The 224,495-nt window shown below is 38.0% G+C and overlaps 8 protein-coding genes across 15 annotated transcripts; 3 read left to right on the top strand and 5 right to left on the bottom strand.

Annotated features, from left to right (window-relative positions):
• Positions 1 to 1,458: 1,458 nt before the first annotated feature.
• LOC139961062 (endosome/lysosome-associated apoptosis and autophagy regulator 1-like) lies at positions 1,459 to 41,345 on the bottom strand. Of its 3 annotated transcripts, none has more exons than XM_071959908.1 (23): positions 41,251 to 41,345; positions 38,714 to 38,890; positions 36,884 to 37,004; positions 24,591 to 24,777; positions 20,716 to 20,863; positions 19,033 to 19,125; positions 18,305 to 18,483; positions 16,997 to 17,076; positions 16,233 to 16,327; positions 15,373 to 15,550; positions 15,033 to 15,140; positions 12,983 to 13,271; positions 11,915 to 12,016; positions 11,170 to 11,256; positions 10,545 to 10,612; positions 9,953 to 10,088; positions 9,306 to 9,438; positions 8,875 to 8,966; positions 7,456 to 7,581; positions 6,770 to 7,018; positions 6,147 to 6,314; positions 5,093 to 5,267; positions 1,459 to 1,707 (listed from the first exon to the last, which is right to left on the bottom strand). In XM_071959908.1, the coding sequence occupies exons 2-23, from the start codon at positions 38,843 to 38,845 to the stop codon at positions 1,633 to 1,635; spliced, it is 3,021 nt and encodes a 1,006-aa protein (XP_071816009.1). In that variant the 5' UTR covers positions 38,846 to 38,890; positions 41,251 to 41,345; the 3' UTR covers positions 1,459 to 1,632. The 3 variants fall into 3 exon arrangements, with proteins under 3 accessions (XP_071816009.1, XP_071816008.1, XP_071816007.1); XM_071959907.1 differs by lacking the exon at positions 41,251 to 41,345 and adding an exon at positions 3,653 to 3,687; XM_071959906.1 differs by lacking the exon at positions 41,251 to 41,345.
• A 3,334-nt stretch (positions 41,346 to 44,679) lies between these two features.
• Positions 44,680 to 73,886, bottom strand: LOC139961069 (uncharacterized). 3 transcript variants are annotated; one of them, XM_071959920.1, is made up of 24 exons: positions 73,726 to 73,886; positions 70,739 to 70,916; positions 66,384 to 66,474; positions 65,185 to 65,396; positions 64,836 to 65,023; positions 64,074 to 64,246; positions 62,546 to 62,622; positions 61,464 to 61,754; positions 60,916 to 61,033; positions 60,336 to 60,445; positions 59,237 to 59,423; positions 57,797 to 58,210; positions 57,244 to 57,296; positions 57,009 to 57,035; positions 56,264 to 56,507; positions 55,631 to 55,804; positions 54,969 to 55,107; positions 53,742 to 53,941; positions 53,255 to 53,314; positions 50,789 to 51,925; positions 50,023 to 50,405; positions 49,286 to 49,497; positions 46,962 to 47,050; positions 44,680 to 46,369 (listed from the first exon to the last, which is right to left on the bottom strand). In XM_071959920.1, the coding sequence occupies exons 2-24, from the start codon at positions 70,807 to 70,809 to the stop codon at positions 45,866 to 45,868; spliced, it is 5,154 nt and encodes a 1,717-aa protein (XP_071816021.1). In that variant the 5' UTR covers positions 70,810 to 70,916; positions 73,726 to 73,886; the 3' UTR covers positions 44,680 to 45,865. The 3 variants fall into 3 exon arrangements, with proteins under 3 accessions (XP_071816021.1, XP_071816022.1, XP_071816023.1); XM_071959921.1 differs by having other exon boundaries at positions 62,546 to 62,619; XM_071959922.1 differs by lacking the exon at positions 53,255 to 53,314.
• Positions 73,887 to 78,772: 4,886 nt separating this feature from the next.
• LOC139961093 (protein kinase C delta type-like) lies at positions 78,773 to 117,664 on the bottom strand. The gene is made up of 17 exons (XM_071959978.1): positions 117,503 to 117,664; positions 106,224 to 106,401; positions 101,694 to 101,896; positions 99,285 to 99,345; positions 91,634 to 91,829; positions 90,928 to 90,962; positions 90,033 to 90,118; positions 89,316 to 89,445; positions 88,514 to 88,611; positions 87,415 to 87,509; positions 86,171 to 86,321; positions 84,285 to 84,458; positions 83,432 to 83,523; positions 82,449 to 82,650; positions 81,468 to 81,656; positions 80,504 to 80,632; positions 78,773 to 80,203 (listed from the first exon to the last, which is right to left on the bottom strand). The coding sequence occupies exons 2-17, from the start codon at positions 106,339 to 106,341 to the stop codon at positions 80,057 to 80,059; spliced, it is 2,106 nt and encodes a 701-aa protein (XP_071816079.1). The 5' UTR covers positions 106,342 to 106,401; positions 117,503 to 117,664; the 3' UTR covers positions 78,773 to 80,056.
• A 14,160-nt stretch (positions 117,665 to 131,824) lies between these two features.
• On the top strand, positions 131,825 to 135,205 carry LOC139962127 (metalloproteinase inhibitor 3-like). The gene is made up of 4 exons (XM_071962043.1): positions 131,825 to 131,955; positions 132,787 to 132,987; positions 133,966 to 134,102; positions 134,809 to 135,205. The coding sequence occupies exons 1-4, from the start codon at positions 131,844 to 131,846 to the stop codon at positions 135,199 to 135,201; spliced, it is 843 nt and encodes a 280-aa protein (XP_071818144.1). The 5' UTR covers positions 131,825 to 131,843; the 3' UTR covers positions 135,202 to 135,205.
• Positions 135,206 to 142,915: 7,710 nt separating this feature from the next.
• LOC139961441 (tissue inhibitor of metalloproteinase-like) lies at positions 142,916 to 157,641 on the top strand. The gene is made up of 4 exons (XM_071960611.1): positions 142,916 to 143,098; positions 144,419 to 144,598; positions 155,841 to 155,980; positions 156,838 to 157,641. Exons 1-4 carry the CDS (start codon positions 142,990 to 142,992, stop codon positions 157,228 to 157,230), a joined length of 822 nt encoding a protein of 273 aa, XP_071816712.1. The 5' UTR covers positions 142,916 to 142,989; the 3' UTR covers positions 157,231 to 157,641.
• A 780-nt stretch (positions 157,642 to 158,421) lies between these two features.
• LOC139961440 (threonine synthase-like 1) lies at positions 158,422 to 180,961 on the bottom strand. Of its 2 annotated transcripts, XM_071960609.1 has the most exons (10): positions 178,875 to 180,961; positions 177,042 to 177,188; positions 175,496 to 176,182; positions 173,957 to 174,027; positions 173,643 to 173,747; positions 173,018 to 173,286; positions 170,912 to 171,069; positions 170,505 to 170,598; positions 163,603 to 163,699; positions 158,422 to 162,007 (listed from the first exon to the last, which is right to left on the bottom strand). In XM_071960609.1, exons 2-10 carry the CDS (start codon positions 177,086 to 177,088, stop codon positions 161,685 to 161,687), a joined length of 1,851 nt encoding a protein of 616 aa, XP_071816710.1. In that variant the 5' UTR covers positions 177,089 to 177,188; positions 178,875 to 180,961; the 3' UTR covers positions 158,422 to 161,684. The 2 variants fall into 2 exon arrangements, with proteins under 2 accessions (XP_071816710.1, XP_071816711.1); XM_071960610.1 differs by lacking the exon at positions 178,875 to 180,961 and having other exon boundaries at positions 175,496 to 176,295; positions 177,042 to 177,184.
• A 1,590-nt stretch (positions 180,962 to 182,551) lies between these two features.
• On the bottom strand, positions 182,552 to 186,992 carry LOC139961162 (uncharacterized). Of its 3 annotated transcripts, none has more exons than XM_071960116.1 (5): positions 186,854 to 186,992; positions 185,760 to 185,893; positions 185,166 to 185,216; positions 184,868 to 185,001; positions 182,552 to 184,183 (listed from the first exon to the last, which is right to left on the bottom strand). In XM_071960116.1, the coding sequence occupies exons 2-5, from the start codon at positions 185,809 to 185,811 to the stop codon at positions 183,824 to 183,826; spliced, it is 597 nt and encodes a 198-aa protein (XP_071816217.1). In that variant the 5' UTR covers positions 185,812 to 185,893; positions 186,854 to 186,992; the 3' UTR covers positions 182,552 to 183,823. The 3 variants fall into 3 exon arrangements, with proteins under 3 accessions (XP_071816217.1, XP_071816216.1, XP_071816218.1); XM_071960115.1 differs by lacking the exon at positions 186,854 to 186,992 and adding an exon at positions 186,691 to 186,847; XM_071960117.1 differs by lacking the exon at positions 186,854 to 186,992 and adding an exon at positions 186,661 to 186,840.
• A 962-nt stretch (positions 186,993 to 187,954) lies between these two features.
• LOC139961161 (solute carrier family 41 member 1-like) lies at positions 187,955 to 210,693 on the top strand. The gene is made up of 10 exons (XM_071960113.1): positions 187,955 to 188,104; positions 191,092 to 191,648; positions 199,177 to 199,284; positions 201,288 to 201,359; positions 205,413 to 205,557; positions 206,508 to 206,654; positions 207,718 to 207,865; positions 209,133 to 209,341; positions 209,773 to 209,921; positions 210,408 to 210,693. The coding sequence occupies exons 2-10, from the start codon at positions 191,136 to 191,138 to the stop codon at positions 210,591 to 210,593; spliced, it is 1,677 nt and encodes a 558-aa protein (XP_071816214.1). The 5' UTR covers positions 187,955 to 188,104; positions 191,092 to 191,135; the 3' UTR covers positions 210,594 to 210,693.
• Positions 210,694 to 224,495: the final 13,802 nt, after the last annotated feature.

Here is a 224,495-nt window from a genome sequence, read left to right as displayed (position 1 = left end):
ATTAAACAAATTCTTTTCTCAATATTTCGTCCTTACAGAAATCTTCAGCACAGTGAATTAAAAGCATGTTGGAACATTTCAAACTTCCACATTTCACATCACTTTTTGCAAATGAAATTGACCAGTCATGTCAATGAGTTACTATGTTACCAGAATTTTAGTATAAAACAGAATCAATTTTGTTCCCTTTTTTTGCTAATATAATAAGCTGCTTCTAATAAATTAAAAATGAAACTGATTAAAAAGAATATGATTGAATTAAAAGTTAGAAACATTCCATTTTCATTTAAAATAGAAGATCACAACTAAAATGGTTAGGCAGTACTGATGAATAATCATGAATAGTTGACTTGTAATTAAACCTTAAAAACAAACAAAAACAAACCAACATAGCAAACAGGCAGAAACATTTCCACTCAAAAACCCACACTTTTCACACAAATCTAAAGTCACCCACAATGAAGATGTTTACCAGTACTAGTGTTTGGCATTATTTTCCACTTCTATACCAGTTACCACAGTTAGATATAATTTGGCACTCAAGTCTAAAATGTATCAAGTCAAGGTTCATTTTGACTAAGAGCACAGGAGAAGACCAACAGAGGCAGACGCTTGCAAATCGTTTTCAATTGATCATTTGACTTTAAAAAGCATATTCAAATCAGCGAATTAAACATTTCCAAATATTTTGTTCCTTAATGGGACGACCAAGTGATGCAAGGATACACGACAGGGGACAAAAAAACATATCAAACTACGTAAACAAAAGGAAGAACACTATTGATATAACTAAAAAAATCAAAACATGGCCCTTTAACCTCATCCCTTACCCCCTTCCACTCCTTCCCTGGAGCCAATCATGGACTTACTACAGGGTACTAAGACAAAGTCCGAACATGTACTCCTAACTCCCACAGAATAAAAAGAGTCCCCTTCACGTCTCCATTGATCGTACAAACCAAGCTACGGTACCATGGCTTCAAATTTGTCTCATTATTGTCCATCAATGGACAAACAATCGTCCTCTTTTGTCTCAGTCGCACCAGTCAAGGTCAATTACTTATAAAAAGAGTGCTCAGGAACAGATCGTCCTCACTATTACACATAAGAGGACAGAACATTGTCCACAATGTGTCTTATTCGTGTCACTACAGCAAGTCCAAAAAAGATTTGTATCACACTTGAAAACAAAATATAGTGGTTTTTCAACTTTTTCAAAAAATTTCCAAATTCTTCAAGAAGCCCTTATCTATTCAAAATCCTGAACTGATTAAAAACATGCATAAAATGATTCTGACATTTGATTTCTTGTCATCTGTGTACGACCCATTGTCGTCAAGGACACTGAGGTTTCATACCACCACACATTATGTTCTGCTATATATATATATATATATGTATATATATATATATATATATATATATGTATATATATATATATATATATATATATATATATATATATATATATGTTTTCTCTTCTAAAATGATTAAATTAAGTTTATATACTGATTTTGAGATATGATTTATCCTGAAGAGTTGAATTCTGTGAGTTTCTTATTTCCAGTGTACTGCCACTCCTTTTCTTGCCTAGAGCCATGGGTTGCCATGGGATACGTCGTCACTCCTCCATCATATATTGGTCAATGGCATTGGCTCCTTCAGTGGAGAATCTGTTGTAAATGATTCTTCGGTTAAAAGCCCTCCCTGGAAAGGAAAAAAATAAAATTGAAATAAGAAAAAGAAGAGATGAGCTTAAGAAGATCATCGTGCACTGACACCAAATATGCTAGAGAGAGAGACACAACACAAGAAAATGGTCACCTAAAGCAAACTTTTACTACTTATCTAATCCAGCTAGCAGAGTTTCGTATCTCACCGAATCTCTTACCTTTGTGTAATTTAACCCTTCTTTAACGTCTGGGAGTCAAATGGAGAGGTGGAATATGCAGAAAGTAGGTTTAGAGGGCGCTAGCAAGTTAGATCATACGATAATGAGAAGAGGGAGAGGGGGAAATAAAGATGAACTTTAAAAGAAAGAAAGAAAGAATGAATTCAAGTTGGATTTTCTACCATTACTACAGATGCTTCAGTATTGTACATCTTTTCCATCAAAATGAAAACTATAGGGATCTTCATTTGAAATAACAGGTTCTGCTCGTTGAGCAAATTGTGAAAAAAAAAAAATTGGGGGGGGGGGGGATTTTCTGGAAGGGTTCTACATGTATGAACAATAAAATCAGATACACCATTCAAGTGCAATGTTCCATATCAATGTCATTTTGACCACAAAGGTGTAAATTCAGCAGCTAGTTAGTGCTCCCGTTGATGCCAACAACTTTTCACCCAGATTTGTTATATGCACGGTAGGCAAACATCTAGTTACACTTGTTACGTAAGTGTTATGTGATAGGGCAAAGGTAAGTTTTGGTATTTCTTAAAGTGAAACTTTCTTGAGGTGGGAAGGATCTTGTATTTTAGTGTTCAGTTATTTTCGATACTAATTTCCAAACTGAACTCTACAAAAGGTCAGTTAATAATACAGATGGGAAAGAATTCAGAAAAAAATAAAATTAAAAAGAGCCTATGGAATTAGAGCAAACTGAAGCAGAAAGAAGGTGGGTGACTAAAACTTAAACTTAGCTTACATAGCAGTTAAAAGCATCAATGATATGTTGAAGAGGTTGGTTTTAGATATCCCATCAAAACCCAAAACATGAGAAACCCAAATATGAAATGAACAAAAAACAAAGACACAAGCAGGGCATTAAAAGAGATAATCAGGTTGGAATTGTAGAGCAAGGTGATCCAGGAAGAACTAAGAACTTTATGTGTGTGTGTGGGGGGGGGGTGGGGGGGAGGGAGGGAGGGAGGGAAGGATAGGAGGCAGAAAGGGGATGGAGAGACAAGAGCATTCACACTTACATGCCTCACAAATTACATGTGTTATTGGTTTAAAATGTATGTTAATCAGTACATTTAATGCAAAAATCTAAAAAACAACTTACAACCATATAAGTTGGTGCAAACCCCCCCCTCCAAAAAAAACACATCATGCAAGAAAAAAACAAGCATTATTTGCACATGTGTGACTTGTTTAATTGATTACATGAAGATATAAACAGAGTATATCAGTTAGTTGTGATTGAGGGAATCGGGTGGCTAGTGGCTGGAATTCTCTTCATGGTATTTTTAGTCTCAAAAGGTATATTCAAATTGTCATTTAGTCTGTCTGCTAGAGTTTGTTGCATAGGCTTGCACCTACAGTGTGTTAGGTCATGCCTAGGTTATTGTTATTATTATTATTATTGCAGTGTGACCCAAATGGTAAACAAGTGTATGATAGAACTGCCAATAGCATTGCCTGTTACATGACCAATTAAATGGGGTTAAAGTTGGTACAAACGTTAAAAGTTGGCAGTGTATCGCAGAGGGCAAGATTTTTACCACCACGGTATGACCGCCTATTGGTTGACCGGTCCACCAACACCTCTTTACCAAAGCCTTGGTGAACTCTTTTAAGTTGTGTGATGTCAAATAATAAAGCGAGTAAAATGAGTATCCTTTGAATGCATGCAGAACTTTGTAGTGGAGGCTTGCTGAACCCCCCAAAAACGGTACTGTCATGCAAATAAAGAGTTAAAACCCTTACTGCATTGACATATGGCCTGACGCATTGAGTAACTCCTGAAGGCATGAAACGAGAACATAAAAACATGACCAAAAAAAAATTGTTATGAGTGTGAGAAGGGCGCAAGAAACATTGATTACAACAACTCCTCTAAGGTTGGAGGTTGCTTGTTTTTCTCTCTTTGTAGAAGTAAATGGTTCAGAAGATTCACCAGAGAAATGAAATCTGAAACAATAGGAACTTGTTGATCAAGACCCCCCCCTCTGGTGGCCAATGTGAGGTAGGTCTTTGATACAAGGTCATTCCATAATTTCCCCACCCCAAAACAGTCTGGTAAATTTAGTTAAATCTGAAATTAATTTGTTAATTAATTAATCTGATTAATTAAGTAATTAATTAATTAAACTGAAACTTAAAAGTTAAATCTGAAATAGTGTCAATCTTCTTTATAATTCAAATTTTCTTTCAATTAAAAAAGTGGAAGCAACATGAATATATAATGATGTGCTTCCGTGTTAATGGTGGATATAATAGTACTATCGTCCCTATCAATAACATTAACAGTAGGTTACTACAGTTAATCCAACAGAAAAAGAATGTTAACATTGAATCACATTAATGTGCTAAGATACTGTATCATTCTATGATGATAACCAAAAGAGTGATTTTTTGACTTGGATGGTGCAGAACATAAATAATGATTGGATATTTTGCTCCATCAAACATCAACAAGTTTAAAAAAAAATTTTTTGGCCAATCCAAGCACTACAATATTTATGTATCTAGTACTAAAAAGAGTGGTGGTCTTGTCAGATAACTTTTGCATAATTAACCTTGAAACATATCATATCAAATGTATTGATATAATATAAATAATGTAATCCTCTTCTCCTCTGGAATTTAGAAATCAATTAGCATTTACATGAATATTCATTGCTAAAGTGTTTCTCACAGCCAGTTGGGACAATTTTTCTAATGCTAATACCTCTCTAAACTGTACTCCAATATCATGCTCTCAAAGCACTGGTACTGACAGTACAAACATTTCCTAACCTTGATCTGATAGAAACATGATATTCGTACTGCTCGTACTGACAATACGAGTGCTCTGAAGCTGGACATGATAGTACAGTATAGAAAAATAATTGTCCCAACTGGATGTTTCTCACACCATATTTTCACAGTGGGGCATAACTGTAAGGATATATCTGTGAACCACACTGTCTGGCTCATATATCCTACACAAATAAGAACATATCCTATAGATATTTCCTAGCGAGTGTGTGGATAATCGGGGTGTGTATCTCATGCCATGAGTCCCTGCTGGCGAAAAGTATCAACGCATGTAGCTTAAAATTTGACACCAAACATTTAAGAGATTCAGAAGTACAAAAATAGAGAACTTTCAAACGAAAAAAACATATATATGAAAAAAACCATATCAAAGCAAAAAAATTGTACCTTTTCACCCGATCCATTTTTGAAGATAAATTTATTGAAGAATTTTTTCCCTTTTCCTTTCCTATCTTGAAACACTACGTCATCTTCCTCTTCTCCTTCCGAGAGGGCGCAGGTCTCGGCTGCAGGGAGCTCCCCGTTGGCTGAAGCAATTAACTTCTCGTATTTGTATTCAAGTCTGTTGGACAAAAAATGGAGAAAATAAAGTGTCAGAAAGGGGAGACCATTCCTACTACTGCTGTGTCTAGACTTAAAATTACATCCACATTATGAAACAATATGCACAGTTCAAATTTACACCTTGATGTATATAATCACTAGACAAGGTACTCTACTGTTAGTTCATAGCACCAGTTTCATTGAACATGCTTAACATTGACAAGGCTGACCCTGTTTGTCTGCTCGACAAATGTTTATATTTTGGAACAGCTTTAAGTCTGTAACAGGAATTTAACAATGATGTGTAATCGAATGTTTGGAAGTTGCTAGACCAAATGTTACTTTTAATTTTACGTCGGCCAAACATGACCAACCTGTCACTATTTGATGACCTATATAGATCTGTTGTTATATAATTTTTTATCTTTTTTACGATCTGTTAACTCTTCCCGAAGAAGTTCACATTTTATCGGAACCATTGACAATGTTGAGAGACTTAGAGATTATATATATTTGACCATCCCATCCCCAACCTTGTCTGGTCCCATCCCCAACCTTGTCTGGTCCCATCCCCAACCTTGTCTCGTTACCTAACCTTCTTTATAGTACAGGTGGCCCCTATGGAGGTAGGGATACCCTAGGTGAGCTTTAGAGTTGTGAATAAGTTGCATAAATGTGTAATTCTATTCACCCCTATGGACTGTTTCCCCCCTCAAAGGGTTGTTCCTGAGTTGATAATGAGATCATGAAGTGTACCTCTATCCCATGTCCGCCGTTTCCCTTTAAAGGATTCGGGGTATAGAAATAAGATGTATTATGTGTAACGGTAACCTTTGTGGCCGGTTTAAATGTTTGAAATTGTTCATGTCTTGGAGAATCCATCCTGAAAGATACTTACTTCCTGTTTCTCTTCCAGAAGAACATGATCAGCACAGCCATGAGGATCGCCATGGTAACCATACCAGCGATTGACCATTGGGCATACCAGGGCATCTGTCGGTACCATTTGGGCATCTCGCATGCTTGCTCTTTGTTCTTTGGGAGTGAAGATCCCCCAACACATATTCTGAAAGAAATCAATATTTGTTAATAGTGGCAGCAATCCAAACACACACTAAACTAAGAGAGGCCAATGACAGGCACATTCCTGCTCCCTTCACCCTCCCTCCCCCCACAACCACAAATGTTATTTTGCCTAAGTTATTTTGCAGTTCAATAAATGTTCTCACACAATGAGAAGGAGCAGAGTTGGCACAAATGAAGTACTTAGGGACTTAGAACCACGAAAGGAGAATTCACTATTTTATGGAGAGAGAGGTGGGGGGGAGAGGGGGGAGGGGGAGGGGATGGGGTGGGATGACTAGTTAGTTTCAGTTTTGATGATTTTCAAAAGGCAGTTCTTCCAACCCACTTTGCATCAACTTATCGCCCCAGTAGTCTTAATCCGTATGTATTTGTTACTTAACGTTTTGAAATCTTGGCATGTAAGGAAGCTTAGAAACAACACAACACCCAACTCACTTGTGTTCTCTCCAGACATAGTGAAGCTTCTGTGTTTCATCTTTGCATTCGCCTTTTATTTCTGTGTAGTCGTTTTTCCCACACGATGGGCAGGCGGACTCTGTGGTCCACAAGATGAGGAAGTTGCAACCGTCGCAGGTTCCGTCTCGACACTCCGGTATGAACTCTATGGTGCCGTTTCCTTTGGCGTTGGGATCGCACCTTAGCGTGATGATCGTTGAGCGACCTTCTTTGCACCCTGAAGTGGTACTGCAGGCAAAGATGACAAATGAGTCACAAAAGTGTCAAAAAAAAACAAACCTGTCATCACTTGTTCAAACACATTTGCTTTTAGATACATATATTGCTGACATTTTGAACAGTGAATTGGTCAGGGTTATTGTACACGGGTGTAATGACAAGACTTTGGGGAAGGTTCTAGCATCAATTTTTTTTTGCACAATACATTTTGAAAGTTTGATGTTTAAGACTGACTCAACAGTGTGGTTTCTTGAAGAATATAAGCCCATCACCCCCACCCCAACCTAAAAAGAAAAAAAACACGAAAAGATGTCATGTGTGTTGGTTTATTTACAGCAATAACTTAAGGCTAGTCAGTCCTGCAAATTCCAGATCTTGTAATAATGGCGCTAGTGGTATTTGTTTAATATGACTTGGGAAGAACAATACGTGTTAACAATACTCACTGAGCAGAACGATAGAAAAACTTGATATCTTTAACATTTAATCCATCGGTCCTTGGCTTGGTCATGTTAACCTTGAGCGATCCCAGTTTGTTTTCGTGAGTGATGCCGAGGAGAACGTCACCGATGCTGAGAGGAGATCAAGTGCGGGGAAGAGAGGACACACGTCAAAACAGATAAACGGACTATGAAGCCAAACCAAAATATATAATGGGATGGGGATGGTGGGAGTGCGGGGAATAGAATATATAATAGGAAGGGGATGGTGGGAGTGTGGGAAGAGAATATATAATGGGAAGGGGATCGTGGGAATGCGGGGAAGAGAAATATAATGGGAAGGGGATGGTGGGAGTGCGGGGAAGAGAATATATAATGGGAAGGGGATGGTGGGAGTGCGGGGAAGAGAATATATAATGGGAAGGGGATGGTGGGAATGCGGGGAATAGAATATATAATGGGAATGGGATCGTGGGAATGCGGGGAAGAGAATTATAATGGGAAGGGGATGGTGGGAGTGCGGGGAAGAGAATATATAATGGGGAGGGGATGGTGGGAGTGCGGGGAATAGAATATATAATGGGAAGGGGATGGTGGGAATGCGGGGAATAGAATATATAATGGGAATGGGATGGTGGGAGTGCGGGGAAGAGAATATATAATGGGAAGGGGATGGTGGGAGTGCGGGGAAGAGAATATATAATGGGAAGGGGATGGTGGAAGTGCGGGGAAGAGAATATATAATGGGAAGGGGATGGTGGGAGTGCGGGGAAGAGAATATATAATGAGAAGGGGATGGTGGGAGTGCGGGGAAGAGAAGATATAATGGGAAGGGGATGGTGGGAGTGCGGGGACGAGAATATATAATGGGAAGGGGATGGTGGGAGTGCGGGGAAGAGAATATATAATGGGAAGGGGATGGTGGGAGTGCTGGGACGAGAATATATAATGGGAAGGGGATGGTGGGAGTGCGGGGAATAGAATATATAATGGGAAGGGGATGGTGGGAGTGCGGGGAAGAAAATATATATCATGGGAATGGGATGGTGGGAGTGCGGGGAAGAGGATATATAATCGGAGGGGGATGGTGGGAGTGCTGGGGGGAAAATGGGAAGGGGATGGTGGGAGTGGGGGAATAGAACATATAATGGGAAGGGGATGGTGGGAGTGCGGGGAAGAGAATATATAATGGAAAGGGGATGGTGAGAGCGGGGAAGAGAATATATGATGGGAAGGGGATTTGTGAAAGTGCGGGAATATAATATTTGAGGGGGACGAATGTATCAGTATTTACAAATAAATCAAGCAATAGCAGATTAGTTTTCATAAATATGTGGGGTTCGGGTGGGGAAGGGGAAATGCATTTATGTTAATGAGAATTAATATAGAAAAGGGCAAATATTGATTGAAAAATTGACATGATACCTCATGACTTGTGTGGATATCTCATTTTCTTTGCTGCTGGGGAGTATGGTGGTGCGGCAGATCAAGGAACTGATTTCGAGCTCCGTCTCGTCCTTGAGAAGAAAGATACAGAAGAAAAGAATTACAATTATGTTTGTTAGATCTGTCATCTCTTATCACGAGATGGAGACGATAATTTCGAAAACATTTGCGATCATAGATAAACATTTTTTTTTCAAAAATTGGTGGAAACGTTTTGGGATATTTCCCTCGTGCTATGGAGGTGATAATTACCGAATTTGGGATGCCGCAAAACACAGAAAACGACAAAATTGTAATTACTGTACCATACATAAAAATGTAATTAACTTATGAATTTTGTAATTTGCAAGTGTCACGGCACCCACCGAATGCTCAGTACGGGCATCGCAACGCTGCAAACTATCGCTTACCATAGACGACATTTTGCTGGCTCTGCACTTGGTATCGAGGCTGCCCTCTGTCCCACAAAGAGAGATGTTGTAACGCTTGAAGAATCTGTTACCCGCCTCTGTGAAACTGGAGCTGGTATCCAAAGTATGAAAGCTGAAACAAAGATAGGAGAAAGACTTATACTGAGACAATTAATATGGAAGAAACTTAAATTAGCAAGACCAAAAAAAACAAAAAACAAAAATTAAGAAATCTAATCACACTTTTCTTAGCGAGTATTTTCCTTCTAAAATTAATAGTGACAAATATGATGCAAAAGAAGGATATTCATGGAGGCTAATATTCTTCTGGACGATCAGAAAGTTCCTGCCAGGCAGCTAAACAATACATCCAACAGGCCTAATTCTAACTTGTCCGATTCAATGAAAAAACCCCCGAAACATGTACATCTATGAATGGCTGTAAAATAGTTATCGACGACTTCCCACTCAGGAAAGAAAATAAATGTTGTGCTTTAACTTGGTTTGGCGTTGTCTCAGGGTCGGGAGTTAGTACTTGCAACTATCTATTTACCTTGGTGTTATCTCGGGAGTTGGGAGGGAATGCTAAATGCAAAATAACTTGACTTAGAGGTGTCACATCCATCTGCAAAACCTGATTCACCTACCCTTTAAGAGCAGAGAGATTATAATCCACCTTATCCAGGCTAAAGGAACAGTCACTGTAGCAGACTTTCTGTTGGACGTTCTTCAGCCCGGGACCACAGGGAATGCAATGGTCGTTACTTGGTGACAAATAGTGATCTACAAATGAAAACAAACACAGAATAGTCAATGTAGGTAGTTTAATGGAAAAACACCCAGACTGAAATGTAATGAGAGACAAGCAGCTTATAACCTATCATCCCATTGTTTTATTTAGTCATGACCTCCCACCTCCAATATGTTCACCGCATCATATTATTTTCCCATTTTGACACTACTGGCAATGTCCACCACCCCCCTCCCCACAATTTCTTCAGCCTCTGTCTAAGCCCCTCTTCCAACTGAACTACAAGTGAATGGAGATGTGTCATGCATTTCACTGAAGTCTACAAACAAAACCATTCATTTCTCAACTGATAGATTGAGTTTACTTCTCATTTAGACCCAAATGCCAAAACAGTAATTAAAACGCTTGTTCAACTATACAAGAAAAACAGAATAAAAACACCTTTATTTTCCTGGCTTTGTTATCAGAAAGAATGGTGTTATGCTTACTGAGTGCACAAGGTTTACAGGTCTTGGTGTCGTTGCTGTAGTACATCCCCGCTGAGCAAGAGATACACCTGTAAATATTGCAAATGATCGATGGGTGACATTGTACTAGAAAGGATTGTGAGGCGACATCAAAAGATAACAGGTAAGTTATAGAGTCACAAACATTGCAAGCAGTGAAATAAGTTCAGAGAACAGTTGCTGTATAAACTGAAGAAAATATTAATGTTATAGAGTATCAAATCATTCAGTCAATTGAATTTTGGGTGTTTTTTTTTTATTACTTTAATTGTCAACACCAGTTTAAGTTAGTGCCTAGTGATGGGGCAACATTGTAGAAGAATGGAAGAATGCAACTGAAAAACAATGTGAGGATTTTCAACGATCTGTACATACCTATCATCAATACTTTCAGGCTCCCATTAATACTCCTGTTACCTAAATTTCAAACTTCCATTCATACTTCTATGCATATCTCCAGTCATTTTTCTATTCATACTTCATAAGTACTACTATCCATACTGTTACTTTGCATATGATGTCCATGGTCTTATTAATACTTACATTCATACTTTCTGTTCACCAGCCCTAATCATACTCTCCCTTCCTATACTTTAAGTATACTCACTCTTTATTCCTTCCTTCAGGGCAAGCCTCACAATAGGAAGCACCACCATTCTTCACATTAGTCACTGTGATGTTGTAAATTTTAGCCCTATTGTAAAAGAAAAAAAAGGAAAAAAAATTCTTGTTGAACTCCAGAAAACTTTACAATGATTTATAAGGTTCAGATCAAGAGATTTGGTAGATTTTATACTTGATTGCTGTTTTATCATTCAGAGTCATGTTATTTGTTCAGTGAGTCTAACTTACATTATCGGTCAGAGGAACATTAAGAACACTGACTCCTTTGAGATGATTGCACGAATCAATCAAAGTATAGGAAAGTATTGATGCTGACATTTTAGAATGGAGATCAATACTTTTACGAATCACACTACCTCTGTGGAATATTGCGTATATGTTATGTCTAAGGACAACACCTAAATGTATGATTAGTACATAGCCATCTATGACTAATGTACCACATTATTACTATTTACAAATCGACTGCAAATACTTTAAAGTACCCCAGTATTTGGGAGAGGTTAAATACATCTAATCGGAGTACCACAGTGTCAAGAGGAGTATAATATTGCGGTTATGAACAATAACTGAATATGTCATCACAGTATAAGAATGAAGATTAATACTCACACATATAACAACAATACTTCAACATACCGCAGTACAATAATGAGGCGTATAATATTGCGGTTATGAACAATACCGGAATATGTCACCACAGTATAAGAATGAAGATTAATACTCACACGTCATGTCTAAGATCTACACTTGGGTCCAGAACCGTTTTTGGATCCTTCTTCTCAAAAGCCCAAGTGAATGTTCGAGGGGTTGTTGTTGAAATTTTATGACTAATGAGTAAGAACAACAATGGAAAGAAAAAAAGAAGAAGACAAAAGTTTAAAGGTCAGTCCACTAATAAAGTGGTGGGTCTTGGTATGCCTGTTTCCTATTTCAGATATAAATTGCACCATGCATTTATAGTTCCACAAGATATCTACTTACATACGTACATACAAACATACATATTAGACAATTATATAGCGATGCTACATCGAGATCGTAGCGCTTTGACAACTTAGCCTTGGTCATTGGTAACTTGTCACACCTACACACCAAAGTGTGCGCAATTCAATCAATCTCTCCTGGGGCACCACAGTGCACCACAACCACGTGTCCACCAGGGGACTTCCAAAAGGGTGCAGCCACAAACCGGCGCATGCAACTATATTTACAAGTTACCTCGCAAGTCCCCATATTTATACACCTGGGTGAAGAGAGGCAATGGAGATAAAGTGCCTTGCCCAAGGACACAACGCAATGATCTGGCCAGGGCTTGAACCTGTAATCCCTAGATCACCAGTCCACTGCCTTGACCACAATGACCTCCTTCCTTAAAGGAAAAACCCAATTTTCCAGAATTTTTTTACATTAAACAGCATTTAAACAGCATTTAAACAGCATTTAAAAAAAGGAACCACTTGCCAAAGGACCAAAATACCATCACCCTTTCCTTAAATGTAAGGGGAACCATGACAACATAAAACTGTATTTTGCCCTCTATTCATCGCCAGAAGAATCATTTTGCAAATTGCTAGCAAAATATTGGCAAGCCAAAACTAATGGCTATAATGATTCACTCAAGTATTATGGGGCAATGTTTCCTTCATAAATGCAAACTTTTTACAACAATAGAGCTGTCTTTCCAATCAACATAATAAAAATGCGTTGCATCAGAATTCTTGGAAAATGAAAAGAAAAAACAGGGTAATCCACTTGTCAAAAGGCAAGGGTAACAAATTGAAGAGGGTCCTCACGTGAAGATTGTTGTCTGGTTCGTTTTGCCTGTCCAAGTCGCAAGAAATTGAGGTGAGGAGGTTTCCAACTCTTCCAGAAAGTACAGGGAGCAATCTTGGTGGCAATCCATGTCGAAGGCAAATGTGATCTCTGCCACGACCGTGTCTTGTCCCTCAAAATAGCTGCCTCCCACTTGAAACTCGGTCACGTCCAGGGTCAAGATTAGATAGACGTCGTCTGCATAGTTCTCACCGCTGTGAATGTGGTTACCCGCGGCTATCCAGCCGGAATCCCTGTCGCAGTTTGAATCTGCGTCGGAAATGAGGAGGATTCACGAGGAGAGGATGGAGGAGAAAGAAGAGGGAGAAAAGAAGAGGGAAGAAGAAAGGAAAAATGATATAGATTATTCATCAATGTAGAGACAGAAATTGACCTTCAAAACTTAATTCCTTTGATATCAGAAACTTACACACATTGTTTGTTTGCTTACATATCATCTAGATGGAGTTGGGGGGGGGGGGGGCTTGGTAAGCGGAGGAAGCTTCCAGACATTGAAAAGAATTTTCAGAATAGTAAAAAGAACAAAGTTCCTGGATAAATAAACAGACATATTTTGGCTAGCAAGGACTTACTCATAACCTCCCTTGATGCTTACTTCCAATGTTCTAAATGCCATCTACCTTTACCCACCGCATCGTAGCCACGGATTACTCTGGCAATGGTCATTGTTTATGGCTATCCATACAGACAAACTGCTTACATTGTGATGGCCGGAAACGGCACTTCCCGAGTGTTTTATGCTGCGAATACCCAGCCCTAAAATATGGGTCTCAAGCCTGCAATTTCTCAGATTGCACGTAAAAGTTTGTAAAAACATAGTAATTTGTATATTCGATGGTGTTTTAAGAGAGTAGCTATTACTCATAGTGTACTCGCAAAGACGTTTTTGAGTGTAGTAAGGGCAGTGGCGGAGCTAGGGGTATTGGTCAGGGGGGGGCAAGAATGGTCTGTAGGGGCGCTTTCGACACTATCAGAGCGGAGCGCCATCACAGGTTGGCGCGGAGCGTACAGAAAATTTTTGAGTAAAGGTACTCCCTAGATTGCAGGAAATGACCCTTTCCGGGCCTTGCGAATTTGCAGATAAACGGAGAATAAATAGGTGTTGTCGCCATTTTGTCGGGAAATTACACCAACAGAATATGACAAATGTCAATAGGTATATGAGAGCGCAATAAAATAGTCAATAACCGCGAATAAGTAAAATGTAGTGAAAAGGGCGCCAGGAGTCCATTTGAGTCCGTCAGGAGGGGGGGGGGCATCCGCCCCTGACTGTATATATGGACGCTCCGCCACTATGTAAGGGGATGTTGGAGAACTGGCTGAAATGAGGCAAGTCATTAGCCTAAGACGAAGTTGTGTTACGCTTACCGGTACTCACACTCACTGCTTCCACTATTCATGGGGCGTGAAGACGCGGTTGGGGTGACAATGGTCTATAGCCAGGGGACGGGCCGAGGTCCCCCAGCAATTGCTCAAATTATTACACCTATATAGTATACGTGTGCATCGGACAGATCGACAAGTATGCATTGAAAAATGGGCAGATGCACGTTTCTGAGCCTTGGTAAATATTGGGGGGGGGGCTTATCATGCATTTGCCCCCTCAACTTTTTCATTGGGGGGACTGAGCCCCCCAAGCCCCCCCGGTTCCGCCACCACTGTAGTATATAGTATATTATTGTACAGTATAGTATACTACTGCATAGTATATAGCATAGTATAGTATATAGTATACTATTGTATAGTATATAGTATCTAGTATAGTATACTATTGTATAGTGTATAGTATAGTATTTTGTTGTATAGTACAGTATATATAGAATAGTATATTATAGTATATAGTATAGTACACTATTGTATAGTGTATATTATAGCATATAGTATAGTCTATAGTATAGTATCCTTGTCACATTATTCAAAAAAAAATTATTCCTCTGGATTATTATTTTAACATACCCGACCCTTAACATTGGGTCAGAGGCCCGCAAGGGGAAAAAGTCCAGGCCTTACCTTCGTCATTGTTGAGACACGAAGTGGTCATGTATGGTGGCAATTCCTTCCATGTTAGGTATTTCATCATCTTCTTAGGAATAGTGAGTGCTGGACAAGCTTTGCAGGCTATGACAAAATAAAAAATATAAAAATAATCATAAAAGTTAGATCAAAATTAAAAAATACTTTGCAGTACTATTAAGATCCTTTCTTAAATCAAAGACAATTTTTACAAGTGAAATCCACAATTTTGATTAGGGTTACTGGAAGATTATACTCAATGATTTTAGCATCTACAAAACAAAGATAAACAAGAGAAAAGGCAAATTTTCAAGCGGAATAATATCGGTTTACTCACGGTCCTTTCCGTCAGAGAATTGTCCGTCTTTACAGAACTCACAATGTCCATCTTTAGACAGCTGCATCCCAGGATTACAGGACGGACAGTCCTCCTCTGTGCTTGATGGCCTAGGGACAGCGCCTGCTATACCATACTCACAGATTACAGGTTCAATCCATTTATATTCTACTTGGGTCTAATCAGATGGAAAGAGAAACACAATTATCAACTAATTTCAATTAGAAGGGGAGGAGGGGTGGGGGGAGGGTTTGGGGTGGGTGGTGGAGAGTGCTATTACAGAGACATGCCAATTCGTCAGGTGAACGAACCTAAATTGCCTCTTTCAGTAATGAACCTGTGACCACAAATTAACTGATTACGACGAAGTAGATCTTTCGCTGACTTTGATTTAAATTGAAGTCTAAGACCGACGTGATGGCTGCACTGACTTTGCTTACAAACTGAGAGCATATTTGTGTCTTTTTAATACTTCTGACCAACAACCACTGGAATGTGAAAAGGAGGCTTAGACTGTCATTGTCTTGAAATTCGCACACCATATATTTGATTTCAACGAAGAACCGAAGTTTGAGAAAAACTAGTGATGTCATACATGCAATTGTCAATTCACTCGGAGAGAGGGTGGGGGGGGGGGTTATGACTGGAGGGGGTGACTGGATACCTTTCCTCTATAAATTTGATATTTTCTGTAGTCAATATGCTTTATAGAACTAGCCTGCATGTGTCTGTATCGTTCAGGCAGTGCCTTACATTTATTACACAAGATACTGGGGTGAAGGATGAAGGAACGGTGAAGGATGAGGTGGAGGGGGAAAGTGTGGGGGGGAAGCAGGGTAGCTGGCTTATCAGAACCCTACCTTTTTTCCCATTTGACATTTGCTGTAGTCATAACGTTTATAGTAATCTTGTTCTTTGCAAGGAACCTTCTCTGTACAGGTGTCAGAGCCAACATCTAAAAAAAAAAAAAAACATTAAAATACATTAAAAAAACCTCTAAAAGAATTGAGTATACCTTTTAAAGGAAGTATAATCTTGGATGTCCTACCTAGGGGGAAAACTTTGACCATGAAATTATCAAACCCATGGTTTGCTGTCTTAAAAGTCCATTCATCGAAGGGCTAAACGAGTCAATTCATACAAAATAAATGTGGAAGCGCATGGTGTAACTATGAACTTCTTTTCCAGACCAAACTTTTGTCTTATTGGCAATATTTCTTTCATTCATTCATAAAATATATTTCAAAAAAAGAAGAAGAAATCTTTGAGGTTCAAATTGAGTTTTCTTACAACCAACCTTAATGGCATATAATACTCTTTTTCTACAATGTATATTCATTCAGCATATCAGCACCCAATTATCTCACACATTCACCCCAAATATCCTCAGGAAACAGTCTTGTTTGTGAAGGATATAAGCAAAGTAGATGTGTTCTTTGGTTCATGGAAGTATACTTCCCATCAGATATACCCTTAAATGTTTGCCTTTGCTGCTGCATATCATAATGGGAATACCAATTAATGTATTTTTGTATAATCTGTTTTCCTTTTTTAAGTTTTGTTTATGGGTAACATACATCTGGCAGTGTATTATATATGACTGCTATGTTCGTTAAAAGCTTACATGCGTATTGACTGCTTTCGCATTCGATACAGGTCGCCGACCCTTCGTCCGATCGAGAGTTCAATGGGCACGCGATGCACCTGAATGGGGGAGAGAAGACGATATTAGTGAAAATGAAAGATGCAAGGAGGGCAATACGAATGAAGGATAAAAACTCCAGATTGAGAGGGACCATGATGGGAAGAATGATTTCTGACAATGTTGAGAGAATGTTAACTAAAACAAAGAAACTAAACTAAGAAAGAAAGAGAGAAAGAATGTTATCAGTACTCTTGTCTTAAAAAGCATTAGGCTTCTGTGAGTGTGGATAAACAATTCAATATCATAGGTTGTGTAGTTTTATATTTGTTTCTGTAAAGCGCTGTGATCTTTTGTAGAGCGCTCTAACAAATACATAGTAATAATAATCATAACCATAGGTTATGACAATTTTTGTTATCCCAGTCACTGCAAGTGAACTAAACAACTTTACATTCTTGTAACTTTGGGGTGTAACTATTCCTCCAGACAGGTATCTAACATGTGCATTGTATTATGGGCATGGGTCTCCTAACAGCATGTGGGAAGGGGGTACTCTGGGGGTGTAACTATTCCTTCAGACAGATATCTTACATGTGAATTGTACTATGGGCATAGGTCTCCTAACAGCATGTGGGAAGGGGGTACTCTGGGGGTGTAACTATTCCTCCAGACAGATATCTCACATGTGAATTGTACTATGGGCATAGGTCTCCTAACAGCATGTGGGAAGGGGGTACTCTGGGGTGTAACTATTCCTCCAGACAGATATCTCACAAGTGAATTGTACTATGGGCATGGGTCTCCTAACAGCATGTGGGAAGGGGGTACTCTGGGGTGTAACTATTCCTCCAGACAGATATCTCACATGTGAATTGTACTATGGGCATGGGTCTCCTAACAGCATGTGGGAAGGGGGTACTCTGGGGGTGTAACTATTCCTTCAGACAGATATCTCACATGTGAATTGTACTATGGGCATAGGTCTCCTAACAGCATGTGAGAAGGGGGTACTCTGGGGTGTAACTATTCCTCCAGACAGATATCTCACAAGTGAATTGTACTATGGGCATGGGTCTCCTAACAGCATGTGGGAAGGGGGTACTCTGGGGTGTAACTATTCCTCCAGACAGATATCTCACATGTGAATTGTACTATGGGCATGGGTCTCCTAACAGCATGGGGGAAACTCTGGGGTGTAACTACATCTTGACAGGTATCTGACCGATGAATTGTCACATACTGAACCAACCAATGTGTCCTCTACATAATGTTCATACAATAACTTACCTTGAAGAACCTGTATTAGGTGCATGTGTACCAGCAGGACAAGGGGTGCACTTAGAGGTGTAATCTAACCCCATGACAATGATCTCCCTGATGTAGACAGGCGCAGGACTCTCCTCCTGGTAACTGGACAACCCGAATGCTTTCCATGTTATTATATTGTGACCTGCTTCTAATTCAATCTGCAAATGATAATGGAATATTAAATAATCCCCAAAACTTATGTTGATGACTTTTGAGAGCTCTAGCTTTTTAGAATAGTGCTGCACCTCTGCAGGATTATGGAAAAGACCTCCACCACAAAACATAAATAAAGTGGCTGCCCTGATTGCACAAGTCCAGTTGACTTACGTTTAACATTACCAATCATGGAATACCATGTTACAACTATCCTTATGTTCAAAAGATGGCAAAAACATCTCCGCTCCATAAAATACTGCGTACAACATTTTAAAATCTCTCTTGTAAATGCCACATCATTCAGTATATCCTTATAATATAATCTTTCATAATAGCAAGCCAAATCAATTCATGAGAACACAACAAATCCATTGCCAAACGGCACATCAAAGCACAAATTGCTATGCTAATGGAACGTCATCTACTATCCTACTAAAATAAACTTTAAAAAAAACCTGATGAGGCCACACCAAATCACATACCGACTGTCAGTGACAATTCCACTAACACACTAATGTATTTCAAGGCTTTCCAAGATAATGTTAAGTTACCTCAACTGTCGCCCACTGGTTCTCACCAGTCGCCATCGGGAACTTATCGGATCGACTGCGGAAGTCAATGTCTTCACACTGCTCGTTCCGAACCTGTGAGGGGGAAACGAGTGGGAAATAAAACCGGCGGTTAGGGTTGGAGAAGGTACCAAACAAATCCTGTAGCCCAGTGTGTAGTTTTTGGCCAACAAAACGAGAGATGAAACTCCACTTCTACTAGACTACTGCACTTTTGCCATTTACCAAAATTTCTCACTTGCTGGATTGTACCAAATATCGTGACCCCGCATCAATTACAAAATATTATTCTCTGTATTGATACAAATATAAACAGTACAATAACAAAGGTCTCTCCTAAGTCCTTTGACCCTACTGAAAGGTTACCGGCTCTGTCTACACACAATATAGAAACTAGAGCACCAATGGTGCAGAAGCTCATACCTTTTTGAGCTTAAAAATGTAAAGCCCACAAAACTTTATGGCCCACCAAATTTTAGGCCATTTTTCAGATTCCACCAATTTTGGGCCCATGAGGGATAACCCGCCACCCCCATCCTTTAGCAGAATCCTGGCCACACCACTGGCTATAATTCCTATTTTCCCCCTTTAAATCCTATTTTACCCACTCTCTCAAACAATACCACTGACCTACCCTATTAAACTTTCTCCCCTCTACCTGAGCAGACCTGAAGCACTCCTTGCCAAAATTTTGGCTGGCTGCCTACAATACCTCAGGCTCAAAGACTTCTAAGAATCGGCAAGTGCTGATTGGCTATAGGGCTCTCATGCTTACAGTTCGACAGTTAATAACAACTCCCAGTCCTGCTTTAATTCCACTAACAGCCTCTGCAGAGCTTAACCACAAATGTAAACAAACACTGCAGAGACTGGGAGACAAATTAAAGGAGCTTTGGCAAAAGGTGAAGGCTCAGATTTTTTTAAACAATGGGGATTAATTGTAATTAATTAACTTTTGACCAAAAATTATTAGGCATCACCTAATTCATACACAATCCAACAATCATCAGTTCAACTTTGAATATGATCCATCAAAATCTTGAGGAGATTGAGATATTTGAAAATATTACAAAGAATGACCCCCGATGACCCCCTAAATGACATTTGACCTCAATTTTACGAACACTCCTCGTAACTCTCATCCCGAGGAACGTTGTGACCAAGTTTTAGTATAACTGGCCATACACTGTACGAACAGGAGCAATTTGAAAATATCGGGCCGCGGCCCGGGCCACAAAAGACCCCTAGTTGATCTTTGATCTCAAATTCATGAACACCCTGAAGGTTAAAACTTCCATAGTACTATCGTGACAAACCCTCAACATGGTACCATGGAATCTGTAGGAGAAGAAGCATTTTGCGTATTTCCACAAAATGGCCCATTATGGCCCACATGTGACCTTTGACCCCAAATTTCGGACCATCTCTGATGGCCCTATACCCAATGGTCCTTGTGTCCAAGTTTCATGAAATTCCATCAAACACTGTGCGAGTGGGAGCGGTTTTACCAATTGTTGACGGATAGAGTGATAGAATGATAGAGTGATAGACGCCGCACTGTAACAATAGCTCACACCAGCATGCTGGTTGAGCTAAAAATTGGTAGAAAATGTGTGAAGATATGTAAGTGAGCACTACTATTGCTTTAAATACATTTATTTGTACCTGAACGTGCAAGAGAGTGTCTTTGGTCGGTAACGAGTATGTAAAGTTAACAAAGCCTGGTTTCTTCAGCTCAGCACTGTAGATGAGCTTACTATAGCAGTAGTCTCCTGGTGAGGTAACAAACGGGCCGACGGCTTTCCATACAGAACTGCAAGATGAAAAGATTAGAGAGGAGAGGATTAGGGGTATGCTCTTGACTTCTAGGACAGTTTGTTAGTTACGAGGAGCTTTGTCTTACGAACAGAGTAGCATGTTGGAGAGTAGCACAATACTATACGGCTACCCAAAGGAGACCTGTCCTGGTATATGTCCTGGTATATGGCGTGTCCTGGTATATGGCGTGTCCTGGTATATGGCATGCATAAACCATGGAGGAAGAGACGGATCAGTAATTAAAATATATTGCATATGATTTTGAATGATGTATAAATATTCCTGAATGTAAAAAATAATCATAACAATGAATGGAGAAATTAGAGATGAATGGGTGAGCTCTTGAACTTGAGTAGCTTTGACAAAAGTTGCTACCCCTTCCCCAATAGACGTTGGCCTTAACGACTTACTTTCAAGAGCAAGTGGCTCTGATGCAAGTTGCTACCCCTTCCCTTCTCCAAAATAGTCTTTGGTTTTATAGACATAGAAGCTAATATCTGTTTAGTCATTTTGGCTAAAGCATCAAAATCTACATTGAAAGCATCTAAAACCATGTTTGTGTGGTTGAAGATGAGAAAAGTCATGTCTTTACTAGTCTCCATTACCTGTGGACATTTAAACCATCTCTGTATGGTTGAAGACATGTTCTAAGCTCATATCTGTACTTCATAGCCTATGTAGTAACACAAGGCATCTAAGCTTGTTTATGGCTGAAGATATCAATGGCTTATGTAGTGGAAGGCATCTACTGTACGCTAAAATCTGTATGGTTTAATGCATATCAGTCAATGCCTGCATTGGTCCTCCCTAATCTGTATGGTTTAATTCATATCAGTCAATGCCTGTATTGGTCCTCCCTAATCTGTATGGTTTAATGCATATCAGTCAATGCCTGTATTGGTCCTCCCTAATCTGTATGGTTTAATTCATATCAGTCAATGCCTGTATTGGTCCTCCCTAATCTGTATGGTTTAATTCATATCAGTCAATGCCTGTATTGGTCTTCCCTAATCTGTATGGTTTAATGCATATCAGTCAATGCCTGTATTGGTCCTCCCTAATCTGTATGGTTTAATTCATATCAGTCAATGCCTGTATTGGTCCTCCCTAATCTGTATGGTTTAATTCATATCAGTCAATGCCTGTATTGGTCCTCCCTAATCTGTATGGTTTATTGCCTATCAGTCAATACCTGTATTGGTCCTCCCTAATCTGTATGGTTTATTGCCTATCAGCCAATACCTGTATTGGTCCTCCCTAATCTGTATGGTTTAATTCATATCAGTCAATGCCTGTATTGGTCCTCCCTAATCTGTATGGTTTAATTCATATCAGTCAATGCCTGTATTGGTCCTCCCTAATCTGTATGGTTTAATTCATATCAGTCAATGCCTGTATTGGTCCTCCCTAATCTGTATGGTTTATTGCCTATCAGTCAATGCCTGTATTGGTCCTCCCTAATCTGTATGGTTTATTGCCTATCAGTCAATGCCTGTATTGGTCCTCCCTAATCTGTATGGTTTAATTCATATCAGTCAATGCCTGTATTGGTCCTCCCTAATCTGTATGGTTTAATGCATATCAGTCAATGCCTGTATTGGTCCTCCCTAATCTGTATGGTTTAATTCATATCAGTCAATGCCTGTATTGGTCCTCCCTAATCTGTATGGTTTAATTCATATCAGTCAATGCCTGTATTGGTCTTCCCTAATCTGTATGGTTTAATGCATATCAGTCAATGCCTGTATTGGTCCTCCCTAATCTGTATGGTTTAATTCATATCAGTCAATGCCTGTATTGGTCCTCCCTAATCTGTATGGTTTAATTCATATCAGTCAATGCCTGTATTGGTCCTCCCTAATCTGTATGGTTTATTGCCTATCAGTCAATACCTGTATTGGTCCTCCCTAATCTGTATGGTTTATTGCCTATCAGCCAATACCTGTATTGGTCCTCCCTAATCTGTATGGTTTAATTCATATCAGTCAATGCCTGTATTGGTCCTCCCTAATCTGTATGGTTTAATTCATATCAGTCAATGCCTGTATTGGTCCTCCCTAATCTGTATGGTTTAATTCATATCAGTCAATGCCTGTATTGGTCCTCCCTAATCTGTATGGTTTATTGCCTATCAGTCAATGCCTGTATTGGTCCTCCCTAATCTGTATGGTTTATTGCCTATCAGTCAATACCTGTATTGGTCCTCCCTAATCTGTATGGTTTTATTCATATCAGTCAATGCCTGTATTGGTCCTCCCTAATCTGTATGGTTTAATACATATCAGTCAATGCCTGTATTGGTCCTCCCTGATCTGTATGGTTTTAATGCATATATGTGCCTGTATTGGTCCTCCCTAATCTGTATGGTTTAATGCATATCAGTCAATGCCTGTATTGGTCCTCCCTAATCTGTATGGTTTAATGCATATCAGTCAATACCTGTATTGGTCCTCCCTAATCTGTATGGTTTAATTCATATCAGTCAATACCTGTATTGGTCCTCCCTAATCTGTATGGTTTATTGCCTATCAGTCAATACCTGTATTGGTCCTTCCTAATCTGTATGGTTTAATGCATATCAGTCAATGCCTGTATTGGTCCTCCCTAATCTGTATGGTTTAATACATATCAGTCAATGCCTGTATTGGTCCTCCCTAATCTGTATGGTTTAATGCATATCAGTCAATGCCTGTATTGGTCCTCCCTAATCTGTATGGTTTTAATGCATATATGTGCCTGTATTGGTCTTCCCTAATCTGTATGGTTTAATGCATATCAGTCAATGCCTGTATTGGTCCTCCCTGATCTGTATGGTTTAATGCATATCAGTCAATACCTGTATTGGTCCTCCCTAATCTGTATGGTTTAATGCATATCAGTCAATGCCTGTATTGGTCCTCCCTAATCTGTATGGTTTAATACATATCAGTCAATGCCTGTATTGGTCCTCCCTAATCTGTATGGTTTAATGCATATCAGTCAATGCCTGTATTGGTCCTCCCTGATCTGTATGGTTTAATACATATCAGTCAATGCCTGTATTGGTCCTCCCTAATCTGTATGGTTTATTGCCTATCAGTCAATACCTGTATTGGTCCTCCCTAATCTGTATGGTTTAATGCATATCAGTCAATGCCTGTATTGGTCCTCCCTAATCTGTATGGTTTAATACATATCAGTCAATGCCTGTATTGGTCCTCCCTAATCTGTATGGTTTAATGCATATCAGTCAATGCCTGTATTGGTCCTCCCTAATCTGTATGGTTTAATGCATATCAGTCAATACCTGTATTGATCCTCCCTAATCTGTATGGTTTAATGCATATCAGTCAATGCCTGTATTGGTCCTCCCTAATCTGTATGGTTTAATGCATATCAGTCAAAACCTGTATTGGTCCTCCCTAATCTGTATGGTTTAATGCATATCAGTCAATGCCTGTATTGGTCCTCCCTAATCTGTATGGTTTAATGCATATCAGTCAATGCCTGTATTGGTCCTCCCTAATCTGTATGGTTTAATGCATATCAGTCAATGCCTGTATTGGTCCTCCCTATCTGTATGGTTTAATGCATATCAGTCAATGCCTGTATTGGTCCTCCCTAATCTGTATGGTTTAATGCATATACGCCTGTATTGGTACCCCCGTTTCTGATTAATCAACCCAACAACAATACCCTGCCACCTGGAACAGAACAAAGAGGAGAAAGAGATGATCGCTCACCCAGAACAATTGGCATCTTCCTCATCCCACCAGGCATTTACCTCCACATCTACGTCAAAGCCGACAGGGAGTGTGTCCCACGTGTCAAATCTTTCCCCACCCCCAAGGGAATATGTTCCTTCCTCGCAGGGTAGGCAATCCTGGGTTTCTTGAATATCCAGGTATTCGCCAGGTTCACAGGTTTTACCTGGAGAAAGAATGAAAAAAGAAAAGAAAAATGAATGAATGAATGAACAAAATGCCTGAAGGAAAATAAAGTCCTGTTAGACAGAAATTTAACACTTTTCAAATATGACATGCTGTACTGCAATGCTTACAATAAACTCAACAACCAAACCTGACACAGTTGCAGTGTTAAGGTATGTACAATATCATAACCAGAAAGCCAGTTAGCTTTGTGATTCCTTGCCATACAATTTGCTCACAATTCAAAATAACAATCTGACTTATGTAGAGCACATGAGTTAAATTTTCCTAGAATTAAGTGAGAACCACAACAGATTAATAGCAATCCCTTATGGGCATCATCCATGCCATTTTACAGTACAGAATTTTAAGCAAAAATGTTTCAATATCCAGAAAGAAGTCTACCTATGTGGCATATAGGCACATTTACTAATTTTTAGCTGGCAATCCCTTTAATAATGGTTGAGAGTTACATGAAATTGTTTATATGTACAGTGTGATATATTTTTTTGAGAAAATGGCCAAGTTTTCCACCATTTGAAGATTTTAACCTTTTGATCCCTTGAGCCAGTTTGCCCCCCCCCCCCATTTGAGATAACCTGTCGACCCCTTGAAGCTCAGAGAGGATGAACTGATAGGAGGTTTAAGTCCATGTTTAAAGCAAGAGTATGAACTCTGAAGCAGATTTCATTACCTGGATGCCAGGTATGTTCGTATAAAGAGAGAAGCGCAGTAAATTCACATGTAATGTCTCACTATACAACGTTTAAGCCCGTCACTACATTGTACTGCACTATATATACTTTACTGTTAACCCTCTCCGGTGGGGGGGGGGGACTGAACTCTCCTTTTATGGTTGTGTAAACCGTACTAAGTACAAAAAGGTAAAAATTCAACATAAAATGCATCTTTAATGCAAAAAAAAATGTAGAAACCTACGATGGAAAGTGATATCATAAGTTTTACGTTACCAACCGGACAATAATTATACCAGCTGTTTGCAAATTATTATGACGGAAATCAAACAGTGAGCTGTGTCATTCCATGAATCATAAACTAAGTATACTGAATGAATGGTCTGTACAGTTATCAGCCACAAGGATTAATTCAACAAAAACAGCCCAACCTTTGTGTCTGAATTCATTCTCTGCCAAAACAAAAAAAGGTGGGTTTGGCAGACTCATTTGGTTGTTTTCCATCTCACACAATACTAATTACACTGCTTTCATTACTGCTTGCATTAATATACCACACTGATTGACTGATAGCTACGTGTATACAGGGTTACGCTTCAAAGACGTTTGTAATCCCCTAACCTGCTGTACATACGGCAAATCCGTAATTACTCATTTAATACGGTAGCAATATTTGTGACATATATGGATGAATGGTGAACCATGGATAATATTTCTAATAAATCTTTTGCTGCATATTAGTCGATCGTTGGGGTGATTTATTTTTTATTTTTTTTAAAATATAGCAAACTATGAAAGGGCTGTTGTGTCCAAGGACATCCTATATCAGAGCATCATATACTGTACTTCCATCATTGTAGTTCTAGAATATCTGCTGGTCCCCTATTAACAGCAGTAGAAGCACTAAGAGTAATTTCAATTTCAAATATATTTCTCATATATGTTTGTACAAGTTGAATACAATATAGCAATACATTGGAACTAACAGAAAAGACTATTATCTAAGCTAGTGACCATGTACAGTATAAGAAAAACAAAATTCAATACAATTATAAGGACAAGGCAGAGGAACAGATGAAGAAAACAGACAGAGAGTGCTAAGAGAGACGGAAACAGGAAAGAAGAGCCCTAGTAAAGGCTTAAAAATAGAATGTAAAGAGGTTGTCATTGATGAACAAACTTTCATTTTGGTTAGCATAGCTGTTACAACATGTTATTATCTTAAAAAAAAAAATATATATTTTTATTATTGTCATCTTTAATGAGGGAAAATAGAGAGAAATTCAAATTTCAAAGTCTTTTCTCATTTTAGTAATGTACCATTTACTAGAACTTGTAAAACATTTAAATTAATGAATGTAATAAATATAGTCATTTTTAGCACTAAAGCAGTTTTGTCTGTTTTTATTTCAAAAATTACATTTTGGTATCAATGAGTAGTTTCCAACTACTCAACTGTACAAAGAGGTTTCATTTCTACTTTTTTGCAATGAGTGCTATTAAATTGTCACCACAGCAATGCTCCAGCATTTGAAGGCAGTAATTTTCACACATGCAACATATCGTACATGTCTGAAAAGCCAAATGGCTTGGAGGTTTATAGCTTTAATGCACACCACATGACATTGAGAGTCAATCCAACATCTTTTTTTTCCAATTTTAACATTTTTGGGAGAGCATTGCAGACAGGAATATGGTGAATACCTTCCTGGGTGCTACAGTAGATACTTGGCCAAGGTAATTACTGTTACTAAGCAGACCTTAGCACTCAAGCAGACCCACAACCTTAGCACTCAAGCAGACCCACACAACCTTAGCACTCTTGAAAGCAGACCTTAGCACTCAAGCAGACCCACAGCCTTAGCACTCAAGCAGACTCACACAACCTTAGCACTCTTGAAAGCAGACCTTAGCACTCAAGCAGACCCACAACCTTAGCACTCTCATTCTACTGTGTCTAGAATCAACTGGGTGCTAAACTGCATGTAGATATACTCGGCCAAGGCAATTACTGTTACCAAGCAGAAATCTCAAAATTACCCTTTCTTTTAACTTCCAAATGGTACAATGGGGAACAAATTTCAATTTGAATTCATAGATGATTATTATTGATTGCACGCTTACTGTACATCATCTACATATAGTATATATATACACTCATCAGGCTCATTGATTATTATACATTCTGAAATAACATTTTTCAGCATTGTCTAACTAAGATGCAATTTAATTTAGTACGTAATTACTCAATTTACCTATATAGTTCCACAGTACATAGACTCATACCCCCATTTCTCACAAGACACCATTTGGGTTACCCCATGGACTTCACCCAAGTGACTTGATTTATCGGTAGTCCTCCTTGAATATTCTATAATTTTGAGTTTGATCCGTCACTATTTGTAACAAATGTTCACATCTCGATCTCACGACTACAAAATGTGTTTATTACTCTGTTAAACCTGTTTGTAATGGTGCTACTAGATTGTGCGGCAAATACTTTACCCCTGCCCTGTGTCGTACCCTTCCCCCATCTCCCACCCTCCCAACTACAATATAAAGTTAAACACATCTGCTGGCAACGATTACTTTCTTCTTTTATGTATATCTGGAAGGGAGAACAATGGTACTTAATCAATGTGGTGATAGCACTTGAAGAGCTCTGTTGATTAATTAGTACTGGTACCAACCAGCATATCAAACATGTGAGCCAAATTTAGGCTGTAAACAGAAGTTTAGGGTACAGGTACACATTAACAGGAAATGGGGCTGCATACTTTCCATACGTGTTGTACTACCAGATGTAGTAAACTGTGTACCTGTATGTCTAGAACATGATATAGCTCGTACAGTATACTATCTAAAATACACCACTAGCTATACCATCTTAAATACACCACTAGCTATACCCTCTTTAAATACACCACTAGCTATACCATCATGAATATATCACTAGCTATACCATCTTGAATATACCACTAGCTGTACCATCTTGAATATACCACTAGCTGTACCATCTTGAATATACCACTAGCTGTACCATCTTGAGTACCATCTTAAATATACCATTAGTTACAGTATACCATCATAAATACACCACTAGCTACACCATCTTAATTACACCACTCAACGTGAGCTTCGGCTTGTCAATATTTCTTCACCAGGAAATTTTGGATGCAAGTTTCTACAATCCAGTTTTAGTAAGGTTCAGAAACTTCACATATATACAGCTGTTACAAATAAACATCCTGTTTGGGCTCGTTAGCAAACAGAAACTTAACATTTCAACAAAAATGAAAAGAAAATTAATTTTACAGTACGGCTTTCCAATCCCTTTGTCAGTAAATATTGTACACAAGTCATTAAGTACTGTAAGGGGAAGAGTCACCATACATAGCCTGTAGAAGGAACCAAAGACTTTGGATGGAAATTTCTTTGGAGGGCATATTTATTTCTTCTAATTACCTAGACGACTGAGTGCTATAGTCTACAGAAATTCAGGAAGAAAACTTGTACTATATATAATTACCTAATAACTAATCTACTTTAAACGGCATGATTGAAGGGAACAGCAAGAGTATTAAAACTGAACAGTAAAAGCTTTCCTAGTTTTATGAGATAAATAAGATTTATGAGATAAATAAGTTACAAGATAAATTGCATTATATACACGAAAATAGATAACTACTAGATAAAAAAAACTTTAGCTATGTTGCATAAAGCAAATTAACTAAAGATCAACGCATTTATAAGCACTCTCAATATGTCAGTTTATTAAAAGGCACTGTAGCTAAGTTTTAGGAAAGATACAGAGGCCATTACTTCTATACGTTTCCTACTCTGAAGTAGACAATATGTGTCACTGCTGTACATAAATCAATTTAAGAACAAAACAGATACACAAACTTTGTTAAAGGACACTGGATTCATGTAGCTCAGACAAGAGATGAGTTGCTATGACAACTGACTGTCTGGTGACTACAACTTAAACCTAAATCTTACACAGAAGCAGCTTCATCACTTCATGCTCAGTTTAAATGTTTGTGAAAGCCAGAGGTTCAGGTTAGTGAAGCTTTACTTACTGCATACATACACAAGTTTCTGTGCAAACTGTTCAAACTGTACCCTACACTACCACACTGAGCAACACCAATGCAAATACACTATTGCACCAACAGTGTCTTCACTGACCAACACCAGTGCCATACACTATTGGACCAGCAGTGTGCAAAATCCTACACCACCACACTAAGCAACACCAATGCCATACACTACTGCACCAACAGTGTCTACTCTGTAACCTTCAGCACCACACTGAGCAACACCAGTGCCATACACCTTAGCACCAGCCGTGTGCAAAATCCTACACCACCACACTGAGTAACACTAGTGCCCTACACTACTGCATCAACAGTATTTCTATTGCTACCAACACCCCACTTCTCAACACCCCACTTCTCAACACCATCATTGGAGTGTTGACAATCATGCATGGCACATTTCAAGGCTCAATCTCTGGCAATGAGGTTAGAATTCAAATAGCAAACCACATTCACAAATCATGCATCAATCTTTCTCTTACAATATTTGTGTGTACTATAATTCTGCATAAGTACTGTAGATCTGACAATTTTGAAGCACTGTGCGAATTTTCCTCTCATTAGGTACTCAACACAATACAGTAATACTTCTGTCGACGGAAAGCATTTGTACGTCATCTCTGAGCTATTCCGCTCCCCAAGACACACATGCCTTGCAAAAGAGAGATGTACCTACAACACACAGGTTTGTCTGAAACAAAATTATCGAAGGTTCCACAAAAAACAAAAAATATATTACAGGATCTCAATCTTCCATGCGGATGTTAAAAGAATATGTGCACTCGTGTGCATCTAATTTGTAGCATGTTATTGTCTCCTACAGTGTGGCTATCTATCTTTTTCAAGTATTCTGTCTTTGTTTAATTACAAACAGAGACATCTTCCTCTGCCAATATCAAATCCAGTGAAGCATACAAACTACTGTAGCAGACTAACATGCGGTAGATTTTGTACAATTTTGTAAGAAGTTGTACGATTTAAATTAAAATTTGTACGATTTTGTACAAAAATGCCAGTTTCTCTGTTTATGAATGTTTACAATCATAGTTAGACCATCAAAAATTTTACCTTGTAATTTATGGGAAAGATGTCAAGTTTATTGCAAAATTCGCAACAGAGAATTGACTAAATGTCACCCTACAACAGTAGCTTCAGATCTCATATTCATTTCTCACACTGGTACTTAATATTCCCCGTTGGCAACTGTGAAGTTGTGAAAATCATGACTTGAACACATTTTTGTTAAATGCCACGAAAATAAAAATGGCTTTTAGTAGAGATCCCCCACCTACGGTATCCACCATAATAAAACTGGTTAATAGCCGGCTGTATTTCTAAAACTATACGACCGGAGTACCCATCCCACAAGTCACTTGTGTATAATTAATGTGCAATATAACTAGCACCCCGTTATGTGATAACATCACTAATGTTACTGTGACTGTTACTGTGACTTAAACACCTTCAAATCGGAGGTTTATCAGTTATGTAAATGCGAGGCTAACCTTTGCTGATATTCCTTTTAGTAATTATGGGAATAATTTAACGTTCAAATTTTGTGTAGGTACCATTTTGAAAGTTCTGAATTTTGATACTAATCAAATTATTATGGTTCCTGTGTAAAAAAAACACAAAAAAACGTAAATACATATTTGGATTTGTAGCAATCTGACCATTTTTCATAGCGTTGTGCGACGTGATATCGGATAAATTATACCCTGGCATTCTTACATTAATGTAATACAAAAACAGCCCCATCTCTTGTGTGCATGTGTTTGCATGACGTAGGATATTACATTGCAAGCAGAACCACCTGCGTTTAATATGTGGCAATATGAAACCTATGTCAAGATTAAACATGTTCTCAAACAACCATACAAAACACACGGTACGTTATCATGGTAAATTATCGATAATGCAATAAGCGCTTGACCTTTGACATTCAGTAACTCTTGCAACATAAAGCAACGAATTACTCCAAGAAACATTAATTAATATAAATTACCGTCAGGGCATGTGGCAATCGCCAGAGGGTAAATTAATTGCGGTATATTCAATATATTGAATATCCCGCAGTTCAATATTTAATTGATGTCAAACAGTAAAACTGAGGTAATATCAACAGCTGACAACAAGTTATCTGCAGAATAAAGGGGATTGGGAAGTACAGTAGCATTAACTGGTTAAATTATTATTATTACTGTAGATAGTTACTACTTGCTACTTGTTCTGAACGAGCTCCTTACAGAGCTTGAACTGGCTATAACCGGCTAACACATTCTTCTACTTACAATTTACAGTTTGTTTTATATAAAAAAAATTATATATATAAAAAAGTATCTAATTCATCAATTGTCTATTAAGGTAGTTTAAGATTTAAGTGGGAGTAGTGCAGTACTGTACTGTACTGTAGAAGTAAATAACAAATGACATACTGTACAAGCCAAGAGAAGGAAAGATTGTAATCATTGTTTCATGAAAGAAAATTTTCTGCGTCAAGGTAGCATACTGTATACAAAACCTTTTCTATCACGATACCCTTACTCAATTTTCCCTCCCCTCACCTCTCCTCCCCCCACCATAGAACTAGCATGAAAGATCTGCCCTAAATTGAAAGTCAGATTGGACGGAATGAGACATTAAGAGATGGAGGATGGTAGTAGAAAGAGGGGGGGGGGGGGGGATTGGGGGCATGGTAGTAAAGAGATTTAAGAGAATAAGGGTGTAGTATGACTTTGGTGGTCGGAGAAGGAAGCAGTTGAAATGTTCAGCTACAGTTACACTGAGAGAGGGTTCATTTATTATAGATCTACAGTCCAAGTTTGAACTGAGAGGCAAACTGGAGAAGTAGGCGGTTGAGACAGTTACACTGAGAGAGGGTTCATTTTATTATAGATTTATCTATGGTCCAAGTTTTAATTGAGAGGCAAACTGGAGGAGGTGGTTGAGACAGTAACACTGAGAGAGGGTTCATTTTATTATAGATCTATGGTCCAAGTTTGAACTGAGAGGCAAACCGGAGGTGGTTGAGACAGTTACACTGAGAGAGGTTTCATTTTATTATAGATCTATGGTCCAAGTTGAGAGGCAAATACAAACCCTAGTGATACTGTCCCCTGAAGGTTACTGAATAAAGAAAACTAAAACCATCTCACAAATAAAGTAGCGGACCTTGAAGGGAAATGTCACTTGATATTAGTATGATATCTGTCATCATTATGCTTCTGTAGAAATTGTTTTTACAAGGTAAGTTGTCACACACTCAAACGCTAAGCCTCATAATTTCGGTCTGTGTGTACTTCCAGTCTTGAATTTTGCTACGAACTTTAAATCTATCTTAAATAATAATTAAATCTCACATTATATAGATTTTCTGGTCTAGATACTGCAGATGACTGAACCATGATACCTACTTTACAGTATTTTCGTCAAGTCCAGTTATTTATAATTTATTGCAACTATTCACATCCTTCACTGATATACTGGAAAAAACTCTTTTCAATTACCAGTTAAGTACATTTACAACTCATTACAACTCTCTAAGGGGTTCACTTTGCTTACTATCGTATACAGTACTAGATGCCACAATAAATCTGTTTATCGTCACTTGATGAAAAATCTTACATTTGGTCTAAACAATCAATGCAGAGAAAAGGCACAAACTTTAAAGATTAAGATTGACTGTAATTTGTCTCTTATTCACTGCTATGGTAAGAACTACTTTAGCTAAACCAGACTTTAAATAATAATTCAATCTCCTACCTAAGTTGAACACAATGTTTGGAGAACTGGCACTGTACTGTACAATGTGTGCTATAGAACATTGCATTTATTAGGGATAATGCCCGATCAATAACCGGCTAATTCCATAGAATCTGTCAATCAATACTACCAGTGCAGCGAGACGGCTTTTACCCTCTCCAAGACAAAACCAGAACTCTATTAAAATTCTCATTTGATAGGCAAAAATCACTTATCAAGTGAACATCATCATAAGTTCTATATTTCATTGCAGTATTAGCTAGTACCTGGTATGGTATGGCATGTATATTAGTTGAGTATGTACTGTTTAAGTTGTATCTACCCTGGTTTATATTTCATTGCAGTATTAGCTTGTACCTGGTATGGTATGGCATGTATAGTAGTTGAGTATGTACTGTTTAAGTTGTATCTACCCTGCTCTATATTTCATTGCAGTAAGCTAGTACCTGGTATGGTATGGCATGTATATTAATTGAGTATGTACTGTTTAAGTTGTATCTACCCTGGTTTATATTTCATTGCAGTATTAGCTAGTACCTGGTATGGTATGGCATGTATATTAATTGAGTATGTACTATTTAAGTTACATCTACACTGTTCTATGTTTCATTGCAGTAAGCTAGTACCTGGTATGGTATGGCATGTATATTAATTGAGTATGTACTGTTTAAGTTGTATCTACCCTGGTTTATATTTCATTGCAGTAAGCTAGTGCCTGGCATGGTATGGCATGTATATTAATTGAGTATGTACTGTTTAAGTTGTATCTACCCTGGTTTATATTTCATTGCAGTAAGCTAGTGCCTGGCATGGTATGGCATGTATATTAATTGAGTATGTACTGTTTAAGTTGTATCTACCCTGGTTTATATTTCATTGCAGTATTAGCTAGTACCTGGTATGGTATGGCATGTATATTAATTGAGTATGTATTGTTTAAGTTACATCTACCCTGGTCTATATTTCATTGCAGTAAGTATGTATATTAATTGGGTACATGTATTGTCTATGTTGTATCTACCCTGCTACTACTCCGAATCTTTGACTAAGACTTAATCGTCGCCTAGATGCTGGTAGAATTAACAATGTTATTCAACTTCTCCACACTGTAGGTATGTGACAATACTGTATATGAAGTACAGTATATAACGTATATACTGTACTGTGAGTACCATTCATCATACATGTACCTATGCATACAGGGAAATTGTGCAGTATTTTATCTCCAAGAGGGAAGTTTGGTCAACGTAGAAACCTACCAGCACTTTTAAGATTAAAATCTCTAACCAATCCAACTTACTTTTTACCAAAGCCCTTTGATTACTGTATGGTATGGCACAACCACAATTCATATCGGGTTGTATGGGACAGAATGTTTATGAGATATCCACATATAATATTGAATGTGAATTACTGTACTTGTCTTAATGGAAGGATTCTCAAGTGCTTACAGATATTAACTGGATTGATTTACAACATAGATTGAACCTTCTTAAAATGCTTTTCATGATTGACATCATCAGATATAAAGTACAGAATGCTGAAGTCACTTAACACATTACTGCACAGTTAAAACTGGATAGCTACTGAGCTACATTTATAGCAGATGCAATTCCTATGCATGATAACTGTGTCTTAGAAAGTAGATAAGAATTCAATGGTATGTATGTATGTATGTATGTATGTATATGTGATCTTCCCGCAAGCAGGAACTCGCGAAAGAAGCCATGGAGGCTTATAGACTCGCAAGCTGACCGAAGCCAATCTCTCGGCACACATCCATTTAACGTCCATGTCGGGAAGTTGTTATTGAACAACACCCTTGCCAGACGACACACCTTGCTGTCGGCGGGGAATCGAACCGGGGATCTCATGACTGGGAGACGCCGGCGTTAACCACTAGGCTATACACTCCGCCTATGGTGAAATGATTGCAATTAAAACCCAATATGTACAACATTGCAGGGATAACAATTTATCTTGTATCACATCCCAAAATGGTCAAATTGATAGCCCAGTACAAAGATGTACAAAGTAGGTTTGTACATGTATATATAGGAACATGATAAAGAGACAAACTACAGTGCTCTCACAACAGTCCAAGTTCTACTACACAGAATACAATAGGAACACTAAAGTATTGTTACCAATTGTAAGCTGGGTACAATAGATTAGAGATAGCAGGAGACAGGAACAGGATGAATGGGAATAGATCCATAGGCGTAGGAGGCACGGGGGGGATGGGCTTAAATTTTTAGTGAAAATTTGGGCAATATGCTGAGAATTTTTCGAGCATCTACTGAAAGAAAAATATTTTGTAATGTGTTTTTCAATGGTTAAGCTTATAATATTATTTTCATTATTTGTAACAACTGCCCCAATAATTCTAACCAATATGGAAGGGTAATAACACGGAAAATGATTGTATGTTATTGGCATGTGATGTAATAACCGATAAATGCCTATATGATATGCATATGTTGAACGAAAATTTTGGTTATATTTTTTGGGCAAGTCGTTACAGCCCCCCCCCCCCCAAAAAATCAAATTAGGCTCCTACGCCTATGAATAGATAAAAGTAATGGATCATTATGCAATGCTCAGACAACATACCATCTTCCTTAACAATAATGAAATTTATGGGTGCCTTGAAGACTACCACTGGTCCATCACAACATGACCCTAACAATCATTAATGGGATTTTGCAAGTTTCTGCAGCTCTTCACTTTGACAGTACATCCAAACAGATGGCAGAGTTTGGAGTCAATACTTAATGAGAAGCACTGCATGGGTATAGTACAAAGTACAACAGTACTGTACACATTGTACAACACATAGTGAAACCAACAGTGACACTAAATGCTTTATATACTGTACTGACATAGTGTATTATTTGTAATACCCTTACAATATACAACATCCTTTAATCAGATCAATAGGAAAAGATGTGATTCGACAAGGTACCGATCCCTAAAAGGAATTTATTTGACAAGGAAGTCTTTGGTAAAGTGTGAATGTTACCACACATGTTCATTACAGTGATACAAAGTAAAGAACAAGAAGTATATAGTAAACAAAAATAATTAAATAAGTTACACCATTTAACCAAACCTCAAGGACAAACTATGTACTGTCATATACAGTACTATGAGGTTGATTACCAGGCTCTGGTAGTCAAACACAGCCGTATATAATAACTCTGAAAGCTGCAGCATAGTACGGTACTGTACTGTACCCAATTAATTGCTTATGTTGAGGCGACAGCAAAATCTAAAACTAAATTTAAAGTACTGTATGTAACATCACTCTGTCTTAAAAATGCTCAATCAACTATCACACTCTGGAGTGCTTGCTCGTAGAGGGGACAGTAGTACCTGTTTGGGACAGTGTGACAGTCCTTAAAAGTTTGACCAAAGTGCTCTAGACACTGTAGAGCAAAAGAACAGGTGCTTTGAGGAGACAAGGAAGTGTGAGGAATGGAGTAAAAATTAATAATATTTAGATTATGAACTTTGTTCTCTCTTGGAAAATGCTCCTCTGATCACTCACCGCACTTTGGCGCCTTGCTCGGGACGGGGACGGTGCCCCCCTGGCAGTCTGTACTCGGAACAGCCACCCGCCAACGGTCTTGGTTCTCGTCGCACTCAGAGTACACATAATGAAAATCTCCCTGGAAAATGAAGAACAAAAGGAGTGAGCTTTCTTGAAATTTCCAATCTATATATACTCTATAAATTTCCATTCTGAATACTTGATATCACTTGGCCTCTGAATTATTAATACACTTTGAACCTGCCATGTTCTGGTAATTCTCAATGCTAAATGGTAAAATAAGCTCATCTCTGAAGAAGAGACCATCCAAATTGGACACATCATATAAATGTTATGTTCTTTCTATTTGGAGTTCTTAGCCATTTTTAGACACTTTCGTAAAAGGACCCCGCTAGGTTTTTGCATGTTGATCATTGTAGAATTAATCTTCTCGGTGACCCTGGTAAAATAAGCAAGTGTATCGAGCTAGAATATCTTTGACTGAAATGTCATGTATAGCCCTCAAGAAGTTTTCTACCCAGAAAAGGATAATAATAATTTACTGAAATTTAAACATTTGACAGAAAGTAATTTACAAAACACTGACTTTCTTCTACAACAAACACCTACTGTAGCCCATTTAAACCTAATGACAAGTAGTACTGTACCATCTGTCAAATGAATTCCTGGATTCATGCAGCTCTTTCCCTTCAGCATTTTAATTTCATTTGACAGTTCTATCTAATCATCTATCAAATGTGTACCAAAGTAAAAAGAAGAAGAATTTTTTTTTTTTTTTTTAAATATCTTATTTTCAAGAAACATTACTGTCACAAAACTGCCTCAAAAGTAGTTATTACCAATTTATGTGTCACATTCAAACAGTTAACCTGTACAGTACATTGGAAGTCATTGAATCTACAAATGACACAAAGAACTCTGCTATGAATAATTAAACATCACGTTTTCAATGCATTTTGTACTTAATTATGAATGGTTACAACATTATTAACTTTATGTTAATGATTAAAACTAGAGAGACACCCACACTATACTTTGTGCAGGTAAACATAGTGAAAAACCAAAGATTTTATTTCCAGTATTTTTTAACGAAATCCTTGGTTTAAACTATCATCTATTATCCTGATACTCATGCTGACAAATTTCTTCATTTATTTATGAAGGATGACAGATTGCATGAAATAACCTGGGATATTTTATTAATAATAAATCAGTAAATTTGCTTTGGATATTTTATAACTTGAAATGCTCAGGTTTACATGTAATGGTAATAATGGTCATGATGTCAATCACATCATCAGAAATATACAGTATATATTTTGCACAAATTACATAAATTTGTGAATGATCTCCCATTGACCTTACAGTAGAATAAAACCACAGACAAATGAAATTTCAGAACATTCTGTATCATGACAATGGTACCAAGTACTGTAAACAATCTACCAAGACACTGTGGAACCAATGAGCTTCCTTACATTCTATTCAGTGCTGAGAAATAAAGGAACAACGGAAAAACTGACTGGGAAGATTTCTTTCATCTTTCCCAAACGCCAATAAACACAGCTTCTGGGATCTGTCTTACTTTAAGAACTCAAGAAAAAAATCCCCATCAAAGAAACAGACAGCCCAAGAGGCTTGCCTTGTTGCAATGTATCTGAATATTGATATTTGCAACAACACAGGCTGGAAAGATTTTCAAGTTTTATCCAGTGTTGTTGACTTTGCCAGATGAAAATGCCATTTTTCATAGCTTTATAAACTGAACACATGTTCAGAGCTTGCAATAAATTCATCAGTTCAATACCAATAATTATTAGCACTTACCGGTGTGCATGCAGGAGGTACAGGTGCAGCAGGATTTGATTTCTTCTTTGCAGCACCATCAGCAGTTTGTGTTGACTTCAGGAGTAGCACTACAGCTAAAGATAGAATGACTGTCAGCCGTATTGATGCCATTTTCTTGATGAAGGAGGAGACTCGATTTATCACTAATCCTACTACCTGGAGGAGAATGAAGGGGAAAATCATTCATAAAAAGCTTCTTGAAATGATAGTACATGAACATGACGTAAAGTCCTATGAAGTGATAGTATCAGTTTTTACTAACATACATGTCTAATGCCTGAACAGGAAGTAATGAAAAACTTGAACTTTAATCAAATATGGAGTCGAAGAGATTTTGAAGTCTGTTTGTTTTGTGATGGTCTACAGTACAGCTGCAGGGTTAGGCCCGAAAATTGATATGATGGGCCACAGTGAAAGTTTGTACCCTATCCATGTGCCGCAACAATTAAAGAACCACCTGTTGCGTCCCTATGATAAACTTGGACATATTTTATACAGGAAATAAGAAGAAAGATTCTCCATACATGTGCCATTGTCTATCTTTTATGTTGAAATACTGTATCCTGCAGTATCATATGTTGCACCTACAGTAAATAAATCTTACCTAAGTAGATGCATATTTTATGTTTGAAAGCATTCTTAAGGCCTCAGAGAACTTATCTATGTGAGTGCACTAGACCCACCTGTCATCTTCATCAAACACGGGGGTGCTATTTACCCACCTGTCATCGACATCATAACATAGAAAGGCCCATCTATGATTTGGATGATTTCTTACATATCATTCTCAAAATGGTAAATTAATCAAATGAATTCTAAAACTAAACATCAATTTTGACAGCTCAGTATCAATTCCAGAATTTAAAATGTGGTCACGTATATCAGCTTTATGAGTTCAGTGGCCAAATATTTAAAGTTAAGTATTAGTTCATTAATCTGAAAATATATGTACAGTAAAACCTCAACAGTTGAAAATTCTACAAAATTACTTCAAAAGTCGCAGATCCAGAACTATTATCATTTAAGCAACCTCAATTTTACTCAGAAATTCTCAAGGGAAAGTGTGACATTCCCTAAGATGACATCACATACTGCAACTTGTATCCTCCCCCAACCCCCCCCCCCCCCACAATCAATAACAAGAATGGTGGTCTGCATACCTAATTGCAGCATAGTTAAAGCCTATCGGATAAGACTGGTTGGTAACCTAGTGATGATGAATTTTCAGTCAAATATTACTCACTGGATAATGACATAATAAATCTGGAAATTCTGTTGGCTAGCACACTCTCTCAGTTTCCCTTTTCCCTCACTTACAAGTCATGCAAATTTTCCTTAAAGTACTTTATAGTAAGTACTGTAACTTTCACTTAGACTGTAACTAGTGATGTCAAATTATAAATTTAGCTTACATGTATCCATTTCAATGTAGAATTTGTCAATTTTGAATTTACTACATGTATCATAATGATGAATAATTGTTAACTTGTTTACCCTGTGCTTCTTGGAATCTATCATAATTCAAAGATATGAAGAGCAAGTGATGATTTGTATAGAATGGTTGGTAAAAGTGGTATCTTGCTCATTTCTCATCCATAAAATAATCTCTAGCTATGTACAGAGTACAGACCCCATGAATGTCTACACTAGTGTCACAGTAGTTTGCTCAGTACTACCTTCCAGTTCTTGGATCATGTCCCACTCGCCACAGGTTGTTTTACTTTGGACTATAACATTCCATAATAGGTTAAAATTGAGTTTAACAATAAAAAAAGGTTGGCATAGGTTACATAAATTATAATATAAATAAAATTTATGCACTACATTAAAATAGGTCAGGGATGTGAAGTGTCCTTCTCATAATAATTTGAGAATGACAAAACAACAACTGTTTTAAATTCTACACAAATACAGAACACCCCTACTTAATAGTGGAATGTACCGACCGGCGACGGATGGGACATGATCCAAGTTCTTGATAGAACCTCACCAATGGCATGGCACTCAAAGCAGTTCACAAACAATGGACTACAATACCGTACATCAGATGTCCGTATATTATGGACTTCAATGAAAGCTTGCATGTCAAATATGATTTAAAAGAAAAAATGGCAATTGCTTTGTTGATTCACCATTATTTGAATGAGTACAAACAAATTTTGCACGTATAAACTTGTTTTTCTGCTTCACAGATTGGAAACAACTCCATATTGCCTAATTGATTAAAATAGCAGAAGAACGATCAAATATATTTTGGACCTACATTATCCCACATCGATTCCATGTTTCCAACATTAATTCAACACCTATTTCACTTTGAAATTTCATAAGGATTCTTAGCAAGTTTGAATCATATAAAATGAAATTAGTTTTATTCCATGGATGTAAAGCTGCAAAGGGTTGTAACTTTGTGTCATTGTGACCGAGCCATTTAATATTCAGGCTAAGCTAATTGGATAGTACTCAATCTAGGGGCCTAACTTTAGAATCCGTACCATATGAATGGGAAATCTTACTTCGAATCGGCAGAATAACAACTGTATAACGGCTTGGTTTCTGTCTCCCAAATCAATAGAATAACAGTCAGTGAATAGGTACGTCGCGTGAATGATTCGCTGGAATGAATTAAAGCGGGGTAGAGTTCCAAATGAATTAAATGCATGGTACGGGTAGTCGAATGGTACGGATTCTAAATTAGTACCAATCTAGGCTTAGGCTAAGCAAACTAGGTTAGCCTCAGTCATATTATGGTAACACTTATTTGGCTACTCACACTTACACATTACAGCCTCTTTTAGCCTAGCCCTTGCCTATATTAATTATTAACTGTGTTAGTGTTACATTGGACTTAGTTATACTAAGTATACCTTATGAACGTCTGAGGTAACTACTTGCAATACAAATTATTCTGATATTATCTAAAGTAGGCTAGATATTATTCACGTACCTATTCAAGAGCACACTTCTTATTGCTCCCGCCGCACAATCGCCAAAAGTTAAATTGGGAATAGAATATATCAGGCGGTTGCCTTTGTTTTTGTGCAATCAACTGGCCACTGCAAAACTAACAGATGTTAGGCAAGCCTAAATTGGCACAACACTGTGGTGTCTTGAAAATCGTTGTTCAGTAGTTACTTTTCGATCTGTAAGTTAGACGATACCGAAGAAACGAGTCAAATTCAGTAGACGTCCTTTTCTCAAGTTCGCGATAATTGAAAAATTTGTTCTTTGTTGTCGTAAACGGACGTCTAGCATACATAAACCAGGTAGACAATAAACCAAGGCCTTTGATGCGTGAAGAGTTACAGGCTTCCACAGAATTACGTGTATCAGACGCGTATACTTTGTTGTATGCTATTTATTATTGTACATACAGGTACGGTACATGCGAAAGCAAAAAACTGCATGCAATATACGGCTGGCCAGAACTGAAGCTTTACATTATGCCATAGCGATTAATTAGCCATGACCACCTTGTTGTGGTTGATGGTGTTGTTATCGTACATGCGTCGTCAATGCGTACCCATCCAAATGGCATTTCTGAAACTTAAGTCGTCACTAAAAATACTGCAAACATAACTTTCATTAAACAAAGGTAGAGAGTGGCATTTCTTCCTTCTTACCGAACTTGTTAACTAATGCATCGCTTTTCTGTTACTACCGGTGCATGACATATGGATGGGTTGGAGGGAAGAGGGTGGGGACAGTGGCGGAGCGTCCATATAGTCAGGGGGGGCGGATGCCCCCCTGACGGACTCAAATGGATTGCTGGCGCCCTTTTCAGCTTTTTACCACTCTTTACTTATTCGCGATTATTGACTTTTTTTATTGCGCTCTCATCTACCTATTGACATTTGTCACATTTTGTTGGTGAAATTTCCTGACAAAATGCTCTAACGGCTATTTATTCTTCGTTTATCTGCAAATTAGCAAGGCCAGGAAAGGGTCATTTCCGGTGATCTAGGGAGTATCTATACTCAAAAAAATTCTGTACGCTCCGCGCCAACCTGTGGTGGCGCTCCGCTTAGATAATGTCCAAAGCGCCCCTACAGACCATTCTCGCCCCTCTGACCAATACCCCTAGCTCCGCCACTGGGTGGGGACTTGGGTTGGGACTCGGTAAGCATGTGAAGAAAAAGCAAGGGACACCTGTGAGACAATGCACGAGTTACGGTGATTGAACGTATGTAGAGTGGGTAACACAACATTGTGTGTAGCATGTGTGGAGATTTACACACAATACAGCGTAAATCTCTTTTCAATTGGAGATAACAAATCCGACGTTTTCTTACAAGGGGTGTTATCAGGTCCGATTGAAGGAATGAACGAATGAAAAATCAATTTAATTCACTGGAAGGTACAAACTTATGCCCTTTGTAATACCGCTTGAACGGAAATGATTAATTAAGCTGTTTGTGAAAAATGTTGCGTTAAAAAGGACGGCTTTTCAAAAAGCGTTTTGGTGTATTATGTACCGTGCATATTGAATGGAGTGTTTGAACTTTTCGAAGTGTGTATATTTGCCCCACACCCCTAATTTCTATTCGGTAAATTGTTTTAAATAAACTTTTAGAATTGAAGAGGGGACAAGTTTGTCTGTCAACAATCTCTTGAGCCACTGAAACTGTCATATAACAGTGGGAAAATGTGCCGTGTTTACCCCTTTACTTGGTTAATGCATATGCTTTAAGATGTCATGGTTTCAAGCAGCTCGCGTGTTGCACAAGGACTTGCGCTAATGTACTGATATGAAAGCTTATGTGAGATAGTAAAAATAGGTCTGAATTATCACTAGCCAGCAACGTGTGATCAGTAACCGGTAAAACAGCTCAATTGTTAATCGTTTTGTGTCAACGTAAAAGAAGAAATATCCCCAAATTGCTGTCTAAACATTCGTTGTATTTGTCATATTTGCAAGATAACGCATGCATAAAGGACCATCTCTATTACCAGTGTGGAGGCCGAACGCATGGAATTTCATGCTTCCCATAGACTGCTCCATAATGCATGTTAAAGTGATGTCATTTTTACTGACGACATGGCTTTCATCAATTGTTTTGTCAATATACATCTTATATTTTTGAGTCTCGTTTATGAATTTTTTTGTGATTGTCAATGGAGGGATAAACTTGCATGTCTATTATGATTTGTTGCTGTCACGAACATTCGTATACCCATTCCCTCAGCGTAAGAATCTTGCATGTACGTTGATAACTACTTCCATACTTCCTCTAGGAAGCTCACAAAAATAGGTCATCCTTTGTAACTACAATGGTAGCTCTGTCACAGAATAATCGCAGCAACGGTTTGCATATGATCAGGTGTAACTGCTACAGAGAGGGTTGCAGCAGCCACCCTACAGCTCATCGTGGGAGAGTCAATAGGCCGACGTTTCCTTATCCTTGCGAATTGATCTGACCACGCATGGAGTAAGGACTTACCAGGGGAAAATGACACACCTAAAGTTTCACCATACAAGGCTCAAGTTCATCCACACTTTCTTTACAAGTTGTGTTACAAGGTTTTTGGATTTTTACCATTTGACCAAATTCACCTTGATCTTTACATGAAACAACAGTTCTTGTACTGGCATGGTGATCTACACACAAGGTATGCTCACTTAAGCTTTACTTCGTCGTTTTCAGACTGCGAGCTGTCAATCTCAAATGACATCAGAAAACACACCAGTGTCTATATGAAGCAGTATTGTAAACTATTTGGACTCCGTCAGTCACTACATTTGAAAACTGGAGTGACTCAAACGAGAGCCATTTATTTTTCCCCCGAAGAGAAAATGGACCACAGTCAATGGCGTGACCGAGATAGGAAAAAAGTCAATATAAGTACCCTAAATGCTTGACGCAGAGATCCCAAACTACCCAGAGAAGGGAGAAGCCAGGAATGGTAATGGAGATTAAATTTCACAAAGAAGACGACAAGACAAATTCATTTAACCAGCTATCTTTGTTCTGCAACTGTTTCAATTTTTAAGTCTATCATAGACATGTACATGTTGTGATTTCCTTTGTCTTTAATTTCCAAAAAATTAGGTACAAAATAAAATCCCAACAAAAATATGAGTACTTTGCATCCCCTTATAGGTTTATACAGGTTAAGAAGGCATGGCTAAATGCCGTACATGAAAACAGGGCACTGTACATTCAGTATATACAAATTACAGGTAATATCACATCAACTACAGAAGCGAAATATGTGGAGAGGAAGAAGAAGAAAATACTTGGTATTAAACAAAACCTGTGGTCTCATAGAAAATAAATCTATCAAGAGGAAAAGGGGAAAGAAAAAAAACATCAGAGAAAACAAATAATATTTTACAGTCCTACTGCATACTGTTGTGTCTTTGTTGTTACAAACTAAAACTATGAACTATTTACAGGCAGTGAAAAGTACAAGATATTAAGGATGAAAATAGTGTCTTGGCCACTACAAAGCTGACGGCAACAGGCAAATAAATTAAACCGTACCGGGCACTTACAACTATGGGGAAAGCGTGAAGGAACAGCATAGATATCGGTAGCGTTTGACGCCATAAAGATTTTTTTGTCACGCCTTAATATTTAGCTCAGAGCAAGGCTTATTTCAGATATATAGAATACATTTCTCTTACATCAGCAGATAAAGGCAACATACACTTTTTTCACTGAGAATATATGGATGCCGTAATTGTAGACAGCAAACTTTTGCAAACTTTTTCAAGTATCATTGTGAAAGTTAAAATAGTAATTGGTCCAGCTGTCTTTTCTGAAGATTAAAAAGATCTTCCCTCGGATTATAACTCACCCCCGTGGTAAAAGCTCACAAGCACTCCTCTTAATCAATGATGGAGTTACTCTACACAGAATACACAGCTGTAACTTCAAGATCCAATCAAATACAATGACTAACCATGCAAAAACTCTTGTAAACATGCTCATTTCTCAAACTTGAAACCCCCCCTTTTACATTTATCAGAAGATTTTGAAAACTGTAAGATAGATCCATCTGGAGAGACTTATGCAGCTAGCAGTGATGGTTACTCATGTCTTTCCTTCGGATAACAAACATAAAAAGAAAAAAAAAAACAAAATACGAGAGCAACAACTAAATCGAATAACAGAGGATTATAAGAGGTCAATGTCTGTGGTAACCTCTCCGAGGTGAAAGAGCTCGACTACTCCTACTGTAGGAGGAAGACCTTTTATCATGGACAGGGGAGAACTTGTTGGAAGGAAACTGGCTACTAGGACGAGCAGTCTCCGTCACCACGGCCACTGTTGCAGCTGCTGCTGCTGGTGTCACTCTATTAACATGATGATCACCGTTCACATGGAACCCTCCTCGATCACCATTGTAGAACTGTCCTATCTGATTAGGCACAGGAGGAGGAGGCAGCAAAGACTCTTCCACATGGTTCTTATGCTGAAACTGAAAGTTGTTCGGGTGAGGTGTCGGGAGGGTGCCTACCAAAGGTCCACGGGGACTGGTAGAAGCAGCTATAGGCGAGTAGTGGTTCTGACCTCTGGGTGAATGGGCCTGATGCTTTGCTATTGGCTGCTGGTACTGTGCGACTGGAGGGGTGTTACCGGGGATGACTTGAGAGTAAACCACGTGTCCTCCGTTGGTCTGGGGGGCGACCTGAAAGTAAGGACAGGGGGCATGTCAAAGTCAGACCAAAGCCTGAATGCTTTATACTTGTACAATAAACAATTGTCCACATCAGTTAACAAAGAATTATGTTGGAACATCACTCCACAACATGTTTATAATGTATGTAAACATATATTCGTGTAGTGGTTACATTTCATTTCCCAAAGATTTGGCTCTTTATCAACATTATAAATTGACAAAGGAATTTGACGACTTTGGTTTAACGATCAGATTCACTACAAAGCTCTAGAGTTCTAGCAGATATTTCCATCGCATGTCTAACCAACATTTGTATAGTAAGATGACTGTAAGATGACTCAAATTCAACCCGTGAGTATACTTTAACCACAAGTCAGGCATGCAACAAAGAGGGTGCAAACTATATCTTTTACAATATTAAGGGAAATAGTACACTACTTAGCTACATCTTTTAAGTATTTTCAAGTTGACTGTAAAATCAAGTTACTTAAAAAATGTTCAGATTTAATTGCTTCTCAGACTCTAAACACCCGTCTGGCTGGCTTAATCATTACCCTGAACATTGAATCAAACTACAGTGCTATTTTCTTAGCTGGTTTACCTGTTGAACTCCAAGTACTCCTGGAGGAGGGGCGACTACAACATGATTTGCTTGTCTCTGTAAACCTCCAGCCTTGGGTGAATGAATTCCTGTTAAGACAATAATTACACGGTTAGTTGCAAACACCTTTCTAGGATTACTCAAAAGTTTTGCACATTTACTGAAGTCAGTAAAAACATTCAGAAGGCCAATGTTCCAATGGATTCTGAAGTTACCTGGAATCAAACAAAGTTTTCTGCAAATAGTATCTTCCATGCATACGTTCTCTTCCAAATTCTACTATTGTTTTGCCTAAATTATGTAGGACTGGAGTTAAACCACAATAAGTACACATTACTGCTTACTATCCTACACAGGTATGAGAGCATACATGTCATAATCAACAGAAGGAATCCTTTTTTTTACATACATAGTTGGATTGAACAAGAGCCCAAGGGCACTATTGTTCCTTGCTTGTAAGGTATATTTACAAGGGAGCAGCACTGTCCTAAAATTGCTATGTGGTCCGATGTACACACACAATATTATTGCCAAAACTATCACAAATCCACCGTTGGTCCTTTTGAGAAACTTTTTAGGACCAGGTGTCTGATATGAGAAAGAGTTGGCTCTTTTTACACTCACAGAATCATCCTAACTGTACTTATTAAGAATTTTAACACAACCAAACAAAACCTTGATCTCTAATAACTTAGCACACAAAGGTTGCAGAGGAGTCGACTTATGGACAATTTAGATCGGAATATGCTGATGAAAATTCAAAGAATTGACTTGACAGAAACTAATACAGGTCACTGGGTCAACCTGATGTCAAAGGTCACCCAAATGCAGGTCGACTATAGGATTACAATTGCGTAACTCCCAAACTTGATGGACATTTGGTTGTCAAGTTATTGCAAAAATAATAGTTTTTGACCACTAATTGACCTTTGTTGACCTTGGATCACATGACTGTTATGTTTGGAAACAATCCCTTATCCCATTCACAACTAGTCCACAAATATCACCCATGTCAGCCCCTGTCAATGGTAGTTTCACAAGTTATTGCCAAAAAACAGATTTTGACCCATAATTGACCTTTGGTGACCTTGGATCACATCACAGTTATTTTGGAAAATGTGCCCCTACTTCATTCACAGCTTGTCCCAATATTTCAGCCATGTCAGACTTCGTGACTAGAAGTTGTTGCAAAAATTAGCAGGAGTGGGCAGTTTTTAACACATAAGCAACCTTGAATGACCTAATGGTTTTATCAAAAATATTCCCCTTGATGTGCACTCTGTCCTAAAATTGTTATTTGCTCCAATGTGCACACACAATGTTGTTGCCAAAAAGGTATCAAAACCAACCTTTGGCCCTCATAACTTGAGAACCTGGTGTCCGATTGAAGCGGGTGTTGGTTTCCTCCATATAGCACAAAGAGCTCTATCTTACATCAAATTATTGACAAACTTCTTTAAGAAAGGACAGGAGGCATTTCAAAGTCAGATGAAAGCCTGAATGCTTATACTTGTACAATAAACACTCACATAATTGTCTACATCAGTCAACAAAGAATTATGTTGGAACAGCACTACACAACATGTTTATAATGTATGTAAACATATATGTGGTAGAGGTTTCATTTCATTTCCCAAAGATTTGGCTCTTTATCAACATTATACACTGACAAAGGAATTTGACAACTTTGGTTTAACGATCACATTCACTACAAAGCTCTAGAGTTCTAACTGATATTTCCATCGCATGTGATAACCAACATTTGTATAGACTCCGAAGGTTCGTAATGTCTGTCACTACATCTTAAAATTCCAACACTCCTCATTACCTCACAGCGAGTCTGTAAGATGACTCAATTTCAACCCTTGAGTATACTTTAACTACAAGTGAGGCATGCAACAAAGAGGGTACAGACTATATCTTTTACAATATTAAGAGAAAAAGATCACTACATCATTTAAGTATTTTCAAAATAAGTACACATTACTGCTCACTATCCTACACAGGTATGACAGCATACATGTCATAATCAACAGAAGGAATCCTTTTTTTACATACATTACTGGCTTGAATTTTATTTTTTTAAAACTATTTATGTGATAGAGTACCCCACAACAGATACATAATTCAGTTTTCGTTGACAAACCACAGTACTACCAAGACTGAACATGGCACTCCACTGAGATAAATTCAAGATGTGACACAGTCATGAAATGAATAGCATTCTTAATAAAAATGTGAAGACATTGCTACAAACACCATCACATTACCAACTTTTGCAAAGGTGTGAGCCCACGGGCAATACATTAGAAAAAAAGGATTACCTGGACCGAAGGTTGGAATATTCCTTGGGGGTGGTGGAGGGGGTACTGGGGGACTTCCCGCCTCTAGACGGCTCTTCTTTTCCGGTGGTGGAGGGGGTGGCTCAGGGGAGTGGGCTCTCTTCAGAGCGAGTACTTTCTCTGTGTTTTTTTCATTCAGCTCCCTCCTCATTCTCTGCAGAGGATCTTCATTGCCTGATGTTGGTTCAGTCACTCTGCAGACAAAGAAACAGTAATGACATGCATAAATGCAGTAGATGTATTAAACATCAATATGTAATCAATGACACCATACACACACACTCCCACCCCATGGGTAGGTTCTCTGCCATCCCCCAGGATATTGCCACAAACTTACACGACAACATTCATGTTCTTCCCCAATGCAAACCAAGGGGTATAAAAAACTTTTGAGAGCTAAGTAAATATGATTAATGCATGATAAAATTTATATAGTAATCTACTGCTGAAACTAGTCAAAATCCATTTTTTTCTTCTTCCAAATTGGTAAAGCAAATTCAAAGTACACTAAATTATTATCTACTGGATAACTGATAGTAAAGCCATTAGACTTTCTCAGTGCATCCCTTGCACTGATCCCTTGGATCAGCAGGTCCAGATGCTGCTGGTACAGATGATGTAGCATGAACAAGACCATTTACAGGGACCAGAAGTAGCTAAGCCTAATGATATAAACCACTGCATGGGATTAGCTCTCAAAACACTTCCAGTGAACTTACTTGCTATTTTGCTGATCTTTTACACCTTTGCCTTCCATAAGTACTTGAGTCAGAGATGTGATGAGTTTGTGGGCCTCATCTGTCAGACTGAGTTTCTTGCCCTCTGACGTTTCTGCGATGGGGGCTTGGCTGAAGAGTGGGAGGCTTTGCAGGCCTTCTGGAGTAACACCGCTGTTAGTCACATGAACGTCCTTGAACGTAATGATGTTAGCTGGCTTGCTTGGCTTATCTGGAGAAGACTCTGTGCTGCTAGTGGGGGATACTGAACCTTCCGGTTTACCGGGGGGCAACTGCTCATTCGGTTCTTCCTCTACGACTGCATTTTCTGGAGGTCTCTTCGTTGTCGACGAACCTTTGCGTTTACGATACTCCAGTAAGGAGACCTTGGAGTAAAAAGAGACCACATCATAATAACTGTTCAGAGTATTTTGTCTATCTGGTGTGTATGCAAAGTGTTGAAATGCTCAATGCGTAACATGAACCATAATGTGCAAAGAGGGCGAGAGACGTTGCAGTGTTGCCCTGTATTTCATAAACAAGTCAAGGCTATGTGCTGCGCAACACTGAATTAAAAGGAAAGAATAAATCTTTTTGCTAGGACAAGACCCTGATCAGTTGCAAAACAAAAACATTGTTGATACTCCTCTGGTTCTGTTGTAGTGTCTCACAAAGCTATGATTGTGCCAGCCAGAGCTATCAATGAATACATACAAATTTCATAACATAAGAGGCTGGCATCCTACCCACATTATAAAAGGGAACCTACCTTCTTCTTAGATGGTGTACATGGTGCACTGACTGATCCTACAGTATTTGCTATGAGGTACTTCGGATCTTCCGCTAGGTCAGGAGGAGGCGGAGCAGCAGGGTCTTCCAGCGGCAACAACTTTGCAGGATAGGGGACACTTGGTGCAATAACACCATCAGAAGGTGGCCTTACATCTTGCAACTGACTACGAGGATCCACATAAACAAGCCTCTGGTCAGCAACGTGACTGATAGGAGCGACCGGTGGGACAATCCGTGCCCTTGGATCAGAAGGGGAGGTGCCTGGCACAGGTGATGTCGGATGTGGATGACCGTGAACAGGTACAAGAAGTGGACCAGGAGGTTGACTGGTAACAGGAGCCAAATGAGGGTCAGAGGTGGTAACGTGATGATCGCTAGATACGTCAACCACAGCAGGCTGGCCAGGTACCTGAGCTGAAGTTTTTTCCTGATCTGATGTCATTTTCTCAGAAGGACCAGACCACGACTGAGACAAGGTTTCACTATTTTCCTCATTGACTTTCCCCAATACACTACTTCTCTGGCTCAAGTCCTGTCTAGGCCAAGTACCACCCAACGATCTCTCGCTGCTCCCTGGGTCAGTGTTCTGACGGAGATACAGGTGTCTCTTCTTTGGAGAAAAGTATGCAGGATTGATCTCTCCGTTACTAAAAGACACTTCATCAGACAGACATCTCTTCAGTGCATGGTTGGCTATGATGGGTGCTAAGGGTACTACAGGGGGTGCTACGGGTACTACGGGGGGTGCTACTGGTACTACAGGGGGTGCTAAGGGTGCAGGAATCACAATGATTGGTTCTTCTTGCTTGGGCTTGACAATGTCTACTTCTTCTTTCACTGGGCTTTCATCTTTCTTGTCTTCCGGAATACTGGATGATTCCTTTGGCAGTTCTGGTTCTTTAGGGACCTGTTTTTCCACTGGGGTCTCTATTTTCTCCTCCTCCTGCACCACCACCTCTGTGTTATCATCTTTGTTGTCCAAGTCCAACTTCCTGACTGCAGTTAACTCCTTGTTCGAGTGGTCACTGAGTGCTGGAAAACTGGGAGCCCTCTCAAAGTCTGCTGGTGTCGTCACCGACAGACCACTGTCAATTGATGAATTCTTCCGAACTTCCTGCAAGATTCAAAAAAAAAACTCCTAATTGATGGTGGGTATAAATACAGCACAAAAGAGTTTGTTTTGTTACTAGTTGAGGGTTTAATGCTTTGTCTTACTCTTGAGTGTTTTCTACAGGCCAATAGATAGACACATAAACCGACACCAAAAAAGATATAAACTCTATTCATACACATACTATATCAAACTGACCAGAAGACAATCACAGCATTACCATAACAGTAAAAACAATACAGAAGCCACAGGTGAGGTGTTTAAATTTTTTGTTCATCCTAAACTGCACTATCACCTAATAGTTAAAATAGTAACATCATGTTTGCTGCCTCAAGAGCAGAAACAATATCACATTGGACAAACAAGAGAATGCACTGTCAACAACTTGGGTATTCCCCCACCAAGAACTGATCAATAACAGAATTTAGCCACCAGTGTTATATCATACATTTGAAACCTTTCTGTCAAATCTGTATGGCATCATCTATCACATCCTTACACCATTTCAAAGGAGATCTAGTGACAAAGCTTACTGCATCACACTACTGGATGATGATGATCATAAACTGCTACATAAATAGAGCGCACCTCCAAACACGAGATAAAAGAAGTAATCCTTATGTCACTCTTTACAAGGCATGAATAGAGTGATGATACAAGGATAGACTGTTGATATACAAAGAGATTGATGATGACATCTTACTGGCATAGCTACTCCATTTTGGGTCTCCTTCCACCATTTGGTACATTTCAGGGATACCCCTCCTTGCTTTGCTTCACAGGTTTAGGAGATCTACTAGAATGTAGGACTTTTAGGAGTTTTCCACGCCCTAAAACATGACCCAGCACTTCATACAAGTACACGGGAAAAGGATGCAAAAGTCTAGGCCTTGCATCTACAGTCTACTACTATGTGTGGGCGGCTATTAATCCCTCTGGCTCAAACTAAAAGAGAGATATCCATTGACAAAGATCACTGAAAGATACAAACTTTTTTTTAAGTGAATAATTGGTTTGTGGGAGTAAAGGAGAGAGAAAATATCTTCAAAAAGTGACACATTTAGCAGTATACTTTGGGTCTCCCAAAATCTGGATGGTAGAAGGGGGTGCCAAGGTTGTGAGGAGACAGGTAAGCGAGGAACAAAGTAAATTAAAGTATACCAAATTGCCCCTATCATTTCATACTTTCCTGTGACCTCTGACAGTACTTTTTTCATTTTTGTTTTCATTTTTTTGGAGGGGGTGTTAAGGACTGTGATCGAAAAGTATCGAATAATTTTCACAATCTTCTACATGTGATAACAAAAGTTTAGAAGACCATGTAGTAAATACCTTCCTAGCAGGGAGTGGAAGATGAGAGGCAGGACCTGAACTCTGACACTTTAGAAGAGACTGTAAAGAGGAGAATATTAAAACAAGGACAGTAAGCACTACACACAGAAAAAAAGAGCTATAGACTACAAAGAGAAACCTAAAGGAGAATTACACATTTGAACAAAACTTCAGATACAACCATTTTCAAAATTTGTTTTCAAATTTTTTCGTGGCCAATAAATTCCATCAGCCACTTTCAATCTTTGGCCGATTTCGCTCTTTATCAATGATAATTTTGGGTACTCTTTCTCCATTCAGCCGACCAGAATTGTCTATTGTATCAGCTTTTCACTGCTTATTGACAATTCAGACTGGCATTTGGGTAGAAGCACCATTTTGTCAAATATAATATCCTCCTTTGAGAAGAGAAACGAACTAGTAGTGACAAAGAATGGATGGTAAAAAAGGAATAAAACCAAAGGAGAAGATTTGGATTTGTCGATACCTCTTCATTTATATCATCTCCCCTTTCTTCTTCTTCTTCCTTCACCTCCAACAGAGGCTGTTCCATCGCCACAGGTTGAGTCAAATTCACAGAGCTATCAAACAACGAAGTACCTTCCGGCTTGGGCAATAAATACTGTGATGGCCTTTCCTCTGCTAGAGAGTGCCTCAACATTCTCTTCTTCAAAGGTGTCATAAAATCTGAAAAACATAAATTGGGTCATAAATGATGTATAAAATATGATCCTGCACTGGGTATACTATTGGGTTTGAACAATACATAGCATCTTCCTAGTCATTGACACAAAAAAACCCAGAAAGGCAATTGGTTGAACAATAGTTGAAGATCACTTGAGATTTTTTTTATATTGGGCCCATTCACTAAACTGAACTGAAAATTGACCAAACTCTGTTCACCAAAAGCAATCATAGCATGGTACAACTCACATATTTATTGTAGCATTAATTTTGTAGTTAAACATGTTTGCAAAGGAATAATACTTTGACACATGTTGATCTCATGTGACATTTACCAATTTCGATAGGGTTCTTGCACTCACTAAGCTGGTTCTACATACTAAGTATGAAGTTCCACAAATAAGTACTTTTTTGAGTTATTATGTTTACATGATTTTACAGATGTTGACTTATGTTGACCACAAATGACCTTTGACCTACACCAATTTCAATGGGGTTCATGTACTCACCAAGATGGATATACATGCCATGTATAAAGTTCAGTAAAGATAAACTTTTTAAGTTATTGTGCTTACAGAGTTTTCAGACTTTTTCTGTTGACCCCAAATGACCAGTGAACTTCACAGAAAAGAACAGAGATCCTGAACTCAATAAGACGGATCCTCACACCAAGTATGAAGTTAATCTACCACAAACTTTTTGATTTAAGGTGTTTACAAGGGAGTGTCACATACACACACATGCAATCACGATCGCATAAATTCCTTCTGCTTTTGGTAAGGAATCAAAAATTAGTCACTCTCAACCATATATATGGACAATTCGGATGCGACTCAAATTCTCGGGGTATTAAGCATCCTATCCATATGTATCAAACTGAAAGTTGTACCAATGCTTCAATCTATTGTCTAATATAAATATAAAAATATTAATATAGGAATAAGGTTACTTAGCTAACAAAAGTTTAATAGAGTAAATAAAAGAGTTGAGATTATACATGTTAATCAGTAAGCATTATGTCTTGACATACCCATACTGTTGCTATTAGGAGAGACAGCTGGACTGGGTGTGACTGGGCTAGCACCTCCTCCACCATTACACACTGGAGAATTACTCCCACTGCTGCCACCAGTATGACTGGTCTCTTGCATGGCCTGACGTAGCCACCGCTGTAACAACACAAGGAAAACAGGACATCGTGTGAAAACAGACACAGCTCAATGGCTATTAAAATATTTGGATGCGAATAGATAGTTTTAAAGATAGTTATGGAATAGTTGTTCACCCCAAAGGATAACAAAAGGAACTTTCTCTATTATCTCAAAGTCTAAAAAGAGCTTGACAACTTATCAAGCACATTGCAAGCATTTCTGCAATCAAAATCAGTTTTATTTCATACAAAGATAATTTTATTGCAAAACTCCACTGGGCTGCTTCCTGTTACTACTGAACTGTTTTATGCATATATGCATAAACAGTAAAATGCATTCCTTACATATCACAAGTTTACAACTCGAACAAATACTGCAAGGAATCTCTTGGCGGAGCATATCACGGACATGTTTAACACAACTGCCTGACAACCAAGTTTGACCCATGCCATATGTAAATGACAGCAGCTAACTTGTAGGGTCTATGAAATGCACCAACCCTAGTCTGATGTTAGTAATCCATTGTTTTAAAATTAAATACCTTCTTTGCTGACCCAAAGCTGACATCTAGGGAACAAGTCCTGTCCCTCACTGAAGCTGCGTTTGGTGAATTTAGAGTTGGCGCCACAGGCTCAAAATTCTCTGTTTTGACAGTTAGAGGACTGTCTGCCGATGCTTCCTGAGCTTTCTCATTCAACCATTCATTCATGAAGAACTAAAAGGAATACAAAGAAAGGTCACTGAGGATTAGAACCAGGTTAAATATCTCGTTTTCAGTGGAAATGACAAAACATGATCTTAAAACCATTGTGATTGATCAAGGAGTTCTAATGCACCATCCATTCACATTGGCCGAGTCCTCAGTATTTGACAGTACAGTGTCCTATTAAGATGTTGCTTATTCATTCAAGCATACACTCAATTTAAAACTCTTTTGTTTAAAACTTTAACTGCTTAACTTGAAAACCAATTTACCCTTTCTTTCAGAGTAAATAACTGGACGACTATCACATCCTTTAGATTTGTTAAATATTTCAAATTTTCACATTAAATTGCTCTTTGTGGAGAGGGGGATAATCTGACTGACACATCAGTTCCTCCATAACCAGAACTATACAAGCTATCTCTGTTTGAAGAGAAGATTTTCACTGCTGAAGTTCACACACTCTCTTACCCGCTTCGTTTTTGGAAACTTGAAGTGTTTACTGTTGGCTGCCGGTGAGGCCAACGACACTGCCTCTTTGCTGGCCTCTTTTTGGTTGAAGTTGGTCTGAACCGAGAGTAAAGTAGAGGAAGAAACACTGATAGCAGCAGGGCAAGGGGATTGGCTAGATGAGCTAGTAGCATTGTTGGATTCATCGTCTGCAGATGACACTTCAATCGAGACACTGGAAGCTCCACTGCTGTTACGACTCCGTCTGCAGACAATGATAAAAACTTACGTATAGCAAAGGTTGAATCGATTATTTACCAAACTGAGAGTGCTGACACGTTTATGTAAATCAAGAACAACAGAACAAATAAGCCTGAATTATCCTTAAATGTAGATTACATAGATGGTTTTCTAACTGTTACTGCATCTCATTACAATGTCTGATAGGCGCTATGTCATTAGTTCCTGAAATATCATGCACATCCATCAATGAGAAGAACACAAGTACGAGGACTTTCATTTTTCACTTTATACCAGAAGTATCAGAACCAAACACCCATTTAACATTGCCCAGCATAATTCATCCTTGCTAACTTACAACAAGTAGTGCACAAGATGACATACCAGTAGAGGGATATGTTACTACCCAGCTGACTTCAAATATGTTGTTTGCTTTGATGTGAATGACAATGTTTAATAATACAGCTACAGTATGTCTATCAGCCAACGATGGCCTTAATGAAACCAAAACAAAACTCCAACTTACTTTCTGGAGGCGCCTTTCTTCTTCTTCCTATTAAGGAATCAAAAAGGGAGGCAACTGTTAGCTATTTGCAATAAATGATAAAGCTTTACTTAGTTTATAGAAAGAAAATGCAATGTATTCTTTGCTCCTGGCCAAGATGAGAAATAATCTATGTTGTTTCATGTTCTGAAAATTTAGTTACATAAATAAAAAAAAACATTAGCAATAACAATCTTTACAAACTATGTCTACTTACCTTGGAGGTCTGGGTTTTGGTTTGTTGTCTACCTGTGGTATCAACTCTTGAATCTATGTGGGCAAAACAAACAAAAAACAGTTATCACAAGCAAATGACTGAATAATCAGAGGGAGAATATCAAACAAATGTAAACTGCTCACAACAAGGTAATCTTAACAGCTCAATAATCTTTCCAGTCTAGTGAACATTAACTGTCGGCTTTCAATCACAAAATGCCCGCATTTTGGCAAGCCAAGCCAGACAATTAGCACATAACTAATACATTCAGGTACTGGCATGTTGCAGCGAATATTTATATTGAGATTACATTCAAAGGCCAAGCTAAAACATATTTTAAATTGTAGTTCTGAAACTTTTGTTAGCATTTGGGATCTACAGGACCATCAGTTAGGTAAGCTGAGTACCACGTCTGCAAAGGAATAGACGTGGATGAAACGACGACGCAACTGAACGTCTTTCTTTGATGGTGACTGGCAAGACCTTACACATGGTACACTATGAGAAATGATTCCAAGAGGGCAAATTCAAAGTGAACAGATTAAATTATTACCTCTTCCTGCTCAGTAACGTTGACTTCGTTCATCTCATCTTCTTTCTCTTCCTCTTCGATTGGCTTGTCGTTATCCTCACTCTTCTCTGCGGTACTCTCCACCTCCATCTCCTCCCCCTCTTTGACTGTCTGCTGGTCCTTTTCGGAATCTCCCGAAGTTCTCCTCTCTTTGCCGTCCTTGGTCTGGGCTAATCTCTCCAGGGTCTGCTGTCTCCTCTGCTGCGACTTTTCCAGCCTCTCAAAGGCTTTCATGATGGCGTCCATTTTACGTTCTTCCCTGGTCATTTTGTGGACTGGCTTGGAGCCGATTGCATGTTCTGTCTCGTCTCCTTTCCCTCTAGGCGTGACAGGTTCCGACTTGGATCGAATCTCAGCTTGCTTAGATATAGCTAACTCTTCCTCTTGCGTCAGTGACTAGAAAATAACACAGAACGTGACAATAGTTGGTAGTCACATAGAAAAAGCGGATTTATTGACTGAGGGTAAGGTCACAAAGTAACAGCAAAATCTTTAACAGGTAAACAGATTAAACCAGAAAGCCAATTGGCTCTGTGGTTCCTTGCCATACAATTTGCTCAAAATTCAAAATAACTGTCTGACTAATGTAGAGCAAGTGAGTTAAATCTGTCCAAGAATTAAGTGAGAACCAGAAAACATTTGTAGCAGTTCCTCGTGGGCATCAACCATGTCATTCACTCAAAAAAGATTTACAGTATAGAATTTAAACCAAAGTGTTCCAATATCCAGAAAGAACAGTCCCCCTATGTGAAATATAGAAACATTTTACCAATTTTGAGCTTGCAAATCCCTTTAATAGTCGTTGAGCGCTACATGACATTATTTATACACCGTGAAATATTATTGAGATAATGGCCAAGTTTTCCACCATTTGAGATAATCTGTTGACCCCATCAGCCATTTTTGGCCCATTTGAGGTTCACTTTAATGTTGACCGCAAATGACCTTTGACCTCCACCAATTTCAATAGGGTTCTTGAACTCACCATGCTGAATCTGCATACCACGTATGAAATTCAACAAAGATAGACTTTTTGAGTTATCATGTTCACAAAGTTTTCAGACTTTGACCTCTGTTGACCCCAAATGACCATTGAACTTCACAGAAAACAATAGGCTTATTGTACTCAATAAGACGGATCTACATACCAAGTATGTAGTTAATCCACCATTAACTTTTGAGTTACCGTAATCAAGCGTCACATACATACACACACCATCACCATCGCAAAGATTCCTTTTGCCTCCGACAAGGAATGAAAAATCTACGAAAAGAGCAACTTTGATATTCAAAATGCCTTCCTTTTGAACAATGAGGGAATAACACATAAAATAGTCGGGATGAACTTTGCAAAACAGAACACAAAAGTAAGACTAACACAAGGTCTAGGTATCTTCCAGTAATGTTAAATTTGGGACTCACCTCTTGAGAAACTTGTTTGTTCAAAGTAAGTTTCAAGGGAGACATGACTTTCTTTGTAGGACTGCCCAACTTGGCCTCAATGTTACCATTGCTATTGGTGTTCTTGATGCCATTAGTCTTCTGCTTGTGCCAGAATTTCTTCACAGGACAACTTTTCTTCCCACATGCACATTTCACAGGGTGTGGACTAGAGACAGAATAAGATCGTTAAGAGGAAAATAAATCTAGATACATGTTTTATATGCATTACAGATTCAACAAGTACCATACAGATCTACTTACAGAGGCAAATATATATGTACGTATATAGTGATGTAAAATGTATTGAATTTTTTATTTATCGTGTATCTCTATCTATTATAGATCCATGATACAACATAAAGATCCATTAGGGGCAATGAATTATATCTAAACTTAATATTGCATATTCATGACTGGGCAGACGCAATATTGCATATTCATGACTAAGCAGACGCTATACTACCATGCTCAATCATGCACAGTCCACACTGATCAGCGATCACTGTACTTAACAACTGGAAAATATAGATATGCTGGAAGTCAAATCCATCTTGTAAGATATCTCTTCATGAATCTACTTTTGCTAAGGGAGATGTTGCATTTGCAGGAAACAATTACTTAACAACCAAAGTCCCACCTGACTAAACTCATTGCTAAATTTGAGAACTGATGATGTTATCAAGCCTGAATTTCTTTTATCTTACCAAAGCAGACACATGGGTCGGTTCAGTGTCTTATATTATTTAATTATGAGTTCATAACAGTGTTCTCATAGTGCCACTAAGGAAGTGAAATCTTTTAAAGTTTCCTTAATATTTCTGTACTGGCATCACTGTCCAGTGTTGAGCTTTTTTCGTCTTTGAAAAACAAAGGCCAGACTGGATTACTTCCAAGGATCAGTCTAACTTGGGAAATAACTGCTCTCTTTAGGAACTTAATATATTAACTGTACCCTAAAGAGTGCTTCTATTTTTTAAACTACACCTGAACTTCAAGGTTCTCTTAAAGTTGGACAAAATTATCCAAATCCTCTGAAACAAAGTCAGAGACACAGACACAGACCACTGACTTGACTTACCCCACATTAACATCAAAATCTAGTCCGAGTGTCACTTCTGAGTTACTGCCGATGTCTTTCAGTGCAAACAAGTAGAGATGAATTTCCCCATCGAAAATCATGTGTCGAATCTGCATGTGGTGAAACAGAAAGAAGAAAGAGCATTTAGAAGAGAAGAAAGCAAAGAAAAGGGTTTAACTGTGGAAAGCTCTAAGTAGTCTGATGCAAACTTCAATACGACAGCACATCTCTGTACCGTTAGGAACAATGCCATTCTATGAACTGCATACTTGAGAGAAATTCATAAGTAATAAAGCAAGGTACTTTCTGTATCATTTCCTGTTCAGCATGTTCCTTTATTGGATTTTTAGTTGCTTCTCAACAACTCACCTAATAGTCTGTGCATTACTGTGTGTAATCGAGACATTCTGACTGGTGATCCTCTGTGTTAAAAAGACAAACCAGTTCCCAAAACAAAATTTTTCCTAACAATGTAACGTCCTCCACTGGTTGCTTTAATGGTCTTTAACATATCAACATTTCTAAGAAGTTATCATTTAAGCACATGTTGGTAAAACAAGGCTTTGTTTGGTATAATCACCTCTGCATTTGGACAGCAGGACTTTCTTGTGAAACGAGCAATATTATCATGACTGCCGGCATTCAGGATCATCTCAGTATTGCAGAAACTAGAGTACACAAACATGAATGACTCCAGTCTGAAAGAAAAAAAAGTTGCAAGTGAAATTATGCCATTTTCTACAAGGAAAATTAGTGGCTTTATATCATCATGTTGCTTTTCTGTTTACGGATGTCACCATCCCCGAATCCCCCCCCCCCCGCCTTATTTTGAATTGCAGCACTTGTTTCCCAAGGTTATATGATTAATTGGACAAAAAGCTTACTCCTTTAGTAAACGATACAGAGAATCAAGTCTCAATGCGGTTTGTAAAAACAAATTTCTTGCAACTGTGAATGAAAAAATATTTGATGATTTTATTCCATGACAATGGTATGGGGAAGGGGAGAAACAAAGCATTGCAATACAGGACCCAAAATAAAATTCTCAAGTAGTGAAAAAACATACAGGAATGTAATATCCTCTGACAGAAATTTGATAATACTTAATGGCCTTTTTTCGATACTTACTGTTTTGAATGGTTTTTCCGTTTATTATCCTTGAGAGATAGAGTTCCTGATAATTGCATGATTGGTTGATTGGCTGGTATCTGCTCCAAAGTCACTACTCCATTGACCTCACCTTTGCTGACCTGTCCAATACAAACTTTGGTTCTCTTCATATCTTCAGTAGAGCCGTGGTAAGTAGCAGCACCAGCTAGAAACATCTCTGGGTTTTTCCTGTACTCTTCCATCATCTTCTCCACCTCTGGCGTGCACTGGATGAGCGAAGCCTCTCTCAGCTCCTCCTCCTTTTCGTTGCTGAGAAATAGAAATGCCAAAAAATGTCAGCAACTAATAATCAAACAAATGGGAGAAATTGCCTTTCATTTAAACGTTTTAATGCAAAATTTCATCATACACAAATGTCATCATACACATTTTCTTTTACAAAGTTGTAAAGTTTGCCAAACAATTCTGCAAATTGTTTCGGTTCTTTCAAACCTTACCATGTCAATTTTCTTGTGTCTAATTTGCCTAAACAATAGCAAGGAGCTGCACAGTTCATTTAATAAAAACAAAACGTATTCTTCTATTAAATACAAATTGATCTGTGGTTAGAATTCTGGCTGAATTGTTACTTGAAGGACCCCCTCCTGTCTCCTTGTAAGTTTCTTCTGGGCCTCCAAAAGAGCATCGTGGAATTACACAAAAAGGAAGATCCTATTCAGTAATCACTCTTTTCAACTAAATATTTTAACTAATTGAGATATTGTTCCAAAGAGCTTTGACCAAGCCTACTTGTTTCTTAAATGGTAATAGAATCACAGATGATGTCTTGACTATAACTAAGTAAACAAAGATACATTCCCTAACAACTAACTCATGACCAATTTGAAGAACCCAAAATGTAACCATAAAAGAAACTCTGTTGCTGTGATTAAACAATTAACTGATCATGAGTACCCTTACATAATACTGCAGACAAACACTTGACACAATTTCTTTAGAGGTGAAAGCAAAATGAACTACGATCAACTAGGCTGTCAAAGAGATGTGGCAAGCACTCATGAATAGATCCATGTCGATAAAAGAATGGAACATAGACTTACGAAACACCTTCCGTTCTGAGATTGTCGTCTGACTGGTTATCAATACTGTTAGAGTCTATTCTCTCACGGTCCTTCTTCTGAAAGACAACGATATAAGATAAGCCATTAATATTCATACAAAGCAACCGCTAACCTGGAAAACAACTATGACCAAAGACAATGAAAGAAATTCCTGGTTGTCCATTAGGCAAATGATCTCCAAATTTAAAGTTGTACATATACCAAGGTAATGATGACATGGTTGAGTCTTTTACTAGAAGTAGGCAGACTAACTAAAGGTTTTAGTTTGCTTCCCTTGACTAGAAACTTAGTTCTCAAAGATCACCAGACAACCCTTACAAAATCATGCATGGAAATACATATACAAGTGATATTGGCACTTACAGTAACAGACAGACTCAACTATCAAGGCATGTATTCAAGCACTTTAACATTTTCCAAGTTTATACAAATTGCAGTAAAAGCTAAGTATAAGCTGTAAGCCTTCTTGATAACATATAAATACAGAGCTCTATGGGAAGACACTGACTCACTATTTACTTAAGAGTGATTGATTTGTTTTGTGAGTAACATCTATTGTCCTATAAAACTTAAGAGTATTATATAACTGAATGGCCACACACATATACAGTAGAGTGGAGAAACTTGTAAAAAAAACAAATGAACATTATTTGTTCCCTGTTAAAGTGAACTATCAAAATAGGTATGGCAAAAAAAGAAAAGAAAAAAAAAGAAAACATGTCCAATTCTCTAATAATATTCTCTACAAGACAACTTCAAGAAGACAAATTTAAGTCTTTTAGTCTACAAGGTGTCTCTGAATAAAGCTATATTAAACGCTAAACAAGCTAAATGTTTCTGCACTACAAGATCTGTCATCACATACAGTTGTGAAAGATTTTATACGGCATTTTTGATGATGTGCGCATGTAATTCAAAGCTAATGATAGAACTGCCTACTCAGGATCAATGATATCGTAGGGTACACATATAAACATATCTCCAGCAGTCACTGCCTGTGAACGAACGGCCTTCAATTCTAACTTATTTAAATATTCAATGGGGATATCTATTTTAAGCTCTCTTGCATTTTTACAGAAATTGCACACTAACACAACCATTAGCTGTGTGTAACAACTTCCTCTTTGAATAGAATACAGTGTGACCCAAGCAAAAGCAACCATGCCGGGGATTTGCTTGAAGAACTGATCTTGTTTAACGTTATAAGTTACTCTACACCGGCACTAAGTTATCAACCATGGCTGGAACCATAACAGGAAAAGTATCGTTGATATAGGAAGCAGAGACACAGGAAATGGAAGAGAGTATTACTCCATGCAACAGGAAGTGAATATTTACATCACAGGCGGTACAATACATCTCCTTCTCGGTCTCTTGCAACATTCTTTGTTTCGCAATGGTCAGGTTTAAACGCCTATGCCATAAATCTCCTGATGTAAGCCCTCATCAGAACACAAAATACATCAAATCACAAAATCGGAAAGAAAGAAAGACTTGAGAGAGGTACCTTTTTCTTCTTCTCTTTCTTTCGATCTGTTTTGCTATCATCGTCTTTGTCCCGATCTTTCTCTTTCTCCTTCTTTTTCTTCTTCTTTTTGACTTTCTTCTTCAATTTTAGAGACCCAGGTGAATCCTGACCTTTGCCAAGTTTGTCTGTAGTTGGCTCCCTGTTCTGCAGCTCTGTAAGACAAAGACAAAGACATGTTATCTTTTTTGTTCGCTTTTTCAGGACATCACCACATTACAGCTCTCGTTTCCTAAACACTATATCTGGCATATGCACAAAAGATTTATGCAATTTTCAGTAATACGGATGCCGTTTCCATTGGTTGTAGAAACATATCAGTTTTAACTTCTACTGTCAAAAACAACATTACAGACTTAATTCACTCTGAAAACATGAACATTAGAGTAACTATTTAAACTCTTGGCATAATTATGACACCACATATCAAAACAATGAAACCAACCTCTGGGGTCTAATGTAGGCCAGATGAACCGGGTTACTGGTCAACAGTGGAGGTCAGTGTCAAAGGTTACTACTGCACGTCACTCTAGACATGATAGAGCTAGTGTTCAGTTGTTGTGAGGGGATAGGTAAGTGAGGACTGAACTACATACGAAACCAAGGAACTAAATAAGGAGCGAAATAAATCTTCAAACAATTCATATGAGATAACGTTTGTTTTAAATAGATTAGATCCCAACCTTTGAAAGAGAGCAGTATCTTTAAAACTACTCAGGAAGAGAAAGTTTTTTTCTGACTCACCTTCAAGGTGTTTCTTCTTCTTGCCCTGCAATGACTTAGCATTCTCAACATTTACCGCACGAGGTTCACATTTCTCACAGAAGTAGTTGTCCGGAATATTTGACCTATCAAGTCCCATACATTCAACGTGTTGCCAGACAAGGCACTTATCACAACAGATCATATATCCATCGTCATGTTCAAAGTCACTGTTGATAGAAAGAAAGAAACGATACATTGAAAACGTTGCTCAGTTCCCATATGTGAAGATTCAGCTTAACAGGTTATTTTCCAGAGCTCTTATACATGTTTTGGATCCATCAAAATACAGCAAATCACTCAAATTACGTAATGACATGTCGTTAATTACCAAATGCATCTCGTTATCCCTTCATCTTTGGTTGAGTCATCTCCTTCATCATCGTCTTCTTCTTCTTCCCTCTCTTCTTCAGATGTTTCAACTTCCTTTTTGGGTTCCTCCTGAGGTTTCCCTGTTTCTACTTCAACCTCTGGTTCTACAACAGGACAATGTGGTGGAGACTGAGGGGGAGTGGGTGGAGGGGGTGCTCCATAATTATGATCCTGTCAATTAAGCAAATATTTTAACACATACAACAAAACCTTTTGGGAAAAATTATGACCAGTTGCAACAATTTGCAATGGAACAAAAAACAGAAAGTGCATGACTTAGAGATTTTACACCGCCTATAAAATGTCATCATCCTTGCACTGTGTTACTTCAGTTAAATAAATTTCATTAAAGGAAAATATTAGGAACCTGAAGAACTTATCTGTTTTAGTACACAGTACACACAAATCAAAACAGGAAATATTACGCTAACCATGAAATTCAGAGATTTCCACATCAGAAAGGACAATGCATTACTGTACGGTACATATGTTTGGAATTGTTACCATACACAGTGTTTATACACAACATCATGACTAACTTAGGTGGTACGATAACAGTTCTGAACATATGACCTGGCAATGGACAAGCCAGTTACAAAGGGGCCCTGTTTAGTCTAATCACATTAACCAATTCTGGAGAATTTAGCCTCTTTTTAAATAACTGTAACCATTGCCCCGGCCCCCGAGTACATTTCTCTCTGACCAATAAGAACTTGAATATGACAAAGCATATAACTTCTATGAGCATGAAGTACTGTAAATTCACTTGAAATAATATCCTTTGAAATATCATACATTATCAAGTGAAGCACTATATCGATGATCCTTGCACTCTTCACAGGTTGAACTGATGCAAATGATCTCTTATAAACATCCATGGATCAAACAATTTCTGAATACCTCATTTGAAACAATCATTAAGGCAATGCATATTGAATTTACAGTATCTATCTCTTATAGAAGAAGCATTAAATCTTAATTTACAGAAAGGACTAGTTTTCTTAATGTTTCACAAATAATCAACATAGTAAGCAACCTATCAACAAACCATCTAGCAATGTGGACAAATGAAATATCCAACCAGGGAGATTACAAAAGCTCAACAGGCAGGAGCTTCCTTTTTCTGGAAACTAATTATAGTCATTTCTAAATACCAACCTGATAAGGTAGCCCAAAGTAGGACAAGGTTTGAGCATTCTGGTGATCTTTTTTCGGGTCTATTTGAATTTCTCCTCCTCTGTCTTCAAGTCTAGAAATGGAATAGACAACATTTAATGTAAAATATACAGTGTTCAACCATCAATCTTATTATACCAATCACATTATACCAATTGTGGTACAAATGCAGTATTGAAGTCCAAAGGTTCTCCAACCTTTTGGCAATTTTGATTTGTTCTATTTTTGTTTGAGAGACAGTTCCTGTAGGCTTTTAGAGAACACCCAAGTAAAAACCCTGACAAATACCAGAAACCTATCCTCACATCAGTGAATCATCAGTCAGCTCAACTGAATGCAAGCCTAATCAAGCATTTTGAATGTTTCTCTGTTCATGCATTAGAGGCAGAGTCACGCCAGACAGTCCATACTACTGCAGTCTCAATGACTCATTGATTTGAATACAGCTGGTGTGAGCTGAATTCATCATGAGGCAATCTACAGTACTACAAAAAGTAGTAGTAAAGCTATAAAGAGGGGGAGACTAAAAAGCATACAACTACTGTACATAGTCAACCTATTATGTACAATCCTCTAATAAGATACCATTTTATGTCCCAAATTTAGTTGATGTTATATGAAAGTGCGAAATAGGTACGGAATCAACAAATATGTACAAACTGTAAGCAAGGTTGAACAAAAGTTAACCTAGGTAAACAAAGTTTATGGGAAACACAAATTTATGTTACACATTATGTTTATTTATTTTTTATTGTGCATAATGAAAGGTCGATCGACATGCTTTAAAATGGAATTCAAATTATATAAATATGTCAAAACTATCCGGGAGAGATCATGGAATCGTGCAACTAAGTTCTGTGAACCAAGACAAAATGCAACATTGCTTAGTCTTCAATCCATTTTTGTCTTGTACTATGATTACTGTTTTTTGTTTTGCTGTAGCACTGTTTGTGTCACTGCGCCATGAGCGTCTTTTTTGAGGGATACCGGCATATTATAAATGTACATTATTATAATTATAGAGTCACTGCTGTAAATTAACTGTGATAACATTTATGTCTGCCAGTGCCATTTTAATCTCACTGAACTGTACAGTGTACACACAGCATACACCTTATGTAATGTTAAACGGAAGGAACATTAGGAAATCTCATAAACCAGACAGTCAGTTGGCTTTGTTATTCATTTGTCATACAATTGGCTCAAAATTCCATAAACTATCTGACTAATGTAGAGCAAGTGAGTTAAATTTGTCCGAGAATTAAGTGAGAACCAGAAAAGATCAGATATTTCCAGCTCTTTGTGTGTAGCACTCCGTTGTGGGCATAAGCTTTTAAATTCACTGGTAAGGACTTTACAGTATAGAAATTTTATTCCAAAATGTTTCAATATCCAGAAAGAACATTCTTCCAATGTGAAATATAGACACATAGATGTATGAATTAAATGATATTTCTTTTACCAATTTTGAGCTGGCAAATCAGCTTCACAACCAACCATCCCTTTTAATGATTATTTTAATGAATAAGAGTTACATGACAATGACACTGAAATATTTTCACAACCTACTGCCAAACAAAAGTCATCTAGTATAAATCACAGAGAAAATGGCCAATTTTAAGACCATTTGAGATAACATGTTGACTCTTTGAAGCTCAGAGAGTGAAAACTGATAAGGCCCCCCCCCCCCCCCCAGTGTGTTTAAAGCAAGACTATTAACTCTTCGAAGCAGATTTCATATCTTGGATGACTGTATGTTTTGTTGAAAACCTAGAGAACCCCTTCACAAAACTAAACTGAATTTGACCAAACTATGTTCACCAAAAGAAAATCACAGCATCGGAGAATTCACAGATTAATTGTAGCGTTTATTTACAGTAGGACTTATCATGTTTAAAAGGCTTTCAGCCTTTGAAATAAGTTGACCTCATGTGACCATTGACCTCTTCCAATTGAAATAGCATTCTTGTACTCAATAAGAAGCATCAACATCCCAAGTATAAAGTTAATCCACCATGAACGTTTTAAGTTACAGTGTTTACAACTTACAAGCAAGTCTCACATACACACACATGCAATCACCATCGCATCTAGATTCATTCTGCTTCCGGTAAGGAATCAAAAATTGGTTACTATCAACCATTTATATGGACATTTTGGATGTGACTCATATTCTCGGGGAGGGGGGGGGGGGGATTTTAACAAGAACCTGACGGTCAAGATGAGTTGCTTCAGTTGAAGCTACATATTACCAGGCAATGAAGCAGTTTCATATCTTCTGCTAACTGAGAATACTGGTAAAATCAATTACACACGTCATCACCATTGCATTGATTCCTTCTGCCTCTGGCAGGAATGAAAAAAGAACTCCTCAGAATCTGAAGAACCCTCTTAATCAATGTTTTGTACAGGGACGTTCTCGCATTGCTACTGTCCTCATACTGCAGGTTACAATAACACAAGTACTGGCAAAATGTCAACTGGTCACAGAGATCAGTAATATTTCACTCTAATAGTCAGTTGCCACAGTTGGCAAGCTGCCAACATACTGTACATCTTGGTCATACAGTAACTCTGGCAGTCACTCACTCACATTAAGTAATCTTAATGTGAGCCTTGCTATTTTGAAAATTCTGTTCTTTTAAGGTCCAGTATTGTAAGAATTTATCACAATTTGGTTAAGTACAAAGAGCCCCAGGAGCATTTCATACTAGTTCAATAATCAAGTTGCATAGAAAAATACTGAAAATAAAATGAATTGAAGACCATAAGCATGACATATATCTGTATATCGTCTTCAAAAGTGTGAAATTCAAGTAGGGTCATAAAATTTCATAACATATTTCATGAAGGTAGGATCAGGGGATGAGAAAAACCAGAATGAAATAAGACATCTAGCCATGTGGCTGAGTCTCAAAGAAAAACAAAATATATAAACATAAATAACAAAGCAAACAAAATGTTAATAGCTAAATAAATTAGCACTAAATCAAATGTGTGGATCATTTGTTGTTATGGTGTATATCTGTTTTATTCCTGGTACTATTTTATCTGAAAGAATCGTGAAAGTACAACAAAGTAAGACCCCAACCTGCATGTTTACAATATCTATCTTGCCGAACAGGTACAGAATTGAAGTGATGTGGACATTTTTTTTAAAGTTGTAATTAATTTGGAATTTTACCATATACTGCATTTTAGCTCACTAGACAGTTCAACTGGTGTGTTATATAAAAAGCTGGTATAATTTTGTCAATGCTATTTTGATTTGAAAGTGTTATGAGGGAAATTAATTTTATCATAATAAATTGGTCCCTGGGAAAGTGAGTTTTTTTATCCTATGTTCTGATATCTTAAAATGTGCAAATCATTTTATACAAAGAATTTTCAACAAACTAGGACTTTTTTGCTAGACAGAAGAAGCAGCAGTGAAGTTATATACAGGACTACTTTTTAATGCTGTAACAAAGTGTACATCAGGTTTCTCCCTCTTATGTGCATTCCTCAACTGCTCCTTTTCTTTATTCCTAGATATCACAGGGCAAATTTTTACAAGTTGTCTGGTCATCCTTTTGACAACAAAATTTCTGTTGGTGAAATCAAAATCAGCTTTGGAGGTTGCCCTGCAGAGGAGTAATTGTTTACATGAAATTCACATGGCTTTATAACTTAATATCTCCAAATAGGTGAAGAGATATATTGGTATCAGCCTCAATCACTTTGGAGATACTGATATGATACAGAAATACTGGTAGGCCTGAGATCCACCCCATGAGAACTTTACTGGCCTAAAGCATGGTGTTCTATTCACCAAACCTACACATCTCTCAGACTCCTACAGTGTACATTGGTCATTCTTTGTTCTTTTGCTACATTTTTCCAGCAACCAAAATTCCTGTTCATACAAGCAAAATGTAAGACCTGGTTGTCCAGAGGGACAACCAGAAAAAAAAATTCCCTGTATAAAAAAAAAGCAAAATTATCAGACTAAATGGTCACAATCACTTATAATGAGCTTTTTGTAGTCTGGTGTGAGTGGACAGACTATGAAACACTGCAATACACAGCATTGACATCTAGGAAATGTTTTGGAAATCAAAAGAAGCTTTTACAGTTAGATTAATAACATCTTCTTTGTAGTAAGTATGCAAATACCCTAAGTGAAATTGTTCACACAACACAAAAGCTGTTTCAGCTTGTTAAGCTTGGAGATGATTGGTCCAACACATAAATAAAACATTGCAATTAAAGGATCTTTACACAGTTCACATATTTCTTTAACATACACACATCTCAGTACTGGCAAAAAACATGCTAGAGCAAAGAATTCCACTCACTCAGATCCAGCTGCCATAGCTTGCTTCTGTGAGGTGACCACCATTACTCCATCTGCAAATAATTTATTCATTGCCTGGTATGATGCAATATATTAAAAGTTCTGGCTCTGTGGATTCTTCGTCTTTGCGGTTCCTCCCGAAGCCACTCATGACTAGACAAATCGTCCACACCTGAATTCTGCACACACAAAAATGAATAAAAGAAAAAACATACAAAGAAAGCTAAATAAACTTTTAGATATGTCTAATGTACCTGTGTTTATTTCAAAACTTATCACCTGTAACTGCAAAATTTATTTTGCATTAAGCAAAATGGCAATTTGTAGTAGTAGTAAAGAATGGATACATGTGCAAACTCTGCAGTGGCCTTGACATGCTTAAATATCAAAGAAGTGCACAAACTATCAAATTATCATCATTTTCAATTGCTAACTTTCAAAAGACAATTAAATTTAGGTGTTGCCAAAGCTATAAGACACCTTTGTGGAAAACCAAACTATCCCAGGGGTGGAGTAATAAACTCAGTCTCTGACTTTCTTCCAATGATCCAACTGGCCGACATACAATCAAAGTCAAATGCCATGTTGTGATTACAGTATACACCATACCTATTTGAAACTTATCATCTAACCACTAGTGTGCCAAATCTTTAAATTACTGATAAGCCTAGAAACAAAAAGCTGTCAACTCCGAACTGGTTCAATAATATCAGATGAAAACTGCATACATACATCTCATTTATAGTCTTAAAAACAGCTACTGTACTTGCATTGAGTATGTGACCTATTACAAACCCACACAGTACTGCTCACACAAAAAGAGAGCAAAGAATCACACAGTCTATTACAGTCATATTCCAATACGGTATAATGACCAAGTAAATGTAAATTAGCAAGTAATAAATAATTATTTTCACAGCAAGATTATGTTGATATCATGCAAATCATAATGAAATTCAGAAATTTTCCATTTTTTCTATCTACCATTTACAAACAAATCTATTTGTAACATTGCTTATGACCAAAGTAGGTGTGAATTATTTATAAAAGCCTGAAATTGATTATTCGTGGCTCTATGAGTTGTGGCCTTGAACTGGTCGCAACACCTTTGTCAATCCAGTGTGGCATCAATGCTATGCAATATGGTCACATTGCGATACAAGTCCAAAGGTGTATGAGTAGGTTTTAACCCAGGAATTAGTACTTCCTAAGACATTCAAAGCCTCCCACCCTGCTGCACAAAATTTGAACACTAAAATATTCCCTGAAATCCATGCATTGGTGGCACAAAAGTTATTGGTGGCTGATATGGTAAAAATCAAATGCTCATTTCACAATTATTTGCTATTTGGTAACAAGTTTCAGTCAAGAAGAAAATCACAAGCAGGTAATATCCAAGAAAGGTAGGCTTCATAACCTAACAAAGGTAAACAGTGGTCAGACCACACACTAGAGATGGTAAAATATTTTATGATTGATTCCATGTGGAAATTTTCTGTATGATGTAGGTTATACTTTATACAAAAAGCCAACCATTGAAACGTTTTTGCTGTCCTAATTTTTGGCTAACTTGTTTTAGATTCTCACTTGACAGCATATTTGTGGGCAGGAGCTGCTTTGTCAATGGACAGGAAGAGAATGCTAATAGGATTAGACCTGATCTAACAACAGTTATAGTTGAGTAACTGTGGACTTTTGGTCAGTATGTTGCAGCAAAGATTAAGTGGGGGAGTTTTGACGAATCCGTCACACCAAGTGAGCGGGGAGAAACAATGCCTATAGCAGACATCTAACTAACAGACCAGTTACTATCCCAAACCTTATAAAAGGGATCGCTATTGACCCCAACCATTTATCAACTAGAATAAAAAAATTTAATCCTGTTAAACTGTGTGCCTGTTGACATGAATTATGAGTGCTCTGATACAAAGTGGCCTACCTATTTTCACTAAAAGAAATACACTTCCATTTATATTACTAGACCAATTAACTTTTCAAGACAAAGCCCTGGAAGCTAATGGCAGCAATCAGTTCGCCCTAAAATGCTTTGTTTAAATTCATGGGCTTTTAGGCCTAGCCTAGTTTTACAAATTCCCTACCATCATACATTCTCAGATTAATTATTCTTTATAATCAGAAAGAACAGTGCTTGATATTTTCTGCCAACTACAGGAATATGTCCTTGAGCCTATAAATCGTTTAGGTGATGCTTAGATCTGTAGCCTGTAATGTAGGGAAGGCCAGTTACTTTCGCCTAGGCTATCTAGGCTAGGCCAATTCACTTTGTTGTTTGCAACAACTACCCTACCAATTTGTTTTCAGGCTCACAAAATAATAGAACTTGGAGAAATGAAAATAACATGAATAGGCCTACTTTGCCTTAGTTATGTGGGAAACTAACCTAGGTAATAGGTTAAGCCAGGCTAAAAAGCCTTAACTCACAGCTTAGATGAATTGAACTGAAACTTTGAGTGATCACAAGTAATGCATTTAAGTTTAGGTCACCTGTTCATACTGTAAATCAGCTTAGAAGGAATAAGTGAACTCGAAATTAGGTCTTCAAATATTTTATTTATACAGACTAAGTTAGGGCTAGCCCTAGCCGAGTAAGTGCTGGTGTTCACTGATTTCATCCTTTGCTGCTTGAAAAATTACAGCAGGAAAGAGCAACAGATTTATCTCAATTGAAACTTTGTTGTTCGTATAACATGAAAAATGATACTAGAATAAACAAGAACCATGATACGGTCTTCAATGTTTAGCTCGTAATGAACTTAAATTGCAATATAGCCTAACGTTAATCATGGCTCTTAAAAGCAACATGTAATACATATAGCATTGGCCTACACACATAACAAATTAGTTGTTGTTTGCCTAACGAAGTGTTCACATGAATACTTGATGTGTAGGTTGATTTACCCAAATTTTTAAACAAGAATCCTTCAAATTCTTACACGGACCACACTCAAATCATTTCCAAATACTCACCTTCAACAGGGAAAAGTAATATTCTTTGCAAAAAGATAACAACTAGGTTGGTACAAAATGCTTAAGATCGCAATTTCGAGTATAATTTATGCCATCATTTGAGGTAGGGAGGGTACCGAATTCGAAAATAATTCAACATGGCGGCAATGGAACTTGGTCAGAGATTTACTGTGACGGGTCGCCCAAAAGCCGAAACAGGATTACTTAGTCGTTTGTCACCAGCCGTTTCATGAATCGGCTTCGAAACGAAACAGCCTAAATTGCAAAATGACATCGAAATCGAGATGCTGTCTTGTAAATTTGGAAAGGCACATAATCCAGTAGCACAGGTAGTCGACATTTTGATTGAGGAAGGAGATGGCTAAGTCGCTAACCTGTATCAGGTGGTCCGTGAAGCATCTGCTTCGAAGTATATCAACTAATATATTGTGTCCACTCACGTTGTAAAAAAACAACAACAGAAACGGATGAGTAGAATTTTTGGTTCCCTGGAGGACCCTTATTACTTGCTTTCATAATGGAATTATCATGAATATTCTATTTAAAATAGTTAATATTTAATTGGGTTGGAAATCCCACCATAAATATTCTAGGGAGGGCGCGGTGAAGTTGGATTGCTTGCAAAATATAAGCGAAGCTGGCTCCATAGCTGACAACTGAAAAATGTCTCAGTATTTCATAAAAATCATTCACTTTAAATCAAAACTAAACACTTGAAGCAATAATACCAAGCAGGGAGTGCAGCTTTGGGAAGGGGAGTGGGGAAAATGATTAGGCCTAAGATTGATAGAACACAGTGGCGTAGCCAGCGGGGGGCAGAGTGCCCCCCCCCCCAAACAAAAACTTTTGGGAACGCGACGGTGAAAAAATCAAAGGGAGCATGCAAAGAAAAAGGAAATCTAAATGTACTCGTACCTGCGGGATGGGGCGGGGGGGGGGGAGTCTTTGGAGAGAGCACTAAAAAATTAATGAACCTGCTGAGGATACCAGGGCGTTGAGTCACGTTGATTACTAATACACTGACAACATGGCCTGCATGCTATGAGTAGGCTATGAAGAGGTCATTCACGAAATCCAATGTAATGAATGGTCACCTCAAAAATGTGTGCGCTACGCGGCACGGTTGCAATGTCTCTTCGAGTGGCCATATATTTGTATATACAATTTTTTTTTTCAATATGTGATATAATCGGATGGTTTTCGACCGCGCATGTGCGCACTTTATTTTTTATTTTTTCCCTCCAAAATTGGTTAAAGTTTTTGTACCAAACAAGGAAAATTTTAGTACACAAATGTAGTTAAAAAACATGGAAATGAAATCACCATTTTGCATCTAAGCCCGTTTTGAATAACAAAAATTTTCAATTGTGGAGGAACTCATGTACAATCTCTGTTATGCAGGGATGTTCAAGACTTAATGATTTGGGGGGGGGGGGAGGGGGAAACCATTCCGGGGGGAGGAGTAACCATTGGGGTGGGGGTTTTCCCAAAGGAATTCATGTACAATCTGTCATGGAGGGATCCTCAAGACTTAATGATTTTTTTGGGGAAAACAACATTATTGGGGGTGAGGTGGGGGTTCTCCCAAAGGAAGTCAGGTGCAATCTCTGTAATACAGGGATCCTCAAGACTTAATGATTTTTTTTGGGGGGGGCAACCATTTTTGGGGGTGGGGTGAGGTGGGGGTTCTCCCAAAGGAAGCCATGTACAATCTCTGTAATACAGGGATTCTCAAGACTTAATGATTTTTTTTGGGGGGGGCAACCATTTTTGGGGTGGGGTGAGGTGGGGGTTCACCCAAAGGGAGTTATGTACAATCTCTGTCATGCAGGGTTTTTCATGACCTATAGTTGGTACAGAGGATATACTAAAAGACAAAAAGGAGAGTAAAGAAACTCGTTTTCATTGTTATTCATGTTCTTTCCCCATTGTTTTGTGTTTATACGTTTCGGATCAAATGGTTAATGAATATAAGAGAATCAAAAAGTTCCTATTTTCTACACACATGATTAGTGGAAAAAAAAAGAATGAAAGAGAAAAAAAAAACATTGGACAAACTTAATGAAGTTAATAAGCTGATAATTGTTTAATAACTGATACATAGGACAACATGGCAGTTTGATTTCTCCTGTGCATTGTGCAGCCCTAATAATTCTGCCGCGCACTGAAATTTTACTTTACAATGCAATGACTATAACATTACTGTCAAAACTATTTAAAATAAAGCCTCTTCTCCATCTCATTTAGCCATTTTGTTTATTTATAAAAACCAATTTCCATGTTTGAGATAATTTTGACAATTTTTCATTTTATTTATTATAATTTTTTATATTTATTTATTCCATGATAAAATTTCCATTTGATGGTGTGCAGATCATTAGATAATTGATGATGCATGTTATAATTTCAAACGATGCATTTTAAGTACAAGAACAGAAATTTCTGGAATTTTGTAGATTGCATTTGACATGTGATTGCCCCTAATACGACAGCAATACCAGGTAGAATCATAGTCAAGGATATGATCGTATTCAACAGTTACTAATTAACTTTCATTCAGTGCCAACAAGTACACATGCCATTTATCTATGGTCAATGGCAACCTTCCATCTGAATAATAATTCCCCTTCTTTCTGTTAAATTTGAAAAATTTAAATTTGAAAATGAACGTCATTGTAGGTGCAGGGTAATTTTCCCCCATAAAGTTTCTTACTTAAGCAAAATGGTTGGACACTAAATAAATGTACATCCGTATATTGAAAATATGCTGTACAAGGGTTACAAATTACGCAGGGCTGGATTTATTTCCCCTTTTTTTGGGGGGGGGGTTGGGGGTGAGAGGCCCCGAACCAGATATGGATTTTAAACCATGCAAAACTGGCTGTGAGGCAACTAAAGCTGGTGTTGTAAATTACATTACAATCCAGGTGCACAATTAATGTGTGAAGTACAGACCGCATTCATAGCCTATTGTATTGATATTTAATTTAAGTTGCTATAACATTGTAACTGGATGAGTAATGTTATCAGGAAAGAAGCAAAAAAAAACAAAAAAAATTTCATATCAAAGATATTCACTGAAATATTTTCCAAAGAGGTCACTTTTACCCCTTGTTTCCTTTTTGTCATCTAATGTTGGAGGGTCTTGGATTTTATCTGGCCCAAAGGTAAAACTGAGTGTTAGCTCAGTGGTTAACGCCGGTGCCTTCCAATCATAAGATCCCAAGTTCGAGTCACTCCCAGATTAATGTATGTCGTCCAGTTACAGAGTTGTTGACAATGGACAATTCATAATCATGGACGTTAAATATGAATCTAAGAGACTGACTTCGGTCAGCTTGCAGCTTTGATAAGCCAATGAGGCTTCTCGCGATTTCCTGCTTGCAGGAGGATCTAAAATACATACATACAAAATACATACATTTATAGATTGTGAGAGATCAGTCATGTCTTGTTCAGTTGTAAATGCAAAGTATAATAGGTGAGCATGATGGATTTTGAGACTAAAAGAACACAACACAGAACGGGTATTATTCCACAGAAATAATATCTCCGGTAGTCAACTAATTTCTCTATCAATCATAGCAATCTTTCATAATACAGACAGGACTATTACTAACAAGAAATACGCAATTATAAAAAAGAAATAGATTTACTGTCACAAATGCAGCATATGCCAGAAATTTTTCGGAGAGCTTAATCGTCGTGACAACATGGTTTGGGCATAATTTCTCATAGAATCTCACCTGCACTGAGCAAAAAAAATATATATATATATAAATGTATTTATCTTTGATTAAATAAAAATAAATCAACTAAAACTTCATGTCTTAGCTATGGACCAACCTCAAGCTTCAAAGTTAGCAAGTTCTCACCTGAAATCAGCTAGGCTTTATTTTGGTCAAGTGGTTGATCAAATAGAATAGATGGCCACAGTTTATGCACACAAATTTTTAATATCACATTCGTTCAAAAATTCTAGATAGAGTCAGGAATAAAATATGTCCATCTGTATGATGCTAAGGTTACTGGACAGAGAAGAAAATTCTTGCATTCTTGATATAAGGAAAATGGTAATATGTTTATAAAACAAAACGTAATTTTTTTAGGTTTTTTTTTTTGTGCAACAAAGGCAAAACATGTGAAATTCCTGCCGAGAATTTGGAATGATCAAGTAAATTTGTGCACAAAATTTTATACAATGAATCAGATGATTCCACCTAAAATCCATAATTTCTAGTTATTAAGTAAGAATTACTGTCCTGAACAGTTAGATACTCAAACTGAGAGAATAGTCCTACACCCTTCCCCCAACCTAGCTAACCCCAAACCTGTACCCCACACCTAGCTACTGCCCCCCCCCCACAATTGTGTAGTAGTTTGTTCCACTTCTTTAATGAATCAACAGTTTGGAAAATCATTTTAATTCATATAAATTGATATATCTGTTAAAAAATATCTATCATTAACAAGTAATTTTTTGGTAATTCCATGAAAATACACAGAGTTTGAATTTAAGGAAAGATATCAAAATTGTTGAACAACTTATTTTAAGAAAGCATTGCATATGATTGTTTCAAGTTTCACAGAAACAATCAAGAGATACACATCATATTGAACAGCAATGAAATAAGAGTAAAATAAGGTGCCTCATCTAAAGATAGTGCTTTTTAAACTAAAATTCACATGTAATTCATGCACATCTACATAAAGAAAAAAAAAATATGTAACGCTTTTCGTAGATTCCCTTTTAGTATTCAAACTTCTAAAAAAAAAAATACATACATACAGAAATGGATAAAAATAAAATGAAGAAGAAGATAAACACGCTAGAGATATTAAGTCATATAATTGTAACTCTGAAATGAAGATATCTTTCTTGTTGAAAAATCAAAGGTGGTATTTATACAAGTTGTATATTAAATGTAAGAATGGGTCGTGAGTTCCCCCTCCCTCCCCTCCCCCATCTTCCACCTCTCCCTGTGCCTCTTCCACATCACCTCACATTGAAGAAAATTGTAGAAAGAAACCCCTCCCCCCTCCCCCCTCCCCCCCATAAAAAAAAATGATGTAAAAAGCATTTGCATTGTTGGACACATACTGATACTCTTACTTTTATGAATTTTGCTGGTTGTGAGTAAAATATTACAATTCAGTCATGTTTGTAGTAGGTCTACAATCAGGATACTTTTATTTTCTTGATTTCAATGAGGAGGAGATGGCAGTTTTTATGATTACATCACCCAACATGATTGTACAATGATACTTTTTTTTAATATAAAGGAGAAACCTCAAAGGATGAGGTACTTTTATATTTCTGTCATGCCAAACAAAGCTATGTGATTAGCAGTACTAGACCAACCTCTGAGGAAGAGGTACCAGTTGAATTATTTCCAATCAAGCCAAGCTATGAGGTTAAAAACCAATGGAGAAACCTTGGAATTAGAGGTACCATTTGCTATCTTTAATATCAGCCCAAAGATATGTAATACCAGAAAATTTCTTTCAAATTGAACAAAGCTGTAACGGTACTCTTGGAGTCACTTATTGAAGACACAAAGAACAATACATAGCACTGAGAACAAAGCATACCAGTCATCTTCAGGTCAAGCAAGACACAAAGAACAATACATAGCTCTGAGAACAAAGCATACCAGTAACCTTGGAGTCACTTAAGTCACAAAGAACAATACAAAGCTCTGAGAACAATGCATACCAGTAATCTTCAGGTCAATTTAGACCCAAAGAACAATACATAGCTCTGACAGCAATGCATACCAGTAACCTTGGAGTCACGTAAGACAAAAAGAACAATACATAGCTCTGAGAAAAATGCATACCATTGATCTTCAGGTCACTTAAGTCACAAAGAACAATACATAGCTCTGAGAACAATGCATACCAGTCATCTTCAGGTCAATTAAGACACAAAGAACAATACATAGCACTGAGAACAATGCATACCAGTCATCTTCAGGTCAATTAAGACACAAAGAACAATACATAGCTCTGAGAACAATGCATACCAGTCATCTTCAGGTCAATTAAGACACAAAGAACAATACATAGCTCTGAGAACAATGCATACCAGTAATCTTCAGGTCAATTAAGACACAAAGAACAATACATAGCACTGAGAACAATGCATACCAGTAATCTTCAGGTCAATTAAGACACAAAGAACAATACATAACACCTAAACTGTATTACAAATCTGTGTAAGAAACTGCAATCTATTTGATACATAACTAAGGTTCCTGTCCAGTCCGGTAACCCTGATAAGAAATGAAGAAGATTTAATCAAACTGTTTGAGATGTACCCTGCTGTGTCCTAGTCGACCATTTTTGGATTGGTGAAAGAAAAGCCTCGGAATTGCTTCTGGTTGATGGAATTCAGAAAGTCTTTGTCTGTTCTCGAGAGAGCCACCTTCTCCATCGTAAATTCTGGATCAAAGTTGCTCGCATCGCTCGACGATTTCTAGGATGAAGGAACAGACACGAACGGTTATTACTCTATGCACTGCGGCTGAAATCATCTTTTTAGTACAAATAATGTTTATATTTACCTTGTTATACAGGCAAAAAAAGCTTGAAGAGTGCATGAAATGTGGTAGTATTCATACTTTATATTTCTTCTATGACCTATGAAATCGTGTTGCCAACTTCCAAAACAAAACTAAAAATTTGATCGTAACCATGTAAACTTGGCCAGTGTCTTTTAAACGTGTTCAATGTGTAAAGCGAGATGTTAGTATTTCTACTGTTTCGTATAACTTACTACTTTTGGTTTGAACGGTGGTGGTATCTCTCGTTTCTCTAGTTTCTCAAAGTCGATGCTTTTGAAGAACGAGTGCTTTCTTGGATCCTCGTTGACTCCCAGACGCTTGGATGGCTCTCGTTCCAGGAACTGAAGCAATAGACGACACATTCAGCAATTAATCAGTGATGTCTTTCTCTAAAAAACGACCGGTTGGGTCTCGTTAACATTTGTAAAGTGTTTGTGTACTTTCAAACCATTTTCCCCAAAACGAAAACCTAGAAGACCTTGGAATTCTGAATACCCACCCAAAAATGGCACACCATCCTAAAAGATTCACTTTTATCCTAGTATTCATCACGATACAAAATTCAGAACTGGCATTCTGTAACTCACTGTTCAGGAAGTGACATTTGAATGCTTAAATTCATCTGCGAAACAAAATGACTAGAATGGGTGAATCGTAAACTGATCGGAATCATTGATACCGGAAGCAAACTTTCCATGCAATCTGACAGAACACGACAAAAATGGGGAGAGTGGCGGAAGGGAGACAGATTTCACCCTTAAGATTAATAACATAAATCTCTATAACTAATGAGCATGGTGGCCAATTGGCTAAGGCGTCGGACTCGTGATCCAAGGATTGCTGGTTCGATTCCTGCCTAGTTCATTACGTTGTGTCCTTGGTCAAGATGCTTTATCTCACTTGCCTCTCTCCACCCAGGGGTTAAATGGGTACCTGTGAGGAAACTTGTCATTGGGCGCAGTATATAACTGCTGCCGACTGGAGGGATTGTCTCTCGGACAAGTTATCATTGACCAGGGGCAATGTAATGTCTGTAATCGCTGGTATAAAGCACTATATGAAAAGCAAATACTATTATTATTATTATTAACAGACATTTCCTTGGAAATGTGACGTGAGAACCTGCACTAAAAAGTCACACCATCCGATCAGTGTCACAAAAATCACCGTCCTTACCTTGCTCACGCAGCTCTGAGCTTCCTTGCTCATGAATCTGGGGAATTGAAGGTTATCGTGCAAGATGGAATCGAAGAGCATATCCTCGTCTTCTCCGTGGAAAGGAGACTGGCCGATCAGCATCTCAAAGAGGAGGACACCGAAAGACCACCAGTCCACAGACGCCGAGTATTTGGCTCCTTTCAAAATCTGCGACAAAATTGTAAGAAAAAATTAAAGAAATACATGTATGATAATATAAATCATATCTTTTCTTTATTATGAGACTTTTAGGCAGGCGCAGCCAAGGGGGGGCGAAGGGGGCAGCCACCCCCCCTTGGGCATATTTTTTAATATTTTTTTTTAATGTTTTTATGATATTGCTAGTATTTTCAAAAGAGAAATTGCTAAGATGCAACTTACAAGGCCTGGGAAGTGCCATTTCCAGCGATCTGGAAGGCATTTTCAGCCAAAATTTTCTTGTACGCTTCGCCAACCATGGTGGCGCTACGCTTAGATAGTATGCAATGCCGTTTCTACGGCTCTGACAATTTTTCTTTATTTTCACCCCTCCCTTGGCAAATTCCTGGCTACGCGCCAGCTTTTAGGATTCAGAATGTTTCCCCGATTTTGGCAACTGCTCACTTTATTGAACAATACTGCCAACAGATTAAGTAGATTTGCTATGTGTGTAAAGATGTCTTATTAGAGGAGAGGAGGGGGGGGGTGGAGGAATGGGAGAGCAGTTGCATATCTTTTATTCTGTTTCTTTCCGTGTTTTTTTTGGCTAGAGTAAAGCATCCAGTTCATTCCATAGACAGAATCATACCTATTTTTCGTAAAAGCAAATCAACTTTACGAATACCAATACGGATATCCAATCAAAGTTTCTTAATGTCTTATGGTAGATTCATTCATTACTAGTTACTAGCAACTTGTGAGCTAAAAGCCAAGCTATTGTGGGAGTAGCGGGAATCCACATGTGGTAAGACTCATCCTCACCTCAGGTGCGATATAATCGGGGGTTCCACAAAAGGTGGACGCTAAATTGTCTCCGAATATGTTCTGCTTGCACATTCCAAAGTCCGCTATCTTAATGTGGCCATCGCTGTCAAGGAGTACGTTGTCCAACTTCAGGTCCCGGTAGATGATACCCCTATCGTGGAGGAAACGAAGGCCAAGGATAATTTCAGCACCATAGAACCTGCGGAGAAAATTTAATATCAGAGATTACAAGTTAGACAGTGTGTAGTGGAGACTGACGATAAACCTGCCTCAGTCTAAGTTTACCTGAGTGGAAGACTGACTCTATTAAATATCATGAAATATTTGAATAATTCATACCTTCTACGAATAATTCATACCTTCTACGAATAATTCATACCTTCTACGAATAATTCATACCTTCTACGAATAATTCATACCTTCTACAAATAATTCATACCTTCTATGAATAATTCATGACTGCTTGAATAATTCATGACCTATGTGAATAAATCTTGAGGATGATCCTTGGTTTGGCGATTATTTGCAAGGATTTACAACAATTTTGATTTTTATGAAATGTTACATACACTATCAATCAATACACTTCATTTGACATCACAGAAAGAAATTATTATTCATGTGCTTTTCTTGTTTGTTTTTTAAATTTGTCACTGCTTCCACCAACAAATCTCAAACAAGGTACTATGAGTCTGATGGCAAATAAAGTTGCTATATGAAAATGGCATATATATATATATGTATATATATATATATATATACATATATATATATGTATATATATATATATATATATATATATATATGTATATATATATATATACATATATATATATATATGTATATATATATTTATATATGTATATATATGTATATACATATAAATATATATATATATATATGTATATATATATATATATACTCTTTATGCAATACAACTGCAAACCAACCAGCAATACGAACACTGAGATTTTGCTCACCTTGCTCTATTGACATCAAATCGAAGGGAACTCTGGATGTGGAACATAAGATCACCGCCGTTAAGATATTCCATAACGAAAAAGAGGTGCTCCTATAACCAAAGAGAGGAAATAAAGGTTTGATGAGAGGAACAGAATTTTCAATGTGCTACAGAATACTGCTGATGTCGAACAAGAACACTGAAATACTTGGTGATGAAAAAGTACATGAAGTTCCAACTAAATTTCTATTTGTGACCTAACTATCTTTCTATGTCCCATAGCTTGAGGGCCGTTGGGGCGACATGATGACACGACACAAGCGTTGTGACCAAAAGTTACAAAATTGTCTGAGAGAGCCTGAGACCAAAATTTGTACAAAAAAGCATAGGTAAGCTGTGTTCAAAAGCAGTTTGGATATGTTATGTACATTCTGCCACAAATAACCTTTGACACAAGCAAAAAATAATTTAAAAAATACTTGCTACTGGATACCAAAGCAATTATTCCCTGAAAGTTTGCAACCAGTCATTTATGTAAAATATGGCACTAATGTTCACTACCCTAAATCACGCATCTTAGTACCATTTGTTTTAAACGTTTTCTACTTTACATATTTTGATCATAATGAATTTACAAACCTCATAACCTACATATGGTCCTAGTTAAATGGGCAATCAACATGTTTTATAACTCATGAGAATCTTGATCTCAACTTGATGATAAAAAAAATAAAGAGAAATGAAACTAAGACTAAATGTTAATTGCCGTCACGCAAGAACAAATATTGTTGAGCTTGCAGATCACACAAGGTCTTTTCCTAAGTCTTTAAAAAGAAAGTAAGAAGGAAACCCCCCCCCCGAAATCAACTTACAGTGCTCTGGAAGGTACAGTAGAGGTGGGTAAGGAATGGGTGATGCCAAGCTAGACTGAGGACATGTCTCTCCACCATGGTACATTCGATGTCGTCATCTTCTAACACCACGTCCTTCTTCAGGGCTTTGATGGCAAAGTGACGATTACTGTTCTTCAGCTGAGCGAGCATTACCTAAACAAGAACACAAATTAAAAGTGTTTTTTGGGGTTAGAAGAAAAATACGATTTAAAATAATCATAATCATAACAAATAATAAAGTGCAGTAATTTTTACCACGCTTAAGCGACCACAAATGTGGGAGAAACCCGCAAGGGCTGATGGATTACAACTCACACGTCGGGTGGCTTCCAATTCAACATTTTAACTCAAATTTGGAATCTTTTCAAGTTAGAAAGTCATTACAGACCTATGGGAAACCATATATTGCTCTTGAATGAAAAACCCACCTTACTATGACCCGGCCGGGGTTCAAACCCCAAACCTTATGATTGCTAAGTTTCATTGCTTCAAATGCCACCGTCTTTATCCACTTGGAAGATATATAATAAATTCAAGAGTGCAGTAACTGTGTGGGGACAGGTACAAGAGAGCAGTACGGTGATCTACATGAGACGTACAGCTACAAAATTGTGTACCTAAGGGAGGTGATCTTTCTGGACTCTTTCCTCCCTCCTTACAAACTTTTGTACCATAAATAGAGACCAAACCTACTTGTAAGAAATATGATCCACTTCCCATATGAATATAGTTTGGCAAAACATTTTTCACTAACATCTAATGCTAAGTCCTTCAGCAATTGAACGTAGGAAAGGAAACTTATTCAATTTATAATTTCACACAAAGTAAAGGTCTGACATGGGCTCCCCTATTTATTTTTCTATTGAGGAGAACGTTTTTGATGACTCACAAAAGTATAAATAAAAGTAGAAATGAAAATACTACAAGCCCACCCAAACAAAGGGTACATCCAGCAAATCCAAGCTACAGAAACACTTCCTTGTTTTCAAATGGCCAGGAATTTTGTCGTGCACCCTCACCTACAACTATTTTCCCTTTCCCACTGCGATTCGTGAAATAAATAGAGCGCTAAATCCAACCTCTACACTTCCGGAGGATTGGATCAACAAAACTTAATGAGAAGTTAAACTGAAACAAAAAGTCTGTTCTAAGCGTGAAACAGACTGTAATGCTTGACTGGGAGCCGCAGTTCTGATGACTTAGACAAGTTTTGTGTTTCTGTATTGAACCAAAGTTTAGCTCAGATATGAATTTCAATAATTGTTGCATATAAACTGATGTAGCCTACTGTGAGCTAATAATAACCGTTCCTGAAGAAAAGCGACAACAAAAATTTAAAAAACAAAGCAAGAACTAGGGTCAGTGGATAAATTGAGGAATTGTATGGTAATGAGCTATTGGTATTGAAAATAATATTGACAGCAAAGGATGAGCATGAAATGCATCTGGAGATTGGGTGGGGGGCATTTAAATTGATCTTCAGTTTTAAGGATGTAAACTCCTTTGATACTAATGATAATATTTGGGAATTAAAAGCTACAGAAAGTCCTATATAAGCCATGTTTTATTTTGAAATATCCTAGCATAGACATGCCCTATTGTAAACACTCCCTGGCGTGTTAATATTAATTTTGTGTTTTTAACTCGATATAAGGTTCCACAGAACAAACTTTAAAAGCGTTTTGTAAACCTTCTTTTGTAACACTGAAAATTCTCGGGTTTGACAATTTTGTCCAAATGTGATACCTAGTGTAAATTCACAGACCTGAAATACTTGTGAATAACTAAATCAAAGTCCGAGTTACATGAATGTGAATTTTCATGAGAAATTGACCAATGTAACTAATTCTACACTAAACTCTCACCTTGCCAAAACTGCCCTTGCCCAAAACTTTTAGCAAGGTGAAGTCTTCGATTTTGTAAGCCTTGGGTGGTGCAGGGGGAGGGGAGGCGGGCTTTGCAGCATTCGATCCACCCTCAGGTCCAGCGGTGTGCCACAGGGGTTCATACACGGCACTGTAAGAAAAGAAATGGATGCATTGGTTCATATATAATCCACTGCATTCACATCAAGTATGTCAATTGAAGTCATGCGTGATTTATGAATATGCAAGCACATCAATATAAGTTCAACCAGATACATGTGGTGCTTTCAAAACAATGGCACTGACAGTAAGAACAATTCTTATCCATTACCTCATAGAAACAGGATATTCAGTTGTGTTGGAACCAGTTCTTTAAAGCATGATGCGACTCAAGTTTGACCGAAGTGTGACTTGACTATGAGTCTTGAGTATGACTTAAGTATGACACGACAGTACGGTTTATAAAATAAAAATTGTTCCAACCATTGTGTTGAGTATATTGTAACATTAACCAATCAAATCAAATATGTTGAAATTCATGCCAGATGTATGCATATTCATGACTATCACTACCAAACTGATGACTACTTTCACTTAATGAACTGGGAAGGCACAACCCCACGTAACATAACACAGCAAGTATTTAAAAAATCTACACACTAAAGAGCAAACTACAACGATAATAGTCTACTTCTCAGAGAAAAGTCTACAAACAAGGGAAAGGTACAGGGGAAAATATATTCATTGTGACACAAAGCATCCAACATGTGGCCTGGACCTAACACACTTTTCATTGCAGTTGTACCTAGCCTAGTCTACTTTGTATATATATATATAAGACATCCAGGACAATGCTGTGATGTGTTAAACTGTCAAGGATATATTCAGCTGTTTTGATCTTTTAGTAGTAAAAAGAAACATCTCATAAAGTTCAGAGAAGCCCCTGAGTTTGGAGCGACTTGAGTGAAGCTAGTGGGATGTTCTAGAGCAGGGTTTCCCTAACTTTATCCCCCCACGATCAGATATTAGTTCAACAAAAAGTACTCTAGTTCTGACTTTCAGAAACGTCTCACGAACCCAAGGGATGGACTCACGCACCCCCTGGGGCTTCAAGCACCCCAGTTAGGGAACCCCTGTTCTAGAGACATGTGGTGCAATACAGCCTAATGCTTTAAGAATAGCAAGTCACAGATACATTGTTCATATAATTAGCAAAATCACAAGATATGCTTCTGGTCACTTACTCGTCATCATCACTGTCCTCGTCGCTCAGTTCCTGGAGCTGGGCGAACTTGGCCTTCTCAATGTTGGTTTGTTTTTCGGATGCACTTCTTGCTATCTGAAAATACGAAACATGTAAAAATTATAATTAAAAGTCTGCTTTGGGGGGAAAATTGGAAAACAATGTAAAACCAGAATGCACAAATGCATTGTGGTTTCAATGATGTAACGTGAGCAGTTTGCTTTTCATGAATCTGACGTAATGTATTTGTGAGGGCGTGCTTGATCTTAGTGATACAATGGAAAGCAGTGTGATGTCTCCAAACAATAAATCCACAATGACACAGGATGTCCTGAAATGACCATTGACCTCAACAACAGGCTTCTTGTACTAAATGTGATACATCTACGTACTAAATATGACATCTGTCCTTGTTGAAATATCGTTTAAAACATGATTTTCACAATTTGACCCCTGGTGAACTCAAACAATCATTGACCTCCGCCCACAACAGAGGGGAGTAAAGTAAATGTTTGGCATTTTTTGAGAGTATGAGATCTGTCCAAATGTTCCCTTCTTGCAATATCATGTTTACAAGGTATTCACAATTTGACCTGTGGTGACCCCAAATGACCTTTCACCACCACAAAAAACAAAAAGCTTCTTTGGCTCAATGTGGTACATATACCATTAAATATGAGATCTGCCCAAGCTTACCACAAACGTACACACACATAATTACACACATACGCCATCATGAATGCAAAGGTTACGATTATCATCAAAACCAAAAACTAAACCAAGGAAACTGGCAAGGAAGGGACAGGGTGATCATGGGATAAAAATGGAATCAATCTTAGTACAGAAACAATAATCACATGGATCACTTGGATGAGTTCCAAAAAAAAAAAGGGTTTTTTTTTTTTTATCTACAAGCAAGTACCATGCAAATGGTGTAAGGGTGGGGGAATGGGTAGTGTGGAGTTTGATGTTAGAAAAGGAAGAGTGCAGAAGGGGTGAATTGGGGTCAGGGAAGAGGTACATTGGGGTTGGTTAGGGGTAGGGAAGGTGGGTGAAAGTGTCAGAAGGTATGCTTTTTTGGCAAATTTAAGAAAACTCACCTCTACTTCACGCATGGCCTCAGAGAGGAGCTTCTGATTAACCCCGCATAAATGGGGAACATTCTTCTGGCATTTATGATGAACATTAAAGTTACAAACTGAGGACAGTGAATGAAAAATATCACGGTTAGCATTCTAGCTTGAGATCTTGCCGAAAAGATTTCTACAGACCTTAAATCAACGCCCATTCATGATAAAATTCAAATTCAGGTAGGCAGACAAATGACATAATTAATGATTTCATATAGATTTATATGTCTTAGAGTGACAATGAAAATGTTAGTCATACATGTCACTGGTTCCAATGTTCCCCTTGTCCAATTTCCTATAATCACCCATACTGTAGATCATATACTAGTAACTGACCATGTGTCCTACCACTCTCCTGCCACCCCTCCTCTCCCTCCCCCCCAACCATTCTCATTTACTCAGAAATTTGCTGGTTCCCGATGCCCCACATTCCTGTGAATTAATGAAGTACTTTCCATTTTTCAAAGATGCTTGGTCATTGATAAGACACTCCCCTCATTTCCACAACTGCTTCTAATAATTTCAGAAAATACTCCTGACATGATCCTCCATCTCTTGATCATTAAATACAGCTTGTCATTTTAGTCAAAACTATAATACTAATCTGCTATTTGTTACCTTACATTCCTAACTGTGAATTTGCATCATTTCAAGCACAAATTTTCTCAAGCTACAAAGTTGGATAACATTTTTTCTTTTTATCAAAACACAAATGCATTACCACCAGTTTTTACACAAAAAAGGAGAATAAATGGACAGGTTGACCGCTCACCTTCACATTTCAGGCCCTGTCGGAACAGACCATAGAGCATGGTCCCGCAGTGGTCACAAAAGGTGGGACTCATGTAATTATTGACCTTAAAGCGATGGGGCATGTTGAGGTTAAACCTCTGCTTCAGCCTCTGTTATTAACAAGAGAAACAAGAAAAAACTCTATAACTGACCCATGCAATCCTTCCACAGGAAGACTGTTATACACTTACTTACAGAGTTAAATGTAAATTGGGTAAAGAGAAAGAAGGAAAATCCGAATGCAATGACAGCAAATTTATTTGAAAATTGTTTGAACCTCTAAGAGGTTCAAACGGCGAAGCACTAAACATGGGTTTAATCCATGATGTGTTTTGTAATGCTGATAAATAACATGTAAATGAAGACAACCAACAACCTTACTCTGAAGGTATTATCTTGTCAATGAAAGCTCTTAGACATCACCATTGGTTCACAAAGTTCTTACAATTCATTATCTTCTGAGTAACCCAACTTAGTTAAATGTTTGTCAAATTTGATGTGGTAATATCTAGGAATAAAATAACTTCCCATCAACCATTGATTTCTAATCATATAAACATTCAGCACTGCCTCATTGGAAATGGACATAAAAGGGCTTTGGGCATTGTCACTGTGTGGAGTGATCTGAATGTGTTGCTAAGGTGACAGTCACCTAGCAACCAGCAGTAGTGGGCATAAATGAATATGACAGACATACCTTGGTATCACTGGTCTCTGTGCCGGCACCTGGACACTTGCCTAACAAATGCTCGTAACATCGTTGATGGACTGCCATCTGACATTCTGTAACGGGAAACAAGTAAACTTAGGTCACAAAGCTTTGGCAAATGTGAAAACCTTGTCCTTGTACATCCATATTGAATCCATATCGACTAATCATTTCCCATGTATCTAGCATAACACAAGGAAAGCCACCCGACGTGAAACTTGTAATCAATAATCCCTTGCGGGCTTCTCCCACATTGGTGGTCACTTAAGGGTCGTATAAAAAACTACCTGATTATTATTATTATTATTAAATAAAACCATAAAGCATTCTAATATGATTTCTTAATTCTCATAACAAGTTTCATCATAGGGTCAAGAACTACAGTATTTTGATAACAATGTATCCAGGCCACACCTATATGAAAAATTAAAATTCACTGAAATAGCATTCCTTCACTTTTTAACCTTAATTTGCCATGATTGTACAATTAATACAATAAAATATATATTTTTGGTATATATACATTAAATACCAAAAGATAATAATAAACTGCAATAAATCGATGCGATTGTCAACAAGTTATTTGCCTAATTTTCCATCTCATTTTCCGAATTCAGGGACGAGAAATACTTCATAGAGTTTTTCAAGGAACAATTTTACTCATTCCTTGAGTGCACAGCTAGTGGATTTCATGGAGAGTTCACTAGAAAGGAGACATTCCTAGTAATGCATGTGTAAGTGTCTTCATAGAACATGAAACGGAGGAGGCCCTAAAAGCATTGGTTGCTATAAACTGAAAAAGTGCTTGTCTTTAATAGAGATCTAGGTTGTAATTCAAATTCTGATTCAGACAATTTCTGGACAGAAAACTGGGATCACTCACCTTTGCATTTGAACCCTTGCTTGCCGACCAAACCCCTGAAAGAAAAAAGACGACAGATATGTTTGTGCGATGACTGAATATGTGATACATGATCATCAAAAACTAATAGTCGAGTCGTAGGTGTAAATTCTGTTTGTCCTGATGGTGTAAGAAGTGAAACAAACTTCTACAGGTTCACATAGATAAGTTATCCACCACTTACAGGTTGACCAGACTGACAGGGCTTATTTGAATGATGGTAATTTATAAAACAACGAAGTAATCTTAGCGCTCATTGAATGAAACTGACGCAAACATGAATGACAGATGGACAGACAGAATGACTTACATATAAACACATAGATACATAGATACACGTAGAGTGTCAGCTCAGTGGTTAATGCCGGTGCCATCCAATCATAAGGTCCCCTGTTCGAGTCACTCCAAGAATAATGTATGTCGTCCAGTTAGAGTTGTTGACAATTTCATTATCATGGACGTTAAATATGAATGTAAAAAGACTGACTTCGGTCAGCTTGCGGCTTTGATAAGCCAATGAGGGTTCTTCGCGAGTTCCTGGTTGCAGGAGGATCTAAAATACATACATACATTGACAGTTTTGAACAACTTCTGTTTCTAGGATACCCTCGGTTAAAATTGCAGACAGACTAACAGATAGACAGACTAACAGATAGACAGACAGTTCTGAACAAGTCCTGTTTCTTACCATATAAATTCGGAGCAGTAAGAACAGTAAGTGGGAGCTCTGAAGTAGTGAGCTAAGAATTGATGACCTCTATGCTCATAGATCTTGGCCTGTCGCATCGCACCTCGTCGACGAGTGAGGGCGCCAGTGTTGGACTTCTCTTCGGGAGTCATCGTCTGAGGGCTGTTTTCCTTTATGCTCGGGTGCAACATAGAATCTAGAAAAAGACAAACAGGAAAGAAATTCATTCGTTGCCTTCCTTCTGTATCGATTAACAGATTTCTTTCAATTTTCTGCTAATTTTCTGCCATTTACAGGAATTGTTAAAGAGCCTTTTACACAAGCCTGCTTGTAAAGTTATCATACTACTGGATGATTATACACACACATTGGGAATAAAACTTTCGGATGATTTTCTTCACAGAGTATCGAAGTAATTCCAGTCGTCACCAGAGAGAGATGTGAAAATGAAGGAGCAATGCCGTCGGCACTAGAAGCCAAAAACATAGCATCGAACCTACGTCAATCTGTCGCCAGAAGACGTCGAGTCGTAATATCTAGACGCAGGACAGGACATTTACGATAGAGGGCATTGTGGTTCCTTTGCAATAGGCTATCCACATCAAACAATATAGAAGAATGGACCAAGTAAAGCTTGATAGCTATTTGTAAATCACATTCTGGGTGGTGGACCGAGGAGGGTTTGACTGGAGGTGACCAGTCCAAGTGGGGTGGTCAATGTCAAAAGGTTACCAGGTCACTCTGGACACCATACAAAAAAAGTGTGCAGTAGATGCAAGGAGACAGGTAAGTGCGGAAGTAAAAACAAATTGACAAAAAATTCATCACATTGGGTAATATTTTTGTTGCCTATCACATCACTTTTTGGTAAACATAAGGACAACCTGTAACAAAAGGCAGTAGATAAACAATAATTGTTGTTATCGTGACAATAAAAACACTGAAAATGAAAATCACAATGCAAAATCCTGTAACAAAACCCATACCGGAAGGGAAAAGAGTTATTAACGTATCATATTTCTAGTTAATTTTAAACCAAAAACAGCTGATTGTCATTTTTCAGAAATTGTCGGTTGGCTACGCATGAGATGAAGTACAGTTCACTACTACTTTCTACCCTGTAAAGGCAGCAATTTCCAGAGAAAAGTAAAGATAGCGTGACAACTTTCACAAAACGAACTAAATATATATATTAAAAAATCTATATATGTATATAGAATGTGGGTTTCTGAGAAAGGGCTGTAAAAAAAAATTGGCAGGAAAATTTACTACTATGTTTCACGCTTGCCTATCACTAATTCCACACCACTACTGTATCCTAAGCTGTAGCTTGTAGGTGAGAGATTTATGTATACTGAGAACAGTGTACACAATGCATACACACTGTAAAATATTAGATTGCTATGCATAAAACATTCCATATAAAGCATGAACATAACAGGCACTGTCCAATTCTTCAATGAACTGTAGAAACCTGATATGCAAATTATAAACCTTAAATATATAACCTGAATAAATAGGCCTACTTCACACATGTTTGTCAATCCTAAAAGCAAAGCATAAACTGTAAATACACTATTATACAGTGTCAACATAACACACCTAGTGAAACTCTGAACTACATTATATGAATTAAATGCATGCACAGTATAATATGAAGTAGCAACGTTTATACACATCATGCATAATAATACTAATAAATTACATTTATTATAGCGCTTAATACATCGTTTCAAAGCGCTTTACAAAGTAGGAAAGAGACAAAGGAAACCAAGGGGCAAAAACAAAAAACTAGGAATAAAACAGAAATGTTTTAAGTTGTCCCTTGAAAATACAGAGGGAGGGAGAGTCACAAACGTGAAATGGGAGTTCGTTCCAAAGAGAAGGCGCAGCGACAGAAAAGGCACGATCGCAATAACGGGTGCGGGTACGTGGACCAGGAGTAAATTGCAAATGCGCATGATAAGGAGAGCGAAGCATAACTGTAGTTGACCGATGCAAAGGAGTAAGAAGGTCAGTGATATATTGAGGGGCAAGCCCGTTGATTGCTTTGTAGTTGAGAAGTAGGATCTTAAACTCGATCTGCTGAGGGAAGCCAATGCAATGAACAGACTACTCAAGTGATGTGATCAAACTTTTTAGTGAGCGAGACTAGGCGCGCAGCAGCGTTCTTGCTCCACTTGAAAAAGTACAATGCTATACTAAAATGTCTATCTGTCAACAGATAACAACATCACAGTGAAGCGTTCCAGTCTAATAACAGCTTCTTAGCCTCTCAATATTCAGCTTGCAAAATGGAGAATTTAAAACTCCCACACAAGTTTATTTGAATCAATAAGAAGGAAATACCAACACTACTGATTATTGGGTCTGTTGGTCAATGATATTGTCCATCGTGATCGAAAGCAGAGAACAAAAGATAACTTAACAAAAAGTAAAAAAATTTTCTAGTTGAATTTATGAAAATGCACAGTACTGACCATGAACACAAACTGCACGACGACAGCTTGACGAAAGAGAATTTAGTGTTCTATTTTAATAAATCCTGTGGGGTCTACTTGTAGAAGCATTACTTTTCTTAGACTTCCTCTGCTTTCTGTTCAGAAATTTAAGTTTTGGTTTCTCTATTTTCTTAGACTCTTGTCTTGTCAAAAAAATTGGTAATCTTTCTGATTCTGTTTCTCTACTCAAAAATAGAATTATACCTTGAATCTTAAAAAAAAAAAAAAAAAAAACCTGATTCAGCTGCATTGTAACTGCAATCTGTATATGTACTCCAATTCATTTGTCAGTAGTGGGACCCGAGTACATATCTGTGTGTTCCACTCGTAGCAAAGTACTGAGTATTTGATTATCTCTTTCCTTTCACCTCCCTCCCTCCCTTTCCCCCCCCCTCCCCCCTCCCCATGCAAACACAATTTAGAACAATCATTGATGAAGTTCATGGATACACTCACTGACAGATAAAACCATTGGTAAGGTAGGTTAGGTAGTCAGCCATTTTACATTCCACGGAAAATAGTCCTAAATTGACCTACTGTAGTGACCATTTTGTCATTTTTTTCGAGTCATCGTAATTCTTTTTCACTGCATCGATATTGGAGAGGATGAAGTAAACTACCGATGGTCTAAACATCTGGAGGATTGAAGGTGATTTAAGGCAATTTAAGAAAACCCTAGGTGAAATGAAGATTCTGCAACAAGAGCTTGCAGATGGGTTGGGGCGCACTACTTATGCTAACCTTTGAGCTCTCCTAGCTCAAAATCTAAATAGTCATGGTGGCAAACACAGAATATGATGTGATAGCCCACGCAATCAGCTCTCATATGATGGGTAGAATATTTCAGATCATCAAACTTCTATCTTGGAAAGCAACCACTTTAGCATGAAAGTCAATGGGAACAATTAATTGTGGTACAAGACCTGTGAGCAACTTCCCCTTAAACCTTTTGTGTGGTTGAAGTTAGCAAATATAGCCATAGAAATTCAATAGAAAAGCATTCACCAAAGATGATTCACAATATACATACTCCTAAAAATAGATGGCCCTTTTTTGTAGAATAGATATTGTTGTAACTTTGATGTCCCACAATTGCATGAAAAGAATTCTTGAGTACTTTTCCATTTGTGATGTCATAAAATGCCAACCTTATGAACTATATCAGTGAATGGGGAAATTCCCTTACCAACTATTGATGGGCAGCCACAAAAAGCTAACCATGACTTTAAAGCAGCAAACAGAATTTTTAGTGCAGTGACATCTAGTTTCAAGTTACACTATAATGTCTCAGTGAACTTTTCACTGTACTGCTTTAAGTTACACAGTCTGATGCCAGAGACCTGGCAACAGTATCACATAACTTGACATCTTGGCCTGCCAAATTCTAGAAATGCCAGCAAACCTTTAAGACTGAATATGTCATTTCGGGTACACAGCATGGAATATGTCTATGAGCCTAAACATGTTACCGAGTGACAGTTTTTGCATGTTATTCCCGGTTTGGATATTTTAAAGCGTCAAACTTACCTGTCTCCTCACAACACCACTGATGGCAAAGATGCACAAACATCTTGAGAGCTGTATAGATTATACCACTAGACAATTTGGGTGGTTGAATGAGTCAGAGGTAGGTTGAACCAAAGTGATGAACAGTCACCTTGGGGGGGGGGGGGTGAGTATCAAAGGTTACCAGGCCACTCTAGACATGCTAGAGCAAGGGAACAGATGTTGTGAGGAGACGGGAAAAGTGATGAAGACAAGTCAATTGTAGTATACAGTACCTCTTATCGTTCTTATTCCTTGGACGTTCTACTTACGTTAACAATTTTAAAATGTCTGTGAAAACCAACACTAATTTATGGATGCCTTAGATGATTTACTTGTTTTGGGGATTAACAAGCGACTATTCTTTACCTGTGTCCATCTCTACATATGCACTTTCCTATCTACCTAAACTACTTTAGATGCCTGGAATGTTTTAGCACAAGTATAATCATTCTTCAGAAAAGATCAACTACCCGATTCTGACTGCAGACTTTCTCCTTCCCAGATTTTTCACTTCATTTCATGTAGAGATTGAGATTGAGATTAGATTAGAGGGGAAGGAGTGATGTAACTATGACAAGCTCAGCGACTAAAACATACTATTTACTAGCTGCGCATAACTTTAGCAAATATGTAAGGGGGAGGAACAAATGGATAAATTTAAACCTAATAAAACAGAAAGTATAACTTCTATTGAAAGTTACATGCAAAGGAATAATAAAGGGTTAGCTAATAGATTAACTGTGCTAATGCAAACATGTGAGAAGTGTATGGGGTTTATTAGGGGAGGGAAGGAGGATAGGAAAGAGGGTGGGAAGAGGAGGAGGGGATGGAGAAGGGGAGGAGGAAAAAGAAGGAGGGTGGGGAGGATATGGAGAAGGGGGAAGGAGGGTGGGAAGAGGAAGGAGGATGGAAAGATGAGGAGGGTTTGGAGAAGGGGAGGGAAGGAAAGTTGGAACAAGAACATGGGGGTTGATATTGGTGCTATATAACTGTTTCATCAATGATTGATTTGGATTGATTGGTTGATGGGGCAGGACAATAGCAAGCTGAACTTGAGAAAGAACTTCCTAGGTAAAAGCATGATTTTAAGATAATTGCTATCGATTTCTTGATCTATTATATAGTTATATCCATAGCAGTGTAGTACGTTTGACCAGCCAAACTTTACAAATCAGGAAGTTGAATCAAAAATATACAAACTTGTTTTTCAAATCATGTTTAGCAATGTGTGATCAAGACTGACATGAGAGTGTGTCTGGGCGACGAAATATCGACAATGAATTTCAAAATAATATTCATCTTGCCTACGATTATCTTGAATAAGAATACTCAATAGTTTTGGTTAATTTGTTGACCAAATACAAAGAGTTGAATCAAACAGTGCTGGCGAGAGTAAGGTATCAGAAGTGAACAGAGAGAGAGGAGAGTGCAGGATATAAACGGTTAGGCTACTGGTGTTGTGCAGTAGAGGAATGAAAGGCTGACAAGTAATAATATTTATAGGGTAGAGATGAACAAATACTGGAGGTTGCCTGTCCACAAAACAACAAACTGACCAATCCAATAATGTGCATACTACATTTACACCTTGTTTAGTCATCCAACCATGCAGTTTGCTAAACCCTTACACACAGGCAACCATGTGACATGCATTCACAAAGACAAAACGAAAGACAAATGAAACATAAAGCAACTGAAGGACTTCTTTACATCCGTTACAGTAATTGACGAACAATTCGTGAAAATCTTCAGCTGTAATGTTCCTTGTTTGCATGCACGAGTGCAATTAACTCAATTTCAGGCCACAATATAGCAATTACAAAAACCATCGTTTCACCACTTTCCGTTTCAGGAAACTAGATTGTATGTGTGAATAGAGCTCGCAGTTCAACACACAGCTCTCTGTTAAACACAGAGTTCTCGGTTAAATGCAGCTCTCTCCATTCAAAGCAGAACTCTCAGTTAAACACAGAGCTCCCAGTTTAACACTGAGTTCCGAGTCCGACATAGAGCTCTCGGTTATAAGTCAGAGCCACGCAGCAAAAATGTAGTTTAAAACATATCTTCCATCCAAATCAAGCGCCCTAGCAGAGAGCAAGGTTAAGCACCAAGCTCGGAATGGCATCTTCAGTTAGTTTTTCATTTATGTACAAAAAGTATTTCAATACGTACAGTATGCTATTTATTATGCAACACTACTCTGTCTGAAACAAGTTAAAGCCTTACTTTGATCAGGATAAGTGTCAGACCTATTGTAATTGTACAGCATTTCCATTCCTGAAGATTGTGATCCCTACCCCTTGACCCCATTCCTCTACACACCACACCACACCACTTCCCCTTCACCATATTTCCCCCATTCATCCTCTACTACTTATCCCTTCCTTCCCCTTCCCCCTCCCCCCAACAAAAATTGCCCATACTTACAGTTCCAGTGTCCAGTTGAGTTCATGAAACTGTTTATTTCAACAGGAATTGTGCATTTCCTAATTTTCACTGGTCAAGGCAATGTGCTTCTTTTTTGAAGGATGCCTATATTACCTACCTCTCTGGTTTCTGTCTGGCCAATTTTAGATAAAGTATTCTAGGTTCAAAATTGAGTGAATCCAAATACACTCTACACAACTGTAAAACTAATCACTCATCCCTAATCTGATACTGTCTTCAATGTGCTTTGTGAGACTGCAATGCCATGTAGCTTTTTTCAGGAAACCACAAAGCAAAGATCTATTGTAATTAGAGGATATCACTATTCAATCTATGCAGGATCCTTACCAACAAAAACAGGAAAACGACGACGACGAGGGATATAAAACACGAGACAATACCACACTCGTTGAAACTTACCTCTCTATATCTGAGTTTTCCAGAGAGAGCATGAGAAAGCAAAAATGTGCAGAGTGCCTTTAAAAGATTGCATAGACTGAGGTCTTTTAAAGTTGAGTGACAAGAGTTAACATTCCAAATAGGAATAAACAGTTGGTGCAAAAGGTCACGCCCCATAAAACACACTTGATAAGATGGATAAAAGTGCAACATGGACATACATTATTTACAAAATTCCTTCTTATATAAGTAGTAGAACATACAAGTAGAATTATTAAAAGAAGGAAAAAGATGAAACAAATCTCATAACCTATGTATAGCTCAATAGGCTGAATTTTTTTATTGGGGGGGGGGGGGAGTTAGGGGTTGAGGGAATACAAAATGTATTTCTTTGGATGTGTGTCTGCTCTCATTGTATACAGTTATTAGTGACCCACAGATATGATTACATACATATACAATACAACTATAGAACATGCAGACACACACGGCAACTTAAACTCATAGGTTCTATAGGTATATCTCAAATATCACCAAGTGTACATTTGTAAGTGTCACAGACTCTGTCAGTCTCTCTACTTTCCCCTATCCTGTGAGAATCACTACCATGAAAAGACGACCTTATTATCCAAAGTGATGGAGATCTGTGGGCAAATCCTTTAAGCAAGAGAGGGAAAAAAATTACTGTTTAGATAGTTACAAGAAAATGACTAGGCTAAACGAAAGAATCACACAAATGGAAGTTAATGGATGTTAAACAATGTCAGACAAATTACCATTTTCTTCTGAAAAGCATTTCAGTTGAACTTGCAACTTTCCTGTAGGCTTCATATCCAACTGTGGAAAGATAAAAAAATATTATAATTTATTAATAAACCACGTTTTAGATTTTAGATTGGTATTATTCATAGGACACAAAATGACGAATAAGCAGAAGACTCGGCATAATCGTAATCAAGCATATCAATTCTGTCTATCGTTTTTTGATATCATTTATGATCATGCGGAATCCAGAAGATTTACAGCAGACAGAAGAACATATCGATTGCGGTATAGGCTCCAGTTTGAGTATGCTACAGTGTAGTTAGGACAATAGTTTTGTCCCAGAGGTAGAAAAGCAATCACGGATATTCCGCGAATTCGCGGAAAAAGTTCATGCCTGATAAATATGGTTTGGGTCCTCCATGAATGATGATACCTACATGTCTCATTTGCACTCCAATCACAACTAGTTTTATTCAAACTTGGTAAATGGATGACTGCTCGCTTCTTCCAATTTATAAATCTAAAGACTGGCTTAATACGGTTTTATGAGGGTCATGGGTGAGGGAGGTTGGGGGGGGGAGTGGGAGGATGGACTGACGGCTTATGGTACAGTACTAAGTCTATGGGTGGATAGACCACGAGGAAAAAATTGTAGAAACTGCCATACAAACAGATTATGCTTTTGACAGTCTATTAGTGCATACTACTTACAACGTACATGCAAAAACCGTGAAAATAAATTTAGTTGTATTATCTTAAACCCTATTTATAACAGGTGACTATTTCAGTTTATGATCCAAACCTCTTCAACGTTTTAATATAGTTAGCAAATATATTTTTTATATACGACCCTGTGGCCATCTTGGGAGCTGTGCAACACACTCACAGCAGGTTGTGTGCTGTTGTGTCCAGTAACGAGATACAACCACCGAGTTTGATTGCAGTCTCTATTGTGTTTGTGTCTCAAGTCCACCACAAAATAAATAAAATAAAATAAACTCTTGCTTCTTCATGCCAAATATATCTAGCTCACTGTCATGACTACCACAGTTTTTTTGTCAGACTACACACTGTAGAAGAGCTGTTTCAAACTTAGCACCTTGCCTACAGTACTTCCAACAATACTGCCAAGATTGGAAGTTATATCACTTGGGGGTTTTTCCTTTGAATGTGAGCCCAACAGGAATCTTTCGGCCACAAAGTTTCACATGTAGCAATACGAGGAAACAGATATAGATTTAACTACTTACATTACTTTAGACTTACAATATTTGCATATATACAGCAGTCCTGTGAGAAAAGCACTTAGTTTTAATACAGTCTCCTTTCTCTTTTATAGATATGTTTCCTTACTGTGGATGTAGTAAATTTCTATTTTTATTGCTTTAATTTGATGAAGAAGTCACTTATACTGTTACAAAATGGCTAGAAAACCCTTCCCTATGCCTAAAAGGATACTTGAGGGTGCTAAGTGGGGAGACAGGTAAGCGAGGAGCAAAGTAAATTTTATATTTTTATTGCTTCAAGTCAAAATTATGAAGAGGTCACATATACTCTTTCAGAGTTACAAACTCTTGCTTGTAGTGGACTTCAAAGTGATGGGGGTCACTACTGGTCATTTAGTCAGGGTTTGGGAACTTTCTAACTATTAACAAAGGTCATAACCGAAAGGAGAAAGTGCTTTATGAAAAAAAAAGGTTTTATGCACACAGCATGAGATCCACGAATCAAAGTATATTTGACAAGCCATAAAAACAAGTATGACTTTTACTTTCTCCTTTAAATTGGTCTTTTATTATTGTTTTTACAACAGTGTTTTTCTAAGAAGAAAGAAATAAAAACTAACATGTTGTACTGTCACAATGATAGCGCTATCTTTTTTGTTGATTTTATGACTCATCTAAGCAAACGTGTAGTAGCTTCTCTTTCAAGAAAAACAAACGGGGTTTCTCTATACATTTCATCAAGTTTCCTACCCTACTAGTGTTCAATGTTGACTTTAAAGGTCTTGTCCAAATTTTCAATAAAAGCGGTTAAAGCGATGGTTATTAACCGGGTTTAATTTTGATATTTAACCAGTCAATCATTTTTACTGTGAAATTGTTAATGGGTTATTTCCTTTGCAGAACTAACCGGTTATCAAAAATGTCGAAAATTTTTGCTTACCTCCGTCCCCGCCTGCCCCACCTTTGGGTTTTTTCTTCCTGTGGATTTACTATGCTAGTGCTATACTAGCATACCTGTGCTGCCACAAAGAGAATCTAGTTTGGGGTTACCTCCCATAATGAATGATAATTCCTTAAGATGTATTTTACAGCTAAGTGGCCAAGTTGTACTCATACTCATGGGTTGTAATCCTACTCGTGGGGTTGTACTCATGCTGGCGACCTCCCCCCTCCCCTCTCTGGCAGCATACTCACCCATAATGTAAGGACCTCTCCATTCTTGTCACAAAGCTCTGCCAACTTCTTGACAGTGGCTTGGTATTCGCACATGAAGAGATCTGGACGTTTGTTCTTGACGATGATCTGTATCTGCCTCCCGTCGTAGAGATGCGAGTCAAAGCATTTGTTCCATTCGGGATAAACGGACTTCTTCCTCTGTACAAGCTGTGTCGTTCCAGCTAGAGGGAGACAGACAAAAAGACTCTTTTATCTGAAACTTCTTATCCCATCATTCTAGCATGGAATATCCAAACTTTGTTCATGTCTCTTTATAATTGGCTCCCCCTTGTCTTCTCCTGGGTCCTTCTCTGTCCTCTCACATCTCCTCCCACATCACCCCTGCCCCCTCCCCCCCCCATTGGCAGACAATGAACCCACTTAGAATACCAACAAAGGTTTGGCAGACCATGCTTGCTCAGGTTGACAACCGTTAAAGCCAAAGTTGGTAAAATTGTCTACATTTTGCTTCAAAGCAATATCGGTTACACAGGCTACTGTAACTGTTGCTGCGCTGTTTGTACATTATCTGTGTTAAACGTTTTATATAATTATGATATCAGGATCAAATTTAAACCTCTACATGGCCCCATCTCTACAGGTTGAGCTGTTACAGTTGGTTCTCTACGACGCCTTTTAACTATGAAATGTTCTCCTATATTAAGGTGACCAGACGTCCCCGATTTTCGGGGACAGTCCCCAATTACAGTGTGCTGTCCCTGATGAACAAGTGTCCCCGAAAATGTCCCCGATTCGTCAAAATGTTCAGGAATTTCGAAAATATTCCACATTATTTGTAAAATAATTGTAAAAACAAAATTTAGTCAGAATGGAACTAACCAGTATTTCAGGTGGGCCAGTGTAAACTGGAATATGCTAGATCGATCTAGCCTAGCACTCTTTTGTAAAGTAAGTTTCATCTAAGAAAGAGCTACATTTTTGAAAATAAAATTGATTTAAAAAGTGCTTCTAAGTATCACCATTTTACATCTAAGCACCTTAGGCACTTGAAAATTTTCCAAAGTGGGGGGACACCCCCTCCCCTTAGGCCCCTCCCCCATATCAGTCACGCAATAAATGTCCCTGATTTCAGTCAGGAAAATGTGGTCACCTTATCCTATATAGTTTCCAAAAAGTTTTGTGTTCTTAATGCATCCTGCATGACGACAATGTTGGACTCTCAAGTTACAAAAGCAAAATTGGAAGAATATTTCAATATCGTGATAAACTGTACATGTGATTTGAAATGTTTCCATAAGTGAGTGATTCATTTGATCTCAACAACTGCCACAAAATGTCTTCTTATTCAGTTGGCACTACTGTACAAAAAGTCTCACTGTAACTGGATATAGATACACCTAAGTCTTGGTTAACTCTGACTTTATATACTGCGACTAAGGAGTGTTAGCTCAGTGGTTAACGCCGGTGCCTTCCGATCATGAGGTCCCCAGTTCGAGTGACTCCAAGATTAATGTATGTTGTCCAGTTACAGAGTTGTTGACAATTGACAATTCATAATCATGGACGTTAAATATGAATGGAAGAGACTGACTTCGGCCAGCTTGTGGCTTTGATAAGTCAATGATGGCTTCGTCGCGAGTTCCTGCTTGCAGGAGGATCTAAAATACATACATGTCACATGTAACTCACACGCAAAAAATGATCACCACCTAACTGAATACTCGATTCATATTTGTCTTAGGAAGATCAAGCTGATCTTTAACCCTGACAAAGAAACTCAGTTGGCTGGAAAATAATGAAAGGAAGGAAACCGTACAAAGTTCTATCTGTTAAAGGTCACAGATCAACAGTATGTAGTACTGTACAGTGTGTGTACCCTTAACGTACATGTTAATCTACAGTATATATTCCACTGTAACAGAAACAAATGCTATTTATACACATAATCCAACAATGGTCATAACAAGCATTTTACTTTCACCCTCCTCAGCAAATTTCTATCCTTGAAAAAAAATTAATTGCTTAATTTTATTATATACTCCTCCATGTTTGTGAATAATTTAAAGGGACAGTACCTCCACCACAATTACTAAGCAAAAGTTTTTAGAATTTTTATTATCATACTGAAATTTGAGGACAATGCCGTGCCGGATTTGAAGTTTGAGGCAATTAAAATGCATTTGAGGTTTGTGAGAGAATGACTAATCCGCCACTGAACGTAAATGTAAAGAAATCGATTGGATCTTTCGTATTAAGTCTCACATCACCGGCCTCAACAAAGACTTGGGACTCCTTAACAACTATCAGTTCTACAAACATATGTAATCCGTTCTTTGCTCCTTAATCCGCTTCCTGTATAGTCATGGTTTATTTGGTTCTAATTCCATCTATGCCACTTACACTTATCTAGCGTCATACTTTTATTGTGTTACATTTTGTGTTACACATAGATATATATCTCAAACTTAATGTGCAGTCCACATCACTTTCTGCTCTGAATTTCTTCAGAGCTTTACAATATTCATCACCCAAAGTTTAAACTACTTCCAAGAATTATCGCCGATGACGTAAATTTATAATGCAACCCAGAGTTCACAGCTTTATACAGTAACAACCGTGCTGTACAGTGTGCACCATGTATGTACACCTATGCATGGACGGTGTTTCAGATGTACATAGCAACACCATTTGCTATTTATCTAAAAATAGATTACTACATACATGTGCTAATACAAATTTTGAGCTTTCAAGTGTACCCAGAATTAAGTTTGTTTAATATCAATGTGCACAAAAACAGATCAAATTCACATCCTGGAAAAAGAACTATCATAAAGAAAAAACAGATCTTGAGAGGCACTACGGATTTCCTTGACTATCACTTGTGAGGAAACAATTTTCACAGACTGTGCTAGTTGTATTATATAAGTATCTTCCTACAAGGAAAAAGCAGCCCTGGAGAAAAAACAACAGACACAAAATACTGTTATCACTTTTGACCATTTGTTTTGGTGGGGGGAGGGGGGGGTGGAGGGATGGAGAAGGTAAATCAGGGGCTAATGACATTGTAAACAGAACAATGTGATCTAGTTTGGCTTTAAGACGGTTGCTGTCTTCACTTGAACTAAAGACTGCTCTCGTCTCTGTGTGCGTGGCGACATCACTCACCACAATCAGACACTTAACTTACATATAGATCATGGGTATGTACAGTTTGTTTGAATTAAGCTGTCAGTCATGTTGAGTATGTGCGGAAACTTTGTAATATCTTTATCAGAGAGTCTCAAACTAGTTTTGACAATGTTCGTCGATAAGCAGTGACGTGCGACTAAAGCCTGCAGTAAGTGTACAAGATGATGAATACATGCCGCGCACTTGAATTTAAAGGTGAATCGTCGGTATTATACCCTAACATTTTAGCATGCTAAAAATTGCTAAAAGTTTACATGAAGCTAGTTTTATAGCTAGACTCTGATCATCCAAATTATTGAACCCAGGAAATGATGGTTTTTTTCAAGAAAGACAAATGAATTATCTCAGTGTGTGTCACTAATTTTATGATGGCAGGGAAATGCTTGTTGGAATCTGAGTAGGGGAGATCCATTATTTAACTTTGTATCATATGTTGGGTGGGGGGTGGGGTGGGGGACTGGAGGAAGCAATACTTTTCACCTTTAAGATTGGGATGTCAATCAGCCAATCAGAAATATCAAATGAAGTACTACAGTAGCTCACTGCTAAACTTTTAGTGACATTCTGAAGAAAAAACTAAACAAACACTTTCTGTTTACTTTTAGAGGAAGCCATTAACAGGTTACTAAAAGCTGAATTGTTAAAGAATGGAGTCAGGTGCCAATTTCTTTTAACTTTTTTTATTCTTCCTTCTTCTTTCTTGGCTTATGAGTCAAGAGTGGTTTCACCGGTTGGATGCCTTGACCTACATGTACGTGAATGCACCTTTGATGTGTGTAGTAGGTCAGAATGGCCTCTTAGTAAACATTTTCTTCCGTCTACACATCATTCTTACATATTTATCAATTACTGAATGAAGGATGTTCTTGTTTTTAAACTTTTACAAATGGTTCTTACCATTTTTTTTCAGTAACACAGTTTGTTGTCATCTAGTTATGAATGAAAATACATTAAAAATCTTCCTTTTTTTTGGTACAGGTCTGTTTGAATGAGATGTTTGGAACTTGTCTAATTCTTTTTGATGCCCACCAGTCTCTCTAAAGAGTCACGGTGTCCATGCACATGAGTGGTCAAAACCATGATCTGGGTTATCAATGCACGCAGGAAATCCCCAAAAACTTACTGGTTTGGGGGATCTACGAGTGACGATACTCACCTGGCTCCAACTATATTTGCACTTTCCCATCTAACCTTTAAGCTACACGAAACATTTGAGCACTGCGCCCTCTATTCCTACTTCCGGGACACTGCCCACTTTCTCCTCCTTCAGGAAATGATGAACTGTAAGTTGACCTGTCTAAAACGTGGGCTTTTATACCAGGTCAATCCGAACTCCTTTCTGCTGCGATTTATACTCACTCGCTGTTTTCACAGACTCCAACACATTCACGGCACAATAGGGATCAAACATCGTCCCGGTGGGGGTCTCCAGGTCTTCCTTGTCCACCTGGAGAAGTCGTACCCTCAGGAACACCATCTTGCCACGTTGGAATGTCAGTAATCAGTAATGGACGTCTGCCTCTTGTAATGCTGCAGTCTGCAAGAAAAGTCACAAAGATATATATATAGACTACATGAACGAGTTCTCCTTGGCTTTCACCCATCACAGAGCAAGAACGTTTTTCACCCAATGAGAGCACACATTCATAGTCCAGATAACGAAGAAGTCCTCAAAAGAAAACCATAACTCAGGTATGATAACCACACACAGAGTCACTGGCAGAATTAGTAAAGTCTGTACAGCAGACTACTTCAACAAACAGCTTCAATACCTCCCCTTCGCTCCTCTCCCCTCAATCCCCCAACCCCCTCCACTCCCTAAACAAGTGAAATACACATTAGCAGTAGGTGGTCAACAGTGCTATCCACAAATATGCTAGAAAGAGAAGGTATATAGCAAAAGATATATAAAAAAGGAAATGTCTCGTTCTACAAATTTTGCTCCTAAGAAAGAAGCGTTGAACAGTCTGTCCCAGTTTGTCTTTCCGCTTCTATACACAGTAATTTAATTTGTTCTTAAAGGGAGTGAAGACTCGCGCACAAAGAAATGTCTGATGCCGGTATTCTGGCCTAGTTTTGAATGAGGTGTAACAGAAGTGTTAGACACCACCATCGATCCCAGAAAATACACACACAGCTTGCTACCGTCGGTAATTAGACACTAGTGTACAGTCAGTACATGTAGCTACGGTCAATACCCACAACACTGTACATATCAGGGATGGACATTGCAGGTACAGATCTATAAAAGATAACAAGGTATCACGTTTCATTACTGTCTGCATTTTGTAGCGACAAGAAAAAAACTTCACTTGCAAGCAACGGAAAATTAACTTTTTCAGAGAGCGGTACGCGGTTTGGGGCGAGTCTTCAATGCCTTTAAGTTTAATACCACTCTATCTATTAGCAGCAAAACCTGTTCCTGTATGCAATTCAAGACCCAACAATGAATTGCTGTCACCCTAATCTAGCTTGCCACCATAGTCAGTAGTCTGCTTAATAGTAATTGCTGTATATAGCTCTATCAACTGTGCAGTGTTGTTCAACAAATTGGTAAATGTCACTTTGGACATAGATATCACCTAGGAAATGTTCACTGTTCTTTCCAAGATAACTCTGTTCCGGCATCGTTTCCTTTGCAAAGAGGCAGGAAATTAACCTACCTTTTGAGTAACTTGTAACTTTCCTATTGGACAGGAATGACTTGCAAATCACTTGGTTACACACATCAAACACCTGACAAATTTCTAAAATGTGGTAGTACTTAGTCATTTTAAAAATTTATACTACAATAACAAAGCTGTTTTTGCACTACTTCTTCTATATATATGCACTGTAATCTGTAAACATATGGTTAGCATTGTATTACAGCACAACATTTAAACAAGTTGAGTTTGTATTGCTTGACTCTACATAACATCTCTAAGTTATTGCAAATCAGCATGTAACTCAAGCTAAGGAAGGAAGCTATATTCAGTGCTGAAATCGAGTCTGTTAACTGACTGGTGACCATAGCATTACAGCATGGAGATATCTCATTAACAAGGGCTTATCTGATAGCTCATTCAATTGTTCTGTAGCGGCTATAAGTACAGCATACAGACACACAATTCAACAAAGTTAAAACACAATAAACAAACACTTTCTATAACAGACCTAGATCCATATTGTTTAGAGGATCTTATATGCTAAAAGCAAAATCTACAAAGTCACAATTGACAAAGGATATTTAATTATTACAGAAGCATTAAATGGGAACATAGGATGTATAGTCGTTATTGGCTCAGTCTATATATGAATAATGCATAAGAGGGTATTGTACCTAGACTTTACTTCAGACACATACTTTTCACAACACAGTTACACAATTTACAAGGTAAAGACACTTTAGTTTACAATTAATACAATTAACAAGGTGAAGACACATATGTTTTCTACAGACCCACCTACCATATACTGTACAGTAGGATGTTAAAATATCTACAAGCTTGAGAGCAAATCTGCAAAGTGACCATTGACTTAGCATAGTAGGGTACTGTACCTAGGCTACATGTACATACAGTAAGACACAAACCTAAATACAAGAGACCATGAACAAACACTCTTCACATGTGTAACTAAACATACTTTACCATAGAATGTTATACTCAATATCTCCATACAAATCTCAATGCACCATGTAACTGAAAGTTCCTTAAACACCCTGTACAAACACGTTGTACAGACTACTTCAAACTGTAGAGGAGAGGGGTGTTTGAAGAGCTATGGTGAACAATGGGAGAAAACTGAAGTTTTGCTTGAGCGATTCCACTTTAAAGACCCGGCCTGGGAAACTGAATCAAATTTGCCGCAGGCTGTGGGGTCTTCTCGCTGAAATTGCCGGAATACAGATATAAATTCCACAGTGTGTTCATATGTACCTTGGTTACCATGGGTAGAGAGAATAACTACCCCACCATAAAATTAAAATAAAATAAAACTGTTAGCAAACTGCTTATCCACTAGAGAGCCTGTGTAATAGAATGTGTAAAAGTAAGTAGGCCTGACATTTCGATCCTAGCAGGATAAACTTGTCCACATTTGAGAACCCAAGTGCGTTCAGGTTCTTTCCCTCCGCAAGGTAGTAAAGCTGGACCCTGTACTGGTCCATATTGCAGAATGTGTGGTGGATCAACATCGAAACGAATGAGCTTAATTACGCAAGTGCGAAGAGGTCATTATGATTGTTTCAGAAGTCAAGCAGCTAGTTAGCGTACTACAGTGCCTCTACCCACCCCCACCCCCTCTCCCCACTCCATCCCCCTAGACTTGTACCAGCTGGTGTTTAAGCAGAAGTGATGAGGGCAATTAACCAAAAGGGAAAAGGAATTCACGAATGAGGGATCTGGGCCTGAAAGAGCAAACTGTGTTCACACAACAGTATGAAGCTGACGGCCATAGTGTAACTATCAGATCCCGTTTGTGTTCTCAAAGCTCATGTATAGTGACAAGGATATGTAACGGCACAGGTGTCTAAAGTACAAAGCTTCACAGCATGATTCTGTGTTATCTTCCCTAGATCTGTCCAGACCTTTATACTTAAGAGCACTTACAAAACTGTTTGATTATATATAATATTATTTACATAATCTACCGACATGTTCATTTTAATTTTTATTTATTCAGCTAAGTCAAACACAAACAGGTCACCCTTGAAATAGGAATAACATGGAATAGAAGAGATTAAACTTCAACACAAATATGTATGTTTGCAATTAGACTAGCCTTGCCAGTCATTATGCTAGAATGACAAATATAATGGTCATTAATACTTCAAGTTTGTATAATCTTTTACTACCGTACTAACGTACAATGTTATGAGATGTCATTGCCTTACAATTTTAAAAGCTGTTCAACGTCATAAAATGGCTTAAACCACAAGGAAAGTATATTGAAAAACTTTTAAAAACTTTTTACCATGCTTACACTACATGTAGTCTGAACTATACTGATGATCTAGATGAGACACTCCCTTTAAGTTCCTCTGAACACTCGACTTTAGGTGAGATCACCCACTATGTTTATATATCCATCCACCAATTGGTGACAGAAACATGTTTACATATGAATGCATACAACAATGGAAAAGTAGTACACAGTGTTAAAATCTACTACATCACAGAACAGAAGACAATATTTACCGTATTCTGTATCTTAGAAGCCCAGCACTCTGAACGTTGATATGACCATGGAGCTATAAACTGTTTATAGCTCCATGATATGACCTACTTACCGATATCACTTCCCAGGGCTCACCAAACCACATAATAATCAAATATTTCTTACATGTGAGATATCAAAAAAGTAACCCTTATAAGAACAGGTGTGACACCTGGCATTATACCCTTTGATCAATAGTATTTGCCTTATGGTCCCTTTGTGATTTTGTACATGTATGCCAAAGGGGATCCACTCCAACTCCCTCCCTGGCCCCCCTCGCCCGCCCACCCAATCCCAAACTACTACGTTATTAATGGGGCACATGCTGTGTGTTAAACTACATTGAAGCATTCTCCCTCATCACATCCTCTCTCAACTACAATGTCCAAAACTTTGTTGCATCTTGAAATGTAAACACTAGCCAGAGTTCACATGTTTGTACTGACCCAATAATAACATATATCCCAGCAACAAAGTGATACCTCTGCTCTGGTAATGTGAGAACAGAATAGTTTGGGCGACTCATCGGCTGAGAATTAAGGCAGTTTTATTTTTAGTAGGGGTGGATTATTTATCAGTTTAGTATGAAAACACAAAGAGGAAACAGGTCATTTACCAGAACCCCTTCCTTCTTTTGTCCAATTAACCTTGTCAGTTGGAACAGCAGCTACCTTTACTGTTACTGTATGTACAAGGAACACATATCCTGACCTTAATGCCGACAAACTAAAGTAACAATGTGGGTGGTTTGGCATATACATATATATATTGTACATATATATATATATATATATATATATACACAGTATATATATATATCTACATATATATATATATACATATACATATATATATTGTACATATATATATATATATATATATACACAGTATATATATATATCTACATATATATATATATATACATATACATATATATATATATACATATATCTACATATCTATATGTATACATATCTATATGTATATATATATAATGGTGTTCGCATACAAAGGGGGAGGCCTAGGTTCGAAGCTATTACAAAACCGTTAATAAATGGAGTAACAATTGTCTGCTAGTAACAACAGCACCATTCATTGTCCCATTGTTACAAGTCACAAAGAACCAAATGTACTGAACAGTGAAAATCACCAGAATCTCAGCTACTACATCCAGTTACCTTTGAAAATCTATTTAACCAACTTTTAGACACACAAAGATTCATGTGTGTATCTTTGCCAATTTTTACAAAGATAAAAATATGTAAATATAGAATGACACTAAGCTACTTTCTATTATCCTGTACAGGAAATTTAATTTAATTTGTTTTGTTTCATTTGCACAAGCCCCTCTGCCAAACTTTGCCATTCTTGGTTCGTTGTAGTAATGACTTTGTTTTTTTCTTCAGCTATCTGGTCTTTCCTTCAACTGTTGGATATCTAGTATCAGACAGTTTGTAGCAAAATTGAACACACACAAACACAAACAAACAAATAATACAGCTTTAATTAATGCAATAAACACTTAGAGAATAGTTTGGTTCATAGTACATGTATTACAGATCCATGCTACAATGTAACATTGCAAACAATGATGTCTGTGTTAAGAATACACTGCAAAAATGTCTTCGACATAATCAGCTCTTTTTCGACAATTCATCGTATAAATTATTCCCTCAATTTTGATGATTAATATTTACAATTTTCTATGATGGTTGTTGGATATCATCAAAATTTCACATCTTCCAGTACCTGCCAGTTGCCACCTTGACAAATGTGAGAAAATCTGGTTATCAGGATCATCATCAATTTCTGAAACAGTGTGACACATCAAACATGAACTTCACTGATTGGACGGTTCTAGAAACCTTGCCACGAAACCGAGAGCAACCTGACTCACCATCGCACACACCGCATCTGTTTCTGTTTTGAAGGTACGGTAGCTCAAACAGTCATCCCTCCATTCTGGTTCTACTAAAGGGAAACCCTCAAACAAGAGCTGGGGAAGTTTGACCTTTTAAGTCTTAACCTTACAGGTGTGGTTGTTTTTGTACACCCCATGACACTTCAATTTTAGCCCTAGGGATTAACTGAACAGGGTTTACATCACTGCTACCTTACTAATTTCATAACCAAATCAAATTTGGCAAAATAGTGTGACTCATAATTTGTGAGTGAGTTGACAATGAAAGGTGTGTCATGTGAGATTGGTTAGCAACAGAGAGAAGTTAAAAACTTTTTCTCGGGACATATTACGAGAAGCTGTTTGCTTTTTCATTTATTCTTGGACTTAATGAAATTAATATTCATCAACCTAGCAGTATCACATGTTAATTTTATTATATTTTCAAATAGCCAGTCTCATATCATGCATTTTGACCCTCCCACTGTGGTTATTATATCATAATCCTGTGATTAAAATAAATTAAGTCTTTCACAGGGTGACTACATCATAACAAAAATTCCCCTCGAGTGTTTCCATGACAACCACATGCAGGTCCAGGTATAAAGGTCTACTAATACGTAACATATTGATACATCATAAACTTAGACACCTTTCTTCTGTACATGTGATTTCAATAAATTCAAGTTAATGAATACTTTTAATAAACAATACTTTTTGGAATTCTGACAATTTCACGATAATAAGCCTCTTAATATAAATTACAATTTTACTGTATGCAAACTGAAACAACAAATTTTGAGAATTCCAGAGGGGTTTTTCTCTGGATTATGTTAGGTTAAAAAAAATTGCTAATCAAGTGAACCAACTGCATTGTTTAATAGTCTCCCTACAGAAGTAATCAGCTATGTAATAAAATCAACAACAAAAGTTGCTTTTAAAACTGCAATGATTTCTTGAATCCAGAGAATTTGGTGACACATTAAGCCACCCACAATCTAAACAATATCACTGCTTTGCAACCACAACTATACACAAATACTTAGTACTATACTGTACCTGAATCTTATCCAAAGCACTTGGAATATTTGGAGCTCAAGAGGAGCAGGTGGTGGTTTGAGTGGTTTCATCAATTGATATTTGTCTTGATTTATTGACTTAGCTCAGCAGTTGATGACTGACGCAGAGTTTGAACTGTGAGCAGGTGATGAGTAAAGTTTATTTATTCATTCTAACACCTTCCATATGGCAAAAATATTTATAAACATCTTTATGCTGTAATGAAAACTGGAATAAATAGCCTCAATCTAACCTCTATCCAACTTAGCAACATGTGATGTATTTTGCGCCTGCGAAGTATGCGAAGCATGCCTGCGAAGTATGCCTGCGAAGTATTTTGGTTGGTGTAATTTCTCAGTCATAGAAAAATCAAGGTTGTACAGCAGGCTTCTGACAAATTAGCAATCTACTTTAAATATATAAGTTTAGCTAATTCTCATTAACCACCCTTTTCCCCTCCCTTCCCCCTGCCCCCCCTCCCCAAAGGTTTTAATAGTAAACTACAGATGGTAGATTCAGAGGGCAGTGCCCAGGGAGCGAGGGCGCAGTGCTAAAACGTTCCAGTGTGTAGCTAGGTAGATGGGAAAGTGCAGATGTGGAGTGGGGAGACAGGTAAGGGAGCAGCAAAGTAAATTCCTTCATCCAGATATTTGAATGTAATTCAATGAGGGAAGAGTATGTATTCAATGTGCTGTTCTCAATATCTGATCAGAACATGAGGAGATTACAAGGGTTAACAAGAGATTTTTATGTAGATTAGGTATATTTTGATGATCACATGGGTTTCACAAGATTCACAGGCAGGTTGCCAAAGATATTAAACAGCATGTCGCCACATTTAAAAAGTTAACTTTCCGTTGCTTGCAAGTGAAGTTTTTCTCTTGTCGCTACAAAATGCAGACAGTAATGAAAAGTGGTGCCTTGTTATTTTGCAGCTGGACCTGAGATGTCCATCGCCGTATCGTTTGTACACTGTGCTGTGGGTATTGACCGCAGCTGTATGTACTGATTGTACACTAGTGTCTAATTACTGACGGTAGCAAGCTGTGTGTGTATTTTCTGGGATCGATGGTGGTGTCTAACACTTCTGTGACACCTCATTCAAAACTAGGTCAAATTACCGACATTAGACGTTTCTATTTGCGCGAGTCTTCACACCCTTCAAGATTCATTATTCCATGATACAGTGAGCAGATAAATTGCAAGGAAATCTTGTGTGATTTATGACCAAAAATATGGATGAGCTACATATTGATTTTTGACACAACTAGGTAATGCTCCGAACCTGCAAAAGAGAACCAGAAAGCCAGTTGGCTCTGTGATTCAAGTTTAACCTTGTCTAAAATGCCAAGTCCGTCCAACTTTATGATATTGAGTTATCATGTTTATAAGGTTTTAACAAATTGACCTCTGGTAAACTAGTATGACCTTTGATCCCAGCCAATATCAATAGAAACCAAGAAATCAATTAGGTGCATCTGCAAACAAAGTTTGAAGTCCATCCAACTTTAAATATTGAGTTATCCTAATTTACAAAACAAAAAAAACATCACATTCACACACATACATGCATTCATGACATCAATGGTTCCTTTTGCTTTCAGCAAAGGCATAAAAACTGATTTTAGCTTTTGTGCTAAAATCATAGTACCATTTTCGCCAAGTGTGTTTGTTGCAATATGTCACCGGAGTATTACTGACAGTAAGATTGCAATCAATTAAACTACTGAAAAAGACAACATACTGGACTTTTGTATCTTAAAAGTAGGTGGTGTCCCTGATGTGGCATACGGGGAGGGGGACACATTGCTAAATCATTACGAATTACAGTACACAGGATGGGCAGTTACTGTAGGATAGTGCATACATAGACTGCAGGCAGGTATTGTAAGGGAGATAAGTGATTATTGTGTACAGTACAGCTAAAGTAATAAATGGTGTGTATGATTTTGAACAATTAAAGATTATGGCACTCAGTTTATATACAAAGAAATGTTAGTTTTTCAATCAATATTTCATAACCAACAAAATAATAAGATTCATAAACCTCAATCTACCTGAGCAATACACAAAATGTTAACACGAAATTTTTCCCAATAATAGTACTGTACATGACTGTAGAAGTTGTTTACATTTGGCATCATTGAAAAGTTGCCAAGACTGAAAAAGTAAACACCAAGTTACTCAGAAATAAAATTTGTTTTATAACTGCACACTGAATAGGTCTCCTGATACACATCAATAGACCAAGTTAATGATTGTTTATATTCTAGGAACTGAATGTCCAAAACATTTAGGTTCTATACACTCAACTTGACTGTGCAAAGGTTACCCAAACTTATCCATTGACTGAATGAATGTATACACAATCCGTTCACATTTTAGAAAAATTATACTGTGGATTTCTTACAGTTCAAAGTAATCGTAGTAACTAGTGAAGTATATCATCTATTGTTATACAATGTATGGTATTAATACTAGTAGCTTTTAGTCCAATATTTCACAGTATTGTAAGAAAGACGCATTGTTAATGTTTGTATAAAACTATACACTACTGTTATTACATACAGTTTCAGTATAGCCTACATTTAGTTGATCTTATAAATCTCACACAGTCTATTTAAAGTGCTTGGAAGAACGCTAGACATGTTCAAAATTGCCATTTGACGAAAAAGAGTTGCACCCAAACAACATTTATAGACAGGGGTTTAATCACTTATAATGTCAATGTTTTACCATTAGCGCTGTTATAATTTTCTCGGAGAGCGAGATGGGGGAAGGAAATGGGATAGAAGAGGGTAAGTTGGGGAGGGACAGCAGAGAGAATGGCAAACCAGATTATTTCCTCAAGTATCCCCCCCCCCCCAAAAAAAAATGTTATTCATGTTCAAATAACACATACATGCACAGATTATGTAAAAGAGCCAAAAGTTTCATTAAATTCATAAATATATACATGTCAATGTAATGATTCTTTCTAGCCATGTATTCCAATTTATAAAATAAGATTGTCCTTCAATCACTAAATCACAACAACGCTGTACTGTAGGTAATCAAACAATGAGACGCATGGGGAAGATCACATATATATTGACCTACTGTTATGTTTACAAAAAAATGACATATCAAATACAGATAAGGCTTCTTTAAATAGCTCCATCATACGGGAAAATTTGTTAACTTTTGGGATTCTGCTGTGCAAACAAAAAATTTGCATGCATCGTTGAACATAGAAACAACATTACTAGTACAGTTGCCCATACTGTATGTAGCAAGATCAACAGGAAATCATGCACTGCTAGTTGAAAATATGTTTGCTTTATGTGATGATCACAGAATGACCGACATCGGGAAAATACCTGTGGGTGGATTTTTCATGGACATTTCAACAACTTTTCTTTCAAACATTTTTCTCATTCTAAGAATAATGTTGAGGTGTTTAAGACAAGATTACCCATGCATTATTATTAGCACTGCTGCGCTGCGCACCAACATCCTGGTTGTGATACCAGAGAGGGGTTTTTAATGAGTATCTAACAGAAGCAGAAGCTGAAGAACAGGATTAGACTCAAGTGCAAAAATGTGGCAAAATGAGCAATGAGTGAGAATGCATGCTCTCACATGCACCTCGAAAGTTCTCCTTTCATTTCTGAGGACACCAATTTTTAAGAATCACTACCTGGTCAAAGAACTTACTACGGAAACACAATTTTTGTAACAAGAGATAAACTTCGCTAACATCACTCTCCATTTTCAGTGAAACCATCTTATGTTCAATTTAAGGGAGACAGTAATTCAAGTTCTGTCTCGTCCTTCATTTGGTGATATTCAAGTCCTTCTTCATCTCAATATAATTGTGGTGAAGTGTAAATTTTGATAAAAATATGTTGCTATTAAACGTACGAGAAAATGTAAACATTGCATTGTTTTACAGTGGTACATGTATAGGCTTACTAGTTAGCTTGTACGCAGCCTCCCCATTGTCAAAACAATATATGCACACTTTGATGCAACAAATACAACTAAGGGGAGTAAGGCAGCTATAGCCCATATGCAACCTTCCCATCTATCTAGTCAAAACAAATGATGCACACTTCGGTGCAACACAAGCACCCAATTACGATAACTAACAAGCTGCTGACTGTTGTAAAACTAAAACACCGACGGTCAAATCTAGTTGAATGTTCTCACAATTGCATGGTAACTTTTGAATAGTTCCACCGACTTGTTTTGGCGATATTTGTTTCGCAATATCCATCCCACCACTGTAACGTTAGTCTAGCCACAGATGCTTGCTAAAACTTATGTTGCACAGTCTAGCCTAGGCTCAGTTGGGGCCTAGGCCTAGGCCTACTCTTACTTTTCAGTATGCCATCCTTTATATTAACCTCAATTGACTTTACTGAGCTAAAATACGAACATTTGGGTATCACTACAGCTAATATACAATTTTAATTTACAAAGAAGGAATCCAGCTTACGTTTACTTTATCGTTGAGAATTCTATCCACGTAACGCTGTGAGGTTCGTACGCTGACTTTGAGAGATCTAGTTTTATAATGGTGAATGTGGACTTTTTGTGCGCAAGTAGTTCATGTGTTGGCAACTCCACAGAAGTGTGTATGCACCGCTACAGTGTATTATTTCTGAACTTCCGCATTCACGAAACAACCGCCTGGTGAGATTTGCGCATGGGCAGCTACAAGTGCCTTAGTTTTGTGGAAGTTGCCCCAAAAATAATTCACCCCTTTTGAAGACGTCATCACAATGTATAAACAAGCGCCTTATCACGTCATTCCAATGCTTTTGGCAAATGATGATTCAGCGTCCTCAAAGATAACACAGTAAAACAGTAAACTTGCAATCTCACTGATGTTTGTTGATATTCCAATAATCACGTATAGTATCTATGCCCTTTATCGACATCGCCATGATTAGACGATTCTGGTCTCGATCGGTGTACCCTGTGGGATTAATATTGAGAGTGGATCAAGTAATTGGTTCTAGCCCATGCAGGCTCTAATTTTAGTGACATTTTCTTGGATGCATGATTTTCATGCAGTGATGAACTTGTGCTCTGCTCACTGTTGCCATAGCGAGAGAGATGACTGAACAATGCAGTTCAGTGATGAAATTTTATGGATGACTTAAAGGCATTAAAGACTCGCCCCAAAACGGGGGGGGGGGGGGCGTTCTGAGAAAGTTATCTTTCCATTGCTTGCAAGTGAAGTTTTCTTCCTGTCGCTACAAAATGCAGACAGTAATGAACGTGATACCTTGTTATCTTTTTATCGATGTCCATCGATGCTATGTACACAGTGTTGTGGGTATTGACCGTAGCTGTATATGTTTTGACTGTACACTAGTGTCTAATTACCGACGGCAGCAAGCTGTGTGTGTATTTTCTGGGATCAATGGTGGTGTCTAACACCGAAACACATTCGAAACTAGGTCAGATTACCGGCATGAGACGTTTCTTTGTGCGCGAGTCTTCACACCCTTTAAGGTACGGAATTAATTGTGATTTGTTGTAGTCTGCTTAAAAATACTGCCATTAGTCTAGGCAGTCTATAGGTTGTCCTTCCTACCTGTATCACTTTTTGAGAAATGAATATACAGGTGAGAGTCATATATTAAAGTGACTAGACTAGAGTGAGTCTGCACAATCATTATGTCAATTCCTCAAATGCAACAAACAAAACTCAACAACAAAAAATACAAACAAATAAACATAAGACTTTTCGGTGACCTTAATTAAACTGTTTAAAATGCATTCAAAAAAATTCCCCAAGGTGACTTTTCGGTGACCTCAAATAAAATGTTTAAAATGCATAACAAAAATTCCGACCCACTGATCTGTGCACGCAACGACTGTTTCCTGTTAATAATAAACGACCGGCTCTCGTTTACGTCATAAGCAAATTTATTTACCCGTGAATGGTTAAAGTTGTTCATTTTTAGCCGTGAACCACCGCACACTGCACGACTGCCAGTCGGGAATATATTCCATGTTTAGTTGCCCCGACTGAAGCCGGTTCGACTTAAAAACTTTCAGTCGTATTCTTAAACCCACGCACACTATACTCGGCCCGACTAGCCGCGATATTTTTTTTCCCACGTTGAGTTGCATCGGATCGTCGTCGTGACCAGTCGTGTAGTGTTCGGCCGGTTTAAGGAGCATTTCCAGAGATTTCACTTTTGTCAGCTTGAATGTCTTAAAAACGGAAATTCCATTTTGGGCTGTTTTTTTTGTTTCTTGGACTAAAGCCAGAGTTTTATACCATCGATTAATTCCACATGCAGTCGCTTTAAGCATGTATGTTGAAAGTCCAGCTCATATACGGCATGGTTCCACAATATGCCTCGGCGCGTGTGGTATGCTTAGGGGGAATTCCCAAAGAAGCCATACTGATTTGAATCAGTAAGCCTACTTCCGCAGTAGTCATATACCGTATGGTGTATGTATAAGGCTTCACTCTATATATTCATACATTATAACTCTACGTTGTGTATGCCGTGCATTTACATTGTTCACGTCATGCACGATATATGATACATTCTAAGGTCAATTTGCAGCCTTCTCAAAAACAAAACAAAAACTGTTTCTATGAATTGTCCAGAATATAATAGTCAATCAAGCGTGCATCATCATGTCCTTCCATTGTATTCCATTACGTATTTCCGAAATAATTATGACGTGAAAATGTAAACCAAATTATATCTAGTTTCAGCATACCGTAGTCATTTTTGACTGGCAGTGAGATTTGAGAGCCTCCATGTGTAGGTTTTTTTTATATTTATTAAAGACGGTTGTACATTATATAAGGTGATATGACATGTTTAAAGGAGAACTTTTGCTCGTTAAGGGATTCGTGTTACACTGCATTGACAACGAAAGCCTGCAGGGTAATTTTGCATTATGAAGTGCATGCCACATGTGAGGAGATTTTACTGTACTGATAAACCCACACGCAAGTATCACGTGACGTAAGAGACAACACCCACCCCACCCCACCCCACCCCCTCCCCACCCCTCACCTTATTGCTTTCTGATAATTGTGGCAATAACGGCTGCAGACATTGGCATACGTTTGAGGTGGAAAATGAGGTTTTTTATTTCAAAGCTGTCTCCACCGTATTACGGAAATGCCATTAAGCCTTGGGCTCCTATAGAATCTGTAGGGGGCTAGAAGTCGTTCAGTTAAAGGTATGCGGACACCTATGAACAGCAATGTCCTAATTACTCTAATATAGGCATTGGAAATCATGAACATACCTGCAACTCCCATCAAACTCCATCAAAGATCGACCATTTTATACAAGTCTTTCCTTAATTCTAGTTTCATTTATGAATAAACATTAGCTAATTACGTAAAGCATGCGTAAAGGGAGTTACTGCCTAATATTGTTTTATGTTATTTCCTTTGTTTTTACAACCTTCGCCTCCAGGACACTGAACGCAAGTCTGTGGCCTAAGGCGAGTTTTTTTTTTTAATATTTGAAATGTCTTATTTGAAAAGAGGAAAAACCACATTATTCAAATGATATATGTGGGCTTGTAATTAGAGGTTCATTCGTTAAGGACTACAATAAGAAATAGGAATCTTGAAAAGAACAACACTCTACGTCATAGTTTGCACACACACACACACACATATATATATATATATATATATATATATATATATATATTTCGGGGTACTATTGAAAATGCCATCAAAAAGGCTAAAAGCAAACCCCGTACCGAAACATTGACGTACAAAACTCGTCAAACCAGTTCCAAAAGGGTACCATTGGTTACTGAATTCCACCCTGGTCTCCCACCACTGGCTAATATCATTCAGAAGAATTTTCACCTACTTCAAGGCACCGAACGCCTGAAATCAGTATTCCCAGAATCACCTGTCATCGCTTTTAAAAGACCCAGCAACCTACGGGATATCTTAGTTCGGGCATCCTTTCGGGATGACACCCCATTAGGGGAAAGCAAAACAGAAACTACAGGATCATCGCCCTGTACACAAAATTGCAAAACGTGCTTACTTGTCGATTCGACCGGGGCCTTTCAGAGCAAGCAAACCAAACGCACGTTCCAAATTCGGCACAAAATTAACTGCCTATCCAAAAATGTCATTTACCTCATCTACTGCAATATTTGTAACTTACAATAAATTGGAGAGTCAAAAAACACTCTTAGAATGAGAATGACACAACATAGATCGGCGATCAAAACAAAAAAGATCTACCAACCTGTTGAAAATCACTTCAATCTCCAAAATCATTCAGTTGAGAATTTGCGTGTTATTGCCATTGACCAGAACGATTCTTGGGCAGATAAATCTAGGAAAGCGAAAGAAAAATTCTGGGAACTAAACCTAAAGACCACGGCACCATTCGGTTTAAACATTAGAAACGATTTGCCGTCCCAGATAAACCAAAACAATTCCTTTACAATTACGACGGAATCGGATTAAAATAATCCGAATTTCTAAAACTTCTGCTCAATTCAGCAGAAATCAGTAAGTCGCTTTGCCTTTACAACCATGCCGACATCCTCTCTATAAAACAGTTTCAATTCCTGCTACTCCTTGTCACTTTCGGTGATCTTGCACTGAAGAAGAGCTAGTTTTGCTCGAAAGCTCTGCAAAAACCAAACATTGGCTGTTTTACTTCCAATAACTTACCTAATTCAATTATTGTATCTCACTCGAGATCCAGCCTTTCTCTAAATGCAGCATAGTTGTTTAACAGTTTTTTCCGTTATTCCTATATCTATATATATATATATATATGTATATTAAATTTCCCCAGATTTATGAAAACTTAAAATGTGTATGTCTTGGAAACGAAAAGCTTTACCACTCCATACTGCTATAGCTGCAAAATCTGTCTCAATATCTTGCGCCTAACTCGAGATATCGTTGATTGTAACCTATTTTTACCAGGGAGCTGATACAGAACTCCCTGCTTTGACTGGCTATAAATCTTATACTCCAGTAAATTGGATCACAGATAGGGGGTCTGTGTTGTCACCTTGGCAAATGCTCTTTGGAATCTTAACTTAGGCTATTATAATCTTCTTGTTGATTTATCATTGAAAACTAATACATTGGAACGTTTGCTTAGGTGTCAAAGTACTTTGAGAAATTTCATCAAAATATATCCTTTTTCTTCGAAATACACCTTTCCTCTGTGGGTGAATGATTGAAAAATTATATAGAACAATACATGTATTTTCAGATGAATTGCCCTCACGACATAATCCATTCTGTTGTTGCCAGATACTTGAACATAAATTTAAAAAAAAGAAGTATTTTCGCGATACAAAATGTTTCACTTCCATATTCTGAAAAAAAAAAATCAGCAATTTTGCTATACAATACACATCAATCACCAGAAGTCGGTCATTCTTTGGAAAGGAAAGGGCGCCATCGTTTGACTGTCCAAGTTTCAGTTAACAAGGTGATCAATTAGATGTGAACTAAGGTAACTGTGGTCGTATATTTCAATAGCAGTAATAGTCAACGTCGAAGATACAACAACTCCCTGATACAGCCAACTTACACTTTCCGTTTGTAATCGATCTTCAACGATTCTGGAAGAACAAGTCCATCCGTTCCCTAGAAAAACCAAGACAGTATCTGGTTAACCATCCGATATACTTCAAATTGAGGGCGGTATTAAAGACTAAAATAAGAAACTGTTTTATGTTTAGGCATTTACCTCCATGGTTTAGGGTAGCATAAGCCCATTAAAAGCCCCATTGACTTACACACTAAATCACAAAAGTAATGTGGTCTCTAAGTCTAGATGGAAGTTCTCACTAGCTAAACGCTACCCATCACCGGATAGCTGACGAGTTGGCCTTTCATTGCACCATCAATTTTCTGTACCATGACCGCGCAGATTTTGCTATCAGAGCCGGAAATTTTGCCACTTGTAAACAAACCTAAACAATTTTCGTACCCTGGGAAGCCTTGTAGGGTCTAAAATTGCCTCAATTCACCCAATTTGTTCACTACATGTACTTCCATTCATGTTCTTCAAAATGCCAGCCACAAAAAAAAAGTATATCATGATTGATAACAGGTAAAAAAAGATGTTCTCCTGCTGCCAGTGGCATTTTTCCTGAAGGAGAACAAACAAGCAGATGGATATAGACTCTGATAGGAGTATGCAACCTTAGTAAAAACCACAGAATCAGTTTTGCAAAACCACACCGTCATACTTAGATATACAATGTTGTATTCTTGTTACCATTGTTCATGGCAAGTTGTGCATGATAATAGTTACCCTGGGGCAAGATTTCACGACTGCTTGTTTACCATCAAACAAACCTATTATTCAGTGTATTCAATTGTATTTTTGTATTTTGTACTTGTTTTGTTAAGCGCATTGAACCCTGAGATTTTGCGCTATATAAGCACCGGTGTAATAATAATAATAATAATACCACTGTTCAAACTTGAACCGACAACGTTATTTTAAGCATACTATAAACATTTTTTTTTGTATTCCAGTTATGTCTTTTAAATTTCTTTCCCGTACGTTTTATGGAATACTTTTAATTGAATTAATTAACTTATTTACAAGGTAACCATGAGAGTTTTAGTTCATAATTAAATAACTCTCGGAGAAAATGTCGAAATGTTTGATAACAAAAAACAAAAGGAAGCAGTATATATTACACATTGATGAAACTATTAACGGTACCGGTAAATGCCCTATAAAGATTTCTTTTGTAATGTCAACAATATTTGGGAATAAACTGTACCATATTTTATAGAAAATAATGCACTTCTTTTTGCGGATGGTTTTGTTACGATGTTCCACAGTTCGTTCCCTGAAACTGGACTCGAATGTGTGGAAGCAATAACATGTGGGTAACATGTTGATTTGAATGCATTCATGAAATATTTTATAACCTCACAAAATGGTTGTAGCAAACTGTCGTTTTCAAGTTTAAATCTATTGCGCTTGTGTGAGATAACCGATGATCTACTTCAATTTTGCACATTGCAATATTACTTGAACTGGCACTTATGTTTCCAAGTCTTGTCAGTAATTTTAAAATTTCTCCCGGCCGATTTAGGTATATTGGGCCTCTATGGGAGGGCCAGAGGTGAATCAAATGAGGGTGTGCTGCATGCCCTGGGTTCATTAAAACCGACGCCCATGTATGGGTGGTGGTGGGGTTGGGGGGATCAACATTTATGCGTCAAGTGTTTGAATCTTAGGCATATAGTATAAATTAGGTATGTATAAGTAGCTCATAACGCAAGGTTGTGCTAATAAATGTGTGTGTGAGGTTTAATACAAACCAAGATGGGAGAAGGACCCCAGTTGAAGTGATGTAATTGTTCCTCGTTTAAATGCACCAACAACAACAACAACAACAACAAATCCCGCGACTGAACCATTTCCCGAACTGACGATGGGAGATGGGCGGTCATGCCCCCTGCTCACCCCTTCCCCGCATCCTCCTTTCATCTCACTGCCTATATTGGTCTGTCTAATTATACTCAATTCATTAATTAATGTTCAAATTAACTCATCTGTCACCAGATTCTTATAAATTCGCAGAACTTAGCATACTGTATGGCTTTCTCCTTTTTGATAACGATAATAAATTTTAACTAGAATTTTTTTTTTAAATAGTCAATTTGCCGTCACCATAATGTTCGTTTCATTAATTCCTGGATGTGGTTGATTACAGAAATTGTTAATCAAGATGACACTTTTTATCATATATCATGCATAAATATATCAAATGTAATAACTATATAATATATCATGAGGTGCAATTTTTTCCCCAATAAAAAAGGTTTCTTATTTTTAATTAAACAAAACGGATCCCTTGCACTCATGCAAAACTGAGATAACTTTGTTTTTGACATACAGACAATAAATTCAAGTCTACGATTTTAAAATAGCGAAGTTTCTGTCACTGAAAATAGCCGTTTCGTTACTCGCGGGTTTTAGTTGGTTACTACCATGATATATTTTTAAAGTTTTGAACTGTCATGCATGTGGGTGTGTCTGTCCCTCAATTAAAAAATATTATCTTAATCTTAATTAGACCAAATCATTCCTTTCAATTCATGCAAAACAATTAGATTATTTTTTACCAAGCTCGTGTCAATTATAACATTATATCCTTGTCACAATAGGTGACAAGAGTCTAGGCTCTGTTTAGTGACATCGTCCTGAAAATAATTCGTCATGGAATATAAGTTTTTGTTTTGCTCCAGAGAAATGGTGAGCTACATGTATCTTTATTATAATGGGGCAATCTATTACTTAATCAGATGACTCATTTTAATAACTCGTCTCTTTTTTTAAAACTTAACACTCCATCTTTTGAAATTATAAAAACTGAAAGTCACTGAAATAAACAAAAAAGATTATTTTTTATTTGGAAGAATGCAAGCATGGTCTTAAGAAAAGTCCGAGTGACATCTGTCGCTAATTTACAGAGATGGGTATGCTGCTTCATAGAGACACTGAAATTGTGTACTTTTATTCCACATTTCTTCCACAAGTTTGCTAATAAGACATATCTGTTTCGATTCAGATTTGATTCATCTTTCTGTGGGGGAGGGGGGAGGGGAATGAGCCTGTCAGTCATTGAATCAGTCAAACCTCAGCGACTCACATACATGACCGTGTAGCAGAGGGTGTGGCGGGGGGGGTGGCAAAAACTTCGATTGATAGTGGGACGCATGTGACTTTGCTTTAAGGAGGAGGGGGTCGCAAAATGACTTCAAACTACCCCTGCAAACTGGAACCTACTACTACTACTTCGACTACTACTACTACTACTACTACTACTACTACTACTACTACAACTACTACTGCTACTACTACTAGTACTACAACTACTACCACTACTACTACTAATAACAATAAGAAGAAGAAGAAGAATTTTTATTTAAAAAAAGGGGAGCGTTCTAACTTATGAAAAGGGCCCGGCATTGTAAAGTTTCTTCACAAAACTTCGAGGTAGGGGAGGAGGTGGGCACGAGACCCAAAGTCTTATCCCCCGCCGGCTCCGTAGGCCCTTATATCGTTCATAGTTTTATAACACATTTTCCCATTAAGTTTAATTGCACCACAGTAACTATATACATGTAATATTTCTTGATGAGTGATAGATGTTTATTAACTAATCTTCTCTTCATCCTCGGGGTTGCAGTTTCCTCAATCAGCTTCCTAATAACATTACGTTTATTGATGGCTCGAACTTTGACGGAATTGATGACTCATTTTGGTTCATTAACAATGATTTATCTGATAGTTTAGTCACACTAATCACTTTCGATTGATTTTGTTTCCAAATGTCTTTTTATATTTTTTCTGAGAACCAATCAAGCCTGACGCATGGTATTGATGAAAATGCCATATGTTAAGATTATATATATATATATATATATATATATATATATATATATATATATATATATATATATATATATATGTATACACAGTCAAGAAAGTTCAAAGAAAATACGTTGACCGTCTATTGGCAGGCATTAAATTCGCCGACGACCTCGCTATTTAACACGGTTATAACAGCATTTCTATGTGCGTTAGTTCTAATCAAATATTCACTGTCTTCCTAAAATTAACCGGTGTAGTCAATGGAGAGTTAAAATGAACCCAAACAAATCAAAGTTTGTAATATAAACTATAGTTTATATTCAAACGTTCTTATAATAACATTATCCCCATACAAAGCTTTCTTTCCTAGGAGTTATACCCTTGACAGTAAACGGACTACGTTTTCATGGTATTTGTCCAAACTTTGTACGGCATGTAGACTCCTACGATAAACTCAAACCATTTGGGATATGTATTAATGAGTTATTCTCGATCCTGTCATATTGCGTGTTTCATCGCAGAATTTGCATGTTTTCTGTTTTTGGTAGAAAGATAAACTAGATGATGCCGCGTTGCAGTGGGACTCACACCTCATAAGTTCCTTCAGATTACACCCTGGACCTTTCGGAAGGCCAGTTATGATGTACTTTCTCTCTACATATTATGGCACTGAAGACATTTCGAGCCCTGTTTGAAGACGACGAAATTGAAGTTTGTCAAGAGGAACGCCGCTTTAAAGGGGGGATATTCCCTGTTGTCAACAGGTGGTTGATTAATATCGATTGCTAATGCATGAAAATAACTTGAATGGACATTCAGGAAGCTACTCGACATTATACCGATTCTTGAGAGAGATACCAGAATTAATGTATAATAAGTGTAAATGGATGACAACAATGCATTGAGCACAATGCACGAGTTATCATGTTATATACCACCGCTGAAAACGTCTGCTTATACTACACTGTTACGGATTGTCTTTACCACAATTTTGTACAATTTTGTTACTCAAATAGTGAGTGGTCCTTGAAGTTTCATTTAATTAAACACACACAGAACTCGAAAATAGTACCAGTTGTTGGAAACTGACCATATAAAGTTGAGGAAGCCCGATTATCTTTATGTAAAATATTACTGCTATCAACTATATATATAGTCATTCTAAAAAAAACATTTAGGAATTTTGGTCCCAAGCTAGACGAATTCCAGAAAATCAATAATTCATTGCAACAAGGAATACAATTGGTATTGCTGTCTCAAACTCCTCGGTCCCTCCTCCCCTTCCAAACTCTATGGTTGGTTGTACCTTTAGTACTGTTCAGTTTGAAGCGGTGTACACTTGTAATCACTTCAGTCTTACAGCCAACGTCTGAGAACTCCTCATCAGAACTAAATCAGATGATATAATCAGGTTCATTCAGAGTTGTGACTAATTAGCAATTTAGCTAAGTAGCTAATTTCAAAAGTTTCGTAAAGCTGTCATATTATCTGCTATCATTTGCTGACTCATATCCTGAAGATCTGTAGAAAATGATGAACTAAGGGTCCTTGGCTGACATCCCATTTGGGGTGGAGTGAGGGGGATCTTGAGCAATTTGTTGTACATTTGCTTTGGTAGCCGACCGATCCATGCATATACATGCCTTGTACCCACACCATTCTGGATTCTAACTTGCTTGAATTCTTTGTGTTCTTCATTATAGTCAATACAACCAATATGCACTTTCTTTTTCTTGTCAGTGCTCTGCAGTTTGTTTCCTAACAGCAATTGACCTCTGTTGTTTGTTGGCGCTGCTTCCGATGAGCTTCCTTCAGCTCTACTGCGCTTAAGTTTAGGTTTTGGCTTTAATTTTGTCAGAAGTTGCCTTTATTTGTGTTTGAAGGACATCTTGCTGGGCCTAGCTTTGGTTGTATATGATCCTAGCTAAAGACTGCAAGTCTAACTCCTATAGCATGAATGAATGAAGCTAGGTCAGGTTCTTTCATTGGATGATCTTTTCATCAAACTGTCAATTATAAAGAAAATATTGTGTATTGTTATCAACTAGCATCTTTCCAATGAAGATGAAACTATAGACACCAATCGTATAAAACCTAGTGAATATTAGAAACATAAAAGAAGTCACTGAATTTATGAAACTTTATTGGCACATTGATTGCCAACATAGGCCAAAAGAATTAATCTAACAGTTTTTAAAGTACTGGTGACATGAAAACTGCACATCAGCTTAATATGCTTTCGTATGGAGGATCCTTAATAGCCTTAAACGTATAAGTAATCTCAAGTGTCTCCCTCCCCATACCTTCATCCAAATCTTATCATAGGATGTATATTTGTGCATTTAAAGCCTACACCAGGATGAAACATTTTGTTGTTGTTGTTCTACATGTTGGAATTCTAGGAGGGATCAACGAGAGGTAAACTGGGTAAAACAAGATTAATAATATGGGTACCCCACCCCCCCCCCCCAACTCGCCCCAACACACACACCCTTGCTCAGAAACGCTACCATAACCACCAATGGGGAAGAGTCCATATGCACGGAGACGGAGGAGAAAATTAGACGAGATTTAAGCATGTGAAAAAGTTTAAAGATCACGTGATATTCTCGCTGTCCATACACTCGTATAGTGTCGCAATACATACCTGTAAAATGCTATAATGTTAACTGCAGTTCTGGCTGAGGGTGTGGCTAGCGTTGAAACAGCGTGCACCGTAATAACGACGGGATGATATTTACACATATACATCAACTTTTATTTATTTATGTTTTGTTGTACGGTTTGTCGGATATTACAGTGACAAAATAGTTAGCTTTAGGGTCGTTATACTTTAAATCGAGTGACAAAGCAAATAGGCTAATCAAAAAGTGATGAAACAATAAAAGTGGCGAAAAACTCCGGAGGTATGCTGGGTGTGAACTATTTGAATCAAATCACCAGATACCCATGTAGCTGGTACAGTAACTATTGGTCGTGTCCTGTAACACATGTTACCAGTGGCGGAGCGTCCATACAGTCAGGGGCGGATGCCCCCCTGTAGGACTCAAATGGACTGCTGGCGCCCTTTTCAGCTTTTTTACCACTTTTTACTTATTCGCGACTATTGACTTTTTTATTGCGCTCTCATCTACCTATTGACATTTGTCACATTTTGTTGGCGATGACACCTATTTATTCTTCGTTTATCTGCAAATTAGCATGGCCTGGAAAGGGTAATTTCCGGCGATCTAGGGAGTATCTTTACTAAAAAATTCTTCTACGCTCCGCGCCAACCTGTGGTGGCGCTCCGCTTAGATAGTGTCGAAAGCGCCCCTACAGACCATTCTCGACCCCCCTGACCAATACCCCTAGCTCCGTCACTGCATGTTACCGTGTTACGAACAATGTAGTAATTGATGATGCACGGTTGTGGGACATGAACAGTAGTGACCAACCATCGAGTACGAGCACGCAATACTAAAATGAAGTCGTATCTAATCTTTTATGCTTTACATAGGCCTATGGATATACCCGAACCTGGCCTATCCTCGTTCTCGGCATGACGAGTTGGCGTAATTTAAAGAGAGGTGTGAACTGGAATCAAGCGGTACTGTGCCTCCTATACTTCATCTTGTAGGCATTCTCATCTTCTTAGACTCCTTGTCCAGTCGCGCAGTTCTTTGTCTTACATGGGAACAAGTTAACAGCTTTGTAGATTTTATTTATTTATTTTATTTCAACTTTATTTTAAGAGGGTAGTTCGTTTAGCAATAGCTAATCTTCCACGAGGCCCTCTGATAAGACATATAATAATATAAAAAGTATGAAAATTTAAGAAGTCATAAATACATTAATAATGCTTAATAAAATAGTTTTTAAAAAATAGTTTTTATAAAGACATATAATAAAAAATAGTTTTTAAAAAGACATATTATAATATAAAAAGTATGAAAACTTAAGAAGTCATAAATACATTAATAATGCTTAATAATAAAAAATGTGTACAGAGTAAAGAAAATTAAGAAATTTGGTAAAAATAAAAGTGAAGTAGGCCTAAACAATATCAGATACTAGGCGTTTAAAATGGTTAAGATTTCTTGCTGATTTTACTCTTTGATCTAGTTTGTTCCAGTCTTTTGCGGCAATGCATGAAAAACGGTTGTTATAAAAATTAGTGTGTCCGCCTGTAATGTGCAGGTTACGTGCAGTAGAGGATCTTAAATTATGATTATGAATATTCTAGTTGTTACAGTGCCATCTGTAACACATGTAACCATGTTACGAACACAAAGTAGTAATTACTGATGCACGGTTGTGGGACGTGAACAGTAGTTGCTGTACCAGCTATGACTATCGGGTGATCAAATCGGTTCTCAGACTGATGTTGAGAATAACTTAGATCAATGACCGCTAGTCTGTTTGGCAGACGTCAGCTATTCCACGTTCAATGCAATATGCCCTATACTGACCAGCATATCATTAAACATTATAAACTAAAGCGATATTCCAAAAGGGAGTCATAACTCTTTATTTATATAAGTTTTTAGTATAGTGTATAATAAGTCCAGTTGCTTGAAGCTACAAGCTACAAGAGCTGTCTTAATGTCACAGATTAGTTTCCTTGCAGCGAGGTCGTAAATTAACAGATATGGTAGATATGGTAGTTTAGGACACACCTTTGTATAAAGCTTCTGGAAGAAAAAATAGAATTTCAGTAGTTATATCATCTTCTGTCAACCGACTTAAGCGTCACGAAAACAGTTGCTTGTTTTATACGAAAACGACTTGAAACTGTAAGTATACAATTGATTAAATCGCATCTTTGAGTTAAGAAAAAGTGACTTTATATCGTTCTAGCAAAGCCATGGATTAGTTCACATAGATACCTCACATGCAGTGTAACTATTAGCGGTTTTTTCTTACTTATGACTCGTTTTAATCATTAAAATCAGATAATGTATTTCCCACAAATTTAATACGACGCTTCATCCATCCATACATTCGTTCGTTCGTTCTTTCGATCCGTTTTTCTTTCTTTCATACATTTAAAAACGTTTGAATTTAGTATTTAATTTCCATCTTTCATTTAAGTGAATCAAAATAAGAGACAGTTACCTCCATGTATACCTTACCTCTCCATCATAGTAGAGTACATCAGATTGTGACAAATTCCTTTGTAAAAATGCTTCTTTTAACCATTTTCTACCCACTTTTCTTCTACAAAAAAACAACAGGGTCCATATAAATATCGATTTAATCAATACATTTCATTTATCAAATGAAGATGTAATATTATTTGAAAAATAAGTTATTATCATTTCATTTGGTGTCTGAGCGCCCAGAGACCCACCCACCCGTTCAGTGTTACAATGATAACATTCATTGGTTTAGTTTCATATAATCGTTGCTTAACACTTCTGTTTAACTTTCTGCAGAAAGAAAGACAACGAAGTCGAAACAATGTATCGAACGGCCGCCATCTTGATTGCTCTTGTGGGTTGCATTTCTGTTGAAGGGTGCGCTGACTGCTATCGTTACCATCCACAACAGGTCTTTTGCGATGCAGACTTTGGTAAGTTTCCTGTTATTGTTAACTCGGAGGGGTTTGTATATGAGTACAGGCGCGTAGCCAAGGGGGGTGGGGCGAAGGAGGCAGCCGCCCACCGCCTCGAGCATATTTTTTTTGTATTTTTTTATGATATCGCTAGTAATTTCAAAAGAGAAAATGCTAAGATGCAACTTACAAGGCCTGGGAAGTGCCATTTCCAGCGATCTGGGAGGCATTTTCAGCCAAACTTTCTTGTACGCTTCGCGCCAACTTATGGTGGCGCTACGGTTAGATAGTTTGCAATGCCGTATCTACGGCTCTGATAGTTTGCCTACATTTTCGCCCCTCCCTTGGCAAATTCCTCGCTACGCGCCTGTATGAGTATGAAGGGGTGTGAGGGATGGGGGATACATATAGCTTGAAGGTTATTAAATAATCATAATACTGAAAAACCTAGTAAGAATTGTCTTTGCGGCCGTGAAAAAATTGTTTGTCGTTTAATAAACGTGATGTTATTAGGAAGCTGATTGAGGAAACTGCAACCCCGAGGATGAAGAGAAGATTAGTTAATAAACATCTATCACTCATCCAGGAATATTACATGTCTATAGCTACTGTGGTGCAATTATACTTAATGGGAAAATGTGTTATAAAACCATGAACGACATAAGGGGATACGGAGCCGGGGGATGGGCCGTGGGGTCACGTGCCCACCCCCTCCCATACCTCGAAGGTTTGTGAAGAAACTCAATAGTGCCGGGCCCTTTTCATTAGTTAGAAGGCTCCTCTTTTTTTAATAAAAATTATCATTATTATTACTATTATTATTCTTCTTCTCATTTTTATTATTTTTAGTTGTGCGTCTCCTGGTGACGTCGACTAAGTTTAACGTCAGAATACCGAATTACGATAATGACTTCTATAACTTACTACACGCTGAACTAGTGAAGGACCTTAAGCCTGGCCGTGTGGAGATCGGAGATACACTGGAGTTTTATAACCCAACTTCTATCTGTGGAACGTGGTTTGATCAAAATACCGAGTACCTAGTTACTGGTAAGTATCAATGGTCTAGGGTTATCCCCGCCCCAGGGACGGGAGATATGAGGGAGGGAGGGGATGGGAGAACCCGTTCAGAAATCATCTTTGAGGAGAGGGTGGCGGAGGTTATTGCTCACCCCCATTCGTCAATCCGGGAGGGAACGGGTTCAGTCTGGTTGTTATTCCCATTTAAGAGTATAAGTAGTTTAGCAAACCCTCTTGACCTTGTGTATAGTCTGAATACGCCTCGGAATGCACCGTGTGACGTCTTAACTGTTTTGTCTTTGGAGGTATAGATCCCCACATTCGGCGTCGGCTTCAATGACCTCACTGACCTCACTCCTTTGTAATGTACTCGATCCGCCTCAAGCCAAATATAAATCAGCCGGGGGCTTTTAGAAGTTGCCCCTCACACCCTCCCACCTTTGAAAACCATATGCATGCCACTAACCTTCTCAAAAATGTGATGTTAAAAACAAATATGTGCAATGTATGGAATCATATTCTGTTATATAAAATCACCGCGTCTGGAGGTCATAAAAACATCTTTGGTTCCTTTTTTTCACTTATTTTTATGTTATTATTCATTAAATGTGTAACCAAAGCCCCAAACTCATTTATTATTTACCGTTACTACCCCTCTCCCTGTTCCCTCTCCTGGCTTGACCCTCGTTCAAATGTCTTTCCTGCCCCCCCCCCTCCTTTCATATTCTCCCCGCTCCTTATGCTCCTTTCTCCTCCATGTTCCGTCTGCGCCTTTTGCATCTCCTTTCGTTCCCTTGGCTTCTCTCGCTTCTTCCACCCCTGCATGATCTCCCCCCCCCCTCTCCACCTCCACCCACCTCTCTCTCCACCTCTCTCCATCTCTCTCTCTGCTCCTCCTGTTTTCTGCTTCTCCGTCACCTCTCCTGCTTTTCCAGCTTCTCAATGTGTCTCCCAGTCATTTCGGCGTTGTCTTTAATCAATAATATAACCAGAATGTCTCCCTTTCAGGAAGCCTAATTGAGACAAGTAATGGGACCAAGTACTTGCTTCATGGAAATTGTGGTTTTTCTGCGGAATGGGAGGACCTTTCCAGTAAACAGCAGAAAGGATTTGAATTCAAGTATGGAAGAATGTGTGGTTGTCAGGTACGTAAAAATCTCACGTCAAGTTCACTATATACTCAAATGCAAATTGTTTAATTAGAGTAGGTATAAGGATGGGGAAGAACTGACCAGAGGGGAAGTGGGGTAGGGAGTAGCAGTACGCTTCTGCTTCCCACTGTTGTGACATGATACGCTCTCGAAGACAGTGCTAGATCATACAGCTGGATCTTTGGAAATAGCATAAAGAGCGCAAGCCAATCAAAATGATCAATATTCTGTTTCATATAAACCCCTCAGGAGTCGATGTTTCGATATTTCGTTTTAAAGTGGAAAATTCGAACTAAGAGAAAATTCCGAGCAACCACTATAGTTGTCCACAATATACCCTACTTTACTTAAGGACCACTCCACCTTACTTGTATAGAGATCATACTAATCCTTAATTTTGATATTTTAAGATTAAGTATTCGAACTTTTAATAATTAACAAGTTGTATTTTCGAGAGAAAAGTCGAAGTGCCGACATGAAAAGGTCATATCTTCCACTTAATGTTTCGATGAAAGCCAAAATTTTGAGATAAAACACAAAATCCACATTTTGAGATAAAACGTTGACATTTTTCTTTTGTCCAATTTGCGGATCCGGGTCACCATAGCATCTACGAGAGTAAAATTTTTTTGGTGTTGATTCCTACACTGAACTGAACAATTCTTGTATTTCTCTAAATATTTTGATTTTGTTTTTGCAGGTTATAGGAGTGAAGTCTGATATGACAATAAGAGTCACTGAGTTGGATGGTGGTGCAGGGTACGAGGGTGCACGCAGCTATTGGACCCCTCATAGATGTTACTACAACCCATACAAGACGGAGAGGTATCATCGCGAAGATTGCGAAGAAGAGTTTGGTTTCTGTAAACCAGACGATGACGGAATCTGCAAGTGGCAAATGACGTCAGATTACGAGTCATGCTTCAGCGAGAGGGAGACATTTGTTTTGGCTCTTGAAGGATCTCCAGCTTTTACAGATATCAGCCAATGTGAAGTGTTACGTAATCGTCGTCAAAGACGTAAATGTCGCAAAAGGGTTAAACAGAACGCACGAAATTTAGAAATGGAAGTCAACGCAGAGACAGAGGAGTAGGGTAAAAAAAAACAGCCAGTTTTGGGACAATTTCATAATGCTAAAACCTCTCTAAACTGTACTCCAATATCATGCTTCAAAGCACTGGTATTGACAGTACAAACAGTTCCTAACCTTGATCTGATAGAAACATGATATTCATACTGCTCGTACTGACAATACGAGTGCTCTGAAGCGGGACATTATACACTACAGTGTAGGAAAAATCGTCCCAAACTGGGTGAAAAAAATCCGGTATACCCTGAATATTTACGACTCTGTGTCTCTTTTCCTTCTTCGTTAATGGTTAAATTTACATTTGAATGTTTACTGCCAATTTATTATGGAAGGGATTTTGAACTTATAGCGCCATATTTTAGCATGTTTTATAATATTATTAAAAGTATACGGTATTCAAACTTACTGCTGATTTTACAACTATTTGCCCAGATGGTTTGGAGTAGTGATCAGTTAGAAACACATATATCTCTTTAGCTTTGATTATCACTTTGACTTACCATAATTTGACATTCAAACATATTTGTTACGAGTAATACTGATGACTATATTTAACTGAAAATATCTTAAAAGACGACGATTCGACAAGGGCGTCATAGCTTTTTCACCGAATGATAGATGACGTCATAATAAGCCTTTGCAGCGTTTAGAGTATACAGCTGCCATCATAGTTAGTATAAGAATAGTGTACAATCGGACTCAGAACAGTGCACAACACTTTGCTGTGCTCTACTAATTAAGAGATTACGGCATAGATCATACATGAATTAAAAAATAAATTCATATCATAGTAGTATCATTCTTATATCATATCTTCATGATTTATCTATGGATTACAGAGTTCAATACGCCCCCACTTTGCAAACGCTTCAGGTATGTCAAGTTAACACACGCTTTTAATTCGTGTCACTCATATTCGAACCAAGCGGCGCTCGCAAAGGGGAGGGAGTGGCATGATCCATGACCAATACTACGTTTGTACACCCTCCAACCCCCATTTGTTCAACCTCACAGGAAGTATTTATAATCACAACCGTGCGTTCAGATTTACACAATGTACCAGTCTAAATATGCCTCAGGATGCACCGTTTGGCGTTTAAACCGTTTGAATTTTTGCAAATCCTACATAGGTGCCGGTTTCAAAGACCCTAGGGCTGCACTCCTCTTTTATAAAAATCCTTGATTCGTCATTGGCCCTACCATAAAGGTTCATCCCCCACCCCCTCCCCTCCCACCTATGAAATCCTATGCACGCCACTGATTCTGACCACTGTGTACGGACGTCTATAAATAAGTGATAGACGACTGTTACTACCCTTAGAAGATTCACTAGAAATTTGGAGCGTCTCAAGGAAAGGCATTAGAAATTAAATGGCAGCTTTTGCCTAGACCAATTTCTCCAGCACGGTACAGGTTCATCGGAATACGTCGGATTGTCACTTGCATGTTAAATAGCAACCATCATCACTTAACCTTTGTTACTTAAAGGAAAACAAACATTCAACAACATCTCCCCTCACCCCACTGTTCCCTTACCTCCGAGTCCCCACTTTAACAGGTCAAAGATGTTCGGTCTTCTTGTTAAGTGACGTCACAATTTTGTTCAGTTCACCAAGTTAAAAGCTCGTCATACAGTCGCATGTTCCATAGAACAGCTCATGCCAAATAATTACAGAAGCAGAGCTATATAAGAAATATTAGATTATAAGGATAAATACAATTGTTTCTCGTGTTATGAGCTATTCGTTTTGCTCTGATTGTATACACACCCCCCCCCCCCCCGTTACCTCTGCCATTACTTTAAAAGTGGTACCTCCTACCCAGGGTGTGAACTAAGGTGGCCAATCTGATATTATTATATATTCTGAAGTCACATTATCAGTTAATATTATAAATAAATGCACAAATTATGCTTTGCCTTCCATAACTAAATTTGCAACAACTTATCCAGACGATGTCCCACAACCACTCTCGCATTATAGTTGGGCGGGGGAGGGGGGGGGGTAAAGGTTTCCGAATGAAAGTAAGAAGTACGATATAGTTCCAGTACAAACTATATCCGGTTAAGTTACACCATGTGTCTTTACGTCTACGGTCAAGGGCGTAGGAACCGGGGGGGCTGGGGGGCGCCAGCCCCCCAGTGAAAAATATGGGGGCGGAAGTATCGTTCCGCCCCCCCGCTCCGCAAGTCAGAAAACCCCTTTTTCATTTCCAAATGAGAAAAAATCTCATTTGAAGCACCAAATTGCACCTAAGGCCAGGTGAAAATGCAAATTTCTTTACAAAATGGAGTGGGTGTTGAAGTGTGCTATATTGCACTAAATTGCATCTGAGGCCACCTGGAAATGCAAAAAAAAACCCTCCCCTTAGACCCCTCCCCCAGGCCGGCCACCAGTCTTCAGCCCCCACTCAAAAGTACCTTCCTACGCCACTGTCTACGGTACAGGTGTTGCGTATATAAGACGGCACCGTTGCGTGTTCACGGCCAGAGCTATACATAAGGTTCTGTTAATCTGTTCATAGCTTATATTAACTTAATTACGGTCCTTTCATAACTGTCACAAAATATCGATCGTTTCTGGTAGCAGGTGCCCTATATTTTGCACTTTCTTTCTTCGAAAAAGACTATCCCATCAGCAGAGTAATTTATCAATTGCTCCCCTCACTGCATGCAGACATTTATGAAAGAAAAATTGCTACAATGTTAAGGAAACAACTAACTTTGCACGGATCAGGCTCACTTTTTTTTTGGGGGGGGGGGGGGCAAATCGTAAGACATTTTCATATGTTCTATACAGTGCCAAACCCTGAAATAAAGAACTTGTTGTTAATATTAATAAAAAAACATTCTAAAATGCAGTACCTACCCTTCCGAAAATAAACTACTGAATTTATAGTTAATTAATTCCGGTCGTTGAAGAAGGAGAAAACAAGGTTATCGATTATCAAATGTCGAGTTAATGATCTGTTGAAATTATGAAGAATATATTGTTGTTTATACGTAACGCTACGCAATGGAGTGTATACAGTGCTTTGCCTTGCTGTCTCGCAATTAACATGCCGGAAATCATGGACACTTGGCTCCAATTAAAAGCTATACAGAAATTGATTTTGAAATCATAATTTTGTTATGGTGTTCTATATTATATATCTAAGTTCATGTATAATAACATCATAGCGGTTTTCTGAACTATGCGTATAGCTAGTTCATGCGCCAATAGGCAATGAAGAATGGCGAATGAATTTATCTCTAATATCTAGTATCGGATAATCGAATATCGGATTATAATACATTTATTTCTAGAGATGAGAACTTTGTGAAATCAAGGAAACGCCCTCCATTTAAAAACAAAACTTTAGTAGGTCGTATGTTGGCGTATAGGCCGCGATGCCACTATCTGACGTTACAGGGTCTAGAATGGGGCAGGCGGTGACACTATCTAACATTACAGTGTAACGGTTGAGGTATATGCAAGACTGCAGTCCACATCTGTTTCATATGTTTATATATGTTCGTGGTCAGTTCTCGATATTTATTTCTACTTAATGGTTTACGGCTGTGAATCTTTGTTTTTATGCATTTTAATTTATCCATCATATTTGTGGGACAAGGGATTGGCCCACGGGTCAATTCCCTTATCCCGATACTCTTCTTTCGCAGGAAAATCATCCGTGAATGAACATTGGGTTATAATATCACTACCCCCCCCCCCCCCCCAATTATCATGTCCTTAATGTAAATCATTAATATCCACATTTTTACGATCACATTTTATAATTTGTTTGTCAGTGATATCTATAGCATGTGACCCACCAACAGTAAAAGCACCGCTCTTGAATCAGGACAGTTATGACCAGCATGCTTCAAAATAACACTACAATCACGTCAGAACATAATAATGACCATTTCCCACTCCACCCCACCCCTTCCTATTATTCTCCTCGAAAACATCTCAAAGGCTAAATGATAAAATAATATAATAAATTCCATGGATGGATGCGATTTTCCCTTACCGTGTACGCTTTGCAACAGATGGTCGGCAAGGATTTAGCCTTCACTGATTTTTTTTTATCTTCTAGTATTCCGAGGCGATCTCGTTACTTCTTCTCACTGCTACTGTCATTGTCACTACTCACGTCTGAAAACGTCATTCAAGTCCCATAATTTTGTGAATCAACATCGGACCAAAACATTTGTTATTGATTACATCCGTCAGTTTTTTTCTTCTAGAAATTGTGAAAGCTTCACTTCACATACAATCAAATTACTTGACGCACTCCGGGGCGTGGGCTGGGAGGGGGATGCAGAGGTGGGAGGATGGAATACTCTGACGCGAACCATCGGAATCTAATAGGATGACTCCGAAAATAGTATACGAAGGATTGATCAATTGTTTGGGTCAAAAGTCAAAGGTCAAAAGGGCGCGCGTCCGTTAGTCTTCAATTACCGTCTTTATGTTTATTCATAGGATCAGTCTTTCTTGAGCGATGTAAGATATAGGGTGTGTATGCGTGTGTATGTAAGTGAAGGAAGGGGAGCGGGGGGGGGGGTGGATCATGCAAACAAATATCTCACACCAACTTAACTTTCAGAAATTTTTGACAAGTAGAAGCGAAATTCCAAGCTACGACACTGGCGCGATCTAAGACTTATACTGCAGGCTGTTGCATCTGCTTTCGACATAGCAACAAGTAAGCATATTTTCGTTTTGGTTCCTTGTAATGACTCAGTAAATAGGTATAGATGTAAGGTTACCACTTAATGAACGACATTTTCGCTACAGATCGTAGAAGGTACTTTGATCAAATCAGTAGTAGGTTTTTCATTTCCTGTAACGTATCACAACAATAACACTGGAAGTTTCCAAGGTTTATATAACATATTAATTTTGATCAAGTACTGAGTAATCACGTGACAGATGTGTTTTTATCGAAAGCTGCAAGGCTAACAGAAGCAATATATTGTTATTTGTAACACATCCCTGATGATGCTGAAGCTGTTTTTAATGTTTCGCTTTCTGAATTCTGAATGAATTTATCCGCCATTCAAAACAACAACAATAATAATAATAATAATAATAATAATAATAATAATAATAATAATTATAATAACAATTATTATAATTATAATAATTATAATAACAATTATTATAATTATTATTATTATAATAATAATTATAATAATTATGATAATAATACTAATAAATAATAAAAATAAAAATTATAAAAGAAAGAAACCCTGGACATGAAAGAAGACAAAGTTGGTTATTTAGACAACATAGTAAAGACACCGCAATGTCTATTCTCACAATGGTATATCAACACTTTATTATTGTATAGAAGCTACAGAATTGAGTACAAACTTCACGATTAAATTCCTTTCATTTTCTTTTGATTCAAAAGAAGAACATATAACTCAGTGTCAGAGAAACACCTTCATATTTCAATGATCCTTTGGTAAGAATTTATGACAACGAAAATGACCGTATAACGGTGAAAAACTCAATACCGCGACGGATGGCTTTGTAATTGATAATAAAAAAAACCTCATTAAGGACAATTTATGAGAAGTTGTTCATCCGAAGTTTACCGTTCTATCACGAACCAACGATTTTCGTTAAAGGGAGTCAAGTACAATCCAACTTTGTTTATTATCCCAAGGCAGTGGACTCAATCGATCGTTGCTATCACAACTTCAATTTGAAGACAAAACTAAACCTCAGACCAGAGTAATAGCATTCATGTAAATATTATTATCATTATTATTGTTGTTGTTATTATTATGATTATGATTATTTGAGAAAGACCATGCCATGCAAGGTTTGGGTACCTTGAAGTAAAACATGTTTAAGCGAGCATGCGCATAAAAAAATAATAATACAGTACATAAAAATATGACCGGAACTTATACTTTATAGGAAATGAAAAACAAAGCAACAGCGTTAAACTATACTATACAACTATACTTATGGACGTCAAGTCGTAAATATGATTGGTATCTTTGGGTGCTTAGTTTTTTTTTTATTCTAGGTTGAATATGACGCACGACATCTACACATCATCAATACTAACTATGTATACAAGTGTGCTCTATACTTACGTAATTATGGACTATACTTACACAAGAATGTGCTTATACCATCAAGCACTAATACATATGTGCACTGTACTTTTACAATTATGCAATACTTCTATACAAGTACCGGTATGCACTACATTTGATGTAAATGTGGGCTATACTGACACAAGTATGCATATACTAACACAAATATGCATTAATACAAGTATACACTTATACAAGTATGTAATAATACAAGTAACATATAATACACGTATACATTGCAGCTAAACAAATATACACTATACTTATGTAAGTGTGGGCTATACTTACACGAGTATGCACAATATATACTAACACAAGTATGCATATACTTACATATGCATTCAAACAAGTATACACTAATAAAAGTAATAACTAATACACGTATGCACTGCAGCTAATCAATATGCACTATACTATGCTCTATGCTTATACAAGTAAGCACTATACTTTTACAAGTATGCTCTACGCTTATACAAGTATTTACTCTACTTTTAAAAGTATGTTCTATGCTTATACTATGCTTAAGTATGAACTATAGTTACACTAGTTTGCACTATACTTACACACGTGCAGGGTATGCTCTATGATTATACAAGTATACACTATACTTACACTAGTTTGCACTATACTTACACACGTGTGCACTTTACTTAAACTAGTATGTAATATACTTCTATACAAGTGCAAGGTATGCTCTATGTTTAAACTAGTATGCACTATTCTTATACAAGTATGCACTATACGCTTATACAAGTATGCTCTATGATTATAAAAGTATGCTATACGCTTATACAAGTATTTACTCTACTTTTAAAAGTATGCTTTATGCTTATACAAGTATGAACTATAGCTACACTAGTTTGCACAATACTTACAAACGTGTGCACTATACTTACACTAGTTTGCACTATACTTACACACGCGTGCACTATACTTAAACTAGTATGTAATATACTTCTATACAAGTGCAAGGTATGCTCTATGCTTAAACTAGAATACACTATTCTTATACATGTATGCACTATACTTATACAAGTATGCTCTATGCTTATAAAAGTATGCACTATACTTACGTGAGAATGCAGTATACTTTATACAAGCATGGGCCTCAGAGAGTGTTTGACCCATTTGTGTAACTTCTCAGGTGAACGAAACCCGCAAATTAAAGAAAAATCGTCTATACCCTATGACCAAACTATATATTATATAAGGAGTGATCCCCCGTAGCCTCTCCTCCCATGCACGCACCTCCTTCAAAGCTTCCAAAAGTTGAAAAATAGTTGAAACTTGTTTTCCAACATTTGATATAAGATTAAAGGTCTTTAAGTGAAAACGATTACTGTACTTTACCATTAATGAGATTAAGAAAAAGAAGGAGGAAAAACAACTTGTCAAATGTTTCAATTATAGGTAATTGCCCCAAAAAGATTCACTCGTGCGTGGTCGAGTGAAGACAAGATCGTTACGCGCGTATATACAATCCATGATCCAGAACCATTGACTGTGAATAGTTACCATCTGGGCCAGAATTGGACTGAGTTCTGAGTCATCGTAAAAAAAAAATTAATAAAAAAAAAGAGAGAGAAAAAAGGTTATAAAAGTTCTCTACACGATCGGAAGCAAATTACAGTTTGCTAACTGGTCGTTTACTATCTATCATAGGCTAAACAAGACATAACGATTATAAGATGATACTCTTGATTTTATTCATCGGGCTTTTCGCCATTTCGACAACGGACGCTTGCGGCGCCTGCGATACCAAACACCCGCAACAACACTATTGTGATGCTGATTTCGGTAAGCAACGTCATTTTTTGTTAAACAAAACTTTATGTTAACAATCCAAATATTAAATAACCTTTTTATTTATCACGTTCCGGTCAGTTTCGGTCAGTTAGTTAATTATATACATTAACAGGGGCCTTTCCAATGATATATATATATATATATATATATATATATATATATATATATATATATATATATATATATTAATATATATATATATATATATATATATATATATATATATATATATATATACATACATATATTTATATATTACAACATTTATCTCTAGCATAGCTGTATACTAACAAATGAAAGTAACATTATTGACTGATTGGATTCTTTTAGCGGGCGGGGTGGGCGATGGTGGGGTTTGGGGAAGTCAAATTGCTAAATCTGTTCACTTTACAGAAGTGGCATTTGTACCGCTTTACTTAATTGGTGGCGGTCTGCCTTTATTTAGCTGTTTAAGTTCATGTGTTTCAAGCGTGATGTACACTCTAAAAAAAGTGGGGGGAAAAAAAGGACAAATATTGGGTCAATTATTTGCCCAACTTATTTTAGAGTGTACATGAAGTTCACTTATTCCTTTAACTTAGTCCTTTCATCATTGGTATAGTACCTTTCGTTACTCTTTAATCGTAATTAATAAGAAAACTAAGAACAATCAAGAAAGAAAAAGTTGATGGTGATTCATTTCTCTAAGCTATAAATGAGGTTCATAATTAGTTCTACACGCATGATTGCTATTTTGGCTGCGAATTTGTCCAAAACTACAACTTAATAAATTGCAAAATGTTCTATTGTCTTGCTATTTCAGCTGATCTTGACTATCAACTGTTCACCCCCCCCCCCACCCCCCCCCCCTCTAATCCAATGGCTAATTCTGAGATAAGAAGGCACGGCGATTCGGAACAGTTCACGAATATTAGATACTTGTTTCGTTCACTGCATGACAGGGTCTTGACAATACCAAATTTTGGCTGCAAAAATAATTTTGCTCAAAACAAATGAAATCGTTGGCAAATTTAATATGCTTCGTGCACGGTCACTCCCATTTGAGAAAGTTTGGTAAAATGGAGAGTGCTTACATACAAAATGGTGCTATCTTGCATCTTTTTGTGACTGTTGTACATGTTATATACATTGTTTGACAGGATTTTTTGTCTGCCAGTGGTGAGGTGAGGGGAGGGGGTGGGTGGGGTTGTGGAATATCAGCCTCTCCGTGATTTCATGCTACAGTGGTATAAAGCCCCCCCCCCCACAGAAGCATACCTGGTAGCGCCTTGTTCGTTTTGATGTTAATTTTCTTTTCTTTCTTTCTTTCAGCAATGAGATTGAAGATTCTAGATGTATCGAGAGAATCCTTTATCAGAGGGTCTAATACCGTCACAGCTGAGGTAATCAACAGCTGGAAGAAAGGACCAGCGAAGGGAACGTTCATATTCCATGCCCCGGCCAGTTTCTGTGGAACTAACTTTCATGTTGATCGAACATACGTAGTTACTGGTAAGAATTTCATGATTCACGATTCACGACTTATCTTCATGAGAGGCGAAGCCGGAGGTCCCCTCCCCCTTTCCCTTCCGTATTATATGCACACCGTCGAACGTACTGTAACGCTTTCCGCTTCGGTGGTATGGTGAAGTACCCAGTTGGCAATTGAGGAAGGGGGTTGTAGAAAGAGACTCGAGGACACCGTTGAAAAGAAGTACACTAACAGTGCATTAAGAGTTTAAAAAGTATAATTAGGTAAACAATGTACCTGCCGTACATCTTTCGTAAAGCATAATAAACAAATAATATATACAGAAAGTAGAACAATAAAACCTAAACACAATAACAAGGGCGTCATACATGAACTAGCCCTAATATGTAAGCTGCCTAGCAGCGCAGCTAACTAGAGGCGCTGCGTCAAGACAACGCAGCGCAGGCACAACGCAGCTAATCTATAGGTACTGCGTCAAGGGCGACGCAGCGTAAGGACAACGCAGCGCAGCTAACGATGAAGTTCGTCAGCCCGCGAACCCTACGCTGCGACGACCTTGCGCAGGCACAAGCAGTTACGCAGCGCAGCTGCAGAATGCATGCAGGCACAAGCAGTTACGCAGCGCAACTGCTGAGTGCATAACTTGACCCTCTGCACAAGCCAAAAATAATCTAAGTCCCTAAAACAACATACAAATTCGGCATATATATTCTGCCTAGCAAATTACACTGAATATATCGCAACTTAATGTCTAAAAACGCTCCTTGCACGACATTATAAATACCCCCGTAACTGTATAGAACCCTATACACGATTTAATTAACCAATTATGAAAAAGCCAGTGGGATTGACAAGCGCCATAGCCCAATGACAGCCGGTCAACGGTCTCTACAATACTATACGAATATGAACTAACCCCGCCCCACTGTCTATGCACCCCTAATAATTAACCGTATACTAAGAACAAAGGAGGCCTTGTCCACCGGACTGTTTACATAAAGCCCCGGCAGCAAGAACCAACTTCCGCAGCCAGCAATAAACTGATACTCAAGTTACACAAACTAGAGACCTCCTAGCTGAAACATTACGTAAGAAACATTTTATAACGGTAAATAGAAAATACGTACACACGAGAAAATTAGGTTGTTTTCCCGTAACACTCTTCCCACCCAAGATACAAATGCGTCCTCGCATTTCTTACCATCTAAAACATTAACTAGATGTGTAACCTAAATCAAAATGGAATACGTCGTAAATAGAAACAACGGAATACCTATCAAGTGCATAACACGCAAAGTGAACGTTTACGTATGCAACAACAAAGTTAAAATTCAAATGTTACTTAACGAAGTAAACAAACATAAACAAAGTAAAATAGCATGTACATGAATAAAAATGAAAAGTATAAAAGTAAACATAAACAAAGAATTTGAAGAAAAAAAATAGTAAACGTGTTTGATTAAAACAAACTCAAAAGAAGAAAAATTCAATGATGAAAACTTAAATGTCGCACGGTAATATACATTTCGCAATAGTGTCTGACTATGACGCAATCTTGTGCAGAAACTACTGCTAACCCACTCCGCCACACCTGACAGACAACAAAATAAACAACGATAAAGAATAACAGCAACACAACAATTTGAGTGTCACCCATGCAACGCTTAAATACAGCAAGATAAAACATTATTTTGATTTAACTACCCCTTCCCGCCAAAGAACCAAATGCGTCCTCGCATTTAACGGCAAAATTGAACAAAAATCAAAATGCAAGTTACAACTACAACAGCTTATTAGCAATATGAATACAATACTGACCTGCATACGGTCCAAACAGAACACATGAATGGAAAATATTCATAAACAAGTAATAAAATCGTCCATGTTAAAGTATAAAAACAATAAATCTTTGAGTGTCCAACTGTCCATGAACAACTAGGAAACATTCAACTTCGTGAAAAGGAAATGCCGTAGCAGAGCGTCCACAGTAAAACACGTAAAATATAAGTTACCGCGGTCCACAGACAATCAAACTGGGTGCAGGTTACTAATTAAAACAGAAACGAGCAGAAGTGGTTTGTGTGGTATTGGTATCGCTGAAATTTCGAAAGTAATGTAAGATAAAACCGCGATTTTCAGGCAGGGAAAGTGTTTGCGTAGTCTTGTTGCTTTATCCGCTTCACCTCTCAAAGTGGACATGTGAGTTACATTTTAAGCTTTGTGTTCAAATTTGTCGACCGTTACGTAAATTTGTCCGTTCGGCAAGACTACAGTGGAGATTCGCTCGCTCAAGTTATTATTTCGCAGGCTGAGGTTTTCTTCGGCGATGTTTAGGTCGGCTGCTTCTTTAGCTCGTTTAATAACACGCAGTGCGTTTTCCTCACCATCGACTGTCGAAGGCCGCTTCGCAGGTGACACATGTGGGGTGGGGGGAACATCCCTCTGTTGTGGTTCGTCCGTTCGTGGCAATCCATGTTCAGAATGCGGTGTCCCAAGTAGTTCGGACAACATCGGCCACCCTGGTCCGTCAGTTTTCCGCTGGGGCCTCGGTGGGGATTTGAGGGGGGGGGGGGAACGGTAGAAGTCGCTTCACCGGCACTAGTGGAAGGCCCTGCCAATGCATTTGTAGTTGAATGGCGGTTACTCGCATGGCGAGTTACGTCCGCTTTCCTCTCCGACGAGTAGTCGCATACGTCACACTTAAACATTTTCTTCACATCCCCGTGCTTCTCACTATAGTGTCTCTTCAGTTCGGTAAGAGAGGGGTAGCGCCTCTTACACACCTTACACTTGTATTCAGCGTCGTACAGGGAAGACATCGTAAAAAAAACAATTAAACACAGTGTCAGCAAATGGTCTTGCAGTGTTGATAGCTCCGGAGGTGTTGATATGAGTGAAATTTATAAACAACGGCCTTCGATGGTTGGGCGCTACGTGGGTATCTTCCCCAGCGGGATATCGTCCGGTGGTTAGGACTTCCCTCTTTTGTTTATGTTTTCCCGGGGGATAACTTTTGGACAAGAGGTGGTAGAGGTGATAGTTTCGTCTCTGTTTTAGTGCTTTCGCAGTTCCTCTATCGTGGGTACAACCAGGGGCGTTAAAGACTGACTTTTCAGTGGTTTGAGTAACCACAATGGCGGATCGTCTCCTACATACGGTTTTAGGCGGTTATGGTGTACAACGGTTGGTTTCTTCTTAGGTCCCATCTGTACTCGATATACAACATCCGTTAGTTTCTTGATCACCCGTCCCGGACCGTCCCATCGTTTCTGTAACTTGGGAGACACACCTTTTTTCCTCTTGGTGTTCAGGAGCCAAATTATGTCTCCTGCTTTGTATGTATGGGTATGTACGGCCTTGTCATGGAACTTTTTCTGCTTCTCACTAGAGAGTTTCAACCGTTTTCTCGCAAGTTCATGCACTTCGTACAGAGTTCCCTCTAGTTCTGTTACAAATTTCGGAATGGCTGTAGAAGTGGTTCCGACGTCGTCCGGTGGTGGGGGGACTGTGGTGCTGAGTGGGAGTCCCAGTTTGCGCCCAAGCATCAGTTCAGCCGGGGAGAACCCAGTGCTTTCATGTTCTGCCGAACGGTAGGCCATTAGCACGTAGGGAATCCAAGAATCCCAATCAAGTTGGTCTTTGGCGACAACAGCCGATAACATCTCTGCTAACGTTCGATTAAACCTTTCAACCATCCCATCAGATTGAGGATGGAATGGTGTCGTTCTTGTTTTGTTGATGTCGAGCAACCGACACATGTGTTGAAATAGCTCCGACTCGAATTGCCTGCCCTGGTCGGTGTGTAATTCATCAGGCACTCCGTACCTACAGATAAACTGTTCTACTAACAGTCGGGCAACCGTTTCGGCCTCCATATCAGCCATCGGATACGCCTCTGTCCATTTAGTAAAATAGTCGGCAATCACGAGAACGTAGCGGTTTCCACGAGTCGACTTCGGCAGCGGTCCCATGATGTCCATAGCACATCGTTGCATTGTGTGACCTGATCTGTACTGTTTAAGTTCTGCGTTAAATTTCTTGCTCGGTCCCTTCCTCGATGCACACTGATCACAACCCCTACACCAGTTCTCTACACTTCGCCGGTAACCACTCCAGTAGAACTTATCTCTTATTCGGCCCAGCGTTTTCTTCGCCATCAGGTGACCCGAAAGCCTGTGGTTGTGCGCCTGCGTCAATATTTCCTGCTGCAATTTCTTCGGTACAATCAGCTGCAGCATTACAGAGTTACCAGAGTCGGATTCAAGCTCCCGATAAAGCACGCCCTCTTTACGTTTCAGCCTGTCCCATTGGCCCCAATAGTTTTTAAGTGCAGGACTGCCAGGTGATACCTGCGCCCAGTCAGGCCTCGACTCCTGTACGTCCTTCCATAGTAGGATCGGTCCGATGTCGTTGTCGTTCAATTGCATCTCTCTTAATTCAGCTTGAGTGTGTTTGTGGTACCAGGGCGACACTTCGTTCTGATTGACCACCTCCGACTGTGAACCAGTAGCATCTGAGTCTGAGAGTGTTGCGGGCGCATTAGTGATTGCAAAGATATTTCCCGTCTCTGTTTTTGCTACTTCTTCCTTTGCCTCGGAGTTGGTGCAAAACCGACAATCAGTACAAGGCCTCCTGGACATGGCGTCAGCGTTACCATGTAGTCTACCCGGGCGGTGCTGAATTTCATAATGGTATATGGAAAGGGTTTCCAGCCATCTTGCAAGTTGACCTTCTGGGTTTTTAAAGTTTGTCAGCCAACGAAGAGCCCCATGATCAGTACGGATAAGAAACTTCGCACCATATAGATAATGGTGAAAATGTTTTACCGACGCCACTATCGCCAAAAGTTCCTTTCTTGTGACGCAGTAATTCCTTTCTGCTTTCGACATTGCCTTACTAAAATAAGCTATTACACAATCTTGTGTGTTTCCTTCCTTGCGCTGGGAGAGGACTGATCCGTAGGCTAGGTTGCTGGCGTCGGTGTCCAAAATGAAAGTCCCTTTTTCTTCTGGGTAGGCTAGTATGGGACTGGTGGTCAAAGCATGTTTTAGCTTCTTGAAAGCCAGATCGCATTCATCGCACCAGACAAACTTTGTTTCCTTTTCTGTCAATCGGAACAAAGGCGCACACACTCTGGAAAATCCCTGAATGAACCGTCGGTAGTACGAGCAAAGTCCGATAAAGCTACGAACTTCCGTCACAGAACAAGGTGTCGGCCAGTCGACAACAGCTGTAATTTTCTCAGGATTCGGCGCAATACCTTTACTGGAGACAATGTGCCCTAGGTAACTGACTTCTCGCTGAAACAAGCAACACTTCGATGGGTTCAGCTTCAACTTAGCTTCCCGAAGCCGTTGGAAAACTTCAGTAAGTCTGCTCAAAGCCTGATCAAACGACGTTCCGTAGACAATCACATCGTCAAGATAGAGTAAACAGGTCTGCCACTGAAGTCCTCTTAGAACTCTCTCCATTAACCGTTCGAAAGTTGCGGGGGCATTGCACAGACCGAAAGGAAGAACCTTGAATTGAAACAAACCCCTGTTAGTTACAAACGCCGTCTTAGGACGATCCTGTTCGGCTACTTCGACCTGCCAATACCCGCTTGCTAGGTCCAGAGTAGAGAACCACTTCGAACCCGCCAGCGTGTCGAGGGAATCATCGATCCGGGGGAGGGGGTAAGAGTCCTTCTCTGTCACATTGTTCAGTTTCCTGTAATCTATACAATATCGAAGCGAACCGTCTTTCTTCTTCACAAGCACCACCGGGGAGGACCAGGCACTATTTGAGGGTTCGATGACTCCTTGTCTTAGCATTTTGTCGAGTTCTTTGTCGGCTTCCGCCTTCTTATGAATAGTTAGCCGTCTAGGCGCCTGGCGGATGGGTTTCGCAGTACCAGTATCGATCTCGTGTTTAACCAAGTCTGTACGACCAAGGTCTTCTTTCGATCGAGCGAAAACATTTGCGTTATCCGCAAGAAGCTGCCTTACCCTATCCGCCTCTTCCTTCGAAAGGTCGACGCAACTCTTTTCGGCCAGAATTTCGAGGTGTTCCCCCAACGCAATTATCCCTTTAGCACCTGACCTCTCCCCTTTAGTCACCGTCCGGCATTTCGCCCGCTCAGAAGCGATACTGTCGACTAGTTCGACGGGCTGGCATTGCCCGACAGAAGTTCCTTCATAAAGGGTAACTGGTCGGTCTGTCACATTCATCAGTCTTAAAGGAATCACTCCCTCAGACGGGTCCACGAGTGCCCTAGCCACCATCAACTGTCGACGTCTCAAGAAGCTTTCGCTGCACTCCACAATTGCACATGCCGACATCTCCATCTGCGCAGACGTTCTCGCCATGACAACTTTCTCGCTGCTAGCAGGAACAACTACAGTGTTAGCAACAACAACCCGAGTTCCAACAGATTTATCCACATCTGTACCCAGTTGCTCCAGTTGCCTCTTCCCTATTGTTAACTTTCCTGCTCCAGCGTCAATTGTGCAGTTATACAACTTCAAAAAGTCATAGCCCAGAAGCGCATCAGCATCGATATCCGCCACCAAAACTTCGTGCTCCACTTCAAGTTCACCCACTTTCAGAAGGAGATTTCCTCTTCCAAGAAATGTCAGCGGCCTACCGTCAGCAGCAGCCAAATCTAAAGGAACTTCATCCAGTCGCAAAGCTTTCCCCGTGGTCAGCCTCCTAAACACTCCCGTCTGTATTACAGTAACTTCAGCACCAGTGTCTACCAGGAAATTCACCCTAACACCTTCCAGCTTCCCAGTTACATACAAACTGTTGGATCCAACTGACCACAATCGCTTCCGCGAAAGTGCTAACTCTATGGGCTCATTTTGGAAACAAGTTGACCTTCGCCCCGCAAGGTCAACTCCTAGCAGTTTTCCTTCTGAAGTTCAGTTCCCTTCGATGCTTCTTCCTTTCTAGAGTTCGTGCAATCTCTGCTAACGTGGCCCACTTCCCCACAGTTCCAACACGTTATGGTCTTATTCTTCCTTTTTCCCTCATATAAGTTATTCCTTGTGTCTTTCCGCAGTAATTTCGTGAGGTTTTCCGTCAACTCGGCGAAACCCTTCGACACAGCCTTACTTAAGACTTCACTCATCCCTTTGAGACTTTCGTCCTCTTTCACACTTCCCGTTCTTTCGCCTACCGCCCTCACTCTCTTTATGTTCCCTCTCTTCTGTTCCGACAACGCAAAAGCCTCGAGCTCAACAGCGATGCTAACCGCCTCATTAAAGGTTTTCGGGCGCGCCTGGTAAATCTTCCACCTGAAGTCACTATCGCCTACAGCGTCAATGAAGAATTCTCTTGCAAGAGTTTCCTTCATCTCAACTGATGCGTGAGGGTACGCTCTAGATAGGAGGCGCTGAGTGTCGTGCGCAAGCTCAGATACCGTCTCACCGGGTTGCCTACTCCTATTCCTTAGGAGTGTCCGGAACAGCTCTGTCTGGTTCGCCTGACCAAATCTCTGTTCAAGGGCCCCAACAACACAATGAAATACACGACGTTTTGCGCTCTCGAGGTCACATAACACCGCCTGAGCCGGCCCTCGTAGGCTTGCCGCTAATTGTAGCGCCTTCGTTTGCTCAGCCCAACCATTCAGTTCTGATATCAGTTCAAACTGTACCACGTAGTCTTCCCACGGGGTGGAACCGTCGTATGTGGGGGCCGTTACTCTGTTCACTTGAGGCCTATATTCGGGAAATGGTGGCGCATAGGTCACCACTTTATCTGGGGGCTTCTCTGCAAATTTAGTCTCTAGAGGAACCTTGTTACCCATCATACTACCAGGTGGATACCCAACGTATCCAGGTCTACCAGGCACTCCCTCACCAGGGTGGCATGACAACCCCCATCTCTCCAGCCCGTTACGTAACATCCCTCCTCCTGTCCCGCTAGGACTATTGTTACCCCTGGTATTACACCAGTGACCCTCCTGCCTGTGAGATCTCCCCTTCACGCCCTCCTCCGGCCATCCCGAAGGTCGGTTCATCATTTCATTCCTTTCATGCACATCTGCCCAGTCCCATACTGGGGTTTGTAAGCCCACACCTGTATTATAGCCAACAGTGTCCCTGACCCTCTCAGGACCCTTAAATGGATTCCCAGAAACCCGCCGGTTGTAAGTGTCATCCATCTGCCTGTACCCAGGAGCACCGAACCCGAGATCACCTTCCCGCCTCTCGTCCCAGTCTCCACGTCCAGATGGCTCCAGCCTCAGTTCCTGTTCAGCCCTCGGGGGATCCCCAGTCTGCATAGTAAAGGTGTTCCTCGCCTCCAAGTTAGAGGAAACACCATATCCCTCACTTGTCCTCGTCTCTGACGCCCCTCGATCTGCAAGGTCCGGTCTGCCATCAGTACCTCCAGCAGCATCCAGTCTGCGCCCCTCCTGTCTGTGATCGCCTTCAGAGAATCTCCGTTGTCCCTCGTCCAGTAGCTGGATTAGATCCCCGACACCAGATGATCTTTCAGGGAGAGTCCACGCCACCTGATCACTGCAGACTGAACTGCCATCAAAAGGGTTGGTACCAGACATCGTTGTCTACTCACCATACGACCGGAAAGGCACCAAGTCATCCCATCGCTGCCACCAATGTAACGCTTTCCGCTTCGGTGGTATGGTGAAGTACCCAGTTGGCAATTGAGGAAGGGGGTTGTAGAAAGAGACTCGAGGACACCGTTGAAAAGAAGTACACTAACAGTGCATTAAGAGTTTAAAAAGTATAATTAGGTAAACAATGTACCTGCCGTACATCTTTCGTAAAGCATAATAAACAAATAATATATACAGAAAGTAGAACAATAAAACCTAAACACAATAACAAGGGCGTCATACATGAACTAGCCCTAATATGTAAGCTGCCTAGCAGCGCAGCTAACTAGAGGCGCTGCGTCAAGACAACGCAGCGCAGGCACAACGCAGCTAATCTATAGGTACTGCGTCAAGGGCGACGCAGCGTAAGGACAACGCAGCGCAGCTAACGATGAAGTTCGTCAGCCCGCGAACCCTACGCTGCGACGACCTTGCGCAGGCACAAGCAGTTACGCAGCGCAGCTGCAGAATGCATGCAGGCACAAGCAGTTACGCAGCGCAACTGCTGAGTGCATAACTTGACCCTCTGCACAAGCCAAAAATAATCTAAGTCCCTAAAACAACATACAAATTCGGCATATATATTCTGCCTAGCAAATTACACTGAATATATCGCAACTTAATGTCTAAAAACGCTCCTTGCACGACATTATAAATACCCCCGTAACTGTATAGAACCCTATACACGATTTAATTAACCAATTATGAAAAAGCCAGTGGGATTGACAAGCGCCATAGCCCAATGACAGCCGGTCAACGGTCTCTACAATACTATACGAATATGAACTAACCCCGCCCCACTGTCTATGCACCCCTAATAATTAACCGTATACTAAGAACAAAGGAGGCCTTGTCCACCGGACTGTTTACATAAAGCCCCGGCAGCAAGAACCAACTTCCGCAGCCAGCAATAAACTGATACTCAAGTTACACAAACTAGAGACCTCCTAGCTGAAACATTACGTAAGAAACATTTTATAACGGTAAATAGAAAATACGTACACACGAGAAAATTAGGTTGTTTTCCCGTAACAGTACCCTTTCCTACATTAGAATTGTACTTGATTTGGTTCTAGAAAAGTACCCTTTCAATTTTTGTAATAAAATGGTGTCATATTGCTGTTAAATATTGCATGATGATTTAATGATTTGGCAAACTGTACATTAAAAGGGCCCTGTAGTTGAAAAATATCATGGAATTAGAAATGTGAGGTAAGTAATTACATCCACTGCTTATTCATAACCGTTCGACTAATTGACTGTTTCAACAATGCGTGTAAAGTAGAAAGAGAGGAAGAGAGAGAAAAGTTGGCCCCAGCAGCAGCTGACATAAACGTCTCACGTTGTCGAAGCAACTAATATTTTTTTATCGCCAAAACATTTTATAAACTGTATGAAATTGTACCATGTGCGTATATATATGAAAGGCGAAAATGTAATCATTTTATTGACTCAGTCTGGTACTTCTTTTGTTAATACAAATGATTCAGCTGGATGTTTTAGCACTGCCATGGAGTGCACCGTACAGTTGAACAAGAGAGGAGGCGTAAAAATAATCATGTCCCTCTTCCACTTTGGAAAGTGGGAGGACTGGCCGAGTTTTTTTTCCCCAGGACGAACGTGGGTTTCAGGTTTTTCAGGAATTTACAAATTCGTTTGAAGTTAGGGTTTAGAAAGTGGGTCAGGGATCGAGTTTCTATGAAAATGAAGGATTGTCGTTCATAATCTGGGGTCAAAACTAGGAAAAAAGATTGAGAACATGTTTTTTGAAAATGCGTCACATGTTTGGAATCCAGGGATTTGATTGGCCGATGCCCACGTTCGTCCTGGGAAAAAAAATACGCGGACTGGCCCCCTTTATACCCCTTCCTAAGCCAATAAGTTTACAGGTGTAAGCTACTTTCTTACAAGACTCAAAGGGCTTTTTTACTTGCCTTTCATACTTCTAATAAAGGCCAACATGTCTTCTGTTATACTTTCCAATAATTTTTCTCACCTGCAAATTTTTTGATAACTATATATATATGATAAATATAGGAAACGAAACCGAACATACAGTAACGAAATCTCTTTAACTGGTTTGCCGAAAGGTGTCTTTGAATTCCAATAATAACACCCCTCCCTTCCCCTCCCTAAAATAAGGAAGAAAAACAAACAGCAAAAAAAAAAGAAGGAAAAGTCAACTTAGTGGTATAATTTGAGTGGTGGGGCGCTATTTAATTTTAGAATTGGACAGGTAATTAATAAACGATTTAAAATGAAATACCTCTCTTCTTTCTATCAGGAATATACTGATAACGTAAAATTAACCCACAATGACAAAAAAAAAACCAAATAGGAGTTGACACGGTTATTTATAACAGATCAATATAAGCTGCTGACACAAGGTGTAAACAATAATAAACAAATTACACAATCTCTTGATCGATGTAGCTAAAACAGTTTCGGGTTTTACTCAGACCAGAAGGGTAACTAAGTAATGTCGATAGGATGAAGGATGAGCGGGAGAGGGGGGGGGGGGGGAGCGTGCTATGGTGGGGACATGGAAGAGTTGGCCACATGGAATGTAAACCAAAGCAGTTACTTCCATTTGTGAACAAACAATCATTTCTACCCTGATTGATCCCCATGTATATATTTTTTTAATTAATTTATTACAGGGACAAAAAAGTTTACGGATGATGGGACTAAGTATTGGTCACACGGGTCATGTGACTTTGGTGAAGATTGGGATGACATGCCTGCCCAACAGAAGAAGGGTTTCAAGAGCTATTATGAAGATTTGTGTGATGACTGTGACGTAAGTCATTTACATTCAATGCATATTCATAATCGCTTTTAATTTATTTGTTTCGCCAATAACACTAGAGAGGGAACGAGAAGAGTCAGCGGAATGTTGCCACGGTAACAGCTGCCGCAAAACGTCACCCGTCGTCTCATACATACATGAGCTCAACAAAAAATCATTATATTTTCATATTTATTAATATCAGAATCTCATTATAGGTGGTATATGTGATGTCATCATGACGGATATTCTTCTAAAGCTTTATTTTTCCTATTACACTCTTCTGGGCTGAATTAAATTTTGAAATGCTCTGCGTTTAGCATTCATCAAATATGCGACAATTTTATTTGTAAGAAATACTGTTTTCTTATATATATATATATATATATATATATATATATATATATATATATATATATATATATTGTGCTATAAGCCGGCAGTAAGAAAACGCTACATTTATGAAACTCACTCGTCTAATTTCACGCTAAATCCTTATGTCCTCGCCGACAATATCGAATTTCTCCCGAGAGATAGAGAGAACTGACGTTTTTTAGTAAATTTGAGGTGTGGGGGTGTGGGTGGGGGGTGCATGGTGCTTATATATTAATAAAGCTATATGGAGAAAGACATATGCGTCTGCTTCTGAAATACAACCACCAACTGTATACAAAACTGAGTCAAATTGTGCTTCAACCCCACAAATCTTCACGACACGGTATTGTAATAAATATACATTAACCTTAATACGAGAAAAGAGCCAATAGAAAGACGGAGATGGGGGTGGGATGGTGGGAGGGGGCGGGGGTTGGTGCTAGGGGCGTTCTTTGAGGTATAATCACCTACGTTCACTTTTGTGCTGTCTTCAGATAACGCCAACTAGGCTTGCATCTAACATCAAAGTCGAAGATCTCGAGAACGACTACAGAGACGCGGCTACATTCTGGACTCCGACCAACTGTTACTACAATCCCCACAAATCGCAGGCGTATAATCAGCCCTCAAATGGAGAAGTTGAAGACTGCGAAGATCAATATGGACTATGCAGACCACACCGCCGCAGTGGAGAATGTAGTTGGCAGTTGACGGCAGAGTACGAGGAATGCTTCAAACACAGAGATGATTTCGTTATAGTTTCGTCCGGGGAGTTCGCCATCACTGACGTAGCTCAATGTGAGTCGCTCCCGAATAGAAAGAAGCGAAGGAACTGTCGCCGCCGATTGAACGAACAGATTCTCGAAGAAGAAATTCTCCAATTTTAATTCAATTATTTAAATTTGAAACTTTGAAAGATGAATATCTCGTAAATATTGGTTTTACGTGCACATTTTCATACAACAAATTGTGAAGCACCTCGACCCCCTACAAAAAAAATCTTAATATTTCAATTATTTTGAAATTAATTCAACACAAAACAAGAATGAGTATACAAACATAAAACAGAAAAAAAGTCTCAACGTCGAGTGGAGATGGGGGTGGGTGGGGGCTATCATTGCTTTAAAAGATGTTTAAAAATGCGGTAGAAGTCAGTTCTAGGAAGCCCTGGAATATTTTTTACGTGTCTTTGGAATGTTACTTATGTGTATGCTTCAATATTGTGGCATATGTTGTTTGACTTGTTGATTACATTTAGTTGCCCATCCAATTGACTAACACGAACGAGAAATCTATGATTCTAAATCTTGTTGGCTATTCTTTTCTTTGCTTCATTATCACTTTCTTTCGTCCTGGAAAACAGGGGAATAGGAAGTTTCGGTCAACAGGGCCGACGATGACCATTTTGGTGAGTGTGTGTGTGTGTGTTTGGAGGGGGGCTGGGGGTGGGGGGCTGGCTTAGACCAAGGTTTCTCAAACCTTGTCCTCTGTGAAGTAAAAAGTGAAAAAGTCATCAAGGTTTTATTTTAGCAATGGCACTGAGACCCGGTTGAATGATTACAGCCAGATATTATTAGTTTATGAATATTAATATTTTGCTTCCGTTTTGGTTTATTCAATACAATTTTTTAGAACTTGGAGCGATTGGGCGGGTGAACCCCCCACACTAGCCTCCTAAGCTCCGACGTCCCTGCATATTTATTCTGGAACCGACGTCTCCAACGCAATTGACGCGAAAGATTCGCACAACTGATTCAGGGATTGAGGAAGACAGGCTGATGTTACGCTAAAACTGGCGGCAAATATCAAAGAAGAACAGAAAACACTTTGCATTCAATATATATCAGCGGAATTGTCAGACATACTAGTTTGCCAATAATTAACCAACATTTCAGAAAAAAATAATATCTATGAACGGATAAAGGAGGATGGGAAGGGTGGGAGGGATGGGAGGGGAATATTAAAACGAGAACTTAATCTTTCGTTTAACAAATTGTTTTAGTACAAAATAAATAAGTCTTGAAAGAGTAACGTAGCCAGAGTTTACTACCTGCGGAGTGTGGGAGCAGTGTGGAAGATTGTAAGGGGGGTGGGGGAGGTTAGGATAAGATTGAACAAAGGGAAGAGTTTGTATGAATGCTCTTTACTGAAGTCGCTTATAAGTGTAGCTACGAATAACCCCTTCCTCTTAATTGATATTGACTCTCTAGGGCATATACTTTCACATATATACCTCTAGAGATGGCGTTATTCATAAATTAATAATGAGATATGGAACACTCCGTGACTTTGATAAATATTGCGTTAAAGGCATTCAGGGGTGTAGCCAGTATGTAATCACTGTAGGCCCTTGCCTATACTTTTTTTTGGCCAAGTTATCTTTGTTTTTTAAAACACCCATAATTCAAATCCATAAGCTTGCTGAACGATTTAAAAAGTCTAGACAAGAAAAACTTGGGTTTAAAGTGATATTCAATGTGGTGTTTCAAGTTAGCAAGAGGCTAGGGGACCAAAATGAACACTCGGGAAGGGCCTTTTCTGGCCATCTGGGGGGTTTGTAAAACCATTTTTTTTTACGCTCCGCGTCAACTGATGGTGGCGCTCCGCTCAGATAGTCGTGCCTAAAACTTTGAAAAACCTGGCTACGCCCCTGGCATTGAAGACTCGCCCCAAACCGCGTGCGGCCATCTCAAAAAGTTAACTTTCCGTTGCTTGCAGGTGAAGTTTTGTTCTTGTCGCTACAAAATGCAGACAGTACAGTAACGAAACGTGATACCTTGTTATCTTTAGCTGGACCTGAGATGTCCATAGCTGCATTGTTTGTACACTGTGCTGTGGGTATTGACCGCAGCTGTATGTACTGACTGTACACTAGTGTCTAATTACCGACGGTAGCAAGCTGTGTGTGTGTATTATCTGGGATCAATGGTGGTGTCTAACACTTCTGTTACACCTCATTCGAAACTAGGTCAGATTACCGGCATTAGACGTTCTTTTTGTGCGAGTCTTCACACCCTTTAAATGCGATAGTCCCACTTCTGAGCGGGCACCAGGTCCTATGAGCAAGTGATTCCGCATTTGAATTATGCACCATAGAACCAGAAACATCTTATGATATAAGTTTTCAGCTATAGGCTGTGCAACAAATGGTTATAATTCAACCTTTGACACCATATGATCGAGCCAAGAACCCATTTCGAGTTTTTTTTTTTTTTTTTTTTGTATGCTACCACGATATCCATGACAGAGGATGACTGGAATGTTTGTTTGAAATTGCTTTAAACGCTCCAATTATTGACATCATGCAAGAAACGTTAGTGAAATGAGGTATCACATAACCTTCAAGAGAATCCAATAATGTGAACGCATCCACGAAATCTGGATATTTTTACCTTTTATCGATTGATGTAAGAGATTTTCGGTAAAGTTTCTTTTTACTTTATACTAACTGAACTCATTTTTGGGGTCTCCCATAAGTGATATGTAGGCCAACTGCTGATAACACCAAATGGTAATGGAACTTGGATAGGTTCGTATTCACGTGTTGATCATCCTAAACCCCATGATATGAATGGACAATAATAATAGTAATATACCAACCTGCAGAGAATATCCGACAAGATAAAACAAAACAATCACTCATTTTTAATGATAAACAAAACTCTGATGAAAAACTATTCATCACAGATTTCAACCATGGAGGAGGCACCAATCTGATTTAAACCAAACAAGTTCTGCAATAATTTTTGCCCAAAAATGTCATTAATCCTATGAATTGAAGAACTCAACGTGTACTTATAATTTCCATTCTCGTGTTCACATTTGACTGTGCCTCTTTTAAGTCCCCCCCCCACTTTGGGTTTGTGATGTAACCAGATGTCTGAATGACTTCTTCCACCACCACCCACACCAACACATTTTCTCAACTCCAAAAATCTTGACGTGAAATGTTGCAGCTAATATGTAAATTAATTCTGTTTCACTCATAGAAGCATTGATAACAGAACAAACAATCAATCTGAGAGTTTTTCACTTTATAGCGATGCATGAATCTCTGAATTGACGTAACTTCATCAGTTACCAGTATTGAGTGTGTGGGGGTGGGGTGGGGGGGGAGGGAGGGACAAACTTTTAAAATTTCCTGACTGCATTACTAAGGTGCATGAAACATGTGGAAGGGCAAGAGGCGAATGAAGGATTTTATAAGGTAGTGGGATACCAACAATTTTTCGGGAGGGGGTGGGTCACAACACTAATGTCTTGTAATTTGTGAAGTTTTTTCTTGTACAAATGACAGTGGTATGGTAGTCTGCGTGAGGGGGGGGGTGGGGTGAGGGGATGCCTGTGAGTCCCCATCTGGGTCTGGATTCTGTTGAGAGTCATACTGTACCATTGATGTTAGGGTAATTGAAACACTGTAGTTTCCACCCATTTATGGATTAAAACATAATCAATATAAGCATATCGATCTTTTAACTTTGCGCATGATCAGTCCTGATATACCAATAGTCAGCATCTACCATAATTAGATTAACCATAAATATATTCTTAACAAGGAAAGAACGAACTATTTATTTCTATATTATTCATAACTATGAAAGTTTGGTCTCAGCTGCAGTAGAAAGAACACGGTATCTGAATACAAGATATATAGGAGATGTTAACCTTGCAAAATACTTCACTTTTTAATTCAAAAGAGCCCCATCAAATGAGCCTCAGTTCTCAGGTTGGTAAACACCTGACTATCTTTGACAGATAACATGAAATTTTGGATGCTAAAATAACCAATTTTTTTAATGTTTTTACCTAATAAACCACACGTTGAAATATGATTTGCTTGTTGGTTAAAGATATTAAATATATTTTGGAGTGCATTAAAAAATGTCACAAAGGCCTAAAAAATGGATTTCTGCCTTAGTTATATATTAACTTTAATTTATATTTAGTTATATATTATGTTTTTACCTAATAAACCACACGTTAAAATATAATTTGCTTGTTGGTTAAAGATATTAAATATATTTTGGAGTGCATTAAAAAAAAGTCACAAAGGCCCAAAAAATGGATTTCTGCCTTAGTTGTATATTAACGCAAGTAAAACATGAGACCCTAAAGTTGAATGTAAATTATATATTAGATTTCATAATTGCAGTATTTTTTTAATTTAAAAAACTTGACTAATAACCCTCAGTACTCAAGATTGATAAAATCTGACTATTTTTTAAAACTGAAACATGAAAATGGTCACCAAAGATATTCCAGGTCTGGAATCGAGCCTCGCTTCTCTGATTTGAGCCAAGTCCGGGAAATATTCGATGAGAACTTGAGGTTTTAATCAACGTTACCATTCTGCGCAAAAAGTTTCTATCTCCCTTGTGATGTTTTTCATATCGTCACTGATAACGCTATTGTGCACCCTCGGCTTCTTGACCGCACTCTCCAGACCCTGATTGAAAGATGGAAGAGCTGATACTGTCTTTAATTGCTGTAAGACCCCGGAACAGTCGTCGTTCTCAGCGGGTAAAGGAAGTTGTAACGCTCTCGATACGTCCTCGGGAAACTTTCCGTAGTGAGCCGTACTGCATATGATCATCGGCCTTTCAGAAGTTGTCTGGCGATCTGCGACTGTCTTAGCGATGGACGTGTGTGGATCTAGCAGATAACCTACCAGGAGAACAACATCGTTGTAAATGAACAGACTGACTTTAAAGTGAAACAAAGATATCGATATATATACATAGAAGTTCTTGTACAATTGGTTTATGCTTTCACTACTAATTATGGTATCAATTTAGATTAACTACAATTAGAAGTAAGTTTTCTGATAAATTTTCCATCTCTTGTCTATAGTTTGTAGATGTCTAGTTTATGCTAACAGTTTTTATGAACATAAACAGACATAGCAGAAAATTTAAGGTGGAAGGGTCTCTGGCCATATACTCTTTTGACCAGTCTGCAACCATGCGTAGAAATTAATTCTCAGCACGATGGCAAGGAATAACTTTGTGCATATCAATTCACATTTCACGTACAACTGTGTTCATCCCCCGCACACGCAAATCCTGTTCAATGGGAAACTTTCCAGACGTGAAAATTGGAGCGCTTGTGTGATGTCGTACATGACTGATATTATTTGATACGTGGATTTTAATGTACACCCAAGTGTACCCTACTGATTAGAGGGAAAACACAATTTAACAATGAAAGTTGTACTTAGGGATCTGGATGGATTTCCAGGTCATGCTTTTTATCTATAGTGAACAATAGGGTTGAACTTTTAACCACACAGTGTTTAATTTAAACTGTCTGGATTGACATAATACATGGCTGACTGAATACGTCATAGTGTAAACTAACCAATGATGCTATTTTTTTTTACATTTCTGACACTCCTACATAGGGACCTAACGCAATCAAAAATCCTAGCAATAAAAACGCCCCCTAATATGGCGATTCATAGATCAAATAGCAATTTGCCCATAGCAGGTTTGAGCTACTGAATAAATTATTCCCTCGCATGGCACAATGTAAACAGTTAAAACTAAGTTAAAAGTATGTCAGTAAGCCCCTCTTTCTGAAGTTGAAAATAAGAATGCATCCTTCTGTATTACACATTTTCCTGTTACCCGCAATCGACTGAGCGTAGACCCCCTGGCTGTATCCTACTGACCCCCATCCCGCCCCCCTCACCACCCTCTCTCTCTCTTCTGGCCTTATTTATTAATTTTTTAATGATAAATTAATTAATTAATTATTAATTATCTGGAGTGTTAGCTCAGTGGTTAACGCCGGTGCCTTTCAATCATAAGGTCCCTGGTTCGAGGTCACTCCCAGATTAATGTATGTCGTCCAGTTACAGAGTTGTTGACAATTAACAATTCATAATCATGGATGTTAAATATGAATCTAAGAGACTAACTTCGGTCAGCTTGCGGCTTTGATAAGCCAATGAGGCTTCTCCGCGAGTTCCTGCTTGCAGGAGGATCTAATATACATACATACATACATTAATGATCATGAAGTTGCAGTGTATAAAAAGAATAGGAACATATTAATATCTGCTTCAACTATTTTGGTGAGAAAACCTATCAATGAATATAGAAAAAGAGACTTGTGCAGTAGTTTCTTTACTTAGCTTCACTATTTGTAAAAGTTTATAGAGAAAGAGTGTATTATTTCCAGATGATGGAAGTGAAGTAACATGTAGTTTTATGATCCAATCTGTCAAATATAATGGTGCAATATTTTGCTAATCTTACCAGTTTCCTTGAAAACAGTTCTAATTGTCTTAGCACACTGCTCCTCACTACACCAATCAGAAACTAGGTTGAACTTGTCAGATATTGTCTCCAAGACCTACAAACAAACAAAAAATAGAAAAAAAAACCCAAGAAATTAAACATAAAAATAAATAAACACCAAAGAGGGAAACAGAGGGCAACAAGATAAATTGATGATAAAGATTTCCTGTATCTTGATTATTATTATATATATATATATATATATATATATATATATATATATATATATATATATATATATATATATATATATATATATATATATATATATATATATATATATATATATATATATATAAATATTTGTTTTCTGAGCTTGGGTAAACATTCACATTTGCAATGTTACATATGATGTCTGTTAATTCTCTTTTATAATATATATATATTTATAATATATATATATATATATATATATATATATATATATATATATATATATATATATATATATCACACAAGAAAGAACAAATAAAGGAATTCATTTTAATTCTAATTTAGAGCATTTCAGTTCAGACAGTGATGTAGGACAAAATGAAATGGTCATATATAGTTACACAATATCAAACACATAACATGAGAAAGTCACACTTAAGTTCATGACTGGTTAACCAAGCTATTAAACCAGGGTTAAAATATAATAAAAAGGACACAACCTTAACTTAAAGTATAATCAATACATTGAATTCGGTAAATAACAATAATTCAAAAAATTGTGAAGATTAGAAACAAATAAATTGGTATTGGTTACTAGCAACGGTACATGAATGATAACACTTTGAAGACATTCAAAGATATGCTCTTCAATACTTTACAACATTGCTGGATATTATATTCTATATTATCCAAGAACTTTAATTAATTTGGAGAGCATATATATACAGAATTTTTGAATTTAGGCTATATATCACGAGAAATAATTCAGAGGGCATAAACAACGATAGCCTGGCTGTCACAACACGATCTGGGACACCCCCTCAAGTATTTTATTGATTGCTTTGCATGTTGAGTTAATTGGATGCTAATTATGGATCCATGGTTTTGTGCATCCTTAAGCATTAGGTAATGATGTATCAGAATTCAGCAGGAGCATTATAACTAGTACCGTATCAGGCGCGTATCCAGGGGGGGGCGTTGGGGGAGCGCGCCCCCCGGGTAAGAAAAAGAGGAGAGAAAAAAAGAGAAGACAAAAGGTAAAAAGAGGGAGAAAAAAAGAGGAGGAAGGAGAGGAAGGAAGGGAAAAGAAAAAGAAGAAAGAGAGAAAAAGGAGAAAAGGAGGGAGTAGAAGATAAACTCCAAGATACCGGGAAGAGAAGAGGAACAGTCATAATTACAGCGCTGATCACTATTATATACACAGGGTAGCCAGTGACGAATCGAGGATTGCGGAGGGGTGTGCGCCTCACCCTTCCCCTTACACCGACCAACTCCATTTTTGACGTTTCCATTTTTCCTCTCTCACTAATGTAGATATCTACATATATATATACCGGTACTATGTATGATAACGAGTGTGTGTGTATGGACGCCTTAAATTGTACAATTGTGCTATGAAACCAACTGTGGCTGGTCTCGAACTCGACCGAGTCGTCGGGGAACATGACAAACCCATCACTTCTTGAGATTGTTCCCATCTGCAAGAAAACACGCGCCCACAAACATACGCCCACTCCTCTAATCGCTTCCCGATGAGTTACGAAACTTAATTAATGACCTTCGCCCATAGTACCAAGACCTTGACAAAATCTGACAACACACCACTTCATCGATAACAAGTGATCGGGTATATTAGTGACGTCTAGAGGTCGTGCACTGACTGATCTAGCAATATCTAGCGATAGGGATGAAAATCCAAGATCTTCCCTTAACTGAAGGCAGATAGAGAATCGAAGCCTTCAGTGTGTAATGAACTTGAAACTGTGCGTCTTTCGAAATGAAAAGAATGTGGGGCAAAGTAGCGTAATTCCTATGGGCTCAGTCCGTGCTAACCAGGTGGCCCGACCAAAAGGGGGCCCCCACTATACTGATGCACAGAAAAAGGGTATACCTCTTTGGATAGGGAAGGCCCGTTTTACTGGGAAAGACTGAACAAGACAATATACATATTTTCACGTGATACGGAATACGGACATCATGATCATGGGCTCCTTGGGTATTAATGTCTGTGTCGAGCTAGTTATGTTATTTATTATTATAATCGAAAACGAAGTATATTATTTAAAACCCAATTCCAGCCAATGTTGTACTGAGTACAACATCGGGACATATGATTTTTTGAAAAATTCTAAAACAATAACCCACCACCCAACAGACTTGAAACTGCGTTCATTTGAAAAAGAAGGCAGGGCTTGCATATATATATAAAATAAAAGGTAAGAATAAAGATACCTTCGGTGTATCTGGTAAGTAAAAAAGCACAGGAAATTAGGCTTAGATGGAGACAAAGTTTCAGCCAAAATTAGGTTTATGCTAAGGTTTGATTACTGTATTTGTACAGTAGACTCCATTATACTCCATACAGTATAGGGGGGGCACTTGCCCACTCCCCCTGGAAAATCACAAATTAAAAAAAAAAGTTAAGCATTTGACATTTCAATGATTTCCCCCAACCGACAGTTCTCTAGTTATGTTCATTGCATACGGACCCATAATGCATTACTGAAATTATTGAAAGTCAAAATCCTAAGACATGAGATCTGAAAATAACCGATGTGTAAATGCAACTTGAACGGGAAGTGTCTTTTCCGACGATCTAGAAGTATTTTTTGGCAAAGAAATCGTCGTGCGCTCCGCGCCAACTGATGGTGGCGCTCCGCTTAGATAGTATCAAGTAGTGTGTTACACCTTTATGACCTACTGACCCCCCCCCTTGTAAACATTTCTGAGGACGCCCTTGCTTAGACCTCCTGATAGGGGCCCCTTTGGGCCAGGAGCCTGCCAGGCTCATCGTTTCACCTGGGTGGAGCATTACACAGTAAACAGATAATAGTTACTTATTTCAGTCTCCTTTCAACTATTCGAATTTTTAAAGCAAACAGCAGATATCACATCATATCAGGGAGCATGAAAATGGCTCTCCTGGATGAACAGCCTCCAACTGTAGATATGTGTAGTGTTCGGTTTCGGAAATATCTGGTATTTTTTCATTTCCTTCAACAAAGTTTTATAGTAGCCGTTATAAGAGGTTCTAATAGATGTACACCAATAAATTAACTGTGTCTGAATTTTCGAAAATTCCCTGACCACCATTCTTCATCATTATTCCCTCCATGCAATTTTGACCGGTCTGTTAGGGGTTGAAGGTTTTCCTGTATTGGTTGTCCATAGATGAAATTTTGTGCAACATTATGGGTATGTTTTGAAGTGAATTTATTCACGAGAATTTGTGAATTTTCAAATTCTGAACAAATAATGGGCTTAAAAGACCTTGAAAAAACCTTGAAAAGTGGGGCTTACGGGTATTGTGGGCCGCAACGTAGAATCACCTACAAAAAGCAATGATCCACAGGAGATGCGGTGAGGTCGAACATGATGTGTGACTGGTGACATCTTCAAAAAGGTTATGGATGAAAAAAAACTATTGGGAAATTCTTGGTTCTCAGGCAGAAGTGTACATCTGGTTGGTCATTTCAAGCCCGAGAAGTGCCATTTCCGGTGATCTGGGGGGTATTAAAACCAGAAATTATCTTGTACGCTGCGCGCCAACCGATGGTGGCGCTCCGCTTAGATAGTAATTCGCGCCCCCCCCCCCGGTTAAAAAATCCTGGATACGCCCTTGATTACCATTGACATAATCATGATGAACACCCTTGCTAGCTTGGTAAATTTGGCACTATTTAATTATTCGCCCGCCTTGTCAAGTGACTGCACGTGATGTATCTTCACATGTCAATCATCACCAAAATCGGAATTTGGAATATGTTAATGAGCTATATCGATGATATGTCGATTTAAATAGGTATATGTCAATTTGAGTTGCTAGAAACTGGTATAAGTCCAAGGCAATTGACTTCTACCGATTTAATTCGACATATCATCGATTTAAACTAGTAGATGTCGATTTAAATTGACATATACCGATTTATTTTACATATCATCGTTTTAAATTGGTATATGTCGATTTAAATATGTCGATTTAAACTGGTAAAAGTCGAATTAAATTGGTATATGTCGATTTATATTGACATATACCGATTTAATTCGACATATCATCGATTTAAACTGGTATATGTCGATTTAAATTGCAAAAATGCAAAAATGTTTGCAGACAATGGTAGGGACTATTAGCCAAACAAATCACAGGAAATTTGGAAACGCATCATTGACTGCTTTCAGCATGAAACTTCTTTGTAACGGGAGTGTTTTTAACCTTCTACTTTGCGGTTGATTGTTATCATTTATTTGTTTCGAAACAAATTCAATCATCTATACAAAGGATTGGAAGAAATGTTGGTTCTTTTGAGAAGTTGCGGTTATTTTAAAAGAAAGAAAGAACGATATTATTCCAAAAAGAACGAAAACATGTTATTGGAAACTTGCTCAAATACCGAATCCTGAGTCGTTGTACTCTTGTTTACACAATTTACACGTTGACAATGAGGGTTATATCTACGATTTGTGCAAACAGATGAATATTTTTTTCAACTCCCTGGTTTAAAGTTGCAGGTAAAACGGCATGTCTATTAAGTGTTTATATATGAATGAGGAATTGTTATAACGGAACGCCATTACTCCTTTAGAGATGTGTAACCATTTTCTTTCAAACTTTCCTAGCTTCCAAAATTGTTATTATTTTGAATTCTTATACATGAACTCATACTTTCATTTATGGCTTCATCATCTGTTACTAACAATGTGTTCAAATTTGTTGTATCACAGTGTTCTTGTGTTTAATTGTTTCTATACTTGGTAAGTTGCATCACATAATTTAAAACACCAAAAAGCACCTACGGATACAGTTTACCATTAATCAATGAATCACAGGTATAGGGATGTGTCTGTTGTTTAAAGCTTTACAAGATTGATTGCCCTACACAACAAACAATAACAACACCACTGAACTGAACAATGTGGCAACAAACACTTATTTAATGTAGATCCCACCCGTACAGTATACCCACAAAGAAATGTGTAATATACACGTTTATAGTACTCGAGTCTAGTTCTCTGCACTCGGACTTTAGACCAATTCCAATTTGGTATATCATCTTGCTTGGCAGATCTCTTATTTCTGAAGTTTACTCTCTGAGTGTCCAGAATGAGCACTTATGTAAGGAGTCAATGCAGTCTTACACATTTAGCCACACATACTATGAATATCTTCTTGTTTAAAGCAAATCATATGAAGCCAATGCTTTGATTGGTTGCTGCTATTCGTCATATGGTAGATTCTTTGGCATAAACGATAGTGGCTTTGTAATTTATATAGAGACTGTGGTGTATACGGTAATTCTCACAATATAACTCCATTTCAATTAGATCCTTTCATCGTTCAAAGCTGTTTCAAAGTTATGGTTACAAAGATAAAACGGTGATCATTACATGTCATTTTAATTTTAGTAATACAGTGAAAAGCAGTGTGATGTGACAAACAATAATTCACAATGACACAGGCTGTCCTGGAGTGACCATTGACCTCAACAACTGGCTTCTTGTACTAAATGCGATACATCAAATACTAAATATGACATCTGTCCTTGTTAAAATATTGTGATAAACAATGGTTTCCACAATTTGACCCCTGGTGAACTCAAACGAATATATGACCTCCGCCCACAACATAAGGCTCAATATCACAATATTGGGACTACTAGCCCCCTTCATCATCTACATGGCTGGCTGGTGAATGCCAGCTGAACATACACTCTCAGGCGCGTATCCAGGGAGAGGCGTTGGGGCGTGCGCCCCCGGGTAAGAAAAAGAGGAGAGAAAAAGAAAAGAGAAGAAAGGGAAAAAAGAGGGGAAAAAAGAGGAGGAAGGAGAGGAAGGAAGGGAAAAGAAAAAGAAAAAGAGAGAAAAAGTAGAAAGGGAGAAAAGGAGGGAGCAGAAGAAAAACGCCAAGACATCGCCAAGATGGTGGCGCTCTGCTTAGATAGTACTTTGCGCCCCCCCCCCTGGGTTAGAAAATCCTGGATACGCCCCTGCGTATAGCCACATACTCTTTCCTCTTTCTGTCTCGGGCTTGAAACGAACAGAAGCAAAACCATGGCAAAAGCAAGAGGGGGGAACGAAAAATACAAGCTGAACGAGAAACAAAGAAAGAGAACATGAAACTAAGGCCGAAATACCGAAGCTCCTGTTGCGACATTCTATAGATATAAACGAGAACATGGTTGTACCCAATCGCCATGAACTGAACACGTTGAAAGAACTAATACTAATACTAAAACAAAAGGAAGAAATATACTGAGACCAAGTGCAGACGAGGCTGAATGTAACCATATACAGTAGATACGAGATAGACGTAAACCTTAAGAGAATATATAGAGAGATGATTGTTATTAATTTTGTTGCTCTTTATAATTATATTTCCCATTGAAAACTCATATACTCTCTCTGTCTTTCTTTAGATTGCTGGTTCGATCACTGCCTAGTTCATGAGGTTGTGTCCTTGGGCATGTTGCTTTATCTCAATTGCATCCCTCCACCCAGAGGTTAAATGGGTACCTGTGAGGTAACTTTATCATTGGGCGCAGTATATAACTGCAGCCGCCTGGAGGGATTGTCTCCAATCTGTAAAGCTTCTGTAAAGCGCTTTGAGACCTATGGCTTGTGTAAAGCGCTACATTATTATATTATTATTGTTGTATTATCATATTATTATAGTACTACCATGTTATGGTTGAAATATGAAACTTTAATACCTCATTTGGCACCTTAAAGATACCATCTTTGTGGAGGCCTTCGAACCAATTCTTAATCATAGGTCCATCTCCACCAGTGACTAGATGTAAGAATCTGTAAGAAAAATGTCACATAAAAGTTGATATAACTATTTGGCGGGGAGTATAATCATTTTGACATGGGGAAGGGTGGGGGGGGGGGAGAATAATATTTCTAACATGGATTTTGATCTGATGTAACGTTCTGATGGGATTTTAATCTTTCTTATGATCATGAGGTGTAATTATTCCAATGGGATTGTAATTGTTCTAATAAGCGTGTTGAAACTTGATGATCGGGCATCATTTTTCAGGGGTTTAGGGAGAAGCATAACAGCTAGAAGGTATTTGGTATTTTAGAGCAATTTTATCAGAATATAAAATCTCACCTCTCAAGGTTAGAGCTCTTGAGGATATCGATGGCAGGCGATGTGGACACCTGAAGCTTTCTCTGTCTCAAGTCATAAATACCGGTCTGAAAAAACTCTGTGAGGATGTTGTTCACGTTAGAGGCACATATGAACATCTTGTAGGGAATTCCCATCTCCTGGAATATGAAATGAAAGAGAGATTAATCATAACCTAGCAAGACACTAGACTGCAATCTTTGCTCAATCGTGATCAGATAAAGCCTTTGAAAAGAAATATTTAACATAACAATCTGTTCTGAGCATATAATATAGTACCTCAGAGGTTGCTGGTGGGTGATCCCATGGAATGGGGCAGGAGAGGGGGGGGGTGGGGTGAAAATGGTTGGGTGGGTGAGGAAGGGAGGAGGGAAATAGGAGATTAGGATCCGGGTGGAAAGCTGATATATAAAGCAATAGGTTACAAGGGAACTAAATTCAGAAAGTAATTACTCAGCTAACATATACACCAGCACACTTTCTACAAAGACAGTTTCAATTACTAGGCCAATGTCAGATTTAGTTCCAGGGAATAACTACTGGTCACATTTCAACTGATTCTCGCTTAATTCTCATAAAGACAATTAAACTATCTACACGTTCAATTGACCGTCTGTTACACAAATCCATTTGCCGCAACCCCCTGCACTCATCTGCTTTCCGTTGATAGTTTATTGTTGACACTAATCTCTCTCCATACACCCTATAGCTATAGTACACTGTACTATGCATATATTGCCTAGCAGTAATCTACACTGGATATCTTCAGCCTGTTTACTGGATTTTAATACTGTTGTAATCCCACTCTCTAGATTACACGACAGTCCCCAAAACATTGCAATACGTTTTGGAACCCTAAATGGAATTAATGAAATTAACCTTTTATACTTGAACAAGTTCAATAATCAGTATAATAAAAAAGTTAAAAAAAATCAATACTGGCAGAAATTGTCAATAATTCCAACACATAGAAATATTGTTCCGTTTCAAGTTACTGAGTACAGACAGCTGAATTCATATTGTAATATATATATATAATGGTTATAGTTTCAGCTGTCCTGGTACAAAATTGTAGAAAAGTAAGAGCTACGTTGCATGAATGGCATATATACTTCATGTTTATCAAAATATTAAATCTTAATATATTACCCTATACTATTTTGATCAACATGATCTAGATAAGAATGATCTAGACAACAAATTTAGCTTTAGGACAAATTTTGTGGATTTTCCATTGAGAATGTCTTATCTATAATTTGTGCAAGTAAAAGTAAGTAAAAGTTACAATGATGGGCAAGAAAGGAGAAACTCATTTTCCCCTCGCCCTTTACAACCCCCCACTCCCCACCCACATACCCATTCTTGAGGCAACTTTTTGGAAAATGTTGGGACAACTTTGTGCTTTTGGCTTTTCCTTGCCCTGCAGACTCTACCCCTTCTAAACCAGTGAAAGTTGCAGTTGGCAGACACCCTTAACCTATGGGTATCCTCTGTAAAAAATTGATTATATGCAGAGCCTACTGGGAGATATCCTACTGTAATTTTCAGCCATCTTCTACAGTACCACGAAGTGATTGTATATAGAGGGCCCATATCATCAGATCATCTTAAGGGCAAACAAAAATGAACAGATTAGGGACACATGTAAACTGTAGACAGATAACTAAATCAACAACGAATAGAGTAAAATAAAGACTGAACGATGGAGATGGAGACACTTACATACTTAGGAGATGAAATGGCTATGAAGATAAACTGTGTGGAAGGGTGTAACAATGTGAGCTAATTAGTAAGTAGGCGAATGGGGGAAGGGGGGGGGGGGAATGAAAAGGTGGATTATACATGGAAATATCAAGTGAGTGAAGAGGATGGAATAGGATGTGTGAAGAAGAGAAGAGGGGTGGAGGAAGGGGTTAGATATGAAGTAAAGGAAGGAGATGGGGAGGGGGGGCAGAGAGGAAAGTTAGTTATTCCCTTTTTGGATGATGATACCATGAGGTTGAATGGTGCAACGAGTTTGTATTGACTCAATCCCCCCCCCCCCCCATCCACTGTACAAGGCAGGTTTAACTGTATCAGTTTATTTACCCTAGCATAAAACGCTGCCAGTATATTTCCAAAGTTGCCGGTTGGGATGCACACGTCACATTCGTCTCCCATTCCTATGACACCCTGTCGCACCAGATCCAGGTATGCGGATGCGTGATAGACCACCTGAGGTAGAAGGCGGCCCCAATTGATGGAATTTGCAGCACTTAGTTTGATGTTGTAGGCATCCATCAAACGTTCGTTTACAGACTGGCTGCGGAAGATCGCCTTTATTGCTGACTGACAGCTGTCAAAATCACCGTCCACACCTGATAGAGAGAACATTGATGAAACACTGTGCTCAACGTTAGTACCAGGTGACCAAAGACAGTGCATTTAGCACACGTGACTGTAAAGAGCTTGAAGGAAGGTCTAGCCTGCCCATAGACAGTCCTCCTCAAATTCACTTGAGCATTAGTGATTTGTTTATACTTGATAGCATAAATTACCGCAAGTTGCCATCCTAAAGCAGCACCTAATTAATTGACCAGCCACCCTATGATTGTAACACAAGTGCTTTATTGACTGGCATAATTCTTCCTGTGTGAAGACAAATTTGGCTTGACCGGCACTGAAATAGTACTCTGTGTGTTTAATCGTGTCAGTCAACACTGTTGATACTCACCGATTACTTTTACGCTATCTGAATCTACGGATGTCATGAGTGCTTTTTGTACCGAGCTGATACCATGCTCCGGATAGAGAACCATAACTCTTACGTTAGAATTCCCTGCCAAAAAGAAAGGAAATATTAAATATGAGTGTATACTTGGGTACAAAATTTACTCTTAGCTTATGGAATGGCATATTGCTCACAGGACACACATATGGTAATTACCTATCAATTTTTTGACTGGTGTACTGTGAGGTGACCTTGTGTTTGGGTAATCATAGGTACAAACGTCTACTCTTGTAGACTAAAAGAAACGATAACAATACCTGATAATTTGCTGAATCCGTCCAGGACAGCACTGCCTGTGTCACCAGAGGTAGCTACAAGAATCAGGTACCTATAAAATAATAATAATAATCATAATAATCATAATAATAATAATAATAATAATAATAATAATAATAATAATGATAATAATAATAATAATAAAAATAATAATCATAATCATAATAATAATCATAATAATAATCATAATAATAAATCAAATCAGAAAAAACAAAATTCAATTTACCATGTGATTTCTTGTAAAGGTAACCAAGTTCCAGAAAAGGACACATGCATGTAGGCAAGTTACTTGTATTAGCATTGATCAGTTAAGCCATGAACAGAGATTCAAAATACAAAGACCTTCATGCAGTTTTGGGACCATCACTTCAATTTCAACTTTCATTTCTCGTCTCACTTTCTCTGTGACAGTACCTAGTCTACCATCATGTGACTATAGCCGAGGAATATTCTCATTCAATTCTGTTTGGTGGGTTTTAATTAAACGGGGTTTCAGTACAGGAATCACAGCCGGCATAAAGTATTGCTCACATATCAGTACATACCGGTACTGGTCCAGTGCACTTTTGCAAACAGTAAGTTTTCTCAATGAGAGCTATAAGTACATAGGTCCACTGTAAGTATCCAAACACATGTACTATGAATTCCAATCATTACAAACTGGCACTTTTGGTCTTTTTTAGCCTCCAAATCTATCATCATTGTGATCACAACACAATTTGTAGAGACTTTTTCTACTATATTTGGGAAATAAACAAAGATAATGTTTGCAGGTACAGTCATACCTGATGATGCAATCGTAGTATTGGTTCAATGTAAACACTCTCAACTATTTACATATATATATATATATATATATATATATATATATATATATATATATATATATATATATATTTATACATCAAACATTGCCACATAAATAGTTGAGAGTGTTTACATTTAACCAATACTACGATTGCATCATCAGGTCTGCTCCATACATGCCATTGATGAGGTATACATTGTTTCAAGCTTAATTGAACGTTAATCGTTCAACAATGGAAAATTTCAATTTACTTGAAATCAGTGGTGGATCTAGGATTTCTTGAGAGAGGGGAGAGGGGAGAAATGTGGTGGTTACCATGCAGGCATGTACCAGTTAACACCCCATAGTAGTACTACCCAAAATAGCTGTACGTGGGGTACGTGGTAGAATGAGAAGGAGGTGCTTCGACAGGAAGAGGCCAGTCTGATAGAGGGTGTACAGTGTTAAACCATTACCAGTTCACTCTAGAGACGGTAGAGAGCTAAGGTCATGAAAGAAATAAGAAATATCAGAATTAAAAGGTAAACCGAAACATGCCAACTTTGTCCTCTATGTTCATCCATGAGTGGCTTTTTAGATAGAAACAATTAAAAAAAAATATTAAAAAAGAAAGTATTGTTAGTACTCTACTTAAACCACCCAATATCCAATATTTTAATGGTAAACAAACCTTTTCTTTTACCTTACCTTACCTCACCTTACTTTCACTAACCTTGCACTGTTGGTTTCTTTTGTTATTGCTTGCTCGAATAACTGAGGCATAATCTGCAGGGCAGCATCCTTGAACGAGGCTGTAGGTCCGTGGAAGGTTTCCATCAGGTACTGATTCTCTTCCAGTTTAACGATCGGAATGACATCCTCTGACGAAAAGTTTGATCTGCTGTAAGCTTTATCTATAATTGCACTCAGGGTCTGAGGACGGACAAAGTCAGGATGAAGCCATCTCTCTAAGATCAACAGCGCCCTCTCTTGAAATGACAGTTCTACCAACCGGCTCCACTCGCCCCAGGTTAGACTTGGGAATTCTTTGCCGGGAACAAACAAGCCGCCATCCTCTGCCAGTCCTCGTAAAATCACATCTTGAAAGTGATGGATAGCTTTACCATCGCTGTCGCTTCTGGTGGAAGCGTAATTCATAGGACTGCTAAAGTTTTGGACCAATCTGTCAATTTTTGTCGTCACACTCTCCACCGATTCAAATCTTTCGCAGAGCGCCCTCAGATCGTAAGCTTTCTCATAGAAACTCCTCCGGTATTGCAGCACGTCTGCGATTGACTGTCCTTCTCGGTGGGTCACCAGTCTGTCGACCTTCATCTTGTGAAGTCTTTGCAGAATGTCCTCGTAATGAACGTCCACGAATATTACCAGGCCAGACCTAGCCACATGGTCCATGGCTTCACTGTGCAGGGGGTTAGAACCGGTCAAAGAGACAATACTACCGGGGTTAGCTTGGAACTTCAGGAGAGCACTACCCTCCTCCTGTATGAACATCTTGTTCCCCACTAATGACAACTGTAAGTGTACAAATTGTAAACAAACAGAAGTAAATTCAAAATAAGATTGCCCTTTCTAGCTTGTCAGAGGGGGGGGGGGGAGATGGGGAGACAAGCCTGATTGAGCACAACTCCTACAGTTAATTGAAATTAGACAACTTTTTATGTATTATGGCAACTATTGTATGATTGAGTAAATAGATGGCTTTATTCAATATTCGCCGTCTACCCCTCTTCACCCTCTACCCGTTCCCCCTACCCCCTCTTCTTGTACTGTATCCAATACAGAAAAAATATCAAATCAGTTCAAAAGAATTTCTGTTGGATTTTCATATAATTAGTTGTTCTATTAGGTGCAAAGATATTTATGCATGCCATAATAGTAGGAGTGTCCCTTATTGTAGCAAATGTAAACACTTTCAACTATTTATGTGTTACATTGCTATAAAACCAATGATGAAGCATATAACCTGCTATGTACTGTGCACTAGGAATCTACAGGCTATGTAAAGTTCCACTGGGGGATTGGCTCAGTTTATGCAGTCGTTTGGCTTGGCTGGTCAATGTATGGTGGGGATTGGGGGTTGTGTCAGGAAAATGTAGCGAATGTCAAAAATATTGTGGAAAGAGAGAAAAAGTTTGAATGACTACATGAACATATGTATAACTATACTTCCTTGGTCTTTAAAGCAATATTTAGTGAAATTTATGTGATACTTTAAAGAATAAGTTTTTACACAACGTTTTTACACCTGTGTCAATTACCTTATGAGCAACAGGCATTCCCCAGTACGGCTCCAAGAAATCATCATCAATGTCAGTGACCGGTCTACCAAGCCTCGCTGATAAAAGCTGACCAGTCGTTGTCTTACCACATCCAGGACTTCCCATCAACAGGATTGTATAATTCCTCTTAAAAAAAATATATATATAAAAACAGTAAAAAAAGTCAATGTTTGTCAATTTGTCAGGATCATTAGAGCTCTGTGAAGTAAATTAAACATGTAAGGATACCTCATTAAAACGGACCGGCTGCTAATCTGCTCCAATAATCGCATATCATCAGTTTTCGAAGATCAGTGACCTCAATTTAAACCAGTACTGCAATCGACTCAGAGAGAGAATGCCACATTTTATGTGAGAACAATTTATTTGACCTACAGTGACCTTTGAACTCCACTTAATAAGATGGATGTGCACATTTTGACAAAGTTCATGTAAGCTACCTTTTTCTGTGAGAAGTTTGTCCTTTCCATTTTGTCTTCAGATATAGACATTGACCTCTGATGACCTTTCACCTTTACATAATACAACAGACCTTTTTTAATTCACTGAGATAGATCTCAATAGCAAGTACGAAGTTGGTTCAAGCTTTTAATTTTTAAAAGGTGTTTATATAAGGAGTTCAGAATTCAACCTCTACTGAACTCAAGGCCCTTTGACCTCACAATTTTTTTGTTTTTTTTTTAAGGGAAAACTGAAAACAGTTGTTGGAGATGTCACAAACATGTGCTTACTATGTACGAACATCACCATACCAGTATGAACAAAAGTTTACGCTAAGCCGCCCATTTATTAATATTCATGAAATGGGAACCAAAAATAATAGGGCACATCTACACATCATGGGGCATCTATCTTCTAAGTACAAATTATCACATTGATTCAAGTTGTGTTTGCTGAGATATCGTGTTTACAAGATGATTTCCCATTAAGCCCAACCCACTCATGAATATTAATGAGATAAACATTGTTGTTGGAAAGAACATGTACTTACGACAAGTAGTAATATCACCATACCAAGTATGAATAAATTGAACATACAGTTGAAGAGATATTGACATTTTAAGAAGTTTTATGTTGAGCCTCGCCCACTCATTAATTTCGTGAGATGGAGTGGAAAACAATAGGGCACATTTACACATCATCAGCATCTACCGACCTAGTGTGACATTGATTCAGCTTGTGGATGTGTTTAAAGCTAGCTGTCACATACATACACACGCCAGCATGATTGCAAAGGTTAGACTAATCACCTGCGGCATCGTAACCAAAAAGGGAAAAAGAAAAACGAAAAGAGTATAGATCTGTACTCTGTAACATGAATCAAGCTTACATTTGCACATCAATGAAGTTTATTCAACTTAATTGCCATATATGTTTTCAGTTCAGGTTTGCAATGTCTTCATACTTTTAACTAATAGGGCCTTTTGGTAAAGGTTGACCTAAAAACCAAGTATGAATTTTGTACTTGTAAGAGTAACTACTTTGGTAGTTATATCAGGTCATATAAGCTAAAGCTGGTAAGACCAAAACAGTTTAAAAGGCCTAGTATAATTGGGTGCTAGATTTACTGAGAAGTTGCACCCACTGTTCATCTAAAAAACAAAACATTAAAACCCCTATTATGCTATAGCTTAGGATCTGTACCTTTGAAAAAAATATATATATTCGTGGACGTTACAGCTACTGATTGAACTGTGTTCCATTGATGTGTTGTGACCATGTCCTAAATTAGGCCTAGGCTATACTACTATGTATACCGATTAAACACGGTGATGTTATGTAGGCGAACTGCATACACCATATACGACCTACCGGCAATTTCCTTGTCCATGTTAACGAACGGAACTTGAATGAAGTTTTCCCTAGACCAAATGGCGGGAGCAAACGTCCCAAAAAGGGCTTTTTGAACAAAATGTTCTCAAAAAGTACGACGAAATGTTGCATCTCGGTCTGTCCACGAACGAGCCGCGTGTGGTTTAGTGTGTCGATCTTTTTCAGAATTGTCATAAATGCTCAAAAAGCTGCTTTTAGTGGAGTATCACTAATTGTTTATCTTTCTGAATGCAGATGTCTAATATAGTTACACATTGCAATACTTTAAGTCGCTCATGTAACATGAATGGCAGTATGATGAAATCATGATATATACCGGGGTAAGTCGTTCCACGTAAAGTTTTTTTTTTAAACGATGGCGCTCGTTAACAAAAGATAGAGTTATGAAAAAGTTAGAGAGGTCTGACGTTTCGATCCTAGCAGGATCTTCTTCAGAAACTAACTGAAATTACAACAAACTAAGTACACATAAAGATACATAGATGGACACACAGTTTAATTGGACAAACGCCCAGTTGTTTTCTCAATTTAGAAGTATAGTTCTCCATTTCATGCAACAACTTCCTAAGGTAGCCATTTAAAGTCAAAATGCGTCTAATAAATTGCAATTCATGAACGAACAAGGAATCCGACGAACACAATTTACGTGCGCGTTCATGCAAAGCCTTAGTAACCGCAATTTTATACTTTTTGGGCCACCAGGGTTTCCAATTAATAAACAACCATGTAAAAGGGAAGTGGCGATGGTGTCAGTACCGCTGGAACCAACCATTCTGAAAATGTCTATATCTACCCCCGTATTCCATTTCATATGTAAATTGAATAGATTTATGGAAAGAGTTCAATACCTGTAGAAAATAATCCACATAGTCTGCTGAAATAACTACAAAAGTGTCATCCACATATCTTCTATAAAATTTAAGTTTAGGACAAATTTGGATCAATTTCTCCTCAAGAGGGCACATAAACAAGTTGGCTAAATAAACACTCAAGGAAGAACCCATGGCACACCCATCAATTTGCTCATACATGGAATTGTTAAAAATAAAGTGGGATGTAGCTGCTTTAAGTAATCATTTCCTAAGATCAGCACGTCCAATTGTAAAAACAATGCGTTTTTGTATATATATGCAATTCAGAATAGCATCAATTGTATATTCAATAAGAACATTGGTGAATAAAGAAATTACATCAAAACTAGCCATTAAAGAGTCATGGTTCAGAGAAAGATTCTGAATGTCCGAACAGAAACTGAACGAATCCTTGGCAGTCAAATCATTAGTTGTAAAACTGTTTAACATCTCCGAAAGGAAAGATGCCAACTGTTCATGAACTGTTCCAATACAACTTACAATAGGCCTCATAGGGATGCCCTCTTTATGAATCTTGGGGGTACCATAAAGCCGGCCTGGTTTACCTCCTGAGGCATGTGTTCTCTGATACTCATCTTTAGTAATTTGGCCTTGTTTCAGGAGTCTGCGTAGTAGGTTGTTTAAGGATATTTCCTTCTTTACAGTGGGGTCATGATCAAGTTTACGAAACTTAGAATTATCATTCAAAATATGTTCCATCTTTGTGTTGTATAGTCCAACTTATCCATCAAGACGACAGCATTCCCCTTATCCGGTTTCAAGATAATAATGTCCGATTTTTGTTGAAGTCTCTTGAGAATGTTAATATGAAAATTATAATCTGGTTTATCCCTTCTAGCAGCCGCGAAACAGAAACGACGCAGTTTATGTTTAAGTCCATCAATGAGTGAATTTTGGGATGGTAATTCCACCAAGCCTTTTAAGATTACGGTACAAGTCTTCGAATGAAACTTTCACATCCACTAGATTAGGAGTGAACGGAATAGATGTGGATAAGCCAATTTTCAACGCTTCCTTCTCTTCAGACGTAAAGCTCTAATGAGCTAAAGTTTTTAATGACGTTATTTGAGTCCAATTCCGTTTGAATATGTGATGATTTAGTCGCAGCATTCAGACTGGATAGTTTTTTGCTGTGTCTCTTACTAATCGATAGCCGGTAACCCTTTAGCAGGCGACCAAGATCATATGTCAGTTTGCATGACGTACATAATGAAATTCATTTGATTCCTTAGTTCACCCTTCAACAATGCAATCCCCCCAGAAATGCTTGATAGACGATCTGTGTTTCGCCATTTCGTAGGAATTTTGTTGACCATTGTGTCGCTATTGGTAATGAATCCCAGTGGTTCAGGAGGAAGATTAAAGAGAGTCTCCTAATAAAAGACTTAAATGCTGACTTAAATAGAAACGTAGCGAGCTACGGGTTGGAGCTATTTTAATCCTATTTACTTTCTATTGCTGGTTTGTTCTAATCATTCCTAGTTTTCAAATTCACTCATGCTTATCACTATTGTCGTCTTCGGATGTATATTAGCCCTTGTATTTAATTGATCTTGTACAATTGCCTGACGATGGAGTGGTGACCACTCCGAAATATAGCAGTATGTCGTTGTTAAAGATATTCGCTTGTTTATCTTTTATATTATCAGTATGGACCACAACTATTTATATATATATATATATATATATATATATATATATATATATATATATATATATCAATTACGACCTATATATATATATATATATATATATATATATATCCCTGTTCTTCATTTTCCAACTCATTACGATTTTCATTTATATATATATATATATATATATATATATAAATAAATACATATATATATTTATATATATCACTTTGGGAATAGCTATGTATAAGATTCAACTTTCCCATTTATCAAACAAATAAGCTAAAGGGACTAACGATCCTAGTGGCATCTTTTCAGAGGCACACCATAAACTACTGGAACAGACAAATGAAATGTTTTCATTTGAGACATGTATATCTTCCATTCAGACTCAATCGGTGGTATGACTTATTTTACACTTTAAATGCGATATATGTGAAGGGACCAGCAAAACCATCATGGTACCGGGGACTTCATTGTTGTTTTATATTTTTATTAATTATCACATAGTTCATTTTAATTGGCATCAGGTTATGACAATGGTTTGGTGTTCATCTCCTTTGAGGACATTGGTGTTGTCCAAATTGCTAACACTTTCTTAAAGGTAATAGTTTCTCATATTTCTGACCCTGGAAATAATTCATGTTTTTGATGTATCAACATCTTCGTGAAAGCTTTGATGATGGCAGTAAAATGTTTGTTACATCTGAGATCGAGTAAAGGTTATCGCAACTTTCCGACATGATTTCCGGTGTCGTGAGCGATAATGCCGATAACACCTAATCAACATATGTAGCATAAACAATAGTGAAAGGTATTTACGTACTTAGCTTTTTTGACATTATATTTGTCACTATATGGCCACTCAGCTGCATTTTTTGTAAGTTTAAAGGTTCATCAAGAAATGATTAGCTTTTAAAAGCAGCAGCAGAAGAACAATGAGAAAAGGGAGGAGGAGGGGCAGGGAGGATGTGTATGTACCTGTTGCACCCCCCCCCCACCTAGAAGATTTGTCCCTTCTTCCCCCATCCTGACTAACTTCAGCACATAAAAGTATACCAAGACAGTTATGGAACTTAATTAAACTCTGACTGTGGGTAGTCCATAAAAATGTAACAGTTGTAGTAAAAAAAGTCATAACAAGTAAATATTTTCTTTTATCTTCATTTATGATGCTCAAACATTTGACATAATTAACCAGAATGCAAAGTTGTACAATCCTTAATCACAGTGGTATGAGGGGTGTGAGGCAACTGTCTGCCACCTCCCTACACCCACATATTCCATCCCTACTTAAATCAAGTCAATAAATATGCATATTTTTCAGTTCTAACCATAAACTCTGCTCTTCGTACTTTTTGTGCCTCTAAATCACATATGCTTCAGTGGAGGAAATATTAGGGTGAAAACTTGGTCCCTCTTAAATTAAGTCAACAACAAAAGCACATTACTATAGGTTATGTAATCCTTTTGTAACATTAACTAAATACTGAAAGTTTATGGCAATCCCATTCACTAATATTCATCAATCATCACACATATTTAATCAAGCACCAAATAATCCACACCTTTCCCTGCAAATGGCCAAAGTAAATAGAAATATTGGATATACCCTTTAAAGTTAAGCTCAACTCCTTATAACAAGTTGCTTCAAGTTAACCGATTGTCTCTTATTCTCAAAAACAAAAAATACTCCAAAAGACTCATTGGAGTAGAGGACCAATTTTGCTTAGGGGGAACAAAATTGTTTTTTTTTTCCAGAAAATTCAAATTCTGTTCAGTATCAGCCACTTTTTATGCTTTCAATGATAAAAATCTGAGGGTTTTCAATCATAATAATCTGATGGTGAGGGAATAGAGGAGAGGGTCAATAGGGCCGAATTACCATTGCCCTAAACCCTCCTGTCATTCCCAGACTAGTATGTTCCCAACTTATGTGATTGACATTCCATCCCTCAGCCCCAACCTTTTGTCCCCCTCCCACTACTTCTGTCACTTTGACCCTCCAAGTTTAATGAGCTTCTCTTTTCGGTACTGTAGCCGGTTGTTCCATGTTCTAGTACCACTTGTAACTCTCAATCTGATTCACCTTACTTTCAATGTTATCGTCTTAAACTTCCATTCCCGCTGGCACATTTCACACACGGCTGTCCACTTCCTGCCCATTATCATTTCAGTAGCTGATCGTTTTTCCATTTTACTCAAAGGTAGCACCAATTGCAGGAGATCTTGTCTTATCGATTCAAATCCAATTAACCAATTCATGTTGCTAAGATTACATGACACAGCTAGAAAGGGGTAGGTGTTAGAAAGGAAGTGGGGGAGTGAGGGGGGGAGGGGTGGGCAGAGAGTTACAGCTCTTCCGTAGTCACGGTAATCACAACGTCTCTGGCCGCGTCTTCCTTGAAATGATACAGTTTGTTCAACTCTTCTGTCCTTTCCTCTTCTGTTTACTACTTTTAACATTTCTTTGTCTTTTCCCTCTCCTACTAGTTAACTTCTTCGGTTGCGACAATCCTTCTTTAGCTCTTGGAGATGTCTTTAAATTTCCTTCATGAATCTTAGTTTCTGCAGAGCAGTCTTTTATCTCTGGTTTCATTTCTAATATCACAGGTTTCTTTCGCTGTCCCTGATTGGGTAACTTTATATTGTCCTCTGTTACTTCACCAATGGAAATATCCGAGTCACTTTCAGATGGTGAAAAATTTGCATGTGCTGCTGACTCCTCCTTCTCATCGTCCTCATCATCATCATCAGAATTGTCATTAAGTAACGTTAAATTCTGTTGAACGAAAAAAAGTGTAAAATAGATTTTGGTGATGCTCTTCTTTATATATTGTTTTGTCAAAGCTTTACATAGTTTGACCTCTGCTGATCTTATGAAAACCTCTGACCTCTCCTGATAACCAATACACTGTTAAGAGGGGGAGGGGGGTGTAAAAGATTAATAAATGTTGTCTTTCTTGAGATGTGGCTTCTAACAACATTTTTACATTTCCTCTGACATTGACATTACATGTTTATTTATCATCTACAGGCTTGTAGAGGTCCACATGGCATCACACACAGACACACATGCTACGCATGAGCATATCTCTCAAATGCAGTGGTCCCCTACTGTAGTATATTATATAGAATGAATTAAGCCTTTATTAAAAGGTGATGCAGCAATGTCTGTTGTTCTATTCTACAGTTCCTTGAATTGCTTCATCTCAAGTCTTACATGCACATGTTTCTTCTAATATCTAATATTAAGTTACTTTCCATATCAGTTCTTCACTTGCTCTTGTACAATACAGTTCAATAAAATACCTGCTTACTGTAATTCTTGAGTTCCTCTCATACTTTGTATCTTTACCCACGTTTTATATATATACTGTATGTTCCACATACCAACAGTTTATTACACCTACCTTCAAGAAATAAACAAATCATTAAAAATATATTGCAAAAGTCCACAACTAACCATTTCAATGAATTGTCCATCTTGAGAAATTTTCTCAATGTCTACATCATCATTCTTCCCAGAGTTGATGATAGCCTCCAGGTCCTCGTTTGCTTTTTGCAGTTGAGGAAGGAAGAATTTTGCCCGACTAAGAGCTGGAGAATGCAAAAAAAAAACAAGAATTAAGAAAATAACTGGATACTAAAATGTTGAAGAAAACCATACTAACCATAGATTTCATTGCTGCATCATCATCTTTACAATTGATTTCAGAGGCTCAGAAGAATGAGAAGTTACAAACTTGAAGACAAAAACTCACCTGCTGGTGGTGGTAGTCTGGTAGGTTTCTCTCTTGTAACCAGGAGTGGATCTGCAGGACAGACAACAACAAATATTGATATTTATTTATTTAACAAATGAATGGTGACATTTGCAAGATTTCTAAGGCACTATTATGTTTGCTTGTTTTCCAAACACCCCTCCCCCCTCCCCTCCATCCCTAAAATATACTACTGTGTATCCTTTGCCTTGCCCTACAACACTTTTCTGGCAGCCTAATTTGTACATATAATAACCTTTTGGTGCATTTTCTAGTTACAGCAGCAAAGGGTTAGGGTAGTTAGGATGAATTTGAATATTTCAGTGTTCGCATGGTACAGTGCTGCATGAACTACACAAAAAAAAAAACACAATATTGCATGGAATAAATGAAACACATGAAATACCATGCATAGATGTATGTTAAAGGCATTACTACTTGTTGGCAAACTGAAAAGAAACCACACAAAATACATGCATCTGTTCCAAAATGATTGATGAACTTCACCCTTGTAATTTTTGGCCTGAGAAAGTGCCAAAAAAGTGGATTAATCAGACAAAGGCTGCATGATAAATAAGTTGCAAATTAATTTACCAGTAAATTTCTTGCCAACATTTAACAGTTCATCAGAAGTGGATGTAGCCATGTTTTTCTACCAGATGCTTGAATTCTCAGTGGTGAATCCTCCAGAGTCCATATGTTACAGTTTTATAATACTTCAGCGACACCTGATGAAAAACAATGACGTACCAAACATGATTGGATGTAGGATCAGAATAAATTTCCACCACCAGCTGTGGGTGATGCTTCATATGTTAAAGGTGTTACCGTGTTGGCAAGTCTCACACACACATCTGTCAATACCAATTAAAACGAGTTGGTTTTAATTTTGTTGCTATTACTATAATTTACCATATAATGCTGGAAACTTCTGTGGTTACAGTAACTTTTCAATATGGTGAATTTGTTGTAAGGCTGCCCTGAGTTATCTTTGAATGTATATTTTTAGATATTCCCTGAAGATATATGCCAAGGACCTCTTGTATATCTTAACCAGTATATTACAGATATGACAACAGTATATTTAAATGAAATGAGCTTTTGTTTTCAATGGTTCAGTAAAAGTTACAAAGTATATCTCAACAAATTGGATAGGGTACTATAATAGTACTGACTGTCACAACTAGACTAGGCCTATTTAGTTAGGTCTTGGAGTAATTAAGGTCTAGGTTATGCGCGACCCAATATTATGTCATAAGGTTACATTCATTACTCTATAGACTTAGATCTAGGTAAGTATCAGCGCATAAAGGATCAACGGTCGTTCAAAGCGTCTCAATATATATGCTACTCAATATTGGCTAGGCCTATGGTGTGTAGTATGTAGGCCTAGGCCTATACAAGGTGAACTTACAGTAAGTCTGGCCTAACTTGAATGACTATTAAAACTTAAGTTATTGTGCTCAATAAATCAAGGTAAATGAAACATAGTAACTTGAGAAACAGCAATAAAGTATTTTATTACAGTGATTAAACATCTGGCCTCTTATTCTGAATCCGTAAGGTCAGCAGTTTGATAATGTATGAGTTTTGTCTTTCCAGATTTATCTCGTGGAATGCACTAACTAGCTACAAAAACACACAACATGTGACGAAGGGTGCAGTGGACTGAAATTCAAAATTCGCACCGCAGCCCGAAAAAGTCGGAAGCATAGTGAAAACCAGGCAGTATGTGGTAAATCCTTGAATAAACTGAAACACGCCACAGTGAAATTTGTCTACAAAAGGTTGAACCCTTCAATGGATGTTTAATTCTCTGTCACTGACCTATAAAGAAGGAAAATGAAAAATAAAGATAGAATAATGAAGGGTTTATAACACAAGAACGTGTGTCAATATCCGTATAAATGTCGAGAATGAAGAAGAACATATTGTTGTAAATTCTCTTCTTCGCCACATTCTGAGCAGACTATTGGCTTCCTTAATGTATACAACAATAAATCAGTAAGTTTTATGCTTATGTTAACCAGTACATATGTTGGAAACCACATTAATTTCCGTGTTGGGAACCAATCTACATGTCGATGTCACAACCAACGAGGTAAATGAATCTGGAGGATTCATGTCAATTGGGTGCGCGCGTACCATGTATGGAGGGTCATGTGATGTGTTCCAGGGTGGTACTATACTGATATTTCTCTGTAGCAGTTCGAGAACAGTGTTAGTGACTTCGTGAAAGATTGGTCGGTTCGGACATGGGAACTAACGGCATAAGAAGGTACTGGTACTTCAGGCATACGAAATAGTGCTAATATGCTAACGTTCAACCTTATTCTCTTGAATGAAGGCAGGCTTTCTACATAATCTTACTTATTAATACAGCTCTAGGGGCAAGCTTTGTCTCATATGGCTTAACGTTATTTCTACTTGCTCTAAGTGAATGTAGAAATGGGAAATATGGGGAAATGTTTAGTTCAGTGCAACCACGGAATTCTCCATGGAACAGAGCCTAATGCTGCTCGACGGGAATATAGCTATCACGTTAGGCTACAGGCACAGTTATTGCTAGGTAACGGGTGTCGTCTGCTGCTCTAAGCACGCAAACACATTTACGTACTGAGTTGGGTGAAATCATCATGCGTAATAGGGAGAGTAGTATATTAGTACCACCCTGGAACACATCACATGACCCTCCATACATGGTACGCGCGTACGCGCGTATTTACTGTGTGATAGTTTCTCCAGATTCATTTACCTCGTTGGTCACAACATACAAGCAACATACAGATTTCACGATTTTTCATCTGGGTTCATAGCTATATTATTGACATACACCCTCACTTTGATGACATGTCAACAGAAAATTGAAACAATCTGCTTCTGACAGAAAGGAAGAATCGAGTAACGAGAGGAACACGACGTTCAGGATCTAACAAATGGTAACTGTTTACTAGAATTAATCGTATTAAAACTCCACAGATTCTTTTTGTTGTTAACTTATAGTTGACAGCCGCTATCAAACAATACAGGCCTTAATAGGCTGCGACTGCGAGTATATGATATCCTACAACAAGTACAAGTACTACTAATACTGTACTTTGCAGATTTGCTATCTTGACTTGAGACAGCATCTTCAATCAGGCCAAATACGGTATGTTGTAGCCCAGTGTCGCTACTACAGTTCTATTCAAAGTTTCAACACACAGGACACACACTAGCGGCTACCAAATTTAGTGTATGGCCAAAGATCGCGATTATGAGCATGACACATTTTCTCAATCATCCTACAGCCGTTGCGTAATACTATTTGCCCAGAGTTGCATGATGCTTAAGGCATTGAAGACTCACCCCAAACCGCGTGGGGCCATCTGTTAACTTTCTGTTGCTTACAAATGACATTTTGTTCGTGTCGCTACAAAATGCAGACAGTAATGAAATGTGATACCTTAATTGTTATCTTTAGCTGGACCTGAGATGTCCATCGCTGTATCGTTTTTACACTGTGCTGTGGGTATTGATCACAGCTGTATGTACTGACTGTACACTAGTGTCTAATTACCGACGGTAGCAAGTTGTGTGTGTATTTTCTGGGATCGATGGTGGTGTCTAACACTTCTGTTACACCTCATTTGAAACTAGGTCAGATTACCGGCATTAGCACGAGTCTTCACACCCTTTAAGCTTTAAAGTTTAAGTTAAGGACATGCTTTTAACCTGACAGCTAGACAAAGTAACCAGCCTATCACTATAGGGCCTAGTATATGCCTATTGCACTTCTAATATTGGTTAGGCTGAATCATAAGAGCAGAAGAAAGTGCTGTTTACAACTTAACAGAGCGAAAAATTGTGCACTCGGATGGGTTAGTTGCTTCCAAGACAATAGCCACAATGATAACTTGAAAAACATTTTTCTGACAACCAGTGGCAATGTACTACAGAGTGTAGCTTGAGTACACAATTTTAACTTAAATGATGACACAGGTCCAACGCATACTGCAAAACACTTTGTTAGAGGTGAATCGACATACCGCACATAACACTTGGGATGTTGTGAGGGATTCTAGATTAACCACAATTCATCATGATAGCTATTGCAGTACTACAAAGCACTAAGTATTGACTCAAGATTGTAATTTGACAGAGCTCTCTCAGCAAACAGTTGCCATTCTGTAGATGCCACCTCACCTCTCCCAACTATCCTATAGCCTGCAAAATGCACATAACTGCAGATCAAGACTGTAATGTATACATTATCTAGACTCATAGATAGGAAAACTAGAAAGAAGCATGCTGATATTGTTTCACATGATACCACATGATTCTCAAAAATTTGAAAAAGATAATTTAAATGTCTATTTTCAGAGCTTAAAAAGGTCAGTTTAGTTTTAATAATATGAGACTGGTACAGATTTAGCAGCGTTTCTCCTTGGGGTGCCATCTTCTCTTTAGTTTAATAGGGTAGTGCATGTGACTTTTCAACATTTGCAATTTGTATGTTTTTTTCTCTTTTCTTTTTCATGTTAGTTAACTATTATTGTTCATGTTTTTCTTTGAGTTTCTTCATATCCTGGGATAAGCTTGCACAAGCTCTCCTTTTTGTAGCTCTCCTCTGCTTTTCTGTTCAGAAAGTTCAAAATATTTGTTTGTTTGTCCTTTTCTAAGCTTGCTCTTTGTCTGTATCAATCAAATTGTAATCTTTCTGATTCTGTTTTTCTGTTCATGAAAGTAGAATGAATTTTGAGCATAAGATTTGACTTGGTTCACTCTGCATTAAAGGCATTGAAGAATTGCCCCAAATCGTGTGCGGCCATCTGAAAAAATTAACTTTCTGTTGCTTGTAAGTGACGTTTTGTTCGTATGGCTACAAAATGCAGACAGTATTGAAATTAATACCTTGTTATCTTTCTAGCTGGACCTGCGATGTCCATCGCTGTATCGTTTATATACACTGTGTTATGGGTATTGACCGCAGCTGTATGTACTGACTGTACACTAGTGTCTAATTACCGACGGTAGCAAGCTGTGTGTGTATTTTCTGGGATCGATGGTGGTGTCTAACACTTCTGTTACACCTCATTCGAAACTAGGTCAGATTACCGGCATTAGTTGTTTCTTTTTGCGCGAGTCTTCACACCCTTTAACATTGCAAGGTGTACGTTGTATAATTCCTGCATCATTTCTTTTTAATTTCTTTGGTGGTTTGTGACTTCAGTTACTTAGTGATTGTAGCTGTGAAGCAACTTTCACATGAATATAGGTCTCAGAAAGGGAAAAAATACAGGAAGAAACAACAATCAGAGTAAAACCTTAAAAATTTAGTTTAAATTTATTACCGTCAGTTTTCACCAAATATGATATGTTATGAATCATTACAACATAAGTACTGCTAATATGTGTTGTCCCAACATAAGTACTGCTATTATGTGTTGTCTTTAATAAGTTCCTACTTTCAATAAATTCTGCACTGTGTTTATACTTCACTTTCAATGGTTACACTGCAAGCGATAAACGACATCATTGCGTGTTATTAAAATCAAAAACAAATAGTACAAAGAAAAACAATATGCAAAGAAATCAATTGACCTCACCAAGCATAAATATACTTTTGATAGCTAGAACTACAACTATACTTTTTTCTGTTACAAATGCAAAGGAATGTGAGGTCTGGAAGTGTCATGCCCCTTTTTAGAATCTTCATAATCTTACAAAAGTGTGAAACTTTACTAGGTTGGTATGGGTTACGGTTAACAATGTTTTAATTAGTAATTAATGAAACTTATGAATTCGTGCAAACTATGCATTAAAAGTTACCATGGAATATAGAACTTTAGTGTAGCTCGATAAACATGTACACATGTATTATATGTTGAAGAATACACATTACTTTTAACACAAAGAGATGATTTTGTGGTCGTTCCATCTACAGATCTTCAGATCCATGAGAGTTGGAACGACCCTTTGAAGACATCAATGTCTAAGAGGACAGGCATTAAAGATACCAGCGGTGATCCCGAGCAATATGTTCTGAGGAAGCGAAGACCCGAAGCCCCAAGTGCTAATATGGTTCCCAGAGTAACTAACCAATCACATGATCAGTCAGGTGATCACCATGACTCGTCAGCGATTGAAATGAGCGTTCGTCACCGGGAGGAAGCCAAACAAGTTTCAGATTCTGTTGTGCCGCATAGAAACGATCCTCCATCAGTGCATGACAGAACAAACACTGTGGAGAATGGGACAGCTGTGATAACAACTGAAGTAGACAGTATGGAGGACGAAGAGGAAGAGGATGGGGACGTACAGTTCATGTCACAGCGGCCATTGTTAACGCCCGACAAAGATGCAACGTCGCCGCCACATGCAAGGGACAATATTATGGTTAAAATTGAATCTTCCCAGAGAATTCTGCTCCAAGTTTTCCTTCCATTTCTGATAGCTGGGTTCGGCACCGTTGCCGCAGGACTCGTGTTGGATGCTGTTCAGGTAGGCACATTAATATCAGATAAATGCTCTTAACCTGTCAAGTTTTACTCTATTTCTAGACAATACACATACATTCAGCGCATATGTTTTTAATGTTTTTGCACTTGATAAGAACTGTATATTATTATGATTATCTTACAAGGTTAGACTATAGTTTTGAAAAGGTGCATGGCATATTTGCCATCAAAAGGCTAGCAATTTGTGTCTGTGTGTGACTGTGTGTGTAAGGGGGGGGGGGGTGGTGTCAGGCATAGACAATATGTTTGACTAAAGGATGAATTTAGATTTGAGAATCATCAAAAGTTCCAAAAACAAAACAGCTGCTATCAGTCCAGGTTTTACTTCTATAACATATTTAATTTTTGAGAAATAACCCTTTAAACAATTGTGGTTTATCAATGAAAGTGGCTGGACTACTTAGTTTAACACACAGATCTTTAGGTCAGTTCCTTAGATGAAACACAAAACTGAATTGAAGAACATGAGTCAGGTCTGTATAATTTCAAATAATGCACACATACAATAATTGTGTACTGTGATTCATGGGAGTATAATTTATAAGCAATTTTGCATTCTTTTTTTAGCAAATTGACTGAAATTCTGAAAGTTTAGCTATGGTTCTAGTTACTCAAGGTCAAGATAGAACACCGACTGACTTGGAAAAGAGAACAGAGCATGGAATTAAACTTGAGGCTATTTAATGGCTATTATTATGCCAGGTGGATTTTTCTGTTTGCAAGTAGAGTAAAAATTGGCAGTAAACATGAAGAACACTTCTGTGGTTTGCCAGGTAATACTCTGGCATTCAAGAATTGAATGATTTACATCCATAACTGTAACATATTAACATATGAAAGCCAATATTAAGTACTGCATACATATTGGTTATTATTAGTCTGCTCCCATAAGCCTGTGCAGTAAACTGATACATGTGTGATATAATTCAGGAAATGACTTTGAAATGCCACTTGGACTTAAATTTGAGCATACTATAATTTAAGACCTCATATTCCATATATGTGACCATACATGTGCAGTAATTTGTACTGTATAGATGTAACACGTGCAGAGCATATATATCATACTGTGCCATGCATTAAACAGTACAGTTGTGTAAACAAAAACTATTTACTTTGACCCAAATCAGATTCTGATAAAGTGTACACACACAGTATATATTCATAGATATTAAAAATCCAGAAATATTGATTTTCAATAACCTCAGTGGATTTCATCCTTAAGTAACGTCATGTAAAACAGACCCCTGCATTATTTGTTCTGCCAGTAGGTTGATTGTCCATTTCCTGTAATTATATAGTAATTAATTTAACATGTCAAATTTGTTGCTGTTGACTCGTTTTTTGTGAACAAATTTAATTAATAGTTGAGGCCACATGTATTTGGAATTAGTTTCTTGAAAATTGTCAACTTTTGAAGGCAAATTAAGGTACAGTTGAGGCCACTTGTGTATCTGGAGTTTGTTTGGTGAAAACTTTCAAGCTACAGTAAGGCAATTTTCGGTGTTACTTGTCGAATGTGTTGTTCTTGTTGTTGTAGATTATTGATTATTCCTTGTGGGAGTGGAAGGGTGGTTGAGCTTGAAGAGTTAGGAAGGGGAGGACTAGGGTGAGGATAAGGATTTATAGGCCGTGGTACATCCCTTGATTTCGTTTCATTCCGTGCAACACAAAGAGGGAGGGGATAATATGTAAATGATAAATATGAAAATATTATTCTGAATGGATATTCAGTTGTCCCCACTTGCGATGCTGGTATATATGCTTAAAAATTGGTAAAAATCTAACAGAAATCGGGTCCTTTTGCGTTATTGTACGAGGCTATTTTCTACCAATCAGAAATGTCGTACGAGAGACATTCTTGCGGCATACACGAAATTTCGGCGAATCAACCAATCACAAGGTTTGTTAATATGGACAGAACAATTGTTCCGAAAACAAAAATGGCCGCGTTCAGTAGTGGAGGTGTTACACGAAAGTCGCTTCGAGAAAACTGTATTATACACGTTAAAGATTGCTCTAAATCAAAATTTATTGAACTGACAAGTAATTCATAAGAGAGATTTAAGAAATTTGCCTTGGAGTGGACACAATTTGATTGCAAGGAGGCAGAAATAGCCAGAAATTCCGCGACGGCGATCGGCCTAACGTTAACAATTTCAGAATGCGTTGGGGAAGTTTTACTACATCGAGACATATGATGATACCACATTGAATGTTTCAAACGGTTTTGCGACATAACTAAAGTCAAAAGGCAGGCAAAACTCGCTGAAAAACGCGCTGCAGGTATGTACTAGTATTTTTGTCAAAAATATGTAAGATTTTGTATTAATCCATTTTTTTCCAACCAGCCCCTTAATTTTAGTTAGGCGGCTAGGCCCTACCACTGTTTTTCCAAATTGCCCACTTGGAAAAAAAAATGTATGTTCGGCGTAGAGCTCAGCCAATTTGACTAAACTTGGCGAATTTTAACATACACAATATAACCACTATGCAAAGGTAATATAGCGATAGAAATATCTTGCTGGTGCAAGGCAAAATATCTACTAGTAGTAGGCCTATGCAAATTTTACCCTAATTCAAATCTGGCTTTTCGAATTCAATCCAGAAAACACACAGTATAAGGTCTATTAGTAAACAGTTTGACTGTGATGTAAACAACACCATTGACCAGCATATTTCTTTCAAATGTCTCAACTTGTGGGTTACACCAGGCTGACAAAGCAAATGACAGGTTTGATCAAAAACACTGCATATAGCCTACTGCATATAGCCTACATAGAGCATATTTTATCAACAAAATTTAATTTTCTTGTTGTAATTTTCTTGTCATCATTCAAACATGAGCAATATACATAGTCCTGATACACTGATGCATGTACTTCTTAGTTCATTATGACTTATGGGAATGGGCCCTCAATAGGAAGAAGACATATATAGATTAATTTTTTTGTTACGGCAAATACGGTAAACAAAATAAAAACAGTATTTACAAGGGTAGGCTCTATATATGCATTTTGAATTTGGAAAGGTAACCTTTTCTGTCAACTTGTGTAAAGATTGCGAGGTTACTTTAAATGCCTTTAAGAAATTCAAAAATTTTGCTAGAGCATGTTGCTGAACATTGGCAATTTATTCTTCCTTCAAATTATTAAACATAAAAGTTAAACTCTAAATATTATTTTCCTTTTTGATTATTGAATGATCCCAATGATTAGGGAGTAAAAGTTGGGGGCGAAATGCTTTGAATCTTAAGTAACAAAAACTGTGGAGGCAAATAATCCTTGCTCAAAATTTAAAACTTACCTTTCTTGTTGCAAAACATTATTTAACAGCTATTTTTCTTTTAATTTTACTCATATAGAAACGGATATAAACAAGCTGAATGATGACGCAGATGAAAACGAACCGCCAAGGAAACGCGCCCTCTGGTCCGACAATACAAGTGGTCCAAGAGAGTGGAGGGAACGCCACATGTTTCCGAATGAATGCTTCATCTGTCATTCCGTCAAAATGAAACCTTATAAGTTCACAGGGAAAAGACTGGTAGTGAGACTTATGAGGTGTGAGATTGTTAATGGTGGAAAGGATATAAGAATTGTATACCCAGTTGGTTGCTCTACAGGGCCAAGCGGGCATGAAACCCATGAAATGGATATCAAACTCAAAGACGCTTTTAGAAGGGATTCCAAAGGAACATAGGGCTAAGTCAGTTGATAAAACTAGACAGAGGTTGCCGTCAACAAAGACCTTAGGATTGACTTGGCATGCAGAGTCAGACAAATTTCAACTTAAGAAGCCAGTAATGGTTAGTAATGTTGAAACCTTAACCAAGCAAATTGTTTTAAGCAAGCTATCATCAGTGTTTGATCCTCTTGGAATTATTGGGCCTATTATAGAAGTAGCTAAGATTTGAATGCAAAATAATTGGGGAAAAAGAACTTGATTTGGATGATCCTAATGTAGGGGGTCTAGAATCAGAAATCAGAAGGTGGTTGGAAAATTTAGTTAATTTAGACAAAATTGATATTGGAATATGCTTGTGCCCAAAGGGTAAGGCAGACCAAAGAATGCATGTATTTTGTGATGCTTCAAGTGATGCATATGCAGCTGTGGTTTATTTAACAACCATGGGGGTAAATGGAATCAGGGTGCAGCTAGTAGCTTCAAAAGCAAAGGTGGCTCCTGTAAAAGCTATAAGCATACCTAGATTAGAGTTGTTTATTTGAGAAACATTACAAAGATTTGTCGTGTGGAAATCCTAGATTAAGTTAAGTTTTTGTGGTAAAGTAAATTTTACTTAGAAGTGGTTATAAATTCCCTTCAGACTGTACACAGTCCAAGATCTTTTGCATTTGTATCAGTGAATTTTGGTATAAGAACATACCATATAAGGATACATGTTTAATTTAAGAAAGTGTTTCTGTGTGTTTGTGTCGAATGTAGACAGAAAGTGTTATATATAAGTTCAATATTATGTGATATAAATACTCCACAAATATCTTACTGTACATAGATTTGCAGTAATGAAGAAAGATTTTTGATGGTTAATGTATGAGTAAAATGTATTAATTTTTTTTTGTTTTTTATACTTGAGGTAGAGTACCTCATGGAAGGGGAGAATGTTCTAGAGAGTAAAGTAGTCTAACAATTTTGCACCTGCTATGTTATGAAACCAGGCAAATGCTTTCAAAATGCCATCTATTGTTTGCCCAACCATTCTGTTTTTGTTATGTAAAATTAGCATGTATTGTATTGAGTTACTGAATAGTGTGTTTTTAGAGACAGTGGTCAGTTGTAAACTGTTCTTCAGAGAGAAAGGTTGAGTGAGAAATGAGTATAAGACAGAACACAACTTGTAAAGACTGAGTGAAAGAAAAAGAGAAAAAGAGAGAGATAGAGAGATGAGCAACGAAATAAACGAGAGAACAAGTAAATTTCCTTTTGAGTATTATTTCACTTTGTCTGGTAAACAATCAGCCTTGGCAGTCATCAGGATGGGTAAGGATTTAATTTTTCCGAATGAACGAAATGCTCATGATCAGAGATTGGAAGTTTTTTGTTGTTGTAAATTACTAGAAAAAATTGTATTTGGGATGATGTGGCCATATTTCAGGAAAATTGAGTATTTTACTTGGAGTCCTGTATCAGTCCCCACCCGGAAGTGTGGTAGTTTTTTTTTGTATTTAATAGTGAATATTGTATTTGGAAGGATGTAAGCATTCTTTCAGGAAAATTGATGAAAGGGAGTCTTATTTTAGCAATGCTTGGACTTAACTAGGAATGGTATCGTGTCGTCCAGGGGAGGTAGTATCTCTCATCTTCTTGCACCTCGAATAGAGTGGATAAGCATCTGTCTTTTGAGTCATCAGGCTTGAAAAAGTATTTCACTTTTGAATGAACAAAGTGCTCATAGTTTGAGTTGTAGTCAAATTTGGTTTGGGAGGGTATAGCATTCTTTCAAGGCAATTGAGAAAATCTTTATTTAAAGGAAGTCCATGTTACAACCTACCCAGTCCAACTTCTCTAAATACAAACAAAGATGTGGATGAAGTTTTGAAGATTATTTGAAATTTCCTTCCTTTTTGTTCTCTACCATATATACTCAATCCTTTCAACTGGTTAAAATGGCCTTAATTAATTAACTGGCTTATAAATTAGTAGGATTTTTAAAAATTAATGCTTTTAGATAATTAACTAGTTAACAATGTTTTTTAACTAATTAATCTAATTAACCAATTGGTTAATTAGCTAACATATTTTAGCAGTCATAATTCATTTATGATTTCATTCAAGGTCTGAAATAAAAAAAATTGAGTGAACTCCCGTGAAACTTGCAGTGTTAGTGTACTTTCTCACTTCAGCAAAACAGTAGTAGTGGAACTGGTATATGGGTTTTAAGTATGGTGATGTAACTCCCTTTTCCATGAATTTTCTTCTCGCTTAACCACAACCATGCGTGGGGATAAAGCAATTTGTGATTAGCAACTCCTAATTCATCATTCTGTGATAAATTTAGCCCCTCCCTCGATCAGTTGCACGGAAATTGAAAACAGAGCACATAAATGCCCTATGTACCATGGCCTATTACTTGTAGTAGTACAGTACTTCTGAACTTAGTGTGCTCACCCTGCCAAAGGCTTTATATCCTACTGTACTGTTCCACACACTGTAGACCAAAATGTACTACGTACATGAAAAGTAGAACTATTTTCAAATCTGTATGGCCTTAAGTATCAGACCAGAGAGTCATTCCAATCTTTCCAGCAATTCTATCATAGCTAGGCAATCTGTGTCAATAAATTTTATATAGCATTTAAGAAAGCATACATTACTGTATGCGCAGTATACTATTGGATGTTCACCCACCACAGTACAGTGTTTACACAGTTTCCATATATGTCTACAGTATATTAAGTGAACAAACACTCAGCTTTGATAATGCTAACAATACCACTCAAAAAATTTCAAAAATTAATAATAGTAATGAATCGCATAGCCACACAGTAGAATGAGTAGTACTGCGGTTCTTTGTAACGTGTCTTCTTGTGTTAAATAAATTGATTCCCCCCCCCCTCCCTTTTAAATTAATTGGATTTGCCAGTGTTTGTAAGGAGCTACAAACATTTACTAACCTACTGGGCTGTAAAAAGATTGACCTGTATATATGCAGTCGACATGCATACTGTAGTAAATGTACGCTATATAGAAGGGAATAACTTACTGTTCAAATTTTGTACAGCAGTTTAGAAGACTCTGGTTTTTGAGGACTTGATCAAGTCTAAATATGACATCATCAAGGCAAAATATGACATCATCAAGGCACACATGTTTTCAATGTTTTATGTTTTGTCTTTTTATTTTAATGTTTTATGTACTTGTAATGGTTGCAATTGGTATCTGATCTGAAAATATTGAAGCTCTAAACATTTCCTATTGATGGCATTGGTTTCAGCGTAAAGGATGTGAACATTCTACGAAAAAAATAATATGAAAAATATGAAAAGAAAATGAAAAAAATGAAGAGAAAGTAAAACGTTTCATATCCTAGTGGCACTTACAGATAAATTACAAAATGACACTCCCAGACACAACTTTTAATAGTTCTAGAATATCTCCCACCAAATGGGACAATATTTCTCTCTCAGCTGTTTTTGCCTCTTTTGGAGGAGGGGTGTTGAGGGGGCACGGTGGGGATTGTTCTTTCACAAATAACTCTGTTGTATAGCCAAAGTTGATGGTTGGGTTTGTGTCCCCTTTAAGAAACACTTGGAAATAAATGCATTTTTTGCTTTTGTGGCTTAACAAAACTGAATAGAATTGTAACTTTAATGCCTTTCCTTGAATTTTGAAATATTTCTGTCTCTGAATTACAGAATAATGCATTCATTTATGTTTGATACTGGAATCACAGACTGTTGTACCTGCCTGCATGAATAATGAATTGTATAATTTGTGAGGTTTTCTGTTGCATATAATTAACATTCTGTTCTCATTGATTATTTCGACAGCACTGGCCCGTGTTTGTAAATGTTTCTGAGGTCTTCATATTAGTTCCAGCCTTACTTGGACTGAAAGGAAATCTGGAGATGACCTTAGCGTCAAGATTGTCGACTGCGGTAACTTGATATGTTCTAACTTTTCATTAAGTCTCTTTTCGTGCTGCTGAAAATGTTTGCTCATTTGTATCAATTGGCTTATTGATTATTATATATTGGTTTGTTTGAGTATAATTAAGTACACACACTAATATTTAATTTGTAAATGTTTGTTCAGCACAGTAATGTATGCCATATGTTCACATTGATTTTGTGAAATGTCACCTTTTGCAATTTAAGACAATGTATTATTGGGGTATCGTTAACTCTTGGAACACTGTTATCTGGTGACAGTCATGCAGCTAGCTCATGGGATGTAAGGGCCAAGGAACAGAACCACATGCCAAATAAATAATGTCAAGCAAAAAGCATTTTAGCCAACAAATTTCTTTGGCACAATGTAAAAAGAAGGAAATTCCACCAGTGTGGCAATTAATGACTTCACTTGTGAGAGCTCTGCCAAGGACCATTGTACACAATACGTTTGGGTCTGCTTGTAGACTACTGTACTCTGGAAAGAAAATAATAATAATACAGTTACCAATTTAAGAAATTTACTTTATATCAATTGACTTCTTTTTGGCCCCAGCTAGGTTCCTATTATTTTCAAATCTATTGACCTAATCTAAAATTTTATTGTGTTGGGCAGCTATTGTCAAGTAAATAAGCTAATTGCATGCGCAGTAAAAAGTCTATATAAAATGGGCAAAATTGCAATAGTTCATATATCGTATAAGTGTATGCCCCTATAGATATATACAGTATTGTAAACTGTATGCCCCTATATTTAACATTTATATTGCATACTGTACGCCCCTATAGATATATATAATTATATACCGTATGTCACCATCGAGATGGTATAGATATTGCAATCAAATATGACAGTTTCTGCGTAGTTTGCCCTCGACTCTCTTTTTGGGCCAATTTGTTCCAGCACTGCAAATTTGTCATCTGTTAAGTTTTTCAGCAGATGGAAACAACTTTTATTGATTTTTACTTCCATGTCAGACAATTTTTCGGTTTCTAGTTACAGTGTTTGTCGTTATAATATTAGCTCAAGTCCTAGTGTGGAATAATGCCGCTTACATTGCAACAGCTTTAATAATCATTACATTAGACATGTGGCTACATAACAAGAGTGTGGTTCCACACACACATGGTTACATGCAAGACTGGAGAGGAGAGGCTTACCTGTCACCTATGAGCTGATGCACTCATATCTACTTAACCCACAAGCATTAGAACAGCTCGAAGAGGAAATGAGTTTTTAAGCTCATACTTGAAAATTTGTTCATTTATTCTTTGCCTCAGTATATTGGTTATCTGCCATGGACCAGTCGGTTAAGTATAAGTGCCTATGGAGAAAAAAGACCAAAAGGTTAGGGAATGCACTATTTACAGCATGAAAAGTAAGTGCGCGAGTACCAACAATACCATTCGGCGCTGCTTATATGACGTACATGAGGATGGGAATAAGCAGAAACTGGTACATTTGGCAAGTGTAAGGAACGCAAAAACCTGGTCACTACAGACCCCACTCATTAGTCACACTTCAACTGTCTCACCCTTTCAAATTTTACCATCAGGAAGTCCCTACAACTAACCACTATCTTAAAAAAAAATGTCCTCCCCAAGAATGCATGTAGATTACATGTATTTCCTCCCGAGAATACATGTAGATTACATGTCATTTGTTGAAATTTCTGGCAGCAGGAAGCTCTCATTCAAGTTTCCGTGAACTCTCCAGTATTTTACTTTCATACGTATGCGGTATGTAACCGTTAGGTTTGTCTCTGTACCGTGCTACTCGTTTGTACAGGTACCAGTTGCACAATGGCTGGCGATTCATATAAAAGTCAGTCTTTATTCAATCAATCAACATTGTTCCACATAAGACCACTTTACAAAGTAATAAGAGAAATTCTACAAATTTTGTTGTTGCCTATCTGTATTATCAGCAGTGGCAGATAGATTGGCCTGTTCACATTAATTTATACATTGTTACTTGGTTTTCTTTTCAGGCTAATCTGGGATCTATGGATAACAGCGAAGAAAAATGGAGAATGATAGGGGGAAACATGGCACTAACTCAGGTAATATGACTGTAAACAGGCACAGATCCAGTGGGGGTGGGATGGGGGTGTACACTACCACCTTTTCAAAATTCACACCAAAAATTGCAAAGTAGTTGATAACACTAACCTTGCATTTAGAAACTAATTTAAAGTCTAAATATGACTTAGAATGCAACATTTGATGTCTAACATATCAACTATTTTCTGGGGGGGGGGGAGGTGGGGGAGGGAGGAAGATGGGGGAGGGAGGAGGGGCTTTCGTCTGAGTTTGCTGTAATGCCCCTTCATACTATGTTTCTTTGTAAATACCTGCATCCATCCCTGATAATATGGAGTAAAACTTTATTACTCAAATTTGTATTTATAACAGTTTTGAATGCTCTGAACATTCCTTTTACTAAAAAATACTATAGTTCCTTTACAAAGTACCATAGTTCTTTTACAAAATACCATAGTTCCTTTACGAAGTACCGTAGTTCCTTTGCGAAGTACCGTAGTTCCTTTGCGAAGTACCGTAGTTCCTTTGCGAAGTACCGTAGTTCCTTTGCGAAGTACCGTAGTTCCTTTGCGAAGTACCGTAGTTCCTTTGCGAAGTACCGTAGTTCCTTTGCGAAGTACCGTAGTTCCTTTGCGAAGTACCGTAGTTCCTTTGCGAAGTACCGTAGTTCCTTTGCGAAGTACCGTAGGTCCTTTCCCAAGTACCGTATGTCCTTTACCAAGTACCGTAGGTCCTTTGCGAAGTACCGTAGGTCCTTTGCGAAGTACCGTAGTTCCTTTGCGAAGTACCGTAGTTCCTTTGCGAAGTACCGTAGTTCCTTTGCGAAGTACCGTAGTTCCTTTGCGAAGTACCGTAGTTCCTTTGCGAAGTACCGTAGTTCCTTTGCGAAGTACCGTAGGTCCTTTGCGAAGTACCGTAGGTCCTTTGCGAAGTACCGTAGGTCCTTTGCGAAGTACCGTAGTTCCTTTGCGAAGTACCGTAGTTCCTTTGCGAAGTACCGTAGTTCCTTTGCGAAGTACCGTAGTTCCTTTGCGAAGTACCGTAGTTCCTTTGCGAAGTACCGTAGTTCCTTTGCGAAGTACCGTAGTTCCTTTGCGAAGTACCGTAGGTCCTTTACCAAGTACTATATGTCCTTTACCAAGTACCGTAGGTCCTTTACCAAGTACTACGGGTCCTTTACAAAATACTATAGTTCCTTTACAAAGTACCGTAGTTCCTTTACAAAGTACTATAGTTACTGTGTAAAGAAGAAAAACCTGCTATACATCTTTGCACTTGTTTAGCAAGTAGCCCATTGTGCATAGCATTTTGCAATCCGATACCAGCTTCATTATTCCTGGGTATAATGGTAATTTCAAAGTTAATAATTGCTACGAGTACCCACAACTCTCTCTCGCATATCGTTCGATAACTTCCTGTATTTATTCATCCCTTCAATATCGTCCTCTCCATTATGCTCTCACCGTAAATCCCATCACACGATCACACAGAGCGTGCACATTAACATTTCGCGATACATTTACTGGCAGTATCCAGTAATTTGCTCACAGATGTAATGTACAAGGTTTGTGCAGGTCAAAGTTTCCTTTCATTTTATGGAATTCAGTCATTAATTTAGGTACTGTTTGATTTAGGATTGAACTTTGATAAATGATCGAATTATCACAGAAAGCTGCAGCTGAACTAACTTGGCTTTAACCATCATATTTATCTCTTGTGACCGGGGGCACAAGTACCACTTTTGAATTAAGGGGATTGAGGGGGCGTGACCGGGGGCACAAGTACCACTTTTGAATTAAGGGGATTGAGGGGGCCGGGGACTAAGGGGAAGGGGACTGAGGGGGCAAGGACTAAGATTTGCCCAGGGAATGGTTATAAGGGGGAGGGTGATTATATATTTTTTTGAATATTTTTATTTTTTTGCTATATTTTGCAACTTTTGACATGATATTGAAAATTTTTAACTGTCTTGGTTGTATCGCACGCACGTTTTGTATATTTATGTACTGTACACTAGGATTACGTCATATTATGTATGCCGGCTTAAGCTTCCCAAGAAGTATGCATGGTATGGCCACAGCTTGTGAAAAACTACCATGGTACGTAGATCATACAAGTAGTAATATGAATTTTCTGATGCACCTTAAGATTTTTATTCATATATTTCCTTCATGTTTTAAAGCTCCACAAAGAGACAAATTGATCATGTCTATATCCTTTGTATTTAAAGGCCCATTATGCATTCTAAAATATAAAAGTGAACTAAAAGATCCCTTAGTCTACAAACCTTTTTGATACTCTTGAGTCTTGAGTTATGCATTTATAAGGATGAAAACTTTTTTGGCAAATTTTTGGCCCATTTGCAGAGATCAAGTGAAAGAAAAATTCAAACAAGAACATGGTGTCCCATATTTGATATTGAGATGAAGACATTTGCTCATGCATATGGCTGGTTAATGTTTTGGTACACAAACAAGCTGTCGATCATTGTCAAGAAGCTGTGCTGGTTTTATTGGATTTCTCTGCGGCCTTCGATACAATCGATCACGACATCATACTTGAACGTCTTCAGAACCGCTACGGTATTCTTGCCACAGCTCGGAAGTGGTTCGAATCCTATTTGAGGGGCCGCAGTTTTTCTGTAAATATAAGAGGAGCCCGCTCGATCCTGCGTAACCTCAATGACGGCGTGCCACAAGGCTCCGTACTGGGACCATCCATTTTCGCCATGTATGTTGCTCCACTTGGGGACATCGTCTCCGCTCATGGTATAGATTATATGTCCTACGCCGACGATACCCAACTGTATCTTACCTTAAGTCCTGGTAACCGTGAAATTTCGATATCTCGTCTGGAGTCCTGCATACGTGACATTAAGTCCTGGAGCATACAGAACAAATTAATGTTCAATGACTCTAAAACAGAGGTCCTGCATATCTCTTCGAAATTCCTGAAGTGCCCAACATCACCTAAAATTGCAGTTGATGATTCATTCGTTGACACTGTATTGCAAGCTAAGAGCCTCGGAGTCATCGTTGATTGTAACCTCAACATGAAACATCATGTAAAGAACACCGCCTCCGCAGCTTCATTCGCATTATACAAGATCGGACAACTCGCCAAATACCTCGACCACAAATCTACCGAACGACTCGTCCATGCATTCATTACGTCCCGCTTGGACTACTGCAACAGCCTCCTGTTCCGCATTCCATCCACTGAACTTTCCAAACTTCAGCTCATTCAGAACTCGGCCGCCCGTCTTGTCACACGTTCCAAGAAGCACGACCATATTACTCCAATCCTCCGTGATCTGCACTGGCTGCCCCTCCATCTTCGCATTCGTTACAAAGTTGCCCTTCTTGCCTTCAAAGCTATTCACGGTATGGCCCCTAGTTATCTGACTGACCTCGTCGCTTCCTACTCACCACAACGTCGTCTCCGCTCGTCGTCCGAAACCCTCCTTTGTCGTCCTCGCAGGTGCAACACTAGATTCTACGGAGACAGATGTTTCAGCGCTGCAGCTCCCGAAGTCTGGAACAATTTGCCTTGGGACCTTTGTGAAGCACCTCATCTTAACCGTTTTAAGAAAGATTTGAAAACTTACCTTTTTAGCTGTTTTTAACTGTCACAGTATTTGCTTCTTTTTATATGGTTACTAGTTTGCCTTTTAGCCTGTTTTATTTTTGTAGGTTACTATAGTCTTATCCTCTTAGCTGTTTTATCTGTATATTGTATTTCGTATCTTTTTGAGTTTGCATCTTTTGGTTTCTTAGCCTGGTTTATCTGTTTTTGACTTTCTTTTCACTGTACAGTGCTTCGAGATTTTTGGGAGGCGCTTTATAAGTAGTATTTATTATTATTATTATTATTATTATGTGTTTGTTTGAATTTTTCATTTGCTTGATCTCTGGGGATGAGTCAAAAGTTAAGTAAGAAAGTTCCTCGTCGTGATGGTGTGATTATGTACTACAGAATAGAACTAAAAATGATTCTTTAGACCGTCAAGATGGTGTGCATAATGAGACTTTTAATGTTAGGTTCTTTTCTTTTCCTCTGTATTTTGATCTCAGTGCCAGGCCATCATTGTTGGGTTCTTAGCTGCTGTAGTTGCTGTGCTGTTTGGCTGGTTACCAGACGGAGAATTCAGCTTAGACGATGTACTACTCCTGTGTGCTAGTAGCTTAGTAACAGCCTCTTTGGCTAGTGGTATATTAGGTGAGTACTTTGTATTGCTTTAGTAACAGCTGCGATAGTTAGTGAACTGAGAATTATATATTAGATGAGTATTAGAAGACAGGCAAAGACAGAAGAAACTAGAAACTGATCTGTTTGTTAGTTGCTCTAGTAGTAACACTACCTGAATATCCATATACCACAAAATGACATTATAATGATCAGAAAGTTCAGAGGATTGGCTTGTTAACTCATCATTGCTAATGCAAGATTTGAACTTGACAAATGACAAATCCCTTTGAGAGCTCATTTCCAGCTTTTGAAACTCCGGAAAATGCTTCTGGCTCTGGCCCAGGTATTTCAATACCCTGGTCACAGTTTCTCTGTTGACAGAAGAGATTTCTGTTGCTGATCGTTTGTGTTATTTGAGATAGTAATCGCCTGACCATTGGTGTTTTTTGAGGTAGTAATAGTCTGACCATTGGTGTTGTTTGAGGTAGTAATAGTCTGATCATTGGTGCTGTTTGAGGTAGTAATAGTCTGACCATTGGTGCTGTTCGAGGTTGTAATGGCCTGACCATTGGTGTTGTTCAAGGTAGTTATAGCCTGATCATTGGTGCTGTACGAGTTAGCTATAGCCATCCATGATGTATGTATGCGTGTATGTATGGGTGTGTGTATGTGTGTGTATGTATGTATGTATGTATGTATGTATGTATTTTAGATCCTCCTGCAAGTAGGAACTCGCGAAGAAGCCATCATTGGCTTATCAAAGCCGCAAGCTGACCGAAGTCAGTCTCTTAGGTTCATATTTAACGTCCATTATTAGGAATTGTTAACAACTCTGTAACTGGACGACATACATTAATCTTGGAGTGACTCGAACTTGGGACCTTATGATTGAAAGGCACCGGCGTTAACCACTGAGTTAACACTCCACTCCACACGCTAACACTCCACACAATTATGATTTTTCTCTTTCATTTCTACAGGTTCAGTTATGGTTGTAGTTATTCTAATTTCTAGGAAACTGAGAATTAATCCTGACAATATTGCTACACCAATCGCTGCAAGTCTGGGAGATCTGATTACTCTAGCCTTATTATCCTGGATCAGTGATAAAATATACAGCGCAGTCGGTGAGTACGGAAGATAACATCACAAGTACGGCGATCACTTAAGTGTTTTGACAGCACAGGCTTAAAAGAGTGGGTTGCAGTGGCAGAGCTAGGGGTATTGGTTAGGGGGGGGAATGGTCTGTATGGGTGCTTTCGACACTATCTAAGCGGAGCGCCACCACAGGTTGGCACGGAACGTACAGAAATTTTTTGAGTAAAGATACTCCCTTGATCGCCGGAAATGACCCTTTCCGGGCCTTGCTAATTTGCAGATAAAGGAAGAATAAATAGGTGTCATCGCCAACAAAATGTGACAAATGTCAATAGGTAGATGAGAGCGCAATAAAAAGGTCAATAATCGCAATTAAGTAAAAAGTGGTAAAAAGCTGAAAAGGGCGCCAGCAGTCCATTAGAGTCCGTCAGGGTGGGCATCCGCCCCCCCTGACTGTGTGGTTGCTTTGCCACTGGTGGGTTGAATATGAAATAAGCACAAGATAAAGAGTATAATGGGATTATGTGTGGTATGACTTGTAGTAAACAGCACAAAGGGTATTGGGGTAAGTGTAAAAGATGGGCGTGTGGTGTGTTTCAACATATATAATCAGCGTAAGGTAAATAGAGTATAGAGGTAGATTTGTCAAAATGGTTAAGTGTGCTAATATGTGGTGTAGGTTGTTAACAGGGTACGTTAGTGAAGAGAGGTAGGAAGTTTTTTATAGAATATCTTTGGCGGCTATGTATATAGACTACTTGAATGTGGTTCTGTATGAAGTAATGTAACATGTATCCAGTAGTAGTTGTATTTTAAAGGTCTGTTATATGTTATTTTTTTGGTGGTGTAAATTTCATTCTCTTAAAAGTGGTTTGTATTCTAATCACTGTAAAGAGGACATGAAACTCAAACCACAAACAAGAAAATGTAAAAAAAAAAATGTTTTTTTTTTTTTATAATTATTTTTAACTTTTTTTTTAATGGAATTCTTGACCTCACCATGTTGCATTATCTGAAAATTGGCATTGTTTGTTATTTTTATTTCAATCAAACTATTCTATATTTACATTTAACATTTCTTTTGTTCTTAAGGTGTTGATCACTGGCTAGCTCCTTCTATTATCGCTGCCTTCTTCTTAATACTCCCGGTGTGGGCTGTCATATCTCATAGAAACAAGTACACCAACGATGTCTTTTACTATGGATGGTCGCCCGTGATCAGCGCAATGTTGATCAGTAGGTAAGTACAAGAGTCATCTTCACAGCATCAGGCATTCCCTCATGTTGGTATCTGATAGCATTTCCTTGAATTTATGTTGATAAATAGAGAACTACTTTGTGATATCGATCCAGCAGGAAGGCTGTAATATCCTCTTGCAGATACTGATTTTTTTTTTTTTGAAAGACCCCAGAAATCTCAAGTATCAAGCAGCTATTTTCAGTCAATTTTGGTCACAATTTTAAATACCATTCTACACCAAAATATCTTTAACATTGCACTTCATTTGCTGGACTTAGTCTAGATTTTATATCTAGAAATGATTAAAAAAATTGTAAAAAATGTTCACATTATGATTTTGATATGTGACTGAATACTATTTACTGTAAAAAATGTACAGGTTCCAAAATGTGCTTGAGAAATTGAATTTGAATCAGTAATTAGTCAACAACACTTAAAAAAAAAATTATTTTGTGAAAAATTCTAGGAGGGTGTGTTTGGTTTGATAAAAGTGCTTCAATTTGAGCAATACTAGGTATAAAGTAATCTGTAAAATTTGATGACCAGAGGTATGAAGCTGCTTTACTAGACAGATGGGACAGAAATATTCAATGGTGAAATTAAATGTGAATGAGTAGAAGTTCGCAGAAAAAGGATCACATAAGCAAGAAAGCCAGAGTGTGTGTAAAGTGGAATGAATTAGACTTTACTGTCTCATTTTGGTGGCGTCATCTGTGATGATGTTGCATCTCCATTTGTGTCCCAGTAGGATGGAGGTAGAACAAGAACAAAATGCTGGCTTAGTACGTCTACCCCCTCCTCCTTTCTCCCTTCCCTCTTGTCCCTCCCCTACCCTCTTCTACCTCCCCACCCCTCCCGTCCATCCCTTCTGCTCTTTGGCAACACTTATATCTGTCAGCTTGAGTTTTATCTTCACAACCTTATCCAAGAGCGAACAACGGAAAGACCTACTCGTTCCCAATACCTCTACCAACTTACTGTTCCTGTGACACGCACGAGAACCTTTGGTGATAGCAGTTTCTGCTATTCCGCCCCGCACTTATGGAATTCGCTGCCAGTCCATCTGCAGGAAATTGATTCACTTGAACAATTCAAACGTACTATTAAAACTTACTTATTTTCTAAATGCTACACACATCTGTAAAGCGCACTGAGAAACCTTTAGGTTGGATTCTGTGCTATATAAGACTTATTATTATTATTATTAATATGGTAAACTAGAAGAAGAAAGATCAAATGATAATTTTTTTTTCCTTTAATCTTTCAGTTGTGGAGGACTTGTCCTAGATGTTGCCATCAGACAGAATCAAGGTGTGGCTGTTTTTAGTCCTGTCATAAACGGGGTCGGAGGTAACCTGGTGGCTGTTCAGGCCAGCAGGCTTTCCACAGCTCTGCACAGCTTAGGACCTCCAGGAACTCTGATACCCGGTCGGACCTCAGTCTGCCAGAGTCCTTTCAAAATATTTTTTGGAAGTGGTATGTCACTTTTTAATAGTTTCAAAATGTATGTTTAATCATGATTGCCTGCATATTTAAAGTTTTGTAAGCCTTTCATTGCAAAAAACTTTCCAAGATATTTTCAACTTTTGAAAGTTGACTTCATTCATCCATTTCTGAAATTGTATTTGTTGTTGGGTGACAACACCATGCCACATTATAGAATATTCTTGCAAACGATTGTTCGGCATGTTCCATTAAAACTTTAAATGAACCAGAGGTTGTACGAGTGTGAGTTATTTTATCGACCATTATAAATTATTATAAAAAAATTAGTCAAGTTATGATTTGGAGTTTGCATCAAACTGGAAAGTAAAAATATCGAACAATTCATAATAACATTTCCCCCATTTACAAATGACCCCAAATCCATATTACTGAACTGTCTTGTTTTTCTTTTGTTTCCCTAGGTCAACAATCCAAATCAGCAAGGGTGTTATTCTTTCTTGTCATTCCGGGTCAAATGATCTTTCTATTCCTGATTGCTTATGCAAATGCAGGTCACAACACAATCAACTTCAGGGTGACCTCTATGTACATATGTGTAGCCTTGGTCCAGGTCAGTATCTCAACCATTATCATGTACACAAATATATATATATATATATATATATATGTATATATATATAATTGAAACAGTAATGAGCTAGAAAATCCAGAACAGTGAAAAAACTTCCAGCCTCCAATGGGATTCGAACCCCGGGCCTCCTGCTCTATGTGCGGACACCCTAACCAACTATATATATGCCATGAACACTGATTGTACGTCTAGAAGTGCAATACCAGTCAGGAAGTTTGAAAGTCCACTGTAGGCTTTTAGCCACATAAATTGAACAATGCTAGTCCTGTTTTGGTGACATATTTTGCCTTACCCTAGAGACCAAGTAAGCAATTGAGGGGGAAGGGAGGTTATACATCTCAAATGTAAAAGATTTGTAGCGTGAAAGCGGCATAAAAGTACTTGTTGCAATTTGTGGCAAATTTATATATATATATATGGTTGTTTTTTTTTTTCATTCGTAATTTTTAAATTCAATCTTTCTAGGTGGCATTGCTTCTGGTGATAGCCGACTGTATCATACACATCATCTGGAAGAGAAAGAATGATCCCGACAACTTTGCCATTCCATACCTAACTGCTCTTGGGGATGTCATCGGAACATCTTTACTGGCTCTAGGTTTCTACTTGGTATGGTTAATTGGCGACAGAGACTCGGACATTGGAGATTGATGCGAACAGCCACGCAGGACGGAGCCGGTTTGTCGGGAGGAAAAAAAGGAGACATTTGAAAGGAAGTGTCAACTATTCTCAGGAGATGCCTTTTATAAAACACACCTTTACCACCTTGCTTAGCTTGGATGAAATGAGTGGAGATAGGTCAGTGGACATAGAAAAGAAGAATATATATATATATATTTAAAGAATGAGAAAGGAACAGAAAGGGTAAATTATTTTCATTTTGCTTTTCTCTCTCTCTGTTAAAGGTGGAGCATTTGTCTTGTGTTTGAATGCCTTCATTCTATCAGTTAATGATGGACCTTGTTTGCTATAGAGTTTACTATGTGTTATGTCATTCACATTATTACAAGACCCATTGAAGCACACAGAACTGTGCATATCTCACACAGTTGTATGAGACTACAATGTGTGATTATATTGAGCTTGACTGCATGACTATGTGACAGATAAAGTCTATATACTTTGAATTTCATGTCTATAAATTCATTAACCACTTGTGCGTGCCTTCAGTTTATTGTAAAAGTGGGGTTTGGTTTGCAAAATGTTGCAATTCAAGCAATGTACACTTTGTGTGTAAAAAATTGTTGCACTGTGGGAGAGAATTTTAAATCACAGCTATTAAAGGAAAATTTATTATGCAAAGAAAGATGGTCTTTGGCACTAGAAATTTTAATATCATACTAACCTAAATTATCCTTTCTTCTTTTTAAGGACCATTTTGTGTCTGTAGTGGGTATCATTAGTAACTGTATATATGCATAATGACATTCCTGGTGTATCTTTAAAAACATAGACAAATTATTAAAATTAAAATTACCACAAGAATAAATTGAGAGATTTTGTTTCCCTTGATTTCCAACAAGAGGGGACCCTAAAATGTGGCTGTTAATAGTCCCTCACAATTTGTTATTTATGGACATGAAAATGTCTGGTGAAAGAAATTAAGTTTTTGAGCAATCGCAATCATATTTTCAAACAAATAGTATGACACAAGAACTTCTAAAATCTATTTTGAGACAATGCCAATATAATCTTTTGATGAGGTGAACTCATTTTGCACATGCAAGAGATTATTATTGGTTTTTCTAATTTGTGGTTTAGCCTAGTGAGGACCAATACTGTCAGTGAACATAAGTTATCTCCACATATACTGCAAACGATTCACAATTCGAACAAAAACAGACAATGACAAACAAAAACAGGAGCTATCTTGTTAAATTTTCCAATACTTTCTATGTGATTATGTTAATAAGCTTAATTGTTTAGTTGATATATTTCTCAAAAGCCATCGAATCCACATTAGGGTTTGCAAACATTCCGATCAAATTTTGGTAAAAACCACGAGAAGAAGTGTGAATTATTGAGAACAAGATTAGATTCTTATGTAAAGCATTTGACTTCCATAAATGAGTTTTTTCGATTTAGGAGACATATTTTGACTTGGTAAATAAATCTTCAGAGCTCAGGTTGTGTATTCAAGATTGTGTGTGAGTCCCTTGTACTGTTTCTACTCATTATGTATTTCATTTTGGGTATCCTTTGTTAGCAACCCATGCGAACATTTCATAACCAAAATCCTTACGTCTCTCCTTGTAAACACTCTCTATGTTTATACCCGATTGAAATTATCTGCAGTAAAAATCCTATAATGTTTCAAATAAAACCAAGAAGAAAAGAATAGGAAATGATGGGACTACAACATACACCAAAGTAGTTTAAAATTGTCCATAAATAAGTGCAAATTATACCAAGTTGTCACCCCCCCCCCTCCCCCTTCTCCCACTCACTATAGTGTTATCAATGAATATTTTAAATGCAAGTTATCTTTTAAATTTTAGATTCTTCTTGGGGGATTTATTGCTTTTTTTAAATAGTTTGGTTATATAGTGCATCAAGTAGAAATTGTAGAGGTGGGTACAAAACATTTGCATGGAGTTTAGTTTGTAATTTAAGTGTTCTTTTTCAAATTAAACACAGTCGTAAGAGATTGAAAGTTCCATGAAAAGTTTGTGATAGAACCAGAGTATCAATTCATTCCACAGTGTGTGTGCTAATTTGGCTATAGCACAGAAATGAACCATATAGGACCATAAAACCACTATTGAAGTGGTTAGTTATCTTGCCAACCATTTATCATTGAACAACTGCAATTATATATGTATCTCTACTTAGCTGGACAAGTTTAAAGTTTATTACTTAAAAACAAGGGGTAAGTAATGTGAATATAGTGAACAAGTTTACAAAGTATGCTGGCTTTGTGATCATTTTTGATGGCTGACTTTGGCAGTAAATATCTATTTTGACTTATACTTTTAGTGTTGGTAATGGTTTTCACATAGGCTGTAAGGGGTGAAGGGTTCAATTTCCAAGACCATTTTTAGATCTCGTATGGATCAGAAGAAGGTACCAAATCCTGAAAGTATTAATTTGATTTATTATATATATTATTACTTATCCAATATTATCATTCCTCTGGCAATGTGACTTATTTGGGGGAGTAGGTTTTGAAATATCTATGATCTTACACAGAGAGATATTTTTGGTGTGTTTGAAACATACATAGGGGTAGGGCGGAAGGGATGGGGGGAGCTTATTCTGACAAGCTCAAGCTGTGTGGGCAAAAGAATTTGCATTTTGTCCACTTGCAACAACTGATGAGATTGTTTACTTTCAAATCTAGCTCTGACAAAACTCTTGCCTGTTCAAACTGTGAACAAAATTGGCAGTTATGGTAGTACAAATTTGTATCAGTACAATAAAGCAGATTTTCACAAGCTGTTTAATTATTTCACGGGTGGGGTGCCACTTTTGGCGCTGCGCAACTTGCAGCTTTGGGGTTAGGATTGTGTTTAGCCAGTTTTTGGCCATGATGAACAAAAGGTCAAGGGTTATCATCTGTATGCAAAGAATTGTCAGAATTTCTGTAAAGATCTGTGTTTTTGATTTCTTCTTATCAAATTTTGTGTTTTGCATGAAATGATCTGCACTTATGTTTTTGAGAAACAAGGTGTACAAAACTACAGACTTCATTTGTGTTCCTGGCACAGTAGGTATACCAGCACTTTGTTTTTATTGGCTCAGACTGCAAATTTTTTTGATATGAAACATTGAAAATTCAAATTCAGCAACAAAGTATGATTGAATAAAAGGGGATAGTAATTCATGTGAATATCAATATTTTGTGCAAAGTTGAGGTTAGAACTTAACCATACCTAAAATTGTTTTTAAAACTTGTTAAAATGAAGAAGAAGAATTCAAAGCAAGAACAAAGAACATTAACTTGTAAGATTGAGGTTTGTGACTGAGTCCATATTTAATATACTTTATATTTACAAGATGTTACTTTAATCGATGTAAATATATCTTGGGGTTAAATCAGAGATGTTGAAATGTGGTCATAACAAATAAATCTGTATTCAATGTGGAGGCCCAGGCTTGAATTTCTTCGGGCTGAAGGCCTTGTTACTGTCATAAATAAAATTATGGTATTTCATATCTCATTTTGCATACAATAAAGTAATTATAGGATGTCTACGAGAAAATATCAATAAAGCTGAAAAGTGGCTATAAAATCCTATTGGATTTGTTCTTGAACAAATTTAAATTAATGCAATTTCTATGAACTCTATATAACTCTAGTCGAAAACTGGTCTGAAGGTATATTTATTCAGATTGAACATGGTCTAGTCAAACTTGGTTTGGGAAAGTATATTTGTGAAGGGTGGTATATGGGTAGTATGAACTATAGTGTGGTCAATGATTTGGTTCTAATATTGGTATGCAGGCCCTGAAATTTATTTATCTTTATTGTGTATTTCTTTTCTCTCACTCTTTTTGATGCAGTCATTTGACTATAAATAACAACGATGTCACAACCAACACATTTGGGTCTGTTTCTTTTCCTACATGTAGCTTTTATTGAGGGCTTTTGTCCACTGAATCTGTTCTTAGTCAATGACCTGTTCCAGAAATACTGCTATGTCTGACAGTGTAATGTACCAAGACTTTAAAGGTAGTCAGTATAGGCCCCAGATTATAGCATGCTATAATTGCTAGAAGTTTCAAAAAGTACTTTCCTGGAGGTCTTTTCTCCCCAAATTGTTCTCAGACATTTTCAAGGAACACACAAGATGACTGAATGTCCCAGTGAGGAAAGTTTCCTCGAAGGTTGTAATAGAAACAGTCTAAGAATTTTGACCAAAGGTGACCATATTTGAATATCTAGTGTACTTGGGGCCAATATAGTCGGGTCTTAAAGTAACTTATTCTTATAAGGCAACACAGTGACTTTGCATTGTCAAAGTTTACACTGTTCTTTTTAAAATGGAACAAAACCATCTAGGCAAGATTCATGATTGTTCATAACCTCTGTATGTTTTTGTTTCGTTACATTGTCTGTTTCTATGTTAATTATATTTGCTCTTATGCATCAGATGTCAGTGTGGTTTGTATGATAAGTTGAGGTCAACTAGGCTGATTGATAGAAGTCAAATGGTGATTTGTGCATTAAAAATGTATTATTCCACATACCCATTCATAACACTCAGTCCAGTCTTCATAAAATATGTAAATATTTGGATCCATTTTCCACAAAGATGAACAGGTTCATCTTAATTGGGCAAAGCCATCAGCAACACTCTTTAAAATGTATAGTATAAGAGTGTTAGCTCAGTGGTTAACGCCGGGTGCCTTTCAATCATAAGGTCCTGAGTACGAGTCACTCCAAGATTAATGTATGTTGTCCAGTTACAGAGTTGTTGACAATTCATAATCATGGACGTTATATATGAATCTAAGAGACTGACTTCGGTCAGCTTGCGGCTTCGATTAGCAAATTATGGCTTCTTAGCGAGTTCCTGCTTGCAGGAGGATCTAAAATACATACATACATACTAAAATCCATTCCTACTGGTTGCTGCAGACTCAGGGGAATTTCCCTAACAAAGTGATTATTAGTGTTATAGAGGAGAGAGTGAGGAGGGACAGAGCATCAGTTTCTTGAAACATAAGATACAATAATACTTGATTACAGAAGCTGACAATGCATGCCTTTGGTATGTATCAGTCACTTGACATGAAAATGTATAAAACTGATGCTATCTTAACACATGTATTTACAAGTACTTTGAGCAATTCCTTTTCCATTTCCCGGCAGCATCTTTTCCTCGACTACCTTACAAACTGTCTTCTCCAATTATCCTCAGGATCAATCCTGCATTTAAAGATTGTTGCCACTTTTCAAAAGAGCTTACCAGGAGGTTTGAGGCCTCCATGTTATCCCAACAGAAATAGACGAGTGTTCAGTCAGACACTTGCATGTCTCAGAGAGGAAAAAGTGCCTTTAGTTGTGTAGGAATATTGCTTGAAGTTTGACCAATACTTGACCATTATTTGACTTTCCAGCATATTTTTGGGATAAAACTTGATGACCTATAATTATATAAGGTTTACTATGTATGTATATAAGTAGTTTACCACCTCTTGTTGTAGTGGATGGTTGTTTAAGTCAAGTATCTGCATAATATATGTAAGAGTAATTAGTCGAGCACCGGTAAAATACTAGTAAAATAGTGTCACATTGCCAGAAGTAAATATGTTTCAGTTGAAACATTTGTCTGTTTTGTTAACTGATTGATAACTGAAAATAAATATAACAGGAATATATATATAGAAAATAACATATATCTTTTTATCTTCTTTAAATACCACGGTTTTGTCTCGAAAAAGCTGCATTTCAAATAACTTGCTGTCCACTTGGATTTTAATAGCAACCAAAGGAGCTGGGGTGTTGGTTGTTAGGGGTGGGAATGTGCACAGAATATTGGAATAGTAACTTTAATAGGTAAGTACAGAGGTGTGTAGTTAACATTATGCAAGTGACATGATGCAACACAATCAACTCATTATTGATTTGTGTGCTTTAAATGGATCGGATACGAATAGGGGTAACCCTGTTTGAACACATCCTTCAGGGGAAAAAGCCGATATTGGTCACAACTAAAAGGGGGAGGAGCCACTGTTGATATTTATTATTTACATTGAACTCCTTTGGATGGGGGAAATAGTTGCTCTGGTGGTACTCTGTAGAGATGTCTGTATTTTGGCCATTTTCTTATGTTACAGCAGAGAAAGTGGAATAGACAGGAGCAGTGGAAAAATGAGAAAGGGGGGGGGGTCATCTAGGCAAGGGGAAGAGCGAGGGAAAGTGCCAAGAAAGTAAAAGACAGAGGAGTAGGGTATCTATTAACGGAAGTGGATTTTAGTGACCAGATAGAGAAGAGAGCAATCTAGGATTATAGGGATATTTTTTATGATACTGTCGTGAAGCTTTATACCGAGATCATTGATGTATCTGAATCGAGGAAAGGAGTTAGCAGCATCAGGACCATCATTCTGTACCCGGGGATATTTAGGCAGGTTAGAAGGACATAGTGGTTCTTTTATTGTTGAGTACATCCTGCCATGAATCAATACAACATCAGAGACGAGAGGACAAATGAGATTTGCAACTTTTTCTTAATATTTATTAAAACTTCAACCATGCAGCACAATTAAACAACAATACATTCATGGAAATGGATGATTAAAATGTTAAAATTTCCACTGTTTCCTTTACTTCATCTTCAGAATGATCACAGCTGAACATCATGAATGCTTGTTTCAAGTTTAATTTTTCTTACATCGTGCATGTGAAAAAACTGCAATATGCAAATATGACATGACTGAGCCATAGCATTCTTGACACAAAATAGAGTCAAAAAAAGTTTCCTTGGACAGCAAGTAAAAGGTTACCCTTAAAAATGCACTTAAGATGTGAACGTTTTTTTTTTTTTTATAGTGGATGAAAGGGAAAGCCAGCACCAAACTGAGAAGTCTTCAATATGCAAATACAGCAAAACCTTTGTCGTCATAGAGCAAAACGAAAGCCACAGTTTTCATAATAGACTTTCACCAGCATATCATCAGATGTACACAGGTTTGAAATGGGGCTGGGGTGTCAGAAATCAGACCAATGTTTTAGTGGTGTTGAGATTGCAGTGAAAAATTTGCTGTGAAAATTATTGTGTTGACCATGTCCCCCTCCCAGAGTCCCAGGCCTGATAATGTTTTAATTAATCCCAGAAAGGTGTTTCAAGCAACCTTCCTTAGGCTGAGAGATTACGGCTATCGTAAATGACAATCTCACAAAAATTGTATACTGGTTGATATTACAACTTTCTCTCCAACACAGAATGGTATAAATAAGGTTGGTAATGACACAATTACCATCATTTCCAAGCATTTACCAATACAGTTCGGTACTAAAACCAGTCCAAATCATACAAGTTTTGCATCATCCTATCTGAAGAAACTTGTTTCACCGTCTAAAGCCTTCATCTCATCCTCAAGTATCTGTTTCCAGAGCCTTCTTCTCCACCTTCACTTTATCTCTCATTTCACCCAGCTCTCCGATTTTTGGTGGCAATTTTGGAATAATCTGCAGAACGAAAAATGTCAAATAACTACAATGGCCCATTTTAATATATGACCGATATAGAGGTTACCAAAGGCAGCTATTGCCAAGCCCCATTAATCAAGTTTGCATTTATGGGTGCCCACATAATTGTCTACATTATTATCATTAAACTAACTCAGGGCTCATAAATCTCCCTAAACTTCAGCAGTATTTGGATGGAATCCAATGTGTTCCAATGAACAGTCATTTATTCAAATTGTGAACTTAAATATACCGGTGCCAAACATCGATTCCAAAGGATCACCAAGTAGAAGAAATAATTCCCTTAACTGAGCTTATCATTAATATGTACTCAAGTCAACTAACACAGTTTAACTAAATGTTGCTATCCCTTTTGAAGGTAAAACTGCAGTAGTTCGACATATTTTGAAATATATTTTTGTTGTGTTTTCATCTAGGTGCATCACTTACTTCATGAATCTATATCTGTTTGATTAAGGCTGATAGCTAGCTTGTTTTAATAAATGATGTAAGTCAACTTGGGAGAATATAGGGAATCAGGGATTACAGTAATGTGTGTAGCTTTTGAATTGGAGCTGTGCAGATCCTACAAGAGGTGTTACCTAATCTGTAATGTTGAAATGATTTTAAAAAGCCAATTATTGTTCATACACTCATCCACTATAGATTATATCTAACATTCTTTATAACACTTTAGGGTAGCTGGTTTCCTTTTCATTAACAAACATATTCATTCAAGCTTAAGTTGACCAGACTGTGTGCAGGAAGTTATTGGACATTAAACTGCGGTGGATCCCCTATGTTAACATCACATGGTGGTAACTACTATGTTTACAGGGATGGATGTCATTATGAGGGTATCTCAGTGGTGCTGTATTTTAAGGATGATGTTCAAATGCCAAAGAGTTGGTAGCACCTCCTCCAGAAATGAGTGTTTGTTCCAAAATAGAAATCAAAGGTTCAGGGACTTAAAGGTTTCATTATAATTTCATAAAGTAAATGCACAAAGGTGGGTCAAATGTGAGCAACTGCAGGCTGTTAAATTCTTCAATGATCAGGGTTGTTTTTATACGTGAGTGAAATGAACTTTTATGTTAGTAGCTACAAACAATCAAAATATGTACACAAACATTTTCTATGTATGGGAGGCCAATATAGGTAAAAATTTAAATTACTTCATAAAAATGCAGCGATAGTTTACAGGACACTTGAAAAGATCAGTGGGACAGTACCTGGAATCTGGGGACACTTTTAATGTGGGAAAGGGACATGGTATCTGATGTCTGTGCTAGGAAATAGGGTACGCCTGGTCACCTTACTCAAGCTAACATGGTCTTAAAAACGAAACAAGGGCAAAATAGACTGGTCAGCAGCTTGCAGAGTTGGTGACCATGGAAACTTCAGCCTGATTCTTATATTTCAAATAGGCTAGGGTTAGGTACAGTAAAAGTAACAAAACCTTTTGAAGATTATTTGTCTTTTAAAAAGGAGCTAGACACTTAGGTCTTGAAATGTGGTCTTTCAAGTGGAAAAAAAAGATACTGAAAAGAGATACTAGCTGGCATTATCCCTGGGCTGCCAGCCCATCACTACTACAGGGAATCTTATGTGAAAAGTTGCAGCATCTAAAGAAAAGCTGCAGCAGCTGCAAAATCCCACTCAGGTAGGATGTGAATCAATATCAAACAAATAGAGATTATCTCTACAAACCTATAGTGCCTATTATGTGAAACTGCAGGTTGTTGCAACCCCCCTCCCCCCCCCCCCTCTCAGCATCCTACGTTTGATGTACAGTAGTACCTCATAGAGAAACAATGCCATTACAAGAGTGTGGCTCGATGATATCACATGTGGACACTTGTTAAAGGCTTCATTGTTGTAAATGGAGGAGCATTGACACTGTGATATAACAACTAGAGCACCAATGGTGCAGAAGCTCATACCTTTTCGAGCTTTAAAATGTAGGGCCCACAAAACTTTATGGCCCATCAAATTTCAGGCCATTTTTCAGATTCCACAAATTTTGGGCCCATGAGGGATAACCCCCCCCCCCCTCCGTTAGCAGAATCCTGGCCACACCACTGGCTATAATTCCTATTTTTCCCCCTTTAAATCCTATTTTACCCACTCTCTCAAACAATACCACTGACCTACCCTATTAAACTTTCTCCCCTTTACCTGAGCAGACCTGAAGCACTCCTTGCCAAAATTTTGGCTGGCTGCCTACATACCTCAGGCTCAAAGACTTCTAAGAATCGGCAAGTGCTGATTGGCTATAGGGCTCTCATGCTTACAGTTCAACAGTTAATAACAACTCCCAGTCCTGCTTTAATTCCACTAACAGCCTCTGCAGAGCTTAACCACAAATGTAAACAAACACTGCAGAGTTTGGGAGACAAATTAAAGGAGCTTTGGCAAAAGGTGAAGGCTCAGATTTTTTTAAACAATGGGGATTAATTGTAATTAATTAACTTTTGACCAAAAATTATTAGGCATCACCTTATTCATACACAATCCAACAATCATCAGTTCAACTTTGAATATGATCCATCAAAATCTTGAGGAGATTGAGATATTTGAAAATATTACAAAGAATGACCCCCGATGACCCCCTAAATGACATTTGACCTCAATTTTCCGAACACACCTCGTAACTCTCATCCCGAGGAACGTTGTGACCAAGTTTCATTATAACTGGCCATACACTGTACGAACAGGAGCAATTTGAAAATATAGGGCCGCGGCCCGGGCCACAAAAGACCCCTAGTTGATCTTTGATCTCAAATTCATGAACACCCTGAAGGTAAAACTTCCATAGTACTATTGTGACAAACCCTCAACATTGTACCATGGAATCTGTAGGAGAAGAAGCATTTTGCGTATTTCCACAAAATGGCCCATTACGGCCCACAGGTGACCTTTGACCCCAAATTTCAGACCATCTCTGATGGCCCTATACCCAATGGTCCTTGTGTCCAAGTTTCATGAAATTCCATCAAACACTGTGCGAGTGGGAGCGGTTTTACCAATTGTTGACGGATAGAGTGATAGAGTGATAGAATGATAGAGTGATAGACTGATAGACGCCGCACTGTAACAATAGCTCACACCAGCATGCTGGTATGAGCTAAAAATGGAATAAACTATTTGGTACAATTCTGTTTGAGGAAATGTTGCATCTCAAGTATCTTAATCATCAAGACCAATCATGGTGGTTGGATTTGCTTCTACTTTTGAGCTTCAAATACAATCAGAGCTACTTGACAAAGATAAACTTACTAGTTCAGGCTTGTAATACCAATGAACTAACTGAGCACCAGCCATCATGGAAAGCAGACTAGAGGTCAGAAACTTCAAATATGGTCGCCACTCGACTCCAGCCGGCATACTTCAATGTAGTTAAGTTAATATGATCAGCTCTGTGGTTCCGAAGATTCATTCAATTCGGTAAATCGTCTTTCTGCTTCTTTTCGTCTGTAAACGTCGTCTGTAAGGAAGATGTCCAAATGATTATATCAAAAGATGTGGTGTAAGGAACATTTGAACTATCCCTTAATGTTTCTGATGCAACTAAAGGATTAACTAAATTGGGTACACATGTATTATTTCCTATAATGCAAGTTCAACTTTTCCAGTAGTATCATAAGTTTACTAAAGTACTTTAATAATTAATAACCTACAAATAATACCTGAATTTCACCCTATGAACACTTCACTATACTAAAAGGAAAAGTGCTCCGATGATAATGACAACAGAGCGATGTAAAATTTAGAGAAGAATTGCACTGATAAACAAAGCAGCAGTTTGCCCACAACAAAGAGAGACTTAAAAATTGGCAAAAATTGCAAACTGTTTAGATGAACTATTATTCTGCAATGAAGTGCAAGGTTCATTACTGAAGATGAAATAGTTTTTGAAGATGGGAAGGCAATTAAATTTCCAAGGGGTATGCCTGTTACAATTGTAGATCGAGGAAAGGATACATTTCTAGGGAGATAGAACCTAAGCTGGTTTTAGAATGCCTTGTTGGCTTTTGAGATTTTGCAGGTTAACATCAGTCAATGAGAATGTCTCAAAAATGAACAGAAGGCAAAACCATATACTGTGTTTTCTTACCAGTAGGAATCTTAATTCATTCAGATGGTACTTTCTTGTATAATATGAGTAGAAAAGTAACAGCAAAATTAAAACAAAATTATTGGGTCTTAAGCATTGGAATATCTCAAAAATGTTAAAATAATGTACCTTTTCGGAAGCATCTGAATCAGAAAGGAATAAACTTCCTAGATGCATTGGTGACAATCAGAATATGTCAATTGCATCTGACAACTTTTAATGTGTTATGAGGTAATATAATAACTGATGGTTCTACTAGTTTCATGCATGAGTTAAAAAAGAAAAAGCCTAGAAGAAAAGTATTCTTATTGTTCTACATCTCCAAAAAGACAGAAAAAGGATTGCCCACCTCTTATTACTTCCATTCTGTAGGCATGTTAGGAATTTAATCTTAAAATTAAAGTTATCCCTCAAGGCTCAAAAGCAGTTCCCTGCTATGGACATATACTGTGCTGTAGAGTAAACTAAGAGTATCTTAGTTGCATGGAGTTGAGGTGGGGGGGGGGGGGGGTTACTAGTTTAGTTTAGTAGAAAAAAAGGATCAGGAGGGACACTTAAGTCCCCATCAAGGACCCTATAGAGAGAGAATAAAAAACTGAAGACACAAACACTCCGACCCAATTACAATGCTTCAAGTGCTTGTCCAAAGCATTCTTAAACCCATTGACACTACTTGCAAGTACAACTTTCTCAGGCAAACCATTCCACTCATTCACAACCCAATTAGAAAAAAAGTTATGCCGAATATTAATCCTACTATGTGACTTTTGGAGTTTAAGACAATGACCTCTAGGGTAGGGCTATGCCAGCAAAAATTTTCTACCCATGCTCTGGCGATCTTAAACAGTGTAGGCCGAGATTGCACATAATATAACGTCACTTCTAACTGTATATAAAACTATTAAGAGGTCTAGCAAACATTATGTAGTAAACTAGTATTAAAGTGGCTATTCTTACGACTAGTCGTAAGTGGCTATTCTTACGACTAGTCGTAACAATAATTCCCTTTTGCGCATGCGCAGTTGCTATTTTTACGACTAGGAGTACTATTTTTACGACGAGAAGCAACAATAATTTCCGGTTAGGGTTAGGGTTGGATTGAGGGTTAGAGTTAAGGTTAGGGTTACCCCTACTACATGCGCAGTTGCTTTATTTACTTCGAATTCGCATGAATTCGCCGATGTCGTAAGAATAGTTTATAAATAATTGTTACGACTAGTCATAAGAATAGCCACGGCCAACTAGTATATATGCCTAGGCCTATGATAATACTACTACGTAAACTAAGTTAGGCTGCACTGCCACTTACAAAAGGTCTCTCTACCGGGCGCTACTCTGGCATTTATCATGACCCACTCTAAACCAGCACCTGTGAGGAAAAAGAGCGGAAGGAATCGGTAAATGCCAAAGGTGGACCTCCCTGGCCACTTATTTAGAAGTCTGTGCAGCGTTTTACTATACAGGACCATAGCAGAGCCGCGGCAATGTGTTTCTCTGTGCACCATGTACGTGGAACTGTTCCGCGAGACTATTTATTACATAATCCGTCACCTGCATGATCGATAGGGCGTGCTATGGATGACTACTTGGCTGTCAGTGGAGTCAATCACCATTGTTCAAATTGGCAACAGAATGAAATAACACGCACTATTTGAGAAGAGATTTTAGCCAAGGGTGGGAAGAGGCAGGGAGTGGTGCTTCTACATTTTCTTGAGAGTTTTGAGTAATTATCCAGATTTATCAATTACTAGATATCCAAATTTATTCCTCCCTTTTATCAATGCATGGGACTTGTTGTCGTTTTGGAGATAATCAATTTATCTACCGTAGCTTATATGTGGCCCTTTTGAAAACTAAGAAGTACAAGTGCATGCCCATTCATTTCAATTATCATCCACCCTATTCCATTTTGGCATTGAAAAAATGCACTGTTCTTTTTTTCTTTAAACTACGTGCCTTTCTCCTTTCTATTTTAAAGTGTCCGATTATTGAAAATTCCATATACTTGCATTTGTGGTACCGTACGGAACACATAGGCCTAGAGGATTCACTTTGTCAGGAAGTTATGTGGTAATTTCACTAATTTGGTATAGTTAGTCCAATCGAATCACTCATATAGTCACACTGCCTCTCGAAGTTTATGTACCCCTCGATCACTGCATGGTCCCTTAAAAGTTCCACCCTCCGTCCGTAGAGTGGTTATGTCTTTTTAGGCCGTAGGCTACATGTGTAATGCATTTTACACTACTTGCCATGGTTCAGTTTGGAACTTATTGATGTGTTACGCAATTAGATCGAA

Source organism: Apostichopus japonicus, chromosome 20 (assembly GCF_037975245.1).
Source record: "Apostichopus japonicus isolate 1M-3 chromosome 20, ASM3797524v1, whole genome shotgun sequence".
NCBI classification, from domain to species: Eukaryota; Metazoa; Echinodermata; class Holothuroidea; order Aspidochirotida; family Stichopodidae; genus Apostichopus; species Apostichopus japonicus.
Note: the sequence above shows the minus strand (reverse complement) of the source record. Positions and strands in the feature narration are given on the sequence as shown.

Bases quoted from the DNA above. Each gene is read 5' to 3' on its own strand.
- LOC139962127 (XM_071962043.1), top strand. From the start codon at position 131,844: ATGTATCGAACGGCCGCCATCTTGATTGCTCTTGTGGGTTGCATTTCT. The intron at 131,956-132,786 runs GTAAGTTTCCTG...TATTATTTTTAG, and splicing joins CTTTTGCGATGCAGACTTTG to TTGTGCGTCTCCTGGTGACG. The intron at 132,988-133,965 runs GTAAGTATCAAT...TCTCCCTTTCAG, and splicing joins TACCGAGTACCTAGTTACTG to GAAGCCTAATTGAGACAAGT.
- LOC139961161 (XM_071960113.1), top strand. From the start codon at position 191,136: ATGTCTAAGAGGACAGGCATTAAAGATACCAGCGGTGATCCCGAGCAA. The intron at 199,285-201,287 runs GTAACTTGATAT...TTTTCTTTTCAG, and splicing joins CGTCAAGATTGTCGACTGCG to GCTAATCTGGGATCTATGGA. The intron at 209,922-210,407 runs GTCAGTATCTCA...CAATCTTTCTAG, and splicing joins TATGTGTAGCCTTGGTCCAG to GTGGCATTGCTTCTGGTGAT.
- LOC139961162 (XM_071960116.1), bottom strand. From the start codon at position 185,811: ATGGCTACATCCACTTCTGATGAACTGTTAAATGTTGGCAAGAAATTT. The intron at 185,217-185,759 runs GTAAATTAATTT...TCTGTCCTGCAG, and splicing joins TGTTGGCAAGAAATTTACTG to ATCCACTCCTGGTTACAAGA. The intron at 185,002-185,165 runs GTGAGTTTTTGT...TGCATTCTCCAG, and splicing joins CAGACTACCACCACCAGCAG to CTCTTAGTCGGGCAAAATTC.
- LOC139961069 (XM_071959920.1), bottom strand. From the start codon at position 70,809: ATGAATAAATTATTTGCAGATGGAGTAATGGTGGTCACCTCACAGAAG. The intron at 64,247-64,835 runs GTGAGTCAGAAA...TTTGTCTTACAG, and splicing joins GAAGAAGAAACACCTTGAAG to AGCTGCAGAACAGGGAGCCA. The intron at 55,805-56,263 runs GTAAGAGAGTGT...TATTCCTTTTAG, and splicing joins AGTTTCCAAAAACGAAGCGG to TTCTTCATGAATGAATGGTT.
- LOC139961441 (XM_071960611.1), top strand. From the start codon at position 142,990: ATGATACTCTTGATTTTATTCATCGGGCTTTTCGCCATTTCGACAACG. The intron at 144,599-155,840 runs GTAAGAATTTCA...AATTTATTACAG, and splicing joins TCGAACATACGTAGTTACTG to GGACAAAAAAGTTTACGGAT. The intron at 155,981-156,837 runs GTAAGTCATTTA...TGCTGTCTTCAG, and splicing joins ATTTGTGTGATGACTGTGAC to ATAACGCCAACTAGGCTTGC.
- LOC139961093 (XM_071959978.1), bottom strand. From the start codon at position 106,341: ATGGTGTTCCTGAGGGTACGACTTCTCCAGGTGGACAAGGAAGACCTG. The intron at 90,963-91,633 runs GTAAGAAACAGG...TTTTTCTTTCAG, and splicing joins TACTGCTCCGAATTTATATG to GGGTTTGGTCGGCAAGCAAG. The intron at 81,657-82,448 runs GTGAGGATGAGT...ATTTTGTCGCAG, and splicing joins CCGATTATATCGCACCTGAG to ATTTTGAAAGGAGCCAAATA.
- LOC139961062 (XM_071959908.1), bottom strand. From the start codon at position 38,845: ATGGCATCAATACGGCTGACAGTCATTCTATCTTTAGCTGTAGTGCTA. The intron at 17,077-18,304 runs GTAAGTTATTGT...TCCCCCATTCAG, and splicing joins CCTAATACAGGTTCTTCAAG to GTGCATCGCGTGCCCATTGA. The intron at 7,582-8,874 runs GTATCATGTCAA...ATCTCCTCTCAG, and splicing joins ATATCCACACAAGTCATGAG to CATCGGTGACGTTCTCCTCG.
- LOC139961440 (XM_071960610.1), bottom strand. From the start codon at position 177,167: ATGGGAAGTCCTGGATGTGGTAAGACAACGACTGGTCAGCTTTTATCA. The intron at 170,599-170,911 runs GTGAGATTTTAT...TTTTTCTTACAG, and splicing joins AAGAGCTCTAACCTTGAGAG to ATTCTTACATCTAGTCACTG. The intron at 163,700-170,504 runs GTATTAAAGTTT...GTTTGTTTGTAG, and splicing joins TCTTTAAGGTGCCAAATGAG to GTCTTGGAGACAATATCTGA.